The following is a 288358-nucleotide window of genomic DNA, read 5'->3' as shown; positions in this document are numbered from 1 at the left end:
GTTGTGGACATGGTATGCCCAGCTGAAGTGACAGCCAAAGGATGTTCCATGGGGTTCCAAACCTGCTTTCTGTGAGGATCTCTTGGGATAAGCCCGTACCTTGTATGTCATGATATCACTGGTCCCCATTTGTAGGGAGGGCCGGTTGTGAGGAGGAGGATAATGAGGAATTTTGCTCTTGGCGTAAGCAACGACCTTCCACATCTTGACCATGCACTGACTCCTCCTTTATTTCCTCACCCGACTGAGTTCCCCTGACTGACCACAGCCTTGCAGCCTGTGTTCCCTGTGCTGGATGCCAGTCAGTCCACAGTGGAGAAGGCCTTGAACGGGGTCAGAATGCCACCCAGATCCACATTTGAAGTAGGACCATTAGTCACAGGCAACTCACGCAGTACTCCAGAGTCCACACTGTTGCAGGAAGTGTCCTTTTACCACCCACACCCTCACAGGGTGGTCACGCCCACCTCCTCTCTCTGAAGGTGGAAGGAGGCATCTCAGCTTTTACTTTCGGACTATTTTTCACAAAGGACTTCTACCTGGTGACACTATCTATGCCAAAGTAAAGTTTTTTTTTGTCTTGTTAGTGAATTTTGAAGAAGAGAAACGCAAGACAGGTGACTAAACATTTGACTAGATGAGCACTTAAAGAGATTCTTAATACAAGTTGGCATTTTTATTCTCAGAAAATCTGTTGGAAGAGAACATTCAAACAGGAGGTAAATACACAACATGCAGTTTGCACCCATTGTGTAGCGTTGCTGCATGTCTTAGAGCCTGGCCATTTTTAAGTCGTGACGACACATTCACATTTAAATAGATGACAGAGCAGGTGTTGGATAAGAAAGGGTGGAGAGAAAAAAACTCTTCGGAGGGGAAACTAGCAGCGTATTGACAAAGAACGGCCGCTTTCAGTCCCCCCCACTGTGGAAGCTGGGGAGGTTCACTTTAGTTGCAGAGAGGGGACATGGGTGGGCAGGACCCCCCTTGTCCCTAAAACACAAACATGACTTTTTCTGTAACTGATACATATGTAGTAGAACAAGAATTCCTTTCACAACTCAAGTCAAGCATGGCATCACTTTTTACTTTACTTGTACAAGCCAGAGAGTGCAGTCTTAGCCTCATCTGTTTCATCTGGGAACACACCCACACGGTATGCAGGCAAATCTGAGCATTTAAGTAACCACTCTACAACTGATGCTCTGCTGTGTATATATATATATATATATGTGTGTGTGCGTGTGTGTGTTAGGACAGGACTCATCACAAAGACTATGGAGTATGAAGGAATGCATTGCAGTTCTGTTTTGTAATGTTCTGCCATGTATTATAGAGCTGAAAAGCCCATAGAAGCAAGAACTGTTCACCTTGTGGGAAAGAAACCACCTGAGCAAAATGACATCAGGTAACTAATCAGCACGTGAAATTCTCTTTAACCATACCATGTGTTAACTTTCTTTCCCCCCCTCCTTTTTGTTGTTCTTTTTGAGAGCCAGGCTTTGTGCTCCCATGGTGACCAGCTGTGGTAAGATAGTTCCAGGTCAGAGTCCAGTCTGAGATTTCAGTGGGTGTTTTCTGAGGAACTGGGTGACAGTAGTGACTCAAGGTGTTGGTCATGATGCTAGGTGCCTGTGTGAAGATTCTTTGGTGCCAGTACTCTAAGTATCAGTGCTATGGATGTCAGATACTGCATCACCAGAGTACTGGAAGTCAGGGCTATGATTGGACAGTGCTGCTGGGAAAAATTATTAGATTTACACTGTAGATTCCCTGAAAAATTTTGCCAGTTCATCTGAGGCTTTTAATGAGCATGCTTCATGGTGATTTTGAGCATGCTCAGACATCAGTACAGCATTTTCATGTGGTTTTCCCTGTGTTCAACTCACAGTCACTGGCTTCTTTGACAACCTCTGTAGCCTTTTTGCTGCTTTCCCTTTCAGTGAAAGAACTGGATATTTTTTCTTTAAATTGCTTAAGAAAATTATATCAAACATCCGATGAATAGTTCCAAAAAAGAAATGACAACTCGTTGGTTTGTTGAGAACAATAACTATATTGGTCACCTAAGTCAGTGGTTCCAAAACTCCTGGTGGAACATGCAGCCATTTCATATTTTAGTTGAGCTCCACCTCTGGCACAGCTTCGTTGACTAATCATGGGCTTGATGGTTGTTCAGTTAGCTGAATCAGATGTGCCTGTGGTGGAACAGAACAAATTTATGAAATGGACGGTTCTTTTCGAGCAGAGTTTCGGGAACCACTGACTTAATGATTGTTTTGGCAACATGTGTGGCACTGTGCCAAAGCAAAATGTGGTATTGACTTTGAATGCGACTCCTGCAAGCTCAAGATCCTGCGTGAGCGGATGTTGAGAGACAGCGCTGGCTGCTACACCCGCTACTGCGTGGCCTGCTGCCTTTCCTCTGTCTCCAAAGCCTTATTTATTGGTTCTGATTGGTGATCCATAATGCAAGCGGCTTAGCGGAAATGGTGACACACCTGGAATCTATCTCTCAGTTAGTCTCGCAGAGACGATCAGGATGCGGCTCGAATGGAAGTGGCGCATCTCATATTTAAAGCAGTGTTGCCCAGGCTTACTGCTTAAATTCTCTCCCTTTCTACCTCTGTGGCCTGGATTTCCTGTAAGTACTTTAATGAGGCCCACTTCCCACTTTTTTCTACAGACCTGTTAAGTTATTTGGTGCACATTTTTAGCACTTTCTTTGTGTTCTTCCATAGAATCGTATTTCATTCTGTCTTTACATCCCTGAGCCAGTTTCTTTCTCTGTCCGCAATTTAATCTTTGTGGTTAAATAGGACCCACTCCCCTCTTGGAGCTCAGCAAGAACCTGTAGCAAGTCCGTTCCATTAGTCACTTCTGTTGTGCAACACAGGATTGCCCATCTTTCTTCCTACTTAGCTGCACATCAATAGTCTGGCACAGCAGCATCGGTCTGTTAATGAAGGAGTCTTATTGTCCTCTAAATCTGCTTTCGACATTCCTGAAAATAGATCTACCTTCACTGTTTAGATATTCATAATCTCCTGGCCAATGGATTTCCTCCAGATATGTATCCTGTGGAGTGACTCACAATACTGGTGGGGGGTTTGCAGGATGTGCGTGCAGGGGATGATGGGAGACAATGCTATCCCACCTGCTTAGGTCTGGCATGTAGTAGGGCTTTAGGAACATAGCACCTTGCAGGACACTTGAGGCCCTGAGGGGAATGGCCTCAGCCAAATGGATTTTGCTCTGGGCCGAAGGGGAGAAGGGACAGAAGGGGGATCCTAGGCCAGTGCCAAATTGCTCTATCAAACCTTGCGTTCCAAGTCCATTTGAAGGTGAATTAAAGGTTCCTAGTAGGTTTGAGGAGAAAGAGGGTTCAGAGATCCAAGAACCAAGAGCCGTTGGTTCTTGCTCAGGGTTAGAACCAGAAAGAGCATAGTTAGTATTGCCTACTGATGAACCCCTGGAGCACTCCAATTGCTATCCATGCACCTTTGCTGCCACCTTGTGAAAAGAACCTGGGCGGAGGGCTGCTAGCCAGGCCCAGGCAACACAAGGAGTGACAAAGGGAATCGTTGATACAATTCTGGTCCATTGCTCCTCCAGCACTGCAGTTCATCAGGAAGCTCAAAGGCTCATCATCACAAAAACTTCTCCATCGGTGGGTTGTGCTGAACGCTGTGGGTAGGGGGTCAGCCTTAGTTCCTCCAGATCATTACTTTTATTTATCTAGCTGTTTCTTTTTCCAACAGAAACTTAGAGTGTGACGTTCCTTACACTGATTAATCCATTAAAACAGCTGGGTGTTTTTTACTGGAGCAATTTAGGTACCTTGATAGGATAGGTACCTTGCTCAAGGATACTAGAGCAGGAGGTGAGCTACACACCTGGGTCTTTCATATACAAGGTGGGAGCTTTAATTAGTGCAACACCCAATGAAAAGTCTGAAACAGATCAGAGCTAGATATTTCACTCAAGAGCAAGGTAGTGAAGGAAGTATCATTGCCTGTGACTGGGATGTAATGCCTTTTGATGTACCCTGTAAAGCATGCTAAGCTGTCAGGATTGTCCAGTCTCAAAGATTGTACGTACTTCAGCTGAAATTCACATTTCCACAACAACAGGCCTGTTATAGTTGTGCCCACCCATTGGTACTGCTGCTCGATGACTGTGCTCCAGGGCTGAAACTGAGGAGGTGACTCAGCTCAAGTGGGCATTTTTCAGTATCCACCTCCAAAGCTGCTCACAAGTTTTGGGTTGCCTTTAAGGGCCTTCCCATTTTTGTGTTCCAAAGCATAGATAGGTTTTTGCTAAATTTACAGTTTTTTTTTTGTTCACAAAGACATCTGATAGGAAATCAAAATCTTCATGACATTTGATTTAACTCTGGCTAGAACCAAAGATAAGGAAGGAGAACCATCCAGCTCTTCTTCCTGTTATGTTGCCCATCGGAACTTCCACTGAGCCGCAGAGTTCAAGGCTTTAATGTTCAGGTGCATAGTGGCAAGGCCATAGATGAGAGCTTCCAGGAACTTTGAGATAAGTGGGTATCTTGCTTAATTTGTCCGTTATTAAACATTACATGCTGCTGCATTGGGAACTTTCAGGAAGACTCCAAACAACAGAGGGAAAAAATGGAGGAGTTTACAAAGCATCTGTCTGCCGTCTGCTGCGAGCCAGCGGATTTGGAAGAGCTGACACTTTGTGTCCAACAGGCTTTTCCCTGACCTGCCAAGCTGGCCCGCACAGTCCAGCTAGCACATCATTGGCTGAGGAATGACCCCCCCGAGCTCCCTGCTCTGATTTTGATGCTGGTGTGCCGATGGCACGGGACTCTGTCTGTGGTGGAGATGATGTGGGGTGTGTGTTTGGGGCTGCGGGTGGGAGCCTCAGAGGTCGAATGCCGTGTTGTGGAGATGAGGAGGCCACAAAGGGGAGCGCTTTGCGCTCACAGCCTGCCCGCACGCGTCAGCTCAGGCACTGCTGGGGCTCAGCTGGGCCCACCGCTGCCCGCGTTTACATGCTTCTGGCTGGTTACTCCACTTTGCGGCAATTAGGTCCATTAGGCAGTAAATTTCACCGTAGGCAGAAGGCAGTTGACTGTACAATTGAACATTCAAAGACAGCCGCTACACGTCTCTTTCGTCTGCAAGTAGCCTCACTGGCTAAAAAGACACGAACGGAGGGTGCGTAATTATGGTCTGCTGTCGAACGAAGCCAAAAACACGTTTTCTCACCAAGTGCATTCTGGGCTTCTCTCCTAACAGCTTGTTTTATGGAGAAACAACAAGATCTAAGTTACTTGACCCTCAAGTACAGCAGCTGTCTCCCACCTGAGATCCATACCAAGCGCAGCTACATTAAATGAGCCTATTTGTATTGTTAGCGACGGCGTGGTTTGTCTTCAGGTGAGTCCTTGAGTTCGGGCTCTCGCAATATCTGGCACACTTAGCTCCCCAAAACAAAGCCATGCTTTTGATATGCAATATGGAGCTCACTATATTTCTAAATATTTGTCTGGTTCATCTGTCTGTATGGATAAACAGAATTCTTTTAGAAGAGCTGAGGGTTTCAAGGTTTCTTAGAATAAAAAGGAGTTAATGCTGAATTATGGATCAGGGCTGAAAATAGATCCACACTCAGAAGCAGTTCCTAAAATATTTAAATGTACAGTTTGTCTGCTTCTGTTGATGTTCTATTTTAATTTCGTTATAGGATCTCCGCTGTTAAATTGCAATGGGTTAATTAGAAGTCCGTATCAGAAACTTGCTGCCATGTGTATCTTTCTTTGTGCCTTCATGTGCGCCTCACGGGTGCTTCCTTCGTCGAGGGAATATGCATGTTTCTGTTTGAAGTTGGAGTCTCGCCTTTTCTCTCCCCATAACTCCGTACGTAAGTATGGATTTCTGGATATATGTGTAGATTGGCAGAGATGTATGTTCATCATCCTTTATGGTAACGCTGTGATTGGCTACACGGTTTGGGATTTTCTCTGTGCGTCTTACACTCCTGCCTTTAATTAGTGCAGCTTCAAGTCAACGGAGTGTGTCTCCAGCACCTGGGTGAGCGGCTCCGCACACCAAGGTTTTTCTGCGCTTCAGACGGCATGCTTCGAACGCCACCCCTCATCGGGAAAGAAACCCGGGGAGTCGCTTGTCATTTCAGTCAGCTGTCTGTCTTGGGGAAAGACAGTTCACTTTGTGGGCCTTCTGCAGTGATTATTTTACCGCTCCTTTGAAAAGTTGCCCTTTTTTTCCCTCCTCAGCCAGAAACCAAACTTCTGATAAGTCAAACTTTGGATTGGAGTTGTTAATGTGATGGTGTGCTCACGTGTGTGTGCCTGGGTGTGTTTGCACGTGTGCATGAATGTGTAGCTTTCGTTTGCACGGTTCCTGCAATACTATATGTTGTGCTTTCCAACATTTCTCATGCTCACCTTCACCTTTTTGTCCCCACTTTCTCATCTGGATAAAGGTACAGTTCTAATGCTAAGTTCCAATTAGCAAAAATGGTCAGAAGGAGGACCTATAATGGCATTTTAAAAATTTTTCTTATAGGCCTGGACTTCTTTAAGCTGGTGGTAATATGCAAATGAGGGCTTGTTATTTGGTTTCTGTACACACTGTACACAATGTGACAGGGACACAGGGACAGATGTGTCTTTACCAGATTTTGTAGGGATTGTGAGTCTGCTGTGTCAGTAGTCTAAATTAGAATGTAAAATGAGTAAGTGAGCGATGAGTGCAAATTAATTGTGCCTGCAGGTCTTTAAAGTAAACTCATAATAATGTATACATGTGTAGATTATTAAGGGCAGAAAAGTGATGTAGTGATTAGAGCTATCCACTTGCAATCGGAAGACCCATGTTGGAATCCCAAGTCCTCCTGCTGTACCTTTGAGCAAGAGTCTTGAACTGATACAGTAAATATTAGCCTGCTATATAAATGAGTAAATGGTTGTGTGAAGTTGTACTATACGAACCTCTCACTATACATCACTTTGGAGAAAAGTGTCAGCTGAATTATTTATAATAAATAATAATAATGTATACATTAGTAAGAGATATATGAGTTTGGACGGAGCTCCATCTAACAAAGGAGTTCATTTAATTATGTTTCTTTGGATGCGTATGGCTAGTTGCCTGACATCTCTGTCTGTTTACTGTCCAGGTTCAGGAAAATGAGATGGGAAGTAAATGGCAAAACCGGGTGTGGCACAGACACTGTGACACCCAAGAGCTAATTCAGCAGATATTAATTCAATTAATCCAGCTGCAGAGGAACAGAATGAGACTTTCAGACTCGCTGTCTCGAAATTCAGCATCCAACTTGCATTGTCTAAAAATATCCCTTTTAAGAAGTGAGAGATAACTAGGTCATCGTCTGAGAGAGACAGCATTTCTCCTCATCGTTGCAATGAATATTGAAAAAAGAGGCATGTGATTTCCAAATGAACGCAAAGGCAGGTAATGACTCTGAAGGTCTTACCTTTAACTGGGAAAAAGGAACAAGGAGAAATAATTGATGATGACCAAACAAGGAAAAGTGGTTTGCATGAGGTTGGGTTTTAAATGAAGGCTGCGTGTGTGGGTGTGTGTGTGTGTGTGCGTGTGTGTGTGTGTGTGTGGTGAGGAATCTGGGACGGTGTGCTCCCTTGAGCCGAGCAGTAACTTGCATCTGGGCGTTGCACCACTGAAAGCTAAAGTCGGGAACTCTCCGCTCAGTTTGCAGTATTTTTTTTTTCAAATCAGTTACAACCATAGGCTTTTTTTTCCACACATGACCCAAGGTCTCTGGGCCCTCAGTGCACAAAGACATATTTTTTGTCTCTTTTCCCCTTTTAACTTCTTTTGCTGGTTCCATCGTGCAACATCTTTAGCCACAAGAAAGCATTAAGTCCTTGCTCTCAAGCTAGACATGGGAAAACATTTAAATTTATTCACTGAGCACACACTTTTCTCCAATGCAATGTAGAGTGATTACTAAATAATATTTAGCTGACACCTTTATCTAAGGTGACTTACAGTGCCAGACACACTGAACTGAACTCCTAGAACCATTCATTCACACAGCACAGCAATACAGTACAGTTACACATTCACGAAGGGCAATTTAGAGTCTCCAGTTCACGTAACGTTTTTGGACTGTTAGAGGAAACCAGAGCTCTTGGAGGAGAGCTACGCAAAGACAAGGAGAACATGAAAACTCCGCACAGATTGAGCCGGATTCAAACCCACGTCCTTTGCTCTCCAGCAAAGACTCACAAACGGTCGCGTTGAAAGGTTTTGTGGGGGATTGCGCACTATGCTTGGGATGCCCCCTCCAGCCCTTCTCTCTGACATACACACCCCTTACTACCTCATCCTCCCTGGTCCTGTGAGAAGTGGCAGCTGGCAGCAGGCAGCACCTTGGACAAGGTCTGGTCAGTCTGCATAGTTATCGTAAAAACAGGCACTGGTCAGATATGGCTTATTCCCCCTTCCTCACACCATGCTTCATCCATTGCAGGAGGCCAAGCCAGTCTCATGGAGCTGAGTGGGGGGTATCGTGGGGCTGGGTGGATGGGCTGTCAGCAGCTCCAGAAGCAGAAGCATCTCCTCATAGATATTTGCATCCCCAGTCCTCAGTCCCACCCTCAGCAAACCCATGACAGCGAGGAGGTTCAGTGGAGCCTGCTGGGAAATCTGCGATTCTTACGTGTGTTTCTGAGAGACATGCTTTCATGGAGGACTGATACACCCAAGCATCATAAAGAGAGAGAGACAGAGAGGAGGGAGGAGAGAGAGCGATGGAGAGCGAGATGCTGTTGAGCAGCCTGTTTAGCAGTACCGGAACCCAGCGGCATGAAAGTTTAATGAGAGGCATTCCGCTCCGGCAGCCCAGGATTCCTGTGTGTGTGTGTGTGTGTGTGTGTGTGTGTGTGTGTTTGTGTGTACGTGGCTGGTCAGGGAAGACTCTTGTCCCAGAATAGAGCCAGGAGTGTGACCCCTCACACCTCGCGGGTACCGCGCAGCCCCGGACACTCCCCCGTTTCTCATGCAGACTGGTTCCTCCCGTTTCACAATGTGTATGTGCAGCGTTGTCGGGTGTGTCGAGCGGTCCATCACGTGGCATTCCAGCCACGCGTGAGCAGACGGGTGGGCGCTGTCGTGAGCGTGCGTGTTGGTGGGGGCGGGGTTCTGCGACCGTAGCGCCACTAATGGAGGCTCCTGCGGAGTGGAAGCCTGAAGCGGCAGAGGAGAGCTCTACCCTGGGGAACAGCACAAATGTGGAAAGAAAAGAGCGTGGCGCAGGGGCACTCTTGAGCCGGGGGCCACAGACAGACCATTGGGTGGAGCGGTGGGGACTCTGCCTGCTATTCTTTGCCCTTGTATCAAAGAGAAAATGATCAGGAAACGTAGCAATTTTTGAGAGAACATGAGCAAATGTGTCCACTTGGAATTCCTCGTACATCACCTGTACCACAGCAGCTGGAGGGTTTTCCTTGGTTGCCGGAACCTCGTGAGGACTTTGGCAGGGTGTGTGTTTAACCCGCGAGTGTGGTAGCGCAAGTAATCATAGCATGCGATGGAAACTCCTCCCCTGGTATCGGATTGGTGCGGAGAGCCATGCTGTCAATGACACTAGTTCTCCGGACGAGTCCAATCTTCATGCCCTAAGGGCATCACAGGCCCCGTCCGACACAGGTGACATTATAGTGCCGTGTTTTGTGGGATCAAGGGCTGTTTATCAGAGCAAGCCAACATTACCAGCCAGCCTCTGAGACCCCTTTAAAACATCCTGCTTTCTCTCGTCATGCTGTTCAGCCACGGACACCCCGTTCCAACCCCCACCCTGGGGAAGAGTGAAGAGGAAACTGCTGGCTCTGTGTGACTCTGCCAGGGGGCTGGGGGTGTGGTGGGGGCTGTGACTGACACGGGCTGTCAGACTGTGAGCACCGGATAGTCCAACACGGCTACAGATTCCGTGAACCACTGTGACGATGCTTTCGGGATCGTCTCCATCGCAGTCTCCACCTCTTCTGCGACCACACCTGTTTGACTCCCTCTGCCGTATCTCACCTTGCTCCTGGCTCTGGCGCTTTAAGGATTTGACTTTTAACCAAAAGATCAAATACAAGCTCAAATACAAGTGTGGGAACAGCTGTTGTACCCCTAAGAGAAGCGCTTAACCCAAATTGCTCCAGTAAATATCACACACACACACACACACATTTTCAGAACTGCTTGTCCCATACGGGGTCACGGGGAACCGGAGCCTACCCGGTAACACAGGGCGTAGGGCCAGAAGGGGAGGGGACACACCCAGGACGGGACGCCAGTCCATCGCAAGGCACCGCAAGCGGAACTCGAACCCCAGACCCACCGGAGAGCAGGACTGCGGTCCAACCCACTGCGCCACTGCGCCACCGCGCCACCCTCCAGTAAATATCCTGCTGCATAAATGATAGCCAGCTATGGAAGTTGCTAAGGATGAAAGTGACTGCTAAGCAAACAAATAATGTTTTCCTACCTGCTTCGAATCTGTCTTTATTACGCAGCCCTAAACCCGCCCCCTGCTCCCTTTTCACAGCCTCTCCCAGTTTCTGATTGCCCCCCCCCCACACACACTGCCGTTTGCGTTCTCAAAGGAGAAACTGAAAGAGCCTATGGACCCAGTCAGAATTCTTCGCCTTTGTATTGCAGCCAGTTTGCTGTCTACATACACAACATGTTGTGTAATATACCTTTTCCTTTCATTGCACCTTCAAAGTGATGTGCGCTGAAACCATGGCAACGAGCTACAATAACAAAAAAACCTCAACAGTGTCAGAGTGCTTTCTGAACACTTTGATTTAATCCACAACGAGGTTTTGTAAACATGAGTATTCATAAATAATGAGAATTATGAAATAGCCATTACAAATTAAAAACTGATTGTTTGCTACAAGATGCTCCACTTATGTTACATACCAGCTGTTACAGGATGCATGGTACTATGCTATATTATATCTAATACTGCATAAAAATTTCTTTTTTAATCAGTTGTCATATTCAGATATTCTGTCTTTTGCTGTTTAAATAGCATATTTAGCTCTCATGGATTAGGCTGGATTTGATTGGATTCGATGAGATAAGAGGACATCACAAAGAGCAGACAGTATCAAAGAGATTAGATTAGATTAGATTATATTAGACAGAATCAGTGCAGATTTGATTGTCGCCTATTGGGTGCAATGAGCTACTGTACTCGTCTACATGGTGACTGAAAGGAGTCTGTTGGTTAACAGGGGAATACCGCAGTTTAGTAAATAATTACACTAAGTTGAAGAAGATGAATGGTTGTCACCACACTTTGGGGTGTGTGAGGTCAGTGGCTTCCAGTGTGGAGGTGTTGAGCCTCAGGCAATCTCGGGACAGAGAGCAGCAGAGAGTTCTGGAACAGATCACACTTCTGACTAAGCACAGTCACGGCAGCAGGATTCTGATACCAGCAAGTGGATGTGGGGAAAGGGAGGTTCAATGAGGAGACACGGAGAAGAAGATGAAGATGAAGATGCCTCTGGACAGGCCACAAAGAGAAGGACTCAGAAGAATTCCTTGTTGTGTGAAACTCGAGCAGAACATGGGCAGGTGTGGTTCTGGTGGTTATGAAACTACCACCCACACCCTCGCACCTGGCTTCAAAACCCCACTGGGGAGGAAACCCACTGATTCAGAGATTCTGAAGCGCAAGTTATAAATACATAAACACGCACTGTGGAAAAAAACAAAACAAGAATCATATAGACTGGATTCTTGGCAGCATGGATCCGAGGCGGGCATTTGATTTCCTCCACCGGTTCACCGGATCCCACCCCCAGGGGGCTGCGTTCTCCTCCGTCCAGCTCTTTGTTCCTCGAGCTCCTGCAGCGCCGCCTCTCCTCACGGCCTTTCTGAGGAGTATTTATAGATTGATTTGGATGCATCACCTCTCCTCCTGTTCAGGGGGCCCACACTTGCTTCTTTCCTGCCTCCGGACTGAAATAGCACGAGTGCTGGGCAGACGTTCAGATACGGTTAGCAGGAGGGTGCGGCGAAAGTAGGGTGGGTTGGGCAGGTGGAGGGGTTGAAAGTTTTTTCTCTGTGAGGTGCTGTGCGGAATGGGGCCTCCTGGCCTGGGAGAGGTTAGGCCGGTCCTGAGGTGGGATGGCTGGAGAGAAGGTGGCAGTTACTATGAGGTGTGTGTTTTTGTGCATGTGAGTGTGTGGGCGCGTGCAGCAGGTTGCATAACAGCGACGCCAGCTCCGAGGTGTGATGGAGGGAGGCTGTGTTTAGTGAGTTCGCTCGTGGTGGGCCCCCTGACAGGACATCCACTCTTTTGATGAGGGCACTTTTTCCCTGCGTGACATGGGGTCAGCGGGAACACCTGCCGAAAGATCAGCTGAAGATTTCTGAATAAGGGCTGATGCTTCTCCTGGGGAAAAGGAGAGTTAATCAGACACAATCACATTTTCTTTAATATTGCACCTTGCACATGGCATGGTTGCAGAGCACTTTATATAGCACAGCAGATGGAAATGTAGCTGCAGGGATATTAGGCAATCAAAGGAGTTCTGGGAAGTACACACAAAAAATAAAATGGCTAAAGGATCTAAACAGACTCAAAGAACAAAGGTAATATAACAAAAGAATAGTAAAAATGAAATACAAGGACAATATGGACTGAACATCAAGGTAATAGCTATGCAGATGAGGCCACAGACAGAAACATCTACACAATAAACTTGGCAATGGCAAATTTCCCTCAAGGAGGAATAGGAATAGGTCTGGGATAGCTTGAGCCATGGTCCATATCTCAGTGACTTAATGATTGTGTTAGATCATGTTCTCATATTTGGAAGAGGTGATAAGTTATATAGACCTCAGCTTGATTACAGTCTTCTACCACCTTGCAAAGGTAAAAAAAAACCCTTTATAAGGTGAATTCTCACAACTTAAGGTAATTGCCCTTAGTTTCAATGGTAGACATTTTCATGTCTTCTTGAACCCCAAAATTCATATTAAAATTTCACCAAGTCACCTTAAAATGGATAGTTACTTACTTAAAATGGATAGTTACTTTGTATAATATAATAATAATAGTTACTTTGTAAATGATAGTTATAAATAGTAGTGCAGATTGCCATATATTAATTACTCTATAATACGTATGGCTGTCTACCTGTGCTAGTTCAGCTCTTTTGTTGTTGTTATGTACTGTACCCATATTAAACACTCACAAATAAACACATGTGATCCTTAATGTCTACATATTAATTCATTCACACACACACACACACACACACATTGTCGGAAGCCACTTGTCCTGAGTGGGGTTGCGGCAAACCGGAGCCTAACCTGGCAGCACAGAGCGCAGGGCTGGAGGGGGAGGGGACACACCCAGGATGGGATGCCAGTCCATCGCAAGGCACCCCAAGCAGGACTTGAACCCCACACCCGCCAGAGAGCGGGACCCCATCAAACGCGCTGCACCACTATGCCCCCCATATTAATTCAACTTTGTAAAAAAGGTACTGATCAAAGAAAGCAATGAAAACAATGCAAATGAAAACTCATTCTGAACAAGTTGACATGGTTTGGACAGTCCAGATGGGGCCATGATCATGTTTAAATTGTACCAGTGGAAACCAACAAACAAGAAGTTATGGAGGTTGAGAACGTAATGGAGCAAATCGATCACTGTAAAGACCGCATGGTGACACCGATCTTGCAGTTCTCAGCTGTCGGGATGCACATTAAATCCAAATTTGGTCCTCAAATGTGAATAAATGTTTCATATATTGAAGTAATAAATGAGGCTCTTCATAAAGTCAAATTCTTGTAACCCAAATGGGTGTATCTTGGAAGATAAGACCCTGGTTATTGTCTACAAATGCGTCAGTAGAACTGCTCCCAGCTATTTACAGGACTTGATCAAGCTCTACACCCCAGCCAGACCCCTTCGCTCCTCTACTTCTGCTCGCTTGGTGGTCCCACGCAGGAAAGGTAAAGCGCGGAGGTTCTCGGTTCTGGCTCCGTTGTGGTGGAATGACCTTCCCCTCCCACTCAGAACTGCAGAAACTCTGTCTAAATTCAAGAAGGCTCTGAAAACTTACCTTTTCCAGACCCATTTTGCCCAAGATCTCTCCAGCTCTTGTATGGTGTAAATGTTCATGCACCATAACTTCATGAGCATCCTCAGATTAGCCTTTATACAGCTGCTGCTCCGGCATTGTATGTGGGTGTTTGTGTATCTTATATTATAAAAAAAAAAAAAATTGGTAGGAGGTTATCAGGATTCGTCTATCCTGAGTTTTATGAACCTACTCGAGCGATGAACATCGGTGCATCAAGTGGAAGGTAACAGACCAGGTTTACTTAAGAGTCACATGTCCGCAGCTATGTCCCTCTCTCTTACTGTAATGCATAAATTGTATTTTTACTGAGATGTACGTCGCTTTGGACAAAAGCGTCTGCTAAATGAATAAATGTAAATGTAAATGTAAGATGATTGTATGTCGAAGACAAGGTTCCAATCCCCCAAAATGCAACAGTGCTTCCTCCTTATAATTGTTGTAATAGCTCATATGTGTATAACTACAGGTAGCTGGGCCAAAGCAGTCTGAACTGCTCCACAGAGAACAAGAGCAACGGTTTCATTTACGTTTGTTTATTCATCAGATGCTTTTCTCCTAAGCAATGTACAAAAATTAGCTCACATTTCTCCAAGATGACTTACACTACTAGATTTCCTACAATCATACACCCACTTATACAGTACAGCAATGTAACACACACTCAAGGAGTAATTAAGAGTCACACATGCACATGGAACATGTATGCAAGGGGAAACTGGAACACCCAGAGGAAACCCACATGAACAGAAAGGAAGAACATGAAACTCGGCTCAGGCTAAGCCAGACCGAACCCAGAACCCAGGTGCTATGAGGCACCAGCAATATCTGCTGCGACACTGTGCCGCCGTGTACTAGTTAGTGAGGCTGAGGAGAACAGCGCGGCACAGATGAGCACCTTATAAGTTGGCAGGGCACTGGGCCAGGATCCGAAAACATTAGAATGTGAAGGACCATTTAAATCGATTTAACCAGAAATGAAAAACGATAAGTCCACCAAGCCAAAAAAATACAGATAAAAGAAGCATATTGAAACATAAAATTACTGTCCTTCTTCTTCTTCTTCTTCTTCTTCTTCTTGTCCTCTCTTGCCCTGGCCGCAGCAGCGCTTAAAAGCCCACCGTGAACTGTCCGCGTCTGAGTGTGATTACATTACGAAGCCCCCGCAGCAGCGGCTGCTGCAAATCACGACGAGGCGTGGTCATGCAATCTGGCTGCTCTAGGTGTCAGCTGTGATTCCCAGGTCTTTCCCTGCTCTCTCATAAATCGTAGAAAAAATTTTTTAATAAGGAGTGATTTTAGTGCGCGTTTCTGCCACAGGTGGAGGAAGTGGTTCAGAAGGCAGACTTGTGCACAGGTGGATTCATTCACTTCACTGACATTTAGTGTTGCCTAACCAAACAAATATGTAAATACTAAACGTTATAAGATGGAAGTGTGTATAGCTCTGTGATGTGGGCTATGGGAGGGTGTTGAGTTGCAGGGAAAGGTGTCTACTTTGCTGTGAAACTGTAATTTCTCCCATCTGTCCTCTCTTGGTGTTCTCTGATTGTGGAGTAGGAGCTTCTTATGTAGTAAAACCAGGCATCCTCACCCTAAAGGAATCTCACCAACGGTGACATTGTCCCTTTCGTTATAGGGTTAAATGGAAAGGTCAGCTGAGAAGCAGGAACAGATTTTGTTGGGGATGTGGCATGTTGTGCTGTGTCTGCTTGAGGTTGACCTCCGTGTGCGTGGTAAGCAGAGCAAGGCTGGTGGACTCAACTGGCCAGCAGCTCAGTCTCTGGCAAGCGAGAACCAGACCCGCTGGGCAGACACAGTCACTCCTCCCTAACTTCAAGTTCATGTCCATCCATTCATTTTGCCTGGCATCAGGGTGTCACACTGGGGGATTCTGGGGAGTTACCTTAAAGCCCATAAAGCTGTAGCTGTTGGTCCGGGTTGCGCATTCGCTTACAGTGCATGCCATAATCTTACCCTCTTTTCTGAAGAATCCTCACTCTTGTAACCTTCTCATTAGCCATTTTGTGACAATAAATCACAGCAGCTTTCCGTGAGCTAAGCCACACCAAAGTTTATTTTTGTTTGTAAGAATTATTGATCCAAAGGACTTTTTCACCTTGTAGTATAGTACTTATATGGGGTCCATACAAAGGGAACAGTTTTAACTTGCTATACGGACACACACACACTTTCAGAACCGCTCGTCCCATACGGGGTCATGGGGAACCGGGGCCTACCTGGTAACACAGGGCGTAAGGCCGGAGGGGGAGGGGACACACCTAGGACGGGATGCTAGTCCGTCGCAAGGCACCCCAAGCGGAACTCGAACCCCAGACCCACTGGAGAGCAGGACCCGGTCCAACCCGCTGCGCCACCGTGCCCTCCACACTATACGGACAAATAGAAATATTTTAAAAGGCAGCAAAGGGGAACCTGTGAATGGGCAACTCCTTTATTGGTTAGTGATGGTGATGGGAGCACTGCAGGCTGGTACGACACTTGTGTGCAGAGTGCCATTGGGAGAAGAGAACCACTACCCCCCCCCTTCCTTCACAGCACTTGACAGAAAGCGTCCTTTCCGAAGCGTCAGCCGAGTCAGCTGACAGGACGAAAATAGTGCTCCCTTGTGGCGATGCATTTATAGCTGTGCTAATTAACGGCACATGTCGGATGGCGGGGGGAGCGAAGTGGTAAGTGGAAACTCCACTGACACAGGAGAGCTGGGGTGTGGGACCTAGGCAACCAGTGTGTGAGAGCCATAGCCTCCGTGCTGGTGGATGGGGATGTTCTGTTGTCTTGGGAAAAGCCTTGAATGTCTGTTCTGTACTGCAAAAAAGGTACAGCCATCTGGCTTGCCTCAGCAGGCAAGAGGCCCAGGAAGAGGGTTTGGGGGGCCAGTCTTTAACAGTAAATTACACACCTGGCACCTTTGGGGTCCTCTTTTTTCGTGTGGATGGACATGAAAATATGTAATGGGGTTGAAAGGTTCAGAGGTCTGAAGTCTGAAAAAAATTCTTCTGCAGAGAGGCCTTGTTCCATCATGCTGCCTCTGCTGCAGCCCCTTTAATGGGAGCCCAGATGGGAGGGCAGGAGGAGGCTGCCCTGATTCAGCCCCCACCTGGGGCGGCACTGAGCTCACTGCAATGAGGGCACTGCCTCCCGCTTGTATTACCCATGGGACAGCGGCAGGCACCACGTGATTCACTCATGCTGCTCTGCTGGTGGATGCAGCCTCCTCCACTATAGGAGCATCTTAATAAGGCGTTCCTCTCTCTCTTTTTATTCCCTTCCGTAAGGGGAGGGTGCAAGGCGCAGGGTGTCCCAGACAGTGCGCGCCTCCTAATCCCTTCGCTGAAAGGAAGGAGTGCCCCTCCTTCGCTCTCGACGAGACTCCAATCCAACGGGCTTTTCCCGTTATTCGAGATCCCCTCATACCACATCCGCAAAGGCTGCCGCGCTGCAGACGCGACTATTTCAGGGGTGGGATTGGTCAAGGGCGCTACCGCCGGCAGGTCTCATGCAGAAAATAAGACCCCTACCTGTGCATGTGTATGCCTGATGTTGCAAATAAAGAGATCAGCAACCATGTGGGTTATGGGTTTGCCGGGCAGAGAGCCTATTTGAGAGCAGAGGTTCTGTTGGAACAGTCAGGTGCTTGGAGGAGGAAGAGGGTTAGAGAGGAAGTAAAATGTGATCCATGAGCATGAGATGTGTATGCTTCCTCACAATCTGAATGATGCGATGATTAGCAATGACTGCAAGGCAACGGTGAAATGAGAGGCAGAGGAGGAAGACTGCGGAAGGAGCGAAGCAGAGTTAAACGTGCACAGAGAAGGAGGAAGAGCTTGATGTAGGCGGATATATCTATAAAGAGACAGGTAACTAAGCCATCGTGAGCCAGGATTAACACGTCTTCAACTCTTAATGAAACTGTTGACCAATACAGACACCCCTCTACTTATATAAATTTGACTCACGTAAATCCGGATTTGCGTAAAAAATTCCCGACATACAAATTATGTACTGATAGTGCTTTTATTTTATGCAAAACATCTGAAAAACGTTAAGCGCAAGTCGGTGTAGCCAGACGAGGCAGGAAGCTGCATCTTCCCAGTTCCTGCGAGTTTCAGCCATGAACAGCTCTCCTGTTGTTAGCGTAGTGCTTTTTTCCCATATTTTTTACCCATTTCATTATTCACAATGCCTGGTGTGGGGGGCGTGGTGGCGCAGCAGCGCAGCAGGTTTGGCTGGGTCCTGCTCTCTGGCAGGGCTGGGGTTCAAGCCCTGCTAAGGGTGCCTCGTATCAGACTGGCGTTGTGTCCTGGGTGTGTCCCCTCCCCCTCCAGCCTTACTCCCTGTGTTGCTGGGCTAGGCTCCGGTTTGCTGCGACCCAACTTGGGATAAGTGGTTTCAGACAGTATGTGTCAGACAATGCCTGGTGGTAAACCTGCACTTAAAGGAAAACAAGAACCAGCTTGCAATCAAATTGGAGATGAAATTGAAAACAGTAAGAAAGTATGAAGGTGGACATAGATTATTGTCTATAGCATGGAATCAGGTTTAGCCATATCGACTATAGATACGATAGTGAAGGATGCTGCAGGTATACAGGAGCCTGTGGTGTTGGCAGGCAATGATGTTGAATAGTGGGGGAGGAGGGGTAATCTGACATACGTAGCTTTTGACTTATGTAAGGGGTTGACGAATGGTCTATTTGCGTAAGTTGAGGGGTGTCGGTATTACCTCCCATGGGAATATATCGGTATCTGCTTGCCCTGGCTTGTTGACTTTGTGCTTAGACTTCAGTACACCCACATTGCCATGAGAAGGTGGTGATTGGTGCAAAATCAGAGAGGAGGGAGTAGATATGGAAGAGGTTGAGACAGTCAACAGGTTAATAAAGGAAGAGATGCAAGGGAAGGAATGGGAGGGCTCAATATGGGAACAAATTAGTACATGGCCAAACATCTCACTAGAGAGCGATGTTATAAGACAGACATATTCAGAGATATGTTTCAGAAGAGAGGAAGAAGGTCAGAGAGAATGCAGTGGTGTAGGGCAACGTGTAGCCGTATGCCTTGGAGAGAGGGAGAAAGATGTGGGCATGATGTCTGTTCCAAATGGAAACACGATGGACGATGGGATATGGTGGGACAGAGGGGGGCCTGTGCCTGGGACTAGAGGCCAAAAGCAACTCAGTTCTTCCATGTGGAGTAGGCGCCATATGCCTACCCCCAGCATGGGGGACAGAGGCGCAGCGCCCCCCAGCTGACATGCTTATATAAGCGGAAAGAGTGATAGTGGGAGCCAGGCCAAGGCAAACCAGGGCCAGTTTCTGACCAGGGAGCTGGGTCGGGGCCGCTCTGAGTAGGAACCAGTCCTTCTGGCCTCTTTACCACTCGGATGAGGGTTCAGCTGCCATCTAGTTCTATTTACAGCGAAATGAGCGGGGGGTTGTGCGGGTGCTTGGGCTTGACACCAGCACCATGTTCCTTTTTGCCCCTTGGGGAGCAGGTTTGGGCAGGCTGACAGACCATGAGCACTTGTAGTGTATAATCAATGAGTGCGGCAGAGTGAACGTGGCATGGCATCTGCGCTGTCCTACAACGGCCGCAAATCAAGATGGTATCCACCGCCACGTGTGCCAAAGACACGAAGAGTGCATAGCAACAGTAAGAAAAGAGCTCTGCTGAACTACAATATGAAAAAGAACAATTTGTCACTAGTAGTGCTATTAGTAGTTTTTTTTATATAGAAAAAAGTGCCAATACATATATAATTAAAAATTAAACTAAATTTATCAACACTTTCAATCAGGATTCTTTATCCCCTACCCCCGACTGTCACAAAAATACAGTAAATATTTCAAACAGGAAAAGGTTATAAGATTTAAAATTTTGTCAAAGCAGTTCTCCAACACAACATCTTGACTTCGTACCTTGCTGTTTTTGTCTATGGCCAACTTCTGTTCTCAAAGTAACCATGAATCGACCTATCTTACATCAACCCCCAGATTTGTGTGTTTCTCAAACCAAAATTATATACACTTCTGGATTGTCTACACCTTGACGACGAAAAAGTCGAAAAAAATTTAGTTTTTTTTTTAAGGTATGGCATGAAAAAGCCCTGGCTATTACATAAAATAAAGGTTAACTGCAAGTCTTTTGGGGGGTGCGGTGGCGTAGTGGGTTGGACCAGGTCCTGCTCTTCAGTAGGTCTCGGGTTCAAGTCCTGCTTGGGGTGCCTTCCGACGGACTGGCGTTCCGTCCTGGGTGTGTCCCCTCCCCCTCCAGCCCTATGCCCTGTGTTGCCAGGTTAGGCTCTGGCTCCCCGCAACCCTGAATGGGACAAGTGGTTCAGACTGTGTGTGTGTGTGCGCACAAGATTTTTCTCAAGGTTATGTTTTTCAAAATCTCTCAGTTTCAGTTGGTTATTTCCAGTTTTTCCTGTAGATCAGGTGATTACATTTTCTCCTTGTGTTGGGAACGTTGCAGAGTACTATGCTGGTGTTAGTGTCCTGTGCCTTTTAGAGCCCTTACCGTGTTGTCCAATGAGGCAGAGATTCCTGCGGTTCCCTTCCTGGGGTGCGGGGTGCTGGAGAGCGCTAATCCCCGGATGCCGGCATGCGGACCCATGGAGCATGCGGGGTTCTGGCACGTGTTCGGGCCGCAGGCCTGCTGCACAAGACACCTGTGCCCGTAGGCTGTGTGCTGTGATTGCCAGCCGTCCCTGTGCTTACACACTGGTGTGTCCACGTCAGACACCAGGTCAGAGGCCGGTTGTCCATGGCACAGAAATAGCCATATCATACACTTTTTATGCATTTACTCGTTTATACTGGCTGTGGGGTACAATAGCTATCTAGTTTGTAGGAGATCAATGTGAAACTACCACGGAGGAAAAAGTCGCCATGAATTTTGATCACAAGACGTAAAGGGGGCTATAAAAGTCAAAGAGACACTTCTGACTTGCTGATAAATCCATACCACTGGCCTGCTGTAAGGTTGATAGCAGCTCTATCACGAAACACTTTTATATGTGTTGTTTTTCATTCTGCATTAACCTATGTACACATCTTCTGCACAATCCTTTTTTTTTTTTTTTTTTGAAGGTTTGGCACATTCACTTAGCTTTTAATTACAGAAAGGTTCTTGAAAACGCTGGCACCGCCACAGCAGTGAAAGACGTCACTGTTGTCAGCGTCACTGCCGCACTTGAGTCCCAATAAAGCACCGATCTCACATTTTTTCACATTCGCCAAGACTTCTGTCGATCCGCCAGCACGTCCCAGTATCCCCGCCCTGCTGTCCGCCTCCCCTCCGTGCGCCATGCGAGCTCCGAGCGCGGTCCTCAACATGCGGGTGCCAGCCTCGGCAGTTAGTGGACAAGGCTTGAGGCAGGCAACCCCCACGCAACCGTGGACCTCTGTCCGAGTCGCTCTTCAGGGACACTGAAGACGGTGGCGGGCAGGACATGGCTGCCTTTTTACGTGCCAGGTATTTACTTTACCGCCGTTTCCTATGCCCCCTTCAGTCTTCATCAGCTGCCACAAACTGATCGATCAGTTAAACTCAGCTTTTGGAGATTTTCATCTGAATCTTTAATCTTGAATCCTGCATTGAACTTCAGCAAAAGTTTGTGATTTATGGTCTTTTGGAGGGTACCTGTGGAAGTAAGCTAGGGAGAGATCAGGCGTCGACTTAGCTTCATACAATGGTGCTTACAGTGGGTTCGATCCTCCTCTGGACCACACTGTCTCACATTTTGGCTAGGTATAGGAACAGTATGGGGAAGTCAGGTAAACCTGTTGCCATTCCATTTGGGATGGAGGAACAGCACAGAACTGATTTGGACCCGAACTGATTTGGACCCTCTGGGGGATGTGCGGCTTCATTTTGAAGAGCACAGACGCGTCTCAGTGCTTAGGCTGAGTTTCGAGAGGAGAGGCATCTTTGCAGCAGCTATAGCGGGACTTGTGGCATATGGTGCTTTCGCCATTCCCCCACCTCCCTTCATTCGTCCTGCCGTGCCGCTGGGCGTTCCGTTTCGCTCCAGAGCTATGGCTTTCAAAAGCATTGCCATATTTCACTGAGCAAATTCCAGCAAGGAGGCTTGCTTGTCGTTTTCCTGATTCGTTGCATAATGTCAGAGTTCCAATGAAATTGTTAGCGCAAGCACAATTAAGAGGTGAGCTTCGTTTTAACGTTCATGTGACGTGGCTGTTTTTTGTTAGTTCTGTACCTTTCCCTTAGTGTGTCATCGTTCCCCAGTACACGTCGGGTGAACAGGTGAATTATTTTGCTTGGGAAGGCAAATCACCTGGCCTGTCAAGAAAAAAAAAAAAAACACATGAAAGTGCATATTATTCTTACTTTATTCTTTTATGAGAAAAATTTATGGAGGGGATCTTATTCAGGCACGGCACTAAACAAAAACTCAACAAGAAATATGAATGGCTCCAAACAGGTTCATAAATGCCAGACAGAGAGAAGATTTAAAGAGGTATCTGATGGCAAATTAGACTTTACAGATGGAGACGATTACTTAGATATCAGAGGTCAACAAAGATTACAGAGCCGACTTTCTAATCAAGCCCTTGTTGGCAGTGTTTATTGAAAAGGTTGCGGGGCATTGCGTAGAGTCCTGACTTGGACAAGGGACTGTGGCTGTTGGGACTAAGTAAGCCAACAATGACCACTCTTTAAATGAAATGTACCAGACTGAAGAAATTTATTGCTCAAGTCTTGCTGACACCATTGTAAGCCTCATAAAGGTTCCTGGTGTAAAACATTTTTATCTGAAATGGTTTAGGCCTTCTAGCAGAACAGATGGAACTATGGGAAATTTAGTATTTATTCTGATACCCTTACTTGCATGGTTACAGTACAGTCCACGTTTTAACTGGTTAATATAGTTACTGCGCAATAATGTGGTAATAGTGTTTAGCATAATATAGTTATTATGGTTACAGCATAATCCACTCTCATACTGCATGGAGGAAGCCTTAAGTGACACTCCAACATGCTTCTGTGATTCTCCTAATTTGTCACAGTGGCTGGGAACACAAGAGGTATGAGGATGTACACCACCGGCCCTGGGCTTCCTGTTGAGCACCTGACCACTTCTCTCCTTCGGTATGGTGCTATCTGCGAAAAGGCCCATTAAGCGGCAGAGGGAACAAAACAAAAGAGACAGAAATTAGTAGCTTTGCCTTAAGCTTAATTATGGAACAGGCATATCCTCAGTGCTCCGGTGAGCCAGTGAATGTGGCAGACTGTGGCGGAGTGAGTGGATATGACAAGACGCCAAACGTGTGGGTCGTCAGCATCATGTGTGCTGGAGAAACATGAGCCTAAACACAGCTGTTAATCCTCTGTGGAACTGCATTACCTGGCTTATTGAACTCACCTTTTGCTCTAACCCTTCTTTAATGATGGGCAGCAGGTGGTGTAGCGGTTCCTGCTGCTGCTGCCTATAAGAACCGAATGAGGCATAGGGCAGTAACTCAGTGTCATTGTCTGGCTATAGTAGATGCAGCATTCATTATGTCTGCTATACTAAGTCATAGCGGTTTTGCAGTGCATTGCAAACACACGAAGAACATGCACACCCTGAACCAATCATATGCCCTAACATGTAGCTCAAGCACTGTAAGGTAGCACTGTTACTCGCTGGCTGCCACCAAGCTGCTTATCTAGACTACACAGAGCATTCAGTGCTCTTAAAAGATAGATAGATAGACTTTTTGATCCTGAAGGAAATTGCACAAGACTATTGCAGCACACATTCATCAATGTAGTGACGTAACATACACAAATAATACAGCAGTAAATAAATATCACGTTAAGATGAATACATAAAAATACAAATAATAAATAATCATTCGAACACAGTTGTTGGTTCACGCGCAGATGAGCTACCGTGCTTAGATATGATTTAGGAAGCACGTAATTGTAGTACCAGTGCAGCGGTGTTTAATTTCTACTCCTTTCCTCTGTCCGGCTTTGTCCTTGGCAGGTGTTGATGGCACCCACCATGGAGGTTTTGAAGTTACCCACATGTTCAGTACTGTGTTATTAAGCCGTTCAGAAAGTCTTTCTGGAATTCAGGTAGTTTCTCGGACGTTTCCAGATGTCTTTACCTGGGCTTGACCGAACCATGTTGCGCAGATGTTTAGTAGAGCTTTCCCAAATTCGTGTACCGCTCCACAAGATGAATTACGCTGAATCGACACGCCTGTTGTCTCCCACCCATCCCCACCCCCCGTCCCTAGAGGCAGCCTTGGCACCGATCAATGTCTGCCGTGAGACGGCGACTTGAATTTACAGCCCTGCTGGGATGCGTGACGACCGGAAGGGCCCGAATAGATTTCCCCCAATAGCTTGTTTGCTCGTGCGATAAGCACACCCATTCAGCAGCTCTGTAGATCATATCTGAGTTCACAAGGTGCCGCCTGTCACAGCGGGTTTCCTCGTGCCTGCGGCCGGCCTCCCGTGACACTGGTTGTGTCCAGCGGTCCAACAGGATCACCTGTGCTTGCAAGGGCTCAAGGAAAGGCACAGCCAGGTGGCGTGCGCCGCATCGTCCATCTGCCTCCTCACCTCACGTCCTGCTCCGAAGGGGATGCTACGAGGCAATTAAGGGCTGCTGGACACATGAGCCTTAATAGTGAGAAATTTTCTGCTAATGTTGTCGTCTTTGTGAGCGTTTGGAGACAAAGGGGCTTCACGCAGACGCCGTGCCTCATTTGCATTTCACAGAAGGTTTATTTTTATTCCAGGAAAAACTGGGAGAGTGAGATGTAGGGTGGTGGTGAGGAGAGAACTGGTAAAGTTTTCTTCACTTTTTTTTCCATAACCTTGTATTATACTTTCTCAGCACATCAGGTTTTTTTTTTTTTAATTACTCAGAGTCTGCCAAAAACTTTTAATTTCTTAAGTGTTTGCTGAAGTTTGGACAACACTCTACTGTCCTTGCAAGAATGGCACACTTGATTTTATGATGAATGAAGCTGATAGCATAGAAAATTTTGAAGTACATATTTTGAGCTTTTGGATTCAGGGAAGCCCTCCTCTATTTATACAGTCCTGAAATGAAACTGTTTGAGTTCTGCATCATCTGGGTTCCTCTTGCAGCCTGACACATTTGAGGGGTCCCCTGTTGTTACCTATCCATTAGGTTGGGTCCTCCCCTGATCTTTGGCCTGGTGGGTGAAATATCCACACACGACCCCTACAATGATCCATATGGACTGCTTGCTTCTCTAATGCCCGGAAGGAAAGTTTGGTGAGATGCAAAAGTTAAGAAGCAGGAAGTGACTGAGGCAGAGGTTCTTGCCATTAATTTTGTCCAAGCCATTGGAGGTGTAATGGCGACCCTCAGAGGCCAGGTGTCAAGCGTGCACGAACCGACGGTCACAAATTGCTCATGGTGTGCTGGACAGCAGTAAGAGCTTGGAAAGGATCGGAGGTATCAGTGAACTGTGTCACAGCTGCTAGTGAAATGATCCGCAGTGGACTGCCAGTCTTAACACTCAACAATTTTTGGTGTTTGGTGACAGATAGTGATGGTTTTTTTGCACTTTATTATTATTATTATTATTATTATTATTATTACTATTATTAGCAGTAGTAGTAGTAGTATCATTACCTTGTGATGGACTGGCGTCCCGTCCTGGGTGTGACCCTTCCCCCTCCAGCCTTGCGCCCTGTGTTGCCGGGTTAGGCTCCGGCTCACCGCGACCCTGCTTGGATCCAGCGGCTTCAGACAATGTGTTGTTATTATTATTATTATTATTATTATTATTATTATAATACATTTTTGTTTGCTCTGAATTTTATGTCACTTTGTAGAAAAGCATCTGCTAAATAGATCCATGTGCAATTATTATTATTATTATTATTATTATGTTGTTGTTGTTGTTCATTGTCATTGTCGTTATTATTGTTACTAAAGTAGGGGTTGTTTATTAGTTATAGACACAGACTTTTAACCTAAAGGTTTCTGGGTGAAGTTCCAGTGGGGCCTTACCCTTGAGTGAGGTAACTAAACTGAATGTCACGAGAAATAATTTACTTCATCTAAATGAAGAGGTAAAGCTGCAAGTAGCTTTAAATAAACAAAGCAATAAAATCTCGTTTGAAAAACGTGCTGTACTAGCTGAGAGATGGAAAGAGTGGTTAATAAATGGGATGGAACCTGTGTTGATGTGCGTCAAGGTGAAAACTTATAGCGACTGATGGAAAACCCTTTCCCCTTGCTATCAGAAAACTGCACCAGCAGTTCGAGAGCTACAAGGAGCAGGTGCGGCGCATCGGCGCGGATACGCGGCGCCCCCAGGGCCAGCACAAGGACGACGCCCCCACCTGCGGGATCTGCCGCAAGACCAAGTTCGCCGATGGCTGCGGGCACCTATGCTCCTACTGCCAGACCAAGTTCTGCGCCCGTTGCGGCGGCCGGGTCTCCCTACGCTCCAACAACGTGAGCCTGCAAACACTCCCTGCCCCCCTACCCCTACCCCTACCCCAACCCCCCCAGCGCCTCCTAAAAGCTCTTTGTCTGTGTACCTGTCTGCCTGTCTGGCTCTCCCATCACCCTTCTCCCACACTTCTTGCAAATTTTCCCGGACACCATAAGCGTGCGCCGCCCTTGGTTTGCTCTCTTCCCAGTGTTGTGATTCCCTTGGGACGAGCCATTTCTGGTGTCCAAGAGGCCACCCTCCAAGCATGATTCGCCGAGGCATCTGTGGTGTGCTTTGGCTCTGTCTGTCAAAGTGTGCTCGTTCATCACTGCACAAGCTCCATGGGCACGATCCAGACACCTCGGCATCTCACCCCGCTGTGCAAGTTTTCATTCCATGACAGCGCGGGGAGGCTTATTTCACAGGTTACGCGTCAAGGGACAACAGTCTCCCTTTCGTAAGCACGTGGAAAACCCTTCTGAAATTCGGACAAACTTCCTGCATTAGTTAGGCGAAATTAGCGCTGGGTTTTGTGCTATTGTGAAGTGCTTACGGAGTCTTGTGGAACAAGTTATGATGACACATTGCCCCAATAACAGCTGTTCTGAGGTCACCAAAACATTATTGTTAATTGGTGCTTAGCTGACACTGTTGTCCAGGGTGGTTTGCAATTGCTGCACTTTGCTATTTACAGTCATCATCCCTTTCACTCAAAAGGGAAAGTAACGTGTGCATTCACTCATTCACGTGCTAAGATCTGTTCAGAGTCACCATTTCAGCAGGAACACATGTCTTCGGACTGCGAGAGGGGACTGGAGCACTTGTTCCTTAAAGAAATTCACACGAGCGGAGGGAGAACATACAAACTGCACACAGATAGAACAAGATTCCAACACAGAGAAACCCACAGTCCAGGTACTGGATGCACCATTGCCACCTGTGACAGCAGCGCATGCTGTAAAAACAATGGAATACTACTACTAATAATAATTTACATTTATTTATTTAGCAGACACTTTCCTCCAAAGTGACTTCCAATGAACTCTATGCAGTGTTACCAGCCCACACACCTTATTCACCGTGGTGACTTACACTGCTAGATACACTACTTACACTGGGTCACTCATCCACACATCAGTGGAACACACTCTCTCTGTCATCCACACACTATGGGTGAATCTGAACAGCATCTCTTTGGACTGTGAGAGGAAACCAGAGCACCCGGAGGAACCCCACGCAGACACGGGGAAAACATGCAAACTCCATACAGACTGAGCGGGGATCTAACCCACATCTTCTCACACCACCCAGGTCCTGTGAGACAGCAACGTTACTCGCTGTGCCACCGTGCCGCCCATTTACCAATGTAATTTATAAAATTGAAATATAATTAAATTTATAACTAATTTAAATATAATTTATATATGTAATCTATAAAATGTGCTTACACTCAGGTCGCTCAATGCAGAGCACGATGCAATCAGGGTGACACCTAACACTGAGCACCGGCTGCTCCATATGGACCAGCTGTCCACCATGGGTCATGGTTGGAATTTCTAGGGTTGAGGGGCATAGTGTGCTGCAGACGCAATCTAATGAGGCTGCTAAGGACCGGAATTCTAGATGGCGGCAGGCTGATGCCCGTAAGTGGGTGGTGGGAGTTGGCCCTTGGCCTGGAAACTTCAGTTTGTACTTTCTAACAGCTGGAAAGCAGTTAGAGCGCAGCAAGAATACATGGGAAAGCATTAAATACTCCTCTGTTTGCTTTGCTGTTCGATAATGTAAAGGTCAATGGACGTTCTACTCTGCTGATTCTTGGAGGGGAAAAAGAGTTCTTATTTTAAAATTTTTTTGAAGTTGATTCCGAAACGGTTTCATTTTCTTTTTTACCCCATTCCACATGGCAATTACAGTCTCGGCCAAGACAGAACAGTTTCTCACTTCTTGTGCTCATTATTGATATTTGGCTTGTTGAGCTTTTCTTCCACAATGCTTAAAGTGACTGTAAAATCTGGAAGCATGTCAGAACTTGTGTAGGCTGCTTCACTTCGGGATGTAAACACACACACACATTTTCTGAACCGCTTGTCCCATACGGGGTCGCGGGGAACCGAAGCCTAACCCGGCAACTCAGGGCGTAAGGCCGGAGGGGGAGGGGACACACCCAGGATGGGACGCCAGTCCGTCGCAAGGCACCCCAAGCGGGAATCGAACCCCAGACCCACCGGAGAGCAGGACCTGGTCCAACCCACTGCGCCCCCCATGGGATGTAAACAGTGATTAAAAAACAAAAATCAGGAAAAAGTTAAGTCCGCAATCAGAGTCTCTAAATTTGCAATGCAATTCATTGCAATACTACAGTATGTCTCAGAGTGGTTAAAGTGAGCAGAAGTAGATAAGTTCAACTGACATCTTCAATAGTTCACTTTAATGAAAATTAATCCTTAATAAATGTATTCTAATTATAATTGTATTGTGCGTTATATGTACTATATAAACATATATACACGCACATATATACACACATACCTATATATATATATATAGTTTTCCCCCGCCTTATGAAGCTAATGTGTTCATGAGAAACCCTTCATAATGCTAACCCTCATAACTGAAGCTGTAATTGCCATTAGTACTAATGGTAAAAGTTTTTATGTGTTTGAACCTCCAAAAGTCCACTTATTTATGGTAAAATGTCATCAAATCCCATTGAAATGGACACAATTTCTTTAAAATTTAACATTAGTTATCATAAGACAACACAACAAGGCAGTTTCCCTTCATTATTACACTATAGTACTGTATGGATTGTTATTATTTGTCGAACTTTACAGCTGTTTACCTGTGTTCGTTCAGCTCTTTCAGAGTTGTTGCATAGCATACGCTTAAATGCTTACAAACACAACACACACACACACACACACAAACTGGCTGAAGTCACTTGTCCCAAGTGGGGTCGCAGCGAACCGGAACCTAACCCGGCAACACAGGGCGCAAGGCTAGAAGGGATACACCCAGGGCGGGATGCTAGTTCATCACAAAGCACCCCAAGTGGGAGTCGAATCCCAAACCCACCAGAGAGCAGAACCCGGCCAAGCCTGCTGCACCACCGCACCCCCTCTATGACATTCAGTTTATGTACTAATTCGAGTGTGTACAAGTGTCTCTGTGTGTGTTTCCACTTTCTTTGCACATTTTTCGCTTAATTTTTCTGTTGGCGTAACCATGATGCACTACAGAGTTACAAAAATAACAGCACAAACGGGGGAGTATGCGAAGAGATGCTGACCGAACACGTGCCCACAGTGTAACTGCCGAGATGCCCGCCTGGCGCGCTGCAGTGCCCGTGCCTCACCCATGAGCATAAAGGAGCCTTTCAAGGATGAAATAGGCTATTTTCTGACACGGAGTTAGCATGGCCTCCAGTGCTTCTCGTAACTGCCACATTTTTTTTTTTTTTTTTACATGAATAGAAAGACGGTCTTGAATAATGCACTTCGTAAATGTGAATTTTCGTATGTCTAACGTGCGCATCTCGGGGGATTAATGCATAGCGCTGATCAGATTGGGCAAACAGGATGGAGAACGAAGCCTAGTTTGAGCTACGTGTTTAACCTTTTGGCGAGAGAATTTGTCGAGTGCTTCAGTCTAAAATGTACAAAGGGCTCACAGATGGGATCAGCTGTAAGCATGATAAGCCACCACCAAATAAACACTAAGCCTTTTCAATGTCGCTGAAACCACCTGGTTCGTTCAGGCTCCAGAAGGGGAAACGAGATCGCTTTCCCAACTGACGGCACCTTGTTAATGAACTCAGCGCATTCATCTGCACCCAGTTTATGGGGTGCATTGGTGCTGCTGCGATGAACGTGTGTCACACTCACGTGGCGAGGGTTCGGGAGGCTGGTCTTCGGTGCAGGCTAACGATAGGTGGTACGGAATGAGAAAGGTTAATAAGGCATTAGCCGGACGGAGGCCAGCATGCGTGCCGCTAGGGCTGGAGTTGGGTGTCGATGGGGGGTGGGCGCCACAGGAAAACCCTCAAATGGTGCAGCCCTCCCAGATCTCAATATTTAATGAGGACTCCCCTCAGAGACAGCTGCCGCTGAACCCGGCGCCCTAATTAGTGTTTATTCATAACGAGCCTGTGCAGGAAAGTCAACAGAAGGAAGGGCCTTGAAGTGTGATTTGCGAGAGTCATCGGGACAGATCACAAGCGCGACGAGGGGAAGGTAACATGTAGATGATTAGCCAGGGGGGTCAAAATTCAGTGCCCCTCTGGCTCCCGAAGGGGCGTCCCTTCCGTGCGAGAGGAAGACACCTGCCGAAAAGGGCATCCGCCCGGAAAGTTAAGGAGGTGCGGGGTGACGGACAGGGCTCAGGTTCGACTGGAGGAATGGCCTCACTTTGACAAGGCCTGAGTACCTGAGCTCACCTACAGACTCCCTGCATGACACAAAGTATAGTTATTATAGTGACATTAATGATATACTTGTGTCAGCACTGTTGGAGTGTTGAAGTTGCTAATATTAATACTGATGTTTACTTTGAATGGGAGAAATAATATAAAAAAATACAGCTGCGGCTTCTGATTTCTATAACGATTATAATATAACCTGTAATGATAATAATCTCTCTAGAAAACTGGCTGCTAACAATGATGCCGTACTGTCAAAAAAGTTCTTTAAAAATGAAACCACTTATACTGCATCAAGCTTTGATAAGTAATATGCAATAACAACCAAACATTTGTGCTTCTAAGGATGAAATATGCCATGTCTTTGCTTTACCAATGTACAACTTAAAAATTAAAAAAAAAAACTGATGCTAGTATTTTTGCCATTTATTTATTTTTTTATATATGTGTGTATGTATGGATGGATGAGTGACCCATTGTAAGTAGTGTATCTAGCAGTGTAAGTCACCACGGTGAATAAGGTGTGTGGGCTGATAACACTACATAGAGTTCATTGGAAGTTGCTTTGGAGAAAGCATCTGGAAAATGAATAAATGAAAATGTATGTATGTATATATTTACTTATTTATATTTGAATTTTCTTCACTTGTATATTTTCAAAAATGTTTGTTCTGGAGCAAACATCACCTGCATTTCCACAGCCGGCAGTTGGTAGCCAGTAAGCCGAACCCTATGCCTTGTTTCCTGCTTTGCGCTCTGTCCAGAATAGGCTCTGAATCACTTCAACCCCACAATGGACAAGTGGTAGCTGAAAGTACAATAAATATAGAATTTTTAACTTCTGAAATTTTCCTTATAGCTTTTTCTGAGTTTCTTACAAAACTGAAACTGGGAGTTAATAGAGGCACATTAAGGGCAGTAGAGCAATTAATAGAGCAGATAAGCTTTTACTGATTATGACGTAATGATAAAAGTGACTTTGGAGTTACAAACAATTCAAGTTACAAACAGACTTCTGGTCCAAAATGATATGTGTAAGTTTAGCAGCTGCTGTGCAATAAAAGGTGAACAGGCCTTTAACGCAGCACTGAGGTGACTGAGGCGGTCGGGAACCGCGCGCGGTGCGCTCGGTTGTACGAGGTCCAACTGTAGAGCGAGCCGAGGAGCGTGGGTGTAGCGGCGCGAGATCGTTGGATGAACCCTGCTACTTCCTGGCTGCCACGCAAAATGCAGCTCGACCGCTCCCCCTTCAAGTCTGAGGACTCCGTCCGCTAGAACCTCTGTCGCGAAGCGCCGGCCGACTGGAATAACTGGATTAGGAAGTGCGCACTTTTGTTCTATTACATAAATCATTCCTATTCATGTTTGCAGCTCTCCCGCTGCACTCTTCCCGTGTCAATATTTGTTTCCGACTGCATTTATTTGTACGAGTTAGTTTGTTTGACTGATTCATCCATTTATGCATTTATTTTGCCGACGCTTCTGAAAGAAGTATCCCTGTTGACAAGGCTAAAGACGAACAAGCTGTCTGTGATGTAATTAGCACACCGTGCCCTCGTTCGCCACCCTGTTATGCCACCGGGACTATGAATGGGCACAGTTCGCTGCAAACGAGCAATTCATGTTTACACAATAACAAATAATTCATTATCTCCATAGGCACATATCTCATTCGTGGATGTGATTAAATCGTTTACTGTGCCCAGCTGAATCGTACTGCACACCGCAATGTCCCGCACGAGACGCCGCCAGCCTTTATCGTAACAGTTCCTCCACGTTGGACACAGTTTAAGGCAACGAATGTACACGAGAAAGGCGGCAAAGCGAGCGATTCCGAAAAGCACGACTTCAAGCACCCGTGCGTCTGTTTGCACCGACTGGACGGTGTGGCCCGAAAGCCAAGGTCACGGTTACGCGCATGAGAGCGATTGTGGTCTGCATGTTTGTGCACATTTGCCGTCCCCAGTCCGCACCCTGCACTTGTCCTAACCCTCGTGAAGGTCACTTAGTGCCTTACACTGCTCTTTGTTGTGCATTAACTATTTTCACTCCTCCCACCCCAACCTACCCCCCTCTGTTTCTCTTTCTGTTCACTTCTTTCTCACCCCTTCCCTGCTTCCTGGACTGCATGGCACAAGGAGGACAAAGTGGTTAGCACCTCTTTACGTTCTTTCTTTCTGTTGTGGTGGACACTTTCTCATGCTTTACGCCGGTGGGGTACCTCTTTATCCACGTGTCCAACACCCGGCTGCTCAACCAGCGTTTGCGCACTGCTCTTCTCCTGATCGCACGGTAATCGAAGCTGCGTTGCTCTTGCAACCATTCAAGCCCCACTTTTTTGTCGACAGTAAATACACACGTGGATAAAAAGAAAAACTCCTAAAACTCCTGAAAACTTTACCTCCTAAGTTAAAGATGTTACTTTGCACAGTTCATCCTTGCTTGAGCGGATTCCAGTGTGCCATGCACATTTTTTAACCATTTTGACATAGTAGTAATCTTGTTATACTCAAATAAAGTACTTTATTTTAACAACAAAAAAAACATCATGATGTGAGAAAACAAGGCAGAAAATAGAAAAGAAATGGTCATGTTCGAAGATGGTACCGTGTACATCGACCTCACAAAATGTACATTCTCAATGAAATATTTTTTCTTATTATTAAATGTTTTATGCAAATAAAAAACATCATATATCAAAAGTGATTTTTACTCAGTTTAAGTTGCACTTTGCACTTTTTTTTTTAACATGCTGGAAAAAAATGCTAAAGGTGAATACTGCGATGCACTGGACTGTTTGCTCTTCCAAGGTCCGTTCACGTGTGGATGAACTCTAGCCATGTACTCTGCTGCATTCCTAATAATATTGTCAACATGTAACCTGATCGTGATTTTTATTAACATACTCTACGTGAAAGTGGACGATTGCAATGTTCTGGATGTTTCCTTTGAGGTACAGCTTGCAGGTAAACGTTTTTGCTAACTTGTACTCGTTGCTCTGTGTGTTCCTCCCGCAAAGTGTCACATAGTGAAGGACAGGGTAAGGCTTGTTAAGAGAGTCCTGCATGAGTCTTGAGGCCTCGCTGTGGCCCCCTGTGAGGGACCATGAGGCTGTTGGTTGCAGGCCCCAGCATGAGCGATGTGTTGTCCCACCCCAGCCAGCGGGGGCGCCACCCACTAATGTCCTGGGTTCTCACCGCCTCACACTGACCGCAGATGGGCCCCCAGACTGAGGTCTGACCGCAGAATGAATGTGCAGCCCATGCATGCTACTATAACCCGCCCGTACTCGTGCACACATAAGGCATGCCACTGGGGAGGGGAACGAGTTAAGTGATGGGGGCGGGACTCCGTCCACTTCACCGTTTGCTCCCCCCCAAAAGCTGAAACCAGTCCATCAACCACTGGCGGAAGTCAGAGAGCTGCCCTGATCATACTCCTGTTAGTAGAAATTTCCGAAAGAACAACCTGCCCTGCTTTCAGCTTTGGGCCTTTGCCATTATTTACAAAAATAATACTGTATGTGTGATGACTAAAACAAAAGATACATTAAAAAAATTCATTTTTTTAATCAATGCTGCATGAACCTGCAGTCATTCAATATACAGGCTTGCTGTAAGTACGAACTCTTAGATGTCAGCATCTCCCAAATAATCTTTGCTCATTGACTGTTTTCATCATATAAGATTCCTTGCCTTGTCGTCCCTCAGGATCAATACTCGGCCTGTTCGGTGCACAAACTTTCCACTTTTGCTTTTTTTCACGTATGCGAGATTGTAGTCCTGGGTACTTCCCAGTCTCTCTCTGCAATTTGGCATGGAAACACTTCCCCTTTGCACACTAGTGTCTAAAAAAAGACGCAGTGTTTTCAGAAAGAAGTTTCCCATGCCCCTACAGCTGCGTCGTGCTGGGCCGTGTTTCCGTTCAGACCCCTTTTAGGAGTGTATATTTCCATATGCCAATGAGTGTCACAGAAGCTTTTCCGCATTTCCACCCTGGGCATCCATGACATGCTCGACTGGACCGCTTGGTCATTTCCGCTAGCACTTCTCCAAAAATCGATGGAAGGGATGTGCAAGCTTCCTGCAGGGCTGGGGGTCCCCCCTGTTGCACTTCTCCTGCTCTTCTCCCTGCAGCTCCTGGGGAGAAACAAGTGTGTTGGCTGGACGCACCCAACCGGACGACACTGGGACACATTGCATTTTGGCTCTAAAAACATGAAATGTGGAAAAATACTTCTTAAAACATCTGCAGACCCCTGAAGTTGTAATTTCTCTGAATAATTTCTACTGATTCATGTCTTGTTACAGTACCTGAAAGCAGAGTATGTCTCACACACACACAACCTCTAAACCACTTGTCCCATACGGGGGTCACAGGGAGCCAGAGCCTAACCCAGGGCATAGGGCTGGAGGGGGAGGGAACACACCCAGGGCAGGACACCAGTCCATCACAAGGTACCCCAAGCAGGACTTGAACCCCAGACTCACTAGAGAGCAAGACCTGGGCCAACCCACTGCACCACCATACCCCTTCAGCAGAGTATGTCACCTGTATTAATCCAACATAATGTATTGGTTGGTAAAATTTTAAGTGCCTTAGAATAAAGGCTAACTGTGTTCCACCTTGGGTGATACAGCTGGTGGTGGGGTGGTTAGACCTGCTGCCTTTAGTCCCAAAAATTTTAGGTTTGATTCCCACCTCTGGCTGTAATTACCTTGAGGAAAAATACAGTTGACCCTTGAACTGCATGGATCCACTTACATGTAGCGTTTAAATATATTGTAAGATTTTTTGGAGATTTGCGACAATTTGAAAAAACTCGCAGACGAACCGTGTAGCCTAGAAATCTTGAAAAAATTAAGAAAAGTTGAGTATGTCATGGTGTGTGGTGGTGCAGTGGATCTGACTGAGTCCTGCTCTCGAGTGGGTCCAGGGTTCAAGTCCTGCTTGGGGTGTTTGTGATGTGGGTATGCCATGAATGCATAAAATATCTATAGATACTAGTTTATTTTATCATTTACTACCAAAAAATATACACATAATACATATAACACTACAGTGTTTTGTATCATATAATACAATATTGATGTAGGGACTGACAGACAGACGATTGATCTTGTAAACAGACGTTGTAAACTTACGGTACTGATAAATACAGTACAATACTGTAAATGTATTTTCTCTTCCTCATCATTTTCTTAATAACATTTACTCTTCTCTAGCTTACTTTATTGTAAGAGTACAGTATGTAATACATATAACATACAAAATATGTGTGAAAGATCATAGAGAATATTGATGGTCTTCGTAGCTTGGGTTGATGGTTGAGGTGTGCAGTTATTCACCGAGCTTGGCATTTAGGTTGCAAACGTTTGCAACCTAAATGCCAAGCTCGGAAAACAACCAAACACCTCAAAATATGTGTTAATCCACTGTTTATGTTATCAGTAAGGCTTCCGGTCAACAGTGGGTTATTAGTAGTTAAGTTTCCGGGGAGTCAAAAGTTATACATAGATTTTCGACTGCACCCCTAACCCCCGCGTTGTTCAAGGGTCAACTGTACTTACCCTAAATTGGTCCAGTAAAATTACCCAGCTGTATAAATGGGTAAATAATTGTAAATTGCTTTGGAGAAAAGCATTAGGAAAATATAAACAATTGCTTTTTAAAGTTTTTATTTTACGTGAAAGAATTTTAAGTATGGCTTTCCCAAGGTGTTTCGTATATTCGAGAATAGAATCAAAATAATTTTTTCCTTAGTTTACCTCGATTTTTTTTTTTTGTTGCAAAAAACAATGAGATACACCACCAACAGAAATGGACTGTGGAAATGTCAGAAGCGGAACTGACAGCAATAACAGTAGAGCCGCATTGCGAGGCTTTGTGCATTGTCCAAACTCTTCCCTTTCACACTTCTTGGCTCCTTCCCCACATGCAGCTCATTAAGCCTCACGCCATTCCGTTTTGTCTCCTTTCCCTCTGCGTTTGTCTGACGTTTGTCTATGTGTTTCGTTCGGACTCCAGATGGCTCTTTTAAAAGAACAAACAAAATCCAATCTGTTTTTGTCCCTTTTGGCCTTGGAGTTCCACCACCTTGGACGGGCCGGACTGCCTTTTTTTGTGCACGAAGCCCGCCCCCTACCTGCGACGTTGCACGCTGCACTTTATGTTCCCCGTTACCCAGACAAAAAAATACCTTACTAGTAACTGTTGAAGCCCCACCGTACTGGACAGTGTTCCAAGGCACCAGAGCGGAATGTGTGTGCACCACGTAGGCTGGTTTCTCACATTTTGGACCAGCAGTGCTATCAAGCCTCAAAACGTTATTAGGATTAACATGCGCTCCAGAGTCAAAAACGGCAAAGCATCTTATCATGATATCAAGTATCAGACATCTCTGTGCATCCAGGTGGATGAGGGCTGAAAGTAGCAAGTCCTGTGTCCATCGTGGCCTGGGGTCACCTGTGCTGCCACTTGGATCTGTACCACCTGGCACTGTTAAAACTGGACGTTGCGGGTAAACACTGTACCAGCCCACTTCCCGTATGACGAGAATTAAAAATTAAGACTTAGATAAAGAAAAATGATGTTTATTGACACAGTTGACACACTTCCTCTGTGACTTTAACAGGTTCATTTTTGATTCTGATATGTTTCCATATATACAGTGCTGGAAAGTATGTGCACCCTGTTGGGATGGTCATTATTCCTGTATGAAATATTAAAGTATACTAATAAATCTAAATGCTAAGTCTTAAAATAAATGTAGAAAATGAGTAAATTGTAATTTACACACCTGGTTCTAGTTACCTGCTTCGTTTAACCAATACAACTTGGGTTTCACTTATTTTTACACCTGCACTACTTGTATGTTTGTACTACACATGATTTCCTCCATATATTCCAGCATATTGAATTGATCATTAGGCAGCTGTTATGTCACATGAGAAACAGTGATTTACAGTTAAATAACCATTTTGTGGTAAAACTAAGGGACACAAGGGCTTCACATACTTTCAAACAGCACTATACACCCCTTCATGAATAGTTGGGCAGCACTTAAAGAATGTGGAAGCAATTAAGAATCTACTGAGAATGGGATATGTTTGTAAATACATTCCTGCTGACATTTCTCTTTTGATGGAGTGTATTTATACATAGTATCTGCAGCAAAGAAAGCTTCACGTTGGAAAGTACAGCTGTTCATTTGTGTGGAGAACAATAGCGTTGTGGCAGCGAAGGTAACAGTGCCCTCTCGTGTTCACATCAGTCCCTGGGCTTCAGGAGTGGGTGGGCGAGTGTGTTGCTCTTCCTTTCGCTTAATAGTGACAAGAGGAAGCAGTGGAGACAGGTGGAGACATTGCCACTTTGAAATTATTTTGGGGCTCCACTTTGCCGTTGTGCTTCTCCTTCGTACATGAGCCCGGTGGGAAACAGTCTGAAGATCTCAAATGCACACAGGCGCACCAAAGAGTCATGGGACTACACCAAGCACCCGCACCACATACTCAGTCAATGTACTGACCCACTTAAAATTTGTTAGGAAGGAGAAGAAGTGCAGTTGAACTTATCACGATGTTCATGATGTTCACCCAATCACCTGTTCTGAAGACTGAAACGTATGGTGCCTATAAGGGCTGGTGGTGGGATTGTCCAGGTCTGGTAAGATCAGGAAGGCCCGGCTATAAATTATCGACAGTATTGATGCTGGTGTTCAACAATTTGAAATGCTACGTACCCAACTGAAATATGAGTGGCTGTTATAAATAGCCTGGGGGGCACCTTCTCCGGGGTGGAGATCTACAGGCTCATTAGAAGGAATGGCGGATAATCTCTTTTGTGGCAGTCTTTCAACCTTATCCAGGATTTATAATTCAGTGAATTATGGGTAGTGCTTTTGGGCCTGCGCTGCCCCATACGTCAAGCTGTCAGGGGAATGTAGCCCCGTCGAGACACTCCGCCCAAGCCCCGATGCCAACTGACTCCATTTATTTCACCTGTGTTGGAAAGCCGACATCCACAATATTTATGCAAAATGCTGGCTTTTCTTCTTCCCCATTACAGCAACCCCCGCTCCCTCCCACCATCGCCATCCCAACTTCCTTCAACAACAGATGGAGGAGATTACATTAAAAGAATAAATGGTGGGGGAACAAAAAAAAACTCCCACTGATGAATGACAAGGACCTGGCGCCCTCCATCCAAAGTGGACCTGTACAGCGTGTTCCATCAGCTCACATGGCCTTTCTTGGCTAAGCAGGGCACAATGTGGCTCCTGGAGTTCTGTTTTCGCTCCTCGGTGGGTCCCTTTCTGCATGAGCCTGTCGCACTTGCGTGACCTCCTTCATAGGAGGCCAGCGGCAGCAGTCACGGCCATCGTACGTTGACTATTGCCAAGGCTGCGGCAGTACACCTCCTCAGGAGATGTCTGTGTTTGACCCCAGTGAGCACTACTGTCACTTTACTGTGCTTTCTGTGACTTTCTCTGCTCTCACAGCCCACCCTAAACCATAAATCTGTTGTTTTTATCTGAACTGATGCCCCCCACTGTTTGGGTGGGTGCAGGTCTGATCTCTACTCAGTCAGTGGAGTTGGCATGTTCTCACCATGTTCATGTGGGTTAACTCCAGGTGCTCTGGTTTCAGGTGGATTAATGACTCTGGATTGGCCATAGTGTGTGAGACTGTGGGTTGGCAAACCCTGCCATGGACTGGCATCTCACTGGTGTGACCCTGAATGAGGATACATGGTTACCTATAGTGTTTGTACATTTACATTTATTCATTTACCTGACACTTTTCTCCAAAGTGACATACAGTGTTAATTTACTTACAATTATTTGTCCATTTATACAGCTGGGTAATACCGCTGGAGCAACTTTAGAGTAAGTACTTTGCATAAGGGTACTACAGCCAGAAGTGGGGATCAAACCTTCAACCTTTGGGATCAAAGGCAACACCTCGAACCACTACATTACCAGCTGTCCTCATCCCAGCTCCCCTCAACAAGAGATGGAGGAGATTCCAATAAAAGAATCAATGGTGGAGGGGTAAAAAAAAAAAAAACTCCCATTAATGAATGACAAGGACCTGGCGCTCTCTATCCAAAGTGGACCTGTATAGCTGTACATATATATACACTGTACCTTAGATATAGATGTAGATATAGGCATAGATATTGATACATGTAACAGTGGATATTCATTTTATGGATTCAAGGTTATTTTTTGTGTTGTAACAAAATAAGATTAGACTGTGCTGGGCACCGAAGGTCTTTAAGCCACTGTAAGGCCTTTGATAGCTGTGCCTGAAGGAACCTCCAGATGAAACTGAATACAGCCAGTTTGGGGGACTATGTCTGAGACTTCATATGCAGTCTTCAAGTGCTTCAAGCCCTCCCGTTGAATGGTCTCCCATACCATGCCTGTTGGAGACGACATAGCCCCACGCATCGTTTTGTGTCACTCCACACATCTCCAGCCTTGTTACTTGTGCTCTGAATACACCAGCCTGCCCTTATGACCCCACAGCAGAAGATGAGAGGTGCAGCTAGGTGGGGAGATGAAGACCATGTCTCAGCACCAAACAGTAACAAAGAGAAGATCAATTGATTGACTAAGGAATGCAATTTTATTTTTTCCAACTTCTTCTCCTTGAACACTTACCATTACTTGTAAGTCCACTACAAGATCTCTGCGAGGATGGAAGAGCCTTGTGATGAGGGTGACACTAGAAGAACACACTGGTTTTCCTGCAGGCAGTTTGCCTTGTGGGATATGACGCTTCCAGATCTTTCCAGACAGTCTACAGAAATAGCCATTAGACTGAAGGTTTTCCGTTCCAGATGGCGTGCCGTTCACGTGGACCAGAAGACAGAAATAAGTGGCAATGAATACATCAGACACTGAACCGATGTTTCTCATACGGCTGCATCGTAGCGCAGCATCAGCCTACCCTTCATTTCAGTAATTTTACTCTGCTTCCACCCAACCGTTGCCGTGTCTGTGTTTCGACTCGGTTGCCATGGAAAACGGCAATCTCTGGATCGAAGTGCCATTGGAGCCACGACGCGAACGGAGCAACATAACAAACAGTCGCCCTCACGCTGGAGTGCTCACTACTTGCCCGTACACATGCCGCCCACAGGTTTTAGCCCCCATGCGCACATACGCAGAGACACACTCACACACACATACACAACCTTAGCCCATGGCTGAGAACGCCCAGTCCGCCAGCAGACCAGGCTAATGAATGGAGCTCACTGGCATAGCAAAACGCTGTCACATCCGGTCAAGTGAACTCCCGGTGATGCCTGGGTGAGTCATTGCTCTGGTGACGGCGTTGCTGCGGCTGCGGGGCACAGTCAGAGGCAGGGGACAGAGATTTCTTTCACAGTGGCACATGGGAGCAAGCTAGCAGCCCATGTACTGTACTGCTGTCGGGCCACATCTAAGTCATGTCCTATCCTTTAGGCCGCAGAAACTTGCGGGCGGGCAGTGACAGACTCCCATCCTCAAAACGCTGTCCAGGAACACAGTACAGTACCGGCAGTTCAGAGCAGTATTACCACGTACTCCAGCTTTAGGGCTCTGCCTATTGCGGTGTTAATCCACGCATTCTGCCGTATCCCTCAGTGCGAACGTGTGTATGTGCAATTTGAAATTTGTTTCTTGTGTATTGTGTGAGCTGCAGATGCTGTTGTAGTGCATTGGAATAACCACTGTAATTCTATTGTGTGTTTGCAATTGGAATGTGATCTAATTCAAAGATCACTTTTGGATTATTCTGGTAAAAGACATCAGTGACTATCATACTCCCTAGAGGGCTTCTTTTCCACTGGAAAGCATCTGTAAATTCTCTCTCTCTCTTTCTCTCTCTCTCTCTCTCTCTCTCTCTCACACACACACACAGACACACACACACATGCACATATTAATTTGATTTTGGCACATATTAATTTAATTTCCTTTTCCTATTTCCTTTCTCGTTGTCATGACTATGCAGGTTACTTTATTGAATCGATCTTGGCCTCACTGTGTTTTAGCCAGACCTGTTTGATGAAATTGATCCCCGGGAACGTTAATGTAATTGCCAATGAGCAGACTGTTGCTCTGGTTGTTTTGGGATGATTTAGAGAGGATGCAGTCCTACACCCTCAACCATTACTCTTCCATATCTTGCGGTGGGCTGATGCACCAAGTAGCAGTAGCGGAGTCAGGATTAAAGGGACCGCTAATCCTTCCTGGGAGTGTTTCCCAGGTGCCTGAAAGCTGTGGATTGTGCAGCTGATTTGCTTTAGATTAGTCAGGATTGACGCCAAGTCTATTCACACCATCCGAGAACGAGCGCCCTCCCCCAGACAGAAAATTCCACACAACTCCGTGTCAAAGAGGAGCCTCATCGCTGCAGTGGTGTGGATTTTGCAAGGGGTGCTGCTTCTGAGAGGACCTCCCATTCGGGCTTTTTATCCGTGTAACTTCGCGAGAGAACGGATTGAATGCAGAAATGCCGTTTTTTGGCCCTGCAGTCGAGTCCTTTTGCGGTAGCGACGGCCACCTGTAATAACGGCTTCTCAAGTCTGCAAAAAACAGATCTGTTATTTTGTCCGTTATTCCAGCTGTGATTTCTTCATGATACAACAGCATGACAAAACCCCAAATTAGAAATCCTTCAGAGACCCTTTGCGGTTCAGGGAACCATTTGCGCTTTCTGGAGGTGGTCAGCTGAGGGAACACAGCAGGGAGGTGCGAGACAGTGGTCTGCGCTGCACTTGTGACTCCGCTTTGCCAGGTGTGTGTGTGAGCAGCGAATGCGCTTAAACTCTGCTTCGGCCTCGGCCGTGTTTGAGTGCATATCGTTCTCTCTCCTGCTGAAAGGAAAAAATTCTGTTTGTGTTTTTGTCACTTGTTTCTTCCTACATGTGGTGAACTACACTAGTCGACCCAAACTGTGCCCGAGTGCTGCGTTTATTAGTGGAGTGTTTCTCGGAAAGCTCGTCCTCGTCGCTCTGTGGAGCGCGCGCCTGCGTTTCTCACCTTGTTATGTAGGTGGGGAAGTCACTTCCATGGAACCTTTCTTCCTGTAATCCTAGTTCCCGGTCCGCGGGATCAAATTCAGACTTTTTTCAGAGCTTTTAGAAAAGAGAAAATGATTTCTGACTAAGCAGAACTATTTCATTAAAAACCCGACCTGTACAAAAACAAATTTTACAGGTTAAAATCCATACTATGATTATGTGTATCATATATGATGCACACACACACACACACACACACACACTATCTGAAACCACTTGTCCCAAGCAGGGCTGTGGTGAGCCGGAGCCTAACCCGGCAACACAGGGCACAAGGCTGGAAGGGAGGGGATGCACCCAGGACAGGACACCAGTTTGTCGCAGGGCACCCCAAGCGGGACTCGAACCCCAGACCCACCGGAGAGCAGGACTCGGTCAAACCCACTGCACCACCGCACCCCCTCATATATAATCTAAAAGTATATATTCAAATTCATGCATACTTTTGTCCATCACTTAGAGCATTTCTGCCAGCCGGCTTGAGAACAGAGTAGTAGCTTCTGTAAACCCAGCACTTCAACGTGAAGCCTTTAAAAGATTTCCTGGCATTGCATCGGGTACCAGAAGGCTTCCAGTGAGATCAATTGTTTGGCCTTGCTGCTCTCTCCGGCATATTCAGAGTGGAATAAACACACACACACACATGCACGCACACTCTCGCCAGTGTTAGTTAGAGGATCTTAATGGACCGGCAGACAGTCTGGCTGAAAATAGCCTCATCGATGTTGCCTTGCATGTTCCCAGCCCTGTGCACGAGTTTCCATTTTCCATCAAAAGTAATCTGAGGGAGGAGAGAGGAAGACATGAAAAAAAAAAAGAAACTGTCAAGTTATTTTTGGAAGCTCCATCATTCTCCTCTGAAATGGACCATTACTGATTTGATTGTGATAATGGAGAGAAACTTGACTTGTAACAGGAGGTTGCTGGTTCAGTTCCTGACAAGGGTGCTCATACTGAGCCCACATGACTCCAGTCAACCTTTAAAATAGTGCTCTGCATGAATGAATCTGCAAAAGAACTAAAGAAAAACATGCTGATGGAGCCCACATTATACTTTACACATATACTCATTTTTAAACTGGGATATTTCGTAAAGCAATAGATGAAGGGCCAACGGAAGGCGCAGCAGTTGTTTGCCAACTCTGAATTGAATATGAATATATTTTGGTCTGTTCCTTAATCACCTCAAATGTACTCTACTAGACACCATAAGTTTCAAGAGGTTTAACCACTGCCTCACTGTCTGCTTCCCAGCATTTGCTCACTTTTCATAGTGGATGCCCTAGTGCTCTTCTCCACACTTATGTGAAGTTGCTTCCATGCTGGGGGTTAGGGTTAGGGTTACGGTTTACGTCACTAGGCACCCGAGCAAGTCCTGTCAAGGTTGTCCAATACTTTTTTGGGGACATATGAACGCACGTTCAAGGAATCTCCCAGCCTGCGATGCCAAAATCTGATAAAAAGCCAACGTGAACAAGATGAACCTCTGACTTTCGAAACAGTTCTGTGAGGGGCTGCTGTGCGCCAGATTGGTGGTGGACCTGGATGTGGGAATGCGAATCTGTTTATGTATTACCGCAGAGCGGGGGTTGCAAACCATTTGCTGTATTTTTCACTCTGTCGCAGTTATTAATTTCTTGACTAAATCAAGGATGCACCTCACCTGGTGTTTCCACTGCAGATCAGGTGCTAATGCAAAGGTTTTGTGCTCTACGGGACCAAGGCTGTAGTCCTTTGCTCTGCTGTTATACACAAACATCCACCCCTCCCTTTGAGGAATGAGCTGCTTTTAGTTCCTTGAAAGCAATACAAGTTCTTCATTTCTAAAATACATGCAGAAGGCTAAAAGTTTTGATACAATTCTTATTTCTCATCAAATGTACATTTCAAAAGAACGTCCTCTTTATTTGTAAAGTTGACTTCTCGTTTATGAATGAAAAAGGCATGGAGGTGGTCTGATTCTTTCCCCGTCTGTTTGCTCTCCCACCTCCACCACCCTGCCTCCCGACCCTAGGTGATGTGGGTGTGCAACCTGTGCCGCAAGCAGCAGGAGATTCTCACCAAGTCAGGGGAGTGGTTCTCCGGGCAGGGCGGTAAGCCGTTGGCGCTGGGCGCAGCTGTCAGTGACCCGGCCATGTGCGGCGAAGCGCTGCGGGACAAGAAGGTGCGCTCTCGCTCTCAGATCCCCATCGGATCTGCTTCCGGCTCCACCGGCGAGGCTCAGCCACCTGCCCCAGCAGATCGCTCTACGGGACCAGACGCGGGGCAAGCCGGCGTGCCTGTGCTGCGCTCCCGGAGCGAGCCCCCCAGGGAAAAGTAGGTCCTGTTGTCCCCGTTGTGCTTCCCTCCTTTTCTGTGGGTTACCCATCCTCTGACAAAATGGTACTGAGGTCATTTTACTTTTTTGCACTGCTTAACCGCGACCATCTCTCACTGATGTATTTTCCCCATCTTACTACAGCATCCTGTCTGTCTGTCCTATCAAGTGGAAGGAAGAAATATGTTCTGTGCATCTGTAAAGATTTGTGTTAAGAGGAGACCACAGTACACTCTACACAGTGGAGTGGGAGAACGAACAAACTTTTTATTCCTTAGGAATTCCCGCTCTTAGAAATTTATTTCTATAATTTCTCCTTATTTCCGTTCTTTTACCTGAACCGAGACGACCAATTTTCCACTGATGCACTTTAAATGTACAATATTTCACAAGCTGCTCTTGACTTTTTCAATCCATTTTACGGAAAGCGTGTTAATGTTAGAGGCCACCTTCCTCAGAAGCCAAGTCAAATGTTTCGTCCTATGAAGGACTTTCATGTGTTGCTTTGTTAAAGTAAGTATTGCTGTAGACCCCATTTGTATTTATTGAAATAAATTTATTAGGATTATGCAGTGGTCTGGTTTGGCTAATGTAGTTTATATTCACTGCTAGCATTCTAGATGGACTTCTGTTTTCATCTGGGCTCTGAACCCCACAGGAAACGGCCAGTGTCGCTCCATGAACAGAACGGTAGGACAGGTTTGCGAGGGGAGAGACGGCGGGGGCCTGGCCTGCTGCTCTCCCAGGCGTCGGAGGACCGGGATCTGGCTGAGCGGCGCCAGGGCCGGCGGCTGGAGAAGGTGCGCTCGCAGGACGAAGGCCCCGCCGAGCCCAGGGTCAGGCCACAGGGTAAAAGGCCCGAGGATGAGCAGGAGCGTCAGCGACGGGAAGAGGAGTTTCAGACACGCTACCGCAGCGACCCCAACTTGGCGCGTTACCCGGTTAAGCCTCCACCCGAGGAGCAGCAGATGCGCTTCCAAGCCGAGGTGTCCAAGGTCCGCCACGAAAGGCGCCACAGCGACGTGGCTATCAATGAGGTGGGGCTACCAGAGGGTGAGGCCACGGGCACAGGGGAGAGACCCAAAGGCCGGATGGGCAGGGCTGAACGTAAGGCGTTGCTGGAGAACCAGCGTTCCTACTCAGTGGACAGGACCGCGGGGGGCGGTGGTGGTGGCAGCGGAGCTGGGACACAGGGTCCCCCTTCCACGGCAAGCCACGGCCCCCAGGCTGCCCCCGTGCTGCGGCCTGGCCCCGCAGGCCTCAGGGAACCCCAGGAGTGGGGCAGGAAGGGCCACCCAGAGCCCGGCTCAGCTGCCGTCCTTCGCAATGCCAAGAGGGAGAAGGCAGAGAGCATACCACGCAATGACTCGCTGAGCTCCGATCAGTCCGAATCGTTGCGGCCTCCACCTCCCCGCCATAAGCCCAAACGTGTGGGCAACAAGCGCCAGATGTCTGTCAGCAGCTCCGAGGAAGAGGGTGGCTCCACACCGGAGTACACCAGCTGCGAGGACGTAGAGATAGAGAGCGTCAGCGAGAAAGGTGAGTCTTCATCTGCAGACTTCTCAGAAAACTGGCTCTAAACTCCTTAGTGTAATGGGCCTTCAAGACGTCTTGTTTTCAGTGAACAAATGCAAGCGCAGTTGCAATTTGTAAGCGGTCACAGCCTACCTGACATTCACGTTGATTATAAGATGCAATAAAGGATGTTACGTTATTCCCCCGGCGTGGTTGCGTCGGACCCAAGCGCGAGGCACAGGAAGCTTGGTCAAGGGGCGGTTCAGTAGACGTTGTCAGGGAACAGTCAAAGGGTCACCGATGTACAAACGGAATCCAAAGGGGCAAATCCAAGAAACAGGCGAGTGATCAGGCAAACCAATGAGTCGGAGACGAGGAGCAGGGCGAGGAGCGCAAGTGATCAATAAGACGGAACAAGGTATCGCATCGGGCTATGTTCCGCAGCCCCTTTTTAAGCTTGTGCTTGCTAATTCGAAGCAGGTGTTTCCTGTTGCGCAGCTGTGGGGGGCGTGACAAAAAATGTTGAGTAACCAATGCAAAGTGGGCTTTGCCTTCATTAAGGAATGTAGTATTTGAACAAAAAGGCACACTTTGTTTTTTAATAAAAATCTGTAATATTAACCCATTATCCGGCATTCGGGAAACAAGTCGTAAATGATTTCTTGCTTGATTGTGCATGCTCTAAAGAGGAAGAGTCTTTTTTTAATAGAAATAAATACTCATGATAAATTGACAAACGGAAAAAAATATTGAAGGCCTTGGTCTTTTAGCCAATGGGAGGAAGGAATGAATGTGTTTAGTGACTGGAGTTACTCAAAAGCCACTTAACATGGCAGCATATTAACACATACAGGAGTAGGAATGTAAATAGCAGAAGCAGTATGGGTTCGATCCAGACCGGATAGCAGACGACACGCGGCTGCTGCTTCACGGCTCCACACGGCTTCTTCCGAACCGGGAATATAGCAATGATTTCTCCCCATCCTGGATTAATTGGTAAGGGAGTTCAGAATGAATCTGTCACCAGAAGTCACATCTGGACCTCTGTGTGAAATTTCTGCATTTTTTCCAAAGCAAAACTTGAAATGATTTACCTATTTATACAGCTTGGTAATTTTTAACGGCGCAGTTCAGGGTAACTTCTTCGATCAAGGGTCTTGGAGCAGAGACTGGGACCATTCAGACCCGGGTCCTTTGAGTGGAAGGCAGCTGCCGTAGCTGCTGTGCTATTATCTACACCCTCTTTTTCGATCAAGTTCTAGACCGGTCGCGTCTGATCCTTTCGTAGAGAATTGAAAACAACGGCTGTCTATGTTGCTCTTTGTAATGTAAAATTTCCCTTACTTTTACCTCGTTAATTTTACAAGTCACCTGGTAAAATTTTACCAATTTTACTGATATGCATTTACGTGTTTGAAATATTTTTACAGACACAGGCAGGAATGATTTATAAAGTACACATATCATCTTTTGAGTGGTAAGGAAATGGCTCAAGAAAGATTTTTACCCTTAAGGATTACTGTAACATTTGAAAGCTTTGTGACCTTTGAAACCTATGGAATGATCTTACTATATCCGATGGCAGAGTAAACTCCAGTTCTTAATAATAAGGTACAGCATACTCTAATTTAACTCATTTTAATTTTTACTTTTAACTAACTTTAACTTATATATTTATCTTAAATGATAACACTGTTTTTCGCTGTCACGGAGAACTCTTGTGTACATGGTTTGCAGATAGGACCCTTTTCACACCTGTGATCGTATTATTTTGTAAAGATGGAAAGTAAAGCTTACTGATGTGCAGAGAGCTCTGATGTGTGGATGTGTTTCACGTCTTGAGCTGCTTGTTCCTGACGCATTTCCATAGTTGTACCTACACTGGGTACAGCCACAGTCCACACTTCTGATTTATTTGGTTTTATTTTTGGCAGCATTTAACTACAACCAAATATTAAAAATCATCGTAAACTATGGTCTGTATAAAATGAATTAAAACTTTTCACGTAGGTGTATTTCATCTTAAAAATGTGCATAATTGTTTTCTTTTAGGCTGTCTTACAATTTTACATTGTTAAATAGAAACTCGGAAATATTTTTTGAACCTGTGAGCTGATGATGGTCATTGTTGTGTATTGTGAAAGTACATTTTCTGTAGTTTCTTAAGAGAGTTTGCAGCCGAGCTATGAAATTTCAGTTTTCGGCTGCAGCTTTCTGCAGGCTTCATGCACCTGACAGTCAGTGGTTGACTCTCAGACTGTGAATAATTCAGGGTGCTGGGAAAGGGACTCGTTCCCAAGCTATGACGCTGCCCCCGCGCACAACAATTCCTTTTAGGGCCGTGCAACCCTTCCTCTTAGTACTGACCAGTGGCACCTGTTTGAGGTTCACGAAGAGGCCACATTAAAAGCCCTCCACTTCCTCCCCTCTCACACACCATGACCATTCTGACCAAGGGTGTTTAGTTTGGAGGGGCAGGGAGCTAACATTGGGAGTGTTGTGCCGCGAGCCTCCAAGGCTATGCCCATCCCTGTGGAAAATTATCTGCAGTCCGCAGCAAGTTTTTGGGCAGTACCCAGCAGGCAGCTCTGGTACTTCGGACCCCCTGGTGTGTGCATGTGGATGTGGGTTCACATCCTGGTCACCGTGTGCAAAGTTTACATGTTCTCCTTTTCTTTGTGTGGATTTCCTCCAGGTGATCTGGTTTCCTCCCACATGTGCCTCTGGTAAATTGGCTGCCCTTTGTCTGTGTATTGCATTGCATTGCTGCATAGACAGGAGAATGATTGTAAGTGTGTAGTGCAGTGTATCTAGCACTGTAAGTCATCTCACACAAAGGCATCTGCTAAAAGAATAAATGTACACATTTCACTGTACAACTGAAACATGTGAAAGGAGTATATTATTCGTTGTTGTTTGCTAAGTTTCTTTTTAGGCCGGTTACTGAATTAGGTCGACGAAGCGATGGAGCCATGGTGGTCCGCCTCGGGGAAGAGCAACATCATCATTTTTTGTGTGCAATATTAAAGCTCCATAATTCACTTCTAACTAAGTTCACCAGAGTCTTGGCAGTAATTGCGCATTTATTTATTAACCCCCCTCAAATGCCCCCTCCCCACATCATCATGGTTCCGATCCTGATTTTAAACCAGATAAACTTTGACCGTGGTGAGAAAATAAGTGGAATCGGGGTGATGAGCTTTTTTAGTTGACTTAATACCGAAAGAATGCGGCGGGCCGCCCGGAGGGGTGTCGTTTGCGAGCGCTGCACCGTCCTGCCATGGCACAAGGGCCTAAGCTGCACGTGCATCCTGCGCTGGGCTCGCGGATAGTTTTACTGTCTCAATCAAGTAGGTCAAATGAGACTGTAAAGCCTTTACTGCGTGCAGTATAGTATCTTGTTACAGGGTTAGACAGTTTTAACTGGCAATACTTCCCAGCCGTATTGGGTTGTATGGATTGGGGCCTTAGAGCAGTGTGAGCCATAGCTGTGTGTGTATTTTGCTTCCTATAACATGCTTTGCTGTGTAAGACCGATAGGATACTATACGTGTGCTGTATAGAGACTCCTGGATATCTGAAGGTGTAATCTGGGTGTTGAAGCTGAATTTATATTTATAGAGAGATATTTCGCAGTTTATGTGTAGGATGAAAGTTTTTGTTTCTGTCTTTGTTTGGGCCCTTTGCTGTCAGTAGTCTCATGTGGCAAAAATGTATAAGATAATACCAACCTGCCTCCACCACCACTTTGTTAATACAATACAGGTGACCCCCGACTTACGATGGTTCGACTTACGATTTTTTCGACTTTACGATGGTGAGATGGTGATAAACACACACACACACACACACATTTTCAGAACCGCTTGTCCCATACGGGGTCACGGGGAACCGGAGCCTACCCGGCAACACAGGGCGTAAGGCCGGAGGGGGAGGGGACACACCCAGGACGGGACGCCAGTCCATCGCAAGGCACCCCAAGCGGGACTCGAACCCCAGACCCACCGGACAGCAGGACTGTGGTCCAACCCACTGCGCCTGGTGATAAACATTCAGTAGAAATGGTACTTTGAATTTTGAATTTTGATTTTTTTCCCGGGCAAGTGATATGCAGAGCGATACTCTCTCGCGATGCTGGGCAGCAGCAGCGATCTGCATCTCCTGGTCTGTCGTGTAGAGATGTACATTACGTGTATTAAATGCGTTTTCGACTTACGATATTTTTGACTTACGATGGTGTAGCACGCCGGGGCGGTCTGAAGGGGGGGCGAAGCTGGGGACGGGCCAACAGCAGCTGAATTTAATCAATGCCCCTATTTCTTTCCCCGCCCCGGCCAGCGAGAGGGAGAGAGCGACTGAGAAGCCGATGCGGGAGATGACCCCGAGACGTCGGCGAATCAGGACACGACCCCGACCCCAAACGCAACCCTCCCTTGCGAGTGCCCCCACCACCTACCGGTTCCCTGTGCCCCCGTTTCCCCCCTTTCCCCTGTCTGTTGACCCACACAACTCTGAATAAACCCTCCCCCCCCCTTTCTCGCAACCCTCGTGACTGTGCCGGCACTTCTTCCTTACGGATGGGTTTCGGGGGATGTAACCCCATCGTAAGCCGGGGACCACTTGTACTGTATTACTGTTTTTATTTAGGCTACTTCAAAAATTGTTGTCTCTTTTTTGCGTGCAGTCGGTGTTTCGCTGGATTGTAGTGCTCAGGTTGAGTTTCATTCAACCGCTTCCTCAGCTGTAGGATCGCTCAGTTGTGGTGAGCTCTGTATCTGTGGGTGAACACCCAGATATGAGTCCCTACTTGGCCATACTGTGCATTGTCAAGAGGGGCTCCATGCAACATAGACGGTAGGCAGTGGTAGTAGCTGCTACTATCCTTTCGAAGGACCTTCGTTCAAAGCCCATCTCTACTAGGGTACCCCTGAACAAGGTACTTTCCCTGAACTAATACAGTGAACATTACCAGCTGTGTAAATGGCTCTATTATTATAAGTTCCTTTGGAGAAAAATGTCAGCTAAATAATAAGGTGTAGGTGTAAAGATAGGCAGGCTTGTATCTCCTTGAATGGTTGAGGTAGTTGGACAGCCTTTTCTTACTGTTGTCAGTAGACACCTGTGTTCTGTGAGCCCCATACACACACATACTGGCTGAAGCCGCTTGTCCCGAGCGGGGTCACAGCAAGCCAGAGCCTAACCCTGCAACACAGGACGTAAGGCTGGAGGGGGAAGGGAGACACCCAGGACGGGATGCCAGTCCGGCACAAGGCACCCCAAGCAGGGCACAAACCCCAGACCCACCACAGCGCAGGACCTGGCCAAACCGGCTGCGCCACCGCACCCCCATACACACACTAATGTAAACAAATGGATATCAGTCAGTGTGTCCTGCTTTTTATAAGGGTGTGTTCAGCTCGTGCTACTGGGCTGTCAGGTACAAAAGACTTTTGTCCCAGCTGGGCATTGAAGCACCTGATTTAATGATCTGTCTTTGAATCCCTTCCTGAGCTCTTACTAGTGTAAGGGGAGCATGAAAACCAGCTGGGCTTGACCCTGCTCTGTGAGGTCCCTCAGGTGTACAGGATCCAGGTTTGGTGTGGTGCACCTGGTCTGCTGCAAAACGAACCGCAACGTATTTAACAACAGTCATGAAGCTCAGGGAAACTAACGCTACCCTGCTTTTCAAAAGACGGTGCGTCATGATTGCGTCTTTGCCTCGGAAAGCTTTTGCACTTCGGCTCAGTGCATCTGGCATCTGAACACCGGGACAAGTTTTGCCGAAATAGAACCTATACATGTTATAACATTTGAATGGCTGTTTATTTCCCTTTCCCAGCACACACAGAGATACCTGCAGAGACTTGCACGGAGACTTGCAGTGGAAGAGCACGTGGCGTCTCCCACTGCTGCGCTACATTGCAGCACGTCCGATGCCACGTGCCTTGTGCGAATGTGCAGCTCGGCGGCGCCTGAGCGCTCTGTCCCCTTTTCCCTGAGGTCCTCACTGATCTTCTCTCTTCTCCTTCCAGGTGATTGGGACCCCACATTGTGGCATGTGAGTCCAAAACCGTTGACTCCCCCTGCTCCTGATGTGTGAAAGTACACCCCTATAAGGAACAGCATGGTAGAAGGATTAATTTGGGAATAGGAGTCCTCTCAGAAGGACTGCAGTGATTTCAAGTGTACTTTTAGTTAAAATTTTAAGTGGACAACAGTTAGTGTAATGGTTGAAACAGGTGTAGTGGGTGTTGGCTTAGATACCAACCTTTAGAGAAGATGTAATACTTCAGCTCATTCTTTCTAGCATACTGAACTGTACAGGCCCCAGACTGCTGATGGATGGATGGATGGATGGATGGATGGATGGATGGATGTCAAAATTGTACTTGTAAAAATTGTAAGCAATATTGGTAGGTTTAGAAAAAGATTTAGAGAAAGTGTGGAATGCACAGTTTCTTCACCCCATACATTCTTTGTGTTGTATAAATGTAAAGCACTGCTTTTTAAGGAATGCTGAGGGTCTCCTAGAGTTGTAGTTCTGCCTCCTCCCTTAATTCCAAAATAAAAATGCCATGTGCTCCTCCATGAGCGCGATTTGTTTGCCCCCTAGAGGCAGTGCAGAGCTTCGGCACCAGTCTGTCACGTTGTCATGGTAACTGCAGCGTAACTCAGATGGAAAAAAAAAATCCAACCAAGAGAACATACCATAGCACAAAATAGTATGCATTACTCAGTGTGTTTACGTGCCACATGGAGAGACATCTGGTGATGATGTTAGAGCAGTGCTGGTGTTGGATATAGTTCAGTGGAAAGGATGTGTGTGCATGTTCAAAATAGATACGGCTGTGCAGTATGTCCTGTAGCATGTGTGTATCCATGCAAAACTCATCTATCATAAGATTCAGTATTAATCACATGAATATATGTCCATGTGTATATTTGTGTGAGAATGAACAATATATTTTACTGACCCTCTTCTAATAGCATGATGATAGATTTTGTGGGGGCAACCACATGAAACGAGGGTTTTTTAAAGATGCTCAGATTTTTTTTTTAATTTAGTGTCTTCTGATTTTGTCAGCATGAGGTGAGGTTCAGCGTAAAGTGCCCATAATGACAGCAATACAAATGTGTGCAACAGTGTTCACGTAGACGTACATGTACCTGGGTGTTCGTATTCATGCGTGTCTTCGTGAGGATATGGAAACGTTTCAGTTTATGAGTTTTTGAATATGCGTGCGCATGTGTATTTCTTTGTGTGCGAGTGCATGTGTGTGCGCACGCATGCATGCGTGTGTGAGGGTCAGCTCAGGGTGGGTTTTCCTCACTGGTGCAGTCACGTCCACGCACCCGTCCTCTCCAGCATCCCGTCACATGGCAGCCGTCCAAGGAGGGTGATCATCTGATTGGACGAATCACTCTGAGTAAGAGGACTGCGATGCCCAAGGAGGCTGGGTCCCTGCTGGGGCTCAAGGTGAGGGAGGCGACAGTCCTGGCGTGTTTCACCTCATCTTCCCTGACCCCACTGCTCCTTCACACTGCTGGCATCCCTCTCACCTGTGTGTGCAACACACTTCAGAATTTGTTCACTTTCCAGACTCCTTTCTTAACGATTTACAAAACTTTACTGACAGCCGCAGTACAGAACTGCAGTCTAAAATTGCTATGACAATATTTTGTGAATACGGTTATGATTTATTCAGGGTAATTTACAAAGCTGTCATGACAAGAAGCCATTAGAGCAGTTATGGAGAAACCTGAAGCCAAGTAATATTGCAGTATACTGCAGCAACTTGAATCTAAACCCTGCATTTGATTTTTCGTCCTTTGTTACTCATGCTGAAAGTTATTAAAATAAACAATATATTAGGATTAATTATTCAGCATATTTCGTATTTTGTCAGTTGAGTCATATAGCTGACGTGGCCACTAATTTATTTAGCTTTTTTCCCCATTTAGCAATAGCATTTTTTTCAGTGTGGTTTGCCAGAGTCACTTGTTGGACTGGATTTATGGTGGCAAGTTGTTGCACTGAAATTTGCCAATGTGTATTGTGCGACTAAATTAAATTTTGCACTTTGGCAATGTATTTTCCTCTCGATAGTAGAGTGTGCTGTGCGAACAAGATGAAAATGTAGCTATCTGCATAATTTCCGTTCTCAAAGAGAATACACAGTGAGCTCATGCTGATGCATACTTTCCCAAAACATGTATGAGTGATACTCTGCTGACAGTGAGCCTTCCTTACATAAGTTAACAGTAACTGGTCTGCTATAACTGTTTGTGACCGACAAGTGCCCATCAATTCCTTATATCATCCCAACCCAGGTAATTTTGTTACAAGCTGAGTTTTTTAAAAATTATTGCTTAAAAATACAAACACAGTGCAAATAGAAACTGCCAAAGGAAGAGATGTTGCAGAAAAACCTTGAAAGAAGTACAAAGCTTGATATTCTTTGGGGCTTTACAAGTGCTGGAGGTTGAGATGGTACTCATATAGGGATGGCTTGTAGTGTAGTGGTTCGCATTGTTCCCTTTTGGCCCAAAGGTTGCAGGTTTGATCCCCACCTCTGGCTGTTTTACCCTTCACCAAGGTACTTACCCCAAATTGCTCTAGTAAAATTACCCAACTCCATGAATGGATAAGTGCTTGTAACCTTAACATTGTAAGGTGCTTTGGAGAAAAGCATCAGCTGAATGAATAAATGCATGTAAATATAGTGGTTGAAATGCAATATGTTTTTTGTTAGATAAGATTAATCTGAGTATTAGTTTTCTCTCTCCTTATTGATGTTATAGAAACCACATAACAGATCTTTAAACAATATAGAAAAATCATTGAACATTGATCATTCATAATTCTACACTGCTCTTTGCACAACGTTTGAGTATATGATCAGTACCAAAACAGATTTAAAGCTCTTTCTCAGTAGGTCTGCAAAAAGAGCAGTTTGATCTCAGTATTTCCTTTCAGTTTCTTAAAATAGCTTTTAGCTGGGAAAAATCTGTTAATTAAATTATCCAGTATTTCTCTTTCCATATTTACAAGCGAATATTTAATTGGCATGGTTCGAACAATTTTCCCCTGAAAAGGTTTAACAAAACTGCTCATACAGATTACATTACATTATGGTGCATAAAGAATTGTGGCATCTCTTCGAAAGGAACCTCATTTTTCTACTCTGAGCGAAGGGGCAAGGCAAAAGATTGTGAGCTGAGGTGGCATCAGGAGGATGTGGTGGAATGAAGTGATGCCGCTGGACGTTGGCTGACCGCAGTTTTGCTGTCTCACCGTTCAGGTAGTGGGAGGGAAGATGACGGAAACAGGCCGGCTTGGCGCCTTCATCACCAAAGTTAAGAAAGGAAGTCTCGCTGACGTTGTGGGCCACCTACGAGCAGGTGGGCAGGAACTGCTGGAGAATGGTGACTTATTTCTCTGTTGCAGGCCATCAAAGTTCCGGCTGATGGTCAGTCAGATGTTTGCTGTGCAGTATCTTATATCCATCAGCCCTGTGTGTTGCCTGAAAGGAGCAGAGGAGGTTGTCTGTAAAACACTTTTCTGCTTCCAGGTGATGAGGTCCTGCAATGGAATGGAAAGTCGCTGCCTGGAGCAACGAAGAAGGAGGTGTACAACATCATTTTGGAATCCAAATCGGAACCTCAAGTCGAAATAGTGGTTTCAAGGCCAATTGGGTGAGTGGCCCATTCTGTCGAAAACAATTTGTATAATAATTGTGTGGGTGCCAGAGGAAGAGTTTGCCTTCGACAAAGGGGACACTTCAGGTGGTGTTGGTGTATGGAATAGGTTAAAAATGTTTACTGGTCGTTACGCAGAAGACAACCGAATTAGCCAACCGTTTGCTTCTCTCCTACAACATCCATCAAATTAGAATCCAGTTGTTTTCTCTCTTTTTTGAACCTGTCATATTTTATTTATCCGCAATCTCTGATTTGTCTTCCCCTTTGCTTAAAAGATGTATTCATCGCTTTCTTTCCAAAAACTTCTTGAGAAGGGTGTATAGAGCATATCAGTAAGTAGAACATCTGCAGTGGTTGTGGTCCAAGCCCCTGTCTATCCTCAACCCATGATCCTCTCTCAGACCTCATGGCAGGGACACAGGTGGGAGTAGGGTAGGGGTGTGGGTGCAAAAGTCCCCACTTCCTTCGCCCACCCTCCCTCGTGTGCGGGCACCCCCCTTCCTTGTTCTAGACCCAGTGTGTCTCCACGATCTTTAGCTGATCTTCGGCAGAAATGTATTGTTGTAGTGTGACAGAAATGTCATGCAAAGGCTTTGTGTTGGCAGCTGAAATGACCTGTGTTCTGTCACTTCTTCTGAAGTTGTCTTTCTTTACAGTCTGGTTTTGTGGCTCTATTTCTGCACTTTGTGTGTGTGTGTGTGTGTTTCTGTGGTGGTAAAAAAATGGTTTTATTATTAGTATGGATGACCTGAGTAGTTGAAGCTAGTGTTTTTTTGTGTGGTAAAATTTATTATATTTTCATATACGTTCTACCGCCTATAGTTCCATAAAAGATATTTCCGCTGTGAAAATATATATATCAGTGTTTCTTGTTTCATATGCATTCATAGACATTGTTTTCTTTTTTTGCTGTTTAGAGATATACCAAGAATTCCAGAAACATCACATCCTCCTTTAGAATCTAGTAAGTTTTAATAAATCGTTCATTTTCCGGTTAGACTGGCCGCATATGGCACGTCTCACTGGAGTAACGTTGTTGGAACGTTGAAGGTGTGTTGATTTAACTGCTCCTATCAGGATTTGTGCGCAAGTACCTGTGAGTTAGTTTATTTAGCCGTTATACAGTGGCGAAAGCATCGTTGTCCTTCCATTCTGAGCAGGTTCAAGTTCCTTTGAGTCCCAGAAAATGGAACGGCCCTCGATATCAATCATGTCCCCCACCAGCCCTGGGACACTGAGGGACCTACCTCAGGAGCTTCCTGGACAGCTCTCAGTGAGTTCATAGCCACTCAGGTTCTGTAAGCTCACACTGTTGCAAGCCTTAACAGTGAAATTCTGAATATTTGCATCAGCGAAAAAATTGTGTTCACTTGCTAGAAACTGGGTTTTTTATGTTTATTTATATTATATATTTTTTTCCACAAGGACTTGGGTTAACAATGTCTTCCTAGCTCTTCTGCAGCACTTCCCAGACATTTGCTTTCATGCTTCTCCCCAGTTCATCCCATGCAGCTTTTGCCCAGGTTGCTCTGGTTTACTCGCACTTTTCACTGCTGCTGCAAATTCTGTGTTCTTGCTTCAATAGTGATGATTCTGGCAATCTCCTTTTCGATATGTTCCACTGGCGAACCTGTGTGAGAAGTCAAACGTTGAGCACAGTACAATACGGCAGTGGCACACTTCGCAGTGGATACGCCTTCTAGTGTCGCTCTTCGTTCTCTGTAGTCATACAGTGTTAAATACCATAGAGTGCTTCTTTGTTTACTCATGGGCAAACACATGTTCTGCAGGTAAAATTATGGTATGATAAAGTGGGCCACCAGCTGATTGTCAACGTACTTCAAGCCAGAGACCTGCCTCCACGGCTGGACGGGCGACCCAGAAACCCATACGTCAAAATGTACTTCCTACCTGACAGGAGGTACACTGTTCTCATGTAAAAATAAATATCCTATCATAATATCTTTGTGTTCATGCGCATTCTCTGTGCACTCTCTGAGGTTGTAAACTCAATGGGTTTGTCCATGAATTGGCAGGGTTTAGAGTAGACTTTCTCTGCTATCGGTTGTGTATCGGGCTAAAAGTAACTTCAGCTGGATGCTCCACATTGACCAGAAGGTTCTGTAATCCATCACCGAAGGTGATTGTGCTATTGACTTTCCTTGTGAGTTGGAGTGTTTATAATCATTACCACCATTGACATCACAAGCACAGTACTGCTCTGTCCCACTATATCTAGATGAATCTATTGGTTCCTTGAGAAAGCAGATCATTCTGTTGGGTACTGTGATAGATGGACGCATCCATAAGCATCCTCTATCCTCATAGTGACAAGAGCAAGCGCAGGACTAAGACGGTGAAGAAAAGCCTAGAGCCCAAGTGGAACCAGACCTTCTTGTACTCACATGTGCATCGCAAGGACTTCCGGGAGCACATGCTGGAGATCACTGTGTGGGACCAGCCACGAGTGCAGGAAGAGGAGAGCGAATTCCTCGGGGAGGTGCGAGTGCGGTGCCGAGACTCCGACCTACCCCGCAATGTGTCCGCTGTCAAGCAGTGTGATGTTGTGTTAAATTTTTCTGCGTGACTCTACTCATACACGTATTACATGCTCTCATGCATCACATCGAACTGTGCACTGTGTCATTGTGGTGTTATCCTACAATGTGATGATTCTGCTCTGTAATTTTAGTGTGTGACTGAGACTGTGTGAATGTGCAGTTCATCGTTGCATCACAAGACTAATGGGGAAGGAGAGGTCCCATCATGCCACTGACTGGTAATTCCAGTGTCACGTATGATGGATTTTTTTAAAAATAATTTCCACTTGAAAGCAATCGTTATATACGAATAAAATGTTCTGACAAATTTGAAACAAAATTTAATAAAACTTACTTGTTTTGTGTATTTAGAATGGTATGCTTGCAAATCACTTGAAATATTGAATGTGATTTTTTTTTTTTAAAAAAAATTGGAATTTTGTTTTTACAATTAATAAGCCACTTTTTTCGATTTTTTTTAAAAGTTCTGGAATATATGTATAAAAAATGAATGCGATGCACTGGAATGTCTGGTCACTCCAATTTACAATTGCCCAAGATCAGAACATGTGTGGATGAAGGATATGTTTAGGATATGAAGGATATGTGCCAGATTTCTGTGTGATTGTAAGTGTGTGGAATTATATTCTGTGTAATTGTGGTATGTGAGTGTATACTGTCGGACTACATTATGTGTGTGTGTGCGCATTCCCAGTGGGATGATGCAAGGTGATATGACTACCTGTAACGCCACCTCCATTTGGGGCAGATCCTGATCGAGTTGGAGACTGCGCTGCTGGACGACATGCCCCACTGGTACAAGCTGCAGACCCATGACGTGTCCTCGCTACCTCTGCCCCAGCCCTCGCCCTACCTGCCTCGGAGGCACGTTCATGGGGACAGCCCTAGCAAGAAGCTCCAGAGTAAGTATGTAGTGCGTGGTGCTTCAGGCAAAAAAAGAAGCGCCAGACTTCTACTGGTAGGACTCCCAAACTTCAGCCTTCACCCTTCTGTGTCCTCCAGCTGTGTCCAACTGCTCAGCATACGTCCATTGTGTAAATGTGTTTATGATAAAACCTGCAGATACGGGATCAAGTTGAAGGGAACTGATACCTTTGGTTCTAGTGCTGCTGCCATCAGTAGGCCTCAGGCAGTCATCATTTTCTAAATCTCTGTCAAAGGATTATATACAGCAGGAATGCATCTAGACCATGATGGGTGTGAGTATGTGCACATATGTGAATTTTCTGGGTTCAGTCATGCTCCTGTTGATGGTGAAATGTGTGTGATAGTTTTAACATGCACAGGTGTGGGTGTGTGTGTGCGTCTGTGTGTGTGTGTTCATGAGTGTGTTCATGTGTGGGTGTCTTGCTCAGTGTTCTGTTTATGTAAGAGCTCTTTTTCATGGGTCTTGTCAGCGCTGCCCACGCAGCCGCCACAACGTTTGTGTGCGTGCGAGCGCCAGCCTTGTGACAGATCCTCTCACCAGCGCTGCTGTGTGTGTGTCTGTCCACCACTGTGCAGGGTCACACCGCATCATTGACACAGATTTTGATGATGCTATTGCGGTAGTTACAACAGGTGGGTTGTGTTGGGAGGAGGAGGCATGGTTACACTGTTGCGTGTTACACTGTGTTTGGTAGGCCTCCGGCAAAGGGCGGGAGAGGGGGTGACCCACGTCCGCTCCCGATAAAAGCAAATTTTATCAGCTCTGGAGACAGTGCGCCACGAAAACCTGGCTCCCAAGGGGGCTGTGATAGTTGAATTTCTTAGCGGAAGGTGTGGGCCTTATGTCTGCTATATTTGGGTCCCGCATTAATGCCTTTCTCTCAGATTACCACATGGACCTGTGGCAAAGGCCTGGTTTCCACCTGAATGCGGTGATTCAGCAGAATGTTAGTATGTGTCTGATGACCCGATGGATGGGGATCGGAACTCTGCGCCCTGTCACCGGACGCTCTCTCCCCCGTTGCCGGAATGTAGACGACCAACCTACTGAGAAAAAACGTGATGGTCCAAGCATGGTGCCTAGAGGGACGTTCACAGTCATTCTCAACAGTCGATGTCTTTTTTGTTTTCGTTGCATGCCTGCAGTAGATTAAAGAGTCGCTGGCTGTAGAAAGAAAGACAAAAAAGGATACTTTGCATTTAAGAATAAAACAATTCACACTGTAACTGTTGCTTATGCCTTGGCTTAATGATGCTTCCACTATTAGCGCAGACTGAAGAGGCGTAAATGTTATTTTCTTAAAAAGCACAAGGCAGTTTTGGCCCAACGGGTGTGTTCTCTACCCGTTGTCTCATGAACAAACAGGTTTTAATAAACCTGTTTTTTTTTTTAATAATGAATGAATGTTTTGACCAGTTCCTTACTTGTAACTCTTAATTTAGTAAGGCCGTAAGTAAAAAGTATGGGCCTAATGTTTCACTGAGATGCAATGTAATGGTTGCCAAGGCTTTTTCACTTTAATAAGGATGACCTGGAAGATGCATGGCATCAGCTATCATGTAAATTTACAGAGCACTGTGCAGCAGTGTTTGGCCCCTTGCGAAGCTTACAGCAGGTATCCTTTAACCTGAGCTCTTTCCTTTGGCATGATGAGAGCTGCCCTTTAACTGTAGTAGAGCACCCATCCAAGCATGATTCCAAGTAGTTCCTGGGAAGCAGTAGAAAATGTGTAGCCAGCGCGTGTTCTGTAGTCTGGGCTGAAACTGAGGGCAGGCACCTTGATGTCATGCCACACGCACACAACTGTTCTGTTGCGTTGCTGTGGTGCCCCTTCACTCCTGCCCCCCGTCAACCCCCTGGTGGCACCAACGCAATCATGCAGGACTGCTGTGAACAGAGTTGCGTGTTGACCTGGGCTGGGGATAGATAGGGGCCACAGCTACTCCCTCCTGATGGTGCTGCTGTGTCCTTTCACCTCCGTGGCCATACCCCATCTCTTTGGGGGAACAGCAGCAGAGAGAAGCTCACGGGAGAAGGAGCGCACCCCCACGCTAACAGTGCCCGAGCAGCAGAGGACCCCACAGCTTCGCTCTCGCTCTGTCTCGCCGCACCGCGATGACCAGGGCAGGGGCCGCTCTCGACCCCCCAACATGCCCATACAAAGGTAAGGGCTCATTTATTAGCGACTGTCACATTCTCATGTCCACCGCACTCATGGACATTGTAGGCTTTCAGAAAACTGGATCCTTTTCCCTTAGCTTTCTATAATTTTTCCTTAAGGCTTCTCTCGGGAATAGAGGCTGTATTGACCGAACTTTTATGACACTCTAAAATTCTCACCTACTTTTTCTTGAAAGAGTAATTTTTTGAAGGGAACGCATGGTGCATGTGTGTGTGCACATTTCTCCAGGGTTCCAAGGACAAAAAGAAAACAAGGGCTGTGGTACCCAGAAGTAGTGCATATGCCAGGATATGATTTAGTATAGTCTTCACAACAACTATTCCTAGCAGCAGTGCTACAACCCAGAATCTTACTAATGCCCCTGTCTCACTTGGCGTACATCAGGAGCCTGGATGAGATCCACCAGAACCGGCAGTCCCGGTCACCCGCACACTACCACGACCGGGGCCGGCAGGAGCCTGCCTCCCAGGACTCAGATCAGGAGTACTCTGAGGACAGGTAAAGTCAGGGAGGCCCAGCTGAAATTTCTTCTCACCCAGGTCTGGGTTGGTGATCTCCTTATGAAGATGGGATCAGATGGTGAGGTGGGGGGTCTCAGTGGGCACAGGCAGGTAAAGCCAGCCATGTAGGCCAGCATATGGGAATGGATGTTGCTGTATTTCATCTGGATAAATTCTGTGTATCTCTGGCTGAACTGGGCTTAATTTGGACTCATGTATTAATGCCTTGCCTTGCAGTTTTCTTCATTTTTTAACTATTTCTGGACCAAAGTGAGCCAATATGAACTACTTCTATATTTCTTTCAATTACCAAAGGTATAAAAGGATTATCTACCTTTTATTTGTAGAGCCAACGTTTGATTCCTCAGTGTAATTTCAACCTTTCTACTGTGCGGTTTCAGAACTGACAGAGCCTTGTATTAATTAACCAAAATTATTTTTGAGGTGTTATTTCTGGCTGGTTTTCTTTATTTCTCAATCAAAGCTGTGTAATGAGGACTAGCGTTCAGGCTCACATACCACATAGCCTTTGCATTTTTGTTAGTCCCAAATCAGAATCACACTGTGAGCATAAACCCTTTTCACAGACGATCAATAAAACGTCCTGGGTTCCTCCTTTTTTAATCAGCAGTGAAGGAAGCACTCCAAACCAACTATTTTTAGGTGCAGTTCTTCTACTCAGAGGACGTATGTTACATCTTTTACAGGATAGATTATGCTAGACCTTTTCAAATGGCGTAGCGCAGTTTCACAAGACTCGTGGAGTGGTGTGGCTGTTAATTTAAAAAACTTTCACCACTTGGAGGTGCTGACGTGGTATAAATAACCTATTACAGTGCAGTTTCTTACGTTTACTGAACGTGCCATCCAGCACAGCATAAGACGTCTTTCTTTTTTAAATATTTAGTTAGTTTATACTGAATTGTAGCAAACAGCTGAGCATACAATTTTTTTTACTGTTGTACAAGACCATCTTGGACTCCAGTACTAACAAAAATTCATTATTATTATTATTATTATTATTATTACTATTATTATTATTAATGTTCTATTTGTTGTCATAACAGTTCTCAATCTTATTATTTCTTTCTGTTCCTGCATCATTCACCCACTCACCTGTCCATCCATCTTCTTCCTTTGTGTCCTGGGGTTGTGCTTTTGGTTGTTGATTCACCATGGTCACACCATCCACCACGGTAAACACAGTGAGGCCTTCTCCATGCGCAGAGCAATCCGAGGTGGGAGTGCCGAATGCCTGCACACCAACAGGTAAAGCGCCGGGCGGAGACGCCAATCCTCCTCTTCCTCCTGCCATTGCTGTCAGTAACCTCCATGGTCATCGTCCTTCTCCCCGTACGACATAATCTTAACACCGCCGCAACAAGACCCCAGGGTCTGAGGTGGCAAACAACAGTTAAAACTATCTTAAAAATAAAACAAATGAATTAGCAACACTATTGACGGGCGTGACCAGGTTTCCTGTCATTTGACAAGTTTGTCGCTGTGCGGTTTGCCTGTGTTTTTATTTTGTTCTGCATACACTTCATCTGAAAAATGTTTGTGTTTGTGCCAAAGTTAACTCCATCTTTTTTCCACCCAGCTGTCTTGAACTCTTTGGACCATCTCTTGGTTCAGCTCTTGTTTATACATATTTCGTAGTTTCGTCAGTGAAGAAAAGTACACCGATCACAGAACAGATACTGTAATGACAGGCCTGTGAAAATGTTTCCTTCACATTTCTGGCATCGTCATTCTCCTCCATCATGCACAGGCGGTTGTGGGTCTCTGTCTAGCTGCAAGTGGCTTAGTATCGGTCAGCTATCGAACGATAGTCTGCCAGTGAGCGCACCAAATTTTCTAGCAACCGAAAGACATTTACTGTTCTCTCAGTAAAAACAATCCCCTTTGAGTTAGGCACAGCAATTGATTTCAAAGACAATGCTGTGGTCTTTTTAAGAGGTGACCCCTTGAAAATGGTGCAGTTTTTTTTGGCCTTCCTCTGCATGGCTGCTTTACGTGTGTCTAATTGTCTTTTGCTCTTCTTTTTCTAATACTATTTTGCCATATTTGTCTGTTTTGCACTTTTATTTCCATTGTCGCATGCTCTCTGTGTAGCAATAGAACTGGGAACTATAGGTACGGTAATACACTCCCACCCAGAATGCCCGTACTGATGGATGGTATTCATAAGACACCTACAGGTAAGCAGGTGGAAGACAGTGGAGGTCAGGTCTCTCTGTTCTGGAAACAGTGCACCCGTGTAATAGCTGCTACCCTCACTGTTGCTCCTCATGCACTCCATGTCTTTGTCTCTTTCCTGAACGTGTTCTAGTCCGCGTGAAATTCAGTGTTGGAGTGCTGGTCCCCCGTCTCGCATCCTTTAGCCCGTTACTGCTGAATTTCTTCTCATGTTTTTCCGGTGCTCGCTCCTCTCTCTCGGAGTGACCTCATGCTTGCTACTGGACTTTGTGCACGATGGCTTGACCTTCGGAGAAACTTTGGGCCAATTCCCTGCAATGCAAGGCGAAGTCCGTGCAGGGTTTGGATGTTTCCATAATGTTTGCATAATGCATTCTAGCCATCAGTGTTGCCATCCTCAAACAAATTAGCAAAGAGAGAGAAAAAAAACAATTACACTGAAGGAAAGCCTAAATTACCTTGGTGCTGCAGAGCCTGGGTGAATGCTGCTCCGATTTGTTCTGCCTCCATGGATCAATGGAGAGCTTCATCCCAAAACCTGCCAGGTGCCTTTGTGTACCGAACGAATCTTGCGGATGGCATGGGGAGTTTGTAATGAGCCATCTGACACCAGGCCTGAATCTGTCTGCCAATTTCCAGTCATGCTCTCACTCTGGCAGAAATAAATAAACACACAACAAAGTTAAAAACATGCACAGTGTGTCCAAAACGCAACAAGCAAACATGAGCGATTCCGCGTTTCCCTCTCAGCATTCATTTCTTTTGATTCATTTGATGGATGTCTGTGGGATTTCAGTCGAGTCCCCCTGCCATTTTAGAAGTTGTGGGAGAGAACAGACAGAAGAGAATTTGGCGCTAAAACAGCTTGTGTTTGTTCACTTTTAAACATCAATAGATTCCCTCTTCTCTACCTGCATGCCTCCTGGAACGTGCCGGGCGAAGGATGTGGGCTTCTCATTTCATCAAGTTCTACCGATCCCCAGGCTCTTGAATTTTATCCTTAATTGCTCACGTTAGATATACAGCTGAATAATGAGTCGACATCATAAAGATACATACTGTAAGACTATACCATGAAATGTATTACTTTGGTTCATATTTAATGCCATGGTATTTAAGTTGGATTTTCTGCTTTAGATTCTTTCTGCTTGCGCTTCATTTTGCCGTGTCCCATGCATGTCTGTGAGGCTGCACCCTCCCTGTATGCCTAAAGATCAGGCAGGAGCCCAAACCAGGTAGCATCTCGCTTCCTGGGGGCACCCTCGCACACCGTGCCCATGGGTTTAGGGGCTGCAGTGTGGACAGGTGAGCTTCAAGAAATGTCACATTCCCTTGGTCAAGAGATTAGGAGCTGACGCTGAGAGCTTAATGCACAGGGTTTGATGACAGAAGGAAGTTCCGTCGCCATGTGTGCCTCAGAATGTCCACCCAGATCCTTTATGTGGAAGCACTTTTTTAATCAGAGAGCCAATCCGCCACAGTGTCTGCCGGCTGCTGACACAGACTCACAATACTGTTTTAAAACATCAACAATATTTCCTGTGCTGAAGGAGTTCTGCTCCTTACGGAGGGAAGCTGTATCTGTTCAGGCACTCCTTTGCACACACCCAAAGAAGACTCCCATGGCCATACTCAAAGATCCATCTCGTGGGCTCAGCTGACCCCAAGACTGCCTGTCTGCTTATCGCCTGTTGAGATATACATGCCCTTTTATGATTTGGTATCTAACATGTTTTTCCTTTTTTTTTTTTGTTTCTTTCTTTTTTTGTTCCTTCTCGACCTCCATTGGATGCCATGTTGTGGCCCTAGTGATCTGCAGCCCTCTCTTGACAGGGTTAGAAGTGCTAGTACCAACTGTTTGAGACCAGATACTAGTTTCCATTCACCCGAACGAGAAAGGTACACAGAAAAGACTTTTTTACTTTTTTTTCCCTCCTTTTCTTCCTTTGCTTTGTTCTGGTGGTCTGAAAGATCTCTGTCTCTGTTGTTCTTCATTGCTGCAGCTATAAATAGGTGGCTGAATGCACTTGTGTGTGTATGCAGTGCTTGTTGCCTGTGTGAGTGGGTGTGAGGAGTGTAACATAAATGTGCTGATGCTTTTCGTGGCTTAGAACAGGGTGCGGTTACAGACCAACTGCAGTAGACGCACCTTCTCTAGCCTATAAAGAGTGTGGCTCTTTAAGTTTTGCTTTACTTTTACTTTTCTTCTGTTTCCATGTGCAAAATGTATCCCACAGTCTTACTGAAAGTTCGCCCTGTTGCACATTGTTTCAACAATAAGAAAATGCTTAAACTTTGCATAATAAGACATTTTTTGAACATTCACAAATATTGGCCTGCTTTAAATTTGCTGCCTAAAACCCACAGTGGCATCATAAAATGTAAAAGACAAATGCTTCTTCTTCAACAGCAGCGCATGTTTTGCCTATAGCCTGTCATAAAGGGATGGAACTGGGTATTTATTTGATAAACATCACCAGTCTCAAGGTCACTGCATCCATTCCTCCCATGAGTGCATGTGTATATTGAACATTGTGACCACCATTAGACATTAGTTTCTGTGGACACGTGTTGATTGGTGAACACGTTCACGATCAATTTCGCTGTTGGTGTTGAATTATCCCTATGATTTATGACTGGACTACAGGGGGCAGCTTAACTGTTCTTCTGGAGGTCCACACCACCTGTAGTGAGAGGCCAGTGAACCCAGCCCATAAATGTGTTGTGATCACACCACTTCTCTGAAACAAAGAGGCCACCGTATTGCCCTTGGACTAAGCCCTGTGTGCTGTGGACCATAAAGGCACGGTTCGTCCTGTCCTAACTTATCTTATGTGTTTCTCCTGTCCCTCATCCCTGTGGGATGGGGGGCGACTGTGGGACTGTGGGGCCGCCACTCAGATGCACCCAGTCTCTGCCCCGCAAACGGCCCACCAGCCCCAGGATATTAATCCAGCACCCCTCCCCCGAAGACGACAGGTACCGCCCCCTCAATCCTCGGCTAACCCCGTCCCATGCGATCCTTCAGGATCCTGGCACCCGCTGCAGACCCCCTACCCTGCTGGCCTGCAGGCTCATCCCCCTTTGACTTCTGCTTGTAGCATAGTCACCCTCTATCTTGTATCCTGTAGACTAGGACACTCTAAAAACTTATGGGTTGGCATGGAGCCTAATGCTTTTTTCCTTTTAAACTGTCTTGGTAGATGTTTTAAATTCATCAGTGTGTTACACAGCACTGTGCCATCTATCAGGATGGCTATTTAGTGCAGGGTCAAGTACCCTATCCAGTGTATTAATGCATTCCATTTTTGGTCTCACGTCCAGTGTGCATTGCTGCAATGCTATCACATGTTCCATGTAGTGTCAGTGTTGACTTTTTAGGCTGAAATTGATCACATTTTTGCAGCACCGATTGTGCTGCAGACAGGCTCCTCCTCTTGAAATTTCAGGCAGCTTATAGAGACCCATGACTTTTTAGGGTGTAATAGACTAGACTGTAGACATTAGACATGCAGCCTTTATGAGAATGCACCCCCTACCGCTTCTGCCTTGTAAGAGTCTTTTTTTTTGTCTTCTGTCCCTGTGTTGTCTGTGATCAACACCATTAGAGTACAGCGGAGATGGTTAAAATAAAGCTGCCACACAGTTTGGTGCCCCCTCTGAGACACATGAAAAAATATTCACGTTACGTTTACTCATGAACATGAAACGCACAGCAACTATGAATCGTTGTCTGTTATATCTGTGCCTCAAGACTATAATGAACTGTGTCACGCAGTTCATTCCTCACATTAATTTCGAGTACCATAAGTGCTTATTAATGTGACTGGGATTGCACACTTCAAATTATCGGTCTTGTGCCGTCTGCATACATCCTTGTGTCTCCATGCTGTGTAACCATCTGCATGTCTGTCTCTGTTCCTCTGGCCCCTCCTCTCATACCCTGCCCTTCCATCCACTACCCAAACCCATGCCTCTGGCCCCACTGTTCCCATCCTCCTTCATCCAATATCCAACCTGTGTCTCTGTGCTGGTCCAATGGAGCAGCTGGATGCTGGAGACCATTGTCCCCACACAGGAGTCGGTGAACCACCTCAGTGCAAAGCCGGGGGCCCAGAGGTACCTGCAACGCTGCCCCAAGGGGGCCTTGCGCATCACATACGGCAGAGGGTGGACAGGGTCATGCATGATCCTGCTTCGCACCACCCCGTCCCTTTCCAGGCTTTGCACTGTCTCACACGGCTCACGTGCATTTTAACCACAGAATCATTACCTGACAAACACGATGCTGCAGTTTCATACCTGATCTCTCCTGTCTGACCTTGTAGAAAACTTACACCATACTGCAAGAGCAGTGCAATTTTCGTTGGTTGAATAAGTGTGTTGAGTACAGAGTGACGTGTGTGTGAATGTAGCGCTGCTTCCTTTTAGCTTCAAAAGCATGCAGGTTAGTATTTATACTGCATCACTGCTCAGTTCCAAGAAATACCTTCCATTAAAAAGAAAAGAAAACAGCAAGGAACTGACAACCGGGCTTTTTTCTCCATTCGGCTGAATGCTTCTATTGCATCTGCCGCCATCATCCTTCACAGCTTTTGTGTTTCTTTTCCGCCACTCATGTCCCATGTTGCAGGCAGTCAAGAACTCTGGACAGGCCTAACTGTCAGACAGGCATCAAGAAATGCACTGACAGTGACAGGTGGGTCAAGCCTCATCTCATACCTTGCACCGGTAGTGGTGCAGCCCCATCCTTGGCTGCTTTTTCTTAATTTCAATCACTTGCATTTGCTGTCATAACCAGATTGACATTTCATTCATTCTACTTACATTCATACAGCATTATGGATCATTATTTAATGTTCAAAGACTGAGCATTAGTTTATCACATGATCTCTTTTAAAAGATATGTTCTCAGACTTGTGAAGGTTCAGTTAATTTTCTTTCACAGTGCTTACTGTTACTGTTGGGTTTAAGCTGTAACTGCAAACAAAAGGAAATGTCTCATTTTGTGAGGTGTCAGAAATGTATTAAAGGTTTTATTAGGTAATCTGGAGTAAAGAAGCTGCTTTTTCGCTTGTGTCAGTTTCCAGTGGTTTTACTTGGGAATTTTATGTGTGCACACTTGACTTTTTCTTGCTGAACTGTAGCAAAAATAAATGTGCTGTTGCCAAAACCTTTTTCTTTTCCTTAGTTTATGCCAACCACAGGTTCATATCTATGCAGTCTCCAAGTGTGAGCCAAAACATTCAAAGTCTGCACATTATATTTTTCATCTCTTGATTCATACTTATCCCTGGATGGAAGTACATTTTGCATCTCAATGTTGTAATGGTTACAGTGACACATTTTCTGACGTGGTTTTGCTATACGTCAAGGTGAATCATACTGGGAATGCAGATCCTGTTTCATTTATCACCCTGGGCTCTTCTCCTTCCTTAGAAAACATACCCTGTATGTTGGAGGTCTTTCGGTCTTAGATTCCGCTCTTACTGCAGTGAAAACAAACTATATTATTAGCACATAGACAGATTACTAAGGACTGTGAGCTTTGTTCATTTGCTCATATGAAAAATACACTTTGAATGGGTTGTAACAGTTTATTGGAATATTCGTATCTTGCTGAGTTGGAGTCAGCTAGGATAAAGTTTAAAAAAGTTTATGGGAAGATTCTCCTTTGCAGTACTGAGTAAACAAATTAGTTTACTGCTGGGCACTTTGGTTTATTTCAGTTCATTGTGGATAAGGGTTAGAAAGCAGGTGGTGGGGAAATCCTTGGCTTATCATGGTCGTAAAGTGCAGTCAATGGATTGGTCCGTGTACGTTGCGTTCATTCACTTTTTGATTCGAAAAAATGCGAATTACGATACCTTCATTCATTTTTTCTTTTAAAAATGAAAAACAAATTATGAATTGCCTATGTTTAAAAGCCTCTTTTTTTGCTCAAAATGTACAATATTTAATATATGCCTCATTTATAGTTTCTTGCTGTCTTATTTTTTGACTTTGAGTTATTTCGTTTTGTGGTATTCTTGAACGACCCGGGTGTAAACTAATTGAAACCGCATATGATCCATCAGTGGCTTCATCAAACATTCTGGCTTCACTCCGAGTTATTCAGAAGTTAACATGGATCACTACGTGCTTCTCAAAAGCAGCAAGACAGTGACAGTAAGGGACGATGGCATGTCCGCAGAGAAAATCAGCAGGATTTTTCAGGTGCTACTTCTTAAGAATCTCAATAATAATTAAGAGCAAGTGTCGAAGCACTGTGAAGTTCTAGGTTCTACTTCTAGGTTAAACTACTTGTTAGACTGGAAATATTGTGCACTTCAGGGCATTCATCATATTTGGTATTGTGAGATTTTGATTTCTACACTTTGTATGATTAAACAAAAAGAGAAAATTAAGAAAGAAGTCCTTTTCTTTTTTGTGTGTGCTCAGAAACAATAAAAAGACGTTTTTCAATTTTTTTCTGCTTTCAATATTAAATCAAAAAACGAATGAACGCAACGTACACGGACCTGGATCCTCAGCCTTTTTTTCCTTTAACACTTTATTGTGGTTTGGATGTAATTATCTGCATATTTTGTACTGGTTTATTATACAACGTTTCTTTAAAATTTTATTTACTTTCTCTGTGTTTCATTTTTGTGATGTAGTTTCCATATTGTTTTCTATCATTCTGTATTCCTTTTTAGCCTCCTTTTTTCCTAAGAATACAGCCCATGCCCACTTTAAGGGACAATAAAGGGGAAGGAGAGCCTTTGAGGCCACTTCGTCAGAAGCCCTTTTGGGCTTCTTGCCCAAACTTGCCTTGACTGGATGGGTTTTTTCCTATGTTATCCGTTTTTGTGCTATTTGAATCTTTATGTTTAGTCTAGTCATTTCCATATACTGCATTTTTTTGCTTGAATTTGCCGTTTTCTTTAGCTATTCTCACGTTCCTATTCTACCTTGTATGTAGTGTGAAATATTGTCCTGCCTTTAATAATGCATGTGCGTTAATAACATATTTGATAAACCTTCATTTTATATCTGAGCATTTGGGACATGTTGGTTTGTCCAGATTGTTCTCAGTCTTTATCTGGAAGATTCTGGAAGTGTACTTCCCCAGTGCCTTCTCCTAGTCCTCACTAAAGATTGGTGGCCTGTAGTGACTTTGCCCTTCACTTTGTTGTTCTTGAAGTCCGATATTGAATATTTATATTTGATATTTATTTGTCACAACCTTTGGATTCTGCTGCTTTTGTTTCTCTAGTCACTTTACAAAGTCGAATGCTTCCTATGAGCATGAAGGAAAGAAAACTGTTGCCTGAGATCAATGTTGGTTAACAGTCGCTGATTAGCAGAATAAAAGTGATGTCCAGAAATATGGAATAATGAGTAAAGCATGCTCTTTTCTATAAAAACTTTTTTCTAGTTCTGTTGAGATATTTAAGATTTGGATATGAATGTGGTTACTCACCTCCTCTCTCCCTCTCTCACTTCTCTCAGAGCACACCCACATGGCAGTCACACACGCTCCCCCCCAGCCGGAACCCCGCAGTCAGGCCGCAGGGCGAGACAGCTGCCCCAGGTCCCAGTGAAAAGCAGCAGCATAGAGCAAGGTGCGCTGCGAGGGTTTGTGTGTTTCTCTGCTAACCCGCACTCTTGTCCTCCAATCTACTGACACAGCTGAACCCAGTGGCTACCAGCAATGGGCAGCAATGGGTCTCTTGCAACAGGTCCTCCTGTAGAACAGTTTCTCAGATTTTCTTGCTGGATCATGTTCACTACACATGTTATACATTTTATACATTAATCTATTGTTAAAGGTATAAGTATTTTTAGCTGGGCCCCACATCACGAGCCTCTAGCTGTGTGTTCATGAAGTCATTCCACATCCGACATTTAGTATTCCTCGTCGCTGTTCTCTGTTTCTCTGCTCTGCATCCCTCATTCTCAACTCAGCTCAACACCGTGACACTGAAGGACATGCTAATAGCAAGTCCAGTGAAAAAGGTAACATTCCAGCACACTCCTGCACGCCTCCCTTTTTCCTGTCCATCTCCACACTTACTGCTAGCTACTGCTAGCTAGCCTGTCTTTGCAGAGATTTATTTATGGCGTTCTCGAGTTTTTCCTCTTGTCGCTTCTCAATCTGAATTTTCAGTGCCTGCCGCATGCTCCTTCTGTTAAGTTTTTTCAGACACTTGGTCGTACCGTGGTTGTTCACCTATAGTAGTGCAATTCTGCCTGCACTTTGCATCTACATTTACATTATATTAGCTAAAACGTTTCCTAAGTAAAGGACATGTGGGGGTCTTTATTAATAATACTGTTATTATGAACCCCTTAGCCATAACAGTTCCATGTGAGACTGTAAACCTTATGGAATTTGGCTCCCTCTCCTCAGCTCTTGTGGTGGAGGAGCGAGCCCGACAGATGCAGAGCAAGATATATTCCTACAGGACATCCACCACCTCCAGCTCCAGTCAGGACATGGATATTGAGCTAAAGACGAAACGTGAGGTGAGCCCTTCAAAGTTTACGTGTTTGAGACAGGTCAGCAGTCTTCGTGCTTGAACACGTTTTGGAAGTTTAATACACTTGAATTGGTGAATATATGAATTACCGTCACATTGCTTATCCAGACATTACCTCTCATTGGCCAGGCAGGGCAATATATTTGCCCATTTATGACGTAGCTAGCCGTGATATCACTTACTATTCCTCCCATCAGCTGTACAAGGAGCAGCGACGGAGTTGTGACAATGTGTCTGCAAAGTCTTCGGACAGTGACATCAGTGATGTGTCAGCCATCTCTCGTGCCAGCAGTGCCTCCAGACTAAGTAGCACAAGCTACATGTCCATACAGTCCGAGCGGCCCCGGGGACGCATGAGGTGAGCCCACGCTACAGACTTCCTCCAACAGAGACAGTCACGCGTGACGGATTACATCCGTGTGGTGACTTTCTCTCCTCTACTTGGTTTGGAATTGACTAGAAAATAGTCTGCTTCAACAGGCTGTCACTGTATTATTCTGAAAAGTAACAATACTTAAACAATTTGAATACTACTGTCTCAGCAATATTTATTTAATTTCACATCTTTGATCTGGAAAAATTATAATGCAAATTTTCATCTACTTGTGGGTTTTTCTTTCTTTTTCCACACCCCTTTGCCTGTTGCTCTTTCTCCCGCTGGAACACTCTTTATGCTAACCGTTGCGTGTTTGTTGGTCACATGGGTTTGAAACAAGCAGAGATTGAAGTCCTTAGAGAGCTGCCAAGGAGCAGAGAAAAGAGAACTGTATATCATGGGGCGAGCAGGAGAGGCGAAGTTTGGGCAAGAGGTAGTTCCATACAGAGCTGATGACGTATTGTAGCTGGGAATGGGATGTAAAGGTCGGAGATGGGATTACAGTTTCTAGGCTGTAATTTTTACAGTGTAATTTTTATTATTTTTAGCTTCATGTTACAGAACGTTTTTGCATCGCAGAAAAATATCAACGTTTTGAACAAACTGATCAATACAGATTCAAAGTTTACTTTTTTACATAGCTGATATTCGGCAATCTTTGATTAGCCGATGAATCGAAAACATTCGATTCAACACACACATTTTCAGAACCGCTCATCCCATACAGGGTCATGGGGAACTGGAGCCTACCCGGTAACACAGGGCGTAAGGCCGGAGGGGGAGGGGACACACCCAGGACAGGATGCCAGTCCGTCGCAAGGCACCCCAAGCGGGACTCAAACCCCAGACCCACCGGAGAGCAGGACTGTGGTCCAACCCACTGCGCCACCGCACCCCCTCTCCATAAAACAATACTTAACAAAATGTGCAATTATGATAACAGAGTATATATAACTTGTTACTACCCAACTCTGGGCATATGACATCAGAAGTTGAAAATGTTTTAACTGATAACTGTGCCAGTTCCTGGATATGGACCCATTTTTTATGGTAATTGATGTTGACGAGACTCAGTAAACATGTTTGTGCACCCCAGGAAAATCTTAGTAGTGGTCACTGCAGTGAAAAATTCATTATTTCAGTACTCCTGTTATGTCAGCTTACATTTCCAGTTAATTTGGGTCATTTTTCTATAGAAATATGTTGAAACTGTGATGTGTTCTCTAGTCGAGAAACTCCTACTTCTACCCACCTCAATGCTAGTGCTGAGTTCCTTCAAGCTCCTATTCTCTTCCATACCTCGAGTCAAGTAGGGGCTAACTTGGGCTGTCTTACACAATTTCGCAGAGCTTGTTGAGGGTTTCTGGCAATGTGTGTAAATGGCATTTATTGACTTGTTCTGGCAGAGATAAATTCTTTAATGACTAAAGAAATCACTGTACAAGGGCTTTTGAATGAATCAATGAATTCAACAAATCAAGATTTTTTTTCACAAATATACTAAGTACCATCAATCACGTCAAAGTAATAGCTCTCAATAGACGATCTAGGAGTACAAAACTGAGAAAGAATCAGTACAGATGACTCCAGACATACATATACACCTATTGTAGCTCCTTCTCTCACCAATACACACAGACAGAGCACAAAAGTTCCCATTCAACCTAAAGTTTGAAGTATTTCTCTGCTACAGCCATTAATCTGAACCACATCACCAGCAGGCCAAGGCCCCTAATATTTGCATATTGACTAGGCTGTTGTGATGGTCATTAAATGTCTTCTTGACAACACATTTTATAGACTTACTCTACATAGCAGGTGCCAACAGCCCTATGGTAAAAATAAATTACAGCAAATTGGATCAATTTTGCAGTCATATCATTTGGTTTACAGTTGTTAAACAGGATGTTTTGCTTGACTGTTTGCTGTTTATCACTCTGTTGCTACCTGTTCTGTTTCTATTTTTGTTTTCAAATTCTATTTGCCCTGATTATTCTCCTCGCTTTAATATGTAAGGCTGAATATGTATTTCTCTTTTTGATTATGATTTAATATTGTATAGAGAACTCTTTAAAATGTAGATTGTCTTCTGCATCTGCAGAGTAACTATTAGAAGTCATGTCGTGAAAGGCATAAATTCGTTCACAGCACCAAAAAAACTCTGCCTTATTCATTAGAGGCATATAATTTTGGTTTTGCATATCTTTTCTATTTGATTATGTCCTTCCCCTCTCTGCCCATGTGTGTATGTCCCATACGTGTTTCTTGTGTATGTGTGTTTCTGTTGTGTCCCAGTTCATGCATTGCATGCCTTCTTCTGTTCTACACCCACTGTGTGGAGAACGAGGCTGACTATGGCTGCCATGCCCAACCTGTCAACTGCCCTTTCTTCACACCCCAACAAAAGGTGGCAGAGAGGCTTCATACTCTGCTGCCCCAGCCAAGCACACTTGTGCCCGAAACAGCAGCAGGAGCAGATTTGGCCAGTGTGGTCAGTCTGTCCCACAACACCCTAGCCACCTGGGAGGGAGCAGATACATGTTGGCTGCGCCTCCAAAATTTCAGCACTGCCAGCTGAAAGTCAGAGACTACTGCAGATCTGCTATTCCCACTCTTGCATTCCTTAGATTTCCCAGATGCAATGAGTGGAAATATGTCCATGCTTTACTAACAAAGGCAAACACTTTTATGAGATCTTCTCATACAGGCCTTTACATCTCAGTCTTAGTGACAGTATGGACAGCATGAAAGTTTAGGTAGACAATACCAAAATATCAGTTTTTTTATGTCAAACATGGCAGATCTAAGAAGTTCAGGGTAGCGCTGGGAACCAGAACTCCAAAGCATAGCTGAGGAAGAACACACTGACAGATGCTCTCAGTCCATCCAAACACAATGGACAAAGGTGGATGATTCCGGGTTCTGTAGCATAAAGCACCCATTTACACTCCTACCTGGGTTCCCATGATCCCGCATGAGAAGACTCACCTATCCACCTACGTGTACCATGAAGGATGGCCGCAGTGCCTGAGTGTCCTGTGGCAACTTGGGTGTCAGGTGGTTTTGTGGAGAAGCCGGAATCAAACATCATTTCCTGAGTAAAGGAGTGCATGAGAATTGAGGAAAGGGTGAGAGAAGGGATGGGGGATGATGGTTTCCCTCAAGCTCCAGTTCTTGCTTTAAAAAATCTGCTGTAGATGGTATAAAGAGACTGCAGTGGCCTTGGAGAGGCATTTCCCTCAAGGCTTTGCTGGATGTCTTGGTCAACTAATGTAGATTTCATATGGACTTTGTGCTGCCAGATCTACAGTTGGACTATGTAGCCTTTCACATTTGAATACATCGTCCTTGTCCTGTCCTGCTCCTGTCTTTTTGTTTGTGCTACATGTCACTTGTCCTTGTTTGTGCGTGATTGTTCTGTCATTAAACGTAAGCATAATCCACATTGTCTACGTTTATTTGTTTCCATTTGTTTTTACTTATTCTTTAATTACAGTTTCGGTTTTACCTAATTTACGCTGAAGCATTTATTTATGGGTATTTTATTTAAAGTGTTAATTATTTTTGTGTTACTTCTGTTGTTTTGCATATCGTTTTATCTTCTCACATTTCTGAGATGAGTTGAAATGTACCTTTTGTATTATGCAGTGTACCTGTGTAGGAGCGTACAGTAAAGTAGCATATTGTGTTTATGCAAGCCTCAAGGAATGTTACGACAGGTTATTTCTCCCTAGCCCTTGGTGAAAAGAGAAACACTGTCATGCTAGCTGAGTTCAGTTAATGCCATTTTTCTTTATTATTAATTGTCCTGTTAACATTTATGTGCCATTGTTATGTGAAAAAAAGAAATGAGCGAAGATCTGTCATTGCAGTTACTGTTTTGGACCCCATAGCAATTCTGCTTTGCCCCCACCTGTCTCCATGCCTTCCCGGTTTCAAACCCCATGATCCGTCCCCTCCCCAAACATCTCCACCCATCCTACCAGCCGCCCGATGCACCCATCTAGCCGGAGCATTTTGAAGAGCACCAGCGTGAGCGGGGAAATCTATTCGAACGAGCGCACCGACGGCAGTCAGTCAGACACGGCTCTGGGCACGCTGGGCTCCAGCAACAAGAAGCGGCGTTCGAGTTTCACTGCCCATGTGGCTGCCTTCGTGGGCTCCCGCCGCAGCCGCAGCACCTCGCAGCTCAGCCAGACTGGTGAGTCCCTCAGGAGTTTTCCTTCTGTGTCCTAACAAGGCCTTAGCCTAGTCAAATAAATTTGGAATCTGTATATAGTATCGAAGGAACAGTATGTTGAGTTGACTAAAAGTAGCAGTTAAGCATCTAAAACAATTGCAGATATACAATAGTAACACTTATCAAATTTGAGGATGTTTAGCATGATATCGGCATAATTATGTTGCTCTAGAGCTTCTTATTCCAATTGCCTAACTCAGTTAAAGCACGTTTTGACTGAAGCAGATACATTTTTCTGAGTTTTCACAGACTCACCCCTGCACAGATAGCTGGGAAATATATTGGTCTCCCAGTTATGTTGTCATTTATTATAAACGGGCTATGCAAAGGGGAATTTCAGAAACTGGCTGGTTTTCTTGGATTATTTTGACATTATTTGTGTTGGAGGCATGATGGTGCAGCAGGTAGTGCTTTAGTTGCATGTTCAAATGTATGTTTTAATCAAGTTCAAGGTGTGTAGACTTTGGCTGGATGTCTAATGTCCACAATAGAAAGAAATGTGTGGAAGAAGGCAATGGTGAACTGCTTCTCCTCCCTCCCCCCTTTACCATGAAAACCATGATTGGTTGCCATAAGTCAAATCTGGCACTTGGCCTACCTTTGTATGTTAACCAGTGTTAATGGCTTGTGATAGGGTTTGCTAGCTAACATATCTAGCATAGGTTCAGCTTGCAAAGACACACACGCACACAGTCTGAAACTGCTTGTCCCAAGCAAGGTCGTGGCAAACCGGAGCCCAACCCAGCAACACAGGGTGCAAGGGTGGAGAGGGAGGGGACACACACACACAGGATGGGACGCCAGTCCGTCACAAGGCACCCCAAGCGGGGCCCGAACCCCAGACCTGCTAGACAACAGGACCCGGCCAAACCCGCTGCAACACTGCGCCTTCTTGCAGCCAAAGAACTCTGTTGAAATTAACGTTTCCGAAGGAAAACTGCATGCTTCTAGTGGCACATCAAATAGGAAGAACTAGCTAGTTTCTACTAAGAGGCAAGACAGGGGTTAGTGCAGCTGATTCGAATCAGTCCCTCTTTTTGCCAGCCATTAGGGGACGTGGACAAGCCAGGGTCCAGGCAAGGACATACGCAGTTACAGGATAGAGCACTCAGCAGTAGTGCTCGAAGTGCCATTCGGCCACAGTAGATAAAACTGTGCTGTACTCACTGTGTTAACTGTACTGAAAACCAAGGTAAATAAAATGTATCCGTTAAATCATGGTGGATTATGGTTTGACTGCTTAAATTGTTTGTGTTTTTTTTATTACTTTGTTCTTCTCCTCAACAGTCATTACTTCATTCATATGGCCGTCATTGCAGAATCTGTTGTTAGGACTCCAGAGTTGCTTTATGACATACAGTTGAGCTGAATAGATCTCCCTGGGTGGTGTAGTGGATAGAACTGTTGCATCGCATTTAAAAGACCTGGGTTTGAATCCCCTTTCCTGCTGTAGCCCCCTTGAACAATGAGCTTACGATCAATTGCTCCAGTATAAAATATGGCTCAATAAATGTGTGAATAAGTAGCTCAGTATACAAACCTAACATTGTAAGTCACCTTAGACAAAAGGCATCTGTTGAATAATGGTTAATGGTAACAGGATGTAGACTGGAATGTTTTCCATGAAATGCAACTGATCATTTGCCCTTTGAATTTTGCCTCAAAATATTCATCCAGCTGGCCAGATTCTCGTGTTTCAAGGTAGTCGTCCATTCAGGTTTTACTTTTCCCTATGAATTTCCCGTGCAGACGGAAAATCCTTTGCATTCCAGATTTTCATCTTGTACTAGAAAAGCACACCTTTTACAATTAAGGTTACAGTTAAACATTTTTTTTACTTTGATTTGTTTAGATTTGTGAAACATGGATTTTATCTCTTGACTCAGTAGAGCACTTCGTTTGACATTTCGCTTTTGCAGTGTAAAAAAATATGGAACTCTAACCTTCCTTCATCGAGTGTCAGAAGTGCTAGCCGTTGATGTTCTGCATATCAATTAGACATTCTATAAATTGAGCTGGGTTTGTTGCTGTAGTTCCACATGCAATGACCAAAGCAGGTTGTTAGCAACGAGTCTGAATATGCTCTGTTGAAGGGGAAATATCACGGTGGCTTTGCTGAGTACTGCTGCAAAACAACCAATGACATCCTTCAGATGTTTGTGATATGAGGCAATTAATAGGATACTGATTAATAGGAAATGATTCTTTTAGCTCTAGGCAGATATGTTCAACATGGTTGGACTTCATCTAGGCTTAGCTTCTGTCTCAACCTGTGGCCTCTGGTCTGACTCGAATTTTTTGTCCTGGAATTGGATTTTGGATCAGTGCATTTTTACTATAAACAGCACAGACAGAGGGGAGGTGAGATATAAACTACAGTAATGGTTGTTAATGTGAGAACTGAGTCATTTTTGATGGTTGCAACCATAATAAAAATCATATTTGCTTTCAACAACCTAGCTGGGGGTTAGCAAACAATCCAAAAGAAAGCACAATTATGAAAAAGCTAAAATGTCTTAGAGATGCTAAAAGGTCCAGAGATGTCTTCAAATTTTAAATGGAATTTTTGGTCATTTTCCGTAAAACAATTATTGCCATCTAATCAACTAGAACATAAGAACATAATGCATAACAAGAACACAATACATCAGAATACTTTGAGATGGATTCCTTTAATCCACTGAAACATGCTGTTGAATGCGGGGGGCGGGGGGGTGTCATCTCATTGAATCTGACCTTTGGATCTGATCTTTAGTGGAGGCAGTGCCAGCGGCCAGGATGTGGAGAAAGTTAGGATCCATTATGGATAATGGCTCACATACCTACTATGAAGTGGTCGCCATGAGCTCCTGTAGCCACCGGATTATTTGGACAGAGCGTACAAAGAGGTGCTTTTGGGATTCTTCTTGCCAACAACCACCCATATACATAACGCACACAAGGGCCTCTTAGCTTCTTAACACAGAGAAGCATGAAACTGACTTGTGACATTATAGTCTTAGCGCCCATTTAATTGTCAGGTGTTACTGTAATTTGTAATTGTCTATTTCGCTTGGGTATAACAATGTTAAATTGTTATATGCAGCATGCTATTATGTGTCATGTAATAATCTACCGTGTGTGATTTTACCTTCGGTTAATTAATAATTAATAAAGGGCCTATCCTATCCTATCCTATCCTATCCAATTACAGTAACTTTAGGGGAAGTATTTAGGAGTAAACAAGGAAAACAGCTCCTCAGTACATTCCGTTAAAGTCTCCTTCACTTATATATAGGCTGCCACCAGGACTGAATGTATTGTACATCATAGTGTGAACAGAAGAGCACTGAGCTGTAATTACAGTAAAAATCACATCTTAAGTAAATGCAGTTTTCATGGGTTATATAGCTTATATAGGAACATTTATCTGTAATGTGGTACTATAAATGTTATTTCACTTCCTGTAATTATTAAGCAATAAATTACATGAGACACATTAAAATATCAAGAGCAATTTACATTACAGTGAAGTGGTATTATTCCTTCTATCGTGTTGCACCATAATGCAAATTGCACCATAATGATCAAGCTGATGTGAAGGTGTAAACTGATGAATATGCATCGTGTTTTTTTAGTTCGTGACGGGTTAAATAGGGCCACTGTTCCCTCACATGCTGCATGATTTTGCTTTTAGGCCAGGATGTGTCACCACATGAAATGATAGGAAAGCTAGAGTGTGTGTGAATGTGCTGGTTGGGCTTGCCTATTAACCATTCCAGAAACATATGCAGGGAACCTGACGGTGCTACTTGCTCTTCCAGTCCCAGTGTCACCATGACCTGGCCTTTCGCTGTGATTTAGAAAGGGAATGAAAGGAGGAACACCGGCCTTTCAGTGACTGCCTTCCAAGGTGAGAGGCAGGAGTCCATTGATGGGCTAAGAGCGGACTCTTCTTTCTGCCCAGAGAGTATCAGCGAACTCCTAATGTAATGTAATGCAAGGCACAGCCTTTGAAGTTGGGCTGTAATATCTTTTAGAGTCTTGTCTTGTTAAGCTTAGCTGGGTCATGTTTGAGTAAGTGGATTTTAAAAGAAAAAAATGTTACGAGCTGGTCCTCCCAACCTTAAATCACCCTGTAATATTTTTAAGGCTTCGGGTCAATAAAAAATGTGATGGGATTTGGATGCAAGTCGCTGGGCCTCCTGCCTTAATATGTGGTTTTGGCCTCTCTGGGCTTCTCTGAGTCTCTCTGTGTGGAGAAGGTGCCTTTGTGTTATGAGATGCAGGGGTGGTGCTGGCACCCCCACTGTTAAACAGCCTGCGTAAGTATTCGTGGTGTGTACATCATGGAAGAGCAACAATGGCTTATTCAGGCAAACATTTTCTTTTTTAAAAAAATAATTTAAAAATGTTTAAAAAATTAAAATTTTATTTTATAATTTCATTGATGCAAAAATAAGAGAATAGTCAATGAATTTATGAAAAGGCCTTCTAATTCAATAGTATACAGTAACAATTATTTAAACTTAATTTTCTAAGTCACTTTCTTAGTTTCTTTTTTTTACTAAACTTTCTTTGGTGATCAGATGTGTCTTTGACCTTGTGAGAGCGCTCATCACATTTCCTCCATCGTATCAGTCTTGCAAACTTGGAATAGATGAAGAAAACTCTTTATTAGGTACTTCTTTTGTCATATTGACACAAAAAGGTTGTCAAACAGTTTCACATAAGTAGAATTACCAATAAAATATTTTGTGTAATGCATGATTTTCGAAAAGCTGATACTTGAGCATATTGAAGCCCAGTGCAGTGTGAATTATTTGCTGCAATTTACAAAGAAGGCCAGACAAATACTAGGTCCTTGTAGGTGATAATGCCCTGTAAATAGATTATTATAAGACCATGGACTTGATTTAGTCCCTTGACTTAGTATTACCAAATTGGTCCTTAACTCCCAACAGCTAGTAGTATAGTGGTTAGAGCTACTACCTTTAGACTCAGGTTTAAATCCCACCTCTGGCTGTAGTGCCCTTGAGAAAGGTACTTACCCGAAAATTGCTCCAATAAAAAATGACCCACTGCATAATTCAGTAAATACCTGTAAGTAGGATAGTTGGGTGTGTAGTGGTTAGAGCTACTGCCCTTGGACCCAAAGGGTGAAGGTTCAATTCCTTCCTCTAGGTGTAGTGCCCTTGAGCAAGGTACTTATCCTAAATTGCTTCAGTAAAAGTTACCCAGCTGTCTAAATGGGTAAATAATTGTAATCTTAACATTGTAAGGTGCTTTGGAGAAAATCATCAGGTAAATGAATAAGTTCATATATATGCAAGTTATTTCATATGGCAGCATCTATCATCTTGTAATGTTTTAGAGCAGCAAGGAAAATACACACACAGACACACAATGCCTACAACCGCTTCTCCCGAGGCAAACTGGAGCCTGGCACAAGGCTGAAGGGGGAGGGGACAGACTCCGGATGGGGCACCAGTCCATTGCAAGGCACACAAAGCAGGACTCGAAACCCAGACCCGCCACACAGCGGGCTCCAGCCAAACCTGCTGTGTCACCGAACCCCCCATGCAAGGACAGTACCTTAAATCCATTAATCAAAGTTCAGGACAGTTTCTTTGGTTACTGTTGTCTAGTTTTCAAGAGATTTTGATTCCAAGTGATCGAGAGAGAGTAATGATCATTGTGGCTAAGGAGTCATGTGATGGTAGCACAAAGACCCATGACCCTGATACTCATCTAGAGATGTTTAGAGAGAAATGATGTAGGCCTCCACATTAATATCTGTTCGGTATTACACCTTCTTCTTTTTGTCTGCATTTGCAGTTGTAACATCACCAAGAAATGAAGTTCAGAATGGGTTCACTCCTCCAGGGCATTATCTGACACTGCAGTAACTTGTTCTATGGAAGTGGTCCTTTGTGCTTTCCTGTGTTGCGTGGCCACCTACTGATTCATGAGATGAAGATACGATACAGGAAGCAGGGAGTGTGAGTGTGAGAAAAATGAGACCTCCAGTTAACAAGTGAGGGGAACTTTTGAGGTACCATGGTACTAGGAACTTGAATGTAGATTCTTCAGTAAAAAGTTGTACCTCTATAAATAGGGAAAAAAAACGTGCTTCTAAGGAACTGTGTAGATGTTAGACGTGTGTTTAATATGGGTGAGTAGAACGATACGGATAAATATCCGAAGCATATGAAGAGTATCATCAGACACACTTTATGTCACTAAGCTTCTGCATATTTGTACTCAATTCCAGAGGCTGCCAACAAGAAGTCAAAGAGCCAGATCCAGCGGAGCCAGGAGACGGGCATGGCAGTGGAATACCCACGCAATGCCATGCCGCGCCAGCCTAGTCGCGAGTCCACCAATGGCAGCATGAACAGCTACAGCTCGGAGGGGAAGTGAGTACATTCCTTTTGCTCTATTCTCTCCTTCCTTCTGTCCCTGTCTTTGCCTCTTTCCTTCCGTCTCTCTCCCACTGTTTCACACTTTCTCTCTCTCTGTTCTTTTCCTACCTCTGTCTCTTTCTCCCCCTCATCAGTCATGATGAGACAAATGTACAACCACTGTATAGTACACTGAAAATCAGAACATGAAACTCTCATTATGTTATGAAACTGACTCTCTACTTAATACAGTGTATTAAGGGTGGTGGGTGGCATGCTGGCACAGCAAGTAGCACTGCTGTCTCAGAGGACCTGGGTGGTGCGAGAGGACGTGGGCTCGATCCTCACTCAGTCTGTGTGGAGTTTGCATGTTCTCCCCATGTCTGCATGGATTTCCTCGGCGTGCTCTGGTTTCCTCCCACAGTCCAAAGACATACTGTTCAGGTTTCCCCCATAAGGTGTTCCACTGATGTATGAATGAGTGACCCAGTGTAAGTAGTGTATCTAGCAGTGTAAATCACCTTGGTGAATAAGGTGTGTGGGTTGAGAACACTATATAGAGTTCATTGGAAGTTGCTTTGGTGAAAATTGTCTGCTAAATAAACAAATGTAAATAAATATAATAAATGTGTCTCTTTCCGCATGAAGTTTGACTCTGTCCTGGCATTCCCTAATTCCATCTGTGAGACAATTGTACAAGTAAAATACATTATACCGGCACACGAGTAAAAATAAACCAATACGCTTTGACTGGAATGAACTGTGATGAAGACTCCTATTTAAAGCATCTGCTAGATAAATGTTAATGTATGAAAAGGAAACCTTTCAAAAAGCATGATTTAATTAGTAAGACTTAAAATAGCAGTCTTTAAAGAAGAAAATTTTGACTTTTTGGCCAGTTATGGGCAGAGACAGCTACATGGGCAGGAGGGCAGCAGGCTTTTTTCCCAACAAACCAGATAATATTTTACAACAAATGCGTGTCCCTTTCAGGGAGCGCAATACCGGCAAAAAAAAAAAAAAAAAAAAAACACTCCCCAAGCAGATCTTCTCAAAGTCCTCTCAGCAGCTGCTTTAATGTCTCTCCTGATTACCCTCAACTAGTAGCAGCTGGTCTTCATTTAGCCCATGACGAAAGGCAGGGGTGGACAGTGGGGCACTGTCAGTCAGCTCAACCCTGCCCCTGCCAGAGTGGCATCACCCACCAGCTCATAGACGATTTACCAAAATAAACACTGAACTCCATAGTTATACTATTTCATATCAACCTCTTTTGACTAAATGGGACCAAATGGTCAGATTACTCATTTATGACAAAAAAAGAATCCTGTTTTCGGTAATACCAAAAACAGGAAGGACATCCCATCTCATAGCATGCCTTCTTAAAGCAGATGATGCAATTTCCTGGTTGCAGTTCAACCCCCCAGATGAACATCCCTCCCCAACTCATAATTTAACTTTCCTTCATCATTTCTGCTGAAGGAAATCACTACAGCCAGTGCCTGTGAAGAAATAGCACAACTGTCCTTAATGGGAATAAAAGTCCCTGCAAACCACCAATTGCCTGCCACTCAAGCTCCCTACCAGCGGTACATAATGCAGTGGACAACGACCTGAGAAATAACCTACATAATTATCATGTACCTCAACAGAAAGATTGAAAGAGGGGGGTCTTGAAGAATCTAGTACTGAATCATGGCAATGCTCACATTTCCAGCTGACATTCCTGAAGTGGTTGTGCCACGGAAACAGAGTTTACTTCAAGTAGTACCATGTTACACAAGACATCCAAGAACATAGGAATAATCCATTTGTGCACGTGCTCGTGTGTCAGTGGCTCTCTCTGAGGGGATCTCAGTCTTGTAATGCAGGATATGGTGAAGATGTAAACACGGGTTTGCATGAGTTGAGGCAAGGCTGGTAACTCAAAAACACACATTTACTCCATTACTGAAGCTGGTTTGTGTTTCCCTCATAACTGATCTGAGGTCTGTGTGTCGTTGCCCAGTTTGATCTTCTCTGGGGTGCGACTGGGGGCTGACAGCCAGTTCAGTGACTTCCTGGATGGCCTGGGCCCCGCGCAGCTAGTGGGCAGGCAAACCCTGGCCACACCTGCCATAGGTAAGCTACACTTCCTGTGTTCAACTCATTCTGCTCACCTGTCTACTTCTCTCTTTGGTTTTTCTCCCTTGTTAGCAACTTGTGTCTTGTTATTTCCCGTTCTTTTATATTTATATTTACATTACATTTACAGTGACATTTGTAAAGGTAAATGTAATGTGAATCAACTTGTGTCTCGTTATTTCCTGTTCTTGTTTGTTACTTCCTGTCTATACGAAAATCCATATTAATGCCTACCGCAGCACTACATATTTGGCGAATTATGATTCGTGCACATTTATGTACACTCATCCTTGAATGGAGTCCTGTACAACAACAACAACAAAAAATCACGACATCAGAGTATGAAAGTATATAATGCGTTTTTGCTACTTACGTGGTTATTTTATTTCCACAATGGGCAACTTTTTCTGTACAATGACAGTGCCGCTTTCATGAGATGTTTTAGGACAGAGATACAGAAACTCAAAAGGATTTTGTCCCTCATTGCTGTCAGTCTGGCAGAATCTAGTGTGTTAACCTCTATGTCATTCTGGAAATGATGGCTGCTAGTGTAGAAGTAGGGTTGAAATGGTTGTGGTTCGACTCATCTCTTTTAATATAGGCACTGGATGGAGAAAAATACTGTAATACTTCAAGCAGATTCGGTGTGAACTTGTATAAATGAGCAGTAAACAGTACTGAGTTGCGTATCAACTCAATCATTTAAATTGTGCAACTTGCTTTTATAGCATGAATATCCTTACACTACCTTAAAGCTTCAATCTTGCAATCAAATGAGCATAATCTACTATCAAAAATTTGTTAGTCATGCTACACAGCACCTCTAAAATCATGCTATTCACATCCTTCGCAGAGTAAGCAATATAGGCAATGACCTTATGAACTTATTTATTTATATCGTAAACCTCCATGAGCCAAATTATCGCAACGTCTCTGCCCAGAGTGTACCCTGCTTCACATCCTATGTTTCTGGGATAGGCTATGGACACAGTAACTGCATCAACAAAAGCGGTTATTGATAATCAATGCAAGAATGAAAATTTCACATAAAAACTAGGTAGAAATTACAAATATTGTAAAATATGTTGGTGGGCATATTTTATGAACATGGTGCTTGCCTTTTATTTTGCTATTATGATACCTTTTTTTCAATGAGGTATACAGTACTGTACAAAAGTCTTAGGAACTTAGATGTTTCACAAAAATATTTGTTTAGACAGTTATTTAATATATTCTGCATTAGTATCAATGGGAAAGGGTTTATTTTAGATTTCTAAGCATTCGTTTTGGAAAAGAGTTACAGTATTACATTAAGGGTTTTTCATATCGCTAAAGAAAGAAAGTACACCCACACACATTGGCTGAAACCACTTGTCCTGAGCAGCGTCACGGCGAAACGGAGCCTAACCCAGCAATACAGGGTGCAAGGCTGGAGGGGGAGGGGACACAACCAGGACGGGACACCAGTCCATTGCAAGGCAACCCGAGCAGGACTCGCCCCCAGACCTGCCAGAGAGCGGGACTTGGCCAAACCCTCCGTGACCTCGCTCCAGACGAGCGGTTGTTGACAATGGACGGTTATTAAGCTTTGTAAGAAGTTTATTAATTAAGAGCATTATTTTTGGAAGCATTCTCACTTTACAGCTTTTTTTCCCAAGTGCCTAAAACTTTTGCACAGTACTGTAACTGAAAAATCCACTCACATCAAGAATTCACCTAATGATACAGTTTTATAAAATGACCTTGTATGTGAGCACATTATCACTTTTTTGTTTTTCTATGCATTAATGTATATTAGGGTTATTTTGGCCTTTGTGGAATAGTTTTCAATCATGCCACACAAAGATTTCATGCAATGCAGGTCTTTCTTTTTGTTCAGCACTTAGATGATTAATTAGCATCATTTACTGTACGAAGAACAAAAACAGTTGGCTTTGGCAGGTGTAAATTATTTCCTCTTTGGGATGCTATCCAAAAACATTTTTTGAGTGTGATTAGACACCCTTACTCTGGGGTCCAAACTGACATTTGCAGTTATTTATTTAGCAGATGATTTCCCCAAAGCAACGCACAACTCAAAGTAAACAAAAGTGCAGTTCATAACAGTGGAAGAGCTTCAGGTACAGACATATGATTCTCGACACACAGTCAGTTTGTTTGCTTGTGTACATTACATGGGTAGCTGCCTATAGAATTGAAGGGAAAAGCAAAGATAATCATGACAAATAATGTACTGCAGGTTTACATAGCAGTTAGAATATCTGGAGAGAAGTGTGTCCAAAAGAGGTACATTTTAGGACCCTTCTTGAATGATTGATGGAATTGGGCAGCTCCGAGGGACAGAGGGATGACATCATAGCCCAAACCAACCTTTAAATTTTAGATCTCTTGAGTGTGGGGCCATGAACAGCTAGAGGTTGTGGCAAACCCTCACTCAAGAAGTCCAAAATAAAATGTTCAGTTGTGAGATTTCAAGAAATGTTTTAAAACAAGAAAAAACAGATTGATAGTTTGGCATATCAGTTGTAGCCAGTTCAGTAATGTTCCCCCATGATGAATGTCTCGAATGGCGTATCCCCTGCCATGTGATCAGGTTTGCTGTTCCGGTGACACTGCTGACTATCTTCTCTCATTGTGCCATTTGCTTAGGAGACATCCAAATTGGCATGATGGACAAGAAGGGGAAGCTGGAGGTGGAGGTCATCAGGGCTCGTGGCCTCATGCAAAAGCCAGGATCCAAATCCCTCCCTGGTAAGATGTCTCCTCATATCTTCTGAATGAGCTTATGCAGATAGCAGGTGGTGTAGTTGTTAGAGACTGGACCTTAAAACCTGTGGGTAGCTGGAGGGCCATGACTACAGTGCCTGTAAGTGACCTGTAATTCTTCCAGTAAAGTTTCCAGCTTTGTAAATGTGATGCTGTACTTCAAGTGCCGGCAAGAAAGCAAATATTAACAATGAACTGTAGCATAACCTGTCTTTCCTGTTATCATGAATTTTCCTACTATGTTGCTGTCTTGGAGCAGCTGGTGGTGTCGTGGTTGGAACGACTGTCTTTGGCTCTGACGGTTGCCGGTTTGATCCCCACCTGCGGCTGTAGTGCCCTTGAGCAAGGTGCTTTCCCTGTGATTGCTCCAGTACCTTTGCCTGGCTGGGTGTCTGGTTGTGGCCCTGTGATGGACTGGTGTCCTGTCCAGGGTGTGCCCCCCACCCCTTCAGCTTGCGTCCAGTGTCTCTGGGTTAGGCTCCTGCTCAGGAGAAGTGGTTTTTGAAATTTGTTGGTTGGTTGCTTGCTGTCTTGGCTCTGTTGTGTAGAAGTAGCCTGAGCAGAGATGGACCCTTAACTTAGACAACAGATAAGGGAAAGAGCATCATGTACTGTGTGAAACTAACAAAAATCCTAGGTTCATTAACTCAATCGAATGCCTTCATGTGGCATGTTCTATTTCAGTTTTTATTGTGCTTTTGTTTTATATCACTTTAACATGTGTTGTTTGCTGATACATGACCTACTGAGATTGTTTTAAAGAGTTTAATTGAACAATATTGTTGAGAAGAGCACACGCTGAGTTGAAAACCTGTAGAATCCATCCTTGAAATTCATACTTGAGCAATTTATTTATGGATTTTAACAAAGTATTCCTTCTGGCATATTTTAAGCTCATAATGAAGTAAACCAGCTGCTTTTTAGTATATACCCACAAAGATGTTTTTAATAGGTAACATCTATCCATGGTCTCTCGACAGGAGAATCAAGACAGTCGCAATGATTGTTTACAGAAAGCCAGTTGTTTTGTTTTTTCCACCAGCTCCATATGTCAAAGTCTATTTACTGGATAACGGAGCGTATGTAGCCAAAAAGAAAACCAAGATTGCACGGAAAACGCTCGATCCATTATACCAGCAGGCACTGCTTTTCGAAGAGAGTCCGCAGGGTAAAGTACTACAGGTGGGTGACCCGGAAAGGCTCAGCCGTCACCAACGCGTCCCGGTCCTCGACTCATTGGATGTTTTCTTGCGTGCGTTTCTCATTTCATGGGCCATTGAACGTGTTGTGTTTCCCCCGCTGCTGTCAGGTAATCGTATGGGGAGACTATGGCCGGATGGACCACAAATGCTTCATGGGAGTTGCGCAGATCCTACTGGAGGAGCTGGACCTGTCCAGTACTGTCATTGGCTGGTACAAGCTGTTCCCCCTGTCATCGCTGGTGGACCCAACGCTGGCGTCCCTCACTCGACGGGCTTCCCAGTCATCACTGGAAAGTTCATCAGGACCTCCAGGGATCAGATCCTAGTGACCTAGAGGGTGATTAGAGCAGAAATGACTAACAGAATAAAAAAATTGACGCCTAGGAAAACAATCAGAAGCAGACAGAGAATCACGATCAAAGCTTTGTTGGAGCCTGACAATCACTCCTATTTCTTTTTTTTTTCCCAATGAAATTTTCTCTTAGATTTTTTCCTTTTCTGTGTTCCTTTAGTTTGGTTTTCTACGTAACTTTTCAACAAACAGGGCTGCTGAAATAAACTGCCTTTACGAGATAGAACATCCACGTTCTCTGAAGCCGAATAGGCCAGTTTCAGGGGATTGGCGTCTGTGGACAGAGCGATACGTCTGGAGTGGTGCGCTAATGCAAGGTGGAGCAGCGGGATCCGTCACTCCGGCACAGTGGTACTCCCCTGCCGTACACTGTTTGCAGAGCGACGTCCGTCCCCAGCTTCCACTTCTGCATGTCTGTCACTCCTCCCTCCTGCACGCGGCAGGTCCCTGACCTCAGAATTGTAACGCCGATACCCGGTCCCGCGTAGACAGCGCCGACCCGACGCTGCTTCCACTTTTCTGCTGGAACGCCCCTGTCCGTCCTTTTATCGCAGTTGCGCATATCTCTGCGCTACTCATTCCTTTCTTCCCTCTCTCTCTCCCGCTCTCGCTCTCTTTCCTTTTCATTTTGTATACTGGAACACACGTTCATATTCTGAATAAAAAGGATTTACGTTTTCCGATGTTTGCATGGAAAGAAAAACAAATAAATAAAGGGGAACAATAGAAATGAAAGCAATCTCTGCAAATGACGCTGCAAACCGTTAGAAAAAAAGCAGCTTCTGTTTCAGTTCTGATGCCAATATTCTGGTCACGCTGTTATATCCATCGCGTCATGAATGAGTCCACTTTGATCCTCTGTGTATAGATGTACATTTGACCTCCATCGGGGTTCTCCAGTAAGTGGGGTATTAGTGTATACTAGTGCGAGCTGTCGCCAGGGTGCCGTAGATGTAAACACGACAGACCGCCCTCGCAAGAGCGAGACACAACAGAGCTCTTTCCTTGACCTCCGGGGAGAAACCCTGCACATGTTCGACTTGTTATCAGACTTCAGTTTACATTCTTTGGAAGTTAAAGCAAGCACAAAAGCTTGATTTCTTTTTTACTGCGAAACGCAACTTTTCGGGGGGAAAAAAGAAGAAAAAAGTAAAACGCCAAAATGACAGTTAGCTTCTGTTCTGTATCCATATCATTCCTTCTTTACCTAGATATGGGAAATAATGAATCATAGGGAACCCCTCCCCAGAAACCTCCTTGTGCATATCTGTGAATGTGACAGTAACCATCCGATAGGTCCAAGACACAGACAACTGTACTCACGCTCCGACAGACCACCTCCTCCTCCTCCTCCTCCTCCTCCGGCGCCACCCCCTCCGCTCCGTGCTAAGAGGGGCATGGTGGTCATCAGCAGGCTGGGGGAGCAGCATGACTCTGGAACTGTTCCAAGCTGCATGCACATTTTGTAAAACAAAGCAGATGAAAAAAAGAAGTAACTGAACTAGATGTGTGTTAGTTCCACATACTGTAGGCCAGCTTGTATGTTGCATGTACTTGTACAGTTTGCTCGTACTTAATATAAAAAGAGATGATAAATCAACAAACCGAAGCCATCCATGTCGAGTGTATAGACATTTGGCTCAGCTCGATCCAGACCACGTTTTCTCATTCTGATGCTGAATGTCTACAGAACATTTTTACTGCTCTTCTGTTCTTTTTTTCTAGCCATTTTTTAATGCTCTTCTCTTTATAGTTTCCTACCCTTTTTGGGGGCAGCGCTGTGCTGTAGTGCCGTAGTGCTCAGCAATCCCGGGCATCCTCCCCTGTCCATCTGACATGTTGATACAGTGCACACCGTGATCTTACTGTTGTGGGGCTGAGACTCAAGTAGAAAATGCGTATAAAACAAAGTCAACGATATATGGATTATAATGATAATTATTCAATAAATGTATAAGTACATATAAATGATATATAAATATATACATATATATTTATAACATACAGAAAACAAGCTGATGCACACACTTCCATGGCCACATATTGTATTTCCGAAACGCGGCTGTCCAAGAGGCCAAACCGGTTTGCTAAGCGAGCCCTAGCTCGTAACAGGAGGCCTAAAGGCCTCATCGCCTTTGTCCGACAACCCCCAAAACGCAGTGCTGGGTGACCAGAAAGCACCTTTCCGTTCAGTTGTCAGAAAGAACCCCCCGACCCACCCCCGGCACTCCTGTGCTTTTAACCCAACTTCCGACCCATGCCATGTAACATATTTAATAAAGTTTTACTTTCCTTGTTCGGTGAGACTGATTTCTTTACTTTGTCAGTATTGCTGAAAAATGCTGATTGTTTACAATCTATGTGTTCCACTGAAATAATGATAGAAAAGAAAAAGAGTATTCACTGCGACATTTCTTGTTTGTATAACAGATGTGGCTCAAATGATGTGTATGTTTTATATTAAAAGAGTTCATTTTTATTATTTACAAATAAAAGACTGTGTGGAAGAAAACTCAATCGGCCTTTCACGTCGCCTCACTCTTACTCCGCAAGCGCGCCTTACGGGACGCGCTGTCCGCAGTTCACTGTGTGCCCGAGCTGCTGCGATCTTCTCAAACGTTACCCTCGGGGTCGGGCTTTGTGATCTGCAGAGGTCACCGATCTGCCCTGGGTATCCTCTCGACTTCTGGGAAAACAAATATTTTTCCTCATCCTACAAATCCAACCCATGATGCCCTCTGCCATTACTGTAGATAGACATCTAACACAAGCAGAGGAGAGCAGAGGTGGGGGCCGGCGAGGGGAGCTTCTAGGGCTCTACGCTGGGGATGGGGTGGGACAGGACACTCTTTCGCCCTCAAAGTCCCATTTTGTGCATTGGGCTTCTCAAGGGCTTCCTCTCCTGCTGGGGCCCTGCACTCCCGAGAACATGTACGCCTTGACGCCGTTTTCGATCACAGTCAACGGTGCATCTGTTTGTTTGTCCGTCTCTTTGCTATTTTTCACTTACATGATGCCTTTATCCAAGGTTGTTTACAATATTATGCTTGTACACTATGCTGGTCATAATTATTCATCAGTTTGTACAGCAGGATCATTTTTCCTAAAGGTAAGTAAATTTGCATGTACATTTACGTTTATTCATTTATCAGATGCTTTTCTCCAAAGTGATGGACAGCTCAGAGCAAACAAAAGAGCATTTTCCCGATAGACAGAGAATCAGATACTGATTCTCTACTGGGTCGGTTTGTTCAATAGAGCCGTTGGTCAATTGAGAGGGAGTACATTTACATTTACATTTACATTTATTCATTTAGCGGATGCTTTTGTCAAAAGCGACGTACATCTCAGCAAAAGTACAATTTATGCATTCCATTAAGAGGAGGAGACATAGCTGCAGACATGAAAGTCTCAAGAAAACCTAGTTTGTTACCTACCACTTGCTGCACCGAGGTTCATCGTTTGAGTAGGTGCATAAAACACAGGATACACAAATCCTGATGCCTTCCTAACAATTTATTTATTTATTTATTTACTTGTTTATTAAATATTATAAGATACACACAAGCAAGCAAATACAATGCCGGAGTAGTGGCTGAATAAAGGCTTTATCTGGTGATGCTCATGAAGTTACGGTGCATGAACATTTACAACATACATGAGCTGGGGAGATCTTGGGCAAAATGGGTCCGGAAAAAGTGAGTTTTCAGACCCTTCTTGAATGTAGACAGAGTATCCGCAGTTCTGAGTGAGAGGGGAAGGTCGTTCCACCACAACGGAGCCAGAACCGAGAAGCTCCACGCTTTAGCTTTCGTGAGTGGGACCACCAAACGAGCAGAGGTAGATGAGCGAAGGGGTCTGGCTGGGGTGTAGCGGTTGACCAAGAGTAAAAAGGAGGGAGTAAAAAGAAAAATAAAAAATATTAACTGATAATGCAGTGAAAATAAGTCTGAAAGAGATGTGTTTTGAGACTCTTCTTAAATGTTGACGGAGATACAGCATTTCTGAGTGACAGAGGGACATCGTTCCACCATCCCGGAGTCAAAATCAAGAACCTCCACACTTTTCAGTTGTGGACCTCTTGTGTGTGGGACCACCAAGAGGCCACAGGTGGAGAAGCATGGCTTTCTTGCTGGAGTGTAGCAGGTCCTGTAGGTATTGTGCTGCAAGCTCTCTGACCATCTCCCAGGTCATACCCACGGTCTTGAATGTGATCCGCGCAGCTATAGGAAACCAGTGCAGAGTGACAAGGAGGAGAGACACATGGGAACACTTTGGCAGGTCAAACACAATTCGTGCAGCAGTGTTCTGTATCACCTAGAGAGTTTTGATGGCAGAAGTCAGAAGGCCAGACAGGAGAGAGCTACAATAGTCCAGGTGAGCTATCACCATGGCCTGAGCAAAGCTTTGGGTAGTTTGTTGTGAGATGACATGACATGTTGACATGCCGAAACAGTTATACACCATGATCTTACTGTTGTGGGGCTGAGACTAGAGTAGAACATGCATTTATATTAAAGTAAATGATACATGAATTATAATAATAATTATTCAATAAATATATAAAATAACATTAGAGGTCATTAGCTCTAATCTCCAAGTTAACTGTCAAGGTTGAGACCCCTCGCACCAGCTGTTTTTTGGTCCATATGGTGTTATGTGACAAACTGACTACAGGATGTGTCTGCATCCAGATCTCTCCTTGATTTGATGCAACATACTTTTTGCATTGTGTTGTTGAGATTTCCATCGCTTTGGAGAAAAGCTTCTGGTTAATGGATAAATGTGCATGTGAATGTAAATGTAAAGGACTGCTCTACAGCTCCACCCTGGTAGCAGAGCAGTGTGTCACAGCGTGGCAGTGCTGTGTGTCACAGGCCAGATGGTGAGTGTGATTCCTTCGACGCACTCCTCCTCTTTCAGCTCTCAGAATAAACACATCCCCCATGCAGCTGCTCTCGGCCCCTGATGCATTATTAACGAATATTAATGCTCAACACTTAATCGGGACCCTGCGCCTATTTATAAATCTCAGCAGCTACTTTGTTTCTCATGAGTCCTGTTTCCTGGAGACATACATCGGGTTTGTATTTTTGGGGACTAGAGATCTTGAGCTTTTAAAATTTTCCCCTTATGAATAATGGGCTTTGCTCCTAACACTTATCCCTCGTCACTCAGCTACATATGTAATGATGCAAATACAAACCAACTTTCATTTATCGTGTCATTCGAAGGGCAGCTACAGCCCTTGTACAGTCCCCTTGTGCCGAGTGATCGTCATTCTAATTTCTCATGCGGTATAATTTCTTTTCTCTTCATATGGATGCCCTCTTCTCCAGACACCAAGTATCAGCACAATATAGACTGTTACCGAATCAAGTTCAACAAAGGGCTATTTTTGTCCTCCTTCTATTTTCATAGTTCTTTCGTTGTGCTTCGTGCCGCGATTCCAGTTTGCTGATTTCTGACACACTGACTTATTTCGGAGGCTAAACCAGGACTCTGCGATGGCGTCGTTTGCTGAACTCGTGGGGTCTGAATCCAGGCTTTGAGAACAGTGTAATGCACTGAGTTTCTCTGTGTCAGAGATACACCTGTGGACACCGACAGTCTCCTTCCATCCCACGGGCCGGGAACATAGAAAAGTGGCCGCTGGTCAAATACGGGGAGGAGCCTTCTTTTGGCTTTCTTTAAATGTGCACTTTTGGTGAGAAAATGAATATGGAACTCAAGTGACGTCGCTGTGCATCACAATCCACCGTGTTTCCCGGATTTGTGCAAGTTGCTTGTATTATGCTGCAAGTGAGTTTGGACAAACATATCAACCAAATAACGCTTTTCAATAATAACTAGCAAATTTGTTTGTCTTTTTTGTACAGTGTGACTCAAATGGAGCTGCACACACTCAGGGCCCTCCTGGCAACCTGCCGTGTGTGTCTGTGTGGAGTTTTCATGTTCTCTGGGTGCTCTGGTTTCCTCTCGCACTCCAAAGACATGCTGTTCAGGTTCCCCCATAGTGTGTGAGTGACAGAGAGAGTGTGTTCCACTGATGTTTGGATGGGTGACCCAGTGTAAGTAGTGTATCTAGCAGTGTAAGTCATCACGGTGAATGAGGTGTGTGGGCTGATAACACTACACAGAGTTTATTGGAAGTTGCTCTGGAAAAAAATAAACCAATATGCTTTGACTGGAATGAACTGTGATGAAGACTCCTCTTTATTTCAAGACTGGGGTAGAACACGCTTGGAATGATTTCCGACCACGTAGGATCAAACCACTTCAGTATCTGTCACTGCTTGTGATTGGATGGGAGGTTTAACAAAAAAATAATAAAAATAATAAAAAACAAATCCCATGTGACTTAACAACAGACACATTCCAATTCGGTGACAAAGAGTTTATTTTCCGCTCCCTTTTTGTTGCAGCAGCAGGCACGTGAAAACGACATCTGCGGACAATATCTCTCATGAGTAAAGTTCTGTGCCATGGAACCCCCCACACACACACACACACACACACACACACACACACACACACACACACACACACACACACACACGCGCGCGCATGCGCGTGAACTTGTTAAGGTTAGGGAATAAAGCGGGTGGATCACGTCATTTGAAAATCCTTATCCAGATCTTCCAGGAAATCCACGTCCGGTTTTGTGAGATAAACTGGACAGTTGTGATGGATGATGAATACACAAACAAATAAATGGTGAGCACAAACAAATTGTTACGAAATACAGTCGGCCTCGATCCAACTGTAATATCTTTTTTATTACTCTGCTTTCTATAAAATGCATGGCATCCAGTCCTGAAAAAAAATTGTCTTTTATGATACCACTGAGTTAATTTCAATTTAGTCTTGAACATCACTAAAGTATTGCTTGTTTTCAGTCACATCCACTGTATCTGGAAACAAATCCTAATCACAGTAATTCAGTCTATTGTAAATCATTTATTTCACACTCAAACTGTATGAATAAAGCAAGTTAAAACATAACTTTTTCTTCACTTTCTCACTTTCAGAGGTGCAAAATATCCAGGACAAAGCTCTTAGACAAACGGAAGGCAAACGCAGATCTGTCTGTGTGTGGAGACACTGATCAGAGAAGTCCAGCTGCTGTCCTGGTCTACATCGTATACAGGAAACCAGTGTCACACATTCATCTGTATTTGTATCTATTTGCCATTTATTTACAGAGGAAATTAAATTATATCCTTTCAAATCTGATATCCATGCCTCTGGAGAATCCGAGGCACTACAGTTATATAACTTTATGATTTGCTGCTCATTACTGAGTAATTCATGTTCCCGTGACTCTCATGTATTTCGTACTTTTTAAAACATTGTTGAGGGAACATTTTTACTTTCTTTCTGTCCATGAGGAAGACTTGACATGTTCAGTATTGAGTTTACAAGTGTTCAGTTTAATGTTATAGAAGAACTGCACCATGCTATCCAGCTGCTTCAGCGTCTCAGGGATTTTAGTATGAATGCATATAGTACTTACATCCAGGTGTTCGGTTCTAGTTCAGGTTCTTCATCCATTGTCGATACCTGCTGATCCCATGCAGGGTTGCCGTGGTCCAGAGTCTATCCTGGGGCATGAGGCAGAGTAGACTGTGGATGAGACACTGTCCACTGCAGGGCAGTCAGATACACACAATCCCTCACACATACAGTACACACACTAAGGACAATTCAAAGACACCGGTTCACTTGACCCTTCCTGGATCGGGGCCTTGGCGTGGCGGAAGGGCTTGCGTGATCTAGGGATCTCCAGAGCTATGTCGTCGGGAGCATTATGCTCCTGGTAGGGTCTCCCAAGGCAAACAGATCTGGAGTGAAGATCCAGACTAACTAAAACAATCCAAAAACCTCCAATGAAAAATGGAAACAAGAGAACGTTTACCCTGCCCAGAATAGGGTCACCGGGACCTACCCCTGGAGTCAGGCTCAGCCCGAAAAGGCATTGTGGGGGAGCCATGTGGGCCCACCACCTGAAAGGTCCAGCATGGGGGTCCAGTGCTATGTATACCTGGCAGCGGGAGGGGGCGGGGTGGCGCATGACGTCACGGCCCCTCGCGACGAAAACCGGCTCTTGGTACATGGAATGTCACCTCACTTGGGGGGAAGGAGCCGGAACTGGTGCGGGAGGTTGAGAAATACCAACTAGATATAGTTGGGTTCACCTCCACTCACAGTGTTGGCTCTGGAAATAAACTCCTTGATAAGGGGTGGTCCCTCTCCTACTCAGGAGTTGCACGAGGTGAGAGGCACTGGGCGGGTGTGGGGATACTCACAAGTCCCCGGCTGGCTGCCATACAGTTGGAATTTGCCCCGGTGGACAAGCGGATCGCCTCAATGCAGCTTAGGGTCACAGAGAGGAAAACTTTGACTGTTGTGTGCTTATGCACCAAACAGCAGTTCAGAGTATTTGGCTTTCTTGAAGAAGGTGGGAGGGGTTCTGGACAGACTCCATTGTCCTGCTGGGGGACTTCAACGCTCACGTTGGCAATGACTGGGAAATCTGGCGGGGGGTGATTGGGAAGAACGGCCTGCCTGATCTGAACCCGAATGGTGAAATGTTATTGGACTTCTGTGCTAATCATGGTTTGTCCATAACAAACACCATGTTCGAAGACAAGGATGCTCATAAGTGTACTTGGTACCAGAGCTCCTTGGGCCAAAGGTCAATGATCGACTTTGTATTCGTTTCTTCGGACTTGAGGCCACATGTTTTGGACACTTGGGTGAAGAGAGGTGCTGAGCTGTCAACTGATGTCTGAATGGACCCTGTTCAAAACCTCCATTGTGGAAGCAGCCAGGCACAGCTGTGGCCAAAAGCTTGTTGGTGCCAGCCAGGGTGGCAACCCGAGAACCCGCTGGTGGACACCGGTGGTGAGGGAAGCCGTCAAGCTGAAGAAGGAGGCCTTTAGGGCCTGGTTGGCTCTGGGGACTCCTGACTCAGCAGACAGGTACCGGCAGGCGAAAAAGGCAGCAGCGGCTGTGGGTGCAGAAGCAAAAGCCCGGGCATGGGAGGAGTTTAGAGAGGCCATGGAAAACGACTATCGGTCGGCTTCAAATAGGTTCTGGAGAACCATCCGGCAGCTCAGAAGGGGTCGGAGGAGTTTCGCTCAGGCTGTGCTCAGCAGGAGTGGAGAAACTCTGACCTCTGATGAGGACATTGTCGGGAGGTGGAAGGAGCACTTTGAAGAACTCTTAAACCCAAGTGATATGCCTCCCTTACATGAGTCAGGGCTGGAGGCTTTCGTGCTGTCAGAGTCCATTTCCCTGGTGGAAGTCACTGAGGTAGTTGGTAAGCTCCACAGTGGCAAAGCGCCGGGGGTGGATGAGATCCGCCCGGAAATGCTTAAGGCCCTGGATGTTGCAGGGCTGTCATGGTTGACACGCCTCTGCAATGTTGCATGAACCTCGGGGACAGTGCCCTTGGACCGGCAAACTGGGGTGGTGGTCCCTATCTTTAAGAAAGGGGACCGGAGAGTGTGTGCCAACTATCGGGGCATCACACTTCTCAGCCTCCCTGGGAAAGTCTATGTCGGGGTGCTGCAGAGGAGGCTCCGGCTGATAGCTGAACCTCAGATTGAAGAGGAACAATGCGGATTCTGCCCTGGCCGTGGAACAGTGGACCAGCTTTTCACCCTTGCACAGATCATTGAAAGGGCATGGGAATTTGCTAATCCAGTCTACATGTGTTTTGTGGACTTGGAGAAGGCCTATGACCGTGTTCCCTGGGAAATTCTGTGGGAGGTGCTTCGGAAATATGGGGTACCGGGGCCACTACTGCGGGCCATTCGGTCCTTGTACATACGGAGCGAAAGCTGTGTCCGCATACTGGGCATTAAGTCAGGCCTGTTCAGTGCAGGTGCTGGACTCCGGCAAGGTTGTGCCTTGTCTCCACTCCTGTTTGTGGTTTTCATGGACAGGATATCAAGGCGCAGTCGAGGTCTGGAGGGCATTCTGTGTGGGATTCGGAATGTGACGTCTCTGCTTTTTGCGGATGATGTTGTCCTTTTGGCACCGTCACATGACTGCCTTCAGCACGCACTGGAAAGGTTTGCAGCCGAGTGTGAAGCAGCTGGTATGAGAATCAGCACCTCCAAGTCTGAGTCCATGGTTCTCTCACGGAAAAGGATGGTATGCCCCCTCCAGGTAAGGGGAGAGTTTTTGCCCCAGGTGGAGGAGTTCAAGTATCTTGGGGTCTTGTTCACAAGTGAGGGAAGAAGGGAGCGTGAGATCGGCCACAGACTGGGAGCAGCGGCAGCAGTAATGCTGTCGCTGTACTGGTCTGTAGTGGTGAAGGGGGAGCTGAGCCATAAGGCGAAGATCTCCATTTACTGGTCGATCTACGTCCCTACCCTGACCTATGGTCATCACCTCTGGGTGATGACCGAAAGAATAAGGTTGCGGATACAAGCGGCCGAAATGAGTTTTCTCCGCAGTGTGCTGGGACTCACTCTCCGTGACAAGGTGAGGAGTTCGGACATCCGGGAGGAGCTCAGAGTAGAGCCGCTACTCCTTCACACTGAGAGGAGCCAGTTGAGGTGGTTCAGGCATCTGATAAGGATGCCCCCTGGACGCCTCCCTTTGGAGGTATACCGGGCACGGCCAACTGGGACGAAGCCCCGAGGTCGGCCCAGGACCCGCTGGAGGGATTATATCTCACAGTTGGCCTGGGAACGGCTGGAGATCCCCCAAGTTGAGCTGGAGGAAGTTGCGGAGGACAGGGGTGGCTGGGCCTCTCTGCTCTCCCTGCTGCCACTGCGACCCTTTTAGGACAAGCGGGACAGAAGATGGATGGATAGATGGACGGTTCACTTGAAACACATGTCATTGGGCTGTGGAGCATCTTGAAGAGACTTGCATGCCAAAAGCATGGGAAGAACTCTCAAGATCTCTCCAGCTCATGTACGGTGTAAATGTTCATGCAACGTAACTTCATGAACATCACTAGATAAATCAGCCACCACTCCGGCATTGTATTTGCTTGCTTGTGTATCTTATAATATTATAAAACATATATATAAATATATATATATATATATATTTGGTAGGAGGGTATCAGAATTTGTCTATCCTGTGTTTTATGCACCTACCTGAACAAGGAACCTCGGTGCAGCAAGTGGTAGGTAAACTAGGTTTACATGAGTCACACGTCTGCAGCTATGTCTCTTTCTCTTAATGTAATGCATAAATTGTACTTTTGCTGAGATGTACGTCGCTTTGGACAAAAGCATCTGCTAAATGAATAAATGTAGATGTAAGAACATGCAACCTGCCGACAGACTGAGCTCTATTCGTTCTCATGTCCAAACCCACAGCCCAGGAGCTGTGAGGAAATGCTGCTACCCACTGCACCGCCACGCTGCCCTTGTTCAGGGTAGTTCGAAATAAAACTCTTTAGATGAAGCTTTAATGCTTCCAATAAACTCTTTGCTGAAATGTGTTATAATAATTTTCGTGAAATACACGCTCTTAAACCTCAAAAAAAAAAAAAACGACAAGGTCAAAAATTCAGAATTGATTTCATAAAATAAAAATAGAAAAGACAATGGGGGGGGGGGGGGTCTTTTGAATCAATGAGTTCTTCACGTATGAAATTGAGTAAAGACACATGGGAAGCAGTAATATGGATGAAGTATGTGCTTTTTAAAGCAGCCTTCACACTCCAGCAACTCGACCTCTGCGTTGCACTGAACAACGAAGATTCTTCAACTTTCCCTCACGTGACTAAGAGGGACAAACTCAGATGAACCGATTCCGTTGATATCTTTCAGATGATTCTTAACCTTCGCAAGTCAAATCTGCTGCTCTTGAAATGAGCTCTGGCTGTTCAGATCTTTGGCGATTTTGCTTTTACGGTGCCTGATTGGTCCGGCATGGGAGTCCCGCTTGAAAAACTCTTGGAAGCATCTGAGAGTGGGGAACTGCATCTAAGTCCAAGCGCAAACGTCGCTGGTCCAAAGCCGTGGTATTGGTCTAAGGTCGAATTGAATTACAAACGAGTGCTTAATCACCATAGGACCAAATTCCAGACGCAGGACTCGTAATGGAATAAAATGTTGAAGCACATATGAGTTTAAGACTGCAGATGAATCAGACTATTTCTGGAAACTCAGACCAATAAAACTTCTCCAGACAGAGCCAAAACCAAGAACATAAACTGCAGACCTTGCAGCAGAGATGGAAAAAAACAAAACCCGCGATCTAGTCTCAAGGCTCAGTCATGGTGACCTCGTCAACTGAACCATGTTGGGTGTGCGCGCGCTCACGGTGGGACTCCATCCAGTTGGTAAGGAGCGTAGGCGTGTGTGCTGTGTGTGTGACTGCTGGCACTGTGGAATGCAACAGAACACATGCTTGGCACAGCTGTGCTGGTTTGTCAGTACGGCTGGAGAGTGCGTGGTCTGGTTGACACCTGCCGCGAGTCCCCCCTGCGAGCCAGTCGTATTACTTTACATTTGGCACAGGCGCCGCGAAGACTCTACGATGGGCTCTTCGGGTTCTTTCATTGCTTCACCATTGCTATTTCAGAATCCCTCTCAAAGACACAACGGCATGGCCTTCAGTGGGGTCAAGCTCAATGGGATGCATCTTGACTAATATGCTTTCACCGTTGCAGCCGAGTTTGTGCTCTCTGTTGCCTTCAATCCCAAAACATGCAATATAGCAGAAGGATTAAAGCACGACATCTCGTGGAATGACTCCAGGGCTGGAGCATTTGAGGTCCTACACCCTCAGTGCCTCCCAGCATGTGCTGCTCATTGCATTAATTAGATAACTTGGAAAAAATTTTGTCAGGGTGATTTGTTTGTAAAAGTGTCCGCCTCAAACAGTTGTGCTTTTGTAACCTTGAGAGCATTATTTTTTACACACACACACACATTTTCTGAACCACTTATCCCAAATGGGGTTGCGGGGAACCGGAGCCTACCCGGCAACACAGGGCGTAAGGCCGGAGGGGGAGGGGACACACCCAGGACGGGACACCAGTCCGCCGCAAGGCACCCCAAGCAGGACTCGAACCCCAGACCCACCGGAGAGCAGGACCCAGGCGAACCCACTGCACCACCGCGCCCCCATGCATTATTTTTATTTATTATCAAATGCTCCAGGTCATGTTATGAGAAAATTTCCAGAGAGAGAAGACACTGAATGAAGTCACTCTTGATTATGTTTCTTATTGCCTTTGGGGGATTTTTGATAATTAAAAGCTATTAACAGGGAATATGAATAAAATCCTTGACAACAGGAACAGTGGAAAATTTTGTTTCAATGCAAATGAAGCTACATTTCCTTTATTTTAATATTGCCTCCTAAGAAAATAAAAAAAGTTTAAAATCAACTATAACTAAAGATAACTGATTTATTTGTTGTTTTTTCATGAAAACAGAACTCTTCTCATAAATCATAATTAAATAGATGTTAATAACAGATATTAGAAGTGGTGCTCTGTTGAATACTGGGCTTTATTTACACCTCAAAGTCTGGAGCAGCAGTGTGCTGAAACACATAAAACAAATGTTATTAAACATGTCACAACAGCATTTAATAAAATTTACTTTATAACCTAATCTATAAAAAGCAGTTAAAACAAATTACATCATTCTGCTGAAATTATTGCCCCTTATAAATGTTCCTGCACTTCAGGCTCTTATTGAAGTTCTTTTATTGAATTTTATTTGGAATAATAATTTTAAGATATTGACTTCTTTTTACAGTCCTTTTTTTTTTCCACAAGAAGCGTGCGGTGTTTTCACACATGATGCGAAGGAGTTACTACACTTTTACAGTTGTGCATTTGTGTGGTACAGCTGCTACTGCCTTTGGACCCAAAGGTTCTAGGTTCAATCCCCACTTCCAGCTGTAGTACCCTGGAGCAAAGTACTTACCCTAAATTGCTCCAGTAAAATTATCCAGCTGTATAAATGGGTAAATAATCATAAGTCGATTAACATTGTAAGTCGCTCTGGAGCAATGAATTAATGTAAGCGTGGGCAGGAGATGTGGTTGTGCTGCACATGTACCGCCACTGGAGGGCGTAGTTCTGCAGAAGATGAAGTGAGAAGTGAATACACGCACGCACACACACACACACACACACACACACACACACACCCTTTCCAGAAGACACCAGTAGTCGGGGCACATTTCCCCCGAAAGAACACAATATGCAGTATGTACATAAGATAAATGAGTTTAGATAAATAATACCACCAATGAAAGTTTCACTCTCAAAGCAGGTGTGAGATCTGCTTTAGATGCCTGAGGTCCACTGGTGATGTTAAGGACTATTTGCAATTAAAATTAATTAAAAATCTATTATAAGGTCAGATTTGCTCAGTGTAAAGTTGTACATGTGAAAGATGGTTGTATAATGATGATTTTTATTGTAGTTTTTGCATAGTGTTACTAATTTCAGAACTGACAGATGGTATGCAGTATTTTTAGAATGATATAAAAGGTCACACTGGGACTCCGTGACTTTATTTTACATTTATTCTTAATTGCTGCATGTAAAAAATGGATAAAGACAATATGTGAAGCAAAGAAATGAAAACTTGGTGAAATCTGATTGTAGTATGTAAGATCACTGCCGCATGATGATGATCCTCAAGAGAACGAATCCAAAAGAAAAAAACGGAAATTAATCACCAGAATAATTTAAAAATAAACCATAGTATTGAAGCTCTCATCAGTGCAATTTGTTTCAATCAATAAAACTTCACATGAGATTTTATGGAGTGGCTCGACTGAAAAATAGTTAAAAGCAAAAGCAAAGAATAAATAAATAATGATACTACAGGGAGACTCAAACAGGTTCGGAAACTGCACCTGTGTTTACAGTGAGCAACAGACACTGAAGCGTTCTGAAAGTGTGATATGTCACCCGAATTTCGCAGATCATCAGAGCTCACAGCAGGTCCACAGGAAACGGTGCTTTTTGCCAGCTGAGTTAAAAGAAAATTCATACTTCTTCTAAAATGGCAGAGTCCTTGAAGTCCAGCCCTCAGCCACATGACTTAGCAGCACGGTAAAACACAACTTAACTATGATCCAAACACAAAATAATCCACACTTTTAGTGGAAAAAATGTAAGTAAAAAAAGCCATTATTTCTTAATGTGATTTTTTAAAATTATTTTTAATACAGGGCTTACACATAGAAAAGAAAATTAATAGCATTGAGAAAGCGTAGGCCAGCTGCACCAGCAGGAAAATCTCTACATGAGTGCAAAAGTCCTAAAAGGACATAGTTGACAAATTAAAAAGATAAAAATAACAAAGATATTGTCAAAACAGAGAAAGAAAAGAGACATAAGGCAAGTCGTTCTGCTAAAAAAATGTTCTTTCGGCAAAAATCCTGGCAGTTTTTCTAAAGAGGTCATAATGCCGCTGTGTTTCTTCAAGTAAAACGGCCTGTGCCTTTTTTTCTTTGATGAAAAAAATTAAATGCACACTTAAAGAATAAAGGGGCTTATTGCTCCGGAATACTGTTACCTTTCACTGTCATGGCTCACGTTTTACTTTGCTTCCCTGTTGTCCACTGGTCAGATAGTGTTTTGAACAAGAAATAACACTTTTTTGGGGTACAATTAAGGAACCTGTCAGTTCTGAGCAGTCATATATGTTTCATTATTCTCCAAGGCCAGCAATTTCATGAAATGTTGTTCAGCATTAATGTATCTTGGATTTACAGGCTTTTAGAAGAGGGACAGCTGGTAGCGTAGTAGTTTGAGCTACTGCCTTTGGACCCCAAGATTACAGGTTTGACTCCCCCCCCTGGCTGTAGTACCCTTGAGCAAGGTACTTACCCTGAATTGCTCTGGTAAAATTAGCCAGCTGTATAAATGGGTAAATAATTGTGGCCTTAACATTGTAAGTTGCTTAGGAGAAAAGCACCAGCTAAATGAGTAAATGTAAATTTAAGGACATACACAGTAAAATGAAGCCTTAACATTCAGGCTTTTCTTCATTAGTGACTTAAGCAACTGTACAATGGACTGACTGTCCAGTGTATCAACTGCTGTATTGACACAAGTTTTCGTAAAGTTGTTTTTGGAACCAAACTCAACCTATTTTGTGCCCAAACAGGGTCCCCAAAATATACAGTATGTAGCATAAATAAATATTTTAAAAAAGTGTGAATATAGTCAATGCCTTGCATACATTTGGTCTGACATGTACTGACCTGCTCCTTCAAAAAATCTTTTTCTTTTCTCGAGAAATGTTGTTTATATACACTGGGTGTATTTCTGGGCTATGTTTTATACATATACATTCTAAAAAATGTGTTACTCTATTAATTAAATCACAGTCACTCTAATTAAATCACAGTCTTTGTTTCTTTCTGAGTAAATTATAGTAGACCAATTGTAATTTTTATAAGTACTTCTGAAGTGTATTCTTTAAGTGCATCTTTTATACAGGATCTAGCAGGAACCTAAATGTCATCATAGATTTGCGGACAGTTTGGTGCTGAACTGCGGGAGCAGAATAAGGAATTATCGTCACGAGCAGTACAGTACAGCTTCACTCACTGCAGTGAAGCTGTACTGTACTGGAGGAAAACAGTTAGAGACACATGATTACGTGAAGATGCGAGGCGACGCGATGCGCGCGAACAATGTGCGCACGAAGTGTCTCGCGGCACTCAGTGCCGTTAAGATGCCGTCTCGACTGACTGACGCACCGGAGCCTCCGCATCCGCCTCGTTTCCGCCCACACACGCACGTGCACCGACGAGTGGGGCGCTGTGCCCATCGCCCCTGTGCCCCCCTGGGAGACATGCCCCCCCGCGCCCCCCCGGACACCGTGTCACAACGACTCAAACACTCTCATTTATATATAATATATTATAAAGACACACCGTCGTGAAAATGTGCGACGCTCCGTAAGCGGTGTGGCCCCGCATAATTTATTGCGCGGGAGGTTTTCTGCCACTTTCACGAGTCAGCGGAGTCACCATGCCCACTAACACCGCGCGTGCGTGCGCTCCTCAGTCACTTTGGATCACGTGATCCGCTGTGACACAAGCCTACAGTCTTAGAATAAGGAACTGTGAGCAAGTCGGTGCATTTCAGTGTTCATAGCAAGCAAAGAAAAATGAAAAGGAGAAAGCTTGAGGAATAGGGAGATAAGTGAGGAGTCGGACATGGAGAGACGCAGATCGGCGGATCTGGACGCGGACGCGTGCTGGACACACTGACTGATGCGCACTTGGGGGGCTCCTTTTTTTGCATATATTTAAGTCCTCGAATCGAGCTGCTTATGGAATGTAAGTAGTCTAGAGAACGGTCACACTCCTTCTCTGTGGATGACACGTGTGTCTTTTATCGTGTGTCCGCGCAATGGAAACTTCACTCTTATCATAAATAATGTGGCGCACAGCAGGGGCTCCGACGGCGCTCCTTCAACGCGAAGAGCCGCACGTGCGTGTTTTCTCGACGCGCTCGCGTCGAATGAGGGCGGAATGGCTGTGAGATCGCTGTCGCTGTTCCTCGGTGCGACACGAGTGCCTTCTTACGCGGACATTGTGGGCGCGACGGGCAGCTCGCAGACGGAGGGAACGAGCTGAATGGAGATGTTCACGGGAGACGTGGGTGTCACACAGTGACCACATCCGAGCGTTATTGCTCTGAGGACTGACGCGCATGCTATTGCTCTCCTCTTTTCTTTATTTTAAAAAATAATATCATAATAATTGAAAAAAAGTTCTAATGTCATTTGAAGATGAATTCAGCGCGACACAGAAGCAGACGCAACAGAGAAAAGGACAAGCGACATCTGGATTGAAAGCAACAGCTTGCACTCGGCTCCAGTGTTGCCGATATTTTTATTGTTTCATCTCCGCGAGCGGACCGTGTGAGGCCAAGTGAAGTTTGGAGAACAGGAGACCCCCCCCCCCCAGGTCTGCTGGTACCCCCCAACCCCACCCAACATCTGCCCGGGGGTTGGGGACACTCCCCCCAAAGCCGTGTCTAATAGAGCTCCTCTCCCATGGCCACGGCTCTGTTGGGGTTCGCAGTACAACCGCTGGGCCGCTTCAGTGCGCTGGACACGGACAGAGACAGTGACAGTGACCGCGCGCCGGCCGGGGTCGAGCGGATGGTGTCTCCCCCCTGTCATCGCTGTCATCACCTGTGCGATTCATTGGCTCTTTTAAGTTTTCACTCCAAGGAAGCGGACGTAAGCGCGCGCGCGACTTTTCGAGACGGTGACAGCTAGCTCCGTTCAGCCACAGCTGCGTGTGCATGACCCGGCGGGATCACGCAGCGCGCCCCCAGCTCGAGCTGGTGATGCCATGCCCCGCAACCACAGCGGAGATGAGGGCGGCTCCGGGCTCTGGATGAAGACCTCGCCCGGGCGCCGCGCCGCCGGCTACGGCTCCAAGGATGTGGAGTCCGGCGGCAGGATGAACAGCGGCGGCGGAGGCGGCGCGGCCGCCAGGGCTGCGGACGGCTTGCTTTCGGCCGGGTGCGGCGGGCCCGCGGACAGCGCGAGGGGAAAGCAGGGAGCGCGCCTGAGCCTCCTCGGGAAGCCGCTGGTGTACAGCGCGCAGAGCGGGCGCCGGAACGCGCGCTACCGCAGGGTGCAGAACTACCTGTACAACGTGCTGGAAAGACCGCGCGCGCTCGCCTTCGTGTACCATGCCTTCGTGTGAGTGAACCTTAACCACCTTTCCCGCGAGCCGCGCATCCTTCCCGCACCGGCAGCTGAAGTTGTGCGCGCGCACAGTGACGTGCGCGGGACTTCACCTGTTGCTGCAGGAGCGCGCACTCTTGTCTTGCTGTCTTCTTGTTTCATTTTATGTTTTTGTCGCATTATCAGTTTACCTCATTGATTGCTTCGCGTTTCCAGATTAGCGAGGCGAGGACTCTTCGGAAATTCTCTTTAGGGGATTGATCTAGTTTATCTGATTTTTGGCGGGTTTTCTCTCTCTAAATGTAATTATATGGCTACCATCAGCTGAGTCAGGGGGACAAAAAAAGTTTGTCACATCATGTTTCTTCGGTGTGAAGATACACCTGTTTGTTATCGAATGAGAACATCATTTGAAATATGTTCCCCAGCCAGACGCTCGAATGCCTGCTTCGCAGAAAACTTAGCAGGCGCCGGCGGAAACGGGTGATGAGGAATTTGGTTTGTTACGTCTATCGACTCGACTCATTGACCCACTTTAGTGGCGCTTTGCCGCGGAGGAGCCCTTCGATACTCTTGACAGTCCGCACACTGAGGCAGCGCGAGAGGGGCGCGCGCGCGTCTTCAAGCGCGTGCAACATCTTTATCATTCCCCCCAGATTCTCCGGAGTGGAGCTCTTATTCCTCTTTTAAATGCATCAACTGCGCTGTCCTCTTTCCTCCAACGTACTGAACTGAACATTAAGCACAATTAGACTCCAGTTTTAGAGGAGACAGAAATTGCTGGCAGTTGTTGTTTCCACTCTTCGTCTTGTTCGTCGTCGGCTGGTTTGACGAGCTCCGCGATGGAGCTGTGTTCGCTCCCCAACGTGTATTTTGTGAAGCCTGTGCGTGTAATAATACTGACTGGGGTTTCTCAAAGTGTATTGCAAAAAATATTCTCTTGGATTAATGGTTTAAGAAAAAAAAGAAAAAAAAAAAAACGGATGCACCTGTACGTGCAGGCCAGTAACAGCATTTTTCCCCTCTTCCTCCTCAGTGAGAGGAATGGTGTCTAAGTGGGAAAAGCTCTTCTCCACATCAGCTCTTCAAACGCCTTGTTCTCACTGCCAGGTGGACTGTGTGTGTGTGTGTGTGTGTGTGTGTGTTTCACTGCTGGCATGAAGAAAAATATGCTGTTTCTCTCTGGGCAATTGCTGGCACAGCGAATAGCACTGCTGTCTCACATCTCCTTGGTTGTGTGAGAGGACTTGGGTTCGATCTCCACTCAGTCTGTGTGGAGTTTGCATGTTCTCCCCATGTCTGTGTGGGTTTCCTCCCACCCTCCAAAGATATGCTGTTCAGGTTCCCCCATAGTGTGTGAGTGACAGAGAGAGAGTGTGTTCCACTGATGTATGGTTGAGTGACCCAGTGTAAGTAGTGTATCTAGCGGTGTAAGTCACCACGGTGAATAAGGTGTGGGGGATGATAACACTACATAGAGTTTGTTGGAAGTCGCTTTGAACAAAACTGTCTACTAAATAAATATAAATGGTCTAGTGAACATTAATGTTGACAGGCAGTCTTGCCACACAGGTTACATGGCCCCGTGGCGTTCACTGCCGTTACTTTCGAGACAAGCACCTAAAGTGAAAGCTTTAAATAGCTTTATTGAAGTAGTAAATGCCTAATTAGTCCACTGGCCTGATAATGCAGAGCGAACCTGTTTGTAAAACCTCTCTAAACCCTGCAATACTTTCAAGAACACTTAGTATAATCAGTGAGGAACCTTTTTTTTCCTTTTGTTTTTCACCAATTATTAATTTTACTTTACACTGATCTTACAAGCTACATTGTGTCGGAAACCGAATGGTTTAGTCTGTGCTATTATGCTTCATTAGAAGAGATGAGACTGTAATTTTGAGGCTTTCACCCATTTAGTATTTTACTGCTTAACATGACAGAGTGTAGCTGAGTGCTGCTGCGGTGGGGTATAAAGGAGCGTCCAGGAGGCTCCTATGACTGACCGCGGCCTTTCTGCCGTAGGGCAGGATGCTGTTTTTATCCGCGTGGCCTGGATGGTCAAGGTGAAGGCGGTCTGCTCAACATGCCTGCGCTTCCCAGGAGTTTGCAGACGCTCCGAAGGCGACGCACCGTTCCCTTAATAAGGGCAATGTCCTCTTGTGAAATTGATTTCAGATGAGCTCTCCCAGTGACCTGTCATCAAGAGACTGAAATTGTATTAATTAAGGTAATGAAAGCACTGAGTGGTTCCGGCTGAATCCTGTACATTAAAAGGGCAGTTTGGAAAACACCGACATGGCTGGACGCAAAAGGAATGGTTTCTATTAGCCTTTAGGCAAAAGAGGTAGCAGGATCTTCAGCAAAAAAAGCAGAATACATGCGCACACACACAGAGCGTAGAGCCTTGTTAGAACTACTCAGATATTTCCTTTACTGACCCTGAGCAAGTGCTGTGGCTGTACTTGTGCACAGAATTGTGCACAACCATGAAGGAAGTGGATAAGTGCAGGATGTACAAGGGCTGAGCTTCAGTTTCGAAACCGCTATTGCCGTTCGTTTATTTGAATGCTCTCAGACCTTTTTTGCAACCTTCTTGTCAGAATTTGGGGCGCGGAGAAACCTTCTCAGGCTTTGGTGACAGTGAATGGCAAGTGCATCAGACACTCGTGATGTACTGGCGCTGGTCTGTGCGAATCAGGCAAAGAGGTTCTAATGGATCTTAACATACCAAGGAGCTTGCTGAGCAGACAGGAACGATGATGGATGATAGGGGCGAATATAAACTGCCGTGTTTGACTGCAAGATTGATAGCGTTTCATGTTTGACGATGACAGTGACGACTGAGGAGTTTGAAGTTCATAGCATCGGGGCGCGGAAAACGTGTAAGCTTGAGTGTTTCTAAAAAAAAAAAGTCCATGCCACTCTTGGTGTGTTGCACTGGAAACCCCACGGTCCTTCCCCTGTTCACAATTACAGCACTACACTTACACAATACACTGGTGCTTCTGCAGAACATATCCATCCTCTACGTTTCGCACCGGAAGGTAAAGTAATTTTGAAAGTGTAGCCGAAACCAAGCTTCTATTTACAGTTGTAGAGAAGTAGAATTGTAAGAGAAACCCCAGCATTTGCTTGAGCAGAGTGGAGAAAAAAATTAAGTGTTTATGTTGATAGTGGGTTTTAGAGCTAAGAGATAGTTCACTGATTAATGGAATAAAATGGCCAAACACAGCAGACCAAAGATGAAACCTCTCAATATTTTTTTTTCCCCTCTGTATGCTTAAAGGGATAATATTGTACATATAAATGTAAAAAACCCAAGTGATAATCCCGCAATTCATCTATTCATAGTTTGCACTTAATGTCCATTGCATATTGAATTTCTTGTGGATATGGGACATTTGGTTACAATTAGCTTGGAATTTAATTATTTCGTTTATTCAAAATAGCTTTTACTTTTGAAATATGCTTTTTAAATCGATGATTGGCTTGTAATATCTGCAAAGTCTCAGTCTTTCAAATTTAATTTTTTGATTTCAAGCCTTTGGCATGTTTCATTACTTTTCCGGAGCTGATTTTTTTTTTTACGTAATTTAGTTCTTGCCAAAATAGCGTCAGCATCCACTAAATCTAAAATTGCATGAAAATATTCTGTTTTTCCAGCTAGGGTTTATTTTTGTACGTATCTTTGGATGGCCTTGTGCTCGAATCCGTGATAGCGAGTTGATTTATAACAACGAGATACTCGGAACAGGCGTCTGACAGGGGTCCATGTTAGTGCAGCAGTGTTTGTTTCCACTGAGCTGCTGTGTCTTTTCATTTCGGTACTGGTAATGTAATAATGGTTCATGGTGGCGGCAGACAAATGAATAAAGACACTTTGCATTAACACATATGAGCCATGTCTATATCTGCCAAAATGGTGCTATTGCTTATCTGTTGTTTCTGGTGGATTCTTTGGAATGTGTTAAAATAGCAATTATTTATACCCTGAGTAACTTGTCTGAAATATTGCATTTTTGTGACCCCCCCCCCCATTTGGAGGCAGATGAGAGGATGAAAAAAAAGGGTGTGCTTCACAATTTTCTTTCTGCTCTTGCAGACATTGCACTGTGTTCTTGGTACTGCTTTCTCTGTGTTAAGATATTCATCTCTTTCCTGTGATCAGGAAAGTTCAGAATATTTTACTGCAACCCAAATTTGAGTTTAAAACATTTTTCAAACGATTCCTCTCCCTCCCATCTACTGTAAGCAGTTTGTATGCTGCAAACTGATTAATTAAAAAAAGGTTAAATTAAGGTAGTGTTCAGACATGTATGATGTAAAGTTCTTTTTTCATAGTTTTTTTAAGTTCTTTAATTTACTTAGCTGTGCATGCAGAACAAGAACACAAACAAATTGAGGCAGACGGTAGTGTAGCGGTTAGAGCCGTTGCCTCTATTTGAAGGTTCCTGTTTTGAATCCCATGCCTGTTGCAGTACCCTTGAACAAAGTACTTACCCCAAATTGCAATTTCTGTAAAATTTACCCAGCATTATAAATGGGTAATTCATTGTAAGAAGCTTAGCATACAAAAGTAACATCATAAGTTGCCCTGGACAAACATGCCAGCAAATTAAATACTTGGAGGAACACATACTGGATGAGTGTGCAAAGCGATGCAAAGAGGAGCTGTTGGGGGGACGTGCCGGGAGGGACTGGACATCGGTACCGATTTGGGGTGAGGTCCAAAGGTAACGTGGTACAGGAGCAAGCGGGGTGAGCAGATGATGGCTCGGACGAAGGCGCAGTCTTCTGACATAGATTTCGAAGGCGTCAGGTGGCACTGTCTTGAAAAAGGGTCTGGATTCCAGGGAGATGGCGAGGCCCCCGTTCCTTTAGTAAAAGATCTAGAGGCCAGTTGGGAGATCGATGAGTCTGGACATGGAGAAGAGCTCATACACAGTGTTAAAGCGAACAGGAAAGAGCCCTTAATCTTTGCTGAATGTAATAAAAGCCCCAGAGATTTGGACCTGGATTTGGCTCAAGTAATGTTTGTCACAAGCAAGGGTAATCATTTCCGAAAGAGAAACTACTTAGCGTGGGCCATCGCTCTCTCTCTCCAGCTATATTCTGCTCTTTCGGACCGATGCGACGTTCTATAATAATGATTTAATGTTTTGGAACAACTGCCCAAATTTCCGTGTTCCCCAACACGAACCCCACTTGGAATCAGGTGCCGTGCATGGATGCGTGTTTGCTGCGGACTTCAGTCACAGTTTCTGAGAAGTGTTTGTCCTCTTATTTCATGTAAAATAACGGGAAAAAAGAAGAAATTGCATTTAAAGTTCTTGAAGCGGGTGCTGTATTTAGGAAGTAAGTGGACAAAAGGCTCCGCATGCCAACCTTCCTTATTTAAGCAAACAATGGGAAAGAAGGCTTGGGCTTGAACCTGAGCTTTTTTTGAGGGTCAGTTAATTACATGTTTTTGTGTGCAGTGAAATGAAGCTTTATTTTTCATGGGGTGGGAGGGAGGATTGAGTAATGCAGCTTGTGTGAAATGAAATGCCTATTTTGTTGGCCATTTCCATAACTCAGAGAAGTTTGCTAACTCCGGCAGACGGCGTTATGTGACACTGAAATGCACTCGTTGCACTCGTTCGCTGCGCTGCGTGCTCTACTGAGTCAGAGAAGCGCGGGATGGATTCAGAAGAAAAGATTCGCGCCCCCCCCACCCCACCCCACCCTCCACGTTCCCGATTTCACTTTCAAGTCTTGAAATTAAATAATTTACGATATTGCATGTCCAGTTCGAACTTCATACACAAATCCACAATACCACAAAGAAATAAAAGAAAAATTTGGCGGGCAAGATGGAAAAGTTAAAACATGAAAACACGCTGTCTAAATGTTTCCTTTTTTGTTTTTTTTTTAAAATCTGTGGCCTAATGAGATTTTCTTGCCCTGAACTTTAGCTTGGTTTTGGTCCCCTAGGTGTGTGTGCATTCACGTGTATGGGGTGCGGGCATGCATATCTCTGTGTGTGTGTGTGGGAGTGAGCGGGCACCGAACCAGAGTTGCCAGCGTGTGGGCCTCTCTGCTCACACACAGTGCCGACATTCACTCCAACCTGGGATTAAAAGGCTCTTATCCCTGCAAGTATGTCGGATGCTGGAAGGAGCCGGTGTTAACGGACACATACAGTACGCCGAGTGTTGGGCACGGGCAGGGGTGCGGCTCACCCTTCAGCTCATCTGCCTCGACATGCCCTGCATGGAGCCCACGGGCGGGTTTTCAACTTCTGCATTTGGATGTGCGCCTCCCCGTCTTTGTTTTAGTCCTCCGGCACTTTCTCCGGCAACGCTATTCAGTCATCATCACCATTTCGACCTCTGGACCTTTGTGTGTATCTGTGACACTTCCGCATCCTCAGCCAGCATCACAAGCTCCGTGTTGGGCACCTTTTTTTTTTTTTCCTATAGCTATACGCCCGGGGGCTGTGGTGGTGCAGTGGGTTTGCCGGGGTCCTGCTCTCTGCTAGGTCGGGGGTTCGAGTCCCGCTTGGGGTGCCTTGCGATGGCCTGGCGTCCCATCCTGGGTGTGTCCCCTCCCCCTCCAGCCTTACGCCCTGTGCTGCCAGGTTAGGCTCTGGCTCCCTGCGACCCCGCATGGGACAAGTGGCTTCAGACGATATGTGTGAGCTGAAGCTCTTCATGCTCCTAACCTGAAGTTCCACGCCTGACATTTAGATGAAAACACCACGCATCATGTCCATCATACTAACAAGCCACAAAATTAAACATTACACAATATATTTTTCTCCAGAGCAACTTGTAGTTCCCACGATACAAAAGTGCATTCAACAATAGACAGCTTCATAGAACTTGAAGCACAGAGAAGCGATTATTAAAGTGCAGTTTGATTGTTGCGGCAATAAAACGTTCTTACGTAATGTGCAGAATCTCTTAAATGGCAGCTTATTGGGATGTCTTTTTTATGTGGCTTCCTTCAGTCAAAGGTAATTACAGTGAACACTTGCAGCTGAAGTTGTCGAAATTTTATCCTGCATCCGTTGTAACGTACGCAATGGGAGATACACACCTTTAGACAGCTCTCTGCATCACCTCGATGATCTCCCTCTCTCATTTGTTCCTCCCCAGTTTGGTGGTTTTGAGCACTGACCTCAGAGACCCCCGGCGCATACTCTGACGCAGGGGAAAAGGAATGTGTGATTTTTAAACATACCTTTTTACCTTTTTTAAAAGCCACACGGAGTATATCAGGGAGGCACATGGAGCCCCCTGTGAACGCACTGTGCCACCCTTCCTGTCTTACAGCGCTGCTTGAAAGTATGTGAAGCCTATAGAGATGGTCATTGTTATTATACAGTTTAAATCTGGAACTTATAATTTTAATAAAAGATGATGATTTACACCCCTCGTTCTACTTACCTACTCGGTATAACCGGCACAACTTGGGCTTCACTTATTTTCGCACCTGCACTCCTTGCGCGATCATCACACACCTCTTATGTCACGGGGGGGCTCCGCATACTTATAGGGCAACGCCGCAGTGTGCACTGCCGCTCCCTCCGTCAGCGCAGTGCGTTAGAAACAAACCGGCGCTCCCGTAAGGCTCTGGATGGGTTACGTCGCGGGCTGGAAAAGGAATGGCGTCGTGCGCTTCCGTGCTTGCGGCCTGTAATTAAGCTCGGTGTTCGTTGGTGGGCCGCGATGCTGATGCGTTCCCTGGGGGGCTCCGTTCTGGATGAGCAGCGTAGCGCATACTTACTGCGCTGGAGAAGGCTGAACCCGCGCGCTGACGCTGGGGAGGTTGCCAGTCTGAGTCCTGCCGATGCCTGGCGCACCGGCTAATTATGGTGCCTAAAATAGGAGACCCGTCGGTTTCAGTCCCGTCTCCCACCATCCCTCTTCCTCCCTCGGCCTCGTAACGCTGCGCTGCGATGCCGCTGCTACGCAGCATAGTTAATGGTTAGAGCGGCGATGTGTACGCTTGACACAATTTTTGCAGCTCGACACAAAATCCCGAGCCCATTACAGTATATGTATTTGCCTTATGTGTTCAAGCGCTCTGTGTCACTGCGTGAGAAGAGCGCTCTATAAAAATAAGTTGAATTGAGTAGGAAGGAAGGAAGGGGGGCTCAGTGGTCAGTGGTGCAGTGGGCTGGATCGGGTCCTGCTCTCCAGTGGGTCTGGGGTTCGAATCCTGCTTGGGGTGCCTTGCAATGGAGTGGCGTCCCCTCCTGGGTGTGTTCCCTTCCCATCCAGCCTTACGCCCTGTGTTGCTGGGTTAGGCTCCGGCTCCCCGCAACCCCGTATGGGACAAGCGGTTCAGACAGTTTGTGTGTGTGTGTGTGTGTGTGTGTGTGTGTGTGTGGGGGAAGGACACTGCATATAAAACACGCAAACCCCTGACTTGACTCTGCGTTCATGCTTTGTTTTCCAGTATTACGTTGTCGTAGGGGGGCGTGGTGGCGCAGTGGGTTGGACCAGGTCCTACTCTCCGGTGGGTCTGGGGTTCGAGTCCCGCTTGGGGTGCCTTGCGATGGACTGGCGTCCCGTCCTGGGTGTGTCCCCTCCCCCTCCGGCCTTACGCCCTGTGTTACCGGGTAGGCTCCGGTTCCCCGTGACCCCGTATGGGACAAGCGGTTCTGAAAATGTGTGTGTGTGTGTATTACGTTGTCCGGATGACATCTTGGATGTACGTCAGAGGTAGTTATTGAAGGTTTTCGGGGTGTTTTATTTGTGTCGCTTCCTGGAGGTTTTCAGTGATATTACCTGTAAATGCTTGTGCTTTTGAAAACCCTTGTCTTTTTTTTGCTAAGTCCTTTGGTGGCACCTATCTGATGACAATAATAATGAGCTTTAGACTAAGGAGCGGCTCTTAATCTTAATACTGTCCTCACAGGTTTTAATTGTGCTGTTCCTCTGTGTTCGCCCCACAGCAGATGAACATATTGCATCATTAATTTTGGGGCTGTGTTAACATCCAGTAAGGTCCCTGCACTTTGTTTTTTTTTTTTTTTTGCCTCTGGAAGGTATGCAAGACTGAAAGCAGCTCTGACTCGATGGAAAAAGTCCGTCAAACTCAATTGAAGATGATGTATTTGAACGAGAAAGGGGGAGAGCTGGTAAACAACGTCAGGGGATGTTCCAGCAGGAGTGTAAATGGTGTGGAAAGAGCCCTTTGAAAAGGGCACTGTTTTGATCGTCCACGGAGTGGTGACACAAGACAGAAGCTGTGTTTTAAACACCAGACGGTGGCTGGGTCTTCATCTAACCGGGGTCGGCCAACAGGAGCGGAAGCTTAGGGGTGTCTGGCGCAGACACGCAGGAGCTGGTTCCCAAAAGCCGGTCTGCGCCCAGCGTGGCGCGTGAGGGGGAACGAATCCCAAACAACTCGGCCAAAGTCCTTACAGGTGACACGGAGCTTTCACAGATGTATAATCATCCTTCAGAGAGACTCAACACTTGAGTGAAGCAGAGGAGTCTGTAGAACGTAACTAGAACCCAACCGAACTTACACCGAGGAGCTGTCTGTGGATCGGTCAAAGGTCCGTTTCCTGAAGGTTTCAGGGCATTGCGACGAGCAAAGTTCAAGAAAGTCGATGAGCTTTCACACTGCGATGGATTTGGGAAGTGCATATTTAAGTTGTGGACAGCTGGTGGTGTGGCGGGTCGATCTGCAGTAACGGGTTGCGTGTTTGAATCCCACCTCCTCTTGAAGACCCCTTGATCGGGTACTGGCCGCGAACGGGTACGGTGTAAATCGCCCAGCTGTATAAATGGGGACATGAGTGTAAGTGCCTTAACGCTGTAAGTTTTCTTTTTTTTTTAGAAAAGCATCAGCCAAGTGAATGAATGTGAAGTGATGAACAAGAGTCACTCAGTTATATCAATAATTTTTAGTACGTTTTTTCAATACAGGGATTCCCCGTCCATGACATTTGAGTCCAGCTGAACCCCAGATGTGGACGAGTGCGGAATCTCAGCGGACCAAGGTTGGATGGACGGAGACAGATTCCCTCTGTTTGTGCGTCCGCCCTCCAGCATGTTGTCACTCAGACAGAGCCCGTGTGCCCCCCCCCGCGGTTTTCAGCAGTCAGGATTTCCCCAGGGATGTTTAGAAAGAGCCCCTTTGGGTAGCCATGCTTTGAGATGTGCTGTAGAATCCTGTTTTCAGGACCACTTCGCAAATAAGATCAAGACGATGAATCACTTTCTCCCCTCCCCACTGAGTTTTCCTGATGATCAGCACTTACGAGAAATGCCGATATGTGCGAGCATCATTTTCTCTTCTTGTACACCGTGTACACGCAGAACGAGCAACCAAAACAGGCAGTTACGTAAGAGCAGAGCGTTCTCAGGCCTGACACGTACAGTTTGAGCGGCTTCTGCCTTCACAACCAGCGTTCTGTGCATGTAATCTTTTTTTTTTTCCTTCACAGTCCCCACTTGCTTCTCGTCAGAGGGGTTTAGGCTAATTAGGGGAACAGCATTGCTGGGCAGAGGCTCAGCATGGACATGCCAGCAGGCAGGCGATTCGTGGGGAGGGGGCGGCTGGAGAGGATGCTGACGCCTCTGTCATGGCCAGAAAAAGTCTTCTCAGCAGCAGCCTGTGCCCTGTTTGCCTGTTCACACCTCCCTTAGTATGAACCTTCTTTCACTTTGTAGGACCTCTGGTTTGATGGGAAACAAAGAATTTACTAGAAGTGCTTGCGGGCGGCACGGTGGCACAGCAAGTACCGCTGCTGTCTCACAGCACCTGGGTGGTGCGAGAGGATGTGGGCTTAATCCCCGCTCGGTCTGTGGAGTTTGCATGTTCTGCCCATGTCTGTGTGGGTTTCCTCTGGGTGCTCTGGTTTCCTTCCACAGTCCAAAGACATGCTGCTCAGGTTCACCCACAGTGTGTGAATGACAGAGAGTGTGTTCCAGTGATGTATGGATGAGTGACCCAGCATAGTAGTGTGTTTAGCAGTGTAAGTCACCGCGGTGAATAAGGTGTGTGGGCTGATGACACTGCACAGAGTTCATTGAAAGTAGCTTTGGAGAAAAGTGTCTGCTAAATAAATAAACATGAATGCTTCGTATCTGTCTTTGTCACACTGACTGATATTGTTTGGTTTTTGTTCCCGCTTTCAGCTGATGTCGCAGACACCAATGTAATTTTAACAATTTGTTGTTAAAAGTGAATTTTAACAGTTTGGGTTCCACTTTGCTGATCTGTCTGATCAATTTTTTGGATATGTTTTAAAAATTGTGATGTACTAGACTGGTGATTCTATGAACATTCTGAGCATGTCTGTTAGAGTGTGAGAAAAAAGCTCCCATGTTGAAGCTGCTGCTGTGCATGTACAGCACTCTCCCAAACATAAGTCTAAGAGTTTTGACTATGTGTGATATTTCAGCAGGCCATCAGGTCTCACTCACACACACACACACAGTCTGAAACCGCTTGTCCCGAGCAGGTTCACGGCAAGCCAGAGTCTAACCTGGCGACACAGGATGCAGGGCTGGAGGGAGAGGGGACACACCCAGGGCAGGACACCAGTCCATCCCAAGGCACCCCAAGCAGAACTCGAACCCCAGACCCACCAGAAAGCAGACCCTGGCCAAACCCGCTGCACCACTGTGCTCTCCAGCGGGTCAGTATATTTAATTTTACACCAAAGTTCCTGCAGGCTTTTCTGTACCTTAAACCAGTGAGAAACTAACACAACAAAACGGTGTCCATCATTGATGTCATTTTCCTGCTTGGTGGTTTTGTTTGTTAGAGGTTTGTGCCTATAAATTAATGATTCAACAGTGAAAATTGTAAAGCTTTCATGTATATTGATTTTTGGCTAACAAAAGCAACAATAAAGGCGTATCAAGATGTTTCACAGGCAAATTTGTCTAATAGATACATATGAAATATTGTACTCGAGCGTTCTGACTCCAGGAAATGTACGTTTGTGCCCCCACAGTTAGTGCCCCCTTTATACGTTGCATAAATATTTCAAAACTCCAGAAAAGTTCCTCCACTAATATTTGCGTTTAATGTAGTAATTCCTTTTGTTCAGCTCTTTAGTCTCTACTTTTATCCCAAGATTACAATTTATCCATTTATGTAGCTGGTTATTTTAGTTGGCAGCAATCAATAAGCACAGTTCCTTGAGCAAGAATTCAACAGCAAAACTCCTCCTTAACCGCTCTTCCGTTGAAATAATCATGTGTTGAGATTCGAAAGCGATACGGTGAAGGATGACATTAGGACGGAGTGATTTTCGGGCAGGATGGAGCTCTGAGAATGACGGCGAGCTGCTCGAATGGTTGGGTGTTTAGTACCTGCACTCTGTGACCTTTGGCTCAGTCCCTGTTACCCTAGAGCAATCCCTAAGCTTTACCTGTACCCCTGTTCCCACGAAATCCCTGAGTTGCCAAGTTTCAGCCATACAGATCACTGAAACTCTCCTTTCCGGGGCCTTGATGAGATGTAGATTCTCCTTCTTGTTGCCACAAGGCATCCCACTAGAGTGCATTCAGAGCATTGTCCTGTTTATCTGTTCACCCATGATTGGTTGGGCAGGAAAATAGTTTCCCTTGATCATCAGAACATCATTCAGTGATTTATTTAAGCTGCAAGGATTGCCACGAGACTAAATGCACTCCTTAAGATGTATTATTGGCAGCTCTTTAAACCTATTGGTATTTACTTTTTAATCTATTGACGGGAGCGAAATGTGTGTATGACGTGCTTCATCAAGTACCTAGCAGCCGTGTGCTCTGCCTCTTCCAGCTTGCCTCCTCAGCTGGCTTGTGTATCTGTAGAGCAGGTGATGGTTGCTGTCTATGAACACCTTGGCAGCGCATGGGTACGTTTGTGTCACACGCCGGGTGTACGTGCTCTGCCCTCGGAGGGTTTAATTGTACTTCTCTCTCCCTCTGGGTTGGGGGTGGTTTTGTGATGAGTAGCCAGGCTGGCAGACTCTTCCCCCAGCTGTGTAATGTAACTCTGAGAGGATGCTGGACCTGACCTCATTGCCTTATCCACGAGTGCCAGCTCCCTGTGCCAATATGTGCCCTCTCTGCCCTTGTAACCGCTCCAAGAAGCGAACGCGTGGCTTCTAGCATCCTGGTTTCACACACACTGTCACAATTTTTTAAGCTCGTTCATGGAAAAATTAATCGACGCTACCTTAAACAGCTTAAAATTTTTCACATCTCTACAGTGGCATAATTACCTTTCTGTATGGTGCAGCATCAGGGTCTCGGCAGATATTCGAAAGCACGGCTTTTGGTCACAAGCACGAGACCTTAACGGCTGTAGATTTTGAAGCCCACGTCAAGGTGTTAAAGCTTGCCTCTGATATAGCCGGAGACAGGCTTCCTTCTGTTTTCAGCGGAAATTGACCGAGAGCATCCTGGGGAGATGCAAACACGGTCCGTACCTTGATGTCATCTCGATTCACGCTGAGATGGCTCCCAGCACCAGTGACACGCTTAAGAGGGCTCCTGGAAATCAATCTGAACACCTGACTGTTTCAACCCCTTTGAAGATGCGCACGCACTTTTCTTTAAAAATATGAATAATGTATGATACTGTAGTTCATATCTGAATAAATATTTCAAGCTCAAATGATTTGTGTATAACTCTAACTGGCTTTACCTTGGGTTTGCCTATGGCACAAAAATGGAAAAAGATACTGTGCTGCATTTAGACGGCAATTTATCATATCCTTTGGCTATCGTGAGCAATTTCAGCGTGAGCAGGAGATTCTGCTGGTGGTTCTTGGAGAGGGAACAAAAACCAGCGTGTTTTTAGAGTCAGCCCTCAAACGAGTGGAGGTGTCAAGGCTTCATTCCGACCACTCGATGACCTTGTTCATTTGTTGTATGCAACCAGCACCATATTAAGATCTCCTCAAAGTGCATGTTGCTACTAGCAACAGCAGCCCTGGGCCGAAAGCTGTTAGTGTACGGAAGCCCACAGTTAGATTCCTTAGAGGGCTGCATCACAAGTGGCAGCCCTGGGTAAACAACCCAAGCAGTCTGTGTTGGGGGCAGGTGCTCATGTACCTTATGACTCTTCTTCTCTGGTCTCCTTTGTAGGTGATGGCCCTCTAAGTTCACTAAAGATTTTCCAAATTCCTAAGACCTGGCAAAAGGGACAAGTGAAATATTCTTTTGAATTGCACTGCTGCGTTTTTTTGAGGTTAAAACAAAAGTGTGTTGATGGGTATATAGACCATGGCTTTCACATCCACTGAAGTTTAGCTGCCCCAACATACTTTCAGTGCTCCGTAGAACATAGGCTAGACTGCTGTAGCAGGACCTTACAAGGTGGTGTCGTTGGCTCCGTGGCTAAGTCAGGGGTGTTGGACTGGACCCAGGGAGAGGGTCAGTGTATGTGCTGGTTTTCTCTGAGACCACCAGGCTCAATGTGTTCAGTGACTTCATCATCAATGACTCTGGTGGTACTTTAAAGAAATGAAGTAGAGGGTGGCACATATTCTACTGTAACCCTACTTACCTATCGGTCCAGCACAAGGATGTCCAGCTTTTTTAGGCCAAAGGCCTCGCTCATTATTGTGAACTGGTCAAAGGGCCTTCTGTGTAAAAATCATTGCAAGCGAAATACAGAGTCTCAAATGTCCAAATTCAAACTCAGGTCTGCATGAGTACCGTTGTACTCCTTGTACACGTACACCGCTCACCCTTTCCTCACATGCTGCTGTGTTGAATGTGTTATTTTGAGTTCTGCTAGTCGTTGTAATGGAACTTGTAATCTCTGCAACGACTGCATGAGTTTTTTTTGTTTGACAGGTCAACTCTTTCAAGGACCATCCTTCACGCTTCCAAAGCAAAAAGCTCATTTCACCCAACCAAAAAATGTTGCTTTGCGTGGAAAGGGTTTTCCAGACCTTATCTCTAACTGTCATACTTTGTTGTATTGTCTGTCTGCTATTTTGCTGTTCATGGGCATAAAAACACACAACTAAGTGCACCTCATTTAAATAGTTAGTCATGTTTGGCATTTTGCGACCGCGCAACTCGACGGATTTCTCAAAATTGAAGTCAAAAGACTTTGGCAGGATTCCATTACAGCAATCACCACAGTTGCATCACGACTGATTCTCACCATTGTTATGTTTTTTATTTGATATAATTGATTATTACAAGGGACATGGTGACTTAGGGGCCACACTGTAGTTAGAGCAACAATCGACGTACAAAATGGCCCTTGTGCAATGTGATGCCCAGGCGTGCCCAGCCATGAACAGGGTTTTTTTCAAGATTACTCGTGCTCCTGTGAAACTGCGGGGGACACTGGAGTCATCCTGTGCTCTGAAAGTCTGTTGTTTTCAACACCTCCTGTGGGCCCCACTTCCGCTTATGCCGCCCGTTCGCTCTTACTCAAATCTCGAAAAACAGCAGGTATTCCAAGACCTGATAATCCCACGAGGGGCCGGCCAACCAAAACTCGCCTATATTTGTCTTTGAGAGGAGCGGAAAGTTACCAGAAATACATACGGTAATTTGCGAACTCATGGGCTGATTTAGTTCTCTCTCTCGCTTCTGGTGGAAAAGTGTTTCATTTTAGCATTTTAGTGAGTCACTCTATGTTTAGCTGTTGCAGCTTGTTTGCCACTCAAAAGAGACCACAGAAAAGTGGTAGTGGTCGTGCGGAGGGCTCTGTGGACTCCCCTTCATCACCGCATGCCTCTAACTGGCTTGGAGTCCGGAGGGAGACAATGTGCTTTTACCAGCAGCCAGCCAAAGTAAATGACTCTTCCTGCAGTGTGACCCTGTGGTATGGGGAGCGGACGGCGTGCCTTCTGCCAACTGCTCTGTCCCGATGTCCGTTTCACCGTGTCCTTGTCGCAACAGGGGCGAAGGGCTTTCCAAAGCCACCGGACCCTGGTCTGAGGGAACAAGCCTTTGAAAGAGTTGGGCTGCATTTGATGTGAAAGATGCTGAGACTCACCCATGTCTCTTTCGGGCAAGATGGATCGCGCTGGCTTGGCAAAGGAACCTTCAACAGAAATTTAGTTAATTTCCAAGGAAAATGTTCAAGCGAGAAGCAGTAAGACAAAAGACATCTGCAGTTGGTTCTGTGATTGGACCATAATTCTGTGCTGCATGGAATTAAAATTCAGTATGTGTATACTGAGGCAGTGCCTCGATCTTTTGGTCGCTGATAGGAGATGGTTGGGTCTAATTGATATATTCCTGTCCATCCCAGCCATCTCCCAAAGTACAAAGTGCCTCTCCCTGAAGCTTTAATTTGCTTTGCTGCAGCCTCATTGTTTTCCATTCAGGGGGAAAAAAAAATCACATTTCAGAGGTTTGGAAATATTTGTCAAAATAATTTATGTTTGTTTGGGCTTTGGTAAGGATTGTGAAATAGAATTATTGTTCTTGGCAGTTTTATTGGAGAGTTTAAGATTTTTTATTTATTTTTTTAACGAGAGATTTATATATAGCTTATATTTAGATATGCAGCCCTCATACTTTTGGAATTATATCTGCTTTCCTTAGCTCGTTTTGCCTCTGGCAACTTGGCGTGCTTGTACAACGCTGCCGTCCCCCTCTGTTTGTTTTGGGACTGTATCCTGAATGGTATGTATGTACATGTGTTTCTACACTTCTTAAGATGCCTTATTTTAAGATGCCAGTTCAGTCCTGCTGGGGGCAGGAATTGTTGCTTTGATTAAAATAAATAAACAAATTATATATATGTGTGTGTGAGCGTTTGTATAGAGGTATACTGTGTATATATAGGTGTGTATGTGTGTGTGTGCGCATTTAATTTGCCATACCAAATAGACTACTCCTGACTACATAAAAAAATATATTTTAAACATTTAATACATGTATAAAATGCATAAATGTGTATTTTGTAGCATCTGACTACATACATTTAATATTTCTGGAAGGACTGCAGATGAAAATTAACATTGTAAATGTCTCTGTAATGTTTATTAGTGTGGATTGTCTCTGGGAATAAATGCACGCACACAGTCTGAAACTGCTTGTCCCAAGTGGGGCTGCGGTGAGCCTGAGCCTTACCCGGCAACACAGGGCGCAAGGCTGGAGGGGGAGGGGATACACGCAGGACAGGGCACCAGTCTGTTGCAAGGCACCCCAAGCGGGACTCGAACCCCAGACCCACCGGAGAGCAGGATCCCGTCAAACCCGCTGCACCACCGCATCCCCCTGAATAAATGCACTTAAATCCAAAATTTTAAGTGAAAAGACATTCATTTTTTATAAAAGAATTGTTCTGGCAGCAAAACCTTATTAAGTGGTGACTCTGGCAAAACTTAACGAATTTGCTCTGTTTCCATAGTTTTAATCAACTTTACAGCGTGAGCCTCAACACGTTCAGTCTGAAAGCGTTTGGAAGCGCTGGGCCGCAAACCACAATGGCCTTCATCGGGAACACGGCCTGCAGAAGTGCGGTTAGGGATAACTGGCAGGACGGTTCCTGCCCGTATGCCCACGGTCCACCCGGAGACAGTATACTGCGCGGCAGCGCCATGCGCACCTGCCCAGCCCGCCACCCGGCCAACACCGAGGACAGGGGAGGACCAGCCAAAACAAGGCTTTTGCTGCTACGGAACTAATTTTCCAACAGTGTACCAAGCAAGGATTTGTGTGCTGTGTAATTCGCCGTGGCGGTAATGCCAAGCCTCCCGTCGGTGGCCTGACGTGCCATCGGGACTTTGCACCAGGCCTTATTTTAGATGAAAGAACCTTCTCCTCCTTTGTTTGCGTGGGTGACGCGGAACAACACCCTGCCAAGACGGACTCAAAATGCGATTTTAGGAAAACCTGCTTGTACTGCATTATTGCATCGCATAGCACAGCGCCGTAAGCATTCGGCGGGCTGGTAACTGTGGTTTCGCCGTCTGCTGCCAGTAGCCGTGGCGGCACAGGATCATCAGGGAGGTCCTGACTGCTGGAGCGAGCCAGTGTTTCCAACAAGAAGTCCTCAGAAAGACAAACAACCGGACAGACGAGCGCAGCTGCGTGAAGCGACGACACGTGGGATTAAGTGGAGCGAAAGCATGTGTTTATTTACTGTAGCTAGCTTACCTAAACAGCCGCTGGAAGCTCGACAGCTCGGAGACTTGAGGCCCTCGGCGTGACCGTCGATACACAGCGTGCCTTGTGGTCGCGTGCGTGAGGGCCAGAAGCAGTAAATGTCAACAGAGACCGCATGCGAAAACGTTCATTTAGCGATGTGAAACAACCAATTCATTTTAACTAGTAGTTCTTGTCGTATACGTGTCTCTCGGAGGGAAAAAAGCTGTAAAAAGCTGCAAAAGACGAGCCTGCGTCCGCATACGCAGTGAAGTATACGAGTGAATCGACTCCTTTACGCGGAAGGGTGTTGGCAAGGACGAGCGGTCGAAGTCGGGTGAGAGAAAAACATTACGTGCTTTGTTGCAGCTGCCTTCGTTTGAGCGAAAACGTAGCAGCGACACGTCGAAAACACAAGCGCAAAGATGCCGGTGTTCCCCCCAACAAGACGACCGCCGCGCCTGTTGCAGCTTGTTTTATACGCCGCTGTTCACTTCGGGGATTTTCTCGCTGCTTTGCGCAGACCGCACCGACGTCTTCGCGCGCAGCAAGAACTAGACAGTTTTTTCTTTCTTTCTTCATTTTCTTGGTTTTTTTTTTTTTTTTTTCACCTTGTTTTGACAGGAAAGGAACCGCCTCTTATTTAAACCTTCAGCGCGGCGGATGGGGAGTGGAGGCAGCTGCGAACATCTAACTTCCGATCTGGTTGTCCCCAAATGCGCTACCAAACACGCGGGTGGGGTCGCTAATTACTGGATGTGTCTTAGCCCGAGACGTTGTAGTTGCTTTGAACGATCGCTGGTATCTCCTCTTTTGATCGATACTTTCCCGTGTAATTTACAAACGGCGTTTGCGGACATCTCTAACCGAAATGTGTCTCGCTTCCCACATTAAGGTCTGCTTACGATGCGGTTTCTGAGGCAGCGGTTTGAACACTTAAAGGAATGGTCACGCGCATGGCTGTGCTGCATGGTGCGGGGGAAATGGCGGCTTTGAAATTCGGAGGAATTGCGCTCATTCTGTCTAGTTTTCTCTAACTGCCTTCTCGAACGTACTCTCCGCTTTCTATGCACCTGATGCTTTCCGCTGAGGCCTGTTCCCTGCCTCGCTGCCAGCTTTTGTCGCACAAGGGACTCTTTTTAGTGCCCGTTGTCAGCAGGCCCACCCTGGCCGTTTGGCCCTCGACATCCTCCGATGGCGCTGCCCATGCGGAGTCGACACATATTATTGTCACGCTTCAGGACAGGCTGGTGCGTCGGCAACTCGGCTTCCTCCAGGGACAATAAAACTAGCATTTGATTTGAAAGAATGGGGTTTCTGCCCGTACAGCCCGAGGAGCTCAGTCAAGCTGAAGCCCTTCTTTGCGTGGAAGTGCTATTCTCCACTTTTGGCGCCTTTCAGAAGGGCCGGCACCGGTGTGGTTCATCACTTGAGCATTGCAGTGTGGCAACTGGAGCTTTTGTAACAGTCAGCAACCTAGCTTAACACTCAGGCATTAAACATCCAGCCTTTCCTCTTCTGCTGTTTAAATAGCACTGCACTGCTGCCCCATATTTGCCCTTACTTCGATCACTGCTACCATCAGGGCTGTACGGAGAGTCCGCTGTTGAGTCCTTAAAACCGAGATATGACCAGTTGCGTTTCGAGCCTGTGTTGCTGCTACGGTGAGTTGGCCTTCCTCGCTGTTCCTCGGAGAGACAAGCACAGCGATGGAAATGGGAATGGAAAAGATAAATGCTTGCGTTTAGCTTTGTCTCTGGAAATTCGTGTCGCGGACTGTCGTAGGGAACTGCGTGCAGGACGTGAAATCTAAAAACCCCGAGAGAACGCAAATCTGGGTTTTTGCCTGTCAGCAGAGGTTCTCTCCGAGGCCTACTGACGCATTCAGCACGGTGAAAACCATGTGACTGTTCAGAGGACCTGATTTTGGAGCTAATGTTACCTGTCATGGTCTCTGTGGCCTATCAGGAGCCGTGTATGTTATTTCAGAGACGCGTTCCATATAATGCAAATGTCGGTTTATGAAGCCAGCTGCTCACTTTTTTAATCAGATTATTTGATCCACTCAGAGGGCCACTGCAGGGCCTTCTGTGAAACAAGCAGTGAAGGATTCCTTCGCCAGTTTCGGTCTTTGCTGCGGCTGTGCCGCTGAGTAAACCTGAAAAACATTGATTTTCAAACGGATTTCGGTTTGAATTTGTAGGGATGTTCTTTAAAACCTCAGTGATTTGATGGTTACGTACTTTCATGTTTGCAGCGCATGCTCGTTCACACTGAGTAACGTGGTTAGCACTGTGTGTGTGTGTGTGTGTGTGTGTGTGTGTGCGCGTGTGTGTCTAGGTGGACACTCCTGGAGTAGCATGGCCATGGAAAATGGCTCTGGAATTTGAGGACAAACGTGTTTGCGCGTGTTTGAGTGTGTGTGGATGGCACCTTCGGGGCAAGAAGGGTGAGGTGCTTTCTGCTGTATTATTTCACATTCCCGCTTTTTAAATGCCATTTTTTTCCAAGAGGATTTACATCTATTTACCCCAGTGAAAAAGCAGAAGCTGACATTAAGAAGGAGATTCCTGCCTTAAAGAGCAATTTTTCTGACCTTTTAAAACCCTAAGTCACATTTCAATGCATTTTTATACTCTCATGCTAGGAACAGTATGAAATGCATACTCTTAATTCCACAAGTATTTATCTACAGCACTTCTAGCCCGTGAAACATAACACTTGCAATAGTGGTGGCAGTCAGAAATGTATTTAGAAATAAAACCGCCAGATACCAGAGGAGAAAGTGAAAAGCACTGGCTCATAACTGTAATATAAATGTGACATGATCACTGCTGTTTTTTTTTTTTATTCTTTAAATATTCGGGCTGCCCTTCTCACATGCACAGCAAAGCTCTGTCAAGGAAAAAGACTAATGTAATGAATAAAACATTTTTTGCAGGTGTCCTTTTGCAGATGGGAGTAGAAACAAAAATTTGTCAAAATATTCAAGTATGTAAAGGGCTTTGAAATTTACAAGAATTAATTTTAATTAATAGGTGCATGGGTATTCATTTTCTCTGTCCAGAGAGCTCCAGAAATTGAGCATTGCCTGTCCCAGTGTCAGAAGGAACTTTATAAATTATCGGTGGAGTAACACAGTTCAAACCAAATAAAACTGGAAATATTTCTGCCGGGAAATACGGCTTAAAAATGTTCTTGCATATTTCAGTAGCGCAGCTGACAGAGTTTCATTGCTTACGTGTAATTGCTGCTGTTAGCACTTTAACGGTTTCATTGCTCGCACCTCTATAAAGAGAATGCCGTCGCTCAGCGTTGTACTAGGACTCTGTCGAACGAGCGAGGGACAGGTTATCGATCTGACTAGTGCCAACAAGTAGGCTTTATGTCAGCTTACCCAGCCCCCCGGGGAGAACAAGCGCCCACAGAAGCGTGAGCGGGGCTGATATCCTCCTTCCCCTTTGCGTTTATTTGCAAGCTTTTATTTGCCCATATGGGAGCCGGCAAACGCGGGCGGCGTCGCCATCTGGATAAAAGCCGTCGGAACGCTCGTCGTGGGAAACCCTCCATGTCGAAGCGGCCTCCTCTTTAATGTCCTGTCTCCCCAGCTTCGTGTCAGTCGAGTAATTAGTTGTTTCGAGTGAGACGTGATTAAATTTCCACAGTCCCCAATTAAACGCCATGAACATTTTCTTATTATTTTGTTTTTAGTCTCTTACAACTTGAGAAAAACGCTAAAATAGTCATTAATTTGTGTCAGCAGATTCCCCCCCCCCACCCGTGTTCCTTTCTTGGTTTTGTTGCCGTCTCGTCCAAGGCGTAGCGAGAGGAGAATTTCTCCTTTTGTTGTGCTTCGCCGAAGACAATTCATAGCTTTTCCTGAAAATTCGTAATTTAACGTGGCATTCATTGGGTAATTCGTTGAAAACTGCAGCGTCGCTTCAGTTCTGTTCGTGGAATAAGCAACTAATTAACTTTTATAGTACAAAGCAGTCAGATTTAACGCTGTAATTACTTTGTTTCACTCGGTTCCGTTCAGTGCCAACTCATCTACGGTATTTTGAGATCCCGGTCTTCTGTGTATGGTCATAAGGTCAGTTTGTATTTTTTAGGTTCTGTCAAATAGCTTGAACAAAATGTGTGCGGAAGGAATACAGGGACGCTCGAAGATTTTCCAGTCAGCTAAGGAGTTAGGTGGATAAACGGCCCTTCAAAGTAATCAGAGGTTAGTGGGGGGGGCGGCTGGTTTTTCTGTGTGGTGGCCAAGCTCAGAAATTGGAGCTCTTATCCCTGAGCCAGCTGTGTTGTGTTTTCTCTCTGTAAGAAATGTTGTATTTTTACCATAAAATAGAACCAAACTTGTATTACAAAGTGAGCTTTATGACAGCAAATGCAATCTAATGCCACAAAAGAGCAGATTCCTAATGCATCTGGCAACCAAAGTTAAAGGGGGGAGAAAGTTTATACGGCACTAACAGCGTTCTCAAACACTACGTGTTGGTGAAAGCATCCCGGTCATTTTGATTCATTAGATCCGTGGCATGTGCTATTGATGTTGGACACTCGGGCCATGCATGGGGCCGTTTCAAACAGTTTTAGGCCATTTTAGGCTGAAACGTGGAGCGTGTTGTTAAACAAACCCGAGAGGCGTAGAGCGCTCTGCTAAATGTCCGGGGACCAGTGTCCCCCTCACCACCCCTTTCCCTTGGATGCTATCCCGGTCCCGACTGACCGCTGTCCTGTCACGTGATGACGGGAGGCAGGGAGGAAGATGTCGGGGTGACAGAAGCTCACAAAAAGCCTGAGGAAAGCCAATCCGAGGGATGTAGCCCCCTGTGAGGTCCTGCATTCTTCGCCTGGACAGGTGTGCAGATGTCAGTGACGGACAAAACGGCTCACTTTCATTCCCACCAGTTGGAAAAAAAGCCGAGCAATTAAAGCCCGTTGCACACCACATCTTATGTCGTCTACGTGGCGCTTAATATTGACAAAAATATTATTTTGTTTCTGTCAAAAGTCTCTTGCAATGTGGGGGGCGTGGTGGCGCGGTGGCGTGATGGGTTGGACCGAGTCCTGCTCTCCAGTGGGTCCTGGGTTCAAGTCCTGCTTGGGGTGCCTTGTGATGGACTGGTGTCCTGTCCTGGGTGTGTCCCCTCCAGCCTTACGCCCTGAGTTGCCAGGTTAGGTTCTGGTTCCCCGTGACCTCATATGGGACAAGCGGTTCAGAAAGTGTGTGTGTCTTGCAATGTTGCCTTCATATTTACGTAAATTATATTGGAGCAGTTCAGCTTCTTGTACCTGTCACGGGATATAAGAGTACGTCCCCTACTGGGACCAGGAACGTAAAAGTTGCAAGAATCCTGCTACCTGCTGCCTAAAGAGCAGCTCTTTGCATTTCTTGGAGATTGTGAGCCAGGGGATCACGCTTGTCCCTCAAGAACAGCACCATTAGGTGTGCTTCATGCCTCTTTCTCAAGAACCTGCCATATGAGGTGCTGCCGCTGACAGACACGGAAATGGCTCAGCTCTGTTAATGTGCACGGGCCAGACCTCTGGGCCGCAGCCGCGGTAGAAACAGGGACGGTCGTCTCGACGGCAGACCATTATCTGAGCTGTAATCTTGACGTTCTGCAGCCTTGAACGTCGTGTTATGTTTAAAAAAAAGAGAAAAAAAGGGGGAAATAGATGGATAATCTACTTTCGGTGGTTTCATCAGTTACCATCCATTATCAGTTTCTCAGACAAGTGGAACAGGAACAGGTTTTTGTCATTCTGACACTAATTTTCGGTGAGCCTCAAAGTCCGAGGCCTCGTTTTGTTTACATGCTTCTCTTGATGTGAAGAGTCTGCGTTTATTCGTCGAATATTGGTGAAACTTCTCCCTCGGTATGGAAGGAACTGACAAAACACGTGAGTACCTCATATTTTTCTCTTCCTCGGTCACTTATCGTAACGCTTGAGCCCGGGACACTCCGGAGGGGGGGAAGCGAGGCTGGAATTCGCTCCGAATTCGGCCATTAGCGGCTGGCTGGCTGTTCCATAAGTGCCTCGGAAGAAGGGAGAAGGAAACGTGGGATGTTATGCAGCGACTGACTGTTGCGGGGTCACGGCTGAAGCGAGGATTGACTGAGGGTTGACGTCCGCCCCATTCTTGAGGCGGAATATCGACCAGCTCCCCGAGACTCTCCGCCAGCTGCTGTTCTCTGTAGAAGCCCTCCCGCACTGTCCCTGCGTGCCGTCGCTTCGCTGGGCAGCACGCCGGATCACGTGAGGGCAAGCGTGACGAAACGGCGCCGAAAGCCGTCGTGCAGACGTTGGGGTCAGAGGAAGAAATGTGCGCAGATGCAAGGAATGCCGAGGAACCGGTCGCACGAGGCCGCTAAAGCGTGAAGTGAAGTGAGGTGATGAATGAGCACTTTATGTTTTACCTGGAAACCTAAATAAGCACAACGGCGGTTTTCAAACGTTTTTCCCGTCCCTATGGCAGGATGCCACAGGGCCGCCACGCCGCACACCCTACGCGTCTCTTCGGGGGTCTCTTGTCTGGCTTGGCTCCTGCCCCACGGAGGCAGCGCTCCCAAACTGCAGCTATTTTGGTGGGAGCATTTTTCACTGTGGAGGTTTTCAGTAAATGTTTGGATGGAGCCGTCACTACACCCTCTCCCTCTCTTTCCCGGCCAAATTCACATGCTGTCACACACATGCAATCGCCGCTTGTGAAACGCCCCTCCCCCAAGTGCACGTACGCACACAGTGTCGCACGCAGATGCGTACACTTGTCCCTTGCTGATGATGGGCTAGACGTGAAGGCTACTTAAGTTGGCAGGCAGCAAGGACGCGGGGCAATTTCATCTTGCTTTAATATTGGTCTTAATTAGGTGTGTAATTACACTAGTGTCGCTGGGGGTGTATGTGCGATACCAGCAAAAGAGGGTGGGTGGCACGGATCAGAACCGCGCTGTTCAGAAATAGCTGCGACTTCGCCGTTGACAGCGGTTCGGCTGCATCTGTACGCCGGAGGATGGGAAGTCGCAGGGCACCTTAAACTCCTATATGGTCCTTCGTGAGCGCGAAGCTGATTTGTCAGCAGTTCCGCACCATCCTCGGGCTCATCTCCAACACTGGCCGGTTTATAATCGCCGCTGTCAGTGCCGCTTTAAGCCGGGAAAGCCTCGCTAATTGACAGGGTAGTTAAAGCAAAGTGGGGAGGGGAGGTACCGTGTCAGTTCCCCTCGCGGGAATGTTACATCCAGAAAGCTGAATCAGTCATCGGAACCAAGCTGTTGTTTCCACACATAGTGTCTCGGCTTCATTAGATATTCGTGTCAGAGCTGAATCACTGCTTTACATTCCATAACTGCTTTACAAAGTGAAATCTGGCGACCTCTTGCCGATTCATCTCCGAACCGCTAATGTATTGACTGTCGATGAATCAAAGCGCTGGTGCACAAAACTTGCGAGAGCTCAGGAAAAATCTGCATGTGTTGTAGTAATGGTGCCTTCTTACCATTAGTCACCAGAATAGATCAGAAGGAATATGAATTGCAGGAGGCATGTTTTTCAAGGGTGTTAGGACATTGAATTCCAATGATAGAAACCTATGAGGCACAGACATTCAAATCCATTCATCCATCGTCATCAACCGCTTGACCCAAGCGGGGTCATGGCGAGCTGGAGCCGAAGATTGAGGGGACACACCCAGGACGGGACGCCAGCCTATTGCGGGGCAGCTCAAGCAGGACTCGAACCCCAGACCCACCGCACAGCATGCACCGGCCAAATCCATTTATTTTAATATAGCGCCCACCCAAGCGATTTTGGCTCGGAGGACTTGACCTAAGATCAAGTGCAAAAAGTTTGAAGTAGAAAAGTTCAACAAGCGCCATTAGTAATGACAACAGTTGGCTTTAGTAATAAACCGCAGATGGGTGCATAACAGAATTGATGGCACTCGATTAAAAGCAAGTGTGGACACTTACAGTGACATACTGTGCAGCCTCAGAGAGCCCTGCATTAGGAGCCGAAACAAAACTCGTTTTCCTAATTGAAAAAAAATGCTTGCATCGGACACAGAAGACTATGCCGGTCGTACGGCTCGAGGGGCAGCAGGTTGCTCGGCTCGCTTTAAGCAGAGCCGTTCAAGAACGGAGCATAACGAGAGCGCTGTGGGCTGCTTAGCTTGAGACCCCCGAAGAAACCGGGGCCTGAGTAGCTGCAGGTTTCGTCCGCAAGCTGCGTGTGAAGCGAACTAACAACCCCTGTGTCTCTCCAGGCTTGTGTCATGTATCTGATTTGCCCCGCAGTAGCATCGTCTCGTCCTATTCTCCTTCTTTTTCACTCCAACATCGCTGTGCTGGAAGGACGCATTTATAACGCAACCAGAAAATGCATTTAACATAAATATTGAATGTTTTACAAATTTTGCTCAAAGAGGCAGCACTGAAAAGTAAACGAACAGAGTACCCAAGCGGATGCCTGTGGTGATGGCACGCAGTGCACGTGACTGTATAAGAGAAAGTTAGAAAAATAAAATTCAATATATAATCATAATAGTATTTGTTTTACTAGTATAGTATTTTATTTTATTCCAGCCACGTCGTTATTTGTTTAAAAAAAAATCAGCTCTTTTGCGTAGGTAAAAACAAACATTAGGAATGTACTGTGGGGGTGCGGTGGCACAGCGGGCTTGGCTGAGTCCTGCTTGCTAGTATGCCTGGGGTTCGAGTCCCGCTTGTGGTTCCTTGTGATGGACTGGTGTCACGTCCTGGGTGTGTCCCCTCCCCATCCAGCCCTATGCCCCGTGTTGCTGAGCTAGGCTCCGGCTCACTGCGACCCTGCCCTCCCCACCTCGGGACAAGCAGCTTCAGCAGGTGTATGTAAGAAATGTGTTGTTTCCAGTATTACAGGTCTTTCTTCCTGTTGGACACATTTACTGAAAAAATACTGTAAGATGGTTTTAAAGATAATTTAGTTTTTGTTTTTAAAATAATTTAGTGTTTTTTTTTTTTGTCTGCTCGGAATAAATCTCTAACCCTTCAACGTACCAGTTGACAGTGACGCATGAACGCGTACATCTGCGGATGAAACCGACAAACAAGGTGTGATTAGGGCCACGAGGTGGTAAGGCGGTAGGACCTTGATCGGGTGCCATAGGTCTTCGCTTTGTGATTGCGTGAATGGATTGGCAGCCACTGTCTCCTGTCCTCCTGGAACACCAGGGCTGACAGTTTGATCTTGCGGTCACGGCCAAATGAACGCTGCACGCCATCTCTCATGCAAGCAGTGCCTCCCCATCCCTCAAATTGGTTTCCATCCATCTTTCACTTAAAGGATGTTGATCATGGCAAAAAACTGAGTAATATCCCCTAACTGATAATAAAAGCTTTTAATCCATGTCAGGAAAGCGCTCTGTTTTGAAAAGATAACAATCTTTTGCTAAGTAGCTTTTTCTTTTCCTAATGTTTCCTTCCTAAAGTAAAATCTGGAGACCACTTAGGCTATTATAGCAACTAAAAGGCATCCGATTTGATTGGTAAAGGAACCTTCATTTGCTAAGAGAGAAATAGTGGTATAATTCATTTTCAGGGCCTCTGTGTAGAGCAAACTTCATTCTACTGCACATCGTAGCCTTCATTAGTAATACCGCTCACCTTACGCTATCCATGTCATATAATTTTGAGCACAGAAGACAAAAGGCATGGCTAATGTGTACACAGAAGGTCATGTACAGTACAAGGCCAAAATGTTCTTACTTTTATGAATCAACATGTAACAGCAGGCTATTGCAACACAGAGAAGGATGAGTTATAATATTACATAAGAGCTTGTTTACACCATTATATTCACTGCAAATAAGAGAGGCTGTCCTCCATTTCATTGCAAACAGTTTATTACCCATCGGAATAATATTTTTAATTTTGCAGCTAAAGGAATTTTACAGTATTACACTATGTATAATTGTGATGCCTGACAGTTTCTGTATGTAAAAACAGACTTAGGGACCAAAAAAGGACATAGTTCTTGCATAACTGATGAAGCTTTCATGAACTTCCACGTATTTATGATACAGAGATCGGAAGAGTTTTTTAGACAAAGGGAAACACGACTGACATTCTTAGTGGCGACTGAGACATCATATCACAGTAACAGGACAGACCATCTAAGACGTGCTCCAGTGTATCAACTTCAAGAAGATGCATGAACTGTCACTCTCCATCGCGGGCTGATCCCCTACGTGACGAGGTTAAGCTGAACACGGCTCCCAAGTAAAGGCCATCGGCACATTTTAGTCACAACATACAATAAACCACCAAAGCAGGATTTTGGAGTAAAGGCTCCGATACCACACATCCCTGCTATTAAAGATTTAACGTAGGGCTCCTGATTGGCTTTCTCCACTCAAACACTGAGCCCTTTCCTGGCTCCAGGGCTTACTAGTTTCATTGCGTTGTTGCAAAGAAATGAGCAAGTGATCTCAAAGCACTGAGGAAATACAAGCCAATTTCATGTCAAAAGTTATTGAAAAGACATCAGACGTAGAACGGAGCAGACCATGAGACATGGATAAAGGAAGTCTTATGTCTCCTACTGAAGCCAGTATTTACATTTACATGCATTCATTTAGCAGATGCTTTTCTCCAAAGCGATGCACATCTCATAGAAAATACAATTTGTGCATTACCTTAGGAGAAAGAGACATAGCTGTAGATGTGTGATTCTTCAGTACAGTTAGTTTGTTTCCTTCACCATATGCACCGACGTTCATCACACAAGTAGCTGCACAAAACTTTAGCAGAATAATCGCCGATTCCTAATCACATTCCTAGTAGTTTTTTTCTTTTTTGAGATCCATATAAACATTTACGTTACACTGCAGAAAAGATTGATCCGAGCACGATCATCAACATTTATACTTTACATGAACTTAAGAGATCGTGGTTGAAGTGAGTCTGGAAAAGATGAGTTTTAAAACCCTTTTTAAATGTGGACAAAGACTCAGCAGTTCTGAACGAGATGGCGAGGTAGTTCCGCCACAACGGAGCCAGAACCAAGAGCTTTCGTGCGTGGAACCACCAAGCGGGCAGATGTGGAAGAGCGTAGCGGTCTGGTTGGAGTGTAGCGGTTCATCAAGTCTTGTAGATAACTGGGAGCAGTTCTATTGATCCATCTGTAGGCCATAACCAGGGTCTTAAATTTGATCCAGGCAGCAATAGGAAGCCAGTGCAGAGAAATGAGTAGAGGAGATAGGTGGGAATGCTTCGGCAAGTCAAACATAACCCCGGCAACAGCGTTCTGTATCAACTGTTGAGGTTTGATGGCAGTAGCAGGAAGACCACGCAAGAGAGAGTTGCAGTAGTCCAGATGGGAGGTCACCATGGCCTGCACAAGTAGATGCGCAGAGCTGGTTGTGAGGGAAGGACAGATCCTGCGGATGTTGCGCAGGATGGATCTGCAGGTCCGGGTTGTGGCTTCAGTGTGCTGAGAGAAAGACAGACTTGAGTCAATCATCACTCCCAGGCAGTGTTCTACTGAAGAACACAGTAAAGCACTGTAACACAATCAGCAGCTTAACTCACACATCTTGTTAGTTGCAGAAAAGAATAACATCTCTTTGTGAAAAGGCAAGGAAGCACTGTCCATTCATTCTGTAGAGCAGTGTGCAAACATCTCAATAAACCTGGACGTTTTTAGTTATATGATATGTGATTTGACAGGAAGAAAGTATAATAAAGACAAGTCCTCTGCAGTCTGCAGCTGAAAGCTGGGGGAAGGAGTGAGTCAAGCACACAATGGACAGTGAAAGCAACGTGAACCAGCAGAACCTGCTCTTGTCTATGATTGTTTGAGAGGATAGTGCAGGGAAGAAAGCAAGAGGACCGGAGCTGGGAGGTCAGAAACAGGTGAAAGGACCAAAACGGATAAATAGTGTTTGCAGATGAGGCTTGAAGAGAAGCTGGGTGGAGAGAAACTGCCTGTCTGAAATAATTTAAATTGAAGCCTGACATTGTCAAAGGCTTTTAAGAACCAAACTCGTTTTTTTTCCCGTTCCACAAAACAGACATTATTTGGTTTAGTTTGAGGAACCTCGTCAGACAAAAGGCAATTATTCTGTGACCTCGACACACATCGGACTCAGGAAAATAGAGAAAAGAAAGAAGTGGATCACTGTATGAAGTGAACCAGACCACAGGAGCTCAGGATTTCATTGTGCATTTACAAGTGGAATGCAACTAATTAGCCATTAGTCATACCGTGCGCAACAGCTGAAGGAAGCGGTGGCGTTAATTTAACAATGGTGCCAAGGTAAAAGAGGTAATGCAAACTCTTGTCTGGGAGGCCCTCAATGGCCGGAAGCCCAGACCACACGGGAACACTTGGTACACACTCGGTCACACCGTATTTTCAATTCCTAGAAATAAATGCAGCCAGAGTGCCTTTACATCTTTTGGTCTTGGATGAATGAACAGTGCACACCTGTCAGAAGAACGTGGACTTAGTCCCCATCATCCAAAGTCATTCTTCTAAATCGCACTTCTCAATTTCTTGCGTATAATGGAAAATGTCTTCTGGCATTCCTCGGCGATGAGGAGTCGAGGAGGAGAAAACCACTGGAGCCGGAGTTATGATGAGGTCGTTCATTGAGAAGGTGGAACCCTGGAGCTGGGCCCGCTGAGGAAGGCGCCAGGAAATGACCACCCCTCATTCTCAGCCAGGAAACACCCCCAGGTCCCAGCCTCCTTGCAAGGTGCAGAACCGTGTCAAAATCTCATTTGAAAGAAGCCATACTGATCGAAATTGCTGGGTACATCAAATAGGCTGAAGTTCCTCATTGTTGTAAAAAGGACAAATACATTTAAAAAAATCTTAACTTTAAAGCGTGTCTCCAGTAAGACATTTTTACTGTGTTCTGATGTGATGGTTATGTAAATTTGATGCCGGCAGCATACCTCTCGCAGGGAACAAAATGAAAGTGGAGCCAAACTGTGTATAACAATGGCATTCCTCGCACACAGAGAGATTGTACTGCGCTGGCATGGACCGAGATGCACATGTGGTCCTGCAAGTGACTGATGGGGCTGAGCAATATGGCTGAGAGCGTCCCCATTGAAATGTCATCTGAAGCATACTGCTTTGCATAGCCTATAAAAAAATACATCTTCTGTGCCCTTTCAGTGCATTTCCTGCAGCTCATTGGTTTTAGCGAGCATCCCAACCGCAACGGTCCTGATGCAACGATGGGATTTAGTGCAGCTCGGTTGCCACAAAAGAAGCGAATGTCTTTTGTCTTCATTGTCACAAGAACAACAACATCAATGTGAAGCAACTTCATGTGTGCCTACATTTAGAAACATATGGCCAGTGAGTAATTCCGATGAACGGATGTCATTCTCGCAGGCTGCCGGCAAGCAATGGCAGGCTTTTCGGCAGTGTGACGCTGACTTGTGCAGATCTCCAGGCTCCACTGCAATGGCAACCTGCAAGCGTGAAGAGCAGTGCTCCTCAGCATTGCTATACCCATCTACAGGATATGGCTTTTTACATTACACCCCCCATCTTTTCAAAGCAGCATAACACTGGGTTAGGACTAAAGTACGAGTTAAATGGAGCACCTCCTTTCTTGTATGCTCATAACACTTTATTGTGCTGTGTATGTAATGGTGCGCACTCTACGGTGGTGGGTTCTGCAGACCATGTATTGCATGGTGTAGAAGACTGTGCACCGTACAGTGTAGTGCATTACAGGGTTTGTACTGTGCTGTGGTGCACTGTGCAGGGCCTGCACCGGGCAATGGTGAGATACCTTCTGGAGATACGCTAATTGGAGCACAGACTGTGGATGAGCCAGAAGAGAAGACCCCCGAGCACTCATCACATCTGTGTTCATCCCACCCTCTCTTACATTCCATTTCCCAACTCCACACACGAAGGAGCAGATAAAAACAGATGAGACGCACAAGCATATAGATTTCAAGGCTATTCCAAGGTTGAGTCGGGGGGAGCATTCCAGTGGACTGTGCAGGACTCCTTGGACATGAACTGCGGTGCCAAGTAGATAATACGCTTCACGTTCAACATCACACCCAGCAAGCGAAACCAGAGTCTTCTGAGCACCAAATTGGAAAACATTAGCGCTAGTATTCATTGATGGTGCAGTAGTGAGCAAAAAAAGAAGGAACTGGAATTTTCACTGGCACAAATGGAGTCACCTCCAGAAAAATATCTCATAAAAAAATTTCAGGAATGTTACATGAGGACCACAATTCAATCAACAGCTGAATCGAGTCTAATTAATTAAGAGCTCAGCTGGAAGGGTAACCAGAGTATGCAACGTGCCCGCAGGTCTTTGGCCGACGACTGCTGCTCTTTATTCTCCAAATGGAAGAATTGAATCCAGTGTATTTGCTCTGGGACGAACAAGATATGGACGTGTGCTCTCAGCTCACAACTGGTTTGTTTCTTAGCACTTACGAATGTGTGTTTAATTGCATTGCAAGAGGGCCATTTCTGAGTGTTCTTGAAGGTGGGTAAAGGTTTTTCCAGCCAATAAGCATTCATTTGATGACGGCTACATAACACTTCATCTCCTCTCTTTTACAAGTCCAAAAAAAAGCTGATGACCTGAAAGCAGCCTGATTTAGCATATGATTCACTGAAAAAGCCAGTTATTACTTTGATTTAAATTAATTAGTTGAGTGCTTGGGGAAAGCGAGAACCTGCAGTCACTGTAGGACTGCCCTCCAGTGTTTTAACAAAGTGTATTTTTTTTTTATATCCGCACCAAATGTTTGGCATTGATCTTTTCGATATTAGAACATTGGAGAGGGATTTTATAAAGTGCTTTCTCTATGGCACCAATGCTGAATCGTTAATTATGTGAGGAGGAATTATGGGCAGCTGTATTTTCTGGTTTGGTAAAATAAGCAATTTTATTAAGTTAGAGGAAGCGGATTGAGCCATGCCTCGCAGCTTGGAAAGGTTTCAAAGTCTGATTGATTGGTCTTTTTTTATGCTTCTGTAAAGGCCAGGAAAGTATTACGTGGTTCTGAAACACACATAAACATTTTCATAAATAAATATTTTTAGAAATTAAATGGAACTGCAGCTTAATCGTAGCGATTTTGGGTGCAAACGCAGAGCATGAAACTGCTTTCCAGCAATATCCAGAGAAATTTCCCACGTCTGGTCACGAAACATAACGCACTTGTCTCTCGGCTTCTTGGTCACTGCAGAGATGAGAGGTGAAAGGTTAGAGGTGACAGGAGTCTATGCCAAGGCAACTCTCATGTTCTGACTCATAAGGGACTCTTCCCCCTCGCTCCCCTGTTTAAATGTTTCTTCTCCAGATTTTGTGTCGCTCTGGATTTGCGCACATTTCTGTCTGTCAGGAGTGCAGTGATTTAAGGATTTGGGTTTGAGACCAGAAGCTCCAGTCCCAAGAGAAGCCTTGCTCTTGGGAGCTTGAGCAAGGTACTTAACCTTTTTCTTTATTACTCCAGTAAAAATACCCAGCTGTAAAATTGGATAAAGTATATAGTGAACAGAAGGATGTGCTAAAGCAGTAAATAATATTATGAAACAGTATTACTGTGTTGGCTCTTAGTTGCTTTAGGGCAGTCTTGTGATGGCATTTGATGGGTATGAAATGATCCTGTGAAGTGGTTATGCAGAAGGGTCCTCCACTCTGTGAGTTGTTCCCTTGGCAAGTTGCATTGCCCTGTTGCAATGTGTTTATCAGCTAGAAGCTGGTGCCCGTGCAAGGATTTTCCCCCCCACCTTACCCTCGCACCCATCCCATGCAGTCCCTTTTTGTGACCAAACTGATTTATTTTGCTGCTCCTTTCCTTTGCAGTAATGACTTTTCTCCAGTAAACTCTGTCGGAGTTACTATAGTTGCCTGGGAGGAGTTCTCCCCACCACCTCATTGTTCCAAATTGATGAAGTACCACCTCTCCTGGAAAATCGCTGGGGTATGGAGATGCTGATGCAGTCATTCCTTATTTGTTCCGCTCCGTGCCGCACCAGATATCTGCGTCGTTGCCGGAACTTTCCCAAACCTTCCTTTCCTCTTTCTCTTATGCTCTTCCTTTCTGTGACCTTCTTCATCTCGATTAACCGTGTTCTAACACGAGTTCATGTCTGACATGAGTCTCCGCTTGCTCAAGAGTGCTTTGCCCTTCCTCTCCGTATCTCACAGTCAGCAGTCACCGGCATCACACAGCAATTAGGTTACAGTAAAGGCGCCATTATCACCTTTCAACAAAATACACAGCTTTGAAAACTCAAAATGGGAAGCATCCTCCAGCTTGTATGACAGTCTGAATGAGGCTGTAAACCTGTATTGTTGAATTAGCAGTACGGGATGTGTTTTGAAAGCAGATTGGGGAAATAAGAGGAGAATAGTCCCTCTTGTCAAGCCTCTCTAGCAAGGCCCAAGGCCCTGGGAGCAGGGGTTCTACTTTTAGGTCCACTTCCACAGATCTCTCTGGCCTTGGATGCTTTTGTTATGGGCAGTTTCTGACAAGCCCTAACATTTACAGTAACAGTAGGGCTCTTAAGCTGGGGACAATAACGTTGTTGGGCAGCACTGAGTCACCAGGGTTTGTGTGAAGACCATTACCTTGGCAGATGAGGGCTTGCTGGTTACCCGAGGCTGTAGCAGGAGACACAGCACTCCCTGGAGAACATCCGGTACTGCCAAGCCGGGGGGGTAAACGGCTGCCGTGCCTTCATTTCCAGAGCCGGTGGTAAGGTGCGCCGACATCTGGACACCATGGTGACGCAAAGCAGAAGGGCTCATACCTCTCCTCTTTCTTCTCCATCTCCATCTGCAGTGCCTCATTAAGTAAAATTAGCCACAATGGCTATCAGTGTATGATACGATTGCAACGACTCTGACGGCAACCTCATTGCTTCGGCAGAGACCCCCCGCAGAACATCTCCGCAGAGGTGTCTTAACATGTTTTGAGCATGCCTTACAGGTCTGATCCTTACTGTTTCAGAATGCTTGCAACCTGACAAATCCCATGAGGTACGTACAGGGCGAACTGCCTTCTGGAGATATTGGATGGAGACCTTAGAAGGACAATGCACTTTTAGATTTTTCTTCTTTGTGTGTGTCATCAGCCTGGCACCTCACAAAATGCCATGGCTGACCCCTTTGTCTTCTGTACCCCATCGAGAAAGCAAGGTGGTGTGAGGTTGTGTAATAGAAATAAGGTAGTTTTGTGTCGGATAAGTTGCAGGTTTGCATTTCATCTGATCAACGATGCTCGTTCTTTTGAGGGAGACATTTGATGGATCCGATTCTGAAATATTCCGACATTTTAAAGCCTTAGTCCCTCAGGACCAAAGCATGTAGAGGTTTTCTTTCTACTCGAGCACTTATGCACTTTCCTGGACTAATTATTTCTGCTACTGGAGTATTTCTTAAGTCACCTCACTGGTAGGGGTTCTGTTTGTTAAATAAAACTCAGATGCCTGCACACACCCCCAGAACTACGAGTTAAGCCTTGTTATGTAAGCAGGTGCCGTTTTAGTTCAGAGTGACCACAGTTCTGAATTTTTAGGAGTCCTTTTCAGTTACTCACTGCAACCTCAGGTGGGATTATCGCCCCAATAATGTCAGCAGTGGCTTCATACCTTTGAGTGCCTTGAATAAAATCAAGCGTAAACTGCCTAGTAAACAACAGCTGACCATCATTCGTCTCAGGGGTGAAAATAGTCTGGTGGAACCAATGGAACAAGAACATACTTATATTACCACCACAGATATTATATACAGATATGCTCACATGAAGGCAACACGTATAATGGAACATAAGGCATCAGTTCTGCTTTTGAGGTTAATCAAAGGTACATAAAAAAAAACTGATTGTTCATATGAGATTCGCTGCTTATTATATGTAACAGGCCGGAATTTTTCACAGAAATACAGAAGGAGCCCTTCTCATATACTGTACGTAATAAAAAGTTTTGCAGAGTTAGTTTGCATTTTATTCACCGTGCATATTCAGCAGGAATGTGACTTTTATTTCATTATGTTCATTCATATTTTAGCATTTCATTACGACGGCAAAGCATTTTAGCAGCATTGCTGCGGAATGAAGTCGTGGCCAGGAGACTTGCGCCTGTGGAGTATTCCTGGAGTTTAATTACACTCTGTGTGAGCCCTGCTGCCACCTCCTCACTACCCGAGCTGCTGACTGTGTTTGCAGTTGTGGCCTTCAGCGAAGAAAGCGGGAGAACCAGCTAAAATAACTAAAAGGTCAAGAGAGAAATGGAGAAAACAAGGTTTCCATTGCCATTACAGTGAAAGAGCGTTTAATGAAGAAAGACAGTGCTGTTTCTGAAGTTTTGAGCTGGAGAAAAACATGCAAAAACATACAGTGTGCGTGAACCGCATGTCTAAGAACCAGGATAGTGTTTACAGCTGCAACCTTGAAGTCACAGAACCCAGGTTCAAATTCCACTCCCATTGCAGTAGCCTTGAACCAGCTGCATAAATGGGTAAATAGCATAACAGTGTAAGTCATCCTGGAAGAAAGCGTCAGCTAAATTTATCATTATTATTATTATTTTATTTTTTTTTTAATTAGTTTATTTTTCCACCAACCACTGACGTTAATCCAAGCAAAAGAGACAAACCCAGCTAAGCCAAAGATAAGATAATCATATCTGGGTATAGTGCTTTTGGTCCTTTGAAGTGTCCAGTTTACATATTTGATATTTTTTTATTTTTTCAGTCCCCTTGTTGTCCTACGGCTGTTTCAGTGCTCCAGTGGTGCAGATGTTGTTAAGAAAACATGGCACACGAGGTGAGAGAGCAAGGTCCACAGGACTGTTGTGCTGCTCCATCTGGTAATGAAAGCAATGTCGGTTTGGGTTGTGACTCCATGACCGCTGACCTTTGAGAGTCTGGAACCAATCTGTCCATCCCTGACAGTCAGGGTAATGAAGGATGGCAAGCTTTACAAAAAAATGCAGTGAGCTAAAGTGAAAACATCTGCATTTGGCATGGGGAGTTCTCCACATGCTTGGGGACATCCTATCAAGCACGCATCGTGGGGTTTTCTGCCCAAGCGCTGTCTTTCTGACCTGGTTCATGCTCTCATCTCTTGCTGTTTGGAAGTGCACACTGAAGCACCTGTGTACCTACAGGGCTTGTTGACCAGCACCGTACTGTGCCCGACACACTGCCTCTGAGCGCTGAGCACTTCTTCCGTTACTCAGTGTACGTATTTCGCGTAAATGATGTAGCACGGTATAACTTGTCAGTAGGTCTGGCATGTGCGGAGTGTGGCAGGTCTGGGGTTCGAGTCCTGGTTGGGGTTTCTTGCGGTGGACTGGCGACCCGTCTGGGTTGTGTCCCCTGCGTTAAGCTCCGGTTTATCGCAATCCCAGTTGAGGCGAGCGGTTTCAGACTGTGTGTCACGCAGCTGTAACTACAGTTCTTATAAATGTACCAAGTCGAAGAGTGTGGGTGGCAGGTAGTGTGGTTGTTAGAGCGAGTTGCAGGTTCGACTCCCCATTTCTTTTATATTACACTTAAGCAAGGAGCTTAACTTGTGTCGCTCCCGTAAAAACTGCCCACCAACGTAAATGGGTAAATAATTCTAAGTAGCTGGGTACACAGATCTGAGACTGTAAGCCGCTTTGGAGTAAGGAGTTAGTAAAATGAATAGAAGGCAATACTTAAATTTATAAACTTCGTGTAGAATGCACCGAGAGAACTGTGTCTGGGTGGACGCAGTTGTAGCTACAACCCATGGGCTGCAGATACCACGTTTTGGGTGTCGCACGCTGCATGCTGAGGGAATCAGTTGCAGAAATCACACTGGCAGGCAGAGCCGGGCCCTCGGTTACAGAGGAAGTTATGTTTTTGCACTCATCCGTCACCCATGGCTTAGCTGATGGCACAACCCCTCCACATTTCCTCTCAGCCAGCACGCTAACCAGGCCCCTGCGAACCCCTGGCTGGAAATTCAACCGCAACGTGACGCACCCACATCTTCACCTTGCTCAGCGAAGCTCCGCCGTGTCATGTGACCACCGAGCCCCTTCTCTCGCAGTCCATTTGCAACGGTGAGAAGAACGCGAGCAAGGTGTGGAGGCAGCACTGTAGCCTTATCGCGGGGAGCGAGCGAAGGAAGCTATTCTTGTCAAACGCAGCACTTCAAGAGCCCTTTTTTAAATGTTAAAACTGCAGCTGTCGCGGCTCGCGTTGACACATTTCTTGCCGGAGTTATTTTTGGCGACGCTTTAATGTTAACTGTTTTTTCAGCGCGCCGAGGAGGGCGACGCGGTTAGCGAGCGAGCGCATCGGCGCAGGTGTAGCGATTTTGCAGTCAGGAGCCGATGTCCGTCGCAGGCGCCCCGGTACAATCTTCTAGCGTTGTATTATAACTGGAAAAGGTTGGAAACTTTTCAAAGGGAGACAAATGGAGCTCAATAGCTACATTTTTGCATTTGGCGGACGCTTCCCTCAAAGCAACATACGGCTCGGAGTGAACGAAACCGCAGAAATGCCAACAAAGGCTATGAGATTAGCGCAAAGAACCGCCCTTTCGTTCAGGCTGTGCCTTCCTGAGTCGACTGTTGGCGGTTGTCTGCGTTAGTGAGCACTTACCGCGCCGGGGCTGGGCTTTGGTCGCACGTCCAATTACACAGAAAAATCCTATTTACTCTTAAAAAAGGCAGAGTAAATATGGTTATACAGCTGAGTGGACAGGCAGTTGATGAGGCAAGACTTCAAGAATAGTAAAGGATGATTAATTTTGCTATGAAGCCATTGCCCGGTAACCCCGATGGCAGGATCAGGGCTCGTGTTGTGGTGGCAGGTGACTTTTGGAGCTCTGTGCCCTGCACCTGACCATCACGGTGATGGCAACACCACGGTGACATCAGCCCAGTGTGCTGAACATTTTGAGCACTTCCAGCTGCTAATGCTATTTCCGGCATATGTGTGTCTGCCTTAGTCGCCGTGTTAAGCCATCTGACCACCGAGAGGAAGGAATTAACACGCCGGGTGTCGACGGCAGCGAGGTCTTCAAAAGTCCCGAAATCAAATCCTACACTTTTAATAGCATCCTGAAGTTCAGGCGAGCGCCGGGAGTCAATTTAGCCGCGTGTCTATCCGGTGGAAATGCATTGTGTGTCCGTCCGCACGTGGCGTAACATCATTGAACAAAAATTATCCGCACGACAATTGCCCCGGTAATGCGCTTAACTGAAGCGGCTACCTAGAAGAGGAGAACTTCTGAGTCGCAGACTGCCGCGATATTGCCGGCTTGACCTTTTCTTGTGAGCTTGCGACAAATACGTTGTTCAAAATGAAAGGCTATCGTTGTTCTTCCGGTCTCCTCGCTTTACGGATTTCGCCGCGTTCGTGTGTATCTGGAGGAAGAAAAGCGCCGCTGTGGTAAATACAGAAAGCGCTGCGATGTCGCCAGTTCACCGTCTTTAGGCTGCCTTAATTAAGGCTTCGGAAAACAATTCTAACTTATCAGGGGGTTGCCTGTGGTAATTACTTTTTTAATGACGTGGAACTGGAAAATTGTTAAGCAGGGGGGCAGGGAGGAAATTAACATATCTCTGCAAATGAACAGATGGAGAAATTGACGTTATTCGCTGCATTTTTTTCTCTTAAGCTATGTTTGTGACCGCCGTGTGCCGGAGATCTTTTTGGTCCACGCAAGGTAGAGTTGTGGAGCGGAGGTCTGGAATCTCTTAGGTCCGAAAGCCATGACTTGGACCAAAAAATATGATTGTGTGAACAAAATTTAATAAAGTGCCTTTTTATAGTCAATTATGTGGATTCCTTTTATTGTATTTTAATGACATTGCAGTCGATCGTGTTTGTGTGCTGTGCTCTCAGCTACATCTGCCGTAATACCACTTGGAGGCAGTTGAAATGAAGAGATTAATCAGACCCAGGTTTTGTGATGCCGTGCCATAGAGTACTTCGCTGCTCTTACTTAGGCTGTGTCCCAGTTCTCCCTCCTGTCCACTCCCACTCCATCTGAGTTAGCTTTGGTTGGGAACATTCACTGGCATCGAAGGTAAGACTCCCTCCGTCTCAACAAATGGTGATGGGGGGAAAAAGAGTTTTTGAGTCAAGTATGCAACAGTACACTCACCAGAATATTAGGATTTACCACTGTAACTAAATCATAATTTCTCCTGCTTGATTATAATTACATTTCTCCTGGACTCCATTATCAAATGTTATTTGGTGTACATTCTCAAAGTTTTTGCCCTAATGGACATCACTTGCTGGAGGACAGCAATATCGTAAGCTTTCAGTATGACAATTTTTTTGAAGTGTCTTATTTCCAACTTTTCCATCCATCCATCCAATTGCAAGAAACGCTTGTTCCGAGCAGGGTCGCGGCGAGCCGGAGCGTTACCTGGCAACTCAAGATGTAAGGCCGAGGGGGGAGAGGACGCACCCAGGACGGGACGCCAGTCCGTCGCAAGGCACCCCGAGCGGGGCTCGAACCCCAGACCCACCACACAACATACTGCACCCCCCCCAAAAGATATTCGGTATTTGTAATATGATGTCATATGTAATTGTAAACTAATACCATATTACTTTCAGCAACATTTCTTCACGCATTTGTGTAGGTTAGTTCTTTACTAATTATTACCGGAATGCTGAGCTTGGCATTTGAATTGTTGGAACGCTATGTTACAGGTAGAGGTAAAATCTTCAGCACGTAAAAAATGGAGAGAGGATGGATACGTTTCTTTTTAATGTCTATTTTCTATTGTTTCAAATAAGACATTTTAATTAAAATATTACAAAGACATAAAGGAATACCCATTCGGCTACACCAATTGTTATAGTATCTACGACAAATGAGTCATTGCAAATCAAGTATTTTTTCCGAGCTTTGTTTTTTGTAATGTCTATTCCCCAAACTAAAGCAAACGTGTTTTCACTCTGAAAATTGCTATAAAAATGCTACCTTTATTTCAACACGGACATTTACGAAACATATTTGTCCAGTGCAAAACACAACATTGAACATTGAACTACAATGTCAATGTTTGTATATTTGTCACAAATTTAAAGTGCATGAACGATAAGCAAGGGTTTGCATGTGCAGTTTTTAATATTTTGAAATTGCATGCAACTACAAATTGCAATGTATATTTCCTCTCTTAGGAACGAGTTGCAGGCTCCTTTGGAGGGGATCTTTGAGAGTCTAATAGGCCATTTACCTTCAATAGAATTTTCAGCCTTCAGACATTTATGTTCCACTATGGCGGAGGCTTGCAGGCATACACAGACCTGAAGGGACGTCCATGGAAGTCGGGCTTAGGTGAAGAAATGGGGAACAGCTTTAGCTGCTTCAAAATGTGAAGTGTTCTCCATAAGCTGACAGAAACTGGATGATAGCAGGTTGACTCAGCAGACGATTGTGCTGACAGTGCAGCCTAGTGCAGGATAACCGGAGATATTATATGCACTTTGCGGCACGGCGAGGGTCACCTTAGTCTACGAACTGGTCTGGTCAGCTTTGACAGAATGGCTGTGAAACACCTTCACAAGCTATATCACACATCAGATTGCGTAGTTGTTTGACACTTGGCCTTGTAACCAGGAGGCTGCTGGTTCAGATTTGAAGGAGAGCCCTGTTTCAGTAGATGGGAACAAGGTACTTACTCTGAGTTACACCAGTAAAACATCCAGCTGTATGTTGGAGTGGTTAACTAAGCAATACAATAGCAATGAAGAAATGTCTACAAAATGCTCTCCAGGCAGTAGTGCTGTCTCATCTTCAGTACACCCTAGTGATTCCACACTTAGCGCAACCATGGCACAGGTGAAGGGGCTCTGTTCAGAGTTCAAGTTGGGAGTGTTTTCTGGAGTGGCCTGCTCTGGGTTTCTGAGAAAACGTGTTGAGAATTCAGAGACCCCAGTGCTGGAGCCAGCTGTTCAACTTCCCAGGCAATTACAGCCCTTCCTCAATTTGATGGTTTTTCTCTCGCCCAGAATGCAGTTGTTGGACTGCCTGACCGTTAATCAGAAGCCCTATGGTTACACCATTTCTTTACTGCATGGAAAACATTCACTTGACCCTTTCAACTGAGATCACGCACTTTTCTTTTTTCACACTTGGCCCTCGTTGTGCATTTTGACCGGAGGATGTCGTACGGGTTCGTTGAAACGCCGGGTTACTAGCTGTTGTGCCATTTTGCTGGATGCTTGGTGGTTATGGCCGCTCTGCAGAACGGTGGGAAACATGGGGTACTGATGCATGTACCCACAGTAATAGAGCACCATGCAGCATAGCGGTTAGAACTGCTAACCTTTTGGTCTTGAAGAATCCAGGTTCAACTCGTAAGGCACTTACCCTGACTTGCTCCAGCAAAAATGACCCTGCTGTATAATTGGGTAAATCACTAAGTAGCTGAAAACTGTGAGTCCTTTTGATGATAAGCATCAACTAAGGGTTGAAATGGAATGGGTTAGTGAAGACTAAAACTCTTATTTACACTGCTGGTGCAATGAAAGCCTTAATGAAGTCAGTTGTTTCTACAAACAGGTTTTCATCACCCTGTTTGATGCACAATGTTAGGTCTCCACGGGTGGCAGTTCCCTAACTGTCGGGGGCAGCGCACTGCTCGAACAATCCCGGACTGCCCAGCCGGAACATCTGGAGCCATCACATCTACATGGAGCCCCTTCTTGGTCCTGCCTGCAACAATAAATGTCTCCTTTCCTTTCTTCCAAGGCTTTGAACATGCAGATCTTGCTGCAAAAGAAACCCTCCCTGGGCAAGGAGTGGGGGGATGAGAAGGAACAGCTCAGAGAGGGAATGGTGGTGACAGAAAGTAGACAGCAGCTCAGAAAGGGGATGGTGGAGGATGTGTGCACTGACTGAGGTACAAGCCCCCCCATCCCCCCCCCGATCTCCACTGTTATGTTATCTGTTGTGGCCTTGATAGATACTAATCTAGGCTGTTGCTGTACCAAGAGGAGTTGAGGCAGAGGGTTATGGGCTTTCTGGGGAGGGGAAGGTCTAGTGGGTAGGATTCATGGTGGAGCCTACTGCCCAGGTCTGCTCAGCATCCCTTGGGGACCCAGGCGCCTGAAACTTCCTTGAACCCATCACAGCTCCTTTTTTCCAGACATGCGGGGATGGGGGGGGATTCTCTGTCTGATGGTCTGTTTCCTGGCGGTCCTCCCCCACCCCTTTCTCTGACTAATATATTCAACACTCCAATGGAAGCGAGATCTAATGAGGACTTGCATATTTCATGTTTCTTTGTAATTCATTCTTTAATATTTCACAAATGCAATGATTGATTCTTAAGCCAGAAATAGAAACTTTTTTTCTTTTTTTTTTTCCCCAGGAGAAAATAAATCAGTTGATGTGTTTCTGTTTTGCAGTTTCCAGGAGAGCTGTCATTTTCTGGTCATGTGTCTTTGGCGGTTTGCCTACCATAGGGATATTTCAACACAGCTCCCCGCATAACAGCTCGCAGCAATATATAACGGTTGAAAATGCAGCATGGTCATCTGCTTCTTCTTGCTTGTCTCCTGATTCACTACATTTACATTTATTTACTTAGCAGATGCTTTTCTCCAAAGCAACTTACAATGGATACTACTGTACGTAGTGTTACTAGGCCACACACCTTATTCACCCAGGTGACTTACACTGCTAGATACACTACTTATAATGGGTCACTCATCCATACATCAGTGGAACACACTCACTCTGTCACTCACACACTATGAGTGAACCTGAACAGCATGTCTTTGGGGTGTGGGAGGAAACCAGAGCACCCAGAGGAAACCCACGCAGACACAGGAGAACATGCAAACTCCACACAGACTGAACAGGGTTCAATCCCGTCTTCTCTCACACCACTCAGGTGCTGTGAGACAGCAGCACTACTGGCACTTTTCCTCTATGAAACTCTCTCAGGGAGAGCTTTTATTTACTGCTTCTGTGTAATTTAACAAAATAAAATATTTGCATCCGTGGTGCCCTTAATTCAAGGAAGCTTTGTGCTCCGTGGCTAGATAGCAATGTGTTAATTCCTTTGTTTCGGAATTGACATTTCATTAGTTGCGTTGTGGAAAAAAAGCAAACTTTGAGAGTATATAGTATTTTGAGAAAACTTCTGAAATGAGACCGTCATTAATATTCACAGTGATTTGACGTTAAAAAGAGCGGATGGAATTTTATTTGCACAGTGCAATTTGTAAGGCTGATACAGTGCAAGTGGATGTGTGCAGTATATAGAATGTCAGGATGAGAAAGAGTTTCTGCATGAAAATCCTTCTGTTTTCCACGCTGCGTAATCTTTGCCTCCCTGGTTAAAATCCAGACTTGTTAATTTCTCTTTAAAAAAGGGAGGAACTTTTTACAATGGAAAATGATGGCTTTTCGAGATTAGTTGCAGTGTGTAAATTTTAAAGGGTGCCTTTAAATGATGTGTAGTGGGGAAGAACCACCCGTGAAAATGTCACTTTTCCACTCTCGCAGGCACACTGCGGGCGACGCGTGTGCAGCTGTGGACTCGGAGCTGCGTGCGTTTCACATCCTGCAGCTTCACGTTGACTCTGATGTTCAGATGCTCCCCACAATAGCATTTCCGTTCGTGTTCGTTGCGGAGATCTGGTCCCACACCTACAGGAGATGAAGGTCCATGTGAGTTTACCTGGACTGTTTGATCGATGACAGTGCGTAGCAAGGTGTTTCAGGAATAACACTAACACACACACACACACACACACACACACGCACACACACACACACACGCACACAATCTGAAACTGCTTGCCCCATACAGGGTTGCAGGGAGCCGGAGCCTAACCCAGCAACACAGGGCGTAAGGCTGGAGGGGGAGGGGAAACACCCAGGATGGGACGCCAGTCCATCGCAAGGCACCCCAAGCAGGACTCGAACCCCAGACCCTGCAAAAAGCATGACCCGGTCCAACCCACTGCACCACTGTGCCACCACACATCCCTTAAAGAATAACACCTTATAATCAATAGAATTCGCTGGTTGGAGCACCTGGAGGTTCAATGCTGTTGTACCCTTCAAGTTCCCACTCACAAGTCCTCCAACTGAACGTCTACCCGTATGGGTGAAAACTGAAAGTGTGAATGCAGTTAATGGATGAAAGTGTTGATACTCCAACAGTGGGTTTGGTGCTTTTGTTTTCTGCGTTGAATAAGGCTGTATCTCTTTAAATGTGCTTCCTCTCCCGTTTTTATGTCATCCTGGCATCGTTGTGCTCTCAGCTTTGCTCAGATCTCACTGGTTTCTGAGGTTAATTCTGTAAAATAGTTAAACTGCTTTCGCGGCCAGTGGATTCGTTCCACGCACTCCGAAAGCCAACCGTCTGCATCCTCTGCACTCTGCAGTCATTTCCTGATATCGCTCTCGTTCTGACGCCAAGTGACATTTCCAGAGAGGGTCCTCACGGGGAATTGGCCAGATAGCATTCAGAACGCTGTATTTATTTTTTTGAGAAACCGCACTCGCGAGGCGTAGTAGCACAGCATGAGGAGTGGTGCTTCCCGCAGCACCCGCCGCGCTGCTCGTCGCAGTGTGAACACGCGGCCTGATGCAACACCAGGGAAACGGGCGCAGAGCGTCTGCTTCCGTGTCAGGGAACCGAACCCATGACTTTCATTCATTAGTTCAGACGCGTTTCTCAACCTGGGCCGTGAAAAGTGGAGCACAATGCGCCACGGCGTTCCTTTTCTCCCGGCTCTGATTGGACGATTATACTGTTTTCGTGCGTGCTTCTCTTTCCCCGTGGTGCACGTTCTTTAATTATTTGTGAGATTTAAAAAATTCATTTCAAAAGTTAGTTTCTTTAAAGAGTGAGTTTGATTAAAGCCCGAGTTTGAGTAAAAACGATTTGCCGGTTATGACGCCGAAAAGATATTTTCCAAATAATTGCTTCAATAAAGCAATGGTGCTTGAAGCTGAAGCGAAAGCCGGCGCAACCTGTGGCCCATGAGCATTAGAGCAGTTCCTCTCTGTCCTTGTATTGAATTTTCAGTGATGTAGTTATGGTGTTTTCATAAGAAATATGAGATTGGGTGAAAAAAGTGTCCCTGAAAAACAATAATGCAGTTAAATGCATATATGCGCCATGTATATGAGTATGAACTCTATAACCTTCCCTGTTCCTCATTATAACATTTGGGACATATTAAACAGTTTCTCATTTTAATGGGCTAAAAGGTTGGCATTCTTCCCAAGTGAGCTGAAATCAGCTGAATAAGTATTGGGTTTGATTGGCTACTAACTGGGCCAACTTATGTTTCAGTCAAAGCAAACTAAGTAAATTCTCAGGGCCGCCTGAAATTATTTGATTAGAAAGCCAAAAATAGTTGAGCGAGTGCATTTTCCCGCTGCAGCCTTAAGTGACTTGGCAGATACCGCCAATGGTGCCAGTGCCGTTGAAAATATCTACGAAATCTACGCAAAAGACGGCGAAAGCCTTCGAAAAAACGGTCTCCGACGGTGGCCCCAAGGTACGTTGTTAGTTATTCTCGGCAGCGGCCGTTGTTTTCGGAAAATGAAGTGTATCTCTGAGGATTTACTGTAAATAGTGCTTCCTTCTAGTTTTCTTTTAATATATTCCATTATTAATACATGAAAGAATGTAGTTAAAAGCAGCAGATGTAGAATCGCACAAATAGAAAACATAGAACGAGACATTTACACGTAATGAAACCCGCCTTTGTTTTTTAAATGGGAAATTATGGGCCTTATTAACAGTTTTATTTTCCTTCTTTACAGCAAAGCAGATGTATTTTAATTAAAAGATGTGGGAATGGGCATTCACTGAGTGGATGTTTAGCCACTCTGACACTCAAAACGTTCATTTAGCAAGCCGACTAGAAATGCAGTAATTGCGAGGGTTCCTCATGGGGAAACATAAATAAATGTTTAATTTTCAAGCCTCTCCTTGTCCCTCTCTCCATGATTTCTCCCAAAGTGCTGTCAGAATTGAAAGCTATTGAGCAGTAACATTTTTCTGTATCTGCTCAGCATCCTTCCTCTGTTTCCCCCAAAGTTAAATACGAATTATGACATTCGTAAATCGGGAGTTGGATTTTGGCTCACTTTTACAAACATCTATACGTGTGCCTGTTATCCAGTCCTAATTTAGTCCTGGAAATGGACTGAATATCAAAAAAAAAAAAGCAGATCGTGAAATTACAAGTTTCAGTGTTTCTTATCGGGAAAAAAATTCCAGTTTGTCCAAAGCCCATCCCAAATTCACCCTAAAAAATTACCCTAAAAGATGCCTGATATAGTAAGGAAAACTTGTGTTGCACCTTAAACTAGAATGGAAAAAAATAGCAACATCACATACAGTATAGAATAAATTTAAATTATAATGATTTGATGAGCTTACTGTGACAGTGGCCATGGAATGGATTGAGAAGGGCGTGGGGTATATGTCATGTTTAAATAAGTGAATTACCAAGCAATTAAAGCACAATGGTGCCAAAGAATGGATGCAAACACGTACATGGGTCTGCAAGCAAGACCACGGAGTGCCAAAAGGCGTCCGAGAGCACGGGATCGCAGTTCCCGCAAGGCAGTGTGCCTCCGTCTCTCTCGTACTGTCGCTTGGCACAATTTTCATATACGACTCTTGCTGCCCTTATGATGCAGACTGGATGAACGAAAATCTCAGCTGATTAAAGATAAGCGGAATTAATAATCGTGGAATGAATTTGTGACAAAATGGACATGTGGAGACCAAATAAAGGCAACAGCTGTATACATGTATAGGTGTAATGAACATAAATATACAATAACATTATATTATTATGATAATATAATAATGCTGAGGAGACAATACATTTTTGTTTGGAGTGACAGAAGTGCTGGCCTCAGCATGTATCTGGAGGGTTATTTTGAGCCACTATAATAGACGTTCATTAGCGGATGTATTAGGAAATGTAATTGATGTGCCCTGGGAGAGCAAGGCGTAGCTGCGTCAAGCTGCTCTTATGACAGCGACGTCCCCAGTGATGCTCTCTCTCATCCCTCCCCATCCCTCCGCATTTGGCACAAACCTCCTAGTGTGTGTGTGTGTGTGTGTGTGCATATGTGCAGAGATGAGGAGGGGTTAGTAGTTTGTCACGGTAATTCGTCTCCCAGTTTCCAGAGCAGCTAAGCCTCATTAGATAGCGTCCCGAAGGAGCAAGTGCCCCCATCGCCACAGCCAGCGGAGCCAGGGACCACTTTCCTCTCCGCGACTGAGAGCCGCGGCGATACCGGCCAACTTGCTGTGCAGACGGCAGCGACAGGAATTCTTCGGCTGTACACCGTGCACTTGCCCGGCTCAATTTATTACGTCTGGAAATGCATTCTGTCCTCCTTCCGCCTGAGGCCCAGTGCTTCTGTGGACTTGATGCCACAGTTTGTTTTCAAGAAGCCTTTGGAATGTATGGAATAGCAAGGGAGGAATGGGCCTGGGGGTCGGCCGTAAGCAGAACGAGGCCTTGTGACACAGTGGCCCCCTGCATAGTCAAAGTGCGGCCTGTAGCATATAAGAGCAACAGGTGGATGAGTGGCTGAGGACATGGACTTGTACCCTGAACGTTCTTGACTCATGTCAGGTTATTGTACTGTTAAGCAGAGTATGTCACCTGTGTTAATCCAGCATTATGTATGGATAGGTCAAATTTTAAGTGTCTTAGAATAAAGACTAACTGTGTTTGCTTCTTTTGAATCCAAAGGTCAGAGGTTCAAATCCCCTCTCCAACTTTAGTACACAAACACTGAAACCATTTGGCCCACACAGGGTTGCTGCAAGTTGGAGCCTAACCAGGTAACACAGGGGGCAAGGGACACACCCAGGACAGGAGGCCAGTCCATCACAAGGCATCCCAAGCAGGACTTGAACCCCAGACCCACCAGAGAACAGGCCCCAGCCAAACCCACTCTGCCACCACACCAGCTATAGTCCCCTTGAGTAAATTACTTACCCTAAAATTGCTTCTGTAAAATTATCCTGCTTTACACACAGTCTGAAACCACTTGTCCCAAGCAGGAGCCCAACCCGGCAACAGAGGGGATAATGCTAGAGGGGGAGGGGACACCCAGGACCGGACGCCACTCTGTCGCAAGGCACCCCAAGCGGGATTCAAACCCCAGAGCCAACAGAAAGCAGGACCAGCCCAAACCCACTGCACCACCACAACCTCTAACCCCCTTCTATAAATGGGTAAATAAGTGTAAGAAGCTTAACATTTTAAGTCGCTTTGGCGTCAGTTAAATGAGTAAATGTAAATGTTTCCCCGTGAAAATGCGTGTAGCCTTTATGTTTGGTGCTTAGCTGAGAAGCGAACTGTCACGACTGATGCGGAGGGACCTGAAAGTGAAGTGCGAAGCTCTACATTGACATTTATTCATCTGTGTGAGGTTTGTCTCCAAAGCGACTTGCAGTATCCAGTTCCTTAAAAAAATTATTCATCCTTTTATACAGCTGGGTGGTTTTCATTGCAATTCAGCGTAAGCAGCCTCCTCAAGGCTACTGCTACAGAAGGTGGGATTTGAACCTGCGTTCTTGAAGTGAAAGTTGGCATCGCTAACCACTATGCCACCTGCTAAAGGGAAGTTGCAAATAAAATAATTGATGTAATTTTGATGTAACACTCGAGGAGCAGGGGGTGTGGTGGTGCAGCAGGTTTGGCTGGGTCCTGCTCTCTGGTGGATCGGGGGTTCGAGTCCCACTGGGGGTACCCTGTGGTGGATTGGCATCCTGTCCCGTGTGTGTCCCCTCCAGCTTTATTCCCTGTGTTGCCAGGTTAGGCTCCATCTTGCCGCAACCCCACTTGGGACAAGTGGCTTGTGTGTGTTTAAGACCCATCACTTCTAGACACTTTATGGCCACACATGAGAAGAACACCTTTCTTTTTAAAGAAATTACAGCAGGTGAAGGGAAGAAGTCCCATTAAATGATTATTTGACCTAATAAACCTCCTCTTTTGGCTTTGATTACTGGTGGTGGGGAGATGGCTTTTACTTTATTTTCACCATGACATGTGGCCGCGTGTTCTCCCAGCAGCTGTCTGCAATATGGGGAGGTTCTCCTGCAACAGTTTCTGTGATAATGCTCCTCCAGGTCACTCGCCTCCCTCATCGATGGCCGGGAGGGGTTAACGCAGCGCTTCTGCTGGTACTTTCTTGCACTTCCTCATAGGTTCAAATTCCCCAGCTGAGGCGCTGAGCCAGTTCTCAGACGGGAACTCGCATTTTACTGCAGCGGTTCAGCTTGATCATCTTTCAGCATCGAGCAAAAACTGAAGTTCAAACTGAAAATATCTTTTTTAATCAGCACGGGGGTTGGGGGGGGTGTGTTGGTGGTTAGGGAACAACTAGATTAATATAGAAAGGGATCACCTGTAGGGGGCATGGTGGCGCAGTGGGTTGGCCTGGGTCTTGCTCTCTGGTGGGTCTGGGGTTCGAGTCCTGCTTGGGGTGCCTTGGGACGGACTGGCGTCCCGTTCTGGGTGTGTCCCCTCCCCCTCCGGCCTTATGCCCTGTGTTGCCAGGTTAGGCTCCGGCTCCCCGCGACCCCGTATGGGACAAGCGGTTCTGAAAATGTGTGTGTGTCTGGATCACCCGTTAAATTTGACCTTTGCTTATAAATGTGTTAATTTTAAATGAATTTTTTCGAGGGGTTTTGAGCCCCCTAGTCCCATGGTCCTTGGTCCGCTGCTCCTGTGGCAGTAGGATTACACGGGGCAGGGTCCTCGACCCCCCGTTGTACCGGCATCCAGATCGTTTCTCATGCTGGGGCTCTCGCTGCCCCGTTGCCGGCAGAGCTGCTAAATACAGTATTCCTTAATGATGCAAATGGCCTTGACACACGCTGGTACCGTGTGATCCCACGTCATGTCGCCCTCTGTGCTTCACTTACTCTTTCAGTAGACGCATCGAAAAGAGAGGAGAAATTCGGTGTTTGTGTGCTCTTTCTGAAACAACTTGAACACCTGCTGGGGACACCTGCTCTCGGCGTACAGGTAAACCCCAGTGGTGTCCTTTGCTCTCATAGAATGAGTTCTTCCCTTTGGGAGCCCCTGTGTGTGTGTGTGTGTGTGTGTGTGTGTGTGTGTGTGTGCGTGCATGTTTCACGTAAGTTACTTTGGAGAACAGTGCTTCTTGTATTTGTAGAACCATAACACCGTAAATTTCACCTTATCACCTAAATTTGGGACTGTGTTCCTGTACACAGGAACTCGAACCTCCGGATTACAAGTCTGGGTCCTTAGCCACCTTTATACTAACTTTTACCGGCGACTACTTGACATTATTTCCGTATGATTCCTCCAGACCGCTTTTGTCTTGACCCACGCTCTCCCCTGCAGGGGGCGTAGTGGTCAGAGCCACTGCTTGCACTCTTCGATCCCGAGTTTGAATCTCACCTCCTGCCGTAGTGCCCTTGTGCAAGGTACTTACCATGAAATGACACAATAAAATTACCCAGCTGTGTAAATGGGTGAGTAATTGTAAGTAGTTTAACACAGTAGGTCGGTTTGGAGAGAAGTGTCAGCTACTTGAATTATTGTAAGATAAATGTAAGCGTGTCCCACGCAGATCTGGTCTCCGACACTGCTGGGGGTAATGAGGTCCGCGTCAAGTTTCTCCTGCCTCCCAGGACCTCGGTCGCCCTCGTCCGTGTCTCTTGTTGCTCTATATGACCCGGTGGACCACTCTCCACAGGAGGGGGTGGCTACGCACTGGGTTAGACACCGTGGAGATGGGTTAAAGTGGCAGCACACAGGGCGACATCCTGCTTACCGATCCCGTAATACCACTGCTCTTATCTCCAGCCCCCGCCACATTAAGCCTGTACAGTTGATTGTTTCACCAACGCCGGGGATCCGGAGGCACAGAAAGCTTAATCGCACTGTCGAAACGCTTGTCCTAAGTAGCAGACTGGGGGAAATTACCCTGAACACAAGTGGCAGCACTGATGAGATTTACAGTAGGTGCTGGGATCATTCGTGGTGGTCTTCTTTGCTGTGGATCTGTCGAGGGTCTCTCTCATACCGGGACCGCTTAATAGCAAGTTCTACCTCCTTGAGCAGGGCAACATGGTAACCTCAGGCTGGCCCGGTTATGTGCAATATCTGTTCCTCAGTAAATACGGTAAAGTGAAGGCAGCTTCTCCTACTTACATGTACGTATATTCATTTGGCAGACGCTTTTCTCCATAGCAACGCACGTCTTCTAGAAAATACAGTTTGTGCATTAGCTTAGAAGAAAGTGACATAGTTGCAGACGTGTAATTCTTGAGTACGGTTAGCTTCTTTCCACCAGTGTGCATCGCACGAGTAGCTGCATAAAACTTTATCCGAATATCGACGATTCCTAATCCCCTCCCTAGTAGCTTCTTTTTTTTTTTTTGAGATACGTATAAAAATTTACGTGACGTTACTGGGCAGCATGGTGGCACAGAAAGTAGCACTGCTGTCTCACAGCGCCTGGGTGGTGTGAGAGGGCATGGGTTCGATCCCTGCTCAGTCTGTGTGGAGTTTGTATGTTCTCCCTGTGTCTGTGTGGGTTTCCTCTGGGTGCTCCGGTTTCCTCCCACAGTCCAAAGATGTGCTGTTCCTCTGTAGTGCGTGAGTAACAGAGAGGGTGTGTTCCACTGATTTATGGATGACTGACCCAGTGTAAGTAGTGTATCTAGCAGTGTAAGTCACTTACGGTGAAGGAGCTGTATGGGCTGGTAACACTATATAGTATCTGTTGTAACTTGCTTGGGGGAAAATAAATGTAAATTACAGGCATAGCTGTGTAAAGGTTTATCTGGGTGTGATCATGAACTTAAGAGATCGTGGGTGAAGTGAGTCTGGAAGAGGTGAGTTTTACCACCCCTTCTAAATGTGGGCAGAGATTCAGCAGTACTGAGTGAGATGGGGAGGTCATTCCACTGCATCGGAGCCAGAACTGAGAACCTGCGTGCTTTGCCTTTCGTACGTGGGACCACCAAGCGGGCAGAGGTGAAGGAACGTAGCAGTCTGGTTGGTTTGTAGCGAATGATCAAGTCTTGTAAACAGCTGGGAGCAGTTCTATCGATGCATTTGCAGGCCATAACCAGGGTGTTAAATTTGATGCGGGCCGCTGTAGGAAGCCAGCGCGGAGAAGCGAGGAGAGGACATAATGTGGGAACTCTTGAGCAAGTCAAACACAACTCGAGTAGCAGCTACATCCTTCACAAACTGCCTTTAGTTCACGTGCTGTGCGGGAGCCTCGGAGAATGTCGCGCGGAATATTACGCGGAGGCCACGTTTCACCGCGAATGCGGCGCGTTTGTTTGCCCTTTGAGATGACGGGCGCGGTCCGTGACAACGCGTGCGACGGGGGCGTCCGTATTGCAAAGTGCCGAGCAATGGACAAACACGCCTGTCAGCCGTCTTGGGGTCCGGGGCGGGACGGGGGAGGGTGTTTGAACACTGCACGGCTCACAAGGCAGCGATCGAGCGGCAGGGGTCATCCCAGGCTTCCGTGGTGAATGGGTCTTGTGACCTGCAGCTGTTCTTTAAACACTCCTCTTCCCCTCACCCCACGCAGGGCTCCCCGAGATGGCGGGGAGGTCGGCGGCAGCAGCGAAGATGTTAGTTATGCTGCGCAGTGATTAATTTACTAATGACTAAGGTGATTAATGGGCTCAAGCAGGTGCGTTAATAGAACAGTGGGGTGGGGTACCGGGAGCAGGTGGGTTATGGGTAGTGTGCGGGGAGCCGTTGAAGGCCTAGCAGCTCTCGGTTTGTTTTTCCATCTCTGCCCGCTGTTGACTCAGATGTGTGTTTGTAAGTTCATTACCATGATTGATAACGTGGCCGTGGATTTCGGCGAATCTCGCGGGGGGACCGCATTACGGTGTGTTCTCCGGCGTGAAGCCCGTCGCGATAACAAATGAGTCGGAGCCTCGTTTGAGCCGAACAATAGGCGGTTATTGGCGACCGCTCCTCCGGAATATCGGCTGACCTGCGGATGAGTTGCCGTTGGTGCCGAAGTCCAGCCTGCGGACGTGTTAAATTATTCAAACGACTGCAGACGCGTGCCGATAACCGCGTCCCGGAACTTGGCCGCGCGCGGCACTGCGGCGCGGGAGCGACGCGCTTTCCGACAAACCGTCGCTCGTATCCAGCCTCTCGGAAGGGCGGCGGGTTCTGGTTTTTTAAGCGGGGAAGCGGAAGGAGCCCGTTGGAACGGGGGACATGTGAGCTCGCATCCAGTTGGACGATTGCGCTCGAAAAACCCCCCGATCTGATTTCTTCTCCCTGCCTCGCTCTCCGAAGCGAGGAATTTTATTAATGGAAAATGTGGGGAGATACGATTCCAAAGCCGTTATGCGCTGTCCTTCCTGAGCTGACCGCAGGGTCTCCTGGTGAGACGCGGGCTTCTCGGAAGGTCTAGCTGAGGACTCGTGTCGTATCGTCTCACGAGCCCCTCTCTCTATGACTATTATTTCTCATTAGAAGAGCTTAGCAAAACCACGTTGACCTTAATAACTTCCACAGTCTGCAATTTTGACACTTTCGCCCTTTCGCAGACTTTGAACAAGTCCAAACAAGGTTCCTCGGCGAACGACGTAAAGCGCTTTGCATTTCTGGGATTTTGGTCGATTCCTCAAGTGCGAGAGCACACACTTTTGAATCGTAAGCAGAAGTGGCTATGAATGAGCGCGAGCCAGAAACCACGTAATGACAAGCAGGTGAGGCACAAGGAGCGAGCGCTGGCGTCTACGATCGCTCATCTTGAGCGTGTTTCACGGGACGCGGATCCCCACCAGCATCCGAGTTGCTTCACCTTGTCTCATTTGGACTTCTTTTGTTTGTTTCATGCAATGGCTATCAGGGCGCGGCAAAGGAAGCTGTGCAATTTCCACGAGTCCTCCAAGCCCTGTCATTCCCCGTCTTTAAACTGGCCGACAGCCTTGCCTCCAACCTTCCATTTGTTTCCCGCGCAAGAAAAATCGCCGGTGTTTGTGAGCGTTCCTAACCAGCTTGCATAATTTAACATTGTTTTGTTTTCCTTCGAGCACGAAATTCACCAAATTGTCTTTTTTTGGTTTTTCTTTGGGTGCCTCTGTGTGTGTGTGTGTGTGTGTGCGTGCGCGTTCCAGAGCGTTTATTGCGTGTGGTGTGCGCCGCCTCGCTCCACGCTGCCTGATGACCGCAAGCAGCTGCGGGTCGCGGCGAACTGGCGCGCCTCGGACCGCCTCGGCGAAGGAGCTCACGCTGCCAGCGGAGCGGCCCAGCAATAAATTCTTAACCGATATTAGCATTCCTGCCAGCTGATTGTATTCGCTTTGATTTGGCGCGCGAATGCTTTCCGCTCTCGCGACGCTCCCCTCGACTTTTCGGTGAAAAGCGGATCGCGTTATCAGCCGACGGTTCCTTTTCCTTCCCCGTCCTCCGAGGTGAATGTGAAAGATGAAGAAGCCCAGGCTTGCGTTTCTTTGTCTCCCCGTAAGCGGTGCCGTTTTCCCCGATTGCCCTGGCTTTGACACCTTCCGAGTTTCCGTTTTCCACCAGCGGCCGGGGCGCCTCGGAACGCGGATCGGCCCGGGCTTCCGCATCGGATCCGCCGTCCCTCTTCGGCAGGACGCTTGGAGCGCAGCCTGCCGTTAGCGTGACGCCTTCCTGGCCTGGCCTCTTAAATCGGAGCCTGACCTCTCGACGCGTTCCCTAACTTAACATCTCGAGTACAAGGCTCCTTCTTTGCCGAATCTTTCACCCGAAAACAACTTCCGCCTTTGCCCGAGGACGCAGCTGGATACTTTTACCTTAAAAATTGAGGTTAAGTATCTTTTTTGTACTCCAGCGGAACAACAGCTGGGCTCCTTTCCGAGACTCAAACCGGTAACCTTCAGATAAATCCTCGGTCGCGACCTTACTCTCAGCCTCTTTATGAGGTTTGCTGGCATTCTGCCCGTTCCAAACGAAGGAAGCCGGTAGGAAGGCTCTGGGACGGGGGGACAAGGCTCCTCTATCCTCTCCCGGGCTTCAACCGACCGCTTTGATTAGCTTGTTCCCGACCTCGCGCGTACAGGGAATTACCCACCGTGCCGGAGGCCATTCGGAACGAACGCACGGAGCGCGGCGCTTGAGCGATGGCAGCTCGTAGCGGTGTTCTTCCCAGGCCGCCGTCCCCATGAAGGACGTGTGTTGCGTTGCCTGTCAACGGGTATGCGAAGATACGGAATCCGCGTGTCGTGTTGTTTTTGTTGCGTTCGGGCATCCCTTGCAGCACCTGCCCCAAGAGGGGGCAGCCTGACAGCGAGTGCGGGGGCGAGAGGAGATGGGAGCCAGGAGACAGGGCAGCGGGATGAGAAGTGAGATTTAAAAAAAAAAACAAGTGGAAAATTAAACAAATAAGATGAGGACTTCCTGCCATCATCGAGTGCTGAAATGAGGAACAGATGTCTTTGTCCCGCTCTGCCCGGAGCCACATTTCACATGGATTTATCCCTCCGTGATGTCAGGGTGATTTAGATCAGATCAAGGCAAAACTGGGATTCGCTCCTCATGCTGCTCTAGTGTGATTTACACCTACGTCGCTGCTGGTGCCAGAGCTCTACCAGTTCAGCTGCCACAGAAACGCAAAGTAAATGGAGAATAAACAGCTTACAGCCGTCACATTGCATTCGGCATGAAAATAACAGTTTGGAACGAGCGATTAGGAAGGAGGCAGGCCGGCATCCTCTCCCGAAGCCTAACGGTCCGTGAGCTTCGGGGCGGAGCGGGGATGTACGACGAGAACATTAAACGACGTGATTTCTACCGGAAATAAACACCGACTTCTCCACGCTTTGCTGCTGCCATCTCGGCCAGATAGCTCCCTACGACAGGACCGTGGAAAGGATACGAGGGCGTCAATTGACTTTAGCGGTGCGTGTGACTGCTTCGTACTAACTGGCTCTGGTTATACATCCAAGTGCTGAGCTGCCCAACTGAGGCTAAAGCTGAGATCTTGTAAAAGGTGGAAGGACGAAAAAGATCTTATTTATAGATACCGCAAACTGCCAGCTATAAAACCGGTGCGAAATGCTCCAAGCCGCAACGAATATTCCGCGTTGTAATTTTTTGACGAGCCCCTAATTCAGTTGCTCTACGGAGAAGAATAATCTCGCGTTTAGCTGATGCTTTTCGGCAAAGTAACTTACAACATTAGGCGGTCTACAATTAGACAGCTGGGTGAGTCTAGGGTAAGTACCTTGCTTAGGGGTAGTGCAGCCAAAGGTGGGGTTGAACCTGCAACGTGCGGGTTTGAAGGCAACGCCACTAAGCAGTACTCTCCCAGCTGTCCCGGTTTCCAATTCACTTGTTTTCTCAAAGTCATATTGTTGATGAAAGTGCTTTTTTTGTATCCTTATACACTTTGTAAAGCATTAATGCCCTGAAAAAAGGGGGGTGTGATGATGCAGCGGGGTTGACTGGGTCCTCCTCTCCGGTGGCTCTGGGGTTCGAGTCTCGCTTGGGGTGCCCTGTGAGGGACTGGTGTCCCATTCTGGGTGTGTCTCCTCCCCGTGACCCCGCAGGGGACAAGCAGTTTCAGATGATGTGTGTGTAATTCCCTGAAATAGCAGAATGGAAGCTGTTAAGTGTCGATCTGTCAAGGATTAATGTTTGCGTCACGTGGCGTTCGATAAACAGCTCGGAAGCTGGCGTAAGGAATGGGAGAAAGATGCACACGCACAGTAGAGTGTCCAGGAATGAGAATGGCCACTTGAATTGGCCTTTTTTATTGATTGGAACATAGTGGATGAAAAGAGCATGAGTAGTTATATTACATTTACATTAAGTCACATCGGCATTGTTCTCAAGTGCCTTTTTGCATTCGCTTATTCGCTCGCGGTGATTCAGACCGAAGCCCTCGGCAGCGCTGCGCTTGCCTGCGCATTTAGAGCAGGCCAATTAGGCAGCTGGGCTCCGCGGGATTGCAGGTTCCCCCAGGGCTGTGCGCGAGCCTGCAGACGGCGACGTGCTCGGTGTGCTCTCGTACGGCACGGTCGCACACGGTTAGCGCACTGCTTGGGGAAGCTACCGAGTGCGAGTGGCTCATAGCACCTGTGCCGCAGGACTTGGACCCCGTTCAGTGTGTGTGTGTATCTGTGTGCGCTCGCGCAGTTCGCATGTTCTCCCCGTGTTCGTGTGAGTTTTCTCTCTGCGCTCTGGTTTCCTCCCACAGACGAAAGGTGTGTTTCAGGTGGGGGATCTAAATTGCCCTTTTTGTGTGCATGCGTGTGATACATTATAAATATGTCTAAAAATGTAAATGGTTTCTTCTAGGCAACTTAAAGTACACGAAAGGCAAGAAGTGAATTCGACAACAGACACAGGTATCCAGTGCAGGCAGTCGACAAAAATGTAGTTTCTCTAGGTTTGGTGACTGAATTGCCCTTCGTGTGTGAATTGCATCGCTCTGTCGCATGAATGGACAGATAACTGTAAGGAGTTTTGCATTGTGTGTCTGTCGTTTTATAACAATGGTGTAAGACAAATACTGCTTAATAATTTTCATTATTTTACCCTTTGTCCGCCGTGCTGCCAACTGAGCTCCAGACGCCGGGAGGACTGCCGACAGTTTCTAAGTTTTTCTGCCCTCAAGATTACACACAGAAACATTTTACACTTTGTCAGCTAACCATCCGTTGCACATTTTTGCATGGCAGTTATGCGTGAAAAGGAAAAACGGTTATGTAGATAGACTGTGATAGACAGTTTTATAGACGCAACTTCTTGCGGTCGGTTATAATTTGGGAGCTGTCGATTGTTACTGCTGTGGTGTGGGGCTTTCGTGTGGCTTTCGTGTGGCTCGCACGCGTACATCTCCCCCTCACATTAGATACCCACCTACTGAGCAGGGCAACGTGGGGTCGATGACCAGCTCTGCAAGTCCCCATCTGACTGCCATCTGACTGCCATCTGACCTGTGGACTTCTTCATTGTCTTTTAGGAGCCTTTAACTTCATCTTCTTCTCTTTTCAACCGGTTGCCTTTCCCATTGACCCAGCAGAGGGGTAAAACGGAGGAATTGAAGCCGGTAGGCGGCCGATAGCAAGGCCGGGCTGAGGAGCAGCAAGGGGCGGCGAAAGGCTGGAGAAGTCGGCCCGGCAGTCCAGTACTGATAATAAACCAGCGGTTTCCAGATGTGGAGGCGCTTTGGCTGGTGGGCTGCAGGTACGCTGCAGGTGCACAGATGCCACGCTCCTCCCTCAGAAGCGGACGGTTCTGGAAGGTTGGCCATCCGACGTAACGAGGACACAGCGTGACGCTTAGCGTGCCAGTTTTGCGTCCACTAAACAAAACAGCAGCCACAATTGCGCAACCAGTCCCAAAACACTTATTATTGCCTTAACCGCACAATGGTCTTATTTAGGCCATAAATAACATAAATAGGGTACATTCGCTACTTTACAAAACATTGTCTTGGTGACAGATGAGTCTGGAAAATAGCTAGAGAAGGAACGGCTCTTTGAAGGTGCCTAGAGCTGCTGTTGCTGAATAGAGCGGAAGCTTAAACTGCGAGAGGTACAAAAAAAACGTCGGAAATGCGAATTTATCTTGTTGCGACAGATTTAAGCGGTATGGCTGCTTCAGCAGTGTTGTGTAACTTCGTGCAGGTTTTCCTCTCCTGCACGAAAAAGGCAGCCTCGCTATTTCTGTCCGCTGCCGAAGCCACATTGGGGGTGGTGGGGATGATGGGATGTCCGAGAAAATTCGCCGGGTTTGTCTCGGAACGCGTGGGGGCGGATGCCATTTCTCCTGTGTCCGCTGCACGTGCAAACGACCGCGACCGCCTTGTCAAACCCCCAGCAAGTCACTGTGCGGCAGTTAGCCGGAACCCCCGGTGTCACCATCTTGGGCCGCTTCGGATGGAGCCTCAGGCCACCAGACTCACGGTAACCTTTGCGTAAAGCTGGTGATCATCTGTTGCATAACCAGAATTCCAAGTGTAAACTTTGCGGCATGTTGAACTCATGTTGAACTTACCTGAGTCTAAGTCGGTGGCTTGACTCACTCCGAGGGGGAGCGAATCTGTCCGCATGCTTTATTGGGCCAGGCCAGTTAATGTAAGTGGCATCACAGCCAGTCGAACTGTTTTGTCCACTCAGCATTTCCATTGCCCGTGCAGTTCGGGAGGGAAAAGGAAGCCGAAAGGATTTTTTGTCAGCTTTCAAAATTCTCACATGCGGTGGCCCGAGCCGCCACTGTCACGCGAAACGTAGGGGCCTGGGACGGCTGGACCCAAGCGCAGCGTCGTTCGTCCGGAGACGAGGGATGAGGCGAGTTCTCGGTGTCGGGGACAGGCGAAGGGTCGGTCGATCGGCGGTCAGGGTCGGAGCGAAGATCCGTGGGCGAGGTCAGGGGACTTAGCGAAGGGTCGGTCGAACGGCGAACGGGACAGGAACGAGGATCCGTGGACGCGGTCGGGAAACGAAGCGAAGAGTCAGAAACCGGAGGACGTGAACGAAGAGTCACGAGAAAGGGCGGTTGTCCCCGACGAGATTCCGCAAAGGTCTGGGAGCTGCGGAGTGTCTTTTGAAGGGTAGGTGCTGTCGATTAAGTTGTGGGCGTGGACGTGACAGCCGCCTTGCACTCTATAGATCCAGGTTGAAATCCCATCTCCCGTTACAATACTCATGATCGAGGTACTTGCCCTGAATTAATACAGTATAAATGAGTAAATGAGCAGCGTGACACTGCGAGTCACCGTGAAGAAAAATCAACTAAATGAATAAATGTAAATGTATATGAAAAACTGGGGAGAAAGGCGCACTTCCCCATGCGGCCTCCTGCTCACACTGAATGCGCAAACTAAATAAATGAAGCGGAAACAACGCTCTGGAGTTTCAGTCAAATGTTTGCGGCGCAAAGCGCCTCGCGCGCTGCGTCGTCAACGCACGCAGACCACGAGCCCCCCCTCTCGCGTTGGGCTTAGTGAACGCCTGCAGGGCGGTTTGTTGCGCGAGTACCCGTGGGCTCGCTTTGACGTCAGGAAACGCTACAGGGTGCGGCGTGCCGGCGATCAACGCGACGGGAATAGTGACCGTCTACAGCGGACCGCCGGTCCGCAAACCCCATCCACCTTTCCTCCATTCGGTCCCGAAATCGGTTCTGTTGATCGCCGAAGTGGCCCCGTTGAGATTCGACGGAAGGATCGAGCGTCACAAAGAGGGAACCTGAGAGCCCGGGGTAATAGAGCCATTAGCCGGGGATAGTAATCTCTGGAGCGCAGTGAAAAAGCAACAATACATGTACTCCGGCAGGTAGATAAAACACGTCCGGCAACGCAGACGTTATCACCGCATTAGTCGCAACAGTGCGGGTAAACACCAGGGCACAAAGACGCCCCGGCTGATTCCTCGGACCTTCCGCAGCCAGCCGGCCTCTATCAGCAACATCAATTATTGAACTTCTTCGCGCTCTCCTGCCGCAGGGGAGACGTTGCAACGTATACGACTCCAGTTGAGAGCAAAGCGGAACTGCTGCGGTTCTTCTGCCCCTATTGTTGGAGTTTGCTTTCTTCCTACAATTGGAAAATTAGCCCTTTTAAGAAAAGCGTAATGCCTTCCTTTTGTGTTCCTTGCTCGTACACAAAGTCTCTCGTATGAAAGGAAGTGTCTGGAAGACACAGTGCGCTCTGCTGTGCGGCGCGGTGTCACCCTAGGGCTCGGTTTGTACAGTACGGGACCGGGAGGGCTCCCCGGTCGCGGTCGAGGTGTCCGGAGAGGCCGGCTGTCTTGCAAAAACTGGTATATTCAGGTTGCAGGGGGTGCGGTGGCACGGGGTTTGAGTCTCGCTTGGGGTGTCTTGCGATGGACTGGCGCCCCGTCCTGGGTGTGTCCCCTCCCCCTCCAGCCTTGCGCCCTGTGTTGCCGGGTTAGGCTCCGGCTCACCGCAACCCCCACCTGGGACAAGCAGTTTCAGTGTGTGTGTGTGTGTGTGTGTGTGTGTGTGGGGGTATATTCATGTTCTATATAGTGCGCATACAGATACGCATGTGATTGCAGTGAAATATCTCTTTTCCTGTCCAAATTCTCTGCAACAAGCTGTAGCAATACATAGGGATTACTCCAAATTCTAGTAAATTCTGATTTTTTTTTTTTTTTCTGTTTTTTGTTTGTTAGCACCTGCAAAGCCAACTTTTCAAGCGTAGGAGAGGAGCTCTGCAGAGCAAGCTGTAAATGTGGACGGAAGCAGAAACAGTAATTTAACTGTTATTTGAAATTCTGCCAGTGTTGCTTGACGTATTGTGTTTTTTTCAACTTTATGGTTAACTAAGGGCCCCTTGAAAAAAAAAAAAATCCACTGGGAGCTGAAAAATGTGAATGAGCAAGTTATTTTCCAGCTGATTTGGAGTGGTGGAGTGGTGTTCCGGTTGGTAACCTCCTGAATGCTCCAGTGGCCTGGCCTGTTAGGGCAGCACTTAGATATGGACCTAAAGGAATGCAATCCACCCGTCAAAGTATAAAATTACATATTATGGACGTCAAATGGATAACGGCGGTTGTGGGGGGGGGGGATCCCAACACAAATATTGTTTCAACGATTAACAGACTTTTTGTCTGAGACAACAGCAGCACACATTTACACAGCTGGGAATTTTTACTGGAAAATTTCAGGGTAAGTACTTTGCTCAGGGGCTATAAGAGCAGATCCACTTTTTGGGAGTTGAACCATTAGCCTACAGGTTACAAGTCTCTGCCACTTAATCGCAGTGATTCCTGCTGGACGAAGAGAATTGTGACTCATACTGTGATAAATTTGGTGAAAGAAGGGTTCAAGGTGGTGATGATGATGGGGGGGCTTTGAACTTTTTTCTACCGGATCAGCAGTGAGACTTTAATGGTTTGTTCTTTATCTTTCCCTTAGCTCTGAAAGATATTTTGTTTGGAATATAAAATACTCCAGCTGTACATTGTTCCTCTTGGTAGTGATTAATGCTTTTTCTGTGTGATGGGGACCCGCCATTCATTGTCCCCAAACAGATCCAGACCCCGAGAACAAAATTAAACTGGGCTGCAAACACTCGCATCTTTGCTTTTCACAAATGTATCCCTGTGCTTTCGAATGCTGAATTTCCTATTTGTCGGAACAGGGGACACAAACACACACACACTGTCTGAACCGCTTGTCCTATTTTAGGATCGCAGGGAGCCGGAGCCTAACCCGGCAACACAGGGCATAAAGCTGGAGGAGGAGGGGACACACCCAGGACAGGACGCCAGTCCGTCACAAGGCACCCCAAGCGGGACTCAAACCCCAGACCCACCGGATAGCATGACCCGGGCCAACCCACTGCATCATTGCGTCAACAGGGGACAAAATAACATTTAATTTAGTTCCTCTTTCAATGAGAATTAGAACAATATCTGAGGGGCCTGACGTAGCGCTGCGATCTCCTGAGGCCGAGCGCTTGTGCGGAGCAACATGTGGTCGCTCAGGTTTCCGTCTCTCAATAAACAAGGAGGGATGCAGCTTGAAGGGCTTTTTGATCTTCCATTTCTGAGCTTGATGCACACCGCAGATGAAGGGAATATTATCCAGACGGCCAGATGGCCCTTTCAGGACCAAATGGGGGGACGCTGATGTGGCCCTCATCTCTCTCCAAGGACTTGTCATGGCACAAGCCAGCGCAAAACCTGTGACACACTGGTGCCAGTCCTGGTGCTTCAGCACAGCTGAGCAGGATGAAACCTGGGTCACGCGCTCATCGTCTGACTCATAACTATCATAACGGAGACATTCAAGTGTCAGTATTTCAGCTTTGACGGGGGTGCGGTGGTGCAGCGGGTTTGACCAGGTCCTGCTCCCCCATGGATCTGGGGTTCGAGTCCCATTTGGGATGCCTTGCTATGGGCTGGCGTCCCATCCTGGGTGTATCCCCTCCCCTGTGTTGCCAGGTTAGGCTCCGGCTTGTCGCGACCCCACTTGGGACAAGCAGTTTCAGACAGTGTATGTGTGTTTCAGTTGTCACATTGACTTTTTTATGTTAATAGGAAAAATATATATTTAAATACTTAATACTTAAATAAAGAATGTTTAGCATTCTTGTGGCATCAAGTTTTATTTTAGCTCTGAGTTCGGAGGTAGCGATCGTCACCTCTGTCTTACATGATCCCAGTGAATACTTTGCTTAAAACTTGTTGACCTCCTCCCCCCCCCGCCTGACATTAAGTTTTAGAATGAATTACGATGCCAGCAATTTTGACAATGATGTGATTAGTTAATTAAGTGAAGATGTGGAAAGTGAATGATGTGTATATCTCAGGGACGACCACTAATGGATGGAAAATATCTCTCTACTATCCTTCCATGGCAGAGACCTTCTCAGAAGTCCCACCTCCACCATAATGACCACATTTAGCATTTAGATTTATTTAATTTTCCACTCGCTGTCTTTGGCGGCCTTTGCGCATAAGAAACAGTTATGGTTAAAGCCGAGCCTTAAATCTAAAGCCGCAAACTGTTAGCATTACTCTGACAGAAGCAGGTAAGAACCTTGAATAATGGCCTACATCTGGATATGTGTGTCTTATCTCTTCGCGGCGATGCCAAGATAGGACATAAAAAGCACCAATTTTCCTTAATCACTGGAACTGTGCAATAACCATCGCTTTTTGAACATGATCATTTACAAAAGGGAGATGTCACATTTTAGCGCGGTCGCTGTTGTGTGGTCAAAAGTTTCTCCATAAAGAACCGCGTCCTTGCATGCGAAGGTGTTTTTTTTTTTTTTTGCGCTTCAGCTACGGAATGGTGCGTTACTCGGGCGAACCAGTGTGATTTCATTTTTATCCAGCTGACTTCACTCTCGGTCGTGGTGTCCTTTTATTCTTTCGCCTCATATCTGGATTATAAGAAAAGGCAACTTTTTTTTTCGCCCTCGAATTCGTTTTTGCGGTCGATTCTCGGCGTCTCGTTGGATTTGCTGCTGCTCTTTCGTGCGGCGTTTGAATAGGGGCTCTCATTGACAATGCTCCCTAATGACCGCGCACGCAACAGTCACGAATTTGAGTTTGGTATTTCACGCGCTCACTGATCCTATAGCATTCAGGTCTGGAGAGAGAGAGAGAGAGAGAGATGAAATGTTCAGGGTTCGAGCAAGCAAGCTCTCTAATAACAACAGACATAATAGAGCCCACTGGGGACTGAGATTTTTATACTCAATGCAAAAAGAAGGGCTTTTCGGTTCTACCTGTGCATTTATGAATAGCGTGTAAAGAAAAATGTGTTGTGTGCATGTTGTGGAACGGACAGAGTCAAGCATTTTAATTTGCCTATCATTTTTCACATGCCTTACATGGTGTAGAAAGGTTGTACTCAGCAATCTGCCTCTTCCAAGCAGACAAAAAAAAAGAAAAAAACTGAGAGATACTTAGGCAAAGGTGCCTCTCTATTTATACATGAAGACTCGAATTCGCTTTGGATAAAATATCTGTCCAAATCAGGTGATACGGACGAGCACTATATACCATCTCAAATTGTTTTTTCCCCCAAATAAACTTTGTCTTCTCTTTAATGGTGCAACTTCGGGGAAAATTTAGTCCGAGTCTTGCGACCACAATAAGCCAAGTTTTCTCTTGTTTTCAGAAAGAATCTAATTGATTTCGTCGTGCGCACCGGAGAAACCGCTGGAAAGTGCTGTAGTTTAATTGTGCTGTTTTATTTTTGTGCCTCCGATTTCATTCATCGGTCATCAGTCCCATACGTTCGAACGCAATGCATATTAATAGTGCCGGGTGGTCCGCTTTACACCTTTCAGGCAGATATGAAAAAGCTGATTAAAGGTATGTTTTATGTCGACATCCGTGCTTTAAATGGAATTTTGTTATTCCTCCTTGTGCGTATGTGTTGCCGTCGCTATCATAGCACGCTTTGGTTGAGCGTTTTCTAAAAGCGGAATTATATGTAGGCCATCTGCTGTCGCACACCCCCACAGCTCCTCCCCAACCCTCCCTCCACCTTCGAATTAAATTACGTTTCAATGATTTTCGACCCGCTCCGTGAGAGAGGTTTGGCCTCAGCTTTGCCAATTCGTACGCGTTTGGAAACTGTGTCGCGACTTGCCAGATAAGCCAATAATAGAAAGATATGCTAATCGACCGCTACGGGATAATGGGCCTCGGCGACAAGGGAGTGACGTGGAAATGGGTACGAGAATGACGGGTCAGGTAATTCCTCTAGAATTGGCAGGTGCACAGCTCGGTGATAAAGGACCAACTCAGGAACAGCTATTAGCGCAAATGGCATTAGACGTCGGACGGTGCCGCCCCCATCGCTGGCGCTTGTCCTTGGGGACGATATTTCGACGTGTCAAGTTCTTTCTCCTTGCCTCCAAAGGCCTGCAGTTCGGGGGCTTTCTGTCGTCTGGACCGAGCTCCCGGACCCTCCGCTTCTTAACGGCGCTGGCAAAATCGCTGCAAATCCCTGCTTGTTCCCTGCAAAGGGACTCCGCCGTGGAAGGAGAAGGTACCCAGCCCCGGGGATGCTCCAGCCACCATTGTTCTTCTTCTTTTTTCTTTTAAGGGAAATAAGAGAGCCACCTTTATTTCCCATGAGGGGTTTCCAACATTTAGCTCGGTCCCAGCAGGAAGCAGAGGAAATGCACTTGTCGCACTACGTCCGGAAGACGTTGGCCAAGTTTATTTTCTTGCCCTGTCAACGAGTGTATCGGGTTCTCTCCAGAATACTCACTCAGTGCTGCTACAGCTGAACTCTGCTACTGGTCTACCTTGAAAACCGTAAATATGTGAGATTTCCCCACTTCAGCCCCTTTGTGCCCCTAATAGGAATATAAAAGACAACTTGTTTTGATAACCTCAAGTGATTTTTTTTGTTGTTTTCGAGTGATTTTGTTCTTGGTTAACACGCAGATTAATCCCTCTTATTTTACCCACGGCAGCTAAGACAAACCTGCAGTCGGTCGTCAACGGTACGGTGTCAGATCCCATTTGTTGGCGAGTCCAAAGGCAGCCCAGATTTTGTCCAGTTTTTATTTCATCCACTCATTTCGTGCTCGATGCCATCTGAATTGTTTAACTCATAATTTGTGTCGAAATCAGAGTGGCCGTTTCCTTCTATCTTTACCTCGGGGCTGTGTTGTGATCTCTTTGCCTGTAGCACGTTATGAGATGTGACACCGTGTGTGGGCCACAGATGACATTTTCCACTGTTTCTGTACAGGATGAAGAAAAATGAAAATGTTTCAAAATTACAGCTCGCACTGCATCGGTTAGCTGCTGCTTTGCGTTTATTACTGCTTGCAAGGAAATAATGAAGGCAAGGCAGTCAACTGTAATGTTTGCAATTTAGCTTCAATGAGATTTGGAGTTTATTGTGTTTTTATTACCTTGACTTGTAAATATAGAAATTGCAATTTGGGATAAGAAATACAACAGTCAAATTGCCTTTTTGTATTTGATTATACTTAATGACTTTTTTTCTGCTGAATGTTTTATTTTTGATATCGGAAATTCTGCTAACATATTCAGTTCCCGTGATGGTGCTCTTTGACAACAGGGACGCTGTATGAAATCCACCTAAAAAGGAGCCGCAGCCTACGGACGATCGTTCGTATTGTTACGGCATCTCTGGCTAAAGTAGAATTGCTCTTGCCAGTTGTGGAATGGCAGTGGTGGATGCTGTAAAAGCAGTTGTATCAGTACTGTTGAAGAGTAGGGTGTAAGGGAGGCCAGCTTGCAGCATAGTGCTTAGTGCTGCTGCCTTTGGATGCAAAGGTTGTGGGTTTAAGCCTCATCTCCTGCTGTAGTATCCTTGAGCAAGGTACTTACCCTCAATTGCTCCAGTGAGATTACCTGGTGGTATAAAGGGATAAATAATTGTAACCTTTATGCTATATAAGTTGCTTTGGAGAAGAGGTGTTGGGTAAATGTCTACCACACTCTAGTCTATAGAGTGTACACTGCCTTAACAGGGTATGTCCTGAGAAGAGTGCCAGAAAAACTTTCACGGAACATCACTGCCCTTGACTGGAAACCATCAGAAAATGCAGAGGTGTTTCTTTACTTAAGGTTTAGATGTGTGCCTCACAACTGCTCCATCTCCCCTGGAATCAGTATACTGGAGAGGTACACCACCTGAGGCCTCTTGGTCTCTGCACTCGGAGGCTCGGACAGACAGATCCATCACGTCGCATTTAGGGCCCACGGGTCTTGCGAGGTTGTTTCGCCGAGGGAAAGCCCGAGTTCTGCCTAAATTTCCATCCACTGCATTAGTAGAGTAGATACCTCACAAAGTCCTTAATCATGGCATAGGGGTACTTAATCACAGCCAGGAGGTCATCTATCATAGATTATTACCTTCACATTAATTAGCTTCCCAAGGCAGATGGCCCGGGGCTTGAGTAATTCCCCCGGCCTGCACCCCACCTTCATGCGCAGGACTCTTTCTTTTCATTCTGAAAGGAGCGGATCCAGCGCCGTTGAAACATTTGATGGAACGAAGCCCAAACATTTTGCCGACCGAGAGCCTGACGTCATATTTGATGGTCGTCAATTATCATCCGACGCCTTGGGAGAACTACTTTGACTGCTCGCTCATTCTTTCCACATAGCTCTCTTTCCACGCATCTCTGCGGGACTGCAGTGACGGTTTACGTGACAGCAGATCCTGCGATTTCCTGCCGCTGTTTTTATATCGTATCCCCCAATCAGTCGTGCAGTTCCCGGCGCTTGTTCAGTTGATCTCTTCGACCGCAAGAGAATTCCTCCCCCCAACCTCCCAGGCAGCCGTGAGGCCGTATCACGTATCAGCATTTAACAGACATTCCTGCTCGGTGCGGCTGCCTCGGGACCCAGACCCACGGTGACGTTAATGTAAACATTTAAAATGTCCGCAGCGCCGTGACCGAAAGAACCGGTAATTGCCGCGCCGTGACAAATATTTGTGGAAATCTGAGGTTAATCACCCAGAATAATGTTTTCTTTTGGATAAGTCTGTGTGTTTAATCAAGTGTCTGGCATCAAAGGAGCACTGTTTGAGCAGGAAAAATGATCGGGACCCGTTTGCTTCGTTTGCTGCCTCGTGTACTGTGGTGGTCAGCTACCTCAGCCCATTAAAAGAAGGCGCTTTTGAGAAGGTCTTTCCACTCCCGGCTTGCTTCCAGTTTGCTCCCAGCTTGCCCTCCCGTTGTCTGGGGCATCCCCGAACTTCTTGGTGTTGCCAAGGTTACTGCTCTCATACAGAAGTTACAGAAGTTGGAATGTGTGTGCGTGGGCAGTTGATGGGTGCGTTGTCCTAAGGTTGAGTTTTTACACTGGCTACTGCTTCCTGTGCACCCAAAGGTTGCAGGATCAAGTCCCACCTCCAGCAGTGGTACCCTTGAGTAAGGTACTTATTGTAAATTGCTCCAGTAAAATTACCCAGCTATATAAATGGGTACATAATTCTAAGTAGCTTAACGTCGTAATTCACTTTGGAGAAAAGCGGCAGCTAAATGAATAAATGTAGATCATGAAAGGAAACATTGACTGCACGCTGCGCTATGTCCTTCTGACCTGTGAAGTCTCTTTACACCAGTTCCTTAACTGCACCAATAGAAGGTTCCCCTTCCTGTACAGCAGCCCCTATTCCGAGGTCAGAGGGACCGATCGGCCGAGCGCCCTCACCTCAGCCCTCTGACCGCTCGTCTTTCTGCTTTTGCGTTTTTCTCTTTGTGTTACCACAGCAAATGTCTCTAGAGCGCAGAGGAACTATGATGTTCTTAGATGTACTTGTAAATATTTATTTTGGTCCACATTGCTTATCTCTAGATGATTCATTATATGTGTTAACAAAAAGATAAGAGAATGGATGTTGCTGTGAGTCAGGAGGCTTTTTTTTTTTCTATGTTAAACTTGATCTAGTGGACTTTCCTCCCACTGGAACCCATTGGTGAGAATGAGATAGCTGTGATTTGGTTGTCTTCATTCTTTCCATGCCTTTAATAAGAATTTGGTATTTATGTACCTTCTTCAGAATGGAAGAGTCCCTAGAAAGTACCAAACCAAGGGGCTAACTGGAAAGCTCAACCAGTTAATAAGAAAGCAAAAACCCCTTAGAAAATCAGGAAAGATCTCTGTAATGGTGCGGCAATGAGAGCAGGTGGCTTCGAAGATTTTCCTGCAAGTCTGCATGTATGAACTAGTCAATAGTTGCTTCAGCTCGTCAAGCAACCCACACACCTTAAGTAGAACCGTGCAGATATGTCCAACTGAGTGTGAGCGTGTGTCTGTAAAACCGTGGCTATTGATGGCTGTCGGTCAGATGAACAGATGGCGGCAGAACCTACAAAACAATTTAACCGAGCACCGAGAGCCCGGACCCGGGCTTTCATTATCGCCCATCTCGGGATGGTTCTGCCTGTATATGTAACGGTCAGGTCTCATTCTTCATTATCCTCCAAATTTAGATGGAAGGGGCTGATGGAGATGGATTCTGTTCATCCCCACATCAGAGTGCGGAGCTTGATTAATGGGCCTCTCGCTATTTCTGGAGGGAATGGGGATTGCCTGTGTGGAGATCAGCGAATAAAAGGAGCACTCAGCACTATTCCGACGTTTTGTTTTACGATCGTGCCAATAACCTTTTGCAGAAATATGGCGCAACAGTACCATGTTTGCGAGACGATGGCTGCTGTACTTCCCCTAATTCCCCCCCCCCCCCCTCCCCCATAAAATGTATGAGGTAAGCATTATCCAACAAGAGTCCTGTTTATTTCTATCTCTTTCTTCCCATTTTGGCCCTCCCGGCTGCATGCGGTTCACAGATTCGCTGGCCGCTCGAAAAGACAACTTTTCTTGACGTTTCTCCTCTGTTCTTGGATTTCCATCTTCAGCGCTGTTACCCCACAGGAATATACATAATCGGGGGGGGGGGGGGGGGTGCATTTCGGAACATTTGGACATCGATCATATAACATTGCAGAGGCGCACAAATCACTTCCTTAAAAGCCTTTCTTTAAATACACGTTATATCCATGTATTAAGCGGTATTAGAAATGAAAGCAAACTGCCAGGGTAAAACATGTTAAATTACTGTCATTAATGTGAGCCTGTAAGCTACGCCCCGCTTTGATGTCTGGCCATACGGTGGATCATGGGACACAAAATGTAAGCTGGAGAGACGTAATTGTAAAATATGATATAGCTTGGAAGGAAGCATTTCTCGTGTGTGTGTGTGTATTATTTTTTCAGAAAAGCCATTTCCTTTTGATGGCGATTATTTTTAATATCTGAAATACTTTGGATCATTTTAAGAGCAGATATAGCAAAGTAGCTACTGGCTAGGGCCACATACCGTTGGCTCTTTGTCCTTACGCTCTTATAATTTTCTTCAGAAGAATAACCTTTTGACTGGCAGTTGCTATTACTTTTGTGCTTTGCATAGTTTACATTTTCATTCGTTTGTTCTTTTGACATTTTTTCCCCACTTCCACAGCTTGGCGATTATGGCATCAGTCAGATCAGGTGCCTAAGATGGCTATGAAAACGCGGCCTCTCCCGGGACTTGCACCAACATCTTTCTGGTGTGTTACTACCCTTGCCAGTAGGTCTTAAGATGGCATTTCCACAGCCTCAAACCACCGTTTTATTTTAGTGTGCTGACAGTTCGTGAATGCATGCATAACGGAGATTGATTTTTCTATCTATTCCGAACGTGTGAGGACACCCGGCCTGCGGATGGGAGACGACGCGGGTTGCGTGATGTTAAACCTGGACCAGACTGGTACACCGGGCAAAGGGCGTCGTTTTCCAGTCCGTCACCTCGCCGACCTCACTAGGCTCACCGCTGCGGTCGGCCAAACTGTAAACGGCGCAAGCGGGCGGCTGCATGCCAGTGCTGCGGACGGCACGCGGGCACGTGAGGAACGGGCCCTGCGGCTTAAGCGTGGCCTAGTTCCCCTGCCGACAGCATCATCAGACATCCCCTCTGCCCCCCGACCCTTCTGTGCAATACCCCCGCTCACGCTGACATTCACGCTCACCCATATAACGCTCTGTACAGCTCCGCTCCCAGTCCTTCAGTCAGATACAAGCGGATATTACAGATGATGCCTGCAGCAGCTGTGTGTAATCTCACCGTCTAAGGCTGGGTGCCTGAAGTGCTACAGCAAAATATCACAGGCAAATATAGCAGCCCCTTTCCTCTTCGTTTACCGCAGTGGTGCAAAACCCTGATCCTGGCAGGATATAGCGACAAAGCCTTAATTATTTCCGCTCGGCTAATAATTCATTAAGTCAAGCGCTTAAGTGGACGGGTGAACGGTTTTTCTCGCACGCTATGGCCACCCGAACTAGGGCTGAGAAATACCGGGCATAAAAGCAAATCAATCACTCATACAGTCTGAAACCGATTGTCCCGAACAGGGGTCGCGGCAAACCGGAGCCTAAGCCAGCAACAGAGCGCAAGGCTGGAGGGGGAGGGGACACACCCAGGACGGGACGCCAGTCCATTGCAAGGCACCCCAAGTAGGACTCGAACCCCAGACCCACCAGTGGGTAGGACCCGGCCAACCCCGCTGCACCACCACACACCCCTGCAAAACCAACTCTGTAATATTGCTGAACTGACAGTACGTTAACAGGACGTCAGCTGCCTCGCCTTTTAATGGTCCTTCTTGTGTCAGCAGCTCTCTAAAAGTTCATGTGATAGCAGTATCACAGAATGCAAAGAGTGCAGTGTGTGCAGACATAGTTAACTCCTGTGCAAGTCGATCAGCGACCTCAACCGTTGTTAGTACCCGAACGGTGAAGTGAGGCACCGCCATTAGGTGCAGGTGAGATGGGTCCAGTGTATTGATCAGAGTCAGTATAGGGGCAACAATTAGTGCTTGTGATTGATGACGACAGCATAGGGGCCAGGATAAATGGCCTCCGATGGCTAAGGAGAGCAGGCGTAAGAACGGGGAGGTCCGGCATGGCACTTCTGAGGAAGCAATGGATGCCCCTCCGAACAATACACATCAATCTTTTTGGAGTTTGCATGTTCTCCCCGTGTCTGCGTGGGTTCCCTCCGGGTGCTCTGGTTTCCTCCCACACTCCAAAGACATGCTGTTCAGGTTCACCCATAGTGTGTGAGTGACAGAGAGAGTGTGTTCCGCTGATGGATGGATGAGTGACCCAGTGTAAGTAGTGTATCTAGCAGTGTAAGTCACCACGGTGAATAAGGTGTGTGGGCTGGTAACACTACATAGAGTTCGTTGGAAGTCGCTTTGGAGAAAAGCGTCTGCTACATAAATAAATGTAAATTTAAATCTGTCACTGGATATGTATGGTACCGATAACAGCAGTTTATCCAGAGTTAGGCTTGACCCTCTAAGGCAGCAAGGGAGAATAAAAGCCTGTAACCATGTGTAACGTGGGGGCTGAGATATTCTCATTATTAAGCAGTTGGAGTCTGTGCTGCTTGTTGACATTTTCAAGATGTGTCCAGCCACACACTCCACAGCTACAGGCGTCTGTGACACGCACAAGCTGAAGCTGCTTGGCCTGAATGGCATCACGGCGCGCTGGAGCCTAACCCGGCAACACAGGGCGCAAGGCTGGAGGGGGAGGGGACGCACCCGGGGAGGGACACCAGTCCATCACAAGGAACTCCAAGTGGGACTTGAACCTCAGACCTGCTAGAGAGCAGGACCTGGCACCCCCAGTGCATCTGTGACGATAAAGCAATATTAGAAGTTCCACTGCGGGACGTGTTGCTCCTTTTTACCGTGGGATCTTGAGCTACTGAAGGAACAGCTTGGGATTTGGAGAAATGGAGCAACAACAGGTGGCGGCGTAGTGGTTAGAGGTGCCTCCGTGGGCATGTTCGAGTTCAACCTCATGCTGTAGTACTATTGAGTAAGGCTTGTTCCCCGGTAGAAATGACCTAGCTGAGTAAATGGGTGAATGGCTCAGCTAAATAAACGCAAACACAATGTAGGGCGGAAAGCCAAGCAACACGGATCATGACGACCAGCCTTCTGACGGAGCAGAGCTCAATCCTTGTGATCTGATATGCTTTGAGAGGACTCCATGCCACCAGTGGAGCTGCTCTGTTCCCACGCTTCGCTGCACTTTCTGCTGAGCCCCATTGCTTTTTCCCCATTTTCATCACAGTAGCATAAGCCTTTTCACAGCTAATGACAGTTTACTCTGAGATCACACCAACAGGCCATATGTTGCCACGTTAGGCTGCGGTGCACAATACCTGCCTCTAGGGCATCCTTACCACCCCTCCCCGCATCATCTAATGACTCACCATGTACCAGTCCACTAGCTACGTACATTAGTTTCCCGGCCTGAGCTTCTGAATATATTCATCGTGCATCTTTCTTACTCACCCTGATGTAACGGTTGGTCCGTTGACCTCTTTGTGTTGTCGCTCCTTGGGCGTTCTATTCTAGCTATTCTTAAAACGGACCCCATAACACCCCAAAATCCGCAGCTCTTGAACCTGAGCTGAGGTGCCTTGCCCTTGCTCTTGGTCCTGAATCTGAAGCTTCGCTCCCGTCCCCTGAGCACGCTTCTTGAGACGCGTTTCCCGCTGCTACGGCACTATAAGAAGGTTGGCCTTGGGCCGCACTTCTTTTATCTAAAGCATCTCGTCCCGTAAGTAGATGCAGTGTAATTACACTTGGGAGATTGCAGGCAGCTTTTCGGAATTAAACACACTCCGCTCGATTAGTCTGGGCTCCTCGCACGCTGTTCGGGCCTGTCCAAACAGCAGGATATGGTACATCTGGTCTTCGGGAATGTGACGGCGATGCCCCTCTGCCAGCCCTGCTGGTTTCACGCCGTTACAGTATGTCATTGAAACTGGGTCAGCTGTGCTGAAGCACCCCTTGTCAGTTGTGTTCCTCATCCTCCCGCCCTCTCCATCCTCACCCGTCTCCCTCCTCATCATCATCACAGCTGTTACTGTCCCTCTAGCCTTAAAGCCACAGGCTCAGGAGGTCACGCCGTGGCAGCTGAGGGGGCAAGACCCGTGCATCTCTAATGGTGGCCTACTCTTTCTCTTTAGTCCTCCTCAACTGAGTCGAGCTCGGAAAACACTGTAAACGTAAGGTACGTTCATAATAACAACACCCCCCCATGCACACACGCATAATTGTAAGCCAAAGCCGGATAAGAAAGTTACGGTTTGCAGTTCTCATCAGGAACCTTCAAATTTTTTTGTGTCACAGCTCCATTTCCTTGCTCTCTACACCCCTTTCGATCCCATACGATACATATTTGCATAATTATATTTAGATTTTCTATGAAGGACACTGTTTTTTCTTATAAGCTTACGTGACAGGAGACTGGGCTTGCAATCGGAGTAGCTGCTCAAAGAAACCCAAGCTGATGTCCGAATCCTTATAAGGCAGTTTATTACATATTAAGCATTAATTGGACTTCGAAAGGTTTATTACGCATTAAGGGCACGCAAGCAGGAAAATGAAGGACCCGAAATTGATATCGCAAGAAGTTTATGCACTAAATTGACCTACATCCATCCGATTGAACTTAATGAAACAAAATCAGATTTAGAATCTGAGCAGCTTCGAGTGTGAGGTTTGAGAAACGACTGTTTAAAACTGGGGCTAATTTCCACTATCGATCTTGGTTAGGAAGTTATAAAAGAGCACCAGTTACTAGGTGCTCATTTGGAACCTAATGTGCAGAATAATGTCACTGATAGTAATATCATAATAATAATAATAAGTGTTAGAGTGTGGAGACTCTGAGACTGGCAGCAATGTGCTGCTGCTGTGGTTATTATAGAGCTGTGATAACATTACTTGTAACGTGGTGGCTTGACACCACAGCATCGCTGTAATAATAATAATAATAATAATAATAGTAATAATAATAATAATGACTATTCTTATTATTATTGATATTATTGTTATTATTATAAATGGTGCTGTCAAGCATAGACAACGAGATAAAGCTCTGTGAGCTATCAGTTATAGCCCAGCAGTGATTGCAGCTGGTATTTATTTGCTGTTTTAAAAAATTCTCTTCTAAAGGAGAGGTGGAACCTGAAATTTTTGTTACTTTTGCATTTCTGTTTTAATGTCATGAAGTCAAATTTCTCATTGTTGCAGCTGTTCAGACCATGCTTTGCTGGTTGGCAGTCAGAGGATATGCGGCGGTGACTTATGGGTTTCTTCTCGAACAGCTGTTTGGCGATTTCTTAGCCTGAATCCAAGCGACTGCTTCTTCCTCGATGAAGGAATATTATTCCAGGCATGACGCACTCAGACCATCTGCCTTTATTCTAATTATCATGTGAGTGTCATGAGTGCCGACAGCAAAGGCGCATGCATTCGGTCACACGGTTACAAAATAGTGCAGCACAATTACTATTTGTCCCGCAAGGGGTAATTCAGAGCCAGGCACGCACACAAATCAATAAAACACACGTTGTCCCTGGAAAACGAGCATGTCCGTTAAACAATTGCCTGAACTTCGCCGTATCGTCAAGCTTAATTTTCTCAATGATGAACGCATAGTTTACTTTAATTAAAAGATCACACACACAGAAATAGGGGGGTGTGGTAGTGCGGCGGGTTCAGCCGGTGTCTACTCTGTGGGGGCTCTGGGGTTCGAGCCCCGCTTGGGGCACCTTGCGATGGACTGGTGTCTCGTCCCGGGCGTGTCCCTTGCGTCCTCCCTTGCCGAGCGAGGCTCCGGCTTGCTGCGACCCTGCTCGAGACAAGCAGCGGCACATGCTGATCTAATTCTTTGTTGATATTTCTGACCAAGCATGTGCTCAAAATGAGCTTCGTGTTGGCCCTTTGGTTTAGTCTTCACGGTGCATCGCTTCGGTCTCACTCATTAGGGTGCTCCTGAGCGGTTGCGTCGGCTGGTCTAGCGGGTCACCGCGGAGCCTATATTGTGCACCGCGGTGCGCAGGGCAGATGTTGCTGGTGCGAGGTCCACCTCCACCATCATTAGAAAAACCCTTTGGCAGGTGGTTGGGTGGAGGGGGAGGGCCGCTGGTGAGAAAGTGTGGGAAACCTACACGGCTCCTCTGCGAGGGACCATGAAGTTTGGGGGCGAGTGAAGAGCACTGAGTTAAAGAGACCTAGGGTGTTTACCAAGGAGCACAGGGATCAGAGGGAGTTAAATACACCTTATTGGGTTACAGCTGAGAAGCACAGCCTGAGGTACGTACAGAAACAACCACGTTGTGATGGATGGGGGGGGGGGGGTCATGATACAGATATACACTGTGGTCGATCCTGAGGTGGCCTGGTCGGGGGGTCTCGCGGCTCCTTGGTGTACAATTGCTTGTGGGAGAATAACGGCGGCTCTTATCCAGTTTCGCTCAGCCGTGTTTATTCATAGCCCTGGGCATCACGCAGCTACGTCACCGGTATTGCACGTAAAACACCTTTCCCGTGTACCTTCTCTTGACGCTTTATGTTCTCTCAGGCTCTCGATCTTACAGCTCCCTGGCGCAGCGCTGGAACGGAGTGCGTGCTTTTTAAATAGGCCGCCAGCCATGGGGAGTTAGTCATCCGCCGAAGTCCCTTAAAAAATGAGGGATCGAACCCGTTCGAATTCCCTTTCAGTTGAGCCGCGGCGCTAGTTAGTGAGCGCTGACGTTACCCTGGTATATCGCTGAGCAGCGCCCTGACATAGCCCGGCTCGGCAGGGTTTCGGGAGACTCGCTGCAGTCAGGGGGTCAGCAGATCCCCGTAGGTGAGCCGAAAGCCGTGGCCGTTCGAGGAGCAGGAAGGCTCCCTGGGAATGAAGGCTGATGCGGTGCTCCACCTAGCTTGGGCCGCTTGGACTCGTGCTCTCTCTCTCTCTCCCCCTGTGTGACCGCCATTCATACTGCTAATGTTTTTATTCTTCTCACCCCAACACTCTCTCCAAGCAACCGTTTGGGCAAACAAGCCAAACAAGCGCCGTAGACCCAGCTGTTCATTTTCAACCCGCCCATCAAACGCGTTAACCCGTAGGCCCCCCTCGGACACACGCGCTTGAGGGAGAACGCGCTCGTACCCGCGTTCGTCACGAGCGCTGCGTGTCCCAGGCGAGCGCCGTTATCCTTCTGCGGAAACTCGCGAGGCGGGTGAAAATCGCTGCCTGCTGTCTGTTCCTCTTCTGCTGCCAGGGCAAGGCGGCAATCCTGTTGAGCCCGCGGAGAACTAAAGAGGCTCCCAGGAGGTGTCCATGCCGTTAATAGAAAACAAGGAGACAGGAGGGAAGACGGCTCAGGAGGTCGCTTTCTCCACTGACACGCCCCCCAGACCTCATTAGTGTAATTATTTACTTAATGAGCCAATGCATTATCCACAGCCATGTGTTTTATCCATTTAAGCCGGGGGGGGGGGGGGTGTTTACGGGGCAGCACAGTGGTGCAGCGGGTAGTGCTGCTGCCTCACAGCACGTGAGTCTCTGAGATGTAGGTTCGAATCCAGCTCGGTCTTTTCGCACGATCTGGAGCTTGCATGTTCTCCCACTGTCTGTGTGGCTTTCCTGTGGGTGCTCTGGTTTCCTTCCAAAGTCTAAAAACATGCGGTTCAGACGAATTGGACACTTTACATTCCTCTGAGTGTGTATGTGTGTGTCTACCCTGCAGTGGACTGGCATCCTGTCTGTGTTTTACACCTCTTAGCCTCGCACCCAGTGTTTATGGGATAGGCTCTGGACCCCCATGACCCTCACTACGACAAGTGGTTAACAAAAGTGAGTGAGTGTATTCGTGGGTAATTTACAGGAACGGTTTAATGTATTTCCTCAAGGGTACTGCAGCAGGTACCCAAACTAACAACCTTCAGGGACCAGGTCCATGTTGTTTACTGTGACTCACACCTGCTGCCTTAGCATTTGTCAGCGGGAAACCCAAAGCTGTAGCAGAGCTGTACCAATACCGACTGAATATCCCAGAATGCCGCAGCATGAGTACTATTAGGCCTGCCAAAGTGTTCCAATGCGTCTACCTTCCTCTTCTCTCTCCAGTGGCTTCCTGTAGCTGCCTGTTTCGAGTTCGGAACTCCAGTTTCGGCCTACAGGGCGGTCAAAGGATCAGCACCCCAATACCTTCGGACCCTGAACGGTCCCTACAGCCCACAAATAGCGCTACTCTCCTCAGCCTCTGGTCGATGGGTGGTCTCACTCCCAAAACCGAAAGTCCGTAGGTTCTCAGTCTTCACACCAATGTGGGGGGAAAAGCTCCCTCTGTCCCTCTGGACTGCTGAATCCCTTTCACCCCTCAAGATGGATTTCAAAACCACTTCTTTCCTGACCTTCCAACAGCTCTAATTACAAACTCTATAGGCCACAACTTATATAATGTGTGCCAGTAAAAAAAAACTGTGGCCGCACACTAACTGCACTTTGATAATTGTGTTTATGTGTCTAAAGCTTTTTGTCCGTTGTGATAAACACTTCTTTAAATCTTTAAATCAGTTGTACGTCACTTTGGCAAGAAGCGTCTGATAAGCGAGTAAATGTTAAAAATAAAAAAAAAATCTATTGGATGTTCACTCGGAATCAAGTCTGTCGTTGTTCTCTCTCTGGCTGAGCCCTTAAAAGTGGAGACATAACTTAGCCTAAAGTACTTTATCCAATCCCTTCTTTCCCTGTACAGACATTCTGACATGAGTGATATTCACTGGCTGCTGTAACCCATTCTAGCATTCATCACTGCGTTTCTCCGCTGTAATTAATTTTCGGCAAAAGAGCACTTCTCTGCAGTCAAACACAATGAGAGTAACTCCCAGGCTGCCATACTAGTGATGACATTGTGTTTTATTTTCTGCGCTAAGTTATGCTGCCTGGAACCCATTTTGCGAGCGAGTTGGAGTCCTCCACGTGCCGATAGGGTGGAACACTGGAACGGCGGGAGGGTTTGTGGACTGAATGCCAGCGACGATGAACCAGGTTCAGCAGCTGTACCTCTCAATACTTTCCTGCTTCAGCTTCCTTCCTTGGGGACTTGCTTGGTTCTTGAATTTTCCACTCCTCCTCATTTTTACAGGGGGTAGATCCTTCGAAGCAGAGACTTTCCGGTGGTCGGTGGTGGTGGTCAAGGGTTCTGTTCTTCAGGCCTCCGCATCTGACGCTTTTGGGCATTCGGTAGTCCGAAGGGTACAGAGCTTGACGTTTCCCACCTTGAAATCATTGGACACATTGGACTCAAAAAGTGACATAAACTGGTTGATGACACAAGAAGTAACACACACACACACACACACACACATTTTCAGAACCGCTTGTCCCATACGGGGTCACGGGGAACCGGAGCCCACCCGGCAACACAGGGCGTAAGGCCGGAGGGGGAGGGGACACACCCAGGACGGGACGCCAGTCCATTGCAAGGCACCCCAAGCGGGACTCGAACCCCAGACCCACCGGAACAATTTAATTTTTTTTTCAAAGTGTCAATCCTTCTGTAAGCAGACCATAGAGACAAATTTACTGGTAAAAGGAAAGTAATTTGTGGAGAATTTTTGGATTAGCGGTGTTCATTTATATACATGTATATGTTTAGACATAGATAGATAGATAGATAGATAGATGGGGTGTCAGGTTCACATATATTTGAACTAAAGGGCTGCGCGTCATTGCGCTCAGTGTGGATTTCCCTGGATGGGAATTTCTGCTGTCTGCGATGTCTGGATGTGGCGAGACAACCCATGCGATCCCTGGCCAGAGCCGTCCAACGTCGAGGACGGTCGGAAAGACTGCGCAGTTGAATTATGGAAACAAAACCGAGTCACGGCATCGCTTCCATCAGACTTTGCGAGGTGAGTGTTTGTATTATCAGGGCGAGCTGGTAAACAAACGGCAGCGAACTGTTCTGCGATAAACTCCATTAGGGCATGCTCACACTAGTGTATGTCAGCGGGCGCCTGCCTGGAAACCACCTCAGTGGTCCCCCTGACTTTTCCAGCTGTCTCTCCGAACTCTCTACGCACGGCTCGTGTGTACATAAAGCCTTCTTTACACTTCGAAGGCCTGCAGATTAAGATTTTACGTGCTGCTGCGTACTAGTAAAAATCGGTTTCCTTCAGAAAAAGCAACGGGTTTTCACGGCGCTCCCCCCCCCCGGGAAGCTGCGAGAACTTTGAAACGGGTCCGGGGTGCTGTGCTTTGACTTCCAGGGATGCAGAGCTGAAGCACGGCAGCTGGCTTGTCTCTGGATTTATTTGCGTGCGCAAGCGTGGGGGTCTGTCCATGGGTGACCCTCCAGGATTCTCCCTCAAATTCCCGCAGAGTACCACGGTGCGAAGAAGCATCGTTCCTCACCAATCTGCAGCGCGGGTCAGACCGGCGCTCGGAAACCCACAGGTCCCCGTGTCTCACCTGTGCTTCACCCTCCCATCACGTCCCTGAACGTGAACCCCCGAGCGCACACACGCTCACACTGCTCCATAGCACATCGCCCACGGTAACCGAATCCTCAGCCGACTCCGGCGTCCAGCGGGGCCCCGGCTCGGCTCTTCCGACTGGCAGCGCGGGAGATCCTGCGCAGGCCCTTCCAGGACTATCTCGACACGGTAGCAGCAGCGACAGCCGCTTGACTCGGACGCACCTCCAGCAAAAAAAAAAAAAAAAAAAAAAAAAAAAAAAACAGAAGCGGAGAGCAATGGAAAATCTTACGCCACAGGCACCCCTGTCAGCCTCTGCGAGCTCCCAGCCCTTTTTAAAATGTCAGCACCCGAGCGAACGTTTACTTTATCAGTTATAATAATGTCCCCCTCGACCGCTTCCCGTCGCTCATGCGTCTCCCCACGCAACCATGGCCGTGTAACGTCGTTACGGTTTATTTGCTTATTCCACAGTTCCATCCAACAAAAAAAAAAAAAAAGACTTGCAGAGCTTTTAGTTTTGTTGCTTTGCGTGCATGTATCTCCCGACGGATATTTGTAGAATCAATAAGGGTTCGGGCAGCTGCCAAGTCTACAGCAGTATTTGGGCCCCCGGGAGTCAGCAGCTTGCAACCTGCTCACCCTACGCATTCAACACATGGCCACCTTGTCTCGTCCCTTCCCCCCCCCGTGCGTCCGCGCCTCTCCCGGCCCGAGGTGAAGCCGCGTGCCCGTCTGCGGTCCGAGGTTCAAGCAAGGGAGGAGGCGAGCGAGCGGGTTCAGGCCTTGACGAGAGCCACACGCACCCGCGCCATTTGTGCGAAGCGTCAGCTGTCCGACGGGGGCCCCGCGCTCACTCTGTCTGGACCCTGTTAGGCTGGGATTTCTGTTTGTCTCAGGGGGGAAAAAGCTTTTGCGTCGTGGAGAAGGCCTCCCGAGCCGCTCCTTCAAAGCCAGGAGCATCATGGAAATTTGGCTGCCGTCTGCAGACTGGCCGTGATGTATCTTCCAGATCAGAGCCATTACAGGCCTCTCTGTGCAATAAAGGGATTTTTTTTTTTTTTTTTTAATTTCTCACGCCGCTGTAAGAAAGCTGGGCGGAGAGGTGTTCGCACTCCCAGTGTGCTGGATGTAGGTCCACCTTAGCGATGCTCAGGAAAGTGCCTTGCGACAAAATCGCTACGTCACGGCCGTGCGAAACGCATACTGTATATCCTTCAGATTTTTTTCGCCGTATTGCATAGACCAGAGAAATAAAGTGTTTATAAATGACTCCCTTTGGACTCAAAGGGCCTCTTGAAGCCCGTGGGATGACGCACAGGACAAGTTTCATTAATTATGAGAGAAGAGGGAGTACTTTATGCCTGGGCAAGTGTTCCATTTCCACCCCAAAAAAGGGTGGATGCGTTAACCCTGAGACAAGGGGTACTTCACTGAAAAACAGGCTTACATTTGTGCAAAACTGGATCACCAAACGCTGAGGCCCCAGAATGCCTGTTTACACCTGCCTCTCGGTGTCCTTATCTTTGCCCTTCAATTTGTGCCTAGGTGTAGGGTTTAGAGCTGCCGCCTTGCATTCCAAGGACCCAGGTTTGAACCCAACCTCGAGCTCTAGCGCCCTTGATCGAGGTACTTACCCCTAACTGAAACAGTAAAAATCGCCCTTCTGTTTAAATGGGCAAATCACTGTAAGTAACATAACACTACACTATAAGCTGCTTTGGAGAAGAGCATCAGATAAACAAGTAAATTAAGTGTAATGTGTAGTGTGACACTCATTAGCGAACCCTTTGTGTGGTATTGTTTCAACATGTGTTTTTCTGGTGCAGCAAGGCCAACGGAGCATGTTGGCGTTTCGGGGTCCACCGACGCTGTGTGCGAAACTCTTTTCCCCGCAACCAGCTGCTCTCCCCCGGCCCACATGGTTGGCTGCTTAACAAAGAATTGTTAATAACATCAAAAAAGCACAATAAAAATAACAGTGGTAATTATTATTAATATTTGAATGATTCCAAAGGGTCCGTATTCATTTGAAACCAAATGTTTAACCTCCTTCAGAAGACCTTGGCCAGGTTATGTTTTGTTAAGTAGTTGCTTAGAAATGAAACGTTATGTTTTATCTGTCAGATCAGGCTGTAAGATACAGTGCTACACTTTATAAACAATGGGATTAGTTAATAGACACTTGGCAAGAGGACATGCGCACCCCCGAGCTCCCCGGGCCTCCTTTAAACCTGTTCCAAGGCCTGCTTCAAGAAATCTCATATGTCAGTTAGGCTTCTTGGCGACGGAGGCAAACACACATGGGACCAGGGAGCCGTCTGAGCTTCTTTCGTGTGGGAAATTTCATTGGGTTTCGGGTTACGCGTTTAAAGGCCGTCCGCTTGTGAAAAAGTGCTCGGACGGCACGGCGAAGGTGTTAACGGCCCTCTTCTGAAGCCTGGATCAGGCTGGAACCCATACTGGAACCCCATCTCTGTCACTCTCCCCAGGCTGGTGATCTGCACCAGCTGTGTACACAGCTTACTAACCAGTCACTGACCGGGGATCCTCATGGTCAACAACTGGGGTCTTGAACAGTCACTTATCAAGCATCCTCACGGTCAATAATCAGGGATCCTTATGGTCAGTAACCACAGATCCTCACGGTTAATCCATCCATCCATTTTCTTGCCCGCTTGTCCTTCTAGAGTCACAGTGGCCATAGGGAGAGCAGAGCAGCCCACACCTCCCTGTCCCTCGCAACTTCCTCCAGCTCAACCCGAGATCCCCAGCCTGTCCCAGGCCAACTGGGAGATATAATCCCTCCAACGGGTCCTGGGCCGACCTCGGGGTCTCATCCCAGTTGGCCGTGCCTGGTATACCTCCGAAGGGAGGCATCCTTACCAGATGCCCGAACCACCTCAACTGCCTCCTTTCAATGCGGAGGAGTAGTGGCTCTACTCTGAGTTCCTCCCGGATGTCCGAACTCATCACCCTATCACGAGAGTGAGTCCCAACACCTTGTGGAGAAAACTCATTTCAGCCGGTTGTATCCGCGATCCTATTCTTTCGGTCATTACCATAGGTTCATGACCATAGGTGAGGGTAGGGACGTAGACCGACTGGTAAATAGAGAGCTTCGCCTTATGGCTCAGCTCCCCCTTCACCACTACAGACCGGTACAGCGACTGCATTACTGCTGCCGCTGCTCCCAATCTGTGGCCGATCTCACGCTCCCTTCTTCTCTCACTCGTGAACAAGACCCCAAGATACTTGAACTCCTCCACCTGGGGCAAAAACTCTCCTCTTACCTGGAGGGGGCAATCCACCTTTTTACGACTGAGAACCATGGACTCAGACTTGGAGGTGCTGATCCTCATCCCCACCGCTTCACACTCGGCTGCAAACCGTTACAGTGCGTGCTGGAGGCAACCGTGTGACGGTGTCAAAAGGACAACATCATCTGCAAAAAACAGAGACGTCACCTTCCGGCCCCCACATAGAATGCCCTCCTGACCTCGACTGCGCCTTGATATCCTGTCCATCAAAACCACAAACAGGAGTGGAGACAAGGCACAACCTTGGCGGAGTCCAACACCCACATTGAACGAGCCTGACTTAATGCCAAGTATGTGGACACAGCTCTCGCTCCGTGTGTACAGAGACCGAATGGCCCCTCACGGTTAGTTACCCTCGCAATAAATAACCAGTTATTCTCACAGTCACTAGCAAAGGGTCCTCGCGGTCACTTACTGGGGCCCCGAAAAGGCACTAATTAGGGATCCTAACGATCAATAACCAGGGATCCTCACAGTCAGTAACCACTTCATGTTGAGTTAGAATTTATTCTCGGGTGAGTAGTATTAACAATTTCCCAACAAGACAAGGGAAGGAGAAGGAAGGGAAGGAGAGAAATTACCACGGTTTTCTTTACATACACGTGGTTTATTTTGTTTCTGTTTATTTGAACACATAAAAAGCTGCTTCGGTACAACAGGGAAGCCCGGATATTAGAAAGAGGCACTAAAGGTGCACCTTTTGAGCTGCGTCAGTGACATGATGCTAATTGATCTAATAGAAGCTCCGGCAGAATCTTTCTATTACTTGGAGGGAAAAGGGAAACGAGTGGGGTGGCACTGGCATGTCTTCGTGGGTTGTGTGTTTTGGTGCATCTGGGAGGTATTTATGGTTAGAGAATTCAGTACCCTGGACAGCGGACAGTCAGAGGGCAATGCCATGATTAGAACTGGGAAAAATGTAAAACAAGCTCAGCCTTGATCTGCTCCTCGGTGGCCACGTTTGGACCTCGTTCAGCACCGACGTGGGAGGTTAGGCGAGCAGAAAGGCTGAGGATGGACTGCAAGGAGTCCTCCCTTTCTCTATATTCGTTTTTTCGCGAACGTGCAAATTGTTTCTTTATTCGTTACTTGTCTTCTATCCGTTTCCTCCCGTGTTTTGCACACGCAGAAAATATATGTGTTTCCGCCCGAGTCCCCCACGTTCTCGAGTTGTTTTTCCTTTCACAATAGCGTGAGGAGACCTTGATACGGATTGCTGTTGATTAGTAAACGAATAAATCGGTAAACAAATAAATAGAGCCATCTGCTCCCCAATAAGTGGATTAGAGCCGAGACGGCGCTCGTGGACGTGCTCTCGGTGGACGTGGAGCAGGGCGCTGCTTAGCACTCGAGTTCGAAACAAAGCAATTCAGATGCACGCGGTGCCCGTCCCGGTCCGCCCTGCCCCGCCGGCGCGAGGCCCCTTCAAAGGTCAGGGCCATTCGTGCCACAGCGGTGGCCTCTGACACGCTCCAGACTCCGGCCGCCGCCCACAGATGCAGGAAATGGCGCGGCTAAGCCAAGAGACGGAGCTCCGAGCGCCTCGCACCGTGGACCGTCCCCTTACTCGTGTGTTTCCGGAATCTGAGTGTTGTGTAACAAGCCGCGATGTTTGCACGCTTTTTTTCCCCGCGACTATTTTTGGAGCGCAACATACAATGGCACTCCGTGGGACCCATTAAACGGAATGTGCGTTTACATAATCGTAATTAAGCAGCAGCGGCGTTGCGTGCGTTCCGAGGGCAGCGGGTCCGAGGGGTTGCGTCAGTAGAGGTCCGACGGCGCTGTTCCACGGGCGCGCTCCCGCAGCTGCAGACCCGAGCGGCTGCGCAGTAGCATCCTGAGGAGGGTCGCTCGTGCTCATCAAACTGAGGTCGGCGCAGTTGGGGTAACCATGGCGACGGCTTGAACAACACTTACGTCAAACAAAATGCCAGCGCCTCACATAACGCCGGTATCACGCTGGTGACAGTGGAACGCAGCTCCCTTCCCTTTCCCCTGTTTTTGCCTTTTACTTGTACGTTTTCAACCCGGCGCCCTCTCACGTCCGCATCTTCGTAGAGGCAGAGGGCGTGCGGTAGCGCGTTTGCGTGCGATTATGCGTTTATTTGTGCGTGTAGGCCGTCTGCACCCGTTACGCTGTAACTCTCCCTCTCTCTGTGTTTGACGGCTGCGTTTCATGAGGATGCTGAGAGCTCGCCGAGTGTGAGCCGGTCGCTCAGAACTGAACCGAGAATTGCGTCCGACGACGGACACGCGCGCGGTTGATGGTGGGTCAGGTGGGCGAGGTTCAAAAGGACCGTGACAAATCAGATCAAACGTCACGCTGCAGCTGACCTCTCACGTTCCTGCTTTTGCTTGTCCCTCTCATAGTGTTCTCTCAATACCCCGGATATTCCTCTGCCCACCGCCCCCCCGCTGCTGCTCCCTATGGGTCCACGGGGAGTGAATCATCGGGAGATGCCATACTGCCATCGGCTGTGGAAAATGATGACCGTTCCCAACTCCTCCCACCAGGCAGCTTCTGGAGGAAGCTGGGAGCGCTGGAGGTCACCAGCTTTCATACAGACACTGTTCAAAGCTTCAAAGAACCCCCTCCCCCCCACCACCACCACCACCACCTTCACCACTGCTGTTAAAGTCCTGTTTTCATCCAGGTCATAAATCACCCTCCTTCAAGAGGCACTGGGGGCAGATTTAATGGTGCAGCTGCACCCCAGTGTTGTCTGAAGTGATGGCGGGGCCAAACTCCCATAAGAGGTCAGGGTTCATGCCTCACGCAGCACCACCGCTGGGGTCGAGGGGTCATACGCCGCTTAAATTGCATTAACGTTGCTGGATGGCGATTTGAGCAGATGACCGTAAGGTTTTAACTCAACTGTGTGGTTCACGGTTCCACCCCATATGCAGAGTCCGATATGAGTGTGGGATAAATTAAATGTCCCCTTCTTAATTGCAGTACTCTGTGCAGGGCAGCAGGTGGCGTGATGGTCAGAGCGGCTGCCTTGCACTCAAAGGACCCAGGTTTGAATAGCACCTCCTTCTGTAGTATCCTTGATCAAGGTACTTACCCTGAACCGATACGCTGAAAATCACCCTGCTTTATGAAGCGGTAAATCATGGTACGTAGCTTAACATTCTAAGTTAAGCTGCTGCTTCCATGCGTGTGTTCAGAGGTCACCGGTTGTCCGGCACCGGAACTTTAAGAACTGTTCTGCACTTTGCGTGCTGGTAAAAGTGATATTTGCCTCGTTTCATATTGCAGCAGCTGCCTTTTTAATGGACGTGATTATTGTGTCTGGATTACCGAAGAAAAATATTACACAACATGGTAGTTTTCCCGCTGTAATTTTCAGGCGGTAAACTCCTCGCCGCGAACCCGCAGCCCTTTCGGCTTGTCCCCTGGGCACTGTGGGTTTTTTATGCTAAGCGGGATTCGATAGCAATCGATACTGAAAAGGTTGTCGTCGCGGATTCCAAAACAGTAGGAGCGAGACCTCACCCCTCTAGAGGCACTCTCGGCAGACGGGGCCTTTTGGCAGAACCTGCCACACGACACGGCGCTCGTACCTTCGCTTTCAGACGCAACGGGGCTTTTAGGAGCTCAGGACTTATCAAACACAGATGTCTCTCCGACGACTGTATAAAGCAACGGATAATTCAAAACACTGCCGTCATAACTCAAGTGCTGCTGCGAGGAGGCCGGCTGCATACCTGCTTTATATTTCATATTAATTGGATGGAAAGAACGGATGGCGTTAATCACGTCAGTCGGGGATGGAGCTGGCAGTGGGGCTCGCAGTGACTGGAAACGTGGGAAAGGCGTTCGGTGCACGGGTCTGGTTTTCTTACACGTGCTTCCTCCATTCCTTTGGCCCCTTTCGATCATCCCCTACTTTTCTCCTTCTGCCGTCACTTAGAGACTTTCACATGTATTCATTTGGCAGACATTTTCACTCAAAATGATGTACAACTCGGTGAACAAAAGTACATTTTGCAACAAAGAGCTTTAGATGCATATTGCTGCACCAGAGCCGGTGTATCGCGGTTTGTCTCGTACCACTGTTTTTGCCAGTGTACGTTACACGAGTAGCGGTACATAGAACCGAGAATGTTGTTGACTCATAATGTAGGGGATGTTTATGGAGCAGATATGAAAGAAGTGGGTCTGAAAGAGATGTGTTTTTAGATGCTTCTTGAATTCTGAGAGGGATTCAGCAGTTGTGAGGGAGGGAGGGAGGTCATTCCACCCCATTGGAGCCAAAATACGGACCCTTCGGACTTTCGGTTTTTCACCCTTAGTGATTAGGACCACCAGGCGTGGAGGAGCGCAGTGGTCTTGCTGGGGCGTACAGAGTGATCAGGTCCTGTCGGTATCAAGGAGTAGATCCATTGACGGCCTCCTAGGCCATAACCAAAGTGTTGAACTTAATACAAGCAGCAATTTTTTAACCACTTAACCATCATAAGTGTAATTTACAGACTGAGAAACATGCTAAATGTTTTTTTTTTTTTTTTTTTTAAACCTCTCTTATGTAGTCTGAAAGGGTGGAGCTTCACATTGTGGACAGGCTGCGTCTCTTATCGACCACCTCATGGTTCACACATGAGACCCGTAAGCACAAAAGCCCACAGACCCTTTTCTCAGTCTTTCTCCCATTCTCGCCTTGCCGCGTCAGGGTAATTCAAGGGATAATCCCGAAGAGCCGACTCCAGCGTGTTTCACAGCTTTCCCTACGCCGCTAAGCGCTCGGAAAAGGAATTAAATGGGTCCGGTCCGCACAGCAAGTTGAGTCAGTGATTCACTGACCACTTGGAAGGAAAAACCGCTGGACTCGGCCCCAAGGACCGGAGCCGAGAAGCTCGGATTAATGCGGTGTCCTGGCAGGCAGTAACACTGCCCTCTGGTGCTCAGAACCGTCTCATTTGGAACCAGGTTGGATTAACGTGCGATGGACACAACAAAGGCAACGACCGTGAGTTGGTGCGTGCGTTCCGCACCGGCGTGATTGCGGTCCAGTCCTGGGGGAAGAGTAACCGTTTAACGCCGACTCGAGGATACAAGTATAGTGCCCTCCATTGGAGGCGTCCACTTCTGTAAGGCTGTTGTTTGACGGCAGAGGACGGACCCAAGTGCGCTGCCGTTTGTTGAATCAAAACGGTTCGGTCCACTGCGCCCGGCACATCCCGGCCGGTCTCATCCAGCTTCCCACAAGCAGACCCTTGTGTTACTCTTTCCAGAGCGAGAGGGGATGGTGAGCGGGGTTCGGGCGCGGAGCCTCTCGGCACCGTGAAAGAGGTGTTGTCGGGGACCAATGGAACTGTGCGCTGCGGGGAGGGGGTGAAGGAGTCGGGGCGGTTGTGAATGCAGCTGTTCACTAAACCAGGGCAGGGGTACACCCATCCTCTTCAGTGCCCCTTTTCTGTTTTCATAGGCCGATTCTATGTGTGTGTGTGTGTGTGTGTGTGTGTGTGTGGTTCAGGGCCATGGAGGAGGAAGTCGCTCTATAAGCTCCACCCCCTGTCCATCAGGGCTGGACGGTGCGCACAGGGGCGGAGCCTCCAAACCGCATGGTGCCCCTGGTCGCAACGCAGCTTAACTTCTGCTGATAAACACGTCACACACTCCAAGGCACTCGTCAAGCTAACGGCTCGGCGAAAACACAGAGCCAGTTGGCTGTTCCACGCCTCGCGGCAACCTGCGGCGACTCATCGGCAGGAATCATTTTACCGCCCGGCGAAGAGCGAGTCCGAGTCGTCGGATGTCGATTTGCGTACTGTAGGGAACGGTAAAATATCAGGTATCGGTACAGTGGTGAAGGAGTTTATGGCCTCCATTCACTGGCATTAGTATTGGAGAGACAGCAAGATGCGGTCAATATGGGTGAAGACCACCCGTATGAAGTGGTCCGCAGCCCTCGTCCAGTTGTCTGTGTCTCCACGTTCTATTCAGGCATCTGAGTTTAACTGCCACTTAATTTAGTTAGTTACAGAGCGGTGACTTTTTTACACCTATGATGACACACTTCATAATCTCCTGTGCCAACGAAATTACGTAAAAACAATACTGCTGTCACTTCTCTCTCAGGCTCCCATCATATACTGGCAGAACTGATGAAAAGATCTGATCAAATTTAGTTTCGAAAAGCAGCAAAAGCAGAGAAAACTGCAAAGGCAAATGCTTTTTCACAGTTGAGTACATCGCAGCTGAAATAATTGAAATAATACCATTCTTGATAGACAGTACACTGATAGAAAGCAAAGAAGTCCTCATGCATAGAGCAAGCACTTACAGTCAAAAGGTTATAATTTACTGCCCACCTGTGTGGTGTTTTTACCCTGCGCTGTGCAAAATCAATTAAAAATGCATTTTAAAAAAGTGGAGTTGGAGGTTCGAGTCCTGCTTGGGTTGCCTTGTGATGGACTGGCGCCCTGCCCTGGGCGTGTCCCTGGTTTGCCGTGACCCCCACTTGGGGCAAGTGGTTTTCGGACAGTTTGTGTGTTATTATTATATTCATTTAATCAACACTTTTCTCCAAAGCAGCTTACAGTGTTTTATATATTTGATATTTACAATTATTTCCCCATTTGTACTGCTGGGAAATTCATACAGGAGCAAATCAGGGCTTTGAACTTGGGTCCTACTATGCCACCTGATGTCCCACCCACAGCCTAAATCTCAGCTCTCCCTGTGCAGTCCTGTCACTCCTCAGATGCTACAGTCTGGAACGATGTGCTGGAGAATCCGCTCTTAATATGTCATAGTGGCTCCTTGCTGCGGCTGGTGGCATAACGGTTGGCACTGCTGCTTTTAGCTGCAAAGGTTGTAGGTTTGAATCCCACCCTCAGCAAGTTACTTAAGCTTAAACTGCTCCAGCAAAATTTCCCAGCTCTATAAAAAGGTAAATAATTCTAAGTAACTTTGGAGCAAAGCACTGGCACAAAGAATAAATGTAAACCCATCTCCCTTACTTACCTCTCGTTCTGTCACTTCCCCTTGACGTGGGTAAAATGATCACGTGGATCATCCTCATGATTAAAGCAGCACATTTAGCTCCCTTCTACTCATGCAAACAAACCTTGTGTAATTTCTCTTGGGATTAATAAAATGATCTATCTTTGTGTATGTCAATGTTTGCGTCTGTCTCTCAGCGAAAGAGGCAAGAGCTCTTCACGCTCACTGAGCCGTACATGCAAACACACACAGGCAAACATATCAGTATTTTTACATTAGCTTCGCCACCACACCCCTCTTCACACGCAGACACATGCTTGCTTTATCGCTATGATTATACTCATACATCATACTCATAGAGAGAAAAAAGGGACTGAAACAAAGAGAAGCAGCACGCAAACACAAAAGAATGTGCAAAAATTTTTCCTTTGCATCGAGGGTTCAGATGGGAACGTGCAAAGAAATAATTATTTTAAATGCAGCAGAAGTAATTAATTAATTCATGTAAGTACAGAATAAATCTTATAATTCTTTTCCTTCCCACGAAAGGGAAAATATTAATGGCATCTGTAGCGAATGAGACAATGAAGAATATTACCTACTCAAGCGTTAGTATGACCACATGGAGTTCTTACGTCACCTGCGCGTGCACGGTGGCGTATGCACACACTCGAATCGTGCAGAACGTATGGCTTGAAAGGAGCAATTTCCAGCAAAAACCTGCAAAAAAGTGTTTTGAGATTTCCTCCAGCTCTATTCGCATGAAAAGGGATCTGTGTTTGCATGTGGGGGGATGTGGCCGTGTGGTGGGTTTGGGGTTCGAGCCCTGCTTGGGGTGCCTTGCGACAGACTGACGTCCCATCCTGGGTGTGTCCCTTTGTCCTTGCGCCCGGTGTTGCTGGGTAAGGCTCTGTCTCTCTGCAACCCCGCTCGGGACAAGTGGTTGTTGCAGTTGGTTGGTATTTGTGTGTTGTAGGGTTATGAGTGGGTCTGAAATAGTGCAGTGGCTGCAGAATGGTCACCCTACCTGGCCTTGGCCTCTTAAGATGAGCACAGAGCCAAGGTAGGCAATGCAATGCCATCTGGACCTCTGTCTAACCCAGCCCTCCGCGCCTGATCCAAGGACACCCGAGGGAATTATGGATCAATCCCGATAAAGGGTCATCGCTATCGTCCCGTGTTCTTCAGCGCTTGGAGTAATGAGAGTTCGACCCGTACCGCGGTGCGGGAAGAGATCGCCGTGCTGTGGGCTTGCATAGCCACGGTTTGAGTTGCCAGTGCACATCTTCCGTGGCAATGGTGGACACATTTCATGAAACGGGACCAATTTATTTATTTTTTTTTGTAAGAGCAGCTTTGCTCATGGTAGAGGCTCTAGAGAAAGACTCTACAGCGCATGTGGCGCCGCCACAGTTATACTGCACCCTGATGTTCTGACGGTTAAGGAAATGTAGTCCTGTGCAGCTGAAGAGCTCTACTGTGCTAGTTGAGGACATTCTTCTAATTAATGGAGATATCTGTCCAACTGATATCTGTCCAACTAACTCGTGGAGATATCAGATACCCTAGCAACCTACTTAATACTCTTCTCCTCTTCAGTACCATCATGACAAGTACTTATTTTTAACATTCCCACATTTTTGTACTTGTACTGTATTATCATTTATAATTTATCGAATTGCTTCACAATAAATTTGTGTGTGTGGATATTTGCAGTAGTGGTGTCTACAGTGTATTTATAATAATATCCCCATAATATAAGTGATAGTCGAGGGTAAAATTTTACTGTAATTGCATTTGAAAAGTCAGAGTGTTTTAGCGATGTGTGACATTAATGAAACTTAAAGCAATTCACGTAAAAAAAGTGTTTACACACAGTGCATCTCTTTAAAGGTGAAAAAACGTCTGCGTTAATAAAGGCATTGCAGTGATTTGTAGCGTGAATTAAATGTGCGTCGTTACATTTAAAGACGGCGCGCGAGTGAAAATCCAGAGCAGTCATTTCGGCGAGTGTGTTTATGAGAGGAGAAAGGTGCTAAATGGTTTGGAGGCTGGTTGCAAAGTTCTGTAGCGAACAAAAAATACTGAGATATAAGGAGTTTCATTGGAAGATAATATCTTACTGTGGATTTTGACATTTGCTTGTTCTGCTTATGGTGGTGTGAGATTTTTTTTTTTTTTTAAATAAATTTGTTTTGGTGTTTGTGTTCGTAGGTTCATCCTGGTGTTCGGCTGCCTGGTCCTGTCCGTGCTGTCTACCATCCCCGCGTACCAGGATGTCTCCTCTCACTGCCTCCTCATCCTGGTGAGAGACGAGTGTGACTCACCACTGTTTCAGCACGCCTGTCTGCAGCTTGTACCGTACATTTACCTGTCAGCCCCTCCTGTTGTCTCTTCAGAGCTGCTGTCCTTGGAGAATTACATTGTCTTCAGACATGGAATTAACCCGTCAATCTGCTTGAAACCATAAACAAAGCTAATTACTGTTTATGTCAATCCTCATAAACTTGCATTTTGTTGTCATTTATCTACACGCAAAATAGCTTTGTAGGATTTCGGTTAAGTTTTCTGAGCAATCTGGGCATCAGGTAATGAAAATAGTCATGTAGTGCATCTTGTCAGTCTTCGGAAGTACAATGGAGATATTCAGACAAGCCTCTTTTCTTCGGGTGCTCTGGTTTCCTCCCACAGTCAACAGAGATGTTCAGGTTCATTGGTGACTCTAAATTGCCCCCAGTGTGTGTTACACTGCTCTTTGTTTTGGCTGGGTGGAGAGCAGTTAATAGAGGGGTTGATGTGATTTGATCCTGGGATCTTTTTGAAGTGTTTAATATGTTTGTGTGTTGGGGGCAGGTGTATTTTAAGTGTGAGCGGCTCCTCTTTGAAGACTCCATCACCACATTAGTAAAATGAAGATCGTGTGTAAAAGCAGACACAAAGCACTTTCCCTGGATACCGTTGAGTTTTACTTGACTGCAAGTAAGTTGCAATGTACAGCCAAATTGGTAGAAAAGGAAAAGACATCCGATCAATGACACTTGTCCACGTTCAAGTTTAAGACTGGGCCCTTAACCGACATTCGACACACCTGGTCCAAGAGAAGACTGCTCATTCCAAGCAATCTACCGTTGAACACGCTGTGCGATGAGTGGCTTGTGAGTTTGACTCCAATGATCCAAAACTCAGTTTTTACTGGCCCAGGAGTTTAGTTGTGCCAACTAAAGGTCACACATCTTCTCACACTGCTTCCAGAATCTCTCGAGTCTTTGGGGATATTGTTGAGGCCTTACTGATGTGTGTAGTCCAGTTAAAATTTCAGCGGTTCACACAGCACCCCCCCCCATGGTGGATCTGTGTAATCGGAGACCAATAAAAGCAAGGAGGTGAAGTATATTTAAAGAGAAAAACACTTGTGGAAGAAAAAGCGTTACCGTACCCCTTTGAAAAACACCGGAGGACAGAACAGCCCTGGCTCCTTACCCACCCACCCATCCATGTCATTGCCCTCAGTATGCCTTTAATCCACAATAGCCGTCATTGGGAATAACAGAAGCAATGAGATTAAACCGCATTCTGCAGAAAACCAGCATAAAACTCACCTGGGGACAATCACAGAGCGGAACGTTGCATTAATTATGATCGTTTGACAGAGTAATTAACTCCCTGCAGTTTGTACAAAAGCCTGCTTGGGGTACAGTCGTACAAAAAGCGCGTTCTTGCATGTAAATCAGCAAAAAGACAAAAAAAAAAGTCAAGTAGGGAAATAGTTATATCAAGTACTTGTAGCTGATTCCCCTGCAACAGTTCATTAGACATTTCTGACATGTCTGTGGACTTTCCATGCGGAGTCCTCCATCAGAAGGATCTTAATGAAAAGACAGCAGCGTGGCAGGGTAGTGCAGTGATTTAATATGTTTTATTGCCCAGCTGTTGTTTTGCTGCATGAGCCTAGCAAGCAGCAGGGGTAGCAGAGTCTTGCTCAGACTTTCCCCAGCCATACTGTCACCTCGGGTAGATAAAGAATAAACAAAGACGAAGAGCAAGCAACGGTTTGTGTTTATTTGGAAAGGGGGGAAAGATGAACTGCTGTATAACTGTACTCTTTTATCCCTCTGTCATTCACCTGACTCAGAATGCTGATGAATTTTGAGTTGCCCTCTTACACGTTATTGATGGGACGGTACAGTAATCTTGCCATGGAGAAGAGATGTGTTTCCTTCTTTGGTTTCAGTCTATGAAGGTGAAGGTCGCTGGAGCAGCTGTCGCAGTGGCCACGGCCTTGCACCGCAAGGACTCGTGTTTGAATCCCTCCTCCCGCTGTAGCACCGTCGAACAAGGCGCTCACCCTAAGTCGCTCCAGAATGGGTGCATAAACGGGCAAATAATTGCAAATAGCTGTAAGTAAATGTAAATGCAAGGCGGTGCATCTTTTTAGGACATTTGTTACCCTTCCAGCAATGCGAGTGCTGTTGTTTAGAAAGGAGTGTGTGACGCTGTGTGTAACAGCATCCCAGGGCCCTCTGGCTTTGTTACTGTACTGACCCACAAGCGAACATTGTGCTAATTGTGGTGCACTTGCTGGGATTAGAAAGTGCTGACTTTGACGCCCGTGGAGGCAAACCTCGCTGCGTTGTCAGGACATAATTGTTGCTGCTATTAAGTGCTAATGCACCCAAAAAAAATGTTTGCCACAGATTTATGACGTCTTAACGATTCTGCAAATTAGACACGCGCGGTAATTACCACTCAAAAGGTATTCCTCTCAGCAGGGTAGGATGCTGCACAATGTAATCATCTACTAACGTATTATCACAAAGTTAACTTAATGAGATTAACAATTTTCGAATCTTAGGTGGGACTTAAAACGTGGCTGTGTGTGTGCTCATGTATTCTTTTTTATTGAGGTCTATTATGCGCACAAAATTGTCGTATAAATTTAGAAATGTGTGTTTATTATTTTTGCTGTTATTAATTGATAAACAGATCACAGTAAAATTAAGGCAAGCGGTATTTCCCTTCCCTTTTTACCTAATAAGTATTTGTTTTCATTATAAAACCAGTCTATTTTGCGTTAGTAAGGATATAAAAATTAAATGGATAATAAAATGTAAATGTGCCCTAACTAAATGGAAAATTTCATGTTTCAGGTCAGAGGCCATGTTCACGGTGCAAATTGTTATAACTAGAAGAGAAATAAAACTGCAAAATTGCTGTTTGTAATTAGTTTTGGTGGCAACACAGCACTGCTGTCCTCACAAACATATAGCAGAGGAAAAGCAGAACTGTGGCACTCAAACGTTTGGTGCTGACTGATTCCTGTGCCTCCCCATCCCAACAGGAGTTTGTGATGATCGTGGTTTTCGGCCTCGAGTACATCATCCGCATTTGGTCCGCTGGCTGCTGCTGCCGCTACCGGGGATGGCAGGGCCGGCTGCGTTTTGCCCGGAAGCCCTTCTGTGTCATAGGTAAGAGTCCGGGAGCTCACAGCAGCAACACGGGTTTGGGTGTGCAAGGTAGCTATGAGCACACGGGTGAGTACCAGGCTTTGCACGTTTCTTAGGATGGCTGTAGAAACGGTCTCCGACTTACGATAGGGTTATGTTCTCATAAACCCAACATAAATCAAAAATATTGTAAGTCAAAAATGCATTTAATACACCTAACCTATCGAACATCATAGCCTAGGATACGTGCGAGGACCATTACGGTCTTGTCACTTTCCTGTTGGGCAATTATCTTGAGTTTCTCCTCAAGAGTAATTGTCCTCCTCTTCTTCTTCCCACCAGTAGCAAGAGACACAGATGGGCATTTCGTAGACATGATGGATGTACAAAACACAACGTAGATATGGGGGGTATCCAGAAAAATGCTGGCAACACAGAACACTGTAGAGTATTGGTGTACTGTATAGCAATTGCGTGGCAGACTGGGAGATGTGGATCGCTGCCGCTGCCCAGCTGCTCAGCATCACGAGAGAGTATCGCACCGCATATCGGTTGCCCAGGAAAAAATCAAAATTCAAAGTACGGTTTCTACTGAATGTCTATCTCTATCGCACAGTTGTAAAGTCGAAAAATCGTTAAGTTGGACCGTTGTAGCTCGGGGGCCGTGTCTATTTACAGCATCTCGAATGTGAATATGGTGCTGTTTGAAAGTGTATAATTGAAAGTATATTACTGAATGCGTACTGCACCATCGTAAAGTCGAAAAATCATATCGTAAAGCTGTAAAAGTCGTAAAGTCGTAAAAATCGTAAAGTCGAAAAATCTGAAGTCGGACCATCGTAACTCAGGGACCGTCTGTAGTTACAGCATCGTTAAAGTAAATACGGTGCTGCTTGAAAGCGTATGAAGCCCTCGTTTGCCTTGAACCGAGTCTGTTTGGAACTTGCATGTTTTCCTTGGTTCCTGTGAGTTTCCTAAAAGTGCACCACTTTCCTCCCTCAGTCCAAAGACAGAGGTTTCAGGTTGATGACTTTAAATTGACAACTGAGCGTGTGCAAGCAACTTACCATTCACAAAGTAGAAGACGTTCATTCAACCACAGATGAGGGTATCAATGCAAACAGCAGAGAAAAATGCTGTGATTTTTGTAATATGTGTACGTTAGTAATGAATAAAATTTAGTAAATAGAAGAACAAGTGTCACTGGGTGGAGAACTTGAAGGAGGAAGAAGAGGACTGGCGATAGACGGAAGGAAAGAGATGAAACAGTCTTTACGGAAAAATGCAACTGAGAGACGTGGGGGGACGCGGTGCCTGGTGGGAACCAACTCAACCGGCTTTGAGCCTGAAGGAATGGAGCAACGGCAGAATTCCAGCAATTTGAGCGTATTTTGAAGTCTTCCAGAACGAATCAGTGGCAAACCATCGACTAGGATCGAGCTCAGAAAGCTGTCGAGGTCGTCCAGGAAGCAACCAATGTCAACATATTCACTGTAGAACAGACTTGTCTCCCCCAGTGGACTCATGCAGGTAATCTCTAGTGTCAGCCTTCACGTCAATCTGTACCCAAAAGCCATTTGTCCGTTTATATGATTTAACAATGAAAGGCAGGTGAAATCAACACTGTGCTTAGTGACAATGTAAAGGAACCGTGCTCTTAGGCTCCGCCTCCAACAAACTTGAGTCCCTTTAAATGTCAGCTGATGAAATCCTTACACTGCAGAGCAATAGAAGGCCACGTACACGCATCGTTTTTTGTAATTTCATCACCACAGTAGGTGATGCTTCATCCTGATGAAAGTTGCTTTTAGAAGTTTATGTCATCCCAAGACATACAAGCAAAGTTTAAACAAGCAACTCCCCAGCTGCACTCAAAGGTAAAAATAGACTTAAAATTGTCTGTCTGGCAGATATTTTAACACAAATGTAGCTTTTAAACGCTTTAGTTACAAGGCCAGGTTCTTCACTGTAGGAACACATTGTCAAGGCGTCTTTGAGTAAACATACTACTTATCAGTTTGATATTTAATATACAGGGAGGCTCCTTGACTTACACATGCAACTAAGACCTGATTTTTTTCTTTTTTTTTGTAAATCTAAAATTACTCTTAACTCTAACTCACAGTCAATCGCCGACACTCAAAAGCACCCGACACAAGCTGTAAATACTGTGAGATTGACTTAAAGTAGCTCCTAGTTAACTGCTTGGCTCGGAAAATCCGGTTTCTTACACTCCATGGTAGACAGAAATTTTAGAGAACGCCATTAAAAATAAGCAATCAGGGATGTAATCATAACCGTAACCTTTGTAACACATGAAACCAATAAAACCAGTAAAATTGTTTTAGTCAGTATAGAGTGCAAGACAAATATAATTTAAGTCTGAAATTTCTGAGTAGAAACATGTCCGGTTTTTTTTTTTCTTTTTTTCCAGTATTAAGGTTTCCTTACTTTGAGTTTTGAGCTGATTTAACATGGATTAAGCGCTCGTAATTTTCTTCACATCTTTGCGTTGTGAATTCTTATGTTTTGTTTCGCTACATTATTTGAGTCTCAGCAGCTGCTGTGCAGTTGTGTCCTGTAAACTGGATAATCTTATATTTTTTCATTTGAAGCCTTTGAAGGGCTTAAAATATGACGCAGGAAGTAACTCAGGTGGATACCGCTTAATCGTAATCTCGCTTGCAGTACAAGCACGCAAATGCACACACATAAAAAGCAAAGGGATTAGACATTGCGTGAAATTCCGGAAATGCTTCATTCGTTGCTGTAGTTTTTTGGAATTGCCCACCACATTTTTTCACCCAGAAGTAAAATCTTAAATTCGCTCCAGGTTGTGTGTAACTGACCCTTTTAAAGCGGCGTCATCATGTCCGCACCGGAATCGTGGCAGCAGTTGGTCCTGTTACGCTCCTGTTACAGTCGTACCTTCAGGATCTTTGCGATCGGCCACGTCTCTTGCTGCTCCAAGGGAGACGCTCTCGCGAGCCGTGGGCCTCGTTAGAAAGAGGGATGTTTGTGGTTCAAGCACAATGGGGCCCGTCCGTGTGGTTGCGAGGGCCCTGTCATCCGCGGGATGCTGTCAGGTGGCGTGCCAGAGAGGTCATTAATGGTGATGAAATAGGCAGCAACCTCGTGATGTGGCCAACATGATATTAGCAGAGCACACTGCGCCTGATCGATAGCCGAGCCTGGAAAGAGACGAGGACTAGACAGAAAGCTCCATGAGTCCATTTAATTATTTGTTCCCATGATTTGTGGTGTCAGGTTAGCAGGGAATGGGTGTGTGTAATGTGTTTGAACCCACAAGCCTATGCATGAGTGCATGTGAATTGATTACAGGCGGTCCGCGATTTACGACGGGGTAACGTTCCGCGAAACCCATCGTAAGTTGAAAATATCGGAAGTTGTAAATGCATTTAATAGACGTAATACACACCTCTGCGTGACAGACTGGGAGATGCCCATCGCTGCCGCTGCCCAGCATCGCGATAGAGTATCTCTCAGCATATCGCTTGCCCGGGATAAAATCAAGTCAAAATTTGAAGTACGGTTTCTACTGAATGTCTATCGCCAGCTCACCATCGTATAGTCGAAAAATCGTAAGTCAAACCATCATAAATTGTGGGCCACCTGTATATGTACAGTATGTGTGCACGTTTTCTTAGAGAATATGCAGTAATTCTTTGCTCAGATCAGGAAGCTTACTTTCATCAACTAACCAGTGCGAGCGGTAAAAGGTATTTCTCTCTGTCTCTTAGCCACCACTGATGAAGAAATGATCGTGTCTAAAGTTTGTTGCTTAATTTATAGCTGAGAGGCAGGACAAGAGGCGGTGGCACGGACTTGACATTTTAAAGCAAATAACAGCGTAGCTGCCCTCCGAACCTGTGGTGATGTCACGTACGTGGGAGGCAGAAATGAAGGAGCGGCACAGTCGACCGTGACCATAGAACAAGGTCATTAAGGGCAGCAATTCATCAGGCCTGCAGGATCACACTGAACCATAAATTGTGGTGGACTGGGAGCAATTTCACTGTGAGTAGTTAACCAGATAACCTGGCGAGGTCGTTTAAAGTTCGTTCGGAACAGACACCTGAAGCACCCCCGAACTCTCGAGGAACTCGGACCAAACGCCACGACGGACTCCTTTAAGTAACGGCCAACAGTCACGTGGCTCCAGACTTCGGGCTTTATTAGGAGTTGACTTGAGACGCCGGCGCTCTGTTATTTTTCCTGTCGCTGTTTTTGGCAGCTCAGGAAGCTGCTGCTACCCCCGCCGCGAGCTGTTTAAATAAACGGCAGCTGTAGCCGAGCATGCAGCCCGTAGATGCGAGCGGCACGTTGGTCTGAAACGGCTGGCATGCGAGGCCCGCAAAACAAAGACTCAGCACGAAAGAGGCAGCTCTGAAAATGTGTGTCTTGTGGGCAGCTCTAGCTGTGTTTGCTGAGCAGTTAAAAAATGTTACAGGAATGGAAAACTTTTGGGTTTCTCACCTACTGTCTACAGTACCTTTTTTCTCAACGTGCCATATATGCCGTATTGCTATTTACGGCCCTCATAATTCCCTTATTGCCGTTCCGCTACTGATGGGCAACGCACTCCTGGTCTAATACATCTGTTGTGAGCTATATTAGCTCACACTCACAACGCTAAGGTGCAATACACAGCATCCCAAGGGGCTGATCTAATACTCAGTGCAAGGCTACTGTTATAGAATTTATTGTCCTGTAAAGGTTCTCTGCATACGCTGTCTCGTCAGTTTACAAGCACAAAAAAAATCACAATTTAATTTGTTTGTAAATCCAAAGTCTCTTTTACCACTAAGTCACCATCAGTAGCGAAAAATTCAGAAATCCCCCACATTATTTGCTGCTTAGGTGTAAATCTAAGCTACAACTGTAATAAATTTTCAGAATTACGGTAATACCTAGCCCTACATCGTTAATTGTTTCCAAAGGGCGCGACTTAAGTCGAAAAACGACGGAAAACGAAATAACCCCTAAAAAACCAATTTAGACCCCCTATAAACCCCTAATAAGCATTCCCCTTAAGTGTATACACTTCAATTAATGCTAAAGAGAAAAGCAAAAAAAAAAAAAAGACGTTATCGGCGCCGAACGGCAGGTAAATAAGAATTTTTTTTTATTATTTTTAAGCTTTTAATTCATTTTATAGATTACAATATATTATTTTACATATTTTAACATGGGGGGTGTGGTGGTGCAGTGGGTTGGACCGGGTCCTGCTCTCCAGTGGGTCTGGGGGTCAAGTCCCGCTTGGGGTGCCTTGCGACAGACTGGCGTCCTGTCCTGGGTGTGTCCCCTCCCCCTCCGGCCTTACGCCCTGAGTTGCCGGGTAGGCTCCGGTTCCCCGTGGGCCCTGTATGGGACAAGCGGTTCAGAAAGTGTGTGTATATTTTAACATTTATTTTTATTTGATTTTACACTTTTTTATTCTTTTTAAGTGATTTTTAGGTTTTTAACAATTTTTAATATTTTAAAAATTCGACTGAAGACGAATTGTATTTTTCCATAGATATTTAACAAAACAACGCAAAGTCGAAATCGACACAACACGAAACGACGTAGGGCGAGGTGCTATTGTACTCTGTAATACTTGTCGTGTGTATTAACTTCAACCTACATTAAAATTAAAACTAAAATTATTTCCCAGAAAAATAGTCTCAGGAAGCTTCCGTTCAGTATCCAGTCGTTGACCAATTTATCGGTTAAACGTGCTATTCCGATCTTGATGTTATGGATCACAAACACATGGACAGGATCTGGAACACTGTGGAAGTGAGTTGAATTAAAGAGGTCACACAGCTCTATTCTGTTTTGCTATGTTTGATCAACATCTATCAGACGGGTCAAACCGCTTCCATTCCCTCCTTTTCCTAGTAAACCATGGGAGTGGTCACCATGAGTCCGCTTCATCTCGATGACGCTCCACCATCATTGCCATTGTCATTGTCATTGGTTGGGCACATCAACACAAGCTGCCTTCACTCTAAAATTGCAGGTAGCGGGTGAAGAAGTGGGGTGAAGAACATGCAAATGCCCTGCTGTAGCCCAAGGACAGTCCGATTACACCGTGTGACACTTTCACTCCCGGTACTTTTTTGCATCTGTCTACTCCACACTTAGGACCAGGGTAATACTGTCCTCGTCCTTTCAGGATGTCATCACTGGGATGTTGCACACCGGTCCACCAGAGCAATACGACTGCTCATGTGAAGCTTTAGCAAGGGGGCGTCACCAAGGGATGGAGACGCAGATTACGGTGGAGTTGGGCTTGTCACCTCAGCACTCCAGTCGAGTTGTCTCCTGGAACTGCATCTTGGGTCAGTCTTGCGTTTCTGGTCTACTCCCCTCCCCGTCGCCTCACCCAGGCCTTGGGGCACCAGTACATCTTCAAGAGGAACAGCAGCCTTCATCAAAGGCCCATCATCTTCCCGGTTTGCTAGATGAAGTAAGATGATTTGTTGCTTTCTCCGCTTCGCCGCGGCCACAGAGACCGCTGGAGAGGACATTACAGAGCCACCATTGTTCTCACAACGAAGAGAAACAGAACATTTTACCCAAAGAACAAATATTCATTCAGCATAGAATTTCACATATTACCGGACCAAAAGAAAGGTCAGGTTTGACTGATGTGATTTAAGAAAAAGATAATATTGTTCCAGTGCTGAAATTACCTGGAACCTTCGCATCGCGTGTGTTTCTAGAAGGTCTCGTGCTGTTTTGTGAAAGGAAGCGGTTTCTCATTGAACTTCCCTTGTCCTCTGCGCCTCCGTGTTTCGTACGACGTTGAATCCGTCTTACAATTTCATCGGCATGCAGGGACTGTTTTCTTAACCGCTCTCCGGAGGCTCGGCAATAACATCGCGGAGACTTCAATCTCGTCCCGGGCCCCTTGTTTCCCGGGCAGCCGGGCGGGCAGACGGACGGGCCACCTGCAAGGCGCTGCTTTCTTCCACATGTGTTTGCAGCGAATCCACAAGGAGGTGAAACACGACGACTAACTCGTGGCCAGAAGAAGATCGGGAGACGGCGAATGTGCCTGTCCGTCCTTTCGTCGGCTGCTGCCAGCCAGTCCACCTGTCAGGCGAATGTTTTCTGCTACATTTACATCATGAGCAGGGCTTGTTGGTTTAGTGCCAGAAGGACGCTGCTACCTGTCAGCGAGACGGTCGTTTCTTCAGCCGTTTGCTTTAGTGCTCGATGTCCTTGCCTGTGCAGAGTAGTTTGTTATAAGTGGGACGGGCTGGAGATCTGGTCTCTGGAGCCGATTACCATTGTTAGCGGTGAAGTAACCGTGCTTGGACTTGATTGCTGTATATGCAAAGCTAGAAGTGTGCAGTTTAAATGTATTTAAACTGAACTGGGTAAAAATATTTCCTTGGCAGTTCAATAATGTAGCTCCTTTCTGCTTTGTTGAGCCTTGCATCAGAGACCGATCTCTCACCTGTATGTCCTCTTTCCCACGCCTCACCTGCCAACCCGGCCCCGCATCCCCCTCCCGTCAACAGACATCATTGTGCTCATCGCCTCCGTGGCCGTGGTGTCGGCAGGAAGCCAGGGAAACATCTTCGCCACGTCGGCTCTGCGCAGCCTGCGCTTCCTGCAGATCCTGCGCATGGTGCGCATGGACCGGCGAGGCGGCACCTGGAAGCTGCTGGGCTCCGTGGTCTACGCGCACAGCAAGGTATTGAGGAGGCACAGCCGGGACAGCCAACGAAAGTGCAATGACGGTCGTAGTTTCGGATTATGAAAAATGTACAGCCAGCTAAAGTGTTATAAATCAAAGTTTTACGGACAGCTACGGAGGCCATTGTCTCACACACACACACACACACACACACATTGTCTGAAACTGCTTGCCCTGATTGGGGTTGCAGCAAACCGGAGTCTAACCCGGCAACACAGGACGTAAGTCTGGGTGGGGGGGCACACCCAGGACGGGACGCCGGTCCATCACAAGGCACCGCAAGCGGGATTTGAACCCCAGACCTGCCAGAGAGCAGGAGGGCCATTGTCATTTCAGTGATCTCCTATTTTTTAATAAATTGCTAGCTAGATATTGTTTCAAAGCACACACACACACACACATCTTCAGAGCCGCTTGTCCCATGTGGGGTCACGGGGAACCGGAGCCTACCCGGCAACACAGGGCGTAATGTTTCAAAGCATTCCCAGTATTACTATTTCTTGCTTTCTGTATAGAGTCAAATTCATATTATAGCACTGCTATCAAAAGGGCAGCCTTCGTACAACAATGCAGCCCTCCAGGAGAAGTTAGACACCTATGAGATGGACACTGGGGCTTATATGCTTCAGGAATACTTGTTTCTGCTCCAGCACTTCTCCCAGCACAGACCCCTAACTTCATTAGGTCTCTATTTTCCTCGCAGCAGCTTTGCACGGCAGCAGTGCCTCCGGAACGATGTGCTCCTCTCCAGCTTCTCCATGGGCATTCGGGGGTGTTTCTGGCAGGCCGGCATTATTATCGCAGTCCCCAGCAGTACACTAATCTCCGGTTCCATTCACGGGGGATTAGATCCCAAGGGATCCAAATAAAACACATTTCTTTGGACTGATCCGAAGAGCCATTCCTGGAGGTCTTTACCTGTGTGGGGGGTGGAGGTGTGAGCGGGGGGCTGCAGTATTATGCCGGCGCCGTGCACGGCAGCAGCGATAGCTCAGACTTGTGCTGAGATTCCGCAGCCATGTAGAGCAGCGGACCCACTGCGATGAGAATTTCCCTGACACAGCCAAACCGCGAGCATCCGTTCTGCCGAATTAGCAGCCGTTAGCAGAAATTCCCCTTATATTATTATAGCCTGGATAATTTGATATTTAACCTGCGTTGGGCTCTAAACTTTTTTTTCGTAGTTGACCTTTTCCTTCATCCTCAAATAATCAGTCCTTCCTTCTCCTTTCATTTTTTTTTCTAAGTTTTTCCTCATGTCTTATTTTTTATTTATTTACGGCGTATTTAATTTTTTTTTTTTTCCTGCGTTTAACTGTCGCCGGGATTCTGGTTCTCGTCCCGTGTCCGCAGGAGCTCGTCACGGCGTGGTACATCGGATTCCTGGTTCTCATCTTCTCCTCGTTCCTGGTGTACCTTGTAGAGAAGGAGTTCAACCAAGATTTCGCCACGTATGCCGACGCACTGTGGTGGGGCACGGTGAGTCGCGTCTCACCGCGGTGATGAAGGAGCAGGCCACGGAGCGGACCTGGTCCTGTCGTCAGCAAAATCCTTTTCATTTTTCCCTTCCTCACTATTTTACTGTTTCCAAAATATTTATGTGGATGTCTGCCGTGGAGTTAATTTGTTTTTCCATATGTCGTGTGCTGACGAGTACAGTGCGTACTTATTCTGTCCCCGCGGAGGCATAAAATCAAAGCTCTTCAGCAGTCCAAGACTGTCATCCAAAAAAAGCCTGTATGCTTTCCCCTTTAAACCAACTTGACTCCCTGCAACCATCACCTTTGTAACCACTGCTTATTCTTTATAGAAGTGTACACCATGGAATGGGTACCAAAGAACCCTAGCAGGGCAGCAAGTAGCACTGGGTTACTGGATTTATTATTCTTTTAGCAGACACTTTTCTCCAAAGCATCTTACAATATTAAGGTCACCATTATTACATGCTTACAATCATTTATCCATTTATATAGCTGGGTAATTTTACTGGAGCAACTTAGGGTAAGTATCTTGCTCAAGGGCACTGCAGCCAGAGGTGGGGATCAACCCTGCAACCCTTGGGTCCAATGGCAGTAGCTCTAACCACTACACTACCAGCTGTCCCTGGATTTATTGAACTATTATGGAATTGTGCTTGTAAGGCTGTCAGATATTCTTGGGTGCGGCCTCTGCAGTTAGGGTTAAGGTGGGGGTTAAGAAAAAATACTTAAACTTGAGACATGCCTGTAAAATATCCTGCTGTCAAAATGGGTAAAATGGTAAGTTGCTTTGGAAAATATCCCTAGCCAAGCGATATAAGAAGATAGAAAAAGATGGAGAACACTGGCAACCGTGTATTTGTCATTTGTTTTTGGCCTGAGGACAAGCGCTGCGCTCATGATGCTCTGCCCCCAGGCTGAAGGAGACTCCAGCAAGCCCATCTGCTCCACTTGACTGACAGCATCCTGCTTTAACCAAGCATCCCTCACGATCTTATGCGAGGGCTTGCAATGCCAGCAAACACAAATGGCTCTGTGCTTCCCGAAACTTCAGCAATAGTGCTTACAAAGTCAGACAAATGGAATGTATAACAGGTGATGTACTGAACAGAAACTTTTTAGGTGCAAAGCTGAAGGGTGACTGGATCTAGGATCAGGACTTTTGTCCTGATTGACTCAATTTGTCAGTTTATTGAGCTTGAGCTCAGTGTCTGAAATAGCAGTCTGTTGAGTCTCCTCATATGACTAATAGTCAGTATGAAGACCTTACTGACAGGGCCTTCTGAAAGCAGCATAAGGGCTTCCTGAGAATGTTGCTGGCCAGCAGTATGTGGGGTTTCTCCAATCAGAGCTAGTTTTTAGGAGCTGTGATTTATGATGCACTTCTGTGATGACTATCATTCTGAACAGAAGTTGACCCACACACTTATCCTCACAAGAAGCAGGGACATTATGTGTAGCTATGCAGAAACTAGTACTACATCGACAAGCTTCTCTCCTGTGGCTTTACTCATCATGACTTTTAAATTCATACAGTTGTGATAGGATAACTCATAGATCACACATACACACATTGGCTGAAGCCGCTTGTCCGAGCAGGGTCGCAGCAAGCCGGAACCTAACCTGGCAACGCAGGGTATAAGGCTGGAGGGGCAGGGGACACACCCAGGAGGGGACGTCAGTCCACCACAAGGCACCCCAAGCAGGACTCGAACCCAAGACCCACTAGAGAGCAGGCACAGACCAAACCTGCTGCACCACCACACCACCACACCCCCTACTGATAAATCAGTGCCTTTAAACTGTGTAGAAGAAATAAAGAAAATCTATTAAATGTGTTTTCATTTAATTTTGTAATCTTCCCCTGCGTTGTTTCCTTTATGAACCCAGACACTGCAGCAGATTATAATCATGGTGACACAAAGTGGCATCAGTTCTCTTTAGTCCATTTTTGTTGGTGGCCTAAATAGGTAAATATAATGGGGAGCGAATTGACCCAAGGGAAAGTCAAGAAAAGCCACAATTTGTTATGGTGTCAGCCAAGTAGTACGGAAATAATAGAGGAGAATAACTTAATCGATAGGAGCCATTTTCCGTTTCTGCAAGCCCAGGAACAGTCATTAGACGCAGGAGTGACAGTAGTTAGAGGTCAACCCAGGCAACAACTGCAGCCCCTTGTTAGAACTTAGCAAATCATTGCATACTTTCCATTGAGCAGCATTGCCAAGGGCTGTCCTAAAATATCATATATTTCTCTTTTTTTCACTCAGATAGTGAAAGTTTGGGTTTTTTCAGTTTGTGATAGTCTCTGCCAGGAGGTGTCTGTGTCCAGTGACATGGAAGGGAAAGACTGAAGGGGCAAGTACGAAAGACTAAACCATTCTGTCCGTAACAGAAGCACCTTTGAAGCACTTGCTTCATCTTTGGGTTTTTTCACCTTTTTTAGTAAACCCGAAGTTAAACGCAATGATGATTGCCTTGCTGCTGAAAGCCCGGTTGTGGAGATTTATGGCGTTTTATTGGGCAGCATGAAATTCTGATAGCACCCAGGGTGGAGCTGATCTGTTAACTGCGGGTAACAATGAGGTCCATTTAACAAGCGAATATTGATGGTCGGTCCCGAAAAGATCGTTCTTTCCGGCCGCTTGATTTACAGCAGCATCCGTGCGCTGACTGTGAAGTGTTTCCGAGGGGCTCCCGCCGTGTCTTGCAGAAGGCGCCGAGCGCAACATCACTTACCCACACCGGAGGAGCGGTGCATTTAAAGAGCAGGTCTGTTGACTCGGTGCAGAATCTAAGTTGTGCGTATGGTCCCTTATCATATCCTTTCCTCCCTTACATCTACCAGTTTGCTTCTGGTCCTGTAGGGCAGTGTGAAAAGAGAGTGCCGCGTTTCAGCGTGGACACCTGCTTGCCTCTGAAAACTCACTCCTCCTGTCCTCAGATCACCCTCACCACCATCGGTTACGGGGACAAGACGCCGCAGACATGGATGGGCCGCCTGCTGTCAGCTGGCTTCGCCTTGCTTGGCATCTCCTTCTTCGCCCTTCCAGCGGTGAGCGTCTCGGCTCTGTCCATCCACCTGCCCGACCACCCGATGTTTCAGTCTTGATCGCATTACCGGTTAATACACACCACACCGTGTATAGTTTCCTCTGTCTTTCTGACCACTTTTGTCATTTTTTCTTGTTTTGTGAAAAGTACAGGCAAGAAGGATCTCCTTAAAGGCCAAGTATGGTTGCACCTGCACGGAATCTGACGTAGCGAATGCACTTTCAGACACGTTCGTCGTGCAGAGCAAGGTGGTGGCGTAACCAAATCGTAACAAGCTTTGAAGAAGATAAACTTAATAAATATGAAAGCAGTTCAGTTCAATTATGTGTGTTATGCTATCGCGCCGGAAGGAAGCCGTCAGACCCAAGTGCAGAGCGTCGGAGATTAATAGGGGAATCCAAGAAATGCGGTCGCAAAACAAGCCAAGGGTCGCCGATGAACAAGCGTAGCCAAAGGGGCAATCCGAAAGCCGTAATCCGTGAGACAAGCGGGAGATCGTGGAAACCGTGGAGGCGAAAGGAGGAAAGGAGAGGCGACGGGAGAACAGGGTTGAGGGCGGGTAGAACAGGGAAGGTGGGTAGATCGGTGAGCGCACGAAGAGCGGTGAGCAGAGCTGAACAAGGTTCCGCATCTGCGTGTGCTCCGAACCGCCCTTTTATGCTCCCGTCCCCCGATCCGCCGCAGGTGGTCCTCGTTGCGCTGGGGGGGGCGTGACAATGTGCAAGAATGTTTATGAGCATATCTTCATAATGCGGGCCTGGAGATGGAGATAATAACATTAGACATTAGTAGTGGTTACATTTAAATAGATATATCGCTTGAGGCTATATAGTATATTTACAGTGCAAATTTCATTTTCATTACACCTTCTCCTTATGGCCTTGTGCAATTTTCATGGGAGTCTCGCAGCCTTACCTTGTGTCTAACTGTGCTGGAAAAAAGGAGCAGCGGGGCGTGGGAATGGACTCGACTTCTGGAGCCGTTCACAATGCACTCTGCGCTGTGATGGTTCACTTAGAGACTTTTCAAGTGTACGGAGCTATAAAATATTCCAAGTCCCAGCGTCCTCCCAACTGAAAGGCAATTGCCATTTCCACCCCACTTTATGCTGCCCGAAGATAGCTGTCGTTTTATTAATTTTAAGAAATGGTAGTCTTTCCTTCCCAAAACTGCTGTATAAGCTCTTCATGAAACATTCATCTTCCAGATGTACCGTTCCCATTGAAATTGTTAGCGTTAGATTTTTAAAGCCATCGGGAGGAGAGAAGGCCCACTAGTAATGACTCTAATAAGTGCTGAAATGTAGGGCTCCCAGCAAACGGGCTACTGCAACCGTAGTTCCTTGCTCTGAACAGAAGCAAATCATTCATGTTATTAGTTTCGGTGCCTGCTGCTCCGAGACAACGTGAATTTTTTTTTAGTACTCAGAAGCGGACAGCAAGGGTCAATTATGATTAAATGTACTGTTTGTTTATTTATTGATTTATTTTGATGCCGATGCCCTGACTTGTCCGGCTATGGGGCACCGCTGGCACATTATTGACTGGTGATTGAAATGATCTCACTGACGTGTTATGACAGATGACAGACACATTGTTGAGCTGTGATTGAAACGCCCTGACTGACATGAGGGGCACGAGGGATGACCGTCATATTACTGATGAGTGCTTGGCGTACTGTAACTGACACTCGCGATGACACCGAGGCACCCCGGTGCGTGCTGTGATGGTGACTGCTGGCTGCGAAGGGCACTGAGACTCATGACTGAGGTGTTATGACAGCGGTTTCTCGCTCTGCCAGGTGCTGTGATTGTTCACCGAAATGCGTGATGGTAACTAATGCGCTGTGACCGGCACTGTGACTGATGACTGACGTATCCCGGTGGGTGTCAGACAATCTATCACTTACGCGAAGGATTCGTCTACAGGGTATCCTGGGCTCCGGCTTCGCTCTGAAGGTCCAGGAGCAGCACAGGCAGAAGCACTTCGAAAAGAGGAGGAACCCAGCTGCAAGCCTGATTCAGGTAAAAGATCAGCCTCCGAAGAGTCGGTCCCTCGCTGGTTTCTCTCCAAGTTGTGGCCCGGTTCTCACTAGCACCTCCACATTTCCACTCCATCTACACCTCACCTCCATCGTTACCAATCTTTGCTTTGATTTTTTTTTTTTTTTTTTATTTTTCTTCTGTGAAGACCATCCAGGTGAGACTTCATCCTCAGAGCTTCATACTGCAGCACCCTTGTTCCCTTCCCTCTCTGGCCTAGCAATGAAGTCTCTCTTAAAAATGGCCTTCATTTTCATAACCTCTCAAACTGCACACAGTCATGTGGGAACTGGTTTAGCAGAAGGGCGCATGACATCTCAGCACCGCCCATCTTCCATATCGAGCTAGTCCTGCACCTCGATCACTTTTCTCCATCCGGCGTTTCATTGGCATTTTTTTAACCCGCTGCACACAATAAAGAAATAGCCAGAAGCATCTGAAAATCAACGCTCGTCATCATCGCATTACATTGCAGCTCATGCCGTGAAAGGGCTACTATTTCTCAAAGTCCGTAAAACGAAATATTTCCGACGAAGATACATTTACGGCATAACTACCTTTAATATGACACAGAAGGAAAAAGCGGCAGAGGCCGAAACTATTTATTAAAATGGAACCTGACGCTGGCACAGCCTCTTTATGATGGATTGAAGTTCAGCTTCCCTGGCAGGTTTGAAGATGTTTTGTCCAGAGGGGTCTGCCTTTGTGTCATGTGTACGCATGCAGTGCTGAAGAACACTCCCCGCTCCTGTGTCGGTGCGCCCACCCCACCCCTCTCCGGCTGTCCTCCCCTCTGTCTTCACTCCCAGTCAAGGGGGGGGGCAATTGTCCCTCCGCCCCCTAGCGGGATGCTTCCACTTGATGCCCGGTGTGCGTTGTAGTGTGTTCCTATGTGTTTGTATGTGTGAGATGCCCCCCCCCCACCACCACCACCACGCCCCCTCCACCCCCACCTGTACACGTGGCTGCACCCCCTGACCTCACCGTGCTGTGGCTCCTCTGTGCCCCTCTGTGTCTCTTCCCCCCCACACCAGGCCGCGTGGCGTTTTTACTCCACCGACGGCGGCCGGCCCTACCTGAGGGCCACCTGGCGGCACTATGAAACCGTGCTTCCCCACAACAGGCATGTATCGATGCTCTGAACTGAAGACAAACCGTGACCTGTATTGTTTTTTACTAATCTTCTTTTCAATTGTTTTGTTCCGTTTGTTTTCTTTTTTTTTTTTTTTTTTTTTTTTTTTTCTTTTCACCCCTTCTTCCTCTGGCCTTGTTCTTTTTTGTTACTCCCTTTTTTCCTTTCCTTTTTTTTCCCATTTTGTATATTCTGCATGTAGTGTGTTTGGCGTAGTTATGCGGCTGATGAGAACTCGGTTTCCATTGCTACCTGGAAGCCTCATTTGAAGGCGTTGCATACCTGCAGCCCTACAAAGTAGGTACAACTATGGCAGCTGGTGTTAAATTTGGTGTCTGTCCCCCTGTAGCTTTCCGTTCTTCTTTTTCCTTTTCCCATTAATTGGCATTTCTGTTGGTTACTCAGTCTCCACGCTGTTCTCTCTCTTTAACTCCTCGTGTTCCTTTCTGTTGTTTTGAATATGTGTTTCCGTTTCAACTCAGTTATTTATGCTGTTGATTTTATTTGTTGCCTTTGTTTCGAGAGACGGTTCACAGCCATCAAACTGAGCGTCACGTTTACTTTTCCGCGTTTGGCAGATGCTTTTCTCCAAAGTCGCACGCAGCTCGGAGTAAGCGAGAGTGCATTTCGCAGCAGACAGAGCGCTTAGATACATACACATGATTATCGAAGCCCAGTTTATTTGTCTGACGCAGCTGGCATCGTGACGCACGTAATCCAGCAGCTAACTGCAGAAGCGATGTACGAGTGGGGAAACAAGTAGACAAAAAGTGACCGGTTGTGAGTCATTAACTTGCACGGTTTCCGGAGCCCAACAGGAAAATGGATCTGAAAGAGATGACTTTCAAAAGCTTTGTTTAGTGCTGGAAGGTGTTCAGCAGAGGGAGTTCATCCCGCCACTTGAGGGCCAAGACTGAGAAGGGGTGTAGTACTGGATCAGATTCCGTAGTCCCTCTAGGTTCCTCAACCCGTGGGACCGTAGCAGAAGTTGGCGATTTTCGTGCGGTTTCTAGCTCCCTTAGTTGGGCCAAACGGTCAGTAAGCGCGGGCATTTTCGTAGCACGTCGACCCGTGCCCTCATGCCCCCTTGATGGAGCTAATGATTACCTTGCCGCCACTGCACTAATAGACTGAATCGACATCTCCATGGGCTTCACTCTGAGCGAAATTGAGGGAGATAATGGGAATTTAAGTGAGCCAATCAAATTTAAATGGGCGTGCTGTCCTTATCCACATTACTTTTCTCATCTAAGTGTGACGGGAGCCGAGCTGTTAGTCTGATACAGCAATACTCCGGGCAGCGTGGCCTCTTGAGATGCACAACGTGTAGTTTGGCCGAGCCTGGAAATATCGGGCTAGCCATTTGCCGAACACGCTCTGACACCATAAGTGAACACGCGTGAGCTGTTGCGATGGAGTGCGTCACACGGGCATCGATATGGACTTGCCCCACTTTCGATAGGAGCAGCTTATTCAATACGGGGTCGTTCTCCTCACAAAGGGGGTGGCGGTGCGTCGTGTCAGTTTAGGGTCTCTTTCTTGTCACGTTCAGCTAAAACATTTCCGTATCGAAATTTGCTGTCCGCGCTAATGCAGTTCATCCGTGCATGACAGGACCTCAGCGAACGTATCCTGGAGCGAACAGACAGTCTAGCGCATCACAATATGACTAATGCAGAATAAAGTGGCCAGTTAATCAGCAAATTGGACCCCAATTTGTTTAAGAAAGTGACTTCATTTAAATACTCAGTGATTTTCAATCCTCGTTACATAATACGCTTCTTTGGAAAGGCCGAACTGGAAGGAAATGTTGTGCTCCTTGCACCAGCCTGCTCCCTATCTTTATGATCATTAGTCATTTTTCTCCCAAGTAGTAGGACACTGGGCAAAATTAAACCTTTTTTTTTTTTTTAAATTAAAATAATTCAAATGATATGCAGACACACAATTCTAAATACGCATTGCAAAAAATATTTTATTAAAGTTAGTTAAAACATTTTATTTATGTATAACAAGATCGCTGTCGCATGAAAAGGATTTAAAATCATATGACCACCCCCCCTCCCCTCCCGATTAGTCCTGTCATGCGAGGATGAAGTGTACATGTTGTGTTAACTCATCACAACCGTGTTGTTTTGAAAGAGAGAAAAACACATGTTCAAACTTGGACTCTACAGAAATCTGCAGGACTAAAGGTCCCTTGGCCTGAGCTGTAGCATCCTGTCCCAGCCTGAGCTTTCCTAGTCTGCCTGGGTTCGAAGTGTTCGGTGCCTGCATGTCTGCCTGCTGTCTTTGGCCAGTAAAAGGGCATCTTGTCTTGCAGAATGAGCTCGTGTCTTTGCTTTTCTATTGTTTGTTTCATTTGCTTTTGTTTTTCCTTTGTGTTTTGTGGACTGTGGTTTGTTAACCCGCCCGGTGTCCCGTGCCTTTCTTTTTTCAACCGAAACAAGGTTTTCTCCTTTAATGCAGCCCACGCAGGTGAATTATTTCAGGTGTCTGTGACATGAAATGTGCGTCCTCGTCCAGCGCAGAAGAACTAATCTGTCGACCTTGTTGTTTTTCTTCTCTGCCGCTTCGCATGTGAAGGAAGGACCAGGGAGAGTCGTCTACAAGGTTTGTGCCATTTACATCTATCAACATCCCTCGAGAGCTGAATACAATGTTATTTAGCAGTGCCGCTGTCCTTTCAATGGACGTACTCATGTCTGCCATGGCCTGCGGAGCACAGCTAACGGTCTTACAGTTGGTATCGCTCCAAAATTTGAGCTCGAGGCTATACAGCAGCGGTCCTGGTGGGCCAAGTTGAGGAGGTCTTTTTGTTGCAATCGGGCAGCGTACCACCCAATAAAACATTCTGTAGTGAGGGAACCAGTTTAACTCTCCTTCTGAGCTCTTACTTGCATAAGGAGACCTTCGGAGACTCTAGGAGCTGAACAGTCTTGCCCTGCATATCCTAGTAGCGGCATTGAATTGAATATTTTCATAAGACTTGAAAATCAGCAGACACGCATACAAAAACTCACACGGAAAACATCAGGCCTTGAAGCGGCAGCCTTGCGGTTGAAAGAAGACAAGCAGCATCATTATGAGAGAAGTAGAGGGAACTGGGTTACTTTAACCCCCCGAGCTCAGTGGGCCTCTTTGTCACTGTCTGCCCCGCGCCCAGCCAGTCGGACGTGTCGGCTGATGCACCCAAGCACTTTTTCCATTCCGGGATATTTATGTTGCTCATTACAAACGCTGGCCACTGCCCGGCTGCTCCAAATAAGGCCGTGGGTCCAGAGCAAGAGGCCCCCTTTACATCCCGCATTCGAGTCGCTCTCCGGTACTTTCCTGTCTCCCTACCGCAGTACGGGAGGTCGGAGTGTCTCTACGGAAAAGGACATAGCACCCGCAGAACTCGTAGTGCCGAGTGTGTGAAACGCCTTTCACGTGAAACTGAAATGATATGTAGCCTTCTGCCTTACGGGTATTTATTCCAACATTGATGCCGTGCCTTCGCAGCCAATATTGCCAGTTTACGAACACTTTTTATCTAGCGGGGCTTAATGCGCCATTCGACCAAGGAAGGGAGCGGAAAGCGCTTACTGACTACGTGGCAGAGAAATCTGCACTTAACCTGTGGCTGCATGCAAGGCTAAAAGTATTAAGTTGTACGGTTCACTTAATGGATGCTGCAAGGCACGGGTTTACAGTACGATGAGTCATGCGCTGTTAGCGTAATTATGCTACCCTTGTTGAATCTCTCAGCTTCAAATAAATCTCTTATCAGCAGGCTACTTGCTTTTTCCTGTCTTTTTCCCCTGCCTGTTAGAAGAAGCAGATACACAAGTCCTTTGAAATGAGGAATAATTGCCCTCCATATACCTATACTGTTTGTGTTTGCTGCAATTAGGCCTGTAAATTGGATCTATGTGGGCAGGGAGCACGTTCGAGAGACAAAGACCTATCGAGGCAGGAAGGGTCATCCGGACTTGAAGAGGACATGTAATTTGCTGTTTCCTAAAACACTCAGCCGTAGTGACTTAGTTCAGCCCGGAAGTGGCCGGAGGAGGGATTTCTCTTTTTGCTCGCTACTCGAGCTGTGGGTGTTGGAGTGCTGCACGCCAGCGTGGAAGAGAAGCCAGAGCTGCAGGTGGTGTAGAGGTCTCAAGTACCGTCTTGCGGTTGAAGGACCCGCGTTTCAGCCCTGCCTCCTGTAGTAATACCCTTGTTCAAGGAATCCATCCTGAAAAGAGAGAGTAAAAATGAAACGGCTGTATGAATTTCAGATTTACATTTACTTATTTAGCGGACCCTACATATAATGGTGTAACTATTTTTCCAGCTGGGTATTTTTACTGGATCTATTCAGGGTAAGTACCTTGCTCAAGTAAACTGTCATAGTATTTCCTGCCCTGCCCCAAATAGAGTCTATCTCCGTGACCTCCCGATACGAGGAGCTTTGTGCCACTTCTCGCGTTTTTAAAACTCCCTCCTCTAACGTCACGCTCCTTTTTTTCCGCAGCAGTTTGTTCAGCTGCTTTCTGCTGATTTGCTCCAGTTGTTGCTCTGCTGAAAGTAATCCCTGTGCCCTCTGCTCAAACCTTTCACAGTTCGTGGAAAGATGGTCTAACCCTACAGCGCGCTCAAGTCCGAGGTCTAAGAGTCCGGTGTTGGATTTTGAATTCTGCGTGCAGTGAAGTTCCTGTCGAAAGTTGACCGTTTCTCTCGTGGTTGAACCACCGCTCATCGAGCTGCAAAAAAACATGTCATTGCTTAATTAACGTTATTTTAATGAACAGTGTTTAAATGTGTGATCCATCTGCACCGTTTGTTGCGTATGATGTCGGCTCTTCAGTTTGCAGCTGAATTTGCTTTATCTGCACGCTGTAAATGTCAGTGTTTCTTGAAACGGAAAACGGTCCGTCTTGTGGGTGAAATAACGCAAAACCATCTATCTCCCCTCGTTCCTAGTAGGGTTTTTAGTAATAAACAGAAGCTCTTCAGGAGGTATACCACACGGAGACATAGGTACCCAGCATCCCCTCTCAGTCACATGATATTTGGGAATGCAAACTAACCATAGGTGCATGGAATATTAATAAAATATGTGCGTTTCTAATGCTCTACCCGTCCAGCCTCCTTTGGGGGGGGGGGTGTGAAGGGAAGGGAGCATTCTCCTGAATAAATTCGTTTGACTTATTTCTGGCCTGCCTGTGAGTCGCCTCCAACTGCCTGTTGCCTGCTGGTTTTGGAAAGAAACAGACCCATGTGAGCGAATTGTCACCCTCCACTCCCAGCTGAACTCAAGCCACACAGATGTTTATGTATGTTTATGACTGTGCGAGCATGTAGATGTTATACAGAAATGTGGATCCTGCAGCCTTCGTGCAGAAGGTCATAGGCATTCCGCTGTGTGTAAATGTTACCTAATAATTCGCTCCAGATCTTAAATCACAGCAGCTTACTTCGCACTACTCAGCTTATTTTACATTCCCGTCAACAGGGGGGGCACTCTTTTTTTCCACCACGAAGAAACTGAATATCATAGATGAGATAACTTCAATGGCCAAGTATGTTTGTGCGCTTAAGGAATTTGACATTCTGGATGTTCATTTCAAGCACATTCAACACACACAGTATGAAAGTGCTACGGTAAGCATGTAGTGCAAAATCTTTAAGAAGATGCTGTAAATGCATAAACGGTACAATTCAATGACATATAGGGACGTGTATGAACGTATGTAATATGGAAATTTATATGTAAGTAGCGGGAAAACCGATCATAAATAGACTGCTGGATTACTTTTTTATAATTGAAAACATTATATTTTTCACAGTGCAAACCTGTTATATACAATAATTGGAATGTTCATGGTTCTTGCAGTGTTTTTTTTAATTATATTTTAATTTGTTTAGCCAAAGCTCTTATCTCGAGTGAAGTGCAACATTTTAACTGCCCCCTGTGGTCCTATAATAACACAAATGACCATTTGTTATCATGTACTAAGACTGATAGCTGCATTTGGGGGGGTCGGGGGGGGGGGGAATAAAGAAAGTATTTGTGAGTTCAGTTCAGTTCTTAAGCATCAGTACTGTATTTAGCAGCTTTGCCAATCAGTCAAAAACTCAAACAAGCCACTACTTTGCTACTTTTCACCACTTCATACATCTCAGATCATCCCTAGGACTACAGCCAACGTTACTGGTGATAGTAACTTGAGCAGCAAAATGTCACAGTTCAGACTCAAAGCATGCTGCTGTGTGGGCCGGGTGAGGCACGGTCAGGTGCTTGGTACCCCACCCCTGCCTGTTGCTTGCAGCTATGCCACCCCTCCCCCTGCATGCTGCTGCCTGGAAATGCCCAGTCATGTGCCACTTTGTGATGCCCAGATCATCGCGCACCCAGCATTCCTGCATCCGAGTACCTAACACCCCAGCCGCCCTATTGCACACACAGCTCTACAGCTTAGGAGCACCTGAGCATGGAGCTCCTCCCACTCCTGGTGGGCGGAGTCAGCTCCCAGGAAGCAGGGCCATACAGATTGCTTGGGGAACGAAGGAAGCACAGATATGGGTCTGGCTCTCAGCATCTTGTTCGCTCCGTGACATTTGCCTGCTAATGTGCTCGATTGCGTATCCCGCCGAGAAGCCAGGACAGAGTGTGTGTCTTAGAGTGTGCCGTGGAACCCTTCTCCCACCCTTCCATGCCAGTCTGCCTTGATATATACATCCGTCAATACATTTGCAATCCACAGCTATATTTACTCATGTACACGGATACACAGCTGTGCTTTGCATACCTGGAGCACTAAGAATCCGGTGATAATCTTTGAAAATGGCCACGTCTGCATTCAGCTCTGCACTACAGTGCATTGGCAGGGATGGGATGTATTTATTTTTAATGTTGGGGTATGTATACATAAATATAAGTAAATAATTTTGTTCACAAAATTGTTCAACCACTGCATTGCAGCGTGTAAAATGTGTGATGCCAATGAAGTGCGATACGATGGAAATAGAAATTGAATTGATAGAATGTACATATCAAAAGATCGCAGTTCACTTTATTTAAAGACACCAGAAGCCAAAACATGGTTTTTTTTCCTGGTATTAATGTTTGAGGATGAGACAGCTGACCACACCTGTGACTGAGCTCCGTAGAATGCACTGCCCCACCCCCAGCCTTGGTGCACGTGGTGAAATGTACCTTATTTAATGTCATGTTGACATCCTTGCCACCCACCCCCTCTCCCACAGTCAGAAGCTGAGCTTCAAGGAGCGCGTGCGCATGGCCAGCCCGCGCGGCCAGAGCATCAAGAGCCGGCAGACGTCGGCAAGTGACCGACGCTCTCCGGGCGCCGACATCGGCGTGGAGGGGAACAGCCCGGCCAAGGTGCAGAAGAGCTGGAGCTTCAACGATCGCACGCGCTTTCGCCCCTCCCTGCGGCTCAAGAGCCAATCCCGTACGACGACAGAGGGTGAGGCGTTTTCCCATTGGCTAACTCAATGAATGAATGACCAATAGGGTTAGCGCAAGACATAAAAATCACTGTGAGCGACACAAGTAGCTTTTCATACTGAGCCAGGACTTACTTAAAATTACGTAGAAATGGAACCAGTGCACATTATCTAGAGTAACAAAAATACCATGTGTTAGTTTTTTTCTAAAATGTTGGGGCTGAAGCTGGTTTTTGTCTACAGTATTTTTCTAAAAAATTTTGAGATTTTTCGGAAGGTGCAGCATTGTGACTAAAGCAGAGGAAAAGTACAGGATATAATCCAGTTTTATACAGAGCAAACCCCTACTCTCCCACCCACTCTGAACATTAATAACAATAAGCAACTAAATACTATCAAAAAGGGAAATAAAAAATAAATAAATGAACAGGCAACATTTGCATTTATTCATTTAGCAGACACTTTTGTCGCTTCAAGTGAATATTACGAATTTTTTAGCTGACACCTTTTTCATCCAAGGTGAATGTACATGGAAAAATTCAGCAGAAGTATATTCCAAGTACAGAAGTAGTGGTGGAAAACATGCAGGTCAGGTAAAACTGTGTTTTCAGTGTTTGAGAGCGGATGTTGTCAAATATCAGTAATTTCCACAGATGAACATGCGTTTGACCTTTTTTGAGGCTTTTAAAAATTCAGGAGTGTGACTCAACGCACATAAGAAGGGGGGACACTATTTTTCCACCTCCTTAGGATGAGGATGGTATGAGATGTTGCACCAGTAGGGATACAGTGAGGTCACGGTTTGTCCAAGAACACCTATGGTCCGCAATAAATTTTAAGAATTTCTAATTTAACCCGTAAAATTTTGAATTCAATTAGAGTATTGGTAAAATGAATAGTAATTTTGAAAAAATATGTTAATTAGCCATGCTCTTTTGCACGAGTACACACACACACACACATTTTCAGAACCGCTTGTCCCTTACGGGGTCACGGGGAACCGGAGCCTACCCGGCAACACAGGGCGTAAGGCCGGAGGGGGAAGGGGACACACCCAGGACGGGACGCCAGTCCGCCGCAAGGCACCCCAAGCGGGACTTGAACCCCAGACCCACCGGAGAGCAGGACTGCGGTCCAACCCACTGCGCCACCGCACCCCCTTTGCACGAGTATTTCAAGTAATATATCTACAAATGGTTTAGTTCTCCACACTTTTTGGAGCCTTGTGTTGAAGTGGGTTTTATCGGTGCTGGTGTTGCTGTTTATAAAGTCTTCTCTTGTGCCATTAATCCCTCCTGCTCTCCCCACCCATGAAGAATGTTAATGCCTGGTTGTTGTGCCCTGCTGGGTGTTCTGGGACTAGGGAGGAGAGCCAGCGATGCGGGCAGTGCCACCCAGCCAGCTGGTACGACTCCAAGCCCAAGGCCAAGCCTCAGTAAACTGCAGATACTCACGAACCGCCACCAAACTCCAACCTGCCAACATTAGTAGACCTTCCATCTTGGGCTGACCTAGTCTTCGCTGCAGGAGCAAAATTTTTCCTCTTGCTGGACGCGGTCGGTTTTAGCCGTGTTTCTGCTTTCAAGCAGTTTGCTTCAAACTGGTCTTAGGAGAGCCGTTCAGAGAACGGAGGCAGGAAGCTCTCCTTGGTCCACTAGGTCTAATTGCTCAGCCTTCTGAGAAAAACCAATAAAGTGTGTCCTCAGAGGACAGTCTTTCCAGCACATCTCTAGCCCTCCAGCTCGCTCGTGGTCTTTGTTCCTGTGGCCCTGGAGAACCTTATTAACCTGAGAGAAACATGCCTGCACCCCTGTGGGGGACGGTAGAAATTGTTATGCTAACCTCTGCGGCGGAGCAGCTCTCGGACCTCCGCAACCCCGCGGTCGAGGAGGCCTGAGGGAGAGGCCGAGGTGCTGCGGTATGCCTGCTGTGCGCCATTACGAATGGGGTTTGAGAACCAGCCCGAGGGCTTTTCCAGCAGTTTCCTGCTCTTGGGCTGCTTTGTTTTGCTGAACTGGTACTTTTCCATCCCTGGAAAAATCATTCTAAAACTAAAGTGTGACAGCAGAATGACGCCTTGCCACACTGGCTTACCGTATCCCTTGCTCAAAATTTGACGGTCCTAAGCAGGTTTCCTGCAGTAAGAGTTTGTGGAGTAAGTGGGCCGTGCTGCTAACATTTCACTAATGTCATGCACCAAAGTCTTTGCCAAGGTTTTATTGAGCCACCCACAATGTCCATGTGGAAATGGCATAATTTCCGTTAAAACGAGGAGCCGCTTTTCTTGTTTCCGTCTTTTAGCGAGATGTGCGCGTAAACAGGCTTCTTCATCCACCCAGGAAATCCTGTAACAGTAGAGATGTTATCACCGGTCGTTATATTATTGCTTTTGACAGTGGTGATTTTGAGCTTGTGGGAATGGCTTATGGTGTTGGGCTCAGGTGGGCTCCAGATGATCCTAACACCTCCAGGACAGGGGTCCCTCCCTTGCATCAGGTCGCACCTCAGTGGCGCCAGTTGCATCCCGAGCAGTCTTGATTGGCTCCACGGCTCCGACACATCCAAAACTAGATAGATTCATATATGAGAGTAATAATCCTTCCCGCTGATAGTGGTCAGCTGAGTTCTAGACATTGCTGCCAATGAGGAATGTCTGTTTCTGCTGCACCGCTGCATACAGGACCCATAGAGCTGATTTGTAACTACTTGCTGTATTTTTGTACACGTGTTACAAAACTGAATATAAGCTGAAAATGGGCACTGGAGGATTTATCCCATGCACGTGTATGTGTACAGAACATTAGTGTGTGTGTAGCGAGTGGTGGAGGCTCTATTGGCTGGCGCTGGGCGGTCATTTAGTGCTGGAGGACAGAGGGAGATGGGACCCTAGGGAGGCCACGAAGGTGCTCTCCAATGCTGGACACAGAGGAAAGGTTTAAGCCTGCAGACACTCATCCCCAGCGACATGATTCATTAGCCCCTGCCAGGGATCATAGATTAACCCAAGACGCAGGAAAACAAAAGGCAGTTGACTCTGCACTTCTCACTTCATATCTCTAGTGTTTGAGGTACACCACGCCAAGGTTCTTCATAAAACATCTCTTACAAATGGCTCTCTTTAGCAGTATGTCATGTAAGAAAAGCTCCAGGGTCCTCTTCTGTGAGCATCTTCACCGAGGAGTATACAGTAAGGCCCACATTCGGTTGAAAATACCTGGGGACCTTGGCCGGACCCGAGGTACCTAAAACCAGCCTATTCGTAAAGTCGAGAAACGAGCTGTCCAAAGCCGTCTAGAAACACCACGTAAAATATTTATGCGAAGCAATGTTTATGATAAGATATTTTCCGGTGTGTTCTGTAAATTATACCTTGTGCTTCTGATCACCGCAGTTGATGGAATTCAGCGTTGTGCTGTAGCGCGTGTGTCGTTTTTGGGTGTGACGTGCTGATGACTGAGGATTAAAACCCGCCGTGTCTTCTCTAGCTGACACCAACCTGGGTCCAGACGACGGCTTCGACGAGAAAGGCTGTCACTGCGAGCTCTCGGTGGAGGACCTGACGCCAGCCATCAAATCTGTCATCAGGGCAGTGAGGTGAGGGGGTCGGGCACCAGCTGCCGTCTCTCATTAACTCTTTCTTCCTACCACCTTTCGCTACAGAACCCAGAGTCTACCGGAGAGGTGTAGCCCTCCAGCTTTTTACTACACTCATTCAGGTGTGCGGTAAAAGTAAGGCTCTGACTGCAATTTACAGTACTTTTGTTTGTAAAGTAGAACTGTGCCTTAATTATAAGCTAAGTTCCATTCCAGTTAAAGACATGTAGTCATGTACCTTTACTCACTTTTCTCCAAAGTAACTTACAGTGGATACTATGTAGTGTTACCAGCCCACACACCTTATTTACCACAGTGACTTAGACTGCTAGATACACTACTTACAAGGGGTTACTCATCCATGCATCAGTGAAACACACTCACTCCATGACACTTGCTCACTATAGGGGAACCTGAACAGCATCTCTTTGGACTGTGGGAGGAAACCAGAGCACCCAGAGGAAACCCACACAGACACGGGGAGAACATGCAAACTCCACACAGACTGAGCAGGGATCGAACCCACATCCTCTCACACCTATCCCCCCCCAGGCACTGTGAGACAGCAGTACTACTCGCTGTGCTACCACGCCACCCTGTACACAGCAGTAATGCTACATGTGCGGCTGATACGCAGCGCCACTAGGGACACGCAGGTTGTACTTGGTTGGCGAGAGGGACTGCCTGACCAGGACGGTATGTCCCTGGTCTAGTCACCTGCTCCCCTTCTCCACCACATGCCTGCAGAGCTGGGCTCATCCAAACCCTTGGCTCACAACCCAGCATGCCTTTGGTGGGCGGGAAAGGAAATGTACACCCATCTAGACAGGGTGTCGCTCCCATGCCCCCCACCACTGCCCCGTCACTTTGTCTCAGCTTCCCTGCTCTGCATGAAGGTGTAATTTTCATCCCAGAAGAAGGGCCCTCTGTGATCTGCCCTGGGCTTTGGGCTCCTCTCAGCAGCGGCCTGACCTCATTCGCACCCTCTTCTTTTCCCAGGGAGATAAATATTTTCGCACACGCCACTCAAGCGAGGCAAGGATTTCAGCGTGTTATTCTTTACAAAACTCTGCGACGTTAACCGAAACACTATCTGTTAAATTTGCATAGAGCCGAACTTATCGCAAGTTCGCATGCTGCGCTTCAATATTTTTGAGATGCTTCAAATGTTCGCTATTTGTTTCGCATTTTTTGCAGCGCAGGATTACAGTGGGAGGGAGGAAGAAAGCTGAGTTCTGATTTTTCTTGGTGCCATTCTAGTGCAGTCACACATTTTTTGTTGTTGGTGGCCCTCTAGTGGTGCTCAGTGCGGGCAAGTGCGGGGCCAAATGTTCAGCACTTCCTTAGACACTTCAAGCGTTCTCTGGGGTTTCTCTGGTGGGTTTCACCTAGTGTCACTTATGCACGAAGACATGCCGAAACGTGGCAGCGAGATCCTCCCGCTTTTCCCGTACAGGATAATGAAGTTCCACGTAGCGAAGAAGAAGTTCAAGGAGACCCTGCGGCCCTACGACGTGAAGGACGTCATTGAGCAGTACTCGGCCGGACATCTGGACATGCTGTGCCGGATCAAGAGCCTGCAGACGCGGTGAGGCATCGCTTTGCTAGTTACCTGTAGAGAAATCTTGCCTTTCTGTAATATTAACATGTAGTTTGATCCATGATAATTGACACTCACTTTAAGGAATACACACAGTACTGTGTAAAAGTCTTAAACACTTAGATGTTTCACAAAAATATGGTTATTTAATGTCTTCTGCATTAGTGTCAATGGGAAAGAGCATATTTTAGATTTCTAAGCATTCCTTTTTGCAAAAAGTTACAGTATTATAGTAAGGGTTTTGTATGGCATTAAACAAAGTACACACACACACACACACACACACACACACACACTGTCTGAGACCGCCTGTCCTGAGCGGGGTCACTGTGAACTGGAGCTTAGCCCAGCAACACAGGCCACAGGGCTGGAGGGGGAGGGGACGCACCCAGGACGGGACGCCAGTCCATTGCAAGGCATCCCAAGTAGAACTCAAACTCCAGACCCGCCAGAGAGTAGAACCCATCCAAGCTCACCGTGACCTCGCTCGGGACAAGCGGATGTTGACGATGGATGGTTACTAAGCTCTGTAGGAAGTTTATTAATTAAGAGCATTATTTATGGAAACATTCTCATTTTACAGCTTTTCCACCCAAGTGCCTAAAACTTTTGCACAGTTCTGTATATACAGTATTTGTATTGTCCAAAAGGTCATGTATGGCAATGCATTCTGTTTCATGCAGAATATTGTGAGAAATCACTTGAAATGTATGGTGTTTGCTCACTGTAATATGTTTTAGTCAATCTTCCAATATTCAGATTTTCTTTCCCAGCCTGTAAAAGCGTTAGTATAATATACCGTATGATAAGCATGAGATTACTGTCTTAGTTAGTTCTAAATGTGACTGCTTGTAAAGTGACCAGACCTCTGACCTCCATAACAAGCATGCAGAGCTGACGTGTGTGTGTGTGTGTGTGTGTGTGTGTGTTGGTGTCCTTCTCCCCACAGGCTGGATGCCATAGTGGGTCCACAGAACATACTGAGTAGCAAAGCCAAGACCTTTTCCTCCCCTTCGTTGCATTTGTATTACAGCCAGCACGGGAGGAAACACTCCAGCTCGGGGTCAGCCCCCCCCCCACCCCCACCACCACAATCTGTGGACACTCCTCACCTTAATCGGGGAATCCGAAGCTGATGCATACCCATCAAATCGTTTTAAGCCTTGCGATGATTTTGATATTCCCATTACAAAGTCAAAATTTCTTCGGAGATTATTTGAAATTTAAGAAATACACAATTAGTGCGTTATAGACGTCTTTTTCAGCATTGGCTTCCCTGAAAACTCATTTGTTACTCAGAGGGCTTTTTCTACCTTTGCTTTCGACAGATGTGCAGAATTCTTTGCTTTCACTCATCGCTTCTGTCGGGGGTTAATCCTTCTGCTACTACTGCTGCTACCATGATTCAACAGAAGGTGTGGCTGAATGTGGTAAAGCTTTTCTCAGCTCAGCCTACAGCTTCCTGAAGCTTTACATAGTGGTACTTTCCCTATTAAAAAAATGACTGTTCTGTCCTGTTTTTTGGCATAACGCCAATTGCATAATCTCGTATCGAGCAATTCTTTTATTCAAATCAGTTTAGACTGATTTACATCTCACTGTTGTAAGATGTGTCAGTAAACTCCCTTTTTCATGGACGCAACTGCCAAACCCATCCTGGGAGTAGGACCGGGGATCTTCCCCACATTATGGACGGGATAAACAAACTGCACGACGCCGGAGGCAAGAAGGAGCGGCATAGGGATGACTGATTTGTGTACGGCTGTCAGGGGTGGTAAAGCACCTGTGTTGATGCTTCAAGTGGAAAAGGACTTTCCTCTCTCTGTGTGTGTGTCATAACACGCTCCACAGCCGCTATGAGTTGCGGAGATAAGCCAAAATCCATCTTCCCTCCAGCACCAGCTTTCTAATACACTTAATTTGATCATTTCTTAGCATAAAAACAGGTCCAGCCTAAAACGCTGCCATTGCGGTTATTATTAGCCAAGTGTGGAGCTTGTCACTTTCGGTGACATTGATTGCTGCTCTTTCTCTCTTTTGCACGAAGCACTGCGAGGGGTCAGGAAAGGAAAATCAGTCCGCTAACCCGGGACGGGCCCTTCTGTCCCACCGGGGTGTGCTCTCTCCACGGGGGGGGCATTGATGGTAGCTTCGCTGTCCGCTAACCCTAACCCTTCCGCTCATCCCTCCACCCATCTCCACCCCCCATGTGGCTGACCGCGATTCGTCTTTGTCTCAGAGTGGACCAGATTTTGGGCAAGGGCCAGGTCCCCGTGGACAAGAAGATGCGGGACAAGCTGCTGTCGGAGAGTGACGTGCTGGACGACGTGAGCATGCTAGGACGTGTGTGCAAGGTGGAGCGACAGGTGAGCCGGCGAGAATCCGGGTAGCTGCTGATGTACACCAGGAAAGCGCGCGAGGGTATCTGGCAAACACGTAAAGCCGCGTACTGATCCGTTGGAAAGGAATCCAGGTATAGAACCAGCTCCTGCTCTCTACACCACCTCCCCGAGAAACCAGAGGTCAGTGCAGGAAATACAGTGCTGCTTCAAAGTATGTGAACCCTACAGGAATGGTCATTATTCTTGTGTAAAATATTAAAATAAACATAAAATCTACATGTTTAATCTTAATTTAAAATAACCATAAAATTAATAAATGATGATGATTCACACCCCTGATGGCTTATCAATTTATTCAATACAACTTGGGCTTCACTTATTTTCACGCCTCCACTACTTCCGTGTTTCTCCCACACACATGATCTCCTCTAAAGCAACCACATGGAATTGATCATCGCACACCTGTTATGTCACGTGAGGAACATTGATTCTGATTAAGTAACCATTTTGTGGTAAAACCGAGGGACACGAGCGCTTCGCGTACTTTCGAGCAGCACTGGATATACAAGCGCAACAAAAATAGTAGGCTACTAATTTTCCACCATTATGTGCGGTAATTTCTTAACCGACTTTTTTATTTGATTTATTTAATTATATTTAAATTTAACTTAATTTAAATGCAACTTAATTTTTTTATTACATTTTTTAAGCAACTTTAACCAGCACATGTGAATGCTGTTTTTCGTCAGTCTCCCCCCACTTTGACACACCTCCTCTGCTGGCTCTGCAGGTCCAGTCCATTGAGTCAAAGCTGGACTCCCTCTTGGATGTGTACCGACAGGTCCTCCGGAAGGGCTCTTCCTCCGCCCTCACGCTGTCCTCCCTGCCCCTCTTCGAGCTTGAGCAGACGTCCGACTACCAGAGCTCCATCCTCTGCAAGGACGTGTCCTGCTCCACCCAGGCCAGTGGCGGTTGTGTGAGTCACTCCACCAGTGCCAACCTTTCCCGGGGGCTGCACCTCAACCTGGCCTCCAACGAACTGAGCCTCAACCTCAACAGCTCCCCGGGCTCCTTCAGTCCCTCGCCCCTGCCACATGAGGGCGCCCCCACGGGCACGTCGCCTCCTCCCATCCTGATGCCCAACAACCTATCCGGGACCCAGTACCCGAGTCTGGCCAGGCCTCCGCCTCCCCCTTCCGCCCCTGCCACTCTCCAGCTCCCCGCCGTACCCCCGCCCCCCAGTCGCCCGCTCACAGCTGCGTCCGTCCCAGCACAGGATGCCCTGCTGGTGGGGGCCGAGGTAGACGCTGACGTGGGACTGGGCCCTGGCAGGGTGCCGAGGAGGAGCAAGCCTAGTGCCAAGGAGGACGGCTCCTGGAGAAGACGTATAAGCCTGGAGATGGATCCCCTGGGACAGCACTCCTCATCAGGCGCCAGAGGGGACAGCCCTGGTGACCAAACCCTGGGAAAGTCTGTATCGGCGCAGGACCTGATTCAGCAGGCGGTAGACTGCCGACCCAACCTGTCCCCCAGCAGCAGCAGCAGCAACGGCTCCACTGCTGGGTCCCGCAGCAGTCGGGACGGCGCTGCCGACTGGGAGGACGCCGAGCTCTTCATCAGCGACAGAGATCTGGACGCTCGCAGTGCCGAGTTGGACCTGATGTCGCAGCAGACTGTGGAGCACGCCTTCACCTCTGAGCTGCTGAGGACAGGGACGGGGGGGTCGTCCCACAGCTTGTCTGGTGGACGCGCTGCGGCCGGCGGCTCCGAGTCCTTCAGCATGCCCCACGTGCGGCTAAAATAGCCCCGGCAGAGACTCGAAAACACAGCGCTGCGAGGCTGAGCTTTCCTCTCCATCTTGGGATTGGCACTGATGGGGCGCAGACTAGGGCTAAGGGTTGGGCAAGCTCACGACTCTTATCGTCTCCCCCCATTTGTTAATTGCAAAAAATAACACTTCCTCACATCTTGACATGACATATCATTGCATGGAGCATCCCAGTAGGAACAGAATACTTAAAATATAAGTCGATAAAAGAGAGAGGGAACAGTTTATAGAAAGAAAAGAATACGCGTTAAATGACATTAAAGAGCCCTTAGGGAGGACTATGAGCTATGAACAGAGGCCTGCATGAGAAGTGCATGTGTGAACTCCGAAGTACGTCGAAATGATCGCATACAAATCTGCCTCGTCAGTTAGACAGGGTGAGGGGGACCTTCCGAAAGAACGCCTGCCGGACGATCGATGACGTGGCTTTGTTCGCTCCGCTCAGATTGCGCAAAGCGTTGAACGCGGAGGCAGCAGAAGCAGAAGTGCTCCTATGGCAGTTGCCTTTTCACACTGGTTTCAGAGTCCCTCCCCGTCTCTCTCTCTCTCTCTCTCTCTCTCTCTCTCTCTCTCTCTCTCTCTCTGTTTTTATGTCACAAACACACGCAGACACACCTCTGTTCGCCAACGCGTACTGCTTACGGACAGCCCGAAAAGCCGCAAAGTTCAAGGGGAACCCCGGTGCCGCCGGCGTTAAGGGGATTCCAGCTGCCGGGAGGAAGGGCCTTGTCCTGCTGTTTGCCAGAAGTAAACAGGGTGGAGACCAAGGAAAGTGGGTTTAACCTGATGGTTAAAAGAGAGAACGGCCCCCTTCACGTCGCCTCTCCGCATGCAACCGCAGCTTTGCCTGTCGCCGACTGCGGGCAGCAAGGCAAGTTCGTTACACTGATGTTTACACATTGCCGTGGTACCGTATATGCCGACAGCTGTCGCTGGAACAGCCTGGCTGATACACGGAATGCAAAGTCGTACGGTGAAAAAATTTGCATAACGGTATGCGTATTTTTGAATGTGACTTCTTTCTTTAGGGGTGTTGCCCTTAGTGTCACATGTTTTCAAAACAAATGCTCCTTCTAAGCAGGAAAATGTGCTGAACGATTTTCTGATTATCAGTGGCATTGTTCTCCATACGGGAAGGTCATGCAACTTATACAGTGCTTTAGAATGAAATTAAACACCCTGAGATGTAATTCTTTTTTTTTCTACATAATATTTTTGGATGTCACGAATGCTTTTGCTTAACTGATTTTAACATACTGTAGAATGTATATATATATATCAATATGTTAATATGTATAGGACACTTGCAAATTTTGGTAGCCATGTAATGTAGTTGAGATTTACATGAAAAGCAGCAACTTTTAACTTCACCCTGCAAACAGTACAGGTACGATCACATGTAAGCACAATTAAGAGCGTTACAAAGACCTGCACACCTTTTTTTCCAGTGGTACAAACTGTCTTGCCAAACATTATCAGAATTGAACAGCTAAAAAGTTGTACTGCATCTTGAACGAATGATGTATTGTTTTTTTTTTTTTTTAAAAAAAAAAAAAGAAAAAAACGGTTTCAGTGGGCTGTTTGCAACTGATACCTACATGAAAAGCTTGGTCTTACTTATATAAAGTATACATACCTTTTAATGTATTATATTCCCTGGTTTAATTCATATGCTTTTATGGTGCCTTTCTTGCTTATGATCATATCTCATCTTTCCCTTTGGCTTTTAACTGCAGCTGGGATTATTTCAAGAGTTGAGACGATCTCACAGACAGCGTTTTCTCCCAGAAAACCCGACACGTCAAACCATCATACGAAACATTGTTTTTCCACGGGTAATTTATTACACGGATCAGGCCTTAAAATTGCACGCTTGAGAATTGAAAAATTGAGTCATTAACCTTATTTATTTCAAGGAAACGTGCACATACAAGTTATATAAACCCTGTAATGTAAATGAAAATGCAAAATGAACTTTTATTCTCATACTTCAATAAACTAAATACAAAAATAAGAATTTCTAATGGTGTTGTTTTGGAAAGGATGTCGCCCCTGAGCTTTGTTTCATTCGCATGTTGATGTGTGTTGTGTTGGTTTACTTGTGCTTAGAGGTCATTCAGATGGCAAACACACACGCACATTGTCTGAACCGCTTGTCCCATTCGGGGTCGCGGCAAACTGGAGCCTAACCCAGCAACACAGGGCGAAAGGCTGGAGGGGGAGGGGACACACCCAGGACGGGACGCCAGTCCATTGCAAGGCACCCCAAGCGAGACTCAAACCCCAGAACCACCAGAGAGCAGGACCCGGTCCAACCCGCTGCGCCACCATGCCCCCTTCAGACAGCATACATATGAATTCAATTGGCTTTTATTACATTCATATTCATAAAGGAATGCTGCTGTTCTGCTCTCACATTAATGACGCTCCGTATAGTTGGCCCCTGCTGTACAGAGCTAATATGAGTGAAAAATGTGCATTTCATAGTAAAAATGTATAGCAGGACCATTTTCTCCATTAAAAAGCAATGGAAAAAGGCCTTAATATGGACCTAACAATTAAATTATAAACAAGTGCACAGACAGCTTTTAAAGCTTTTCCAAGGCAGCTTTAGACGTTGGTCAGATTTTGAAGGTCACTTGGATGAATAAACTGAGGAAGTATGAGAAGATGTGGCTTACTGTACAAATCCACAGTTGGGGACAAAACAAAGTTGGACAGTAGCAGCACACATTCCCAGTGCAAAATGTAGAGCAGGAACAAGATGATCTTCTGTGGAGGTGGACAGTGTGGGGTGGACGGAGGGTAGGAAGCCACTTCCTCAACTACATTTCATAGTTATCTTGTCCTACTTACATAATCAGTACTGTATTTTTGTAGTTGTAAATTTAACTCATTTTACCGATGGAATCTAACACAATGTAAAAGGGCAGATTTTTATGTATACACCTTGTAGTAGGACTGTGAGCATTAGCAGCAGAATACAATAACAATATAAATATCCAGTAATTATTTAAAACTATACAGTTCAGTTTAAACAGCATCTATACCTTTAACCTCCCCTAAAAATGTCTTGGTTTTTGTAATTTCAAGGGTTCTTGTTTCTCTGTCCTTGCTTTTTCAAATCTGGCAATCAGATCTTCCAGTTTACACGTAGATGCAGTGGATTCTTCAAAAACACCTTTTGTGCTCTAAATAATTTGAAACAACACATTTTTTTTCTGCAGTTTTACTGTTACAAAACATCCTTCTGGTCTTGGGGTGTATCTGCAGGCTAAATTATTTGGGTGACATATAATGCACAGTATCTATTCCACCAGTATCCATTTACGCTGTGCCATTGTTCTGACAGCTGACTTTGCAGCGCGAGGTATTTTACTCAGAAATGAAATAGTAAATAATGTAAAAACATTTTAATTCAAATTAATAATAACAAATGATAGCAGTGCACCAACCATACAAGACGGGCAAGTATAACTCACACAGGGGTAGCTCAGACTGCATGTACATCCATAAGGGTCTTCAAAGGGTTCAACTGGTTCTTACTCTAGTAAACCTCTGTGCTGCGCTGTGGCTTTCTGAAACATTTTCTTAAGAGCATATTGAACAAGACAACTGGGGCCTCCAGCAGATGGCAGCATCTCATTTCCACATTTTTTAGTTTTTTCTTTTAATATGCCTCTTAAAGAAATAATTATAGAAAAAACCTGTTTCAGGCCAGATAACAGTTTTAAATTATGAAAAGAGATGGGTAAAAGCAACATGGTGGCACAGCACGTAATGCTGATGCCCCTCAGTGGCTGAGTGATGCGCTTGGACGGAAGCGCAACTACAGCTCAGGCTGTGTGGAGTTTGCGTGTTCACACCAAAAAACATGCATGGGAAAAAGGCATGTTAAGACATGGTAAACCACTTCTGTACACTAGGAAAAACATGTGGTTGCCATGCATCAGACTGTAGTGCAGAGCATTTACTTAAAAAAAGTAATTTGTAAAAGTACTCATTCAAAAATGTACTTGAGTAAAAATACACACACACACACACACACACACACACACACACACACACACACACGCTGTCTGAAACCGCTTGTCCCGAGAGGAGTCGCAGCGAGCCGGAGCCTAACCCGGCAACACAGGGCGCAAGGCTGGAGGGGGAGGGGACACAGACAGGCGGGACACCAGTCCATCACAAGGCACCCCAAGCAGGACTCGAACTCCAGGCCAGCCAGAGAGCAGGACCCAGCCACTCCCGCTGCGCAACCATGCCCCCAGAATATACACATGTACTACCAATTATATATGGCATTGGTGCATAAATAGTGTATGTACATGTATATGTATACATAGACACAAGCATACACATACACTATATATTTTATATAATACATTCTGTATATATTTCAGGACAGCAAAAGAGCTCTAGATACAGACTGCATGTCTCTATCATATGACATGATATCCAAAGCACAGTTATTTTGTCCAATACCACAGTTTTTGTTGGTGCACATTACATGAATAACTGCCTGTAAAATTGAACTATTAAATGTTGGATTGCAAGCAGTTTTGGACTTGGAAATACAAAGAAGGTCATAGCAAAAAACATAATGCAAGTTTATGGAGACCATAAGACATCAGAGGAGAAGCCAGTCTAAACGAGATGTGTTTTGAGACCCTTCTTGAATGCTAGAACTGATTCAGCAGTCTTGAGGGAGAGAGGGAGCCTATTCCTCCACGCTGGAGACAAAACAACCAACAACCAAGCAACCAGACATGGAGGAATATAGCAAAGTGTAGAGTAGATTACACAATGATAATTTCACTAATCACACACACACACATTTTCAGAACCACTTGTCCCATACGGGGTCACGGAGCCTAACCCAGCAACACGGGGCGTAAGGCTGGAGGGGACACACCCAGGATGGGACGCCAGTCCGTCGCAAGGCACCCCAAGCAGGACTCGAACCCCAGACCCACCAGGGAGCAGCACTGTGCGCCAACCCACTGCGCCACTGCACCCCCTACATTTCACTAATCAAATATTTACAATTGTTCCTATGGTTGTGGTTTATTCAGGCCATCAAAATTAGCATCAAGTGCTGGCTTAAAAAAAAGTCAAGTAGCCAGTTCATTGCAGCAAGCTATCTGAGTGATATCACACTTTCCTGGTTAAAAAGCAAGTAAAGCATGTTCCTTATGCAGTGAATAGTAAGCAAGAGTGCTGCACAACAGAAGAACACACTAACATATTTTCTGCATTGGATGTGAAGTCTATGCACACTAGTAGTCAGTAAAACAATGGGCTCTGATATTTTTCTACATATTCAAAGGCAAATTCACAAATGCAGTACTGAAAGATTTGTAAAACGCATTATCATACCTGGGTGCAGATTGTTTTAATAAGGTTAAATAAATTTCATTGAAATAGTTTCCCTCCAAAAAATAGAGTATGTACTGCCCAGAGCGAGCATCACACTCTCTTGTTAGAGGTACATTCAAATAGCATATTTATGAACACATGAATTAATAATTAACACCCCTTTGCAAGCTTTCCAGAAAATTTTACTAATAGATTAGTAAAACACTAGTAACTCTCCACCAGCTAAAGCTAACTGAAATAGACTCAACACTTTCATAATCGGGCACAGTCAAAAAACTGCTAAAATGGCTTATTTTGCATACAATGTGCTTCTTACAGTCACGTCCACACCCACAGCACAAGCAACAACACCTGACTCCGCACTAGCTCATGAGTAATCATTCCCCCTGTAAAGACCTTCTTCACAGCTCCCGTACCGCTGCAGAATCTCGTTTGGGACTACCGCTCTTCCTCGTGTTACGACATTCTTGCTCTGTCCACGATCTCCGTTTTTTTTTTGATTCCTTGCTTCGTTCTCCGACCACGTCCATGGATCCAAGTTCCTGTCATGTTTGCTGATCGGCCTGTCCCTTGTTTTGAGACCTTGCTTCTTCCCTCAGCGTCCAACGAACAGGGCTGCACTTGGGTTCAGCTGTCAGTGCACTGGCATTTTTACTTGTTACATGGTCATTTTGCCTCCACAAAGGCTGTTTTATTCAGTACGGCAGCCATGTATCAGACATCCTGGGACAGACATACACCGTTTACATAAGCAGATCAGCTAGCATATACTTGCTACGTCATATCATAATCACAAACTCTAGAACGAGCGGCCTGTGATCAACTTTCTGAATTCTTCACCTGGAACCATGTCCTCGAGTCTGGATTCAAAGTTTGTCACTCCCCAAGACAGCGTTCCTGGCAGTGTCTGATGCTCTCCAGTCAACCAGCCTCCCTCTTCTCTGTTCTCATCCTCCTTGACCTGTCTACAGCATTTGACACTGTCAGTCACCAGATTCTACACTCCTCTCTTAGTCAGCTTGGGATCAAAGGAACACCACTGAGATGGTTTGAGGATGGTTTAACAGGACTCTTGGTGGGTCCATTGCAACGAAAATGCAGAGATTGATTTGTTGTGATCCTACTATGACTTTTGCCGGAGCCTGCAAGGAGGTGCGACCTTAGAGCAGGAACAGAAAGGAGGATTTGGAACAGTAGATGGGTGGCAAGTACAACCAGTCGCAGTGATTTCAAAATCGCCCACCAGACCAGGTTGGCAGAAGTTAAGAGATGGTTTTCGGGAGGAGATGTTAGCTAAGGTAAAGCAACACCTGACAGCCCTACAGGAGGAAATCTTAAGGGAAGTGCAGGCAGGGCTAGGAGCTGGGGCTCAGTCCCCACACTGCCCTAATGATGGTTCACCCCAGGGGCAATGGACAGGGCATCTCCACCCTTTGAGTTGGATGAGTGTGGTCATCCAATTTGTAATCATTGTGGACTTGTAAAGCACCACCCTGGGTGGTGCTCCACATGTCAGAATTTTTGAGTACCTCAGCTACTGCAGGCCAGGTGGCCAAGGGAAGTGGGTGAAATTTAGTGCTAACACCGCCCTCTTTGACAGGTGAGTACCCTCAGGTGCAGGTAACTGTGCAGGGTAAGAGTATTCCATGTATTTTGGATACTGGTTTGCTGGTGAGTGTGTTCAACTCATTTTTCCAATGCTACTTTGGATCGGGGTTGGTTTGTCCAGTGGATGAAGTAGCCTGGTTAAATTTGAAAGCAACAAATGGCTTGCACTTACCTTATTATGTCTATGCAGTGCTACATTTTGAAGGAGGTGGGGTAAAAGTGGAAGCGATGGGAGTATTAGTTGTGGAAGATGATTGTTTGAACTCTGAGTAGGGGTTCTTATGCATGAATATAATCGCAAATTGCTGGGAGACCCTTTTCTGAGGGGCACACCCAGGGTTAGCACTCTTCAAGTCCCATGTGTCTTAGACTACTGGGAAAGCCTGGGAAAAAGCATTTGCTGTTGGTCATTGCATTAGGGAGAGGGCAGACTGTACCGGATTTCATGGTATAGCACGTCCATTGGGGGGAGAACTAATTGTACTGGTTCCTGAGACGGAGTACCTAGTATGTGCCCTGATTCCTCAGACCTTGGGCATCAGTAACTTTTGTGTTGTGGTGGAAGACCCTGGTGGAGATGACAGAGTGGCGAGTTGCAAGGGCTCAGCTGAATCTGTGTAAGGGGGGCATGCCCTTGCAGGTGTGTCACCCTCACCCACATCCAGTAGAGTTGCTTTGGCCTTTTGCTGTTGTGAGAGCTGTGGCACTAGCTGACATTCAGAAACCTAAAGAATTGATACTGTTATCAGGAAGGCCCCGATACTGTTACCGTAGATGTGCAGACTGTTAGTTTTCAGTCTGAATTGAATCTGGCAGTGTTCTTAAAGGGGGAAGGGTTAACTGAGCCTTAGTAGGCTCGGTTGACAGCACTGCTGTAGAGATAAACATCAGTATTCGCTGCACATGATGAGGACTTTGGGCAAAGCTGTGGTGTATTCCACCAGATCCCTACAGATGGGCACCCCTTACTGGGGAGCGTAACCGGCCAGTGTCTCCAAACCTTTACCCGGAGTTACGTTCCTTGTTGAAGGGGATGTTAGAGGGTGGGATACTGAAAGTTCTAGTCCTTGAGCAGCCCTGGTGGTTATAGTGCATAAGAAAGATGGGTCATAGAGATTCTGTGTGGATTACAGGAAGTTCAATGTGGTAACATAGAAGGATGCTTTCCCCCTTCCTCAGATTGAGGAGTCTCTGACAGTGCTAAAGCAGGCAGCTTGGTATTCAATCCTGGACCTGACCAGTGGTTACTGGCAGGTTGAGCTGGACCCTCAGGATAAAGACAAGACTGCGAATGCTTCACCAGTAGGCCTATTTCAGTTTGAGATGATGCCCTTTGGGCTGTGTAATACATCAGTTACATTTCAGCAGTTGACGTAGCATTGTCTTGGAGATCATGTAAATTACTTCCTTTTGCCTTACCTAGATGATGTGATCGTGTACTCTCTGAACTTTATCATGTAGAGCATTTGGGAGGGTTTTACAGAGGTTACAGAGCAATAGCCTTGAGCTGCAGCCCAAAAGGGTCAATTGTTTTGCCGCTCGGTGAAATATCTGTGGTGGGAGTGAGGTGTGGGAGTGTGATTGGAAAGGGCGGGGTTTGAGTGTAGCACTGACATTCCAGTTTGGTCCTCAGGAGGAGGGCCGTGGGATTATTCCTGAAACAAAACAGTGCACGAAGGAAGCGGCTGGTGGATGTGAAACGGAGGAAGATGCTTGGCAGAGTTGCCCCTGCTATCAACATTAGCTGGACTTCTATAGCAGTTTTAAAGGACTTAAAAGGTTACTCACTGGCCAGCTGTGAGGATAGCCGGCCAGTGTGAACCATTTATCTGTACCAGAGAGAAGTTGTCAGATGCTAGCTCCAACCGACAGGACAGCGTGCATCATCAAGGATTGCCGGACTACTTTACAATTAAGTGAGACTCACATGAGTGGTTTGGGGTTCCACGTGCAAAGCTTATTGGTAGTGTGTTATACTGTGTTTTAACTTTGTGCATGCATTGAATTTCTGTGGGTATGTGGTGTTTTGGTCAGAGTTCCATCAGGGAGTTTCCGATGGCTGTCTGGGTAATGTGCCAGTAGGTGTTTGTTAGGGTAAGACAAGAACGGAGTTTCCCCTCTGGCTCAGTTTTAATGCAGTCTTGAAGTGTGCGTGTAACAGTTGTAATTAAAGTATTGATTTTTTTTTAAATGAGGTGCTTTAATGCCTGATTAGTCCTGGGAATCTGAACGTTAAAACAGTTTAGTTACAGATCAACATTGAATGTTTGCTTAATATGCTACGAGGTTTCGTAAATACAAGAATACAAATGAACATAGTTCAAATTAAATTAAGAATAATTATTAATTATTTGCTTGCGACGGACTGGCATCCCGTCCTGGGTGTGTCCCCACCCTCTCCGGCCTCACGCCCTGTGTTGCCGGGTAGGCTCCGGTTCCCCGCGACCCCGGATGGGACAAGCGGTTCAGGAAATTGACTTACCCTTCTTCATACTTCAGCATGAAAATACACATACTTAGCCTGTCATGGTGTACCACCTGTTGAAATCAAATCATGATGGTTATGACATGATTCTCCAGAATTTCAGCATTCCAACACTTAATTAAAAATAGCTTTTAACTCTAAAGATTTTATCCATCAGTTTGAAGTAAATAATGTAGTATTTTAAGTACTTTTTGAGTTAAAAAATAGGTTTAATTTTGTTGAACTATATTGCAAGCTGCATGACCATAACCATAAGGGTTTTCTCTAGATAATTTCATAAAAGATGTTTTCTCCACTGTATAAACGAAATGGATTCGATTAAACACATTGTAACCTTCAATATGAAGGATTAAATGTAGTGTTTAAAGTATTTTTTTGTCTTAAAGTAGGGTAATAAGTTAAAACACGCTATGTGTGCCACTTGCTGGAATGAAATCATTGGGGTTCTGACATGATCTTTCATAAAAGCAGTCTTCCACAGCTTTGGTTAAAATTGATTTGGACTCTGTCACAAGCATGTGAAAAATAACATTTAAATATTTAAGTGTTCCATGAAGTCTACAGTCAACACATTGTCCTCAACGTACAGCACATGGGGAATGATACCTGTAAAATGGACTCGTATACCTCACTTCTACTATAATTCCAATCTGCTGGATTTACTATTCTTGATATCTGGGAGGGGATATGTAGTTTGGCAAGGTTAACGGCTCCATACTGCTGATAGCTTCGAGGTTGTCGATGCTTAATTTAATAAATAAACATTACACCAAGCTCTCCGACATACCGATCTCCAGAATCATACATATTGGCAAAGCATACATATTAGCTTTAGGGTACATACAGGTTACATCCAGGGTTTCTACATCCAAGCTGTATCTACTGCCCTAGATACTGCACTTTCTGTTCTTAAGAATTGGAAGGTGTGCAAGAAAGCGGTGTGGCATCAACTCAAATTGCCACAAAGCTAAATAAATCCAGTTTCAATGGGATAGTTGCCAGAATCAAGCCTACAGGTCTAACTTGTTCCTCTTCCTTTTTTGATGGCTTCATTTTGATGGTGATGAATTCATCTAAATGGGAATGAGATGGTAACCTTGAATATATGGTCAAGTACACTGGTTTCTACTGGACATTTTATGCTTTTATTCCCTTTATTAATGGATTTCCCTGCAGATCAGTTTGACCCTCCTGGTGCTTGAAATGCAATGCATGTCAGTATTGTCAATGTGGAGATGTTATCACTACAGGGGAATACAGTTCTTTGCTGACTCTTTCAGATAGGCATATGTGAACAGGTGGTGTTTATTTACCATATGGATGAGCCCTACTGTTCAAAGCTCCAGGTATGAGGCACAGTACAAATATTTTGAATGTCTTCAGGTGCAGGATATTAACACGGCTGAGGAGTGAAGTTCCAGTTTTTTAGCTTTTACCTAAATGGGAATGACATGGTAACCTTGAATATATGGTCTAGTATACTGGTGTCTGCCAGACACTTTATGCTTTTATTCCCTTTATCAATGGATTTCCCTGCTGATCAGTTTGACTCTCCTGGTAGCTTCTAGGTTGTGGATACTTAATTTAATAAAGTATCACTGACCTCTCCCACATTCCGATCTTCAGAATCTCTCGGGGAAAGTCTACATGCTTCTTGGCACAAGCAGGTGAAAAATAGCACATCCATTCTCATGAAACCACTCCTGGTCTTAGGGTACAGTACTTGTAGGAAAACTTGAACTGTAAAGATGTACAAAGGTATTTTAACAAGTCAGTAATACAGTTTATTTGCTCTCCTAGGTATTTTTTTGTCATGAACAGGTAAATGAGTCTTTGTGCCAATTAAGCTTCAATTTCAAACTTTTGGTTTTTCAAGAAGCTATACAAATATTTTGAACACTAACAAGTTAACAAGGGAACCACAACAACTGAGAAAACATGGGTTGACGAGCAGACCGCTAGTCTCTCGCAGACATTGTACTCCACCCACCAAGCAGATGAAGATGAATCTCCATGCTGGTCAGCCTTACAAAACCTGCCAGTTTTTGAAGTACAGTAAACACACATATTTTGAATATAAAGGGTGGCCAACAATGCTATTGAAGAATGTGGTTGCGGTCTGTCCCATGTACAATATTTAACATTCTTTGATGTGCAAGGTGATAAGTACTTTGGCCATTTGTATACAGTAGGTCCATATTGCTGGTGTCTACCAGGCACAGCATATTGTTTTTATGACTTCTAGAGGTTAATACAGAGGATTAAAGATGAGTGTAATGCTCCTCATTGTTTGTCAAGTATTGTACTATTTTCTATTGTCCTTCTGCGTTCAACTGACAGCGACAGCTGTTTCACCTCCCTTGTTCTCCAGGCTCTCTCCTGCACAGCGAACATGTCTATGCAATGGATGCCCAGTGGCTGCAGGTGCAGATCAGTAGGACTGCTGCTCCACTGTCTCACTGTCCCTTTATTAAGTGTGGGTTTTGTTCAGGGTTCCGTTGTGCAGTGACTGAGGGGTCTAAGGGGATTCTGTGCACAGGTGATCTGTCATATCTTCAGGCCACTGTGAAACAGCTGTGGAAATGGACTCTGCTTATGTGAAGCTGTACAGCTGGATGCACCAGTGTGAGTGTAACCTTGCCACTCTGTTGCGGTTAGTCCTGGCTTGTCAGCACAGGTGTTAAAATTGATTTGTTGACATGTGTAAGTCTTCTGTTAGAAGGATCCCACGTACTCACTGTCTGCTGACCAGGAGGCAAAGCTAGTCTTTGCTGTCAAGAACCTGAAGATGATTCTCAACTTGGAAGCTGTCCTGTCAGCTGTTACTCCACCATCAGCCAAACTGACCTCCTGGAGACACAAGTGAGGTGTACAGAATTTTGGCTCTCAACTGGCAGATGAAATGAAAGTGCCACAAGCAATTTGTTACATGCCTAACATAGTGGACACCTACCACTAAAGAAATGGATTCAGTGCTGAAAATGTTTTCACCTCAGTGAGGTGATCAGATTAAATGGTTCATGAAGCGTTGTTTTAAATACACAAAATATTGTCAGACTTGAGATAAATCTCATCTTGGGATCTGATGGCCTTGACCAGGAGGTAGAAGACAGCATGGAAAAGCACATTTTTCCAGGGTTTCAGACGCAGGGTGTAATGGGGGGAGGAGAAATGGAGAGATGTGCAGATTTAAGAGTAATTGGATGTTGTGAACCAAAACATGGCAATATGTAACATATTGATGCCAATGCCTCACATCACAATTTTCTCTTCGTGAAAATTTTCAGGCGTATGCATATCATGGGTGGGGGCGCAGTGGGTCCTCCTCTCTGGTGGGTCTGGGGTTCTAGTCCCCTTGGGGTGCCTTGCAGCAGATTGGCGTCCTGTCCTGGGTGTGTCCCCTCCCCCTCCGGCCTTACGCCCTGTGTTGCCGGGTAGGCTCCGGCTCCCCGCGACCCCGTATGGGACAAGCGGTTCAGAAAGTGTGTGTGTGTGTGTGTGTGTGTGTGTGTGTATGTGCATATCATGCGTCTTTAAGTAAGGGGAAATTGTCACTTGTCATTTGTTCCTTTAATTCTGATGTAATTCATGGATCCTACTGTAGATGTCTTGCATTTGAAGTGTTCATATGTGGTGGGGTATGTGAACATCTTGGCTCCTCTGTGTTTCCTCTGCCCGATGAAGTATGCTTCAGCTATGACAGATTACATTTACATGTACTCATTTAGCAGATGTTTTTCTCCGAAGTGGCATATATCTCATAGAAAATATAATGTGTTCATCATATTAGCAGAAAGAGAGACATAGATGCAGACACATGATTCTAAAGTGCAGTTAGTTTGTTTCAACCATATGAACCAAATCATATTAATGATTTAATTCAGATGAATTCCAATCAATGCACTGGCACTAAATGGGACCATGAAGAGAGTGAAATATGTAACTGTTCAGTTTCCAAGTTTTTGGGAAGGGATTGGGAAGGGATTTATTTGGTTTTTTCCATTTATTTTGAGTTTAAATGACTTTGTAGCATTTTGTATTACTTTTTGTGCACAGTTTTACTTACTGGTATTGTACATGCTTTTTGTCGTCTCCATGCTCATGCTACAAGTCAAAACTCCTGGTCCTTAAATTTTCCTATAAGTACTGTACCTTTAGTTGTATATCTTTACAGGTCAAAACTTACATCTGTAAAGGTTAACAGCTTTTCAAATGCTTAAACAAGCATTTTATTCAGTTTACTTTTTGAAAAAGGCAAAAGAAATGAAAAGGAGTGTTCTGGTTCATTTGGTGCACCAGAAGACAAAGAAAACAGATTTAGAAGTTAAAGTGAAAACAATGGTACAGCCTGAGAATTTATAACACTTTACTGTGTTTATTATTATATATTAGCATTATTTTAACACAAATAATGTGTGAAAAATGTAACAAAGACCAACTGCATAGCTGTACCATGCATGTTAATTGTTTTTCTATCCTCATTGTTTATATAGTACAGTAAGGGGGGGGTCAAAACCAAACCCTGTAATAAGATGAAGATCACATGTACTTAAAGCTTGCTAAAAAAGTTGCCAAGTCACACTTAGAATTTAGCTAACCTGAATGTGTATTATAAACCAAACATGGCAAGCATCCACTGCCCAGGACTTCCACAAGGGTATAAGTACAGCTGACTTGTTTTGTCATAGTCAAAAGACTCAAGACACAAAAATCATGATGTGGTCTGATCAGGCTTTCATGTTCAGTAAGCCCAAAGAGAGTTGAAATAGGAGCCATGTAGCACTTAGGAAACAGCTGGAAGACATGGAAAACGGATGCAGATGGGTCTCATTTGGAAAACGTTCCCTAACTACTTGCTGACCATACCAATCAGACATATCAGCGGTAAAACCATGTCAACAAACCCACTCCAAGGCCTTGTCACACCCTTATCTGATGTGGTCCTCTTGTTTCTTTTTGAATAAATGGAACCACTTCCGCCCCAACTTTTGCAAAAGAGGGGGAGGATAGTCAAAGGCTTTGCTGGGTATGAGCGCACTGTCATTAGAAAATTCCCAAAAATTTCCACCCCACCTTGTTTTTGTGTATGCCTGGAGTCATATCTGCTGCACGATATTTAAAGTGAAAGAGTTACCAGAAAGACACTCAGAGGTCTTGCTTTGTTTCTTCTGAATTGCTTGCTTTCCTGTATCTTAAAGACAGCCAGCAGCACGTTCTGTTTATTAGTCATACAGCAGCAATTATTTCTCGGTTTCGCTAGAACTGATCGGTGGTTTGTTGTGTTGTCTGAAACAGTCTATGAACTTGAAGAAATTAGTGTTGCAAGTGACCTGAAGACTACTAATGCGTAGTGTATAATTTAAAATAAATAAATGGCAATGCAGTATTATTCTTTTGGGTCATGTGCAATGCAATATAAATTAATAAACAGTACACTTGCTGTTAAAAGATTGCAGATCATTTGCGAAAGATGTTTGGGAGAAATGCGTTTTGATTTCAGTTTTACACGTGTTTATTTTAGATTTTTGTCATTTAAGGGCCATGACGTTTAAGAGACTGACATTTTATCGTTTGCAGTTAAGCCATGTACACAGATATAATTTGAAAATAAACCAAGGTTAAGTATTCTGACAGCAGACTTGTTTGTTCCAGCGGCCAAGTGTCAGGTGGCAATTGATCAAGTTACTGACTTCATTATGTGGTTTCCTTCCTGTATTTATCAACAAACAGCAACCCCAAAAAACTATGCACCAAAAATAACCTTTCAAGTCAAGTGTTAGTATGAAACCTAAATCCAAAAAAGGCTAAAAAAATCACAGCAAGACCACAGCTCAAAGTTCAATGGGGAAATTAAACAGTGTAATCCACTAACCCTTACATTTAGTCATTTAACAGACATTTTTCATGTTATTAATTTTTCAGTGGGAGGTGCGTTGGCGCAGCGGGTTTGGTCGGCTCACACTTCCTGGCTGGTCTGCGGTTCAAGCCTTGCTTGGGGTGCCTTACAGCTGACTGGCATCCTGTCCTGGGTATGTCCCCTCCCCCTCCAGCCCTGCACCCTGCGTTGCTGGGTTAGGCTCCAGCTTGCCGCAACCCCGCTTGGGTTAAGTGGCTTCAGCCACTGTGTGTGTGTGTGTGTGTGTGTGTGTGTGTGTGTGTGTGTGTGTGTGTGTGTGTGTGTAATTTTTCAGTTTATGTCTCACAGGAGCAGTTACCACCACTACCACAGCACCAGTACATTGTAAACCGTTCTACACCAGCATGCCTTACTTCATGGTACCAGTGTAAGCACCCTGTTGCAGTGCACTTTTACGCATCTGTATGCTTTAGAGCAGGGCTGAAGTGACTAGGATTTGATGTTTTGATGTTTTAATACCTGCAGTCTCCCATCGTGAACATGCACATCCCAAGGATAGTGAAAGAGTGTGAGTCAGATTCTCTGCATCCAGTGTTTGTGTACTTACTGTTGGGAACATCTTAGCCCATGGTGCCATGTGACAGGCGCGTGCTCCTTCCATGCTCTCTCAGCACCCAGGTCATGACTTGAAGAATGACCTAGAAAATACAAGCGATGCAACTCGTAAATCAGTGAACTTCCAAGAAACAGAAAAAACACATAAAATCACTGACTCACTCAATACCACCTTGTTCAGCGCAGGAGTACTGTGGGGGCTAAAAGCATAGGGCACGAGGCATGCCAAGATATATCCTGCACAGGAAACGCATCTGCTGCAGGGTAGCCACACACAATGGGCTTTTTTACCCAGCGGTTCACTTGAAACACTAATCTCTGAACTGTGGGAGGAATCTAGAGCTTCAGGGGAAACCTGTGCAAACACTGGGAGGACATGGAAACTCTGTACAAACTGACCCAGATTATACTATGTTCAAACAGCCCGGGTGTCCAGAGACAACACCACTACCCAAAATAAAATCAGTTAAACACAAAATGTCATGATCTATAAATACATACTCCAGCTTTTATTAAATACGGTTTAGAATGAGTTTTAATTTGCCACTCTTTGTCAGTAGTGCTCACTGAAATGTACCAAATCTCTCACAAATTCAATATTTTATACTGGACAACCCAGCTTCCTTTTGTTCTTTTTAGTTTCCAATCTTGAGTATTTGTATTACTTTAATCCATGTAAATATTAATTGTTAGTTTTAGGTAATGTTTTATTGATGCTTAAAGGAACTGTTTAGAAATGATCCAGTACAAGCAGTCTAATCAGTAATAAAACCTAATTTATGAAAAAAAATTAAAAATAGTCTTTAAATTTAGACTTGTGCTCTGCTTATTCCCACTTATTTCCAACCTTTTATTTTCATCGTCTTTCCTATGTTTATTTTTGATTAACTTTTTATTCGGATAATAGAAGGTGCATTAGGTCGTTGTTTTAAACTGCACGGGGAAGCTGCAGTTCGAGGAAAAATATCAGGGTTCAGCCACAGATTTCACCCACACTTCACAAGCAAAACCTCAGCAACTTTTATTTCCTGCCATGCACAGATGCTGAGATGCACCCATCTGAGTCTGTAACAACCCAAGCACCCCTTGTATGACACATACTAGAATTAGTAAGTGTGGCCCACATGCTTTATTGTGTCATTTTGATTGTTGAACGATAACAAAGAAATGTGACGTGTTGCCTTTATGTTCTAAGAAGGCTCAGGTTCTCCGGAGCATGAAGGTCATTGCTGACAATGATCTACCAGTTGTAGCCACTCAGTCTTTTGTGCGGTGAGATGTTGGGGCAGTAGCATCTGAACACGAGATGCAAATGGACTGAGCAAGTTAACGAGGAAGGCTTGCTCAGTACTGGGAGTGAAGTTGTGCTGCTTGGGGAAGGTCACAGAGACAGACTCTGCATAAAGTCCAATCCATCGTGGACGACAGCCCACATCCTCGCACACCAACATAGTAAAACAAAAGAGTACTTTCGGCAATAGGCTGGGGCACTGCTCCCTTTGGACCAAAAGGTCATTGGTTCCAACCCCCTCCCACCTATAGTACTATTGAGCAAGATGCTTACCCTCAATTGCTCCAGTAAATATTTTACCCAACTCTATAAATGCGTACATAATTAAGCTGCTTTAGAGGTGTCAGCTAAATTAATATGCTTGTTGTAGTGTATTAATCTGTAGTGAATTTATCTATAGGATTAATGATATTTAAGCAAATTACACATTTCTTTCAGTGCTTATCCTTTAAAAGATACACAAACCCCCCCTATTTTATTATTCCTATAGTGTTTTCAAGTCTAGTTACTGAACTTCAGGAAGATGTTTCCAGATGAGTCAGCTAACATTTGTCCATTTCATAGATTTCTTGCATACAAAGAAGACAGAAAATGATGAAGCTCTGGTAATAGACCGGATTTGGTCGGACTTCACGTTATCTGAGCCCATGGCTGCTGCAGTTAAGGGCTGCTGTGATGGCTTGGAGGGATGGAGGGTTTGGTCTGTGCCTGCTCTCCGGTGGATCTGGGGTTCAAGTCCTGCTTGGGGTGCCTTACGATGGACTGGCATCCATTCCTGGATGTGTCCCCTCCCCATCCAGCCCTAGGCTGCTAGGTTAGGCTCTGGTTCACTGTGACCCCTGCTTGGGACAAGTGGTTTCAGACAACGTGTGTGTATATTTTGGCTTGGTGTTTCCAGGATTCTTCCCCTCCAGGAAAGGATGGAGAACACAGACTCACCCTGGGAGCTGAGTGCACTGTCTCTTACTAGAGAAGTGAACCAGCACACCAAAATGGGCCATACACATCACTTTATTCTTTATGGAAACATTTGTTTTACAAAAGAGGGACATGACATGTTAGGTTTTGCTTAAAAAAAAAAAAAAAAAAGCAACTGTTTTGTAAAGCAGTGATTTAAACAGAGGAATAAGGCAATACAGGCTTCCCCCCTCTCCAAAAGTAGAACATTCCTATGAAACCTTTCATAAGACAAAATGCACAGAAGCAATTACCATTAATTTATGGGAGAAATTGAGCATTCACAGATCAAGAAAATAAAATGTTACACTTAGATGTTTCACAAAAATATGTTTGGTTATTTAATTTCTGCATTAGTGTCAATGGGAGAGGGCATGTTTTAGATTTCCAAGCATTCATTTTGCAAAAAGTTACATTCACACTAAATGTTTTTATGTCATTAAAGAAAGAAAGTACACACACTGACACCACTTGTCCTTTAAGGAAGTTTAAAAATTATTTTTGGAAGCATTCTCACTTTACAGCTTCCCCCCCCCACCCCACCCACCTAAAACTTTTGCATAGGACTGTACATTTAACATGACACTTAGCCCAGTAATATACATTAAGAACAGATAATTTCTGTTAAAAAGCAGTTCATGAACCATTTTGTTTGTTTAAATATATTTATTATGCTGGAATTTGAACACAGCGCAATGCAACTTCAACACATTCATTCACTTTTTTGCGCTGCTAAGGCCTAATACAAGAATTAGAAAAAAAGATGGGAAACATGTTATTTTGCTCAAATGCAATGTAATCTGCCAGAAGATTACAGCTCCTCTGGCTACACTTAGAGCCCAGGAGGTTGTGGGTGGGGATGAAGTAGTTGGGCAGGTAACCCTCTCTCAGATATCTCTGGAAGTCCTCCAGGAGCAAATGAAAGCAGTGCGCCAGGTCTTCTATCCTCCAGTCAGCATCGTGCACCCGGACCGTGCAGGCGTGCAGCAATGTGGTCTTCGCCTGGTAGGAATAAAACTTGGGCAGATCCTTTGGGTATTTGTCCTGGAGGGCTTTCAGGAGGTGCTTCAGAAGTTTCAGGCACTCCCTTCTAAACAAGGGATAATAAAACACTATTAGTGCACGGTAAGTAAACACAAAACTCTGCTTAAATCCCAGATGTAAGGTGCAGTTTAAAATTTTTGCATTACATTCACTTACAGTACTAATAAGTTTCCTCATATTAACTATCAATGCTGTTCTTCCAAAGAACATTGATGCACTACATGTACTGTACATTTGTACCACTTCAGCAGTGTAAAAATCACTCTTGTGAAGAGTGCCTACCAAGTGAGGAAAAAAGTATAAAAATTACAAAATGGATTTAAGTACTTTGAGGAAATACATCTAATTAAGTGAGACAGTACAGCCTTGTTTAAGAAACTAGTTTTTCCTGTGTTAGTTGGGCAGCTGGGAAACTCAAAGGTTGCAGGTTCAAATTCCCACTTTAGCTGTAGTGCCCATGGGCTAGGTACTTACCCTAAATTGCTTGTGTAAAAGTTAACCAGCAGTACAAAAAAAGTAAATAATTGCAAATAGCTGAATAATGTAAGCCACTTTGGAGAAGTGTTAGCTAAATGAATAAGTGTAGTTGCATCTAGTGACTAAATTGAAATAAGGGTCACATATCCATGTCTAAATATGTTCCAGGCAAGGCTGCACATTCTCACCATGCAGATCACGCAATGTTTTAGTACAATCTGGCAGCACTGCACATTTTAGTGCATTATTCACTTCACCCGTCTCGTTTACACCCTTACCGGCAGCACTGTGTCCCTTCCACCTCACAGCAGGTTTTTGTGGAACCATGGGACTTCAAGATCTCCTTCTCCACGTGAGAAAAAGAGATGCGCCAGGTATCTGTAAAACCCAATGACATTAAGAAAAAATTAAAAAGTTATATCATTTGTACAGTTACAGATTTGGGGCTGATACATCATTTTCAACAGGTTTTTTGTACAAGTGACTAACATGTAGTGTTGTAACTGATCCATACAGATTGCAAAACTGTGGTATTTACTAATCCAAAATAGTTCCAAAGTGAACAACTAAACTCAATCGTTACCTCTGGCACAGACTCCATCCAACTCTTCATTCCCGTTACCTTCATACTTTGGAACCAGGTAGAAGGGCTTCAATTTGAAATTTTTTTTGGTTTTGGATCCAAGCCATTTTTCTATCTTGAATCCATCATTTGTGAAAGACGGCCAAGAAGAATGGACTGCCAGGCCAAACACGATGTCCAGTCCAATGTCCAGGTCTTCCTCCGTCACCAGCAAGGTCACTGCTGGACACCCTTTCTTCTTTCGCTCCACTTGCACATCTGGCAAAGGAAAGATCGACCCAGTCAAATGCAAAGCAGGTTAATTTTGCTCAAGTTCTCATTCTAACAGCAGCTCAAACAACAACAACAACAACAACAACAACATGATTTCATGTGATGGACTCATTAAAAAGACCCACCTGTCATGCCAGCTTTCTTCAGTGCGTTCACGACATGTTTCCTGAACTTCGTCAGCATCTCGTTCGCAGACACGACTCCGTTCTCCAGAACAAACTGTTCCAGCGGGTGTGTCCTGCACCTCCCTTTCACAGCCACGCTGTAGAAGGCACCCTCGTCGTCAAACGGGAGGATCTCCACGCTACGGACCGGGATGGCCAGCATCACGTCAAACTCATCCGGCTGACGGATCTAATTGCGAAACGGGTACATCCGATTTTCATAACAATAACATCGGTGATATAGCATTAAAACCTACTGTAGACTAAAAAGGCAGAAGAGGTAGAACACCTGATGCCGAGTCCACAGCCTGGGAGCAAGAAAAGAGAAAGATCCCTCCTCAAATGCTGGGGGAGAAGAGAGAGAAAAAGCAGACAGGAAGTGACAGAGGTTGTTACAGAGCAAGGACAGCAGGAAGACAGGACAGTCTGGAGCTCCTGAGCAGTTAAGCCATGGATCTTATGCTAGCACTTGGACCACCAGAAGTTTATTTTCCTCCCTTTCATCTGGTTAGGAGTTTCTTGCTTTTCCTCTCCTCGGTTGCAAACCATCATGTTTGTCTTTGCATTTCTTTTATTACTTGTGAGATACTAATGCTCAAAATAAATCAATTCAATTGCACCTGACCTGGTAGCGTAGTGGTTAGAGACGCTGCCTTTGGACCCAAAATTGCTCCAGTAAAAATTAACGGGCTGCATAAATGGGTAAATAAACGTAAGCATCTTAACACTGCAAGTCGCTTTGGAGAAAAACATCAGTTAAGACTAATACGTGTAAATGTAATTAAGTTGCAGTTTGGCGAGCCACTGAAGACACTAGAACTGTGTGTGTATCATAACTAAGGTAAGCCTTACCGTAAGGGGTTTCAATGTAAAAACCACCTCAAATATAACCAGAAAAAAAAAAATACACATCTAAATAATCCCGCCATTCACTAAAGATGCGATAGAAAAAAGTGTCATAATAAATGCAGTTTACAACCAGGATAACAGTACAGTAGTAACAGAAGGAAAAAAAAACATCTCAATTTTAAGTCTTCATTTCAATATCAAAACAACCGTTATGGTGCCAAACTTAACTTAAGCCAATCGAATGAAAACTTTGTCACACCACACTTAACACCCTAAATCCAACACACAGTTTTATCTGGAACTTGGAAGTATCAAATCTGCCTTCTTACCTGGCGCGCAATGCTATAAACATTAAATCATTTAACCAGCCTTCTTCTCCACAGCGACTTCCATCGCTAAGAGCTGCTCACACGGACTGACCCGCACTTACACAGCTGCGTCATTTATATTAACCGTATAGCTGTCGCGTGCAAGGCGGAAGCTCGAGGCACTATGCTAATTACGCTTCTTCGCCTAATCCGCGGCTTTCCCCACACCCGCGCGCACCTTCACGTTCTCATAGTAGCTGCCGGTGCGCAGGCGCTCCACGCTGCTGAAGCAGTCCTTCTGGCTGCGCAGGTGGCGAAAGATCACGTCCACGATGCTGTTGATGACCGCCGTGGACTCGGACCTCAGCTGCTTCCTGATGCGCAGCCCGCGCAGGGTGGCCGTGAGCACGTCGTGCAGCGGGTCCTGCTGGCCCGTCCGTGTCGGGGAGACGCCCTCCTTCTTTATGCTCCGTCCGGCACGCGCTGCCGAGGCTGCCGCGTCCCGCCGCCGCTGCTGCTGCTGCTCTCTGCCGTTTGAATTTTCCCTCCGCGGGCTCGCGCTCGTACGTGGGGAGGGCTTCGCTGCCGCGGAGCTCCTGGTTACGCGTTCCATTGCAGCAGACGGAGCCTCAGACTTGCCGTTGGCTGGCAAAACCGTGCGTCGCGGAGCGGAGCGGCGCTGCGCGGCTCTCGTGGTACGACCACTGAATACGTCATCGCGGCCCCGCCCTCGCCGCGCCCCTCAGAACGCGCTACATCGCTGCGCTCCGCTCGTATCCCGCTCCGGGGCGAGTGGTCGCTGTGACTCGCTCTTCCTCGCTTTAAAATAGCTTGTTTCCAAAAGAAACGTGACTAATCCTTATGTAAATGTTAAGCTCTCTTTTCATACCATTTCATGTTTATTGTCCTTTATTTAGCCAACTCCTTTGTCTAAGGTGTTAAATAAGCAATATAACCATTTACCCTGGGGCATTCTGCTTATCAGTTCAGTGTAAATCCCTCGATCAATAATAAGCAGGTAGTGGATGCAAACCATACCCCTTCAGAATGTAACAAAGTGTCACCACTAGGCCACTTACTGCTTTACTTGATATTCCCATTTTCCAATTAATGTTCATAATCAACCATTATTATCTAACACCTTTATGCAAGACAACTTGCAGTGCTAGGCTTCTTTCACAACAAATATTTACAATGATTTACCCATGTATACAGCAGGGTTTTCATACTGTATCAATTCAGGGTTGTGATGCAGGAGGGGGGATTCAAACCAGGGACCTTCAGATTGCAGGACAAGAGCAAAAACTACTGCATTGACTGATTTTCCATTACAAACTGTTTAAACGTCCAGTGCTTGTGAGCCCCTTTCCCAGCAAAAAGCATGTCAACATGATCTCCAAATTAATTAGTTTTTCTGGTGTCAGAATTACCCTTATGTTGGCACTAAAATACAAAGCTTATAAATAAATTTGCATTTACCAGACTCCTTACCCTAAACCGCTCCAGTAAAATTACCAGCCGTATAAATGGGTAATTGTAAAGTACCTTGGGTAACTACAGCTGGGAGGAGTGGGTAGGGGGGGATTCAAACCTGCAACCATATGTATTCAATAAAGGCCTTAATGTAAGAAAGGAAATGAACAGTGTCTCATTATGCCAGATTAAGTACAATCAATTAAAAACAGCTGTTGACATATTAAGTTGCTTCTGCTGATTCCATCCACTCTCTTTTGAAAACACATTTGAAATGAATAAGTAACTGACAATTAATAATTAACTGTTAGAAAATCTTTAATTTCATGTATTAATGCTTTGTTCCATTTCACATTAAGATGCTAGAACTAGGTCAAGCAGGCTTTAAATGTTAAACTGCTAATGGATGTTTATCACAATGGAGACACTTAAGCAGTACAGCAGGGTGGAGGCACATGCTGGAGATAAAACTGAAATTAAAATACTTTTTCAAACACTCAAATGGGAATATCTGACTACTGAACAAGGTTCTATAGTTTCATCTGCGCAAGAACAGCCAGTGAACAAGGGAACTGCAAGACAATAGTACAGGCAATATTGAAATCTCTGGTTTTTACTTCCTCCTCCGAGTGTCTCGGTCTTTCGGGTGATTCCTGCCTAAATTAACATTTTCTGTATATTATTTATATATACATGAACACAAACACACACACACAAAAACAAACATCACTCTTTTTAGTTTCAGTGTAACTGTGGTACTTTTTCCTTCGTGTACTTTTGCGATGCATCGTAGAAATCAAACAGTCTCTCACTATGGAACTGGGGCTGATTGGACAGTGGTGTTGGTGGACTGTTGTACTGCCATGACTGATTCTGGGGTTGGCAGCAGTGCACAAGCTTCATTTGGCCTTCTGGGCCTTCTGTGCAGATTTGGTGACTTTTCCGGTAGTAGGTGTTTTCTTCTCCACCCCCTTGATCACGCCGACCGCAACCGTCTGGCGCATGTCACGCACTGCAAAGCGCCCTGAGGCACAGAAGTGACAGCAATCTGAGTATTAAAAAATAAAGTGACGTGGTGACTCTTGCTTTCCCATCTTCTGTGACTAGTGACTGTGAACATACCCCTTTCAACAAGAAGTGCTTTGAAACTCATTTCAAAAGCTTGTAATTGTGATTGCAACTGCGATTGCAATTGTGAAGTAAAGGCCTGGCCATAAATAGGATGCTTCGGACTTATTTATGTGCATAAAGTAATGGATACTTAGTGAAACACTTTGTTTCAGGTCTGATGGCAAATGAACTTTATAGCTTTACAGTGCAAATATGAACAGCAAAATATTAATGTCTTTTTGCGTCACACTGTAGTATTAAATGAATTACAAAAAGCTATTTAAAAAGGCTACATTAAGGCTTATTACAGCTATCACTATTACCAGCTCAGGGTTTTCTCAACTCATGTTAAACTAAAAATCTTTCTCTTTATTGCTTACTACAACCAAGTATATATGATGTTAGATATTAAAATAGTGTATAGCCCTAAAAAATTCTCAGAAAAAACTGATAAGCCATCATGTAGTAGGTAGCATTTCTTGTTTGCCTGAATGACAGTACATGGACAGATAACGGTCCTTAAAGTTTTGCCGAAAGCAATCAAGATGTCATGTCAGTGAAGGCACCTACCGAGTGGTGGGTATTCTGAAAAGCTCTCCACACACATCGGCTTGCCAGGGATCATTTCCACAATGGCGGCATCCCCAGACTTCAGGGACTTGGGATTGTCCTCCAGCTTCTTTCCAGAGCGGCGGTCAATCTTCTCCTTCAGCTCGGCAAATTTGCAGGCAATGTGGGCTGTGTGACAGTCCAGTACAGGGGCGTAGCCTGCACTGATCTGACCAGGGTGGTTCAGGATGATCACCTGGAGAAGGAAGTTATACAAAGTTATCATTTAATGTTAATTACTGAAATTAAGGAAGTTAACCGTTAATAGCACCATCGACGTCAGTGACACTGTGACTGCTATCGCACCTTCCTTTTACCATCCGCGTTATTCCATTCACAACATTTTATTTGCCATCATCCTAAATGAACGTTACCTGTGCTGTGAAGTTTGCGGCCTCTTGCGGGGGATCGTTCTTGCTGTCCCCAGCAACATTGCCCCGGCGGATGTCTTTGACAGAGACATTTTTGACGTTGAATCCAACGTTGTCTCCAGGTAGAGCCTCACTCAGAGCCTCATGGTGCATCTCCACAGACTTCACCTCAGTAGTCACATTTACAGGGGCAAAGGTCACCACCATACCAGGTTTCAGGATACCCGTCTCAACACGGCCCACAGGCACAGTCCCGATCCCTGGGCAAAGATTTAAAAAAATAATTGCGTAAGATAGGGTGACTACAAAATTGTAGTGGTATATGAAATATCTCCATTAGAGAAGAGTATGGCTTAGCATTAACGCTATCCTGATGACAAAGTAGTGATTTTTTTTAAATATATATATAAGAGCACATGGTCATTAGGGTCGTTCCCTAACGACCTGCTTGGCCTTATGCTTTCAGATGCTATTGTGCTTTGGAAGCCCCAGTCTGCAGACCAAAGTCTCAGTAGAAACAATATCTGGAATGGTCACTAACACAGTGCTAGAAGACGGAGATATCAAGAAAAGGTGATGTAAGATCATTGGCAACAAAGGTGGCTACTGCAAAGCTACACCAAGATGACAATAATGTATAGGAAGCCATGTAAACAAGTTTTAGCACTTATATCACTACTTTAACATATAAAGTTGTACATTCATAACAGCAATACAAACTCCACCTAATTACCTCCAGAATTGCATGGATATTGTAGCTATCTTGTGACTTGCTAGTAAGAACAAAACAATAGTGGCCTCTACCGGATGGTTTTGGAGATAGAGAAAAAAAATTCCCTTAATATTATATTCTACATCACTCTCTTGAGAAAACATAAAAGGTGGCAAATAACTTTTATTCCAAAAGAATGCCATTTTGGAGAACAGAACAACCACGTTCATGCTCCTCACCTCCAATCTTGTAGACATCCTGCAGAGGTAGGCGCAGGGGTTTGTCTGTGGGGCGAGAAGGGGGCTGGATGGCATCCAGAGCTTCAAGCAGTGTGGTGCCAGAAGCATTACCCTCCTTCCGTGTGATTTTCCAACCTTTAAACCATGTCATCTAAAGAGGTAAAATCACAAGAATTTTAACAACGTGAAGTGGATTCCAAATATGCAAGACTCTTCATTTGAGAACAATTTTTCACACCTCCTTATGCATTTCTGTTATCTTCTATATATTTTATGAATCAGGTAAAGAACCGTGAACCTTTACACTTGTACGTTTCTACATCACCGTTCACTCACATTAGGGCTGGCCTCCAGCATGTTGTCCCCATTCCAGCCAGAAATGGGTACAAACGGCACGGTGTCCGGGTTGAAGCCGATCTTCTTGATGTAGGTGCTGACCTCCTTGACGATTTCTTCGTACCGCTTCTGACTGTAATTGGGCTCGGTGGAGTCCATCTTGTTGACGGCCACAACGAGCTGCTTCACGCCCAGCGTATAAGCCAGGAGGGCATGCTCCCGTGTCTGCCCATTCTTTGAGATGCCGGCTTCGAACTCGCCAACGCCAGCCGCCACAATCAAAACTGCACAGTCGGCCTTGTGAGACGAGGCCATAAGAGATACGGAGAAAAATGTACGCAAACTATCAGTATTTCACCTCATTTTAAAATTCATCTGTATTTTCATTCTGTATGTTGGCTGTTCTCAGAAGACAGTGTGGTATCCCATAATTTACCAATAATGTTTAACAAATCAAGTGAAAATATATACTGAAATACAAATTTATTTAAATAAATTATGCAAATAGCCAGTAGTTTTCTAGTGAAGGGACTTTTTTTTTTTTTTTTTTTTTTTTTTTTAAGTCTTTGTGTCCGTGTTCCATCACCTTGTAGTTCATAATATGGATTTTTATTGCTACTTTTAAACTGAATTTATCGCAGACTGAAAGTGAATACATTCCTTTTACCTGTCTGCATGTTTTGTAAATGTCATTAATTTCATGCCTACTGTGTTTCATAAAGCTTCATCTTCAAGCCTCTTGTTGGATGCACATTTTTACATAACCGTTTCAAAATAAACCAGTTAAATCACACTCTTTACTACATTTCAGATTATCAGCATGTAGTCCACCGCTGCAGACCTGCGAGGTGCCGGTGATCATGTTCTTGATGAAATCTCTGTGCCCAGGGGCGTCGATGATTGTGACATAGTACTTGCTGGTTTCAAACTTCCATAGAGAGATGTCAATGGTTATTCCACGCTCTCTCTCCGCTTTCAGTTTGTCCAGAACCCAGGCGTACTTGAAGGAACCTTTTCCCATCTTTTCAAAAGAGGTAAGTACAAAGCCAAGGTTAGCGTCTTAAAGCAGAAAAAAGTAACATCCAATCTAGTGTTTTAATGAAGAGAATGGTATGTTTTGTCATCGTTTTCCGTCACAAAACTGATGCTCCAGCACATCTACTGAAGGATGAGCAGTGAAAAGGACCCTTCAATCATACCTCTGCTGCTTCCTTCTCAAACTTCTCAATTGTCCGCTTGTCAATACCTCCACACTTGTAGATGAGATGGCCGGTAGTGGTGGACTTGCCAGAATCCACATGACCAATCACTACAATGTTAATGTGGAGCTTCTCCTTCCCCATGGTTGCGGATTAAAATGTCTGATGAAGCAAAATCTGCAACAGAGCCCCCACCATAAGCAGTTTCAATATCAGAATCAGAATGAGCTTTATTGCCAAGTATGTTCACACATACAAGGAATTTGTCTTGGTAACAGGAACTTCCACAGCACAGACAGAATGACAGTGGCAAGATAGAGTATGTGAATAAGGGATGAAAAATATATAAAAATATACAGTACCCAATATTATATACAAAAATAGTCACTAGTTAATATTGATAGAAAACTGATGTCATTTACACGCACTCATAGAAATCGTGAGACCACCTTCCTTCAACTCACCTCCACTGTGTTTGCAGTTTCTGCGTGTTATTCGATCGCGCTGACGATTCTAATAGCGTCAGTACCAAGAGGCGTTCTGTTACCTTGGAGACCAAAATGGAAATAAATGCTGAACGCTACAAGATGAGGAATCGCTACATACTACATAAATCAGTCGAAAATCGGGATGGAATAGGGAATTTATTTAGGCGATGCATTTTTATTTCAGGTACTTTTAAAGTATTTTAATGCACTAGTTAATGCATAGATTCTATTAGCGCTGACTCCCGAGATTTACAAAAAAAAAAAAAAAAAAAAAAAATCGAACCGAACAAAACAACTTGACGCTAACATCATCACACTCACTGTCTGTATTTTTCAGCTTTTATTGATTTTTACATTATAACAACAACAGTTAGTCAGTAACATATTACACGCACTTGTCGAATCGAGGTGACCCTGGAAAAAAACTTGCACTCTAAATTTAAGATGCGGTTTTCCGCTTCATTGAAACGGGGAAAAAAATGCACCGTTCAAAAATATGTTCTTTGCTGTGACAGCATAATATATGCAAACCAGACAATATAATAATTATGCGGATCCTCCTTCCTCTCTGCGACACGGGCGGCGCGCGCTGCACCCGGCACGTCGCTACCCCGCGCGAGCGCACAGTTGCGCGGCTGCAGTCATTTCGCCATTAACGGTCCCGCACCTCGCGACTCTGCGACGCACAGGTGAGCGAGGACACGCGCGCGCTCTGGAGGAAGGTGCCTGAACGCGTCGCGCGTGCCGCGCCCTCCATTTTGTGGTCAATTTGAGCGGCTGGAGGAGAAAAAGCAGCCATTTGCCAAAGGTGGTAACATTCATCACCGCCCAAGCGCGCACAATAGACCAAAATAATGAAATCCTACCACTAATAATCAGTGACAGAGTAAGAATCACAGGACAAGCAAAGGATAGGTGAATTCCGAAATGAAACTCCTTAACCGGCCATAATTTTTGACAGTATATTCACCGCTGCGGTGGCATCGCATCCTCGACCTCGACAGTAGAAAACCCATAAGTTACGTAACTTGTTTTAACACGTACATAACATGATGATCTATTTCATAATTAAACCAAGCCATACAGCGAACGGAAAGGATAAACAACGAGTCAATGGATTTGCTCAGTAAATTACCATTAAGGCAAATACATAACAAAAAAAGATACACTTGACATTCAGATGCCTGTTATTCCACGAGATGTCATTGTCAAATGTAAAACCTGCTAGCGCTGAAATCACGAAAACAACCCGGCCGGGAAATTGAACAGTTTCTCATGAAACCTGATATAGAATATCGACAGCCTGGTTCTGTTCGAGCAGCTCATTTACACATCCATAAACACAATAAATAACGGCTGTTGCGGATTCGAAAATACTAAAGGTCAATGTTCTGTGCCATGTTTGCCGTTGCTTGACTTGAGCACTGCGGATTTTGCGTTTCAAACCGTCAACATCCAGTATTAACCGTCTATCGCATTTTTATAAAAATGTTCAAACTTACACCAGTGGTTTACGCTTTTTTTTTTGTTTTTTACATTTCTGCCATTATTATGATTAGCGCATCTAACAAATTGCAATAAGACATTATTATAGACGGAGGTTGTGCGATATTGCGGCATCTTACCTGAGCTCTGCGGCGCGAGCACCGTCGCTGAGCGGGAGGCGGCGCTCGGGCGCTTATATGCGCGCGCTGGAGGGGGGTGTCTGTAGTGAGGTGGGAGCCGCCATTGGCGGGAGCCCCTCCAAGGCCAGGAGAGAGTCTCTCACCCCCTCAGCCTCCCCGGTTACCTTTTAAAACGTGTAGAAGCCAGGTGTAGGAAGGCATCCCTAAGAGCTACCACCGCACATGTGTTCAAATGGGGTAAAGGAGTGGACTGACTCTCCCCGGCGTTTATGATCATCTTAAGTTTTATTTACTTACAACATTCTATATGCATTGGAGTATCAAAAGTCATTGACACACAATTTTTCCCTTTTTATACGTAAAATTTTTTTCACCAAAGACTACATTCAGCTTGCTGCCTGTGGCAAAAACCAAATGTAGAGACAGCTCAAACAGCTGTACCTGGTAATATCCACAGTAAACATGCATCAGTAGGGCTACACATGGCTGAAGTAATAAGGATTTATAACTGCAATTATTCATAGTAGAGGCATTACAAATAATGCAACATGGTATATTTTACTATGTCAGTTTTGATTAAATTAAACAAAAAATCCCCCCCCAAGCTGATAAAGGCATCTTAAAAGCTCCTTGCCTCACCCCCTGAAGAGAGCATAAAGAGCAAACCCAGATAGTGATGGAAAAGAAAGAAAAATGTATTCATAATAGGCAAACAGCTTTAACAAGTTCAAAGGTGAAAGAATGTTAATATACAGTGGTAAAACTATATAGTCACTTTGGCCAACCTGAAGAAAAATGAGTTCACAGCACTTTCGGTCTCCGATTCTAGCATGATGACTAGTCTCACTGTATGTGAGACTCGTAGCCAGGAACTGCCCACGGCTGGACGGCACCTTTCCCGAATATGGTGAAAAAGATGGCCCCCAATATGTTGATTGCTGCAGAGATGTAGAACACGGTCTGCCACTCTTCAATCGTATTCTGGAAGCAAGACCATGCAGACAGATGAACTGACAATGATTCCTGAGAATTTTAATGAATTTACTGAAGCAATTTTCCAGTAACCAGATTCCTACGAGACCAGATTGATGCAAACAAGCAAGAAAGTAATAAAAAAAAAAAATTGAATCATTCCTTTGTCCAGTTCAGATTTTAGATAGGAGTGGGGGGAAGTCAGAGCACATTGTAATAAAACACACACACACACACACACACACACACACACACACTTTCAGAACCGCTTGTCCCATATGGGGTCGCGGGGAACCGGAGCCAACCCGGTAACACAGGGCGTAAGGCCAGAGGGGGAGGGGACACACCCAGGACGGGTGCAATAATATTAAAATGCAAGTAAATGCATATCTAGCAGTATCAGGAAGGACATATCTGCTGTGGATTGTCTGCCACAAACATTTTTAAGTACAAACTGGACGATGACACTTACAGATGACGTCAGTGCCCTGGCTATGACTGGACCCACCATACCCGGTATGGTCGCAAAGGTGTTTGAAATTCCCAGTAAAATCCCTGCATACCTGGAGGTGAACATGGGGGGGGTAGGGTGAATCCAATGAAGAATCCAGAGTTCAGTGCTCTCAACACTTACTAATGGAATTCGTAAGTATATTTTCCTTTATCTCCATACACAACCCTCATACCTTCATAACGTATTACACTAATCTCATTTTCAGCAAATCCTTGGACTAGAAAGTTATTACACAATAGCATGCAAACAGTATTTGCAATCTGCCATCTATCAAGATGGGGTAAAGGATAAAAGGCAGAAAAGCTCCTGCACTCCTTTTGGAATTCAGTTCAACAGCTGCAATAGAAACCCTCTTATGCACTGGAGATGCTAAGTGGCAAATACCTCACATCACAGCATTGCTCATCTAGAATTATATGGAAGGTGGCCAACAAGCCCACAAGTGCATTTTGTTTTGTACGACGTATATTCACCTACAAATATAAAAGTTAATTTTGCTCTACTGGTTCTCTATTTTGTAAGTGCTTGTATCAGATTTTAAAAAAACTGATGAGAACGGAAAGGGCAGAAGTGCAGAGCGGTGCCTTACGAAGGAGCAATGTCAAGGTGGTTGATGCTGAAGCCAGAGCTGCAGAAGCCTCCCAGAGCAGAGGACACCGTTAGGAAAGCCACCGCCATGACATAATTGCATCCTGTGTAGCCTGCTGATACCAGGAACACAGCAGGTCCAACCATCCCTGCAGGACCGCAAAGACAGGAACTGGAGTGAGATAAAACACAGTTGCAAACTACTAGCTTCGACCACAGTAAAGAATTAACCTTTTTCAGCATCAGGCTGAAGAAGCAGAACTCACAATGACTGGCCAGATGGTTGGGCAGTGATAAAAGATACAATCATGTAACCTAGTAGTTGCCTTTTTAAGTCCTTGGAGGATATTTAACCTGAACCAGTGTAGTAAAATACCTAGCCAATCCCATACAATCCTATTTGATTTAAAAAAAAAAAAAGAAAAGTGTCAGGTAGGCCTTGAAATAAATGTAAATAACCTTAACCAATAATCAGGTAGGAACCTTCAGCCTCCTCCCATGAAAACTCATGTAATCACTCACAGAATAAAGGAAGGTCCAAGCTTTTGTTCCACAAATGATTCCTGTATCTGCTCCAGCTGCTGACTGCCAGCATCTCCTGCTCACCAGCCTTGCCTACCTATCACGCTGAAGGTCTTGCGCACAACCACAGTGGAGAATAGCCCCCTCTCCCGCAGGCAGTCCGCCAGCTGTCCTCCCAGCAGAGCCAGGAACCAGCTGCCCAGGTACGGCAGCGCTGACAGCATCCCATTCTACGAGAGGCAGCCCAAACTGGACATTAATGAATGCATAACACTATGGGAAGTCCCAAGTTTAACAATTCCAGAACTAATATGCAGCAAACAAAATGCTACAACATTCACAGTGTGGAGCTTCAACATTAGAACTCTACCTTAGAAATGTTACTAGTCAATAATGGTGTAGAGTTAATGCACTTTGTAATCCTTAAATGGTTTCATAACTGCTAAAATGTAACCGAAAGGGATCCATGCACAAAGCAGGGTACCATGACTACGGTAATGTGACAACCAAAGTCCCGGAAAGGGCTGTCACCTGTTGGATGCTGAAGCCCAGGATGGTCCTCATGTAAGTGGGCAACAGTGTCAGCAGGGTGTAGAAGGTCCAGTTGTAGGAGAAATGTGCAACAACAATGGCCCACACAGGCAAGGAGGTGAACATGGAGCACCAGGGAATGTCCTTCGCAAAGGTAGAGACCTGTGCAAGAAGATCGAGATGTCACAAAATTGTGTATATGGGAACATTAGTGAAGAATTTTCAGAAATATTGGCCTTAATTCCTGGCTTCATCTCTATGTTTTTGAAAATAAAACTGATGAAACATATAGACCCGTGTATAAATGTAGAAATTGTCATTTCAGATTTATGCTGGCGTTCCTTTGCTCTCTCTCTCCCTCTCTCCATTTATGTTGCACCTGAACCAACTGCATTTTGTTCTTACAATATACTTGTGCGTTGCAAAATTGAAAATAGACATATGTAAAGCTTGGAAAAATAAACTAAAAGAAGGTCTCATCTAACACACAGTCAACTGAAGCATTTAGTTTAATGTTGTTTGAACCCTGCTATTCATTCAGCCAACAGCTCAGAGAAACACAGATGAGTATCTTGCTGAAATAAACCTGCACTTAAATGTTTAGCTCAAACCACATTCACATAAGTGAATTACTTACTGTGTCCTGTTCTTCCTGTATTTACATTCATTTACATGATGCACTTATCCAGAATCTGCACATCTTCTAACTGGGTAACACCTTTGCCTACTTTGCATTCCAAATGCTTCCTATCAAACACTTCCACATAAGGGTTGTGTGCGCATCTCATCCCAGAGAGGCCCTGAAAAGCCATGAGTCAGTGTTACAAGTAGTCAAACTGGTCTCCTGTGCCCCTCACCTCACTCTTCAGGGAGGAGTTAATGTAGCGCCTCTCCTTTTCCGAGATCGTCTTGTGCGAGTCTGGGGTGTTGCTCACAAAGAATGTCCACAGGAAGAACCACAGTAGTCCAACAGCACCTGCCAAAACCAGGACACACCCTGAAGGCTGAGACTCTACTGAATGCCCACCTTAAGACCCCGATGCTGCACAGGTCAGTTAGGAAATTATCCTTACAAAACAGCTCCACAAACCCTTTCAATACCCTGCAGAATGAAGAAACAGTCAGAAAATCTGCACGGTAACTACAAATTACATGACAATAAGAGAGACTGGGGGGAAACTTACCAAATATATAAAACACATATGTCCAGTCCAGATAATAGCAAATTAGACCAGATAAAGGAAGGGACAACACTGTGCCGAGACTGCTTCCTAATTAAAAAAAAGGAGGAGGCAATTAATTTTGAAAATACACATAAAAAATGAATACTGAAATTATACATTGTTTCCTGCACATATAACAAAGTGCCAACTTTTAACATTTAACAAGAATTAGCAGTTACTTTAAACAGGAATAAATACTAAATAAATACCACATTACAAGTAGGAAAACTAGTAGCAACAGCATTTTTTGGGCTCCAGCAGAAAGAGAAAGGCCACTGAACCTGTATAAGAAATGGTGAGCAGTCGGCTCCTTTCCAGCGGTGGGGCCCAAGATGCCCACATTGCATGCATTGCAGGAAACGTGACCCCCTGAAAAGCACCAAAGGTAGCCTATCCCGTTATCGTACGACTACACGAGTTTGCGTACAGACACTCATTTCAGGTTCTTGGCTAGCAGAGCATCCTGCTACTTTGTGTCTCAGCCACACATGGAACTGCATGGCAGACAGCTCACGTTCAACCACATTGCTTTGAATCGCTGAATTTTTTTTTCTTTTAGGGCAATGTGTCAAATATTCCGCTTTGGACAGTGGAGGAATGGACCCTGGAGTATGATTCTAGGAGATAAATCCGACAGTAAGTAATCCAAAGCAAGTACCTCTCCGAGTCCCTCCAGCACCCTCACAGCGATGAGGTACCCGGCACCTAGGCTGGCCGCCAGCGGGGTGAGCATGGTGAAGATGACGGTACCCAGGATGCCCAGGCCCAGCAGCCACTTTGCCCCGTGCTTGCGGGCTAGGTACCCACCAGGTATTTGTGTCACAATGTAGCCATAGAAGAAGGAGCCCAGGATCCAGCCCTGTGTCTCTGAGTCCCAGTCATACACCTTGCCCTGTAAGACATGGCATCAGAATGGAAATTCAGGGACCTCCATGACACCCGTCCTTGGCACCCATCCAACCTGTTGCAGTAGGACTTAACAAAAAAAGCAGATGTTTTCAAGAAAGTAGTTTCTACAAGGAAGAAATTTACTGAGAGATCTTTGCATTATGTAATATGATGATATGTCAAAAAGGAACATGACATTACCGTATGGTTGTGTATCAGCGCCGAGTGCCCCTTATGTTCAGGGCACACAGAGGAGCTGCTGTTGTCATCTGTCTTGGTGTCCAGCATGTCCACCATGGCCACGCTGAGGTTGACACGCAGCGCGTACACCACGATGAAGCCGAAGCATGAGAGAAAGGCCAGGCTGTACCGTGAAGAGCAACATGCGGGTGCTGTGGGGAGATGGTCACAAAATTGACACTTTGCTGGATGGTGACATAAAATGCTGAGATGTACCATCAAGCACCAACACCTCCCCCATATATATTCCACAAGTGCATAAAACATTTGAACGTCAGCGGACGAGACTGGTATCCACAGCTACTGTGGTAGGACCAAGTGAACGCAGAGCAAACTGCATTGTCCGCCTGCCACCTACACCGATCAGCCAAAACATTAAAACCACTGACAGATGAAGCACACAACACTGATGATCTCGTTACAATGGCACCTGTGAAAGTGTGGGATATATTAGGCAGCAACTGAAGTCAGTTCTTGAATTATGTGTTGGAAGCAGGAAAAATGTACAAGCGTAAGCATCTGAGCAACTCTGACAAGGGCTAAATTGCGATGGCCAGACGACTGGGTCAGAGCATCTCCAAAACGGCAGGTCTTGTGGGGTGTTCCCAGTATCCAGCGGTTAATACCTACCAAAAGTGGTCCAAGGAAGGACAACCGGTGAACCGGCGACAGGGTCATTGATGTGCGTAGGGAGCAAAGGCTAGCCCGTCTGGTCCGATCCCACAGAAGAGCTACTGCAGCAGAAAATGCTGAAAACCTTAATGCCGGCCATGATAGAAAGGTGTCAAAGCAGAGTGCATTGCAGCTTACTGCGTAGCCACAGACCGGTCAGCATGCCCATGCTGACCCCTGTCTGCCTACAAAGGACATGTGAATGTCAGAACTGGACCATGGAGCAATGGACACGTACCACCTACTTAAAGACTGTTGCCAACCATGTACACTCCATCATGGCAATGGTATTCCCTCATTGCAGCGGCCCTGCCACACTGCAAAAAAAATTGTTCAGGAATGGTTTGAGGAACACGACAAAGAGTTCAAGGTATTGACCTAGCCTCCAAATTCCCCAGATCTCAAGCCAATCGAGCATCTGTGAGATGTGGTGGGGAAAACAAGTCCCTTCCACAGAGGCCCCACCTCACAACTTACAGGACTTAAAGGATCTGCTGATGTCTTGGCGCCAGATACCACAGGACACCTTAAAGGTGGAGTCCATGCCTTGACGGATCAAACCTGTTTTGACGGCACAAGAGGGACCCACACAATATTAGGCAGATGGTTTTAATGTTGCGGCTGATCGGTATACGTTTTACACTTCCAGGAGGAGGGGGGGAATCAGAAAAATAAATGCAAGTTACAATGTTAATCTACCTACAGTTATTCACCCATTTATACAGCTGGGTAATTTGGGGTAAGTACCTTGCTCAGGGGTACAACAGCTGGAGGATCAAACCTCTGACCTTTGGGTCCAAAGGCAGCAGCTGTGCAACCACTACACTCATCTTATCCTTGTCACTTTAGCCAAAGTAGATGATGAGCACGTGCTGGTATCGATCTCGCGAAAACTGACCGTCCTGCGCACCTGACCTGCGCGAGGCTTCGTCTCGCGCGTCACCCGTCACTGACATGATGACGGCAAAGACATTTTCGACTCTCGTGGACACATCTCGTCATGCAAAACGGAAAAAATAAGCAGCGCCTCTACGTTTAAAATTGGACAGATTTCTCGCGGTCAACTCTTAAATCGGCAATAACTTCAACTTTTTCATTTAAGTTCACACGGTAAAACCATGATAATAAACTTCCAGTGCGCATGTGTTTATTTTTAAAAAAAAAGTACCATGTAAATAACATTGATCAGATTCAGAGTCGGTAACACTTCGCCAGAGACTGACAATGACATGATGACAAGTTCTAGAGAAAATCACGCATTTCTTGCACACACTGCAGCTTACCGACACTCCGCAACTCACCACACACCTTTCTCGACTTTGTCTCGGTCATTGCTGGCGCCGCTGTGCAGGAGAGGATGCTGGTGGTGCTCATCGGGCTCCGAGTCTGAAGCGGAGTAGTCCTCCATTTCTCAGCAAAAACGACACCAAATACTGACAAAGTGACAACACGCTGCAGTATGTAACTAGTTCACTTCATTCCCTACACCACGTTCTGGACCCGCTCAACCAATTCCTAAACCGTACAAACGGTCATAACGCCCATTTCACAAGTTAGTTTCCTACAAAGCCACCGGCCTCAAGCAGTCACGTGCTTTATAGACGCATGCGGAAGAAGCGGAGAGAAAACATTGCGATGCGCATGCGTCGAAGGCATGTCGCGTATTCGGGTCGGTTTACTAGAATCCCTCCGATTGGCTCGGAGAGTTCAGCCCGAGTTTTTGCTCCAATCGGAATGCGGGAGCTCGACCGTTTCATTAAAAACCACTTTCTTTTCTTGATAAAGAACTCATATATTACAGCTTCTGTGCTACTTCACAGAGTCAGTTAATGCCTAGTTTAGTTGACAGTGTTTCTGCAATGCTGTATTGAAACAACTTGACAAAAATCACTGAATTATGACACAGCTGGGCATCCCAGCCTGCCAGTATATGTTTAAGAAAGTACAATTATTATGTAAAATGTATACACTTGATTTCCACCAAACCTGTGATTGTGATGCAACAGTTTGAATGGTTTCACACTTTCACTATTCCCACACACTTCAGGCACAAACTCTTTACACTCCTCCCCCCTTGCCAGGCGTTACAGAGCACTGTTCACCTGAACGACCGGAGATACACAAGAGCAGTGTTTTCCCTCGGGCCATCACTCTAATGAACAGTTAACAGTCCCTCATAAGTGCAATAATTGCACTCCCCCCAATCAGTGCAACAATATCCAACCACTTTTTGTAATTTAATTCTCAGCTATTTACTTTTTTTTTGTATTTATGGTATTTACTGTCTCCTGTTTGTATACTCCGCAAATAATGCGTGCGTTTCACTGGGGCAAAAAAAGACGAACAGGCAGCGTTCATAATGAGTGTTTTACGATAACACCGCCGGCACACAGGGAAATAGTGTTCGCGGTCCAAATACTCTCTTTCCTCAGGGATATGCGTCTCAAGCCAACCTTCCCAGCTTGCTTGATACCCATAAGACTTTTTCTCCACACGCTCACAAACACAGCAACCCCATTATATCGTAACGACCCGCGTTACTGCGTGTTTGGGCGCGAAGATTTGCTTCTTCTACAGAGATGCATTATGGGTAAATTGTAAATAGAGTGTACAACCACTGGGGACACCTGAGGGAAATGATGGGGTGACCGGTTTGGGAGACTCTGTATATCTACTTTAATATTCACTTACTCCCATAAAACAACAATAGGGGAGACATGTTGCAAAAAGTGACTCACCCAAAAACGGTAGGTAAGGTGTATAGTAACACCCTGGGAACAGGCCAGGGGACCGCATATCTTGAGCGTAAATGTTACCGGGTAAGTTTTCCTTAATCATTTATGAAGTATGGTTGTAAGCCTTGGAGTATGTCTTTTAGTGTTCTAAAAGTTCTGCCATGCATATCTTAGTTGGTCTTATTGACTTTAGTATTTTATTTTAAATTGTATTGTTTGCATGGCAGTTTTTAGGATTTCTTTATTGAATAAAGATTTTAATTATCGGAAATGATGGGGACATTTATTCCTGTCGAGTAAGACGGTGTGTGGAGCCAGACACCCTTTTTTGGGTGGGTTGGTGATCCATTCTAATCTGTATTTTTTAAAAAAAAAAAAAAAAACATCAGCGCGGATCATGGAGGAAACTGAGTCATCGGACCAAGAACATAATTTCCTTGGGTGCCGGTGTTCTAATAAAACATTTGAAATGAACGCTGTCTCTGCACCTTTATTCGTACCGTCAAAACCCACGGTGCTTTGTGCCACATTAGTGTTAGAAACAGGCTTGGACAGGACTGTGAGAGGCTGTATTTGCGAGGAGTTGAACACCGAAGAGAAGGAAAGAGGAAAACAGCGCGAGAACTGAAGCCAGGGGGATGAAGGAAGAGCCTGCGACGATGGAGGTGGCGGAGAATCTGTTGCGGAGCACGGGTGTCCAGAGGGGTCCGTGGAAGCGCACGCTGAGGTGAAGACGGCAGGAAAGGGCTGCGAGGTGCCACAGGAGATGGGCGAGCAGGTCGAGTGGGCTCTCCCTGCGCCCCTGGAAAATGCAGCAGAAGGCAGCTGGCAGGTGCTGAGGAAGTTCGCCCTGCAGAGAGCGCCGCTTTCCGGAGGATGTCAGATGACCTACTGGCCGACGCGGAGCAGCATGCCTCATCGGTGGACGAGCAGGACTCCATGGTAGAGTTGAGCGAACCTGCCAACGAGAATTTGCCCGCGGAGAAAGATTTTGCGGCTTTCGTGAAAAGCGCCCAGCCTTCCGGGAGTCCCAACAAGCTTTCCAAAGTTGGCGCGGCAGAGGAATGGTGCAAAAGCGGGGATGGCTGTGCAAAAGAGGCAGCCAGTTTCAGGAGCATCACGGCAGACTCTGCGCGTGGCGAGGTGGCAGCAGCGTGAGCAGCAAGCAGGTCTGCTTGCTCGGGTGCTCTGCCAACATGACTGTGCGGCAAGATGACCAGGTGAGCAGGAGGGGTGTTTGCATCCGATAGCAGAGTTGGGGTAGTGCGGAGCGGCTGCGGAGAGTGGACCCGATGGTCCTGGGACCGCCGGTAAGCTGCGGGCGGCACAAACTGGCTGGCGAAACCACGCGGGCGCCACCATGTCTGCTGCGAGTGAAGGAGCCGTGCTGGGCCGGAGGCCGGGCGGACAAGGGACGAGGAGGGCTGCCTCGACCCCAAGTGCGCTGCCACCGCGGGGTATTCCAATTGTCCCCGCGCCCACAACCAGCACTGAGCGTCCGGGACTTCCCCTCCAGAGCGGAGGCATGGGAGGGACAGCGTCGGACATTGGGACATTTGTGGGGCAGGCAGCAGCGGGGACGCTGCTATTCTTTTGACAGGGGGCTATGTAATGACCCGTGTTACTGCGTGTTTAGGCAGCAAGATTTGCTTCTTGTACATGGTTATATTATGGGTAAATTGTAGATAATGTACACCTGGGGACACTTCTGAGAGAAATGAGGGGATGGTAGGTTTGCTGGTGCGTTGGGAGAGAGTCTGGGGGTGCTAAGGAGGCTAGCTCCAAGCAGGTCTATGGACCGAGAGAATTATTTCCCTGTATATGGCTGTGCTGTTAAAGTTATCAAAGTTTTGAAAGAAAAAATTTATCAATGATACATAACTAAAACAATACATTAAAATCCACAATCAAATTCAACACCATTTTCCTACAGTGGGTCAACAAAGTTACTAAACAACCATTACAGTCTTTCCCATAACAATCCCTTTCTGGCTTCAAAAAATATAACTGACCCATGTCTTCCCCACAGCAACATACCCAAAAGCACTGTTCCCCCAGTAGCAGCTCAAGCGAAGTCATCATCATGGAGTGCCATTAAAATGTTTTTTTTTTCTTTTTCCATACTTTAATAAAGTTATCGAAAATACACAACAATACATTAAAATCCACAATCAAACAAACCCAAAACCATTTTCCTACAGTTAGTCAACAAAGTTACTAAATAACCATTACATAAAACACATTGTCAAGACAAAATCTTTCCCATAACAATCCCTTTCTGGCTTCAAAATACATAACTGACACCATTTCTTCCCCACACCAACATACCAAAAGGACTGTCCCCCAGTAGCAGCCCAACCAAAGTCATCATCATAATACATGCTTCCTTCAAAACACATAAAATACTTCTAAATTACAACACCAAACTTGATCATACCCCTAAACTCAAAGTGCACAGAAACACATGATAAAACACACTTTCTGAACCGCTAGTCCCATGCATGGTCGGGGGGAACCGGAGCCTAACCCGCCAACACAGGGCATAAGGCCGGAGGGGGAGGGGACACACCCAGGACAGGCCGCCAGTCCGTCGCAAGGCACCCCAAGCGGGACTCGAACCCCAGACCCACTGGAGAGCAGGACCCGGTCCAACCCACTGCCCCACCGCGCCCCCCTCATGATAAAACAATGCCGTTAAAATCTATAAATAAAACACTATACAAATAAAACCCAAATAAGTTAAAAAATATTAGTTAAAAGTGCACAAACCCGAACCAATAAAATCTGTGAATAAATACTACACAACTAAAAACCACACAAATATAAAAAAATAAATATACAAAGGGGTAAGATTCAAGAAAGTACAATATGTTTTAAAAGAATGCAGTTCCATAAAGCAGACATCCATCCTCAGAGCTTCAGACACATTTATCCACGAGGTCTTTCCATCTGTCTTTTGCTTCGTGGTAGCCCCAGGCAATCAGATTCCGCTTTATCCTGAATTTCAGTTCTGCTCGAATCTTCAGAAAGGCACCATAAGCTCCCATTTTCAACCCCCTTCGGACAAGGTTAATGCGTGCATTCCACAATTCTTTCTTTGTCAAACTCACAATCAACCAAATCCTACCAGAGGTTGCTTTACTTGCCTTGGGGGACAGTCCTTTCATGATATTATCAAAAGTCAATACCATCTCGCCATCTAACTCTCTGCACAAGGGCTCAACCAATGACCAGACTGTCCCGGCATAACCGCAATCCCAAAAAACGTGCTTAATCGTTTCCGCACCCAAACACTAGGGTCGCGGACAGTCGGGACGTCTGGTCAACCCATACCTGTAAAGTTTTTCCATTATGGGTAATCTTTCATGGAGACACTGCCAATTTAAGTCCTGCAGCCTATTGTCAAGCCCTTTCGGCTGAATTTGGGCCCAAATGTCTTCCCCGAGGCCTAACATCACTCGCGTTCCCCTCCTCTCCAACAAGGCATTATATAACACCCTGTGCTTGAGGAGGGTATTTGCGTCAGTGTCTCTCGGAATGATCTTGATTCATTTCACCATCTGTTTGTAGTGATCCGGCGGAGACTCGGCCTTTGGTCCAGCATTGGACCACGAACTCGCCAAATGTCGCAACGGAAAAGACAGCCAGAGGCGAATAAAATGTTGGTGCAGGTGCTCCAGGGAAGCCGCCAGATGGAAACAGTGCTGCGCAAAAAAAAGGCAATCAAATTTTAGGGGGAAATCAGGAACCCCCCTTCCGCCCCTGTCCTTCCCTAGGAACATCACCTCCCTCCTTACAAACTCATGCCCCCACCCCATACCAAACCAAACACATCTTTCACGAACCCTTTCCTTAAATTGCGAGGCATGGGGTAGACATGAGCCAAGTAAAGTAAGGTCAGGAGGACATCAACTTTCAAAATCAGTGTTTTACCCAGGAAGGACAGGGACCTTGCCTTCCACAACCCCATCTTCCGCCTAGTTATTGCAAAACTCTTCTCCCAGTTGACCCGGGCTGCTCCTTAGAGGAAACTTACACCCAGCACTCTGAGGGGACCGCTACAAAGCGAAAGACTGCCAAAGGTGTCCTCTCACGCTCCCCAGAGTCCAAAGTATTTTACCTCTGTCTTCCTGAGGTTGAGCGCCGAACCCGAGGCCCTACCGAACGTCTGAGTCAGGCGCAATGCCTGGGCGAGTGAGCGGTCAGAGCACGCAAACAGGACTGTATCATCTGCATATTGGGCCAGCTTAACAGTCCTGCCACCACCTCCTGGAATGTGCAACCCATCTATCCCCGGGTGGGCCTGAATTGCTGCTGCCAACGGCTTCACATATAAAACATAGAGGAGGGGAGACAGCGGGCACCGCTGTCTAACTCCACTCGTCTGGGGCAACCACTCCCTGAGAGAGCCGTTAATCATAACCCAGCTACCGACATCATTATAAAATGTTTGGACCCACCCGAGAAAGGTGGGGCTCAATCCCAATCTGCCCAAAACATTGAACATAAAAGTATGGTCCACACGATTAAACGCCTTCTCCTGGTCCAGACTGACCAGCGCTAGGGGAATTTTTCGATCTTCCACCCAGGCGATCGCATCTCTAATAAGATGTAAATTCCAAATTGCCGAACGCCCAGGAACCCCGCACATCTGGTCTTCATGGACCAGGAGGGTCATCACTTTCCTCAGACGTTCGGTTAGGATTTTAGCGATTAACTTTACATCAACACACAGCATGGTCAGGGGCCTCCAGTTGCCCAGGTCGGCTCTATCGCCTTTCTTATGCAACAAGGAAGGATAAAACCCCCGACCTCATGCTGTCCGTCAACTTACCTCGGGTCAGCACTTCTTCGACAACCTCAAGGAAGACAGGGCCCAGGACGTCCCAAAATGTGGAATAAAATTCCACCGGCAGTCCGTCCAAACTTGGGACTTTCCTCCGGTTCATTCTGGAGAGCACATCTGACAGTTCCCCCAGAGTGATGGGTGCCTCTAGGCAAGCCCGGGACTCAACTGGGAGGGTCGCCCGCAAATGCTGTAAAAACAAATCCCCTGTGACAGGGTCAGTTTCCCTTCCCTTAAAAAGTGTTTCATAAAATTCTGTAGCAAACTCAATCATCCGGGCCGTATCCTTAACTAGCTCTCCTTGCCTAGTACGCAGAGAAATAAAACCCCTATCATGTTGAAAGCCCTTTGTTTTATTAAAGAAGAAGGAGGAACATTTTTCACCATTTTTCATCCAATTCTCTTACTCGGGCTCGTGCAAGGAGCGCGCTAGCTTCCTGGTCATACAGTCGTCTTAATTCTGCCTTTAATTCCGCTTCTCTGTCACTATTAAAATCCTTTTCATTATTATGGTGGGCATAGAGTTTTCCCAACTTTTTCTCCCCTTTCCGCATTGCTCTGCGAGATCGAGCCCTCCTACGAACACAGTACTGCCTAGTAATGGTTTGCACCTTCGTTTTGGTGGCTTCCCACCAATCCGAGACAGAGCTACAGAAAGATTTGAGCTCCTGCCATACCTTAAAATGCTTGTAAAAAAGGTCCCTGTACTCTTTCTCCTTTAAAACATCTACATCCAGTTTCCAGTACCCAGAACCATGGAACGGGGCCTCTATGGAAACCGTAGCCTCTACCATCAAATGGTCCGTCGGCTAATAAGGAGAGAGATGGACATTAAAACGTTTGAAATGAATGTGGTCTCTGCGTTTTTCTTTACCCTACCACACCCACGCCACTGCGCGCGCCCCAATAGTCCCCAGTTTTCCCCCCCGTGGTTGAACCCCTTATTTACAACTTACACAGAATCCAACTATGTACAATAAGACTCGTCTCCCGCCCAAACTCTCGGTAACAGGGGCTGTTACATTGCATGCAACCCCTCCCCACTCAAACTTACGGTAAGGGGGTGGGGGGTCGTTACGGTATATTAATTATGCTGTAATTCCGTGTCAGCTCTTTGTCTGTAAAGACTGGAAGCAAAAGGAGGATACTGACGTTTCAGTAAGAAAGAAAAAAAAAAACCGAGCCGAAAAGAAATGAAAAAGAATGAGCGGAACTGTTTTTCCCGACCCTTCCTTCGCCTTGACAACTTGAACAAGTGTTTCGTGAATTGATGCGCAGTACACAGGGTCACATCCAGTTAAAGTTTCTACATTTGTGAGCGCTGCAGAAGATTCACGTAAATGGAAAAGTGATTAAAAGTCAGTGAAAAGCTGTTCCACAAGATGGCGGTGCAGTAGCGCTGTGTACAGAAGAGCGGCAAATGGCGAACAGATACAGGAGCGCAATTTAAATAAGAACTGTCGTGGTAATTGAAAATAACAGTCCCGTGAGGAGGGAAACTCGCAATAGCACCCTGTATTTTTGCTTTTAGGTCATAAGTTTTATTAAGTGTGAGACCACTTTTTTTTAAAAAATAAACTTTATTTAATAAAGTTGTCAAAATACACAACCAAAAACAAACATAAAAAAAATCCACAATCCAATGACCCCAAAACCATTTTCCTACAGTTGGTCAACAACATTACTAAACAGCCATTGCATAAAACACATTGTCAAGACAGTCTTTACCATAACAATCCCCTTCCTGGCTTCAAAAAATATAACTGATCCATATCTTCCCCACACCAACATAACCACAAAAGGACTGTCCCCCAATAGGAGCGCAACTGAAGTCATCATGTCATATACATGCATCCTTCAAAACACATAAAATACTTATAAATTACAGTATAAAACTTGATCATACCCCTAAAAACAAATACAAAACAGACATACACATGATTAGTCATCCATATAAAAGGCTCAAAGTGCACAGAATAACCTGATAAAACAAGGCCATTAAAATCCACAAAATGGGATTTGAACCCACACATGCAAACCACAATGAATTAGTAGTCTATCCCCTTAACCACTCAGCCATCTTGTCACAACTTGTTTAAGACTACTGTTTTGTTGCAAAACCAGCTACACTTCAGCTCCCATTTGTACTGAAGGCCTGACGTTTTTCCCTAGAACTTTCTCCTACAAAGAGGGATTCATGGTTCCTTCAATGATAAGCGGTGCCCAGGTCCAGTGGCAGCAAAACATTCCCAGATTATCAGGATCTTCTTTCTCAGAAACTGCTGTATTATATTGTAACGACCTGTGCTACTGTGTTTAGGTGGGAAGACTTGCTCAATGCACGTTGCATTGTGGGTAACTTGTAAATAGTATGTGCAACCACTGGGGGCACTTCTGGGGAAAATGGTGAGGGACATTTATGGAAGGAAGGAAGGAACTGCTTGTCCAAATACTTAAGCATGCAATGACATGTGTAAGTGGCACCCAGGTGCTTTCTGGAAATAATTAGTAAACAATCTTTCGTGTTTCAGACAGCTGGTAGCGTAGTGGTTACAGCTACTACCTTCGTACCCAAAGGTCGCAGGTTTGAATTGTTCTAGTAAAATTACCCAGCTGTATAAATGGGGCAGCACAGTGAGTTGTGTAGTTCCCCTCCCCCCTGGCTCTACAGCTATCCTTTGCTCTGGTTTCCTCCCACAGTCCAAAGACATGCTGTTCAGGTTCCCCCATAGTGTCTGAGTGTCACAGAGAGAGTGTGTTCCACTGATGTATGGATGAGTGACCCAGTGTAAGTAGTGTATCTAGCAGTGTAAGTCACCTTGGTGAATAAAGTGTGTGGGTTGATAACACTATATAGAGTTCATTGGAAGTTGCTATATGCCCCTGGTAGGGTCTCCCATGGCAGACAGGTCCTGGATGACAGACGAGACAAAGCAAGGTTCAAAAACCCCTTATGAAGAAGAAATCAAGGCTTTCATTTACCCCGCCCGGTATGGGGTCACCGGGGCCCTACCCTGGAGCCAGGCCTGGGGGGGGGGGCTTGCATGCGAGTGCCTGGTGGCCAGGTCTATGCCCACGGGGCCTGGCTGGGCTCAGCCCGAAGCCATGACGTGGAGCCGCTCTTCGGTGGGCTCACCACCTGCCGGAGAAACCGTAAGGGGCCGGTGCATTGTGATTTGGGCGTTGGTCGGGGCCGAGTGCTCGGCCGACTCAAACCTCGGGTGCCAACTCTGGTTTTTGGGACTTGGAATGTCACCTCACTGGCAGGGAAGGAGCCTGAGCTGGTGCGGGAAGTTGAGAGATACTATCTAGATATAGTCGGGCTCACTTCCACTCACAGCTTGGGTTCTGGAACCACTCTTCTCGATCAAGGGTGAACTCTCCACTATTCTGGCGTTGCCCAAGGTGAGAGGCGGCGGGCGGGTGTGGGCTTATTAATAGCCCCCCAGTTCAGCCGCCATGTGTTGGAGTCTACCCCGGTGAATGAGAGGGTCGTCTCCCTACGCCTTCGGGTCAGGGAACGGTCTCTCACTGTCGTTTGTGCTTATGCGCCTAGCGGCAGTGTAGAGTACCCGGCCTTTTTAGAGTCCCTGGGGGGCGTGCTGGAAAGCGCTCCCACTGGGGACTCTGTTGTTCTACTGGGGGACTTTAACGCCCATGTGGGCAGCGACAGTGATACCTGGAGGGGCGTGATTGGGAGGAACGGCCTCCCTGATCTGAACCCGAGCGGTGAGTTGTTATTGGATTTCTGTGCTAGTCACGGTTTATCCATAACGAACACCATGTTCATGCATAAGGGTGTCCATCAGTGCACTTGGCACCAGGACACCCTAGGTTGGAGGTCGATGATCGACTTTGTAGTCGTTTCTTCTTCTATGTCTTGGACACTCGGGTGAAGAGAGGGGCTGAGCTGTCAACTGATCACCACCTGGTGGTGAGTTGGATTCGATGGCGGGGGAAAAAGCTGGACAGACCTGGCAGGCCCAAACGCATAGTGAGGGTCTGTTGGGAACGTTTGGCGGAGGCCCCTGTCAGAGAGGTCTTCAACTCCCACCTCCGACAGAGCTTCAACCAGGTCCCGAGGGAGGTGGGGGACATCGAGTCCGAATGGACTATGTTCCGCGCCTCCATTGTCGGGGCGGCGGTTCGGAGCTGCGGCCATAAGGTCTCCGGCGCCTGTCGCGGCGGCAATCCCTGAACACGGTGGTGGACACCGGAAGTAAGGGATGCCGTCAAACTGAAGAAGGAGTTCTATTGGACCTGGCTGGCTCATGGGACTCCTGAAGCAGCTGACAGGTACCGACGGGCCAAACGGAGCGCGGCTCTGGCAGTCGCCGCGGCAAAAACTCGGGCTTGGGAGGAGTTCGGTGAGGCTATGGAGGAAGACTTTCGGTCGGCCTCAAAGAGATTCTGGCAAACCGTCCGGCGACTCAGGGGGGAAGCGGTGTTCCACGAACACTGTTTACAGTGGAAGTGGTGTGCTGCTGACCTCAGCTGAGGATGTCCTCGGGCGGTGGAAAGAGTACTTTGAGGATCTCCTCAATCCCTCCGACATGCCTTCCGTAGAGGAAGCTGAGGCTGGGGACTTGGAGGGGGACTCGTCCATTACCCTGGCTGAAGTTGCTAAGGTAGTCAAAAACTCCTCGGTGGCAAGGCTCCGGGGGTGGATGAGATCGGCCCGGAGTTTCTCAAGTCTCTGGATGTTGTGGGGCTGTCTTGGCTAACACGCCTCTGCAGCATCGTGTGGAGTTCGGAAACGGTGCCTCTGGACTGGCAGACCGGGGTGGTGGTCCCTCTTTTTAAGAAGGGGGACCGGGGATTGTGTTCCAACTACAGGGGGATCACACTCCTTAGCCTCCCTGGGAAAGTCTATGCCAGGGTACTGGAAAGGAGAATCCGACCGATAGTCGAACCTCGGATTCAGGAGGAGCAATGCGGTTTTCGCCCTGGCCATGGAACACTGGACGAGCTCTATACCCTCACTAGGGTGCTGGAGGGTTCGTGGGAGTTTGCCCAACCAGTCCATATGTGTTTTGTGGACCTGGAGAAGGCATTCGACCGTGTCCCTCGTGGCATCCTATGGGGGGTACTTCGGGATTATGGGGTTCGGGGCTCGTTGCTACGGGCTGTTCGTTCCCTGTATGACCGGAGCAGGAGCTTGGTTCGCATTGCCGGCAGTAAGTCAGACCTGTTTCCGGTGCATGTTGGACTCCGCCAGGGCTGCCCTTTGTCACCGATTCTGTTCATTATCTTCATGGACAGAATTTCTAGGCGCAGCCAGGGAACGGAGGGTGTCTGTTTTGGTGGCCGCGAGATCTCATCTCTGCTTTTTGCGGACGATATGGTCCTGTTGGTGGGGGCGCGGTGGCGCAGTGGGTTGGACCGTAGTCCTGCTCTCCAGTGGGTCTGGGGTTCGAGTCCCGCTTGGGGTGCCTTGCGGCGGACTGGCGTCCCGTCCTGGGTGTGTCCCCTCCCCCTCCAGCCTTTCGCCCTGAGTTGCTGGGTTAGGCTCCGGTTCCCCGTGACCCCGTATGGGACAAGCGGTTCTGAAAATGTGTGTGTGTGTGTGTGTGTGTGTGTGTGTGT

The 288358-nt window shown here is 46.0% G+C and overlaps 5 protein-coding genes across 14 annotated transcripts in view; 2 read left to right on the top strand and 3 right to left on the bottom strand.

The window, feature by feature from the left end:
- The window catches only part of rims1b (regulating synaptic membrane exocytosis 1b), a 97665-nt gene extending 4188 nt beyond the window's left edge, over window positions 1-93477 (top strand). Inside the window, exons 2-33 of one of the 6 annotated variants that reach the window (XM_029259238.1) lie at window positions 26413-26626; window positions 33162-33173; window positions 34043-34063; window positions 45113-45414; window positions 46074-46954; window positions 52963-52988; window positions 54297-54407; window positions 56233-56332; window positions 56503-56626; window positions 57550-57596; window positions 57790-57905; window positions 58423-58553; window positions 58961-59132; window positions 59942-60095; window positions 60697-60753; window positions 62132-62285; window positions 62688-62801; window positions 64010-64072; window positions 66812-66901; window positions 67904-67981; window positions 69050-69121; window positions 69636-69701; window positions 72497-72609; window positions 72974-73003; window positions 73398-73513; window positions 73725-73885; window positions 77890-78104; window positions 84397-84541; window positions 86535-86647; window positions 89300-89401; window positions 90459-90598; window positions 90726-93477. In XM_029259238.1, the coding sequence (XP_029115071.1) occupies window positions 26413-26626; window positions 33162-33173; window positions 34043-34063; window positions 45113-45414; window positions 46074-46954; window positions 52963-52988; window positions 54297-54407; window positions 56233-56332; window positions 56503-56626; window positions 57550-57596; window positions 57790-57905; window positions 58423-58553; window positions 58961-59132; window positions 59942-60095; window positions 60697-60753; window positions 62132-62285; window positions 62688-62801; window positions 64010-64072; window positions 66812-66901; window positions 67904-67981; window positions 69050-69121; window positions 69636-69701; window positions 72497-72609; window positions 72974-73003; window positions 73398-73513; window positions 73725-73885; window positions 77890-78104; window positions 84397-84541; window positions 86535-86647; window positions 89300-89401; window positions 90459-90598; window positions 90726-90944 (4459 nt within the window). In that variant the 3' untranslated portion in view covers window positions 90945-93477. Of the gene's footprint in view, window positions 1-1336; window positions 1409-26412; window positions 26627-33161; window positions 33174-34042; window positions 34064-45112; window positions 45415-46073; window positions 46955-52962; window positions 52989-54269; window positions 54408-56232; window positions 56333-56502; window positions 56627-57549; window positions 57597-57789; window positions 57906-58422; window positions 58554-58960; window positions 59133-59941; window positions 60096-60696; window positions 60754-62131; window positions 62286-62687; window positions 62802-64009; window positions 64073-66811; window positions 66902-67903; window positions 67982-69049; window positions 69122-69635; window positions 69702-72496; window positions 72610-72973; window positions 73004-73397; window positions 73514-73724; window positions 73886-77889; window positions 78105-84396; window positions 84542-86534; window positions 86648-89299; window positions 89402-90458; window positions 90599-90725 lie in introns of all 6 variants that reach the window. The other 5 variants (XM_029259237.1, XM_018750968.2, XM_018750967.2 and 2 more) reach the window with 5 other exon arrangements.
- Window positions 93478-108048: 14571 nt separating this feature from the next.
- On the top strand, window positions 108049-241000 carry LOC108933615 (potassium voltage-gated channel subfamily KQT member 5-like). Of its 3 annotated transcripts, XM_029258967.1 has the most exons (15): window positions 108049-109656; window positions 203531-203621; window positions 206655-206781; window positions 214296-214471; window positions 215828-215953; window positions 218897-219007; window positions 220934-221029; window positions 222382-222476; window positions 224766-224792; window positions 229422-229642; window positions 233108-233216; window positions 234673-234804; window positions 235766-235879; window positions 237056-237182; window positions 237949-241000. In XM_029258967.1, exons 1-15 carry the CDS (start codon window positions 109301-109303, stop codon window positions 238960-238962), a joined length of 2922 nt encoding a protein of 973 aa, XP_029114800.1. In that variant the 5' UTR covers window positions 108049-109300; the 3' UTR covers window positions 238963-241000. The 3 variants fall into 3 exon arrangements, with proteins under 3 accessions (XP_029114800.1, XP_029114801.1, XP_029114802.1); XM_029258968.1 differs by lacking the exon at window positions 235766-235879; XM_029258969.1 differs by lacking the exons at window positions 222382-222476; window positions 224766-224792; window positions 235766-235879 and adding an exon at window positions 222082-222170 and having other exon boundaries at window positions 229422-229627.
- Window positions 241001-257858: 16858 nt separating this feature from the next.
- On the bottom strand, window positions 257859-261573 carry LOC108933614 (cyclic GMP-AMP synthase-like). The gene is made up of 5 exons (XM_018750792.2): window positions 261118-261573; window positions 259684-259912; window positions 259286-259543; window positions 258981-259080; window positions 257859-258271 (listed from the first exon to the last, which is right to left on the bottom strand). Exons 1-5 carry the CDS (start codon window positions 261490-261492, stop codon window positions 257914-257916), a joined length of 1320 nt encoding a protein of 439 aa, XP_018606308.2. The 5' UTR covers window positions 261493-261573; the 3' UTR covers window positions 257859-257913.
- A 1079-nt stretch (window positions 261574-262652) lies between these two features.
- On the bottom strand, window positions 262653-269094 carry LOC108933756 (elongation factor 1-alpha 1-like). 3 transcript variants are annotated; one of them, XM_018751039.2, is made up of 9 exons: window positions 269042-269094; window positions 267393-267475; window positions 266929-267105; window positions 266571-266750; window positions 265730-266026; window positions 265394-265544; window positions 264446-264702; window positions 264033-264267; window positions 262653-263376 (listed from the first exon to the last, which is right to left on the bottom strand). In XM_018751039.2, exons 3-9 carry the CDS (start codon window positions 267070-267072, stop codon window positions 263252-263254), a joined length of 1389 nt encoding a protein of 462 aa, XP_018606555.1. In that variant the 5' UTR covers window positions 267073-267105; window positions 267393-267475; window positions 269042-269094; the 3' UTR covers window positions 262653-263251. The 3 variants fall into 3 exon arrangements, with proteins under 3 accessions (XP_018606555.1, XP_018606556.1, XP_018606557.1); XM_018751040.2 differs by lacking the exon at window positions 269042-269094 and adding an exon at window positions 267812-268077; XM_018751041.2 differs by lacking the exon at window positions 267393-267475 and having other exon boundaries at window positions 269042-269079.
- Window positions 269095-269311: 217 nt separating this feature from the next.
- On the bottom strand, window positions 269312-276791 carry LOC108933632 (sialin). The gene is made up of 11 exons (XM_018750809.2): window positions 276500-276791; window positions 274481-274671; window positions 274050-274283; window positions 273673-273760; window positions 273353-273439; window positions 273026-273144; window positions 272169-272330; window positions 271735-271867; window positions 271117-271264; window positions 270486-270576; window positions 269312-270022 (listed from the first exon to the last, which is right to left on the bottom strand). The coding sequence occupies exons 1-11, from the start codon at window positions 276597-276599 to the stop codon at window positions 269885-269887; spliced, it is 1491 nt and encodes a 496-aa protein (XP_018606325.1). The 5' UTR covers window positions 276600-276791; the 3' UTR covers window positions 269312-269884.
- Between the last annotated feature and the right edge of the window lie 11567 nt (window positions 276792-288358).

The sequence above is a fragment of the Scleropages formosus genome, chromosome 16 (assembly GCF_900964775.1).
Source record: "Scleropages formosus chromosome 16, fSclFor1.1, whole genome shotgun sequence".
Lineage (NCBI taxonomy): Eukaryota > Metazoa > Chordata > Actinopteri > Osteoglossiformes > Osteoglossidae > Scleropages > Scleropages formosus.
The sequence above is the reverse complement of the archived record's forward strand: the minus strand, read 5'-3'. Positions and strand labels throughout refer to the sequence as shown.

Bases quoted from the DNA above. Each gene is read 5' to 3' on its own strand.
- LOC108933615 (XM_029258967.1), top strand. From the start codon at position 109,301: ATGCCCCGCAACCACAGCGGAGATGAGGGCGGCTCCGGGCTCTGGATG. The intron at 109,657-203,530 runs GTGAGTGAACCT...TTGTGTTCGTAG, and splicing joins TTCGTGTACCATGCCTTCGT to GTTCATCCTGGTGTTCGGCT. The intron at 233,217-234,672 runs GTGAGGGGGTCG...TTTCCCGTACAG, and splicing joins TCTGTCATCAGGGCAGTGAG to GATAATGAAGTTCCACGTAG.
- LOC108933614 (XM_018750792.2), bottom strand. From the start codon at position 261,492: ATGGAACGCGTAACCAGGAGCTCCGCGGCAGCGAAGCCCTCCCCACGT. The intron at 259,913-261,117 runs GTGCGCGCGGGT...TTTCGCAATTAG, and splicing joins GCTACTATGAGAACGTGAAG to ATCCGTCAGCCGGATGAGTT. The intron at 259,544-259,683 runs GTGGGTCTTTTT...TTCCTTTGCCAG, and splicing joins GAAGAAAGCTGGCATGACAG to ATGTGCAAGTGGAGCGAAAG.
- LOC108933756 (XM_018751039.2), bottom strand. From the start codon at position 267,072: ATGGGGAAGGAGAAGCTCCACATTAACATTGTAGTGATTGGTCATGTG. The intron at 266,751-266,928 runs GTATGATTGAAG...TCTTTTGAAAAG, and splicing joins TTGAGAAGGAAGCAGCAGAG to ATGGGAAAAGGTTCCTTCAA. The intron at 264,703-265,393 runs GTGAGGAGCATG...ATCTTTGCCCAG, and splicing joins GGATGTCTACAAGATTGGAG to GGATCGGGACTGTGCCTGTG.
- LOC108933632 (XM_018750809.2), bottom strand. From the start codon at position 276,599: ATGGAGGACTACTCCGCTTCAGACTCGGAGCCCGATGAGCACCACCAG. The intron at 273,145-273,352 runs GTAAGTTTCCCC...TGGTTTTGGCAG, and splicing joins ATATGTGTTTTATATATTTG to GTGCTGTTGGACTACTGTGG. The intron at 270,023-270,485 runs GTAAGTGTCATC...TCTTGCTTCCAG, and splicing joins CCAGGGCACTGACGTCATCT to AATACGATTGAAGAGTGGCA.